This window comes from Rhinolophus hipposideros (assembly GCF_964194185.1).
Source record: "Rhinolophus hipposideros genome assembly, chromosome: X".
In the NCBI taxonomy this organism is placed as follows: Eukaryota; Metazoa; Chordata; class Mammalia; order Chiroptera; family Rhinolophidae; genus Rhinolophus; species Rhinolophus hipposideros.
The window spans coordinates 653,720-871,038 of record NC_138046.1 but is presented as its reverse complement, the minus strand read 5'-3'; the positions used below and the strand labels follow the sequence as shown (position 1 = coordinate 871,038).

Genomic DNA, 217,319 nt, shown 5'->3' with positions numbered 1-217,319 from the left:
CATGTGATTTCATTTATATGTGGAATCTGAAAAACAAAATGAACAAACACACAAAATAGAAACAAACTCATAGATACATAGAACAAACTGATGGTATCCAGATGGGCAGGGCGTTGTGGGGCAGGGTGAAAAAGGGGAAGTGCATAAGAAGTACAAATTGGTAGCTACAAAATAGTCACAGGATGTAAAGTACAGCATTGGGAATATAGTCAATAATATTGCAAAAACTATATATAGTGTCAGATGGGCACTAGATTTATTAAGGTAATCACTTCTTAAGTTATGTAAATGTCTAATCATCTGAAACTAATGTAATATTGCATGTTAACTGTGATTGAAAAATAAAAAAAAATATTTTTTAAGAAAGAAAAAATAAATCCAAGTTCCACAGATCATTTACTAGTGAGTGCCTTGAGTAAGTCCAAGCCCTACTCTCAGCCTCAGTTACCATGTCAGTAAGAGTGACTGAATCTGTATTCTTTATCTTCCTCCCAGTAATAGAGAGGGCCCAGTGATTGACAACTGAACCCAAGCTCCATAGTACACAGAGGCTCCTTCCCCTCTCCCTGTTCCCCTGCAGAGATAGAACCAGGCTGAAAGCTGGGCCAAGGAGGTGGGGGAGGATGGGGGTGATAGAGCATAGTCCTGGCCTATGCTGGCAGTTCTGAGAGGCCAGACCAGGCTTAGAAAACATTTACCAGGCAGTAAAAGCCTCCTAAGCAATAAGCCTGCCAGAAAACAACAACAACAACAACAACAACTCACCCAGATCCCCATAGTCCATCACAGGTGGACTGCACTGTTTACGTAGCGGTTTCACATTCATCATCTTCTGGAAGCCTTGCAATTAACCTATTCTGTGGGGATCAGCTCAGAACTGGATAATGGATGGGGAGTCTAACAGAGGCTCCATTTCAAGGATGCCTCTCTAAGTCTCAGAAAAACGAAAAGATCACTCACTAGTGGCACTAAATAATCCTTGAGTGGCCTGAACCTTGATCTTTAGCCTGTGGGGTTTGACTCCTGCTACTGGCCAGTCTGCTTCCTGCAGTGAAGACACCTTTCTGGTTAATTTCCAGGTGAAGAAAAAGAATCAAAATTTCCAGTCAAATAAACTAGACTGAACCTCTCTGCCTGTCCACCTAATCCACCTCATTTCACTCCTACCCCCGGAAATAAACAGAAACACAAAACCACAGTAATACTAAAGCCAAGTTCTGCCAAGCACTGGACAATGTTCTTACTGGCTTCTCTTCTAGATATCCCTAGAACTGGGTCAAAACATTGATTTCCAATGTACCGTTCCAAGGTCATTTATTGATTCAGCACACAAATATTTCCTGAAACCTCTACCATGTGCATAATGCTCCACACTGCTGCGCTCAAATACTCCTCCTCACACCCCTTCAAAGTGCTCAAATTCTGAAAGATTCAGATAAGACCCCAAATAACTCTAAGGTGGACAAGAATAATATTAATGGGTGAGGGGAGTTGATAATAGGATTCAGACAACAGAAAGAGCACTTTCTGAGAAGAGCATCATCACATATGGTTTATGGAGGAGGGGGCATTTGTGCTGAACCATGAAGAATAACAAAACTTTAAACAATGTTTATGGAGGAAGACTCTAGACCAGGGGTGTCCAAACTTTTTTCAATGTTTTATACCAAGAGCCATATGCAGTAAAATACACAAACAGCCAGGCCACTCACTCGAGGTGAAGTATGTATTGCCTCACCTGGTTTATTTAAGTAAACTAAATATATTTTTGGAATTTGCTGCGGGCCAATTAACAATGGATTGCATTGAGGGCCGCAGTTGGCCCCCCAGCCGCAGTTTGGATACCCCTGCTCTAGACAAAGGGGATTACCTAAACAAAGAAACATTTTTTAGTGGAAAGTGTTAATCTGGGAGTCAAGAAACCTGAGTTCTGTCCTTCACTTCCTTAAAGAATATCTTCCCTTCCCAGGCCCTCAATTTCTTCATAGGTTAAATGGTAATATTGGGTTAGCGAACTTTGTTTTTCTCAGTTGTAGTTGACATTTAATATTATCTTATGTTAGTTTCGGGGGAATAGCATATGGTTAGACATTTCTATATTTTTGAAGTGATCCCCTCAATTAGTCAAGTACCCACCTGACACTACACCTAGAGGGTATTACGCTAAATGAAATAAGTCAGACTGAGAAACACAAATAACATAAGATCTTACTTTTATGTGGAATCTAAAGAACAAAACAAACAAACAAAACAAAAACAGACTCATAGATACAGAGAACAAACTGATAGTTGCCAGAGGGGAGGGGGGTTCGGAGGCAGGGTGAAAAAGGTGAAGGGATTAAGAAATACAAATTTGTAGTTACAAAATAGTGACAGGGTGTAAAGTACAGCATAGGATTAGCTATCTTTTAAAGGTCCTCCATGTGCTTCCATCCTGATAGTTTTTCAATTGTTCAGTAGACCAGTTTGCCTCACGATAGAATAAGTGAAAGAGAATAATGCAAGCGTAATTGGGCCCATGTTATGAAGAACATTGAATGGCAGCCCTGGTAGCCTGAGCAGAGAAAGAAAATAGAAGTCAAGTGTCAGGCCTAAACCCTGAGGTTCTACATTTAGCCCAGTTCCAACTTAAGAACATGAACTTCGCAGTCAGGGTGGCCTAGGATGGGAAGTTAGCTTTAATCCATGCCATTAGTTCATTTAAACAGTCATGCCACCTCTCTGAGCTTTCGTTTCTTCATCTTAAAATGGGAATGAAAATAAATAATTAATGGGGCTGTTGTGAAGATTAAATGAGATCATGAGTAAAAAGTGCCTATACGTATGTTACTTTCCTGCTCCTTAGTGCCTTACCCCCCAGAGCCATGCTTGAATTGGTCTTTGCTGACCAACTCTGTTCCTTCTCCTCCTTCTCCTTCTCCAAAGCAGGCTTTAAAATATATCCAGAATCCAACCACTTGTCTCCTTCCCCAATGCCATTCACCTAGGTTACTTCAATAGTCTTTTTTAAATTAAATTTATGGAATTTAATTACCCTGGAAAGAGAACTGACTCTGGGTGGTGAGCACACAGTGTGATATGTAGATGATGCATTACAGAATTGTATACTTAAAACCTATGTAATTTTACTAACCATCGTCACTGCACAATAGTCTTAATTAATCAGCCTGATTGTCTTTTGCCCAGTTGCAGTCTATTCTTAATCCAACAGCCAGAGTGATCCTTTCAAAACTTAAATCAAATCATGTCACTCATCTGCTGAAAACGCTGTAGTAGTCTCCCTACCTCACTTAGACCAAAACTAGAATCTTTACAATGACTTCCTTTTAGCTTTTGGACCTCATCTGCTCTTTAGCCACACTCTCTTCATTACTGTTTCTCCAACAGAAAATAGACATCATTCTATTTTCACTTATTGTTCCCTCTGTCTGGATCCTCTCCTCATAGCTCACTCCATCACCTCTTCTATGTTTTACATAGATGTCATTTCTAAGTGAGGTCCTCTCAGGCCACCACATTTAAAATTGCAACACCCTCCAGTATTCTCTATCTTCCTTCCTGCTTTCTTTTTCTTCACAGCACTGATTATTAGTATGTGACATACCATAAAATTTAATTAGTTATTAGTGACTCTTCCCACTAGAATATAAGCTTAATAAGGTCAGGGACTTTGTCTATCTGCTATTGATGCCTCGATTCATAGAACAGCACCTAGTACTCAATAAATATTGGTTGAGTGAACTGGTGAATACAGTGGTCCCATATTGTGTACCAAGCATTAAGTTAAGCAGTTTGCATACATTATCTCAGTAAATCTTGCCTTGTAATGCAGACAGTGTTAGGAAGGAACACTGGGATACATACTGCTTTTGTGGTCAGCAGGTGATCTGGCTTCTTGGGGCAAAACCTTGAGTTCATTGGTATCAGCTGGTAAGCCCATGTCCTTTTCAACAATTGGAGCCTTACAAAGTGTGAAAGAAAGTTGGAAGATGCAGCTGCCCAGAATTTGAGACTGTAGGAATTTGGCCTTTTGGGGCAGTGGCTTTGAGGCACAAGCCACACGTGGCAGAAAGACACCTGGGACTAGTGAAGTGACGTGAAAATAAGAAAGCATGCTGCTCCCATTGTTCTTCTTCCTCTTTCCTTCCTTTTCCATCATCTACTCTCTTCTTCTTTCTTTAATTTGTGAGTATTTGTAAAACATTCAATTAATTCAACCGCCCATACTGTGGAATGTAACCTTAGGAAGGCAAAGCAGGAAAGTTTGTCTCTTGTTCACTGCTATATTCCCCATGCCTACAATATTGCCCGGCACACAGCAGGCTCACAATATATGATTGTGAAATAAATCTTTGTCCTTGGAAACAAAGCTCTGCTCTCGGGGGAGGGTGCAATGAGAAGAAGGGAAAGCCCTTTTCAGTGGTATGTCCAGTACCCTTGCCAGGGAACGTGGGCAGAGGGGATACCACGATGCATGCTGGGCGTGCCAAGATCTGTGGAAAGTGAGGAGGCTCCAGGGTAAGGTCTGAATCCCAAGTAGCAGGACTTGGTTCTGCCTCTGCACGTCTCCATTTCATTTTGGAGAGAGCTGGTCAGAATCCGCTGCGGGAGCTCCTGCCTCCAAAAGCGCCAGCGGTGCAATGGTGGCCAGATGGACACAGTGCGAGAAAGATAAGACAGAAAGGCTTGGGAGCTCTGAGAGAGGGAGCGTCGAGTGAACAAGTCCCCGCGAAAGTGAAATGGCCCTTCATTTGAATGCAAATGCTATGTAAAAGCCTGAAGTCCCTTGACGTCAGCCTAGCCATTGGTGGCCCATTAATACCGGGCTACCAGTCACCTGGAAACCGTCTGGGTGGGAACCGCGGGATGGAGTAGTCTGAAGGGTGCAGAGGGGCTCGCGGCGTAGCCACGGACTGAGCTATTGGTTCGCCGCTGTTTCTCAAAGTCAGCTTGGGGCCTTCTAGGGACTCAGTTCAACATGACTTAGGGAACTCCTTCCTCGTACCCAAGCCACGATGTACAGAAGCTGCCTTTTAGAAAAAGAAGCGGGCATGTACCCGGGCGCTCTCAGGAGTCCCGCGGGGGGCGGCACCGCCGGGACTGGCAGCAGCGGGGGCGGTGGGAGTGCGCTGCCAGCCTCCAATTTCACAGCTGCCCCGGCTTACACGCACTGCATGGGGTATCCCCATGTGCCCAGCCTAGATCTCCACCGGTCGTCCTTGGCGGCCTGGGGCTCACCCTATAGCCCCCCTCGGGAAGACTGGAGCGCATACCCCGGGCCGTCCAGTACTATGGGCACAATGCCCATGAACGACGTGACCTCGAGCCCCGCGGCTTTCGGCTCGCAGGAGTACAGCAACCTGGGCGCCGCGGGCGGTGGAAGCAGCGCTGGCACCCTGCCAGCTCCAGCTGGCGGGTCGCTGTTCCCCATCGAGGCCGGCCCCGCCGACGCCTGTTCTCCCAACAGCAGCCGCCACAGCCCCTATGCTTGGATGCGCAAGAGCGTGCAGGTGCCTGGTGAGTAATCGGTTCCTCTACTTCTCCTGGCCTGCCGGTCCCCCTACTGCCCAGGCCTCTGCAGGGACAGCTTAACTGAGGATAGCACTGTGTGGCTGACTGCCCAGGGTCCCCGCTCGTTAGTGACCTCCCTCAAGGCCCGCAGATTGTGGCACTTGGAACTAAGCCGACCCTGGTTGTGTTTTTCGCCATTTCCTGATCAGTCAAGGGAGCAAGCGGGTGGACAACGGGCATGGTCAAGGATCAGCATCCAACATTGTAGCCGCCCTGATGGGAAAACAGATGCTCGAGAAACACTGATGGGTGAATGAGGCGAGAGGATAGCCACGGTGTCCCACCCCCAAACTGGTGATGCTCAACTTAGGTTCGAGGTGCTTGCCTGGCAATGGACCTTTCACTTTAGCCACGAAGGCACCGCGCGTCCTCTCAAGGAAGCTCCAGCTTCCTGTATCCGAGTTGGCAGAGGCGAGCTGCACTGAAACCCATCGTCTTCTTCCCAAGACCTTTCCGCCAATGGAAGCACTGAAACAGGCGAGAAGGCTACAGCACGCCTCTGGGCCATAATATGCTACTCAACCCTAACATCCGCTGGGCGCGAGCGACGATCAGCCCTAACACTAGGCAGTGGTGAAAGCCCTCATAACTGTCCAAGCAGCTGTCCCACCTGTGGGGACTGGATGCTGGTCTGCGTCCGCGCGCAGGAAGGCCAGACACCCCAGCGTAACGCTGACCCGTGCTCCTGCCAGCAGCCCCTGAGCAGCGGCTGGAAGCTTGGGGCGGAGGACGTGGGCACTCTGCTTTAATCTTGGACGGGGGAGGCGGGGAAATGTTTGTTTTCAGCTGTTGTTGTTCTTTTATCACATTCTTATTATTCCAACCCATCGCTTCTTGTCATTAGAGAAAATGAGTAAAATTCAACTTTATCACTTTCATCTCTCTGGGGGAGAAAATGACATTTCAATAGTCCACAGTGATTATGCTCCTGTTCACAGCTCTGCACTTTTTCTCTCCTCCAAAAATCAACTTTTTCCATTAGGAGGACTCAACTGGGAGGAGGCAGGCAGTTTGGTTGATTAGGGCATTACCAGCGTAGAAATCCCAAATTAACAGTAGAGTTTAAATACTTGGCTTTAAAATGTTTGGAAGTAAATCTGCATATATATGTACATATATATGTGTATATGTATACACACACACACATATATATGTCGGCTGGCTAAGTAGAATACAAAATGAGGTTAGGGTGGGGCACTCCCGGAGCTGTTACTACATCTAATCTTAGGCTTGTAATGAACATCCATTCACTAAACTCTAACCATCAGCAAAAGACACAAAAGACACAAAAGTAGCTTCTCCCAGTCCAGCATTATGTTTTGAAACACTTTAGAAGAGGAAAGTCACAACTATGATGTTTGAAAGAGAGAACAATTGGGGAGGGGGGAACAAGATAAAAGAAATTATCTTGAGTCACGAATTTTCTGTTTATTAAAAGTCTTCTATTTGCTTTTATGAGGCAGATTCTTTCTCTTGGGAAATTCTGGTGTGAGAAGTTTAGATTCTGGTATCTTCGTCGTTAGCTAAGCCTTCAAACCTGGCTATACAATGGCATCTTCACAAGGTTTTCTCTCCCACTTCTGTGAGAAATTTAAAATTGAATGATTTTGGAATCCCTTTGACTCCTGGTAGTCTATCCTATAGATGAGGCTTTATTTATTTCATCTTTGTTTCATTTTAATGTCTTCTAAATTAAAATTACCTCTTTGTTATATTCTTAGAACCCAAGGTGCATATTTAACAACAATTTAAGAATATAATGAAAGTATGGACGCTCACCCCCCAAAAAATGCACAAAAGTTCCCCTGTGTGTTGTGCACACATGTAGTTTTTTGAATAATTTGGGGAGATTCATGGGCCCACTTAAGTCCTTCCATGGATTTCAGGTTATGAACCTCACAAAAATATTAAGCTGATCACCTCACTGGACCACTCAGAACTAAAATGCATCAGTTTTTATGCTTAGTCCATAATGAGTGTTAAACAAATATTTATTGAATGAAAGAGTCAGATCCTCCTACTTTTTTTACTTCACTCTGTATTATTGTGGGACAACACTTGGCTTATGACTGAGAAGAAAATAGGTGAGCAAAATGGAAATAATCCCTCCCTGATTAAGGGTAAACAAATGAAAGCTCTTTCCATTACTGAAGAATGCTTTAAATAGCCTTTAGTAAGAGAAAGAAAAGTACACACATTAGAGAACAATCAGAAAACATTTCATATGGATTAGTATCGCATTTGATTTTCTAATGAGAGAAAGGGGACTGACATACAGAGTAAATGGCTGTCCCCTAGGTGATTGTATTAAAGAGTGTGATATTTTTATTTCCACTTTGTTCCCAAGTGGTCTGTTCCAATACACATCTCATTTTAAAGATTATGTGAAAAGGAACCTCACAGAAAGGTTCTGTGAAAAGCTAAGCATTTTCATATTTTTAACATTGTCAGTGCATTACAAGTAGAAATTATTTTTCATCTTTTCTTTTACCCAGAGTTGTATCCCTGGGTGTGTATTGGCAAGGTGGAAATCTAAGCAGGGCTGGAGAGAAGCTTTCTTGTTAGGGGTGGGAAAGAAGGGGCGAGAAGAAAGTGACTAATTCTGATTAAGCCACTGGAGAAAATACTGAGGAAGTCATACTTAAAAGATTGTATTCAATCAGGACACTTGAGCAAATGAGTTGTTTAATAATTCCAGAAGTTTACCATTGTCTTCCTCGCTTTTGATCATTTTACTGGACAATTTTTTATAAATGAATTTGGATACAATTGTTAACTAAAGGCAGCAAAGGATTTCCATAAAATTTAAAGTCATCATCATGGGGTCGATGGCACTGTACTCCCTGTAGAAGGAAATTGGTTTGATCATCTTCACCCTTATTGTCATCATCATCATAACCCCTAGATTTGGAGAGTGCTTTTCTGACTGACACCACTTTCACAGCCAGTCTCTCAAATGAAGACATTCAGTATGATAAGTCATCATATAGGATGGATGCTTGCAAACCTTGTGGGGATACTGCATCCTGGGTAATGGGAAGGAACCCATCTATCCTGAACTCCAGAGGTTTGTTAAAGTCCTTGGGGGCTGGAGGAGGCAACAAAATCCCCCCTACAGAGAGATGGAAGCTTAAAGTAACTTTGTTACTTTCCCAAATTAACTCACAATAGCGCCAGAGAAGGATCCCTCATCCTCAGAAATGGTTAGCATCTGGGAGAAGAGAATAGCTTAAACAATAAAATCTAGTACTCTTAGTGCTTTGTTGGTGCTTTTGTGTGTGAATATGGACATTGTGCTCTACTAGAAAATGTCCACATCCCATTTAATTTGATTTCATCATTTAAGGAGCAGAGGCAATGAGAGGGAGGGAAGAAGAAACTTCAGAGGGAAGGACACAAGAGGAGCACCAGGAAATGGGAATTCATTTCTCTCTGTAAACTATGCAGTCAGTATTTTCTCGTGAGCTACGTCTTCTTGAGGTTTGAGGTCTTATCTGTCAGGTTGGGGCAGCAGACCCTTTTAACACTTCGCATGGCTTTGATATGCAGCCCGGCACTTCCTCAACCCTCCTTTCTTCAGGGGTTATATTGCCGGAAAGGGTGAGGATTTTCATGGCAAATAAAGAGGCCTGGTCTTGACTTTATTGTCCTCAGGAGAAACTGCAAGAGGGGAATTTATGACCAGTGGGGGTGGGGAAGGCCAGCAACCTTCCAGAGTTCTTGAAGTCTGGTTATGTTTACTGATTGTCAAAGAGCAGAAAACAGACACATGCAAGTTGAATTTTATCTTCTGCCTCAAGTTAGAATTTAAACATTCAGCCACTTTGGGATTAGCAAGGGTTTTAGGAAACATCTCTTCAAAGATGTGTTTCAATCCTATGATTTGAGGTTTTGGAAATAAATTAAACCTTAAAGTTTTCATTGTGACCTCAAATATACATTCTGCCTTTGTAACATACCAAATGCCGGACCTCTGGTTTCCTGGGTTTCTGTTTGAATTCAGAAAACCAGCTCAAAGTTTGAGTCTTTGAGGTAGGTTAATTGACTGGGGCTCATCGTTTTCCATTTTCAAGGGGGTACGTTTTGTTTATTTCATTACTCCATGAGTTATTCAGCCATTTAATTTAATCCTAAAACGTATCTCTCATCTAGAATTTGTTTCTACATTAATGTCCCTTTTTTTTTCTTTTCTGGAGATGAAAGGGTGTCTGACATTTGTTTAGGGCTTGTAAATTCCAAACCAATTGGCTGGTGTTCCTACATGTAAAAAGGGTTCAGGATGGGATCTGATACTATGTAGGTCCTTTGTTAGGCCTGTGCTGCATCTTAACACCTCAATGGAGTTAGGGAACCACTTTAAAGAAACCTTTGTCCTACAGATTGCTCCCCAAAACCTCAGATCAAAAACAACCAGAGAAGATCAGAAGGAGTTTGCCAAAAGCCATAGAGGAAAGGAGGAAAATCCTGGAGGGATCTTCCAGGATCTTGAAAAGAAAGCAAAGTCACTTTTGGAAAATTTGAAAGGAGGAATAAAATTCTATTTGAAGGAGGGCATGAGAAATTAGTTAAATGTTGTAACACAAAGCAAATGTATGTATGTCCTGCCAAAGAATATTCTGGTTGAGTCAATAACCCCTCTTTAACCCATTCATTATCTGCTTGGGAATAAAAATTGGTTTAAGACTCATACACACACCAAAAAAAAAAAATTAACTATTTCTTTCCTAATAGGTTATAGGGGCTATCCTAAAACAGAATCTAAGTGACAATAAATGATTTTTAATTGCTATTTAAAGAAAATTCTCTCTAGAATGTATATGTAACTACAATGTATATAACTAATGTCAGGGTCACGGAGTCATTTACCACATTTGGAACATTCTTGTGCTTTCCAAAATGTTTAAACTGGGAATAACATGTAGCACACTGAACTGTGAGTCAAAAATAAGTGTGTGGGTCCTCACTCCTCAGCTCGTTAGCACAAAGCCACTTACTTATCTACACTGAGCCTCAGGTTTCTTATCTGTAAAATGGGGATAAGACATGTTCTGCATAATTCGAAAGTAAAGGTGAGAGGTTCAATAGAAAACAGTATGATGAACTGCATAAAAAATAAGGGGAAGTACATGTGTAATCACAGCTTACATGTGTGCTTTAAAATGCTTTGGCATAACAGTAGGTCAGTGGTAGCATGATAGGTGTGTAAGATACACACACGTAATGGCCACAGATGACAAAATGTTTAATGGAGGAATGGACTTATGAGATATTTGGTTCAAAAAATGTACTTGGTTTATATTTGAAAAGAACAGATGAGGGTGGGAACAGTGGCTGTGATTCTTTCAACCAAAACAATCTCCAAAGAGGTAAAATATGATCAAATGCACTGCTTTCCCCCAAAACAGGGAAAACCAGGACAAAAGAGAAGTATCGCGTGGTTTACACAGATCATCAAAGGTTGGAGCTGGAAAAGGAATTCCACTGCAATAGATACATTACCATTCGGAGAAAATCAGAGCTGGCAGTCAACCTGGGCCTTTCTGAAAGACAGGTACAGGAGAAGTACATCCAACATGTCTCATGTAGTCATTTCAATAGGCTGAGAATTTAGGGAAGTCTGTAAGCAGGAGAACAGAAGACAGAGACATTCTCCAAGCTCTCTTAAAGCCCACATTAATCCTACCTGACCTCCTAGTTTAGTCTCATTGTCAGTGAGTTTATTAATAATTGAATGTGAGCACTAAGTAGGTGTGGAAGCAAGGAGTTGGGACAGGAGGTGGAGAAGGGTTAAAACTCCCATAGAATTGATCTGTGAAGTCAAAACCTTGATCTAATTCCCCAAGTAGTCACAACCAATGTCTGAAGTGGAGATTTGGCAATCATGGCAATTATCAGGATCATATCAGTCAAACTGCAACAGTAACTGAATACCAGTGCTGCTACCTGAACCAAGTTTTTCTATTATTCAGGGTAGGAAATTTAATTTTCTACAATCTACATAATCTTATGATGCCTGCCTCAAATTTGGCTTACTGAGGGTACTTAATGAAGATTAAATCATGCAAGGATCAATGGTTTCTGTTCACCCAGATTTGACATTACATAACTACCTGATGTTTTTTCACTTGTCTAGAAGTAATCCTGGAATTATAGAATTCTAGAATTGTAAAGTCCATTAATGTCTTGCCTTATCCCAAGCGGCTTGCATTTCAACCATATATGAAAGCACATTGGTATCATAGCGAGAGACATAGTATTTCATTACCCTGTTCACCCAGTTCTGTTTCATTAACCTTAATATTAGGAAATTTCTTTCATGACAGATCGAAATCACCTTCACTATTTAAACCCTCCCTTTTTATGACCACACTTCAGCATCTTCCATTCTATCATTTATTTCTACTTGTGCAACTAGAGGTGCTGAGTGAGGTCAGTAGCCCTAGACTTGATCTCATGCAAACAAGATACTTTCCCTTTCTGAGCTTGAACTTTTTTTAACCTGTTAAATGGGCATATTTTACAAGGTCATTGTGAGGCTAAAATGAGGTGATGCATGTAAAAGGGCTTTATCAATGCTAAAGTCCCTGTATAATGTCATCAATGACTATAAAAATTGCCTCATTAAATCCAAAGTATTTTGTATTTCAGGTGAAAATCTGGTTTCAGAATCGCAGAGCCAAAGAGAGAAAGATGATCAAAAAGAAAATCTCCCAGTTTGAGAACAGTGGAGGCTCGGTGCAAAGTGACTCTGGCTCCATCAGCCCTGGGGAACTACCTAACACTTTTTTCACCACCCCATCTGCTGTCCGTGGATTTCAGGCTAATGAGATACAGCAGGTCATAGTGTCTGAATGAATGAAAATCAAAGTGGAAAGTGCCCTCCCTTAGCGTTCACTTTTTGGTCTCTGAGATATCAGCAGGGGACCTGGGACAGGATGTAATTCCTTGTAAGGCAGTATGCAGAACAAGTGGATGAGGAATGGGTTGAAGATAATTCAGGGGTCACTTACTATTAGAAACCATCCCCAGAAAACTCCTGTTATGTGCTATGCTATGTGTCAGTTAGTCAGCAAGCTTGTTGGTAAGCTATATAATTAAAAGCTACAACCACAGGCCCTGGTAACTCTATTTACAATTTCAGAAACTTGCCAGTGAACGTACTGTAAAAATCAATTCTGCCAGGGGGCACATTTGTGTATGTGTACTTGTGCTTGCTATTTGATGCTGGGTGTGTTTTTTTATGCTATCTTTGGAGGGTGGGGAAAATGTAAGCAGAAATTTATCTATCTTTGGATACCTTTTCAAGTGTTTAATTCAAAAGCTAACAGCATTTTCATAAGACAAATGTTTAAAAAATCAGCAGAAGGTGATTCTGAATCCATTGTCACTGGTTAATAAAAATAAGAAATAAAAAAGATTTTTGTCCCTCAATCATACTTGTCGGGTATTGATGATCTTATCTCAGAACTTCCAAACTGCCGTGTCAATTTTAAATCTTGCCAAAACAATGAAATCAGACTAGAACAATACAGGCTGGCTTGATTGAGTCACTAGAAAGGCAGATCTCCAACACACAGAGTAAGTACTTCCCCCTTTCTGTCTTTGCACTCCACTTACCATTATAGTTCAGTGGCAGTCAGACCTAACAGGAACACAAGGACAGTGTACTGGTCTATAGCCTTCACCTTCAAGCTGTTCAATTTTACCTCCGTTGTGTCATGTCAATATAGTGGGGCCCAAGGAGGTGCACTTTACAGGCTACAAACACACAACTTGGGCTGTGGTGAGTAGAGTTGTCTGGAGTTTTTGGTGTTGGTCCAATATGCTGTTTGCATATAGAAGTGGCCAAAAGCTGGGCTCTGAACTATCTTGGGCTAGCCAATTCCCTTTTCTTAGTTTAGGTGTATATATTGGAGGATAGATCAATTTAAACTCTTTCTCTTCAAAAAGTTACTAAATTTTCTGTAAGTTAATGGAAAAATCTAGGACTAGATCTTACCATATGACCCAGAAATTCCACTCATAGTTAACTACCCTAAAGAAATTAAAACATATGTTCACACAACATGTACCTGATTTTTGATAGCACCATTTTCATAATATCCAAAAGGTGAAAGCAACCCAAATGTCAGCATTGGGGAATAAACAAAATGTGATATATCCTTACAATGGCATACTACTTATCCATTAAAAGGAATACAAGACACAACATGGACGAACCTCAGAAACATTATGTTAAGCGAAAGAAGCTAGACACAAAAGACCACATATCATATAATCCAATTTATTTGAAATGTCCAGAAAAAAAATCTACAGAGACAGGAAACAGATTAATTATTGCCTGGCCTACAGGTGAGAAAGGGGAATGACTGAAAATAGGACAGTTATTTCTTTTGGGTGTGACAAAAATGTTCTAAAGTTAGTTCGTGGTGATGGTTGCACAACTCTGTCAATTTACTAAAATCACTGAATCACATGCTTAAATAGATAGATGAAAGAAAGAGAAAGGAAGGAAGGAAGGAAGGAAGGAAGGAAGGAAGGAAGGAAGGAAGGAAGGAAGGAAGGAAGGAAGGAAGGAAGGAAAGAAAGAAGGGGGCTTTTAAAAGTTATACTTCTGTTCAGCTGTTTTAAGGTTGAAACACCCTCAGATGGTTACACCTGTGACCTCTTGCCTCAGGTCCCTAAGCATCAGGCAGGAGAATTACCCACCCCCATCCCCAGATTAGCACATCAGACAGAAAGTTGTACTCGTATGGTCTACTTTATTTTCCATCCACTCCTAGCTTTACTATTCTTGAAGGTTGCTAAAGTATCATTTAAAAATCATGTTGTTTCTTGTGTTTCCTGACAAAATGTGTTTTTCTCAGCTTGCTCAATTCCAAATTCTCCTCTAGTTCAGCAAAAGAAATTCCCTTTGGAATCATGTTTGCCTTTTCAGCACACTGTATATGCAGGAAAACAGGTGAGCAGATCTGACTACACTTGTGAGTTTCTCCAAGCATAGCATCACTACCCTGAACTGCTTTATCATTTTGACATTTGACTAGATGTCAAGGGCCTCTTTCATTTTTGACAGTGGATTTTCCCCCTTCCTCTCCTTCCCTTCCATCCTCCACAACCATGATTTTTTAGCTTTTACCATAGTTGCACTACGTCATTACAAAGTCCACCTCTTACACTCTTTTCCCTTTCTTTCCTTTAAACATCCTTTCTTAGCTTAATCCTGAATGGTGAAAAGAAGAAACGATCATTTACGTAGTAACCAGCAAAATACTTCACTGTAGACATTGACTTAGTGGACCTTTATGGATAATATAAGATGTCTGGAAATTTTTTTAGTATTACCTATGGCTTTTTTGCTTTTTGAAAGAAAAAAAAAACTGGTGCAGAACATTAATTTGATCTTAAGTCTAAGGTATGTCACTCACATAAATGATACATGATATTTGTTAATACCTAAGAAAGGGAGATATATTATGTATGTCTTGCCAGAGGCTATTATAAAATATTTTAAGGTTCCATCTCATAATAAAATTTCTGGCTAGTAGATAAAATCCTCTATACTATAAAAAACTAGATTTTGTTGCTTATTGATAGTGCAATTATTTTTAAAGTTCTTAATCAAGCTTTCGAGTAGAAGATATTCTTTTCATTTTAGTAACACAAACTCTTTGATAATGAATCTAGTTTGATTAAAGCTTCTTATAGAACTAATTTCTTCATTCCTCATACATCCTAAATGCTTTGTTTATAGTGCTCTACTTCTAACGTAAAGCTTATTCTAAATTAAAGTGTGGCTCTGTCTGTTTCCACAGTTAGACTGTGTAATTGGGATGTAGCTGTAGTGTAGCAGAAAGAACAATGAAGCTGATATTAGAATACCTGGATTATGGTATTTGTTTTATAACTTAGTAGACGTGTGGTGAGTTTAGTGTCTTCATGATTCCAGAGTTATGACATGGATTTTCGTGCTGCTGCCAAGTATGAAATAGTTTGATATGGATTGGAAACTGAAAATATGTGATCTGTACACCATTTTAGTGTGTGTGGAGAAGACACAATATTAGAAATGGAAATTTTTGGACAAAAGGTCACCATAGACCTTAATAAATTACTTAAACTTCCTGAGCCCCTGGCATCTCATGTATAAAATAGGTATGATGATGTTTATCTCAGAATTGTTTAAGGATTAAGTGAGATATTGTATGTGAAAGAGTCTATCTCACTGTCTGGAAAATGAATGATGTTAATTAATGTTTCCTTAGGTTGGGATTCTTCTCCCATCCCCCATTCCCGCTCCCTCCTTCCCCCCACCCCCGCACTCCCCACGAAAAGGAAACCCTCCAAAATTCAAACATCTTTTAAGAAACAGCCCAAAAGGCACCAGGCTACAAAGCGTATCCAAACAACTTCAGTCAGTATAGTCCTTTGGTTAACAGTACTGGGCTTTTGGAATCAGAAGAGACCCCAAAATTTAAAACTAGGACTGCCATGTAGTAACTCCAGGACCTTATTCTCTGTGTCTAGGAATTACATCTGTAAAATGAGATAATCGTGGTATGTGGGCTTGTGAAGTATTAAATGAGATATACACATAAAGTACTTAGCTTAGAAAGTTCTGTATAAGAATTACATAGTAGGAATAGAAGTGGTAATAGAAAGTCTCCTCTTCAGTAAAGTGTTAATAAAAATGCCTTGCAGGGTGTGGGAAAGATCTGCTGCTGAAGTGTTTTAAACGGTAATGCTGAAGAAACGTAAGGAATTGGTATATACCTTGAGGTATTTGGGACAAAGGTCTCACCTCACTTTTATAGAATATACTTGCCTACACTGGGGTTGGGTGGGTGTGGGTAATAACACCGAGTATTAATTAATTGGAAGTGAAACTAGAAGGCAAGTCCCCCGAATACAAGCAGCAGAGGGCAAAAAAGCAGTATTAAGATCAGCATCCGCAGACCGGACCTCGATAATTCCCTGGAGTTCACCTCTAACGCCCCTCTTCCCTTAGAGCCGCGCAAGCGTACACTGATTTGTTCGTCTCCCTGGTGCCCCCGCCTCCGAACCCCCGTCCCGTCTGCCACAACACGCAGGCGCACCCCTCAAATCCTGTCCCTACCACACTCCTCTTTCTCTTCATTTCGTTCCCCCTCCTCTTCCAGTACCTCAGCAGGTTCAAACTCTTCTAGTGACGGTGGCGGCCATCGAGGGGTCACGTGATGAGCATCCTGCTGCCCAACATGGCGGAGTTCGACACCATCTCGGAACTGGAGGAGGAGGAAGAAGCGGCAACGTCGTCGTCGTCGTCGTCGTCTTCGGTATCGGGGCCTGACGATGACGAAGAAGATGAAGAGGAGGAAGAAGAGGAGGAGGAGGAAGAAGAGGAGGAGGAGGAAGAGGAGACGCCGCCCCCGCCTCGGGTAGTGAGCGAGGAGCATCTGCGGAGATATGCCCCGGACCCTGTGTTGGTGCGCGGCGCGGGCCACATCACCGTGTAAGCGAGAGGGGACCATGGGGTTTTAAAAGGCTGTGATTTAACAACAGAGAAATGAGAAGGTGATCAAGGGGCCTGTGGAGTTAGGGAGGGCTGACTGAGGTATATACTTAGGAAAGGACACCTGGTCTAAATAGACAAATGAAGGGAGATAGCTGTTACGGGAGTGAGAATGTGATTGTGATGCACCTACGCCTGGTAAAGAGTGAGTGACTATAGGACAGGGAAATTGAGGGGTTTGGCAGTCAGGGACATTGGACTAGGGGCGAGTCTATGCTTCCCTGTGTATGTTGGCAAGGGAATAGTCTTTCAACTGCAGGACGTACCACAGCATTCTTTGCTGCTAAAATTGCTGTGTAGTGGAATACGGTGACGGCTGTGACATGTGACAAGACCTAGACTTGGATTCTTCAAAACAGAAACATGATGCATTTTCTGAATATTGTACAATATCCAGCCACCCACATATTCAGCCATCCATTCTTCCTGTCCAATCCTTATATGAATGAATACAATTAACCTTCCCGTGTCTTGATCACCCTCACTCTGACATTCCTTAAATGTCACACAATTAGAGGTTCAGGGTGAAAGGCAACTAGGAAAAGTACAAAGAAAGAGCAATGGATTTAAACTGAGGGCTCTTGTACGTTAGTCCCAGCTTTGCTTTTTACTGGCCCTGTGACCTTGGTCAGGTTACTGCCCATTTCTGGCCTTTGATTTCTCCATCTGGAAAATGACAGGTATGGGGTACATGGTTTCTAAAGCCTTTCAGCTCTGAGATCATTTAAGATAACCTCCAGGAGATTTTGTATGCCCAGACATTAACTATGCAAACATTAAATATATATATGTATGTATATATATATATATATATATATATATATATATATATATATATACATACATATATATGGAATTACTCCTCCAGAAGCTGAGGAATATTTCTTGAAAACTTATGCAGACTGACTTTTAAAAATTGAAATCTTGCATAATATTTCAAAAAATAAAACGGGGAGTGACCTCAGCATAGTAGTTACAAAGCAAAAGAAGAACATTTTAATGATTCTTTGGGCTTTGAAGGGTACTTTCTCATTTTTATGTGCTTGGGTTGTAAATATTTGGAAGTTTGAGTATTGTGTCATGTTCATTCTCTTAACTCTGCTATCTTTTACTGCATTTGCAAAATACAGCTACTTTTTCCTATCAAGTCATGCTGCCTCTAATTTTGATGATGGCTCTCCTAGCCCCTTTGACTTTCAATTTAGTTTGTATTACCTGAAATCATATAATATGCACCACTTTCCCCATCGTGTTAGCTTTTAATTTTAACATGTTGAATATTTTCATTTTATTATGCTTTTGTGATCTTTGCATGAAATGTATCAGGAAAGATTTTGAAATGGTGCAAGAGGTTGGGGAGATTTTTAGACCGCTTTTTCGTTAGGCAATTTTAACATAGTTTTTCTTGGTCCAAGAATTTTTTAGATAGCCTACAATGACCAGATGCCAGCTTTTTGCACTGTTCTCCTTGCATTCCTTTCATCACTAGGGAGACATTTTATTACTCAAACTAATTATGATTATGGCACAAACGGTTACTTTCATGCAGATTATTTCACATGACTGAACAGAAAAAAGGTTTTTATTCCAGTCCATAGTTTATATTCCAACACTCCTCCCCCTTATTATTTTCTAAAATTCAGAGAACAGAGAAGGGGCAAAGAAAAAGAATTTAAATTCCCTGAAACTTATTTATGGTTCCATTCTACTCTTCACACAACCATGGTGAAGTACTTACCAACCTGTTTTCAATTAAAAGCAAAACACTGACACTTGCCATGCACAGACCATTGTGGTAGGTATAGAGTCCCTCCCAGCTGAAAAATTTTGGAACTAGGAGTATGAAGTCGTGGTGCTATGTTGGTGTCAGTTGAAGCCTAAACCTAAAAAGCAGCACACCAATAATTGAATTGCTAACCAGTGTATATAGTTTGGAAAATTATTTATTTGTATTGTGCACATTCTCTCACCTACAAAGCACATTTTTAAAAGATTTTTCTTAAAATACAGCTAACATACAATATTATATTAGTTTTAGGAGTACACCATAGTTATTCAACATTTATAGACCTAAAGAGGTGATCACCGTAAGTCCAGCAACCATCTGACACCGTACCACGCTATCACAATATTATTGACTATACAGTAGTACCTCGGTTTTCGAATGTCTCCGTTGATGAACATTTTGGTTTATGAACGCTATAAACCTGGAAGTAAATGCTTTGGGTTTTTGAACATGACTCAGAAGTCGAACATATCACACGGCTTCTGCTGAGTGCAAATCCTGAGGCCTAGCTGTCGGCTGTTTTCAAACGTTTCAGAACTCGTGGATTACGTTCAAAAACTGAGGTACCACTGAATTCCCTATGCTGTGCATTACATCCCAATGACTTACTTGTTTTATACCTGGAAATTTGGATGTCTTATTCCCCGTCACCTTTCCTCCACTTTTTAAATGTTTCAATTACAGTTGACATTCGATATTATTTTATATTAATTTCAGGTGTACAGCATATGGTTAAACATTTATATAATTTAAGAAGTGATCCCCCCTAACTAGTCTAGTACCCACCTGACCCTAAAGCACATTTGATGTTAAATGTCTCAGGTTTGAAAAAAGATTAAATGTTTAGGAGAAACTTTTATGGGATCTGAGACTGTGGTCTTTCTATGGTTGTAAAACTTTTCTTATATCAGATAAAGTAAGATCCTCAGGAAATAGTTCATCTAATTCTGAGACATCTAAAGTATGAGCTTCTGTTTGATGTGTTTCTGGCATGGGGGTGTTAGAGTCGCCCTATCTGAATGAAATATTTCTTATTCTCTCTCACTTCTTATTTTTTTTTCATTCTCTGTGCAGTCATCTGTTCTATAGAGGACTTTGTTTCGTTTCAAAGTTTAAAATTTGAGAATCATCACCTCAAACTCAGTATATCTTAAACCTAGCAATTTTTTCTCCCCACATTGGCTGTGCATTCCAGTTGCCCCATTTCTGACCCTGATGCCACCATTCTAATCTTCTGGGGTATTATTTCAAATCCTTGAGTCATTTTAACTCTTCCTCCTCCTTGACTTGTCCTATGCCCGTCTGTCCCAGAATTGTATCATCATGCCTTTTGAAATGTCTATTAGATTTTTCATTTTCTCCATTTTTGCTGGCACCACTCTAGCTTGCATTGCCATGTCCTGCTTGAATTATGGCCACAGTCTGCCACTTCTCCTCACTCCAATCCATCCTGCATGTTTGTGCCAAACTAATTTTCTTAAAACACTGTTTAATCATGTCACTTGCCTGCTGAAAAACCTACATTGGATCTAAATTAGGTCTGAATTCCTATGCTCTCTTCCTCCAACTTCTGAGGTCAAGGAGTCTCTACACTTGTCCAAAGCTCATCCCTCCATTAGTGCCTGCCATACCCTTCTCTTGCAGCCTCCTCCCAGATCTTCCAACATCAGGCAGCCCGTCTCTCTAATATTACTCCTCTCTGCCTCTTTACTGGCTCAGCTTGTAAACATATTCAGAGCCTAGTTCTTTAAAAATGAAGTAAAACAAAAGCATTCCTAGACCTGCATGCCCCTTTTGCTACTGTCTGGTCTCTCTTCCTTCCTTCTGAAAATTTCTTAGGAGTAGCTACATTCACCATATCTATTTCCTCTTCACCCCTCTGAGAATTGACCTTGTTAGGATCACCATGACCCTCTTGTTGCCAAATTAGTGTTTATCTTTTATTCCCTATCTTTCTGGTCCTCATGGCTGCATATGACACTTAGAATAACTCCATTTCCTAGAAGCTTCTACTCCAGGGGTCACAAACACACAGGCCATCAGAGGAAAGACAGGTCACAGAAAATGATGCAGCATGAGTAATGATGGGAACTTAGTTGGACTAGAAAGTATGTGTTTTACTTAAAGGTATTTAAATTCTGGTTTTAAACAAACAAACAAACTTTTTTTCCAGCCAAACAAACCTAAGGATTCCTTGGCCACTTCACTCTCCTGGTTCTCCTTGTATTTTTCTGGTTATTCCTTAACTGTCTTATTCATGAGATTCTCTTCCTCTCTTGTCCCTTGAATACCACTGATCTCTAGGGTTTTGTTCTCAGATTGCTATTCTTCTCATTCCCTAGATGGTCTCATCTCGACTCTCATGGTTTTAATTATCGGATGTCTCCAAGATGTGTATCTCTGAACCCGACTCTGCTCAGACTCTTTCTTATCTGGTGTTCCTCACCTTATCTTAAATACAACATATCTAGAATTCATTCCTCTCCTACACACCCTTCATACTCCCATTCCAAACCCTCAAAAAATTGCTCCTATTTCTGTTTTTTCTATGTCAGTTAAATGTACCTTCACTGATCCCATTCTTCATCCTTGGATCCTCTTTCCCGCTCACACTTCTCACAGCTATGCAGTCAGCAAGTACTAGCACTATATGACCTAGACTTTTATTCTTTTCCTCCCTACCACCACTTCCCTGAATCAGACCCCTTTTACCACACTAATTAGTCGTCTTGCCTTCATCCTTTTCACCTTCACATTCATCCCCCAGCCTGCTGCTAGGTTGGAGATACTACTTTCTTGCTTAAGACTGTTCTGAGTTTTTCACATCACCTGCAGGATAGAATCTAAGTTCCATAACGTGGCATATAGAACTGGACCCTGTCGATCTATCAGCCTAATCTCCTGACATTTCCCCTTACTGCTTATATTTTCCTGTTCATAACATGCTGTTTCTTTTTTCTTTTTTTGGAACTAATTTATTTTTATTTATTGGGGTGACAATTGTTAGTAAAATTACATAGATTTCAGGTGTACAATTCTGTATTACATCATCTATAAGTCCCATTGTGTGTTCACCACCCAGAGTCAGTTCTCCTTCCATCACCATATATTTGATCCCCCTTACCCTCCTCATCTCCCACCCTTCACCTCCCTTACCCTCTGGTAACCACTAAACGATTGTCTGTGTCTATTAGTTTTTGTTTCTCATTTGTTTGTCTTGTTCTTTTGTTGTTTTTGGTTTATATACCACATAGCAGTGAAATCATACGGTTCTCTGCTTTTTCTGTCTGACTTATTTCGCTTAGAATTATTCTCTCAAGATCCATCCATGTTGTCACAGATGTTCCTACATCATCTTTTCTTACCGCCGAATAGTATTCCATTGTGTATATATACCACAACTTCTTTATCCATTCATCTGTCGAAGGACATTTTGGTTGTTTCCATGTCTTGGCCACCGTAAACAAAGCTGCCATGAACATTGGAGCACACGTGTCTTTATGGATAAATGTTTTCAAATTTTTTGGGTAGCTACCCAGGAGAGGGATTGCTGGGTCATATGGTAATTCTATTCATAATTTTTTGAGGAACCTCCACACTGCCTTCCATAGCAGCTACATGCTGTTTCTTATCTCTTTGCCTTTGCCTCACCCTAGTCCTCCATATGTCACCAACTCCTGCAAGTCTTCTCTGCCCCCACTACACCATAGGCTGCAATGATAGGAACAATTTCTGGTTCCCTCTGAATCTTCAGTGCCTGCCCTGAAGTAGGCACTCAATAAAAGTGAGTTGAATAAATATTGGTTCACTTTAGTAACACTCAATATGCCCACCATAGTGTATACTATATTATAGCCCCTCAACAAATACTAGTTACTAATCCCTTCACCTTTCTCACCCATTCCCAAACCCCGCTGTTTTGTTTGTTCATTTATTCTGTTCTTTAGATCCCTCATATAAGTGAGATCATACGGTATTTGTCCTTCTCTGTCTGACTTATTTCACTTAATATCCTCTAGGCCCATCCATGTTGTTGCAAGACATTAATCTTTTAATATGCAGTTAATTATAATTTCTTAAGTGGTAGAATGACCTAACCACACTAATTGTAATTCCAGTTCTGAGATGATAATCATACATGGATATTTGGGGATTTCTTTTCCAAATTAAAAAAAACAAACATGGCTAAATGAACTCCCACCAATTTGAGGTTCTAGAAACAGAAATAATGAAATGTCTTTTAGAAGTATTGTTTCAGAAATACTATACATCTGGCTGATATAAAAGTATCTATCACTTTTCTTCTTGATATTTTTAGGATAAATATTTAGATCCAATGTATTGAAATGCAAGGAAAATTGTATCTCATGAGATATTTTTCTTATTTGTAAGCATTACCACACTCTTCATATTACTTAAAATATATAGACATTTACCCTTGATATCGTGTTTCCCTGAAAATAAGACCTAGCCGGACAATCAGCTCTAATGCATCTTTTGGAGCAAAAATTCATATAAGACCCGGTCTTATATAATATAATAAGACCGGGTCTTATATAATATAATATAAGACCCAGTCTTTAATAACATAATATATGACTGGGTCTTACTTATATTAATGTTTGCTCCAAAAGATGCATTAGAGCTGATTGTCCGGCTAGGTCCTATTTTCGGGGAAACACAGTAGTACACCTGTACAGAAGTTAGTAGAGATGATAGGTTACTTAATTCTCAGGTATTTATAAAATTGTCTCATTAAAATTAAAAGAGCTTAAGTTATTACCTATAGAATTGAAAGAGATGGCCAAATTTGCCAAACAGTGCATTTCGGCAAAAACTTAGAGAGCACTACAAATATTAATACTTCTCAAATAAGTGAATGGAATGCCTTTTCTGTAAGTAGCTGTCTTTGAGGGATTACAGTGATGAGTTGTTAATTTGTGTTTATATAAGATAGATATTTTATAAGATTTTAAGCTCTGAGAATACTGAAGCTGTGGTAACACTTGCCATTTCATGGTGTGGCAAGACATGATTGTTTCCATATGAAAGATTAAAGAGATTTAGCAGTGTTTTTTAAAATCTCGTTGAATTACATGGCATAGATTTTCCTTTTCCTTAGTGTAGTAGATAAAGTTCAGTGCATATGCTTCAGAATCAGTATTACTATAAGTGCATAGTTTTCTGGTTAAATCATGTTTCTTGTTGGCAGAATTTTACTATGCTTTCATTTGTTTTATTAAATAACCTGAATATGTGGACTTCAATTTGTACAAGGTGTTCAAAGGGTGATGTATAGCTTTTTTCAAAAGGATTTTGAAAAGTGAGGGGTATAGGAAGGGAGAGAAGAGGGAAGAACAACTAAGAAGACTCATCCTTATTTGGCTTAATTTCCTTTACTCCAAAGAAGTCTCCAAGAAATTAAAATTTGGGGCATTGAAGATGCTTGACAAATAGAATACAATCATTAAGAACCACCAGCTGGGTCCACTTCAAACACATAGTATTTAATGAAACCAATAAAATGACAGCATGAGCAGCTCCCAAGTGCCTGTTTGTCTAATGTGGAAGAACCACACATCTTGGCTAAAGTCTGTCACTTATCAGTAATAGGTAGATGAGCTTGTCTAACCTCTGTGCACTCACAGTTCTTAACTGAATGGTTTATTTATGAAACAGAGCTGAGGTGTTTATTCAGCAGCAGCCATTTCGACATTTTTCTCCTAACAACTACTAAGTGAAATGTGCTTAAGGTTATTTGAGTTAAGTAGTCTTTTTAAGTGCTGAGTCTTTAGTAGAGAAAGTTAAGGAAGAAATCCCTGGTAGATAAAAACAGCATTGTTAACTGCCTTTTAGACAAGATTATGAAAGTATATTGGGCCTAGTTTGCCTATGTTTATACATTTTGAAGTAGATGTATATAGGCCATAAAGGAGTATTTTAAGAAGTAAAATGATACTTTCCTTACCATTTCTAATATACTTTTTATATTTTAGAAAAGACAATCACTTTTTATGTTGGAGTAGAAAATTAGTAATGTGAACTTCAGCACTGGAGTAAGCACTGTGAAGAATACAGAAAAACAAAGGACAGGCATTGCTTTACAAAGCTAATGGGGAAATTGGCTTTAAGATATTGATGTGGAACAGCAAAGAATAAAGAAATGTTTAGTAACTGTTGAATTGTATAGTACATATTAGATGTGTCTGTGAGTGTTCAGAAAAAGGGGGAATCCGTAAAGGCTTGAGCATTCAACGCATTACAGCAGGGGTTGGAACTTCACTTGGGCCATAGGTTTTAAACTAGGGAGAGGAACCACATGAGGAAAGACAAAAGCCACCATGGCAGTGGCACTGGAATGGAAGGAACTGTTATAAGAATGGTTTCAAAGGAACAAATAACAGGACTTGTGACCGCCCGAATGTCAGCAACATGCAAAAAAAATAGTAGAGGGAAGATGCAAAAATGATACCAAAGTCTATGTTAGGAGAGTCAACGTGCCATTGGTAGAGATGAGGAATTTGAAAGGGGCAGCCAGTTTCAATAAAAGATAACATTTAATTTTAGACATGTTTGACTTATGTTTTTATTATTTTGTAACAAGATGTCCAAATGGAAATTTTCAGTATGCAATTAGAGATGAGGGGCTAGCGCATGTTGAAACCTATAAAACCAGAGATATAGATTTGATGGTCATCAGCATAGAAGTAATTGTCAAAGCTAATAAATGTAGATGAACTGTTATAGCTTCCTTAGAAAGAGAAGCAGATGACAAAAGGCTAAATTTGGGGAAAAACACAAGAGTGTTAGGGGAAACTGAAAGAATGGAAGAGTGTTAGTAAGGGTGTGATCAAGTCTCACAAGCTGAAAACTCAAGGGGAAAAGTTCTGAGAAGAGGACATTGAATTTGTCAATAAATAAGACAAGATAAACTTGTTCTGAATAAATTTACTAAATAAGAGATTTATTTTCAGTAAAGTGACAGCATCAACTGTCAAATTTCAAAAGACTAAGGGAGGAATATTAAAGAAATGGAAACAGCAGAAAGGAAAGTACATTTGTATTGTGATAAATGCAAACAGAATAGCAAGGCAAAGAATTGAAACAATAGAAATATTCCATACATGTTGTGGAATATATCTGTTTATGTCCTCCACATATTTGATATCTAGTAAAAGAATGACAGCTTGGAAAAGTTTAAAATTTTTTTTTTAATTTTTAATTTTTCAATTACAGTTGACATGCAATATTATATTAGTTTCAGGTGTACAAGATAGAGATTAGACATTTATATAACTTACAAAGTCATCACCTGACAAATCTAGTACCCATCTGACACCATACATATAATAGTTATTACAACATTACTGATTATATTCCTCGTGCTATACTCTACATCCCCACAATTACTTTGTAACTGCCAATTTGTGCTGCTTAATACCTTCACCTTTTTCACTCAACTCCTTCCCCTCTGGCAACCATCAGTTTGTTCTCTGTATCTATGAGTCTGTTTCTGTTTTCTTTGATCATTTATTTTGTTCTTTAGATTCCACATATAAGTGAGATCATATGGTATTTTTCTTTCTGTATCTGACTTATTTCATTAGCATAATACCCTCCAAGTCCATCCATGTTGTCGCAAATGGTAACATTTCATTCTTTTGTATAGCCGAGTAATATTCTATTGTGTATATCGGGGGTGCCAAAAAATGTATACACAAGACTTTCATTCATCTTCTGTTATCAATATGTATTAGTATTACAATTTTAATACAGGTTTTTCCTTTCTTAAAATGTGTATACATTATTTTGGCACCCTCTATATGTACCACATGTTTATCCAATGGTCTATTGGTGGGCACTTGGGTTGCTTCCATGTCTTGGCTACTGTAAACAGAGCCACAGTGGACATAGGGATGCATATGTCTTGTAAAATTAGTTTTTTTAGTTTCTTTGGATAAATGTGAATATAATACCACGAGTGGATTACTCAGTCCTTCTTTGTCTCTTGATAATAACCTTTGTTTTAAAGTCCATTTTTTTCTGGTATAAGTATTGCTACCCGAGATTTTTTTCATTTCCATTTTCATGAAATATCTTTTTCCATCTCTTTACTTTCAATCTCTGTGTGTCTTTCAATCTGAAGTGAGTCTCTTGTAGGCAGCGTATGTGAGGGTCTTGTTTTCTTATCCAGTCATGTCTCTTGATTGGAGCATTAGTCCATTTACATTTAAAGTAATTTTGATAGATATGTAGTTATTGTCATTTTATTATTCATATTTTTTTATTTCATCTTAAAGAAGTCCCTGTAAAATTCCTAGTGATTCTGGTTGGGTGGTGAGGAACTCCTTTAGTTTTATCTTGTCTGGGAAGCTCTTTATCTATCCTTCAATTCTAAATGAGAGCTTTGCTGGGTGGAGTAATCTTTGTTGTAGGTCCCTGCTTTTCATCACTTGGAATATTCCCTGCCACTCCCTTCTGGCCTGCAAAGTTTCTGTTGAGAAATCAACTGACAGTCTTATGGGAGCTCCCTTGTAGGTTACTAACTGCCTGTTTCTTGCTGCTTTTAAGATTCTGTCTTTGTCTTTAACCTTTCGCATTTTAATTATAATGTGTCTTGTTGTGGGCCTCTGTGGGTTCCTCCTTTTTGTGACTCTCTGCACTTCCTGGACTTGTATGTCAATTTCCTTCACCAGGTTAGGGAAGTTCTTATCATTATTTCTGCAAACAGGTTTTCAATTCTTTTCTCTCTCTCCTCCTTCTGGTACCCCTATGATAGGAATGTTTTATGTGAGGGCCCTTAAACTGTCCTCATATTTTTGGGTTCTTGGGTTTTTTTGTTTTGTTTTTGCTTTTCTGATTGGGTGTTTTCTTCTACCTTATCTTCCAAATTGCTGATTCAATCCTTGGCTTCATCTAATCTACTGTTGATTTTCCCTGATGTAGTCTTTGTTTCAGTTATTGTACTCTTTATTTCTGACTGCTTTTTTATGTTTTCTGTCTCTCTTTTTATGTTTCCTAACTCTTTGTTGCAGTTCTCCCTGAGATTATTGAGCATCATTATGACTAATGTGATGCTCCTGCTTGGTCTGAAGCTGGCCACTAGGTGTGCTGGTTCTGGGGCCTTTTGGAAGAGGAAGAGCTCTGCTTTAAAATGTATCATGTCTACTTTCTAAATGAAACTTGTATGTGTTTCTTTGTTACACAATAAGAATTCACTAGTTGTGGAATAATGAATTAAATTCTATCTTTTTGACTAGGGAAAAAGTCACTATTTAGCTAAATATAATTTAAATGAAATATGTTTTTGCTCTATTAAATATTTGTTATTGGTTGCTGAGTTAGTATGTAATTGTAAATGTATATTTAATACTAAAATGTCAATTTCTCAAACAGAATATGAAAGTTGCCATAAAAATTTACGTACAGGGGTACGCTATCTTGTTTTTAAGTTTGGCTCTATGCCTGTGTCTATGTATGGATTTAAAGGCAATGTTATTATGAGAATGTTATTATGAGAATATTATGTTCTCATTACATATTGTACTGACACCTGAAGAATTAATTATTTTTTAAATGAAGTTATGTTCTTTTTATAATTACTAATTAATTTTCTCAACTATTTTAAAATACAGAATTTGTTGTTTTAAAATACATGTTAAACACACAGGTATAGTATGTTTATGCACAGATATGTGCTTTGCTACTAGCTGCTAAGTATAGAAAGTCTTTGTATTTAAGAATGACTTCTATTCTTAAAAAGAAGCTTTTAGCATAAATAATACAAGGAGAATATGGTATTCCCACATACAGTTTTAATAGGACATTGGATTTTAACATGACTTTTTTCTTAAAATTTTTATTAAAATATAGCTAACATGCAATATTATATTAGTTTCACGTGTACATTATAGTCATTCAACAGTACGCACCTGGCACTATACAGACTTATTACCACATTATTGATTATATGTATTCCCTATGCTAAAGAAGTGATCATCATGATAAGTCCAGCAACCATCTGACACTGTACCACGCTATCACAATATTATTGACTATGTTTCCTGTGCTGTATACTACATCCCCAAGACCTATTTGTTTTGTATCTGGAACTTTGAACCTCTTACTCTTCTTTACATTTTCCCTCCTTTTTGAATTTTTCAATTAGAGTTCGCATTCAGTGTTATTTTATATTAGCTTCAGGTGTGCAGCATAGTGGTTAAATATTTACATAATTTAGGAAGTGATCCCTTGACTAGTACCCACCTGGAACTATATATAGTTATTACCATATTATTGATTATATTTCCTATACTTTACATCCCCATGACTATTTTGTAACTACTAATTTGTATTTCTTAATCCCTTCATCTTTTGCACCCTGCCCCCAACCCCCTCCCATCTATTACCCCAATAGATCTAGTATCCATCTGACACCATACATAGTTATTACAATATTATTGACTATATTCCTTATGCTATACCCTACATCCCCATGACTGCTGTGTAACAATAAATTTGTACTTCTTAATCCCTTTCCCTTTTTACTTACCCCAACTCCCTCTCATCTAGCAACCATCAAAATGTTCACTGTATCTATGAATTTGTTTCTGTTTTGCTTGTTTATTTTGTTCTTTAGATTCTACTTATAAATGAAATCATATGACATTTGTCTTTCTCTGTCTGACTTACTCTATTCATCACAGTACCCTCTAGGCCCATTCATATTGTCACAGATAGCAAGATTTCATTCTTCTTTATGGCCGAGTAATATTCCATTACATATATGTACCACATCCTCTTTATCCATTCATCCATTCAGGAATACCCAGGTTGCCTTCATATTTTGGTTATTATAAATAATGCTGCAATGGACATCCCCTCAAAGTAGCATTTTGGATTTCTTTGGATAAATACCCAGAAGTGAGATTACTAATTGGGTCCTTCTTTGTCTCTTTTTATAGTGTTTGTTTTAAAGTATTTTGTTTGGTATAAGAATTACTACCCAAGCTTTTTTCTTTGTTTGTTTCCATTTTCATGAAATATCTTTTTCCATCCCTTTACTTTCAGTCTGTGTGTGCTTTCAATCTGAAGTGCATCTCTTGTAGGCAGCATATGTAAGGGTTTTGTTTTCTTATGCATTCAGGCCCCCATCTTTTGATTGGAGCATTTAATTCATTGTATTTAATGTAATTTTTGATAGCTATGTAGTTATTGCCATTCTATTATATATATATGTAAAAGAAGTCCCTCTAAAATTCATTGTAATACTGGTTTGATGGTGAGGAACTCCTTTAACCTTTTTGTTTGTTTGTTTGGGAAGCTCTTTATCTGTCCTTCAATTCTAAATGATAGCTTTGCTGTGTAGTCTTGGTTGTAGGTTTTAATCACTTTGAATATTTCCTGCCAGTCCCTTCTAGCCCACAAAGTTTCTGTTGAGAAATCAGCTAAGAGTCTTATGGGAGCTCCCTTATAGGAAACTAACTGCTTTTCTCTTGCTGCTTTTAAGATTCTCTCTTTATCGTTAACCTTTGGTATTTTAATTATTATGTGTCTTGGTGTGGGCCTCTTTGGGTTCATCTTGTTTGGGTCTCTCTGCACTTCCTGGGCTTGTATGTATTTTTCCTTTGCCAGGTTAAGGAAGTTTTCTGTCATTATTTCTTCAAATAGGTTTTCAATTCCTTGCTTTCTCTCTACTCCTTCTGGTACCCCTATAATGCGAATGTTGGTATGCTTGATGTTGTCCCAGAAGCCCCTTAAACTCTCTTCAATCTTTTGGACTTTTTCTTTTTGCTGTTCTGATGGAATGTTTTGTGCTAACTTATCTTCTAAATCGCTGATTTGATCCTCTGCTTCATCTAATCTACTATTGATTCTCTGTAATGTATTCTTCACTTCCATTATTGTATTCTTTATTTCGGACTGGTTCTTTTTTATATTTTCTATCTCCATTTTTATGTTTTCTAACTCTTTGTTGAAGTTCTCCCTGAGATCATTAAATATCCTTATAACCAGTGTTTTGAACTCTGCATCTGGTAGATTACTTGTCTCCATTTTGTTTAGTTCTTTTTCTGGAGCTTTGTTCTGTTCTTTGATTTAGGACGTGTTTCTTTGTCTCCCCATTTTGGCTGCCTCTCTGTGTTTGTTTCTATGTATTAGGCATGGCTGCTATGTCTCCTGGTCTTAGTAGAGTGGCCTTAGGTAGTAGGCATGCTGTGGGGCCCAGTGGCAAAGTCTTCCTGTTCCCCTGAGCCATGCACTCCAAGTGTGTCCCTTGAGTGGGTTGTATGTGCCCTTCCTCTTATAGTTGAGCCTTGGTTGTCATTTGCTCGTCTATGGGAGGGATTGACCCTCAGGCTCACTGGTTATGTGGACTCGCTGTGACTGCAGAGGAGGAGTTGATACAGGGGCTGACTCTACAGAGCAGGATCTGCCTCAGCAGTTCTCTGTTGCCTGCCCAATCCACCCCTTGGGTGTGTTGCCCTTGGAGGAAGCTGGGTGATGTTCCAGCTCGTTTCATACCCACTGCAGGTCAAATTCAGCCACAGTCTGTACCCCACTTGGGGTGACCCATCAGGACCCACAAAGAAACCCACAAATGGCTGCCACCTGTGCCATGTTTGGAAGTGCCTTGAGAGGCTAAGTGTGAACCAAGGCCACCTGCTGCAAGTGCCAGGCCAAGGGCTGCTCAACCAGAGGTACAGGACACACTCACGCCAGATGCTACTTGTCTGGGTTCCACGAACCTTTGAGAGATCCTAGGAAAGTCTGAAGCATGAGGCAAGGCAGGCAATTTGTACAAAAAAGCCACTGGAAGCAGCTTAGGTGTGCACAAAAGTTGGGTGGGGTGGGGTCTCGGATCACCAGGATGGGGCAAACGAATGGCATTAGCCAGATATGGCGGCCACCTGTGTCTGCATGCTCGGGAGTGGGAGGTCTCAACAAAGAAACAATGGCCTCTGTCAGCTCCTCCATCCAGGAGAAAGCTGACCCCCTGCAGCCCCCATCCCAAAGCCAGTTAGCTTAGTTCCCCACCAGATATCCCTGCCGCCTCTCCAGCTGCTACCCCAGTACTGGAGTTCAGCGCCAGTGATTTCGTCTGTGAGTAAGTCTGTGTGCGATCCCTTTAAGAGGAGCACGTGGGACTCCACCCACCGTCCATCACAATCTCCACTGCTTTTCACAACCAGAAATTATGGGGACTTCTCTCCCTGGCCCTGGAACCCTGAGTTGGGCAGGGGCTGGGACCTCTTGTTCCTCGAGGGGGATCTCCACAGCTGAGATAACCCTCCCGATTTTTAATGGTCACACCCCGGTGTGGGACCAGCCTGTTCCACATCTCTGCCCCTCCTACCAGTCTCGAGGTGGCTTCTTATGCATGTCCTTAATGGTAGGGCTTCGGTTCAGCAAGATTTCAGGTGATTTTCAGTGATGGTTATTTTGCAGTTTAGTTGTAATTTTGATGTGTTCGTGAGAGAAGGTAAGCACAGCTTTTACCTATTCCACCATCTTGACTGGAAATCTTAATATATCTTTCAAGTGACCCTAAGACCAAAGTGCCATAAATGAGTTAACTCAAACAGTACAATAGGTTATTATTTAACAAACTTTTATTAAATACCTACTATATTCCATTATGCTGCTAAGCATAATGGAAGATAGCAAAATAAATAAACAGTAGTTCAGTTCTCAAGGAGCTTAATATAGGACAGAAAGAATCTGAAGATCAGCATTTGAATTTTGGTTTCCCCCTTACTAGATATATAAATTGGGGTAAGTAATTTAATTTATTACTTTTGGAAAAAAAATTTCTGAATGTCAGCTTCCTTGTCTGTAAAATTGGGATGACAATACCTCTCTTACAGGGTTATAGTCTTGAAGTAATATATTTACCTAGCACAATATCTAGCCCATGGTAAGTTGATGGTTACTGATAACTGTTACTATTATTGCCTATCTCACAAGGCATTCTTAGTAAATGTTAGTGTCTTTTCTTTTTTGCTTACAACCTATTAATCACTAACAAAAAATTGTAGTCACTATGATATACGAGTATCATCTAACATGCAGGAAGTGACCTTTGTTATGCCTTCTGAAATCCACAAGTAGGTGAATAAAGGCTTGTAAAATTCATTTTGACTTCCTCATACAGATTTCAATCAGTGTACATGAAGAGAGTATCAGAGCTTTCAAGGCTGGGATCTGTTTTCTCAAAATTGATTGAATATAATATATATATATATATGTGTGTGTGTGTGCGCATACACACACACACACACACACATATGCCATTCATAGGGATCAATCTTTGAGTTTCTGAATAGTAACTGACAATAAGTTGTCAAAGTCTGTGGTTCCAAAGGTTTTGTTAGCTTTTATTAGGATATTTTTCATATATACACCAAAGTAGAAAGAATAGTATAATCTACTCTCACATAGTACCCATCAGCCAGTTCCAACAGTTATCAACTAAAATGGGTTTTAACAAACATTTCAGTCAAAAATTATATTTCCAGCTCTATATCAGTGTTTCTCTAATTTATTATTTTTAATCCCATATCATGGATCTAGTCAGAATCCTACTTTAACCTTTGCTCCTTAAGTTTCTTTTATTATTAATTTGGATTAACAGTCAAAGATTTATTTTCTATAAATATCATAAAATTAGTTTTAAGATACGTTTTAAAATCACAATATCAAAAGAAAAATGCATGGCTTTGTAACTTTTTTTAAAAAAAATGGGAGAGAGTTAAATATGCTGGGTAGAATATATTTTGTTGTGTCTTTGTTTTTAAGGTTTGGCTTGAGCAACAAGTTTGATACTGAATTTCCCTCAGTTCTAACAGGGAAGGTAAGTGAGAGTTTGCTTTGAACTTTTCAATTCTAAAAGCATTGTTTTATGGCTTATTCAGTATTATGACAAATGTTTGACTCACTGGTAATGAAGTCCGGTAACAAGAAGCCAGGGTACTTAGAGGCTGTGTTGTTAGTGACTGAAAGCTGTCTCCATGACTACTAGCCTATAACCAGTTATTTTGTTCGTTTTCCGTTAATGCCACCCATTATTTACTTATTTGTTCAGTTTTTACAGTTTTGCCTTTTTTCTCAGCCCTGGTAGGTATATATAGTTTTTCATTTAACTCAGTAATTTCCAATGTTTTTAGAGTAAACAAAGTTATCATGGTTTAACTTTGTATCACTCTTATAAAGTGTCCTGTGGTCTGATTTGTTATACATCAAAAGAATCAAATTTTTGGTTAGACATTTTTCTGCATTTTAGATAGTTTGGGTTTCTAAAATTGGACTCACTGCAATAAATTGTTCCCCAGTTCCTCTACATTCAGTGGTATCTTCTAGCATTGAGGTTCAAATAGTCAAAGACTTCCTAGGATTTGAAGTTGTGCTTGGGAACTCTTCTTACAACAGTAATGTTAACTTCTAGGCCCAAGGGAAAAGGCTCTGACTAAGGCAAAAGGTTGTTTACATATGTTTGTTACTTGAGAAAATGTAAACAAAGAAAGAGAAAAGCCATTATATTACAAAATATTCAATAATTTCCAAATAGTTAAGAGTTGAGTGCTTGGTAGCTAAAATGATGATTTGGGGTTAAAAGAAGTTAACTTTCATGTGTTGAAGTCTATAATTTAATATCACTCTGTTGAATTTTAGTACTAGAAAAATGCTATTTGTCAGTATAGATTTTGGTCATATTTTAAAATCATTTCGTTCACTAAAGGGCTTTTATATGCTATTTTAGTGTTATTTTTTCTCACACATTATTGAAAAAAGCAAGATGCAAATCAGTATGTAAAGTATGTGTAATAAAGGGGAGAAATAAGCACATTAATAATTCTATAAAGTAATTCTAGAAGGATACACATGACACTAATAAAAGTGATTACTTTCATTGAAGAAGGGGAAGGAGACAGGTGACAGCAGGAGTAAGGATGAGACTATTTTCTGATTATCTTTTAGTATTGTTTTGATTTTTGAACCATGTGACTATATTACCTATTCGAACCTTAATTTACTTTTTTTAAAAGAAAGATTGTCTTTTTTTTTAAAATATTTCACATCTGTCCTATTATTATTATTTAATTTTATTGGGAATATTGGGGAGCAGTGTGTTTCTCCAGGGCCCATCAGCTCCAAGTCGTTGTCCTTCAATCTAGTTGTAGAGGGCACAGCTCAGCTCCCAGTCCAGTCGCTGTTTTCAATCTATAGTTGCAGGGGCCACAGCCCACCATCCCATGCAGGAATTGAACTGGCAACCTTGTTGTTAAGAGCTCACGCTCCAACCAACTGAGCCATCCGGGAGCTCAGCGGCAGCTCAGCTCAAGGTGCCATGTTCAATCTTAGTTGCAGGGGGCGGAGCCCACCGTCCCTTGCAGGACTCCAGGCGTTGAACTGGCAACCTTGTGGTTGAGAGCCCACTAGCCCATGTGGGAATCGAACCGGCAGCCTTCGGAGTTAGGAGCACGGAGGTCCAAACACCTGAGCCACCAGGCTGGCCCTGTCCTCTTGTCTTTGGACCTTTTATATCTCTCCTGGGGTATGTCAAATCATTCCACATAATAATAAACAGGTGGAGATCGTCCCTGGCTAATTTTACATTATAAAACATGTGGCTATATAACTTTTTAGGACACAAAGAGCCCTTCGGTGTGAGATTTCGGCCTCACTCTCTAGTATGTTCTACCGTCCTATCCTGATCATTTAGAATAAATCAGTTTAAGTAGATTTCAGACGTAGATTTGTTTTATATGAATTAATCATAAATGTTTTCTCCAAATGAAAAAAAGAGCTCTATGAAAAAATCTCTTCACTGTGTGTTCACCACCCAGAACAGAATTATATACCTGAAATCTATGTAATTTTACTAACATTTGTCACCCCAATAAATTTTAAAAAAAGAAAAAAGAAAAAAATCTCTTGAACAATAATGTGTTTGTGGAAAGATGTCAAATTCAATATTAATAGTAAAGAGAATATGAATTGAAACATCTCCAATGGAAAACTTGTTCTTTATGTTCCCTTCATGCTGCTGCTATGTTGTCGGGGGCAGTTATATCCAGCTTTATTACTGGTTTAGTTTATTTAAAGTTTGAATTACAAGTTCAAGAAATTCTAGAAAATAAATAATCAAAAAAGTGTTAGAGAAGAGAGTTCCAAGGCAGAAGAATTATCCGTCTTTGAAATAGGTCAGTTGTATGTGCTTGAGGAATCTTCAAAATATTTCTTCACACTTCTTCATTTCTCTCCAAGCCTTCTAAAACGAAAAACTCCACCAGCCCCAAAGTACAGTTTTTTAAACTAGAGGATAAGAATTTTAAGCTGTTTTTGGTATCCCTAAATACAACTTAAGTAATCTGGACATGAGCTGTTCTTAATGACATCCATTCTTTTCAGGTGACCATTTTTGTAGCACATATCATAATGATTGGATATTTTATTCTAGTGTGCACTATTTAAAGTGCACAAAATTTCTCATATATTAGATAAGGCATAAATGATGCTGTGATATTTTTCTTAGTTTAGTGCTTGGTGATAAAAAAAAACAGCACTAAAAGGAATTCTAAAAATCTGATTTTTAAGTCACATGTTGTAGCATTACCTTTATTCATTTTCTCTTTAATCAGATGATTTTTCTCCAGTAGGCACTGTTTAATTTGTGTAGGTTATTTTGGATTATCAAAATGCTTTTTTGATAATTGAGGGGAAGAGCAAAAAGAATTTACATGAACCAGAAAAAAAAAGAAAAGAAAAAAGATCTGAATTCTAGACTTAGCAGTTTTTGTACAAAAATATTTAAAAATGAATATTTTCATTCATTTGCTAAATGCAACAGCTGAAAAAGAAAGAGAAATCTACCTATTCATAGTGAAAGAAATCAGTCTTTCACTATGAATGGGATTCTAAATAGCTTTTATGCCTGAACTAAGCAAAATTACAGAGTGCATTCTGAAAACCTAAAAGCCATTTTGACAAGCTCTGTGGCTCGGTATTAATTTTGTGCTTGTTATGTATTAATGCTTTAAATACAAATAAAAAATCTTTTATATTATGTGCAGAAAAGATAGTTTCCACCGTTTCGCTAAAGATAAGTCCTCCTGTCACAACAGGACATACCAAACAGGTGTATACATAAAGATTCTGGTGACCAGAAAATGAAAGGACCACAGAATTTTAGAAAAGAAATAAAAGCTTCTGACCCTCAGCTTGAAACAATTAAATGGTGTTATGAGGAGATTAGTGTGCAGTATTGGGAACCATAAGCCATAAAATCGACCTTTACTTTTATGAGCCGATATGACAAGTGATGGATAGGCTTGTGTTCCTGGTGATTAAAGGAGGCAAATCAGTCCTGCTGGGTTTTGCTTAGATTTTCTTCTGTTTACAGAGTCTCTTGTATCCTGTTATAAAATATTATGACCCTTTCCCCACCTTTATGATGTGCTTTTCTTTTTTCTTTCCAAGAAAGTCAAAGGGAATTAAATGTTTCTTTACATCCTGCTGTTTGGCTAGAAAGTAAAGGGCTTCCATCTAACCTTCATTACTGGAGATTATATGGAAGCAAATGAGTAAAATGTTATTAACTCTGATTCCACACAGTTAACTAAACATTCCTTGCACATTGTTTAAAATTAGTTAACCAGTTCTCATTTCCTATACTTTTATGTGTTTTTTGGTTTTTACTGTTATTCAAATAGATTTTTTGAAAGACAATCCTGGCCTTTTTTTTTTAAAGTGAAAATGCAAATTTTAGTTTATTGTTTCAAGTTCTAGTAAGTTTTCTTTTCAGAAGATTTATGTTATGACTTCAAAAATCTGCTGGTTGCCAGAGGGGAGGAGCATGGAGGGATGAGTGACAAAGGTGAAGGGAAATACAGTCAGTAATCAGGTAACTTTGCATGGTGTCATGTGGTTATTACACTCAGTGTGAGCACATAGTAAGGTACAGAAATGTCAAATCACTGTGTTGTACACCTGAAACTAATATAATGTTGAATGCCAACTGTACTTAAATTTTTAAAAATCTGAATTCTCATTTTTAATAACTTGAGTATTTAAGTTTTCAATTTGCCCACGATAAGAGTATACAAACTGAGACTATTGAGTGTTAAATGTGAATGTGGAAAGTATTAATTAGCAAGGAAGAAGGAAATTTGCCACATTTTAGGAATGTTTTTGTTAATTCATTTCCAGAAGCATGTAATGAAAAACCAAATTTATAACAAATGTTACATGCCTGGCATATAATTTATTTCACCCAGAAAGTTTTCAACAAAAAGCAAGTTTTACTTTATGGGCTGATAAATTTCTGGCTTTAACCTCACTTTTTGCTCTTACTTTTTAATCTGTGCTTATACACTTTTAAATAAAAATTTAAAATAAAAAATTTACTTTTTAAATAAAAATTTAAATTCTAATTACAAGCACTTAAATTTGTAAATGGACAGAGTTCATAATTTTATGATTTACATAAGTTTATATCAAAATTTTGCCATGTTTTAAAAATGTGTTAGTGTTTCTAGATCTACAATTTATTGAGAATTGATAGTCATATTGCAGATTAGAGATAAATACATAAATATATTTTCCCTATTTTAACTTCTATTTTGTTGCTCAGTGATTCACTAGGTAAAAATGAAGTTCAATATCACTGAGGTAAATCTGAAGAATTGAAGAACTGAAGAGCATTGAATTTACATTCAAAATGTAGGAGATTATCCTTTTGTTTATAATAAAACGTGTGGCAAAGCTTTGCTTTTCTTTCTCCAAATCTTGTCAGAGCTGTGATTCACTTCTTTTTCAAAGTCTTCCAGTCAGGAGATTCTTTCTAAGGTATAATTTCCATTACCTGTGAGGTATGTAAAACAAAGACTATTATTTTCATTTTAGAGATGGTGAACTAAAACTCAGAAAAATTAAATGAATTTGCCTAGGATTTTTCATAGCTAATATGTAGTTAGAATCCAGATCTTGATTTATTGTCTAATGTGCTTAGCCTGTGGGTGTTTACTATTTTCAGTTATGAGCCATGGCTCCCTGAATTTATTTTCATATTTACCTCAGAAACTTAGTCATTTAATTGAAATTCTTTTTACTCATGATTTTCTTTAGGTCATATTGCCAACAATCTAGATGGAGAATAAAATTTGTTTCCTTTCCCCTTTCCTTTCCCCCTAAATACAGTTTCCCCTTTCTTTTCCCCCTAAATACAGTTTTGAGCCTCACAATTTCACAGTTGATGTTAGTTAACATATTGGGAAGAAAATCAAATATGTGGGTTAAGCAGTTAACCTTATTGAGTAGAATGAATGATTCTAATAAAGCTAATATAATTCCTTAATGTTTTAATCATGATGGTGCTGAATTCTGTGGTCATGTAGTTTTCTAACATCTGCTAATAGTATATGTTTTGCAGTGTTGACTTTAAGACGTTTATTAAAAGACAAAAATGTAGTAAATTGATTCCTCTAGTATAAGTTTTACTTGGAAGAGTTGTAAAGCTCTATATTTTTTATAACAAGCGTACTAATCGGGTTTTTCTTTTACAGCAGCTTCTTTTTCCTAACAATTTCATGTTTTGCTTGCACAGCCAAATGTTGGATTTTTCCCCCATAGACTTTACAGTCTGACAGCTTTCTAAATCAAAGGGAGTCATTTTTGTGATTCAGAAATGTGATTTCACTGAAAGCAAGCTATCTTTAGTAAACCTTTGAATTGTATAATACAACTTTCAAGCAGAATTTTAGGTGGAACTCTAATTATGCCTGTCATGCTCTTGCCTTTGAACTGACTTTGTCATTGTTTACAGAGAAGCACAAGCAGCCACTCCAGCAATGAAAGTAGTAATTCAAAATATTAAATTTGTATAAGGACCTTTCAACTTTCAAAATTTATAAACCATGAGCATATTTTATGCTGAACATTAAGATTGGTTTTTGAATGTAATCACTCCTCACTGCCTTTTCTAAGTGTAGCTTTTCCTTACAAACAATGGGAACAATGGCAAGTGTTGAAATTGTTATGTTGCAAATTTGCCAGGGAGAAAAGATTTGAGAGTTGCCTTTTTAAAAGTAATCCAAGAATATTGCCAGCGTCTAATTTAAATTTCATATTGTTATGTTATTCTTCTAGTCTTACTCAACTTCTGGTCAGAATGACTGGAGACTATTAATACTGCCTTAATATTGAGAATATTTGGTAAGAAAACTGCTTGGTGGGTATCCTTTACCACAAATTTCATTGCCATCATTTTATTGTTGGCAATTGCAGAAGATGGTTTTCAAACATCAGACTAAGTTCTATAAACATAAAATTATGTTGTTTTGCTTTCTAATGTCATCCAGGAGCATGTAATACATATTTATAAGGGAAGAAATCTATTTAGACATGTGTTGTTCTTTAAAGTAATAAGACAAACATTTTCTTTAGGTTTAGAGATGAATAGTGGAAAGCTGCCCACAAACTGTTAAAGCTTATGCCCTTGTTGTAGGTGGCCCCAGAGGAATTCAAGACCAGCATTGGCCGTGTGAACGCGTGTTTGAAAAAAGCTCTCCCAGTCAATGGGAGATGGCTGCTGTGCGGTTGTCTCTGCTGCTGCTGCACCCTGGGTTGCAGCCTGTGGCCTGTTATTTGTCTCAACAAAAGAGTGAGTAACAATTTTATTGTATACTAATGATAAGAGCTAAGATTTATTAAACACTTGCTATGTGCCAAGTATATTTCTTGATTTAATTTATTTTCACAACAATGCTGTCCTCATTCTAGGGGCAAAGAGACTCAGGGACATAGAGAGTAAGTCATCTGTCCAACCTTTATCAACACTTTATCACAACATGGGTTCCCATCATTTTAAATAAGTGCAGTGTTAGTGGAGTACTTAAGTAAATATAAATGCAACTGGATTACTTATTCGTTTTACAAAACCTGAAGCTCTAATTTAAAGCATTTCCAACCTACAAGTATATGGAAAGACTTCTGATCTGGAGACATAAGTGGGAGTGACCTACAAAGTTGGTGCGGGAGGTCAGGAATCCTGCTTAGTTTTCAACATGTTGAAACAACATTCCAACATGACATTACTAGTTATGTCATGAATTTAAGACTATTATCTTTGGAGCAGCCTGATGGCCCAGTTGGTTAGAGTGTGAGCTCTGAACAACAAGGTTGCCTGTTCAGACGTGGAGCTGATGGACCCTGTTCCGCAATAAAAACAAAAAGACTATTATCTTAATCTCATTTTCTTTAAAATTTTATTTTAGTCTTTGAATGATCCCCCTTCCATGGGAAGATATCTTTAAATTTTTTTAATTAAAGTTTATTGGGGTGACAATTGTTAGTAAAGTTACATAGATTTCAGGTGTACAATTCTGTATTACATCATCTATAAATCCTATTGTGTGCTCACCATCCAGAGTCATTTCTCCTTCCATCACCATATATTTGATCCCCCTTACCCTCTGGTAGCCACTAAACGATTGTCTGTGTCTATGAGTTTTTGTTTCTCATTTGTTTGTCTTGTTCTTTTGTTGTTTTTGGTTTATATACCACATATCAGTGAAATCATATGGTTCTCTGCTTTTTCTGTCTGACTTATTTCGCTTAGCATTATAATCTCAAGATCCATCCATGTTGTCACAAATGTTTCTATATCATCTTTCCTTACCGCCGAATAGTATTCCATTGTGTGTATATACCACAACTTCTTTATCCATTCATCTATCGAAGGACATTTTGGTTGTTTCCATGTCTTGGCCACCATAAACAAAGCTGCAATGAACATTGGAGCACACGTGTCTTTATGGATAAATGTTTTCAGATTTTTGGGGTAGATACTTAGGAGTGGGATTGCTGGGTCATATGGTAATTCTATTCATAATTTTTTTGAGGAACCTCCACACTGCCTTCCATAGTGGCTGCACCAGTCTGCATTCCCACCAACAGTGTATGAGGGTTCCTTTTTCTCCACAGCCTCTCCAACACTTGTTACTATTTGTCTTGTTGATGATAGCCATTCTGCCTGGGGTGAGGTGATATCTCATTGTGGTTTTTATTTGCATTTTTCTGATGATTAGTGATGTTGAGCATTTTTTCATATGTCTATTTGCCATTTGTACGTCCTCTTTGGAGAAATGTCTCTTCAGGTCCTCTGCCCATTTTTCAATTGGGTTCTTTGTTTTTTTGTTATTGAGTTGCATGAGTTCCCTATGTATTTTGGATATTAGCCCCTTATCAGAGGCACTGTTTGCAAATATCTTCTCCCATTCAGTTGGTTGCCTCTTTATTTTGTCGATGGTTTCATTTGCTTGGTTTCATTCTGTTGCAAGAACAGAAGCTTTTAAGTTTGATATAGTCCCATTCATTTATTTTAGCTTTTACTTCCATTGCCTTTGGAGTCAAATTCATAAAACGCTCTTTGAACCCAAGGTCCATGAGTTTAGTACCTATGTTTTCTTCTATGCAGTTTATTGTTTTAGGTCTTATGTTTAAGTCTTTGATCCATTTTGAATTAATTTTGGTACATGGTGACAGATAGCAGTCCAGTTTCATTCTTTTGCACGTGGCTATCTAATTCTCCCAGCACCATTTTTTGAAGAGGCTATCTTTTCTACATTGTGTATTTTTTGCTTCTTTGTCAAAAATTATCTGTCCATATTTATGTGGGTTTATTTCTGGTTCTCGATTCTATTCCATTGGTCTGTGTGTCTGTTTTTCTGCCAATACCATGCTGTTTTGATTATTGTAGCCCTGTAGTACAAGCTAAAGTCAGAGAGGGTGATACCTCCAGCATTGTTCTTTTTTCTTAGGATTGCTTTGGCTATTCGGGGTCTTTTGTGGTTCTATACAGATCTGATGATTTTTTGTTCTATTTCTTTAAAAAATGCCATTGGGATTTTGATGGGGATTGCATTAAATCTGTATATTGCTTTGGGTAATATGGCCATTTTAACTATGTTGATTCTTCCAATCCATGAGCATGGAATGTCTTTCCATTTCTTTGTGTCTTCTTGAGTTTCTTTTAAAAATGTCTTATAGTTTTTAGTGTATAGGTCTTTTACAGCCTTGGTTAAGTTTATTCCTAGGTATGTTATTCTTTTTGTTGCAGTTGCAAAAGGAATTGTTCTTTTATTTCTTTTTCTGAAATTTCATTGTTAGTATATAGGAATGCAGTGGACTTTTATACATTGATTTTGTACCCGGCAACTTTAGTATATTCGTTTATTGTTTCTAATAGCGTTTTTGTGGCGTCTTTAGGGTTTTCTATATATAGCATCATGTCATCTGCAATACCAGTTTTTTAATTTATTTTAGCAATGTTTTTAGTTTTCAGTTTACAAATCCTTTACTTCTTTTCTTAAATTTATTCCTAAATATTTTTTTCTATTGTGAATGGAATTGGTCTTTTACTTTCACTTCAGATTGTTCTTTCCTAGTGTATAGAAATACAGTTGATCTTTATATGTTGATCCTTGTATTACTTTTCCATCTAATGTAACCAATTTCTACAAACTTAATGGCTTAAAACAACACCCTGTTATTATTTCACAGTCAGAAATCTGGGCACAGCATGGTTCAATTGGATTCTCCTACTAGGATCTAATAAGGCCAAAATCAAGGTGCTGGAAGGGCTGCATTCGTTTCTGGAGATTCTGGAAAAGAATTTGCTTCCAAGCTCATTCAGGTTTTGTCAGAAATCATTTCCTTCTTATACATTCTGTGTGAGCCTTATCACCTTAAAACCAGCAGTGGTGGTTCGTGTTCTTCTTGAGCTCCAAACCCCTCTGACTATCCTTCCACCAGCGAAATAAAGTTTTCTACTTTTAAATGCGCCTGTTACTTTGGGTCCACCAAAATAATCCAGGATAATCTCCCTATTTTAAAGCCAAACAATTAGTAATGTTAATTACATCTACAATATCCCTTTTGAAATGTAAAATTTCTTTTTTTTTTGTCTAATTGTCCTGGCTATCACTTCTATTACAATGTTGAATAAAAGTAATGGGAGGAGACATCCTTGTCTTGTTTTTAATCTTAGGAGGAAAATATTTAGTCTCCCTCCATTAAGAATGATGTTAGCTGTAGGTTCTTCATAGATGCCCTTTCTCGTATTGAGGAATTTTCCTTTTATTCTTATTTTTTAAAGGATTTTTATCATGAATGGGTATTGGATTTTTGTCCAGTGCTTTTTCTAAATCTTGATGATCTTTCTAAATCTTGAAGAAGATGATCATGTAGTTTCTGCCTTTTACTCTATTAATATAATGTACTACATCAATTTATTTTTGTGTTCCGGGGATAAATTCAACTTGGTGATGGAATATAATCTTTTTCATATGTTGATAGATTCAGCTTGCTAGCATTTTGTTGAGAGTTTTATATTTATGTTCTTGGTATTATTTCTTCTTTAACTGTTGGGTAGAATTCATCATTAACACCATATGGGTTTTTCTTTGTGAAAGGATTTATAATTACTAATTCAATCTCTTTATTTGTTAACTATCTGATTTTGTTTAGAAGAGATTCTATCCAGTTTAGTGACTCCACAATAAACTCTAGCTGGCGTTGTATATGAGCTGAATATAATTGCTGTTGGTTGTTAACTTACATAGTTGAACAGGTAGAATAGTTTCTCGTGTTGATGCTTTGGAAATCATCTCAGATATAGTCTGATTTGTAAATCATTTAATTTTAGGGAATAATTTTAAACATTAACAAGTCCTACTAACCTTTTATATCAGAAACCTCATAAAACTCTTTAAATAAGAATCAAAACTACCTGGTAATATTTTATTTTAATGTTTTCAAAGGTTTTGCAAACTTTTCTTACTCCTTACAAAATATATACACTCCAAATGGAGAAACGCGGCCTCTGTCCTACTACAGTGCTGCTTCTCTTTTTATTGTTTCCTCTAAATACAAGGTTTCTGACTAGCTGTTTTTTAACAGTGGAAATTTTGATATATGTTGGCTTGCTTTATTGAACCTGTAGACCTTGACTGACTACTACTTGCCAGGCATTGTGCTAGGAGCTCTGATAGGAAACTTTTCTGTGAAGAATCAGATTAGCTTGATATATTGCATATATATTGAAAAAGTAACCCTGTGAAAATGTAGATCAGGTCTATAAATGGACTATTAGCAGTATTAGTAATGTTTTCACAATAGTCCAGTGAATGGACTCACAAGACAGTACTTTGTACATATTTCATTTTGAAATGCATATATTAAAATCCTGAGTGTGTGTGTGTGTGTGTGTGTGTGTGTGTGTGAGAGAGAGAGAGAGAGAGAGAGAGAGAGAGAGAGAGAGAGAGAGAGAGAGAGAGACACGGGGCGGGGGGGGGAGGGAGATCTTATTATAATAGTATACTAATCACCCAAAATACCTTTCCTCTTTTGGCAGTTTCTGTCAGTTACATTGTTTTTCTCTGATTTTTAATAGAAAAACAAGAGGAGATAATAATAGGATCTTATATAGTTTACAAAGCTCATCAATTTCATTTTGTGACAAAGTCTTGATTCTTCCTCTTAGACCAGAAGATCAATTCAGAAGTTATTAGAATGGGAAAATAACAGATTATATCACAAGGTAAGAAAGTTTAAGCAAATAAGTGCCTCATTCATACATTGGTATTATTAAATTGAAAAAAAAAGAGAATTTTTCAGGTCCAAAAGAATGGATTAGAGAATTAATACTCAGTTTTTAATGTATAATCTTTACCAGGTACTTTTAAATGCTATGTTTTGGATCTTATACTTATTCCTGGATTGTTTTCAGTGATTTATTTAAATGTATAGGTAATAATTAGTATAAATTGATATCAAAATTCTTAACAAACTGTACTTTCTTAGCTTGCTTTGCACTGGAAGTTGACTAAAAGGAAATGTGAAACTAGCAATATGATGGAGTATGTAAGTATGCAGTTGTTTTTAATTAAAAATTTTTGGATTCCGTCCTAATTGTTACATTTCACTATGTTTATCATTTGTCAAATCGTCTGTCTACCTTTTTTCTCCTCCTCAGCCTGAACTTTTGTCATTTGGAACATAGAGGTTTCCTTCCATCTTCTTTAGATTTGTAGTCAACATAAAATATCTTGAAAGTTAGCAGTTATTTAGATTTTAGAAAAATCTCAGCTACCGTGTTTCCCTGAAAATAAGACCTAGCCAGACCATCAGCTCTAATGCGTCTTTTGGAGCAAAAATTAATACAAAACCCGGCCTTATTTTAATATAAGACCGAGTATAATATAATATAATATAATATAATATAATATAATATAATATAATATAATATATAATACCAGGTATAATATAGTATAATATATAATATAAGATATGATATGATATGACATATGATATGATATAATATAATACTAGGTCTTATATTACTTTTTGCTCCAAAAGACGCATTAGAGCTGATGGTCTGGCTAGGTCTTATTTTCGGGGAAACATGGTAGGATGCTCAGATGACAGAAAACATTGCACAACCTTAATCTGTTGCGTGTGTTGATGGGTACAGCTGCTGTTGAACAAGCTATTTCTGAATGTAATCTTGTCAAAAGTTGCATAACATAGGAATTGACTTCTGAATTATGGATTCACTTTCCTGGCTTCTTTTTTTTTCTTAGCTGACATTTAACTTTTAGTGAAGAAACTGTAGTTTCTATTTCTTTTTTTTACTGAAAGCTTTGCAGTCTTAATCATAAAACATTAATTTACATATAGCCAATGTGAGAAATTCAGCATCATTAACATTGAAAAGAATGAAATTTATCCAACTTTCAAGTTGCTGAAATATAGTATATATTTAGTAAACATTCCATTTCATTAATAAGAATTATTTTGGTATCTTTCTCCACTTTGAATAGTTTGGGGGGAAAATGTACAAATGACCACAAATTTAAAATCTACTATAGATAAAGCCCACATACACTATTATAAATTTATGTATTGAATTTATAATAGTTTATATATATCTTAGGTTTTTATTATTATATTTCTAAACCTTTTTTAATTAATTAAAATGTTTTAGTCAAACCATTTGGACACTTTATTATTTTTTACAAACAACTTGTAAGAGATTACTATACTCAACCAATATCAGCAGCTTTAGTTGAAAAATATATATAGATGTTATGTAGATAAATGAGGGTGGGGAAGGTGGGGAAGGACATAATAATGTAACTGGGTTTACTTTTCTGCACCTAAACAAATAGTTATTGTAAATCAGGTAATAAAAACTGTTAGCTACAGTAAGTAGTTATACTTGCCAGTTTCATTTAATTACCGATCTAATGAAAACATGTGGTATATTCTTTATGTAACTGTTTTATATATTTCGCTTACTTTGTAGTATAGGATCAAAATATAGTCCTGTGAGAAATGATTGTAGACTTTCTGGGTTATATATAAGTTACTCGTACAGCAAGTGAAATTTATTTTGTTATTATCTTCTTGTTTGTTTTTATTTTGCAGGTAATACTAATAGAATTCTTACCAAAATATCCCATATTCCGACCTGACTGAGGAATTTTGTTCAGTCACTTCTGTGTTACCTGTCATTTCCTACCCTTAGTGCCTTGTAGATGATTTTGGAATGAAGATGGTCTCCTTGCTGTGTTCAACTTATTCTTTACAATGGTAGAATATTCTCCTCACACTTTTATTTGTGTTGGTTTAAGAAGAAAATTTGCACATCATTTTTTCGTTGTTAAGTGAGGCTTGTGTTTTGCACTGTTAATTTTTAAATAAATATGTGTGTGTGTGTGTGTGTGCGTGCGTGTGTGTGTGTGTAGTTACCATTAAAGATAAAACATCAGTGCTGGTGTTTTAAAAAAAAAACAAAATCTTATTCTGAGCATGCTGCCTTATTATTTTCATACTCACTGTTTCTAAATATGCATCATTTTTCTAGGCTACTTTAATGCTCTGTAATCCCTTATTGGATATACATAAATAAGCTTTTGGTAGCTTTTAGAAATCGTTTTACTCTTACCTGCTTTTAAAGGACATGCAATTAATAGCACTGGTTTTGTCCTGCACTTTGCTAAATTATCACTTATGTTAGTGGATAAAATATTTAAACTCCTAAAGACTTGTAAATATTGTCTCTTTGCATAATGTAAAATGTGATATGCCATGGTTTACAGAATGTAATATTACTCTTGCTGTATTGCCAACAATTCTGCATAGATTTTAATATGAATGAAGTTTGCAAGCATCCTTTTGAATGTACAGACTGTTAACATGCTATTTTATGGCAACACCATAAAAGTATGTTAAAAATTTTAGGTGTAGGGCAGGGTTGCCCTTTTTAATGAGTTGACTGAAATTGAAATCATTGTCTGAGATATTCTGCATTGCACCTGAAGCCAGGAACCTTATTTTTTTCCATTTAATACAATAATTCCCATTTTATACCCCACTCCCACCCCTAAAGTAATTCATTTAACATCTGAAACATTTCACAGCCTCACTGTCCTCATTTATTTCCCTTCATGTTTCCATTCCCTTATTTGAAAATACACATAATTATGACGTGTAAGGAGTGTTTCAAGATTTCCAATCAAGATTTCAAGATTTCAAACTGTTAACCCCTTTCGAACCTCTACTTTGGGAAAGAGAGAAAGCTAATTGAGAAACTGAATCATAACCGATAAAATATTCTTGATCTTATTTTTGAAAATCTTTTTTAAACATTGATGTTTACTTACACAAAAGTATTTTAGTTTATACATTCACCACATAGGTAGCCTTTTCATCGATACATATTTTTCTATTTCTCTTCACAATTAAGATGAGTGAGAGTACCACACTCTAATTGTTCTAGAATTTGAATTTTTAACATAATAAAAGCTTTATATTGTGTTTATTCAACCGCAAGTATAAGCCTATATAGGCATTAGCTCCTAGTGCTAAAAATAAAAGTATCTGATACTGAATAATATTCTATCATCTTACTCTTATGGCTTTTAGTAACTTCTTTAGGCAAACATTCATCCCAGTGGAGGGAACAATCATTTCTTCATACAAGGTCAGGCCTTTTAAAGCCACTTTTGAAATTGATGCCTAATTTGAAATCCAAAATCCAGTAAAAGAAGACAGGGGAAAAGAGACACTGTTTGATATGTGGCTATAATTGTTTGCACAAACACTTTTCACCGCCCTCTGTTGAGCCCCATTGCCCCCACGATACCACCCAACCACCCAGAATCTCTAATTTTTAATATATTGTGTGTGCCTGCCTATGTCATTTGCCTATTTGCTGCACAATTGAAGCTATATTTTTATAGACAAGGTGGAAACCTTTGAAAATGCATACCAAATGTCTTGTTTTATAGCTGAGGTCAGGGAAAAATTGTATCTGTGGTTTATGTTCCAGCTAATAACAGGTTTTTGCTTCAAACTGTGACAGTTTAATACCAAAATTGATTTGCAGAATAATACAAAATTTCTAATTATAACTGATAGAATAATTACTTTTACGTTATCAACCCATAAAATGTCATTTTTTTCTATAAACTTAGAATTTAGCCATGCTATGGTCATAGTAACTTTTTCTACCATGTATAAGTCATACTTGGTTTTGCTCAAAGAAAAGCAGAAGGGGGTGAATTGATTCCATGATACAAATATTGAGACAGGAATAGAGTGCACCTGAAGGTGACAGAGTATAATTCAAGTCATAAAAACCATTTGCCAGCATGTGTAAACTTAATTTTAAAACCTAATCTAATCATTCTTAAATTTATTATTTTATTGATCATCACGCTGGTTCACTCATCTTATTTTCTTGAACTACTCAGAAAATACCCCGTTTTCTTTTTTTCTTATATGACTGCTTTTTCAAGCTATTTTGTTTTGGACAGGGCTGATTAGCATTTGGGTATTTTGGAGTGCTTTGGTAGGGAGGGGGTGTTTTCTTTTAATGAAATTGGCAACAGTGAATGCTGAAATGACAGAGCACACTGTGGTCATTAATTCCTCCCCCATCGACCTTTTTTTCTTTTATCCTCAGGATAAAACAGACTTGGATATTTTTCATGAAGTGAGTAAAATATTTTTGTGAAAGTTGTTTTTGGATTGAAGAGAGTAATTTTGAATTTCTTTGTTGCATAATATTCCTTTATGAAAGCTGCTGTGGTCCTTTCAGAGAAAATAACATGTATTTGCCAAAGTCTATAAATCTCACAGAGTTTTGAGTTTACAAGTTAAAACTGGTCTTTCTCTAATGTCCGCTTATGCATCTCCACCACCATTGCCTCTTTAAACACCTAAATTGTACATAAAATGAAATAAGCTCTAACTTTTTCCAGCTACTTTTTGTTCCCTTCTACCCCCTGTTAATTTAGGAAGGAGGCCATTGTAGTCAAATGTTATAGGTAGATGGAGAAGTGCCTTGTCTTTTTCGAACAAAGATAACATTTATGTTGAAGGAAACAATGGATGAATTGGTAGACATTATATTTAAAAACCTCTTTTTCAACTAAGTATAAGAATATTTCACTAACACGTTATATTTCTTCTATTTATTATTTAAAGTCTGTTTCCTTGTTTTCCCCCAATCATGTGATATATTAGTGACAAAATATTACAAAACAAGACTATCAGTCACTTAGAAACCTAGTATAATTCTAATGCTACTAAACATGTAATTTAACATGATTCTGGAACAACAATGGTCTTTGATTAAAACCCCACCCAAACCCACTTAAGTATTTAATGGACACACTATTCATATTATTATGACCTATAAGCACTAATGTCGTATCAGTTAATCATCTTATGTTAATATTTAGTACTCTGCCATTTTAAATGAAATTTATTCTTGTTTTCTTAATAATTGGAGTGACGTTCCATAACATTTGTAAGCCTTTGAATGAATAGAGTTTTTCCAAGTGTATGAGAGCTTTAAAAAATCATTAACATTTTAAGTTTGTTTAGAAATAAACCACCATTTACAAAAATCAAACTTCACTACTTGAACAGTATTTCATTAGAATTGACTTTGACCCAGGACGATATGGAAATTATATACACCCATTTAAATGGAGCAGTTTCACATAGTGGAGATACTTTTTGCTAATTTGTATGATAGTCAAATTCATTGAAATTATGTCCTCTTATGTCTATAAAATTCTGCTTTAAAATAATCAATTTTGCAACCATTGTCAAATTGTTTGGGTTCCTTTAAATGGTGAATTATAGGGAAATTTTCCACAGAAAAGGAATACGGTTTATTAATATTACCTGTTCATCTAATATGTGGACTAAAAATAAGAATAGAGGTAGATAGATAAATAGATAAATAGATAGACAGATATCCTTATCTTGCCCCAAATTTCTATTTCCTGATTCTGAGCCAGCCCTTTCATTTTAATGATGGCAACCTGAGAAAATTTTCCACTTTTTATGGACTTTGTCAGATTCATACTATATGAGGAAATGATCTAATTTTATGGCTCCAGGCGGGTCACTTAAATTACACGTCGTCTCTTTATCTGTAAAATCATGGAGTTGAACTTAGAGCTGGACAGAAAATTAGAGATCACCTAACATTCTGTGATTCTAGGAATTCTTAGGAAATTGTTACTCTATAGAATCTCAGAACGATTTTGCTCAGCTCTACTACCCTTGGTAGAAACTCTCACAGTGCCTTGCACACCGTAAACGATTGATTCACCAACTGGCTCCTAGCTGACGTGTGTTCATATCACACAGACTCAAAGAAACCGACGCCTACTAGACCTCGGCCCTATACAGTGAGAAGAATGAATGTAGTCTCCCTAGGAACTGAGGACTGAGGTCTGTGTGCTTTGCCTATGTGGAATCTGACTATGCAGTTGGTATCTGAACAAGAATAGAGCTGTGACAACAATGGAGATAGGGGAGGACCCACTTTGACACGAGGCGAAAAGAGTTTCATATTCTATCCAATATCTGTTTCAGTGACTTATTAAGTTCCATATCCTCAAAGAGACCTATGGAACAAATTGATAATATTAGATGGAAGGGAAAGTGCTATGGAATTCAAACCCGAGTCACTTCCCTTTGGTTCAATTCTAAGCTCTGCTGCTCAATTCCTCTGTACCTCATGTTCTCATTATGTAAGTGGGGACAATAATCTGGACCTACCTCACAGAGGAATTGAGAATTTTTTTTCATATATTAATGTGATTTTTGAAGCTGACTGAAAGATATACTGGATGTCATAATTTTGTAATTTCTAAATTACTTTAAATCTGTGTTGTTATGTTTTGTTTTCTCAATCAAACCCTACAGAATGAGTGTTGCAGTTAATCGATTTTTCAGTAGTAAATTCTGTTATCAATCCCCTATGTGTTAACATGGATAACTGTGTTATGTTAATACTTGATTTAGGGAAGAGAAGCAGGTGGATATAAAGCAGTGGTTCCCAACTTGGGGCAGATGGAGATAGCAGTGAGGGCATCCTTGAACCTTTTTCAATATTTCAAAAAGGTACTCGAAATCATACATTTACCTATAAGATTTCTGCAATGATGTTGAATTTCCATACATTTTGCTTAAATTTTTCTCAATTCTGTCTAACACTGCTTGTCACACACTGATCAGAAGCTGTGAATGGCAGTTACACTTTTAATTTTTTTAAAAAAATGAGAAAGCATATTATCACATGCAATTTAGTAAACAAAATACTTGAAAACACGAGGAAGGAATAATAAAGGGATCCTTATGGTGAAATGTTGGGAACCACTTTTATAAAGGAACTAAAATTATTTGACCCTCCCCACAGGTTGCTTACCTAGCCCCTAAATAACGAAATGCCAGATTATGTGTGTTTGTGTGCTTTCGCTAGATTGGGCTACATAACTTCAGGTTAGAATTTGCCTTCAGTTATGTGTTCTGGTTCTGGATTATATAACTGTGCTAATTTATTTGGGTGTGTATGTGAAAGCATACATTCACACACATAGGATTGCAAACATGGAAAGTATTATAATGTCATAAAATAGCATTGGGGTAAATATCAATTTCTGAGTCTCAAAGTAGTTCTGTGTATAAACTCAACGTGATGAGTCAAGGCAATAATTTCTCAAACGTTCCTTTTATTCCTGCTTATTTTGTTTGCATTTATCTTGGCTTAATTTTATCAATTTTCCATTTTTCTAGTAAGCAAATAGTATAGTATTAAACTGTTTTAATGCCTAGACATTGAAACAAGTTACAGATGTTTGAAATTGTATAATCTAAAAGCTCATTTGCTATCCTTGGACTAAACAAATATAAATATGAGTCTCTGCTGAAAAACAGGAAATCCAGGTAGCCAGGAAGCAGGCATTGATCAAAGCATCTGTATGAAAAACCTAGGATTTCTACTTTTTGGCAGAGGATTCCTGTTGGAACAGCTTTACCAGAAAAGAATAAAAGTGCATCTTGATTGTTACATAGCCTGTGGAATGGATTCATTTTTCTCCCTTGAGTTCTGGAGTGACCCCCTCCTGCCACCCCAGAAGAACTCAACCTACATACAGCTGTGCCAAAATGAAGACCTGCCTCTCTGAAACATTCACTGCTGCTTCTGTCTTTGTCGATTTGTCAGATGTAATTTTATTATCTCAGGATGCAAAATTACAATAAAGTGCAAATCTATGTCACTGAATGTAATTGTGTGTTCTTTGTTGCATCTTCCCTTCCTTGTTTGCATAATTATAAGGTAATTACTTAGGTCTTCTTTTTGAAAATTGTTGAGTCTTGTCAACAGATTGTACAAGAAATTCAAAGAGTTAACGTCTTCTGCTTGAGTTACTACTCAAGCTGATTAACATGTAATGAGAATCTTTAAAACTTATGACAGACTTTTGTAAATTTGACAAAACAGCAAAATGTAACATAGCAAGAAAAACGTCAATGTTTCCCAGTATCTTTGGTAATTGTATTGAATATTTCAAAAAGGCTTTAAATTTCAAAATGTTAGAACAGATGGCACACTTAAACCTATAGAGGAGTTTCATAATGTTTTGTTTTAAAATTATTTTGTGGAAACTTTATGGATAGTGCAAACATTTATACTTTTCATTGATAACTTCTTGGATGTGGAGTAGGATGTGCTGTGTAGAAAATACTTTTACATGACATTTTATATTATTGAGGGTAAAAGCCACATGCCTTTAAATCTGCCATTAAATAATATTTAACACTTCATGGGATACTTCACTTAACCTAAATATAGGAAATTCTCTGGGGGATATTAGAATTCACCCATTGTAATTATCATAAATCTGAGTTGTAATCCCTGTTCTGTCACACACTACTTAGAGATGCTAATTGCGGTGAGGTACTGGCAATAATTGGAAGGATCAAAGTGACAGCCACCAGCTCTCAAATTCTGTGATTTATTAAAAGACCACAGTGCGGGCTGAGGTGGCTGCTCACCACTGAAAGAACCTGTGGTGATGCTTGAATTGGGTGGGGCTTGGTCCCAGGGATTCATCGGGGCAAAGTGAGCAGAGCTCACCAGGCCAATCAGATTCAGATTTGACTAAGAGGGAGGGCTCAATACAGGGAAGATGGCGCCTGCCTGCTGGCTGCATAGGAGGAGAGCTCGGTACAGGGATGGTGGATTTTGTCCCTCCAAACCTTTCTCTGAGACCACACAACTCAGTCTCTCTGTTTGGCACCTTCCGAGCTGCTGTCTCTTCACCGGAACCCAGGGTGAGTTCCTGCGAACGAGCAAGTCTGTGTGTGGGCCCTTTAAGGGGATGTCTGAGTTTCCTGCAGTTATCCGTATCACCTGGATGGATGGAATCCCAGTTGGTTTTCACAGCCAGCTGTTGTGGGGGCTCCTCTTCGCAGCACTGGAACCCTGGGCTGGAGAGCCCAGTGAGGGGCTGGGACCTCTCAATCCTAAGGGGGGTCTTCCGTAGCCGAGATATCCCTCCTGATTTTTAATGGTCACACGCAGGTGTGTGACCAGCCCTGTCTGCGTCTCTGTCCCTCCTACCAGTCTCGCAGTGGCTTCTTCTGTATGTCGTTAGAGGTAAAACTTCTGTTCAGCTAGACTTCAGACAGTTCTCAATGATGGTTGTCCTGTGGTTTGGTTGTAATTTTGATGTGGTTGTGGGAGGAGGTGAGCACAGCATTTGCCTAATCCTCCGTCCCAGGTCCTCCCTTAATAGCTTTTTCAATTTGACTTTATGAAAGAGACCCTGCCTCACATATTATTTGGCAGTCTGTGTCCCTATAGGGTTGTTTCTTACTCCCCTAAGTTGGCTGCTTTTATCTGTTTTACCATTTCAGGGAAGACAGCCATGATTCAGGGGAAAAGGCACTGGGTTTATGTTGTTTTTATTGTAGACCTGGCTTTATGCTTCCTGCTTACCATTTCCCTCTAGTCAGTCTTGAGAAAGTAGTTTAACTCTTTTACCCTTGGTTTCCTTTGTAAAACAGGAATAATTACACCAACAGAATAGTTAGGATTAAGTAAGGTAATGTGAAAGGGCTGGGAAGAATACATCAAGTCACAATATTTTTGTTTCTAAATAAGCGTAATTTCACATTCTGTGCCTTCTGATACATAAATAAGTTAATCCAATTCTTTCATCAGGATTGTCTACTGCTGCTTATGTTAAACATGTTGACCATTCAAAACTCCACCAAACTAGAAGGAATGGGTCCCTTTTCAGTTCTTTTTACTTAGGGGCATTCCTCACATTCTTTTGGCATTCTTTGTACACCTGTCATGTGCATGCCTTCTGCCATGTCTACACAGCATGTGATGCCTACCTTCCGAGAACTGAATTCTAAGGTGGCAGAGTTTATTTATTTATACAGTGTGTTGTATTTATTATATATTTATTTATACAGTTTATTTATATTTATTCATTCATTTATTCATTCATTCATTTCTTCAATCAGTATTTAGTAAGCACTTAATATGTGCCAGGTACAGCAGTCAGCATTTTTCCTATACTGTTTTGCTTCTCTAAAGCCTATGTTCTTAACCACTATGCTGTTCTGACATCATATATTTCCTATGATCATACACATATACACATTTCTATATTTCACATATATGCACAATAACAGTGTATTAGAGTAATTAGCAAACATTATTTTCTGAGATCAGCTTTGCATTTTGATTTTAGCGTGTAATTTTTTTAAAATGTTTTAAGCAGTTTGGATTAGAAATAAATTATTTGGTAGGAGGTGGAAGGGAGGAATGAATCCAGTCAACAAACAGAACTCTGAATTAGCTGGGAATCCAGTTCTCATTTTTCTTGTTTGAGAAAGCATCTGGGAATAATTATACTTTGATGAGAGGTTTCACAGATGAAAGGTGAGTGGCAATACAGATGTTCAGAGTGGCATAGATGATGATCAGAATGGAAGGAAGAGGGAGATCAAAGAAAACCTCCAAATGCTTTCAATTTTTTTTTAATTAAAATTTTAAATTAAAATTTATTTGTCATTAGAAGTACACGATGTGTACTTCCAGACTTTTTCCAAGTCAAGTTGTTGTCCTTTCAGTCTTAATTGTGGAGGGCGCAGCTCAGCTCCAGGTCCCAGTGCTAGTTGCAGGGGGCACAGCCCACCATCCCTTGTGGGAGTCGAAGAATTGAACTGGCAACCGTGTGGTTGAGAGGACGCGCTCCAACCAACTCGGAGGCAGCTCAGCTCAAGGTGCAAAGTGTTCAATCTTAGTTGCAGGGGGCGGAGCCCACCATCCCTTGCAGGACTCGAGGCGTTGAACTGGCAGCCTTGTGGTTGACAGCCCACTGGCCCATGTGGGAATCAAACCAGCAGCTTTCAGAGTTAGGAGCACTGAGCTCCAACCGCCTGAGCCACCGGGCTGGCCCAAATTGTGGTTTTTATTTGCATTTCTCTGATGTTTAGTGATGTGCATTTTTTCATGTCTATTTGCCATCTGTACGTCCTCTTTGGAGAAATGTCTATTCTGGTCCTCTGCCCATTTTTTAATTGGGTTGTTTGTTTTTTTGTAGTTGAGTTGTATGAGTTCCTTGTGTATTTTGGATATTAGCCCGTTATTGGAGGCATTGTTTGCAAAAAATTTCTCCCATTCCGTTTTTTGTCTCTTTATTTTGTGGATGGTTTCTTTTGCTGTGCAGAAGCTTTTTAGTTTGATATAGTCCCATTCATTTATTTTAGCTTTTACTTCCCTTGCCTTTGGGGTCAAATTCATAAAATGTTCTTTGAACCCGAGGTCCATAAGTTTAGCACCTATGTTTTCTTCTATGCAGTTTATTGTTTCATGTCTTATGTTTAGGTCTTTGATTCATTTTGAGTTAATTTGGGTACATGGTGACAGATAGCAGTCTAGGTTCATTCTTTTGCACACAGCTTTCTAATTTCCTCAGCACCATTTATTGAAGAGGTTTTTTATTTCGCCTTTGTATGTTTTTGGCTTCTTTGTCGAAAATTATCTTTCCGTGTTTATGTGAGTTTATTTCTGGGTTTTCAATTCTATTCCATGTGTCTCTGTTTCTGCCAATACCATGCTGTTTTCAGTATCAGTGCTCTGTAGTACAAGCTGAAGTCAGGGAATGTGAAACCTAGAGCATTATTCTTTTCATTTTAAGATTTCTTTGGCTCTTCATGGTATCTTGTGGTTCCATATAAATCTGATTATTTTTTGTTCTATTTCTTTTAAAAAAAAAAGTGCCACTGGAATTTTGATGGGGATTGCATTAAATCTATGTAATGCTTTGGACAATATGGCCATTTTAACTATGTTGATTCTTCCAATCCATGAACATGAAATGACTTTCCATTTCTTTGTGTCTTCTTCAATTTCTTTTAAAAATGTCTTATAGGGCCGGCCCGGTGGCTCAGGCAGTTAGAGCTCCATGCTCCTAACTCCAAAGGCTGCCCATTCGATTCCCACATGGGCCAGTGGGCTAGCTCCCGGATGGCTCAGTTGGTTGGAATGCATCCTCTCAACCACAAGGTTGCCTGTTTGATTCCTGCAAGGGATGGTGGATTGTGCCCCCTGCAACTAGAAAACAGCAACTGGACCTGGAGCTGAGCTGCGCTCTCCACAACTAAGATTGAAAGGACAACAACTTGACTTGGAAAAAAGGCCTGGAAGTACACATTGTTCCCCAATAAAGTCCTGTTCCCCTTCCCCAATAAAATCTTTTAAAAAAATGCCTTATAGTTTTCAGTGTATAGGTCTTTCACATCCTTACTTAAGTTTATTCCTAGGTATTTTATTCTTTTTGTTGCATTTGCAAAAGGAATCATTTTTTTATAATTTCTTTTTCTGAGATTTCATTGTTATTAATTAGGAATGCCATGGATTTTTGAATGTTGATTTTGTAGCCAGCAACTTGATTATATTTATTGTTTTGAATAGCTTTTTGGTGGAGTCTTTAGGGTTTTCTATATATAGCATCATGTCATCTGCAAAAACTTCTTCATTCCCTATTTGGATGCCTTTTATTTATTTCTCTTGCCTGATTGCTCTAGCTAGGACTTCCAATACTATGTTGAATAACAGTGGTGATAGGGGACAGCCTTGTCATGTTCCTGACTATACAGCGAAGGGCTTCAGTTTTTCACCATTAATTATATTAGCAGAGTTTTTTTATGTATGGCCTTTATTATGTTAAGGTATTTTCCTTCTATACTCATTTTATTGTTTTAATCATAAATGGATGTTGTGTCTTGAAAATGCTTTTTCTGCATCTATTGATGTAATCATGATTTTTATCGTTTATTTTGTTTGTGATATATCACATTGATCAATTTGTGTATGTTGAACCATCCTTGCGCCCCTGGGATAAACCTCACGTGGTCGTGATGAATAATCTTTTTAATGCATTGTTGCATTCAATTTGCTAGAATTTTGTTTAGGATCTTTGCATCTGCCTTCATCAGAGATATTGGTCTGTAATTTTTTTTTTTCTGTTATCCTTATCAGGTTTTGGTATCAGGGTAATGTTGGCTTCATAAAATGAGTTAGGGATTACTGTCTCTTCTTCAATTTTTTGGAAGAGTTTGAGCAGGATTGGTATTAGATCCTCTTTGAAGGTTTGGTAGAATTCACTAGTGAAGCCATCTGGTCCTGGAATTTTGCTTTCGTGAAGATTTTGGATGATTGATTCAATTTCCTTACTGTTGATTGGTGTATTTAGATTTTCCAGTTCTTCATGGTTCAGACTAGGAAGGCTATATGTTTCTAAGACCTTGTCCATTTCTTCTAGGTTATTGAATTTGGTGGCATATAGTCCTTCATAGTATTCTTGCATGATCCTTTGTATTTCTGTGGTGTCCGTGATAACTTCCCCTTTCTCATTTCTGATTTTGTTTATTAGTGTCTTTTCTCTTTTTATCTTAGTGAGTCCAGCCAAGGGTTTGTCAGTTTTACTAATCTTTTCAAAGAAACAGCTGATTGTTGCAATAATTTGTTCTATTGTGTTTTTGTTCTCTGTTTCATTTAGTTCTGCTCTGATTTTTGTTATTTCCTTCCTTCTTCTGACTTTGGGTTTCATTTGTTCTTCTTTTTCTAGTTCTTTAAGGTGTAATGTGAGATTCTTTATCTGGGATTTTTCTTCTTTCTTGGGATAGGCCTGTAATGATATAATTTTCCCTCTTATTACTGCTTTTGCTGCATCCCAATAATTTTGATAGGATGTATATTCATTCTCATTTGTTTCTATATGTCTTTTGATCTCACCTCTTATTTCTTCTTTGATCCAGTTGTTTAAGAGAATGTTGTTTAATCTCCATGTATTTGTGTTTTTTCCTGATTTCTTTTTGCAGTTGATATCCAATTTCAAAGCGTTGTGATCAGAGAATATGCTTCGTATGATTTCAATCTTAAATTTGCTGAGGCTCCCAAAAAGAAGACAAACAAATGAGAAACAAATTTGCTGAGGCTGGTTTTATGTCCCAATATATGGTCTATCCTTGAGAACGTTCCATGTACACTGGAAAAGAATGTATAGTCTGATGTTTTAGGATGAAGTGCTCTATATATGTCAATTATGTTCATTTTGTCTAATGTGTCATTTAGGGCTGAATTTCCTTATTTATTTTCTGTTTGGATGATGTATCCATAGTTGTCAATGATGTGTTTAAGTCCCCTAGTATAATTGTGTTTTGGTAAATTTGTCCCTTTAGTTCTGTAAGTAGTTGCTTGGTATATTTTGGTGCTTTATGGTTGGGGGCATAAATATTGATGAGTGTTATGTCTTCTTGTTGTATAGACCCCTTTATCATTAAGAAATGTACATCTTTGTCTCTTGTTACCTTTTTTATCCTGAAGTCTGTTTCATATAAGTATGATAACACCTGCTTCTGTCTGAATACCATTTGCTTGGAGTATGAATTTCCACCCTTTGTCTTTTAGTTTATATTTGGCCTTGTAGCTGAGATGCATCTCTTGGAGGCAGAATATAGTTGGATTTAGTTTTTGGACACAATCCACTACTCTGGTTTTTTATTGGTAAGTTTAGTCCGTTTATATTTAGGGTGGTTATTGATATATGAGGATTTCCTATCATTTCATCTTTTGTTTTCTGGTGACTCAGTGTCTCAATTGTTTATTTGTCCTTTTTTGGTGTCTGTTATTTCAGTGTGGTGGTATTCTGTGATTATGCGGTCTGTTTCTTTTTATTTTTATGTTATATAGTTCAGTTCTATATTTTTTGTGAGTGGTTACCATTAGGGTTTTGTAAAAGGAAGTCTCATATTTACAGTAGTCATTTTTCTTCAGCATGCTTCTTATCTCAATTCCCCTTTGCCAATTCAGACCTTTACTCTTTCCCCTTTTACGTTTTTGTTGTCACAAATTATTGCTATTTATGCTGAGTTGATTTCTGTGTTGCAGTAGCAAGTTGTCTTTTTCCTCTTTTTTAAAATGTTTTTTTCTTCTTTACCCTGCATGTTATGTTTAAGTGTATAGTTTCCGAGGCTCGCGCCCAGAGGCTCGCGCACTCAGCAGGTTGGGCTGCGGCGGCGGCAGCTGTGGGAGCTGAGGCGCTGCGTGTCAGAGGTTCCAGACGTCTGCGGCTCCGGCCCCGCCACTCTCTGCGTCTCCGCTCACTCTCCGAGCCCGGTGCTGAGAACAGAACAGCACTAGCCTTGGGAACCCTGAGCACACCCCTGGCTGCTTCTGACACCGCTCTCCTTCCCTTCCCAGCCGCGGGCCTCGTTCGGTGCCAGGCGACTCCGCGGGGAGGCGGTGGTGACGGCTGCCTGTCTGTGGAGAGCAGTCCTGCCCCCTAGCCTTGCTCCGCCGTCGGCCCTACTGGGGCCGAGAGAGCTCGGCGCCCGCCCTTCCTTTCACCCTTTTCATCAACCGATTGGAGCAGCGTCGGTCCGGTAGGTCTCTGGGCTGAAGCGGCGGCCGCTCCTCCGGTTCCATCATGTCCGCGGGCGGAGACTTCGGGAATCCGCTGAGGAAATTCAAGCTGGTGTTCCTGGGGGAGCAGAGCGTTGGAAACACATCCTTGATCACCAGATTCATGTATGACAGTTTTGACAACACCTATCAGGCAACAATTGGTATCGACTTTTTATCAAAAACAATGTATCTGGAGGATGGAACAATAAGGCTGCAGCTGTGGGATACTTCGGGTCAGGAACGTTTCTGTAGCCTCATTCCCAGTTATATCCGTGATTCTGCTGCAGCTGTAGTAGTTTACGATATCACAAATGTTAACTCATTCCAGCAAACTACAAAATGGATTGATGATGTCAGAACAGAAACAGGAATTGATGTTATCATCATGCTGGTAGGAAATAAAACAGATCTTGCTGATAAGAGGCAAGTATCAATTGAGGACGGAGAGAGGAAAGCCAAAGAGCTGAACGTTATGTTTATTTAAACTAGTGCGAAAGCAGGATACAATGTAAAGCAGCTCTTCCGACGTGTGGCTGCACCTTTGCCTGGAATTGAAAGCACACAGGACAGAAGCAGAGAAGACATGATTGACATAAAACTGGAAAAGCCACAGGAGCAACCAGTCAATGAAGGAGGTCAATGAGGCTGTTCCTGCTAATCCCCCACCCCCATGGCATCTTCACTTCCCTCTAGACGCTCACTGCTTTGGCCCCCTTTACTCTTTCATTGACTGCAGTGTGAATATTGGCTTGAACCTTTTCCCTTCAGTAATAACGTATTGCAATTCATCATCGCTGCCTGTCTCCTGGAGATGGTCCATTTGCTTCACAAGCACAAAAAAGTCAGTGTCTTCATTATTTATATTTTACAAAAAGCCAAACAAGTCCAACATATTCCACTGATAACTTTAAAAATTACATACATTTTCTTAACTTTGTTTTCCTTTTTAATGTTCCGGTAATGCACTTCAAAATGATGTAAATCTCAATAGTATGTGGCTTGGTTAAGGAACAATTTGTTCACAGCAGCACTTGCCTACCTACTTAATCTCTCCGTGCTTTTTTCACCTCTCCCTTATTCCATTCCCTATTACTCTTCCTCCCTCAAAACGAACAAGAGGTGGCAAAGCAGCAGTCAAACCAAGCCCATTTGAATTATCCTTCAATTTTAGTTGTACCACTTGCTCTAGGCCTTGGGTCAAGATATCCGAAATTATTCATGAGCACTGATGTAAATTACTTGCACCTTCTTTGAGGTCAGAACTAGCTTTCATGGTAGTCAGTGCTTTGAATAACAAAAGTGTTCTGCTGCATCTTTAAAATGAGCCCTAATGAACATAGTACTTACAAGTAAACAAACACAAAATGTGTTTCTGACCAAAACAAACAACGCTTTCACACGTTAGACTCTGAAAGACAAAAGTAAAAGTTCTTCAGAACAGGTTTTTAATATTTAATCCTTCTAATGAACTATTTCTCCCAAGATTTTAAAATTGTCAAAATAGAGCTATTTTATTTGTTCAAAAGAAAAACTTTTTTCAGCAATAGATTTCTCTTAGGTTTTTTTCTTTTAAAAAAAAAAATGCAGGCAAGGCACTGTAGAAATCAAATTCCTTTAAGAATAACCAGTGGAAGAATTTAAATTTGGTACCTTGATCAAAACTGCTGTAACCAGTAGAAATAATGATATCTAAAGCTTACCAACAAAAGAATCCTCAAGAGAACAGCAAATACTTTGCTCAGGACATTTGAGGTCTAATTGAAAACGGCACCTTTTCTTATATGCCCCTAGAGGCAGATCTGAAAAAAAGCATACATAGAAAAGGGAAAGGAGAGAATGGAAATAAAACTCAATCTTATGCAGATTTATGCCTTATTTTTTAGCTTTTTTTTTAACGTTGTGTTTTTCAGGATGGTTTTGCTTTTTATTAGATCTGTATACTTGATTAATTAGTGATTTAGTTTTATATTTAAGCTACAAGTAATCTCTAGTGATATTTATTTCTTGCCTTTTTTTTAACCACTTTCAATTTTTAGATGTTTTGTTCGATCTATTTAGAGCTTCATCACCATGGCAATATGTATTTCCCTTAAAACACTGCAAACAAATATACTAAGAGTGCACCATTTTAATCTTTACTAGTTATTGTGAGATTGCTATGTAAGTTAATAAACATATTTGTAAATACATTGTTTGCAGGAAGAAAATTTCTGAGTTACAGCTCAGGAAAAGCCTGCTGAATTTATGTTGTAAGCATTACTTAACACAGTATAAAGATGAAAAAACAAAAATATCTTCATACTTCCTCATCCCCTCACTGCAACAAAACACTTAACTGGGAGAATCTTATTCTCTCTCTTTCCTCTTCCTCCTCCATGCCCCACTTATTGTCACCTTGTAATATTCAGAGAGCACTTGGATTGTGGGTCTGAATAGAGAAATGCTTTCAGATAATCATTAGTCCACATACTAGTAACTCAAAGATGAGATGGAGTTGTAAAGTGCTTTTATAATACAATATTATTGTTAAAGGCAAGGGTTGACTCTTTTGTTTTATGTTGACATGGCATGTCCTGAAATAAATATCAATTCAATATGGCAAAAAAAAAGTGTATAGTTTCCTATTTTGTGTAAGGGTTGCCATTTCCTGTTTCTGATCATACTACTACTCATGGTTTTGTATTGTTTTGATTTTTTGTTTCAGGTCAAAATAGTCTCCTTCAGTATTTCTTGTAATGCAGGTCATGTGTTAGAAGATTCCCTAAACTTCTGTATGTCTGGAAAAATCTTTATTCTTCCTTCACATCTAAAGCATATTGTTGCTGGATATATTATTCCTGGCTCATAATTTCTCTGTGTCAGTAGTTTGAATATTTGATTCTACTCCCTCCTGGCTTGTAGAGTTTCTGCTGAAAAATCTGATGATAATCTAATGGGCTTTCCTTTGTAGGTTACTGTTTTCTTTTCCCTGGCTGCCGTAGGATTCTTTCTGTGTCATTAATATTTGACAGCTTCAATACAATGTGCCTTGGAGAAGGCCTGTTGGGATTGAGGTAATTAGGTGTTCTATTTGCTTCTTGGATTCGAGGATCTAGTTCTTTCCACAAATTTGGGAAGTTCTTGTTGACTATTTGTTTGAATATATTCTCTGTTCCCTTCTCTCTTTCTTTTCCTTCTAGTATACCCATTGTTCTTATGTTACTCTTTCTGATGGAGTCACAAAGTTCTTGTAGAGTTCTTTCATTTCTTTTAACTCTCAAGTCTCTTTTTTCTTCCATCTGTGTCATTTCCAGATAACTATCTTCGATGTCACTGATTCTTTCATCCATCTGTTCAGCTCTGTTACCTAAGCTGGCTATTTCATTCTTCATTTCTTTTATTGAGTTCTCAATCTCCCGGAATTCTATTTGGTTCTTTTTTAAAATTTCAATATCTTTGGTAAAATGTTCGTTTTGTTCTTTGATTGTGTTTCTGAGTTGATTAAACTGCCTGTCTGTGTTTTCTTGCATCTCACTGAGTTTTTTTAAGAAGTGCAATCTTGAATTCTCTGTAATTTAAGTCACATATTTCCATGTCTTTAAGTTCATTTTATGAAAACTTTTCATTTTCTTTCTGAGCTGCCTTCTTACCTTGGTTATTCATGGCAATTAATGAATTATTATTTCTATTCCTAGACATCTACAGGAGTGGCTTCTGCAACAGTTGATAGGAAGAGGTCTTTCTTTTGCTTTCCAATAGGTGTTGGTAAAATGTTTTATTTTCTCTCCTGCTGCAGCTTTTTATTCTCTTTCATGCTGTATCGTTATATTTTCTCTTGCATTGTTCTGGCTTCTCACACAATTGGGGGGGAGTTCCCTGGAAGGTGGGCTTCTCCTCTGTGGGCAGGTCACCTGGGTCTCAGGGCACCACCTCTGTGTGAAAAGGGATAGTCTCTGAGCTTCTGAAATCCTAATGCTCCCCCTGCAGCCCAATGCAGAGCCTGTGTGTCTCAGTGCTCTGGTTGTCCTTGCAGGGATCCTCCCAAAAAAGTGGGGTTGGGGGTGAGTGGCTTGTGAGAGGTGACTCTGAGCAATGGTGACTACTAGCACACAGTTGTGTTGCCCCTACAGTTCCTTCCCTTTCACTAGAATTAGTTGAGCTGTGAGTCTGCAGCTGCAGGGCTGCAGTTCTGAGCCATAAATATTCTGTTTTTTAATCTGACACTGCTACCGTTTCTTCTGGAGTTTGCTTCTAGCACTGGGAAAGTGGGGGTGGGGTAAACTCTGGGAGGGTAGGGAGAGGTCGACCAGTCTCTGTGCCTATGTCTTCTGTCCTCTGCTTGGCAGTGAGGTCTTAAACCACCATTCTCACCCTTCTGCCCTTAGTCTTTTCTCCAAGTTCTCTGCCATGAAGTTAGGTTCAGCCATGTTATATGCTTATCCCTCAGGCAGGACTGTGGGCCGTAAGTGGGGGGCTAGCCATCCAAATTCTTCCCTCTCCTATGACTGTGGTAGCTCTGCAATGCAGGGAGATTCAAGCTCTGGTCTGTGTCCTGTGGCCCCACAGCCGTGTCTCTGCACTTCTCCTTTCCCTCCTGCCCACTCGCCCAATTTGCCCACCTTTAGATGATTTAATTTGTGGGTCTCTCAGGTGTACCTGTGTGCCTCACAGGGAGTCCTTTTGTTGAATTGTAACTGTTCAATTTGTTGTAAATTCCAGGGGAGATTTCAAGAAGCACTCCTCACACTGCCATTTCTGTGACATAATCTGATTAGTGAATTTTCAATGACCTAAGATAGGTTGTACAGGATAGGCCCGAACAGTAAGAGTGATGAATTACAAAAATGGGCTTGGTGCTTTTGGATTTGGAGAAATTTCCAGGGACCCTTTTTCCTCCAGCTGATTATTTAAGGTAACTAGAGAAAGGGAAAGTTCAAATAAATGAAACTTTCAACTGGATGCTATTAACATTCATAGTCGAAGGAAAACACACCTGCACTCTGAGACCCATTTTCCATGATATCTCTAATATCAGTCTGATACTCTATAAAAACTTAATGAATAATTATAACATTATGAAATCTTTAATTTTCTTTCTGTTTGGCTTTTATCTCTGTCTCAACGTTGGCTTTTATTCATCTCCATCTCAACCTTGTTTGCTCAAAGTGCTGAAAACAGTCAACAAATCTGTGCTGTCAAATGAAAATGGGAACTCTACTGGACACTCCACTGAGTTCATCTGTGTTCATGTTAGTGTTTGGCTTGGCTTCTAAGACTAATGAGCTTTGGTGTATTCCAGGCGCCAAATCAAAATTAAGTCTCAATCGGAGGAATGAGTATCTGGTTAACAGATAACAGAATGCCACACCGTATGATTAAAGGACAGTGTTTGATCATTCAGAGTAGGCCTATGCTGACTCTAGAAGTTGTAATGAAAAGAGAAATGGGGTCAAGACCTACCATGAAGAATAGAGTAATTGGAGGGATGTGTGCTGTTGGATCTGAATAAGTCAGAGTGTCACCCAAAGACTATCCTCTCTTTCCTTCTTAGATCAGTAGAGGTTGACAGAGACAATCTATATTCATATTGTCTAGTTGTTTAATAGAAAAGATTGGCAATAAATTTCATGACTTGGGAAGTGTTCTGTCTTGGAAAAATTATAATTTGTAAAAATGAATAGTTCCTCATTTTTGAAATGAGGAAATGCCGGTAACTAAGCCTACAACACATTCACATGTACTTTAAAATCTCTGACTTCTAGGTATGCAATGGGTCTTTTCAAATTTCTAGTTTGTTGAGCTACAACAGAATGGAAAGCAAAACTAATAATAAGGATTAAAGGAGATCATGGACCAGTGAGTAGAAAAAGAAAGAACAGGTAGCCCTTGGAGACCGATGTTAGAATTTGCACCAGAGATAAAGAAAAAATGGTTTTATGGAAAGAGCACTGAACTTGGGATCAGATTATATGGATTCAAATTCCAGCTCTATATTTACTAGCTTTACAGTCAAAGTCTTTGATATATTTATGAAAAGGGGATAATATAATAATCCTTGCTTCATAGGACTATTGTGAGAATCAAATGAGATCATGGATGTTGAAGAGCTTTCAAAACTGTAAGTAAATGATAGTATTGCTGTTGTCCAGGGCACAATTAGAAAAGATTCTCCTCCTTAGGGGAGCTATAGCCAGTGAATTCTTACAGCTACTTGCCTCTTATTTATACCCTTAGGATGTTCAAAGTTTGTGTGAAACCTTAGTAATGTATAGTACTAAAAATTAATTATCTTTTAATTTTTCCCTTTAAAAATAGGCTCTTACAAGGGCCTTGCTTCCTGTATTCCTTTGAATCTTTTCCACTGACTATCAACAAACTGCCATACTAGTTTTAAGTAGATCGTACATTGCTTTCCTCATATTCAGGTAGTATTACCTTGGTATTTTTTACACTAGTTTTGAGAATGTAGCCCCCAAATTCTTTTGTTCAGGCCTCCCCATGACCAGTAACACACATATGTCAAAGTGGTAACTAGGGATTAGGGGATAGTCTGTAATAATAGAACAAGGGAGCATATAGGATATAAACTTATTGCTTTGGCCTGATGTTCTAAACAACTCAGATTTGCATTTAAATTTTAAGCTTCCTGGAACAAAGTGTTAGATATGAAAAATGATCTTCAAGGGCATCTACTCCAATATAAATGAGAAAGCACAGTCCCAAAGTGGGGACAGAGACTAGCTTTTAATACCAGAGTTGGAACCGAAGCTAAGGTTACCTGACTCCCACTGCAGTATTACTTATTCTATTTTCTTTGGATTATCTTTGCATTGTTAAGAACAGGACCGCCTCCTTTCTCTCCCCCTATCTCTAGGTAAATGATCTCTGAATCAGGCAAATGCTCCAAACAGCATGGTGCATACCTCAGTAATTTAGAGATATGAAACAGCTGTCAAGGAGTGGGACTAAAAATTTAATTTTTTACTGTCTATCTTTTTTCTTACCCTTTTCATTACATTTTCATGGGCAGCTGTGGCTACAATATCTTATCCATAACTTTTCCTATATTTCATGGTCTTTACTATGTTTGATGGTCTTTACCATGTTTGATGGCAGAATAGTCACTCCAATTGGTATGAGACTTTACTTGAGTTCAGCTGCTTCATCTGAAAAATACGGTGGGGTGGCAGAGAAATAGTGTTTGGACAAAATGACCTCAGAGATTTTAGTTTCAGGATTCTATGATTGTAGGATTTAAATAGTTCCAATTGGGGGCTTTTGGTCAATTCCAAGTTTTCTACTACTAGGAATATCAATGGTGTTGTTCAAAAATACCTTTTAATGTATCATAATTATTTCCTTAGGATACATCCCAGAAATGAGATTGCTAGATTAAAGGCAGCCTGACTTTTTTATGATTCTTGATGTGTAATGCCAAATTGTGCCTTATAAAAATTTACACTGAATAATTATATCATTACCAGCAATGCATAAGAGTTCCTGATTCTTGGCAGCCTCTCCAGCATTGAGCTCCTTTATTATTATTATTAAAGGAAGTAAAGTGTATGTAATAACTTCATACTTACGCTATCCTGTCTAAAAATGGTAAACCATACTTGGAAGAATGCTCAGCCTCACTAGAAATAAATGCATTCTGAATGAATTATTACATACATTCTAAACATGAACACAGCTACTAAATGTGCCTTTCCCTTCCTTTCTACAAGCTTATACATCTTGTCTCTTCAGTGAAGACTTTCTGGCCACCCCATATCAAAGAAATCTTCCTTGTGAAACCAATAGCAAATCATTAACAGAATAGGTATACTAGAATTTAGCTTTCAGTTAAAATAATTACATAGCTCTTTTAACAGTCATAGTTGCACTGAAGTGTAGTCATGTCAAGGAGGCTGCAAGTTTCAAGAAAGATTATAAAAGTATACTTTGCTTAAGATAATAAGAGAATGTAGCCTATTAAGCACGGGATGTATAGCTCTGTATTTTTTCCTGTTCTTAAGACAGTATCACTGACTCAACCCCACAATATCTTGCAGAACAGTGAGCAGGAAAGACCACCTGGCTACGATCACAAAGACCCAGGACAGGATTCTGCCAAGAACTCAATAAATCAAATTAAGAAAATTACAGAAGCTTGCACAAGAATTGACCAATCAACACAGCCCACGACCCTAACCCCTTACTCATTACTCATGATTTTTTGCCTTTAAATCCCCTGATTATATAAAATGGAAAATAAAACCCCCGATTATAAGCCATCAGAGAGTTTGGGCTTTTAAGCGATAGCTTCCCATTCTCCTTGCATGGCGCCCTGCCATAAAAAGACTAATTTCTCCACTGCAACTTGCAATGTTCAGTGTTTGGTGCTGCTGTGTGCTGGGCAGAGGAACTCTACCCTTCTGGGTTCTTGGCTGAAACATCCCTGTAATAAAAGACAGATTAACAGGAGGAAAACAAAAAACAAAAGTTTAATAACTTGTATGTACCTCCTGTATATAGGGAGAGACTCAGGAAAAGTGGGTAACTCACCAGAATCGCTGAAGCCACCACCTTGAATACCATCCTCAGCTGAAGATGTTGAGAGTGGGGCAGTCAGTTATATAATATGTGACCATGAAAAACCCAGTAAACAAGGGTAAGGTTGTTATGCAGATTTAAGTCGATTGTCTTCTGCATTGATAAGAGTTTGTAGAGATTAACTCATCACCCCTCTTCCTGGTACAGTGAGGGAGACACCCTCACAAATGGAGATTTCCCTCAGAAATGTAAATGTTTCATATAAAGGGTAACTTCTACTTGGTTTTCAGAGCTTCTCCCAGGTCTACTGTTTCTTAAAATTAGCCAGCCTAAAATAATCCTTATGTCAATTAGACATATTTTGGTGCGACAAATTCTGTTTCCCTATAGCTCCTAGGCTACAAACCTGTACAGCATGTTACTGTACTCAATACTGTAGGTAGTTGTAATATAATAGTATTTGTGTACTGTGTTGTACTCTAATGTTACTATGTGATAGGAATTTTTCAGCTCCATGATAATCTTATAGGGCCACCGTGGTTTATGCAGTCCAGTGTTGACCAAAACATCTTTATACAGCACATGACTGTAGTACATGCTATATTTCTTATTATAATCAAATATCCTGATTTTTAAATCACAGTACAGATTTTAATGTTACTCAGATGTCTCCATAGGAAAATGTATACTTGTCAGACTATAAATCCCAATTCTTGGTACAGAAAATAGGAATACTGTAGTCTTACACTCACAGTTACAACGTGATGTCATGAAGGGGGAAAAACATGTTTTAGATTCCTCTATCTTCCTGAAGGGTTCCCTAGTATGGGACAGTAGGTATTAGTTACGTAAAGCAGGTTGATCAGCAGTTGGGTCTGCATGGGCCAGATTTCCTGGAAACGAGCAGAATTCCCAGATATTGGGAATGGTAAAGATCCCTAAGTCCACAAATGCAACTCTTCAAATGACTAGTATATCGCTTGTGAATAGTGTGTGTATAATGCATTGTGAAGATGCTTCGTAATCCCATTTGCTTTCACTCTTTTCCCTTTATTAAACTGGTCTGGCCTGGACTTTGCATACCTAACCACCACTTTATGTATCTAAAGGACTTTTAACACTTTCACAGCTTTTTCTCTTTGCTGATTAACTCTCTCACACACACACACAAAATCAGCTAGAAAGGTAAACGAGGCATTATTATCTCCACTTTAAAGGTAAGAAAATGAGCCCTGAAAGGAAAAGTTATTGGCCCCAGGTCACACACCAGAATCATGACCTTCCTACTAACGTTGGCCTCATCGTGGTGTACCTGTTCTGAATTGACCTCTCTTAGTCCTTGCCAACTTCCCTGTTCTGAACCTTTGGTTTTTACATGGTAGAAATCTTGGTTTATCTGTACAATGAGAATTAGGGTGCTTGAACAGGAGGGACCTTACAGGCCCTCTAGTTCCCCTCTCTCATTCTATAAGCAGAGAAACTTTATGTCTAGGATGCAGCTCATGGGAAGTGGTAAGAGAGTGGAGTGGCGATCATACCCAAAGTCTTAAGAGCCAGTGCCAGAAATAGAACCCATCACTTCTACTAATATTTCATTGGTTATAACAATAATCTGGCTATATAACTGCAAAGGAGGCAGGGAAACGTAGTCTAGCTGGGCAGCCACGTTTAGCAAGAAGGGGAGAATATATTTTGGTGGGCAACTAGCAGTCTCTAGGGACTAAATTTAGCAGGAATAGGTGCCAAGATTGTTTAATGCTATCTGCCATGGGTTGGGAGAAAGAAACTAGCCTTACATGTGGAATGAAAGTTATGTTTCGTCTTATAGAGGGTTCTGAAGTTTGCATCTAGTTGAACAGATATTTGTTGAGCATCTCCTATGGGCAAGGCACTGGTGTTAGATTCTGTGCAGGTACAAAAATAAAATAAACATAGTCCCTGCTTTATCATATATTGAAGAATCAAAGACTCTTATCTAGATAATGGAATTTCACACATCAGCTACTAAGACTAAATACAGGCTTGAGAATTAAGGTCTTCTTCTACCTTGGAAATCACACCACACAAGCACTCTACAGGCTATATACATATATACATATCATATATGTATATGTCTATATATTTAGCTCTATTAAGTGAGATTGTGGTGTTTGCAGCTTTTACCCTGCCAAGCACTGTTTCTATTTCCTAATATCTCTGAAACACCATGTTCTATGGACTTCAACTTATATACACAATTCGAACTGTGCTGAGAATTACATGGTTAGCACCTTTAAGCACCAAAAGAAAATACAATCCAATGGAATTAAGAGTAAAACCCCACACTATGCAGATGAGACTATTTGCATAGTAACAGAAGAGCTGTTTCTTAAACCTCTAGAAGTGGGGGGAGGGTACAAGAGCTCACTGCCACAGACCTGTGCACATCTCTCTTCCTCTATTCTCATTATAATGCAGTTGGCCTGAGGGATGTTTTCAGAATCACTGACTGTTAAAAAAAAAAAATTCTGAAAGGAAAAGGGGAAAGGATTTATTCTAGGCCTAGGGGATACAACTCATTAGTTCTTGTAGATTATAAAAGTGAGGACCTCACATCCCATCCTATCTTTAACACTTCTCTCCCATGGAATTTTCTTCCAGAGTTTTTTCATCCTACCCGCAAATTCTGCTTCCTCACCAGTTCCCCAAGTGACAGTAAGCTATCTGCAAGTATGCTCAAATCCAGCTTCTTTCCCACCTAACTACATTACCCTATTGCCATGATCTTTCCTTATGTGATGATTTTCACGCTAGTTCTGGCTTTGATCCAGAGTACACATGGAAAAGAAACCAGATCGGGTAAATGGAAGATCCTTAGGAATATCAGTAACTGGGAGAAAGGACTATGGAAAACCCAGGAACTTTTGAGGGGTTCTTACTCCCTTTACCAAGCTGAGGGAAGCAATATAGCTGAGGTTAAAGGTATGAAACTTATTCATATGGTGCTTCATTTGGTATAATTCCTAGGAACTGTCTCAAGGTTCTTCGATTAGTTTTGATCGCTTTTAGAAGTTGCACCTAAAACTACCTGTTTTGCTGCTCACTCATTCACAGCTAACAAAATGGCTGGCTCAATATTAGACCCAATTTAATTATACAACTTTCAAATTAAAAGGTATTGGTTTGCCTCAGTGTACTAGCCCCATTAACATTACCTTTCCCAAAGAAACACAGAGAAAAACTTCTGATAACCAAGGGTAGACTAATAACCTGACAGGAGGCACAAAATTAATCTGTGGGAGTGGCTTGGCATGGAACGAAACATAACTGGGAGCACACACTGATACCCCCATAAAGTATAAAAGCTGAAACATACTATCAAATGCTTTATTTTCTAAATATTCCACAGCAGCTTAAGGTTTTCTTCCAAACGCAATACTTGCCCTTTTCAAATTGCCATGTGTGACTTTTCTTCACTAAACAGAAAACACGGTGCTTTTCCTCTCCGTTACAGGATTACAACAGAATGAGAATGGTGAGGACCAAAGGTACCACAAAAGCTAAGAGTGAGTACAGCAAATACGACAAGACTGGTGAAGTCAGCCCCTCAGGGAATGGAAGCTGCCAAGAGTCAGAGGCTCATTTATAACAAGCTTTGACTGTATGTAATGTGTGAGGCCAGCTGTTCAGGCTTCAGTTTGAAAAGGATATGTCCTTGCCAGTTTAATCCAAATTCTAGGAACCCCAATGGTCCCTTCACCTGCTGAGGGATTGGGGCTGCTAACTTCTTTAATTAGTGATTTCCTTCCTGAGTACATCCTACTTCCCACATACTTACAAATAGTTTATTATTCCCTATTCATATCCTGCCCTTTCCTCAAAATTTTTGCTTCTCACATTTTATTGCATTTGTGCTTCTCAGTATTCCTGACCAAAGCAACTAAAGGTAAAAAGAAATGTGATCTCAAATCATTTACCCAAACTGGGTGATTAAGGTAGTAAAGGACAAAAAAAATGAAATGACGTGTGTGGTTGGGGACAGTGAGGTACAGTTTGTCACATCAAAACACAAAGTTTCCAAAACAGTACATTTTATTTGACATTAGACAACATACCCCCCAATTTTTCTCAGTTGTGACATGTAGGTAGATGGCTTTCAATTGCTTTTCAGGGTCACCCATGCTAGCAAGACTTTTCAATCTTCAAAACACGCAAGGCTCAGAGATTCTGCATCTCACATCAGTTCACAAGTCAAAGAGTGTCTTCTGTTTATCGGAGCATTTTGGCATGCATTCCCTTTGAGGCAGAAGGGTAAAGATAAAGCCATTTCCTAGGAAAACCAATTTGTTCACAACTTTCTTTATGCCACAAAAATCAGATGGTGGCAAGTTGTCTTGTTCTTGTTTTGTCAGCAGTGGGAGGGTGCCAGAAACTGTGAAAGGAAGACTTTCAGTTACTTTCTCCTTTCCACTTTCTACTAATGCACCCACCACCCTCAAATCTTCTTCAAATTGATTTAATTAATAAATCCCATAGTTATCTAATCCAAGGCTTAGCTGATAACCATTCAGCCAAAAATTGTTTCTCAAGAACTTAGAGAAATGAGTGGTGACAAAGAATTTTATCATCTCCACAATGACCAGTTATTGGAATTGCACTAAACTAAAAAAAGCAATCCAAGTTAGACCTGGACATAGTGATGGCCTCAAGACCAATCCAGTTAAAGGCAGGCTGCCCTCAGAAACAGGTTTGACCTTTTCTTTCACTCTTCCTCCTAGCCCACCCTCTGTGAGTGATTTCAAAATAGAAAAGGTCAAAGCCTGGAGGGCCTAGATTTAGATGTTTTGGGTTGTTTTCGATATTTTTCCAATTTTTGCCAATTACTTCCAATTTTTATGATTTTTATGATTCTTAAAATTTCAGCATGGTAAAAATTAAGCAACTTTCATTCACTGACATTATTCTACTATACCAAGTTCTTTCTTGAGCAGGTTTTGATGCTGAAGGAGATTTCTGAAGTGTAAGTTGAAAAGCTGTTACAAAAGAGAATCAGGTCTCCATCTCCAATCTTGCTATGTACTATCTGGGAATTGTTCTTCAGAGGTCTACTTAGGTAGTGGATATTTGAAAGAATGTAAAAGATAAAGAGTAGAAAATAGAAGTGGTAAATGCATTTCAAAAGCAAGTATGGCTCAAGTATGAGTGATTCCCCAAGGCTGGTGCCATTGAGACCAGGGTTTGGGAATTAGCCATTCATCATCCCTCCTACTGCCCAGCAGTGGTCACAGCTTTCTCTCATGAGGGATGGGATGGGAATAATAAAATGTCTATTATAAGGAGGGTTTCTACAACTTAAGGAGCAAGCTCAATGGAAACCCTGCTTATTGTAGTGGCCAGACTGGTAGAAGAAATATGGAGTGGGAATTAAATTGTACAGTGTTGTTCAGGGATAAAGCCCCTAATCAGAAAAACAACCCAAAAGGAAGTTTTAAAATTTCTTTAGGAAAGCATTCAGTTGTTCATGTCTTTGGTGCCAACAGAGAACCTAGCAAAGGACCTTATATACAATAGGCCTACTTGTAGAATGAATGAATAAATGAAAAGGTTTCATTCCATTTCTTGTTTTTCAATTGCATGTCCAAGACAAAGTGCCTTTTGTACCAGACCTATTTCATTTAGCATCACCTTCTCCAATGTTTGTATGAATGAATAAATAAAAGGCTCTCTTACTCCTACTCTGTGAAACATGCCAGAGAAGTTGATTTAATCATTACTTCTCAAAATATTAATATCACAGCTGCTCAATGAAGGCTCTTCAACAAATGAAAGAACTGCAGTCATAAACTTTGTTGTTTCTACCATAAGCCAGTAAGCTTTAAGTGAATCTTGGTCTAGGTCTTTTGAATCTGTTCACTCTCCTCAGACAGTATTTTATTCAGAGTGAATACATTTTTACAAAATATGGAAAACTTAGAATCTCTTATTGCTCAAGTGACTTCCCGACTTTAAGCCAGGCCAACGAGCAAATATTTTTAAAACCAGTTGTTTCACCTTCTCATCTTAAACCATTTAACTACAACAAAAGCAGAATCTTAAATTAATGAATTAAAGGAGAAATCCTGAGCCCTTCATCATTCTGGCTTCAATTTAGGTCAATGAGCAAGTGACTTTGGGACTATGTAGAAGTAGGGAAAAAATGTCATTTTATATTGAAAGAACCATGCCTTTCCCCCACCCTATTTTTAAAATCTCCAACGCAAGTCAATGGGTTTTCTGGACCAGAAAACAGGTACTCAAATATTTACTCAAAACTCAAAGTTGTTTTCAGATCTTCAGCTATGATCTGTCATCTAAAGCCCTTTAGAGTAGGCCTATTTCACTTTTGTAATGCTCAGGACCTAGAATGATCCATTTCACATAAAATATGCTGTTTATCAAATGAACTTTTTTTTTTTCAAATGAACTTAAAAGGAAACATGAGCCATTTATTTTTATGCCTTAAATATCTCTAAGCCAGGCCAAGGTAGATGTAATTCACCTCCATCTTCAGCATTCAGCATTCAAAACACTGAGGGAGAATCAGAACAGCTTGCTTTAAAAAAAAAAAAAAAAATCTCCCATCTCTTTAGTCAGGCCAGGGAGCAAGTAGCCTTCTGGTCTTGGTTGTATCTTTCCACCTAGCTCAGGATTTAGCATACTGCTTTGTACAATTCTATTCTCCCCATGTTTGTATCATTAAATAACCGTTTAGTCTGAATCTCACACCTACTACCTCATTTTCTTCAGTGAGCATCCTATAAGGATAAAATCATTTTTGTATCATAGGGAATATGCAGTTCTGAGCCTCAGAGAAAGTAATCAGTAATCATTCATTCAACCAGCAGTTAATTCCTTATCTGTATAGAACAGTAGGTTTCGTAAATGTACACCCAAGCCTGTGCTGCAGATTCAATAATAATAATGAAACCTTGCATCTCTGGGGATAAGAGAGAGCAAATCATTGATGTTCAATGAGCAGATATTGCTTATATATGTACAGCAGTTTAAGACTTATAAGTTGACTGTACAGATTATGTGCTACTACCCAGGACACAATAAAGATGGATTATCTTTACATCTTGATGCCTAGCGAAAAGACTGGTACATAATATACAATTATTATCCAGTCTCACATTCATCATACATTTAATCTTTTACAGATTATATTCAGAGTGTTCAATAGCAAATAATCCTTTCCCAAGTTTTTTCCACACTGGTTCATAGTCTGAGAACTGTGATACAATGGTATAAGCCTATAGTACTCGGCACCAAATGAGAAAATCAATAGTTCTAGATCTATGGTGCTTTACAGTTCATAAGGCTAGTATTCGTATTGCCTTCTCCTCAGTTGTAGACACAATGAAATGATAAGTGCATGGAGCTCCTTAGTGCCACAACCGTGAGTTCACATAGTAGGCAACTGATGTTCAGTCCTTTAACAAGTATTTAAATTCTCAATTTGCATAACCATGTACACTTCTTTCCTCATAACAATAGTTGGCACATAAAAGGCAATTAGTATTCATTCATTCATTAACATGTAGCCCATTGGCATTTATTTAGTGCTTTAGTTTACAAAAAAAGCACTTTAAAATGCACTTCCTAGCTGAAATGTTTAATTCTAAATTGAGAATACTTTCTATTTTCCTTGTCATCCGGAGTGCCTAGCATGTAATGTGCCAGCACATTATAAGTCATCACAATAACTTAGTCCCTTGTGTTTGCTGTATATTGTATAGTTTAAAAGCAGTTTCCATGTGTTTTTTTCTGCTACCTGGAATACTTTACTTTTACTCAGAATCACCATAGCAGCAGAAACACTATGGCTATAAATATATGAATTATTTATCAACCACTTAATTCCTAATATCTGCATAGTATTACATACCTTTGACAAAGCACTTTATTCATGCTTCTTTTAATCTTTATATCCAGTGCTTAGACAGTAGGATGTATATACTGTGTAATCAATATCCATTCATCAACTGAAACTTAGAAGTCTAAGCACTTTCATAGTTTACAAAGGGACAGGCACAGCACACAAGGAAACTAATATTTTCAGCACAGTCCCTAGCATCTGCATCAGGGGTATCTATGGCCCACAGACTAAAAATGAATCCACTTGGTTCACCAGGTAAGAATAGTTCTTCCTTTTTAAAGCATTGTTTTAAAAAATGCAACAGAGACCATATGGCTTGTAAACCCTAAGATAGTTACCATCTGACCCTTTAGAAGAAAAGGGTGTGATGACCCAATTTACATAATACTTCACAACTGACAGTGCACGTTCAAGTATTAGCTGTGCATGGCTGCCACAACACTATTCATGAGAACACCTTGCTTTCATATATATTGTCAACCATTTAAATTATCTTCCTTCATAATAAGAGGAAAGAAATCAAGGGAAGGATTCAACCTGCTAAGTATTCCCAAGTTCTCTAAGCTTTCAGCCTAGAGGTGGGCATTAAAGCCAAGGGCAGAGTTGGTGCCATCTACCAAATTCTGAGGCCACTACTATGAGCAGGGGGTTCAGGCTGCCTCCTTGGGTCTCAGTCATCCTTTTTGGGGACCATCACTAGGAATGCCAAACCCCAGGAATCCTGCTCACCAAAACTCAAAGAAGTAAACTGTGCAGGCTGGTGCTTCTCAGCAGCCTGGCACATCTGTGTATTTCTTGTCTCATTCTTCTCATTGGCCTGGATAGCCTGGTACTTATTTCCCCTTCTCATCAGCCTAGACTAGCTTCTGAGGAAAGGGGGGGACTGAAATACAATGTCACCTATATGTCTCTCTCAAATGGAGTGGAGGTGAAGAGAAATGGGATTGTTTTTTTTAAAAAAAAACAACACCAAAAATGTAATAAATGTCTCAAAAGTATGATAAAAACTGGCTCAGGCATACTATTGCTAATTTAAAGATGTCTCTTATATCAAAAAAGACATCTGAAAATAAGTGGGCTTAAGTGGAGATAGGAGAACTGGAAGGGGAGACGGGAAAATGTCCAAGAGAAGGGAGGACAGAAAACAGCTGAAGTTTAGGGTTCTCATCTTGATCTTGGAGCTTCTATCCTTCTGGATTCTGGGTCATAGAACTGCAGCTTCCCACACTATTTAGTCTTAAGATAGCCTTCAAGTCCATGCAGAGAGGCTTGACTCTTGGGTCTTTATGTGTGTCTGAGACCTCCCATCCTTGGGTCTTTTTATCTCAGGTCTTGGGCCTTGTGTCTCGGGCCTTTCCATGAGTCCCCACTCTTAGGCTTTCAGCCTCCCATCCTGGGTCTTCAGCCCTCTATCCAATTCAGTCAAGTCTTCTGTCCAACAAGGGCCACCTTCTGTACATCGTGGCACTTGGGGCTTCCAATGGTCTCAGGTGTGAGGTTTCTATCTATCTTGGGGCATGGGTTTTCTATTTTAGTCCTCAGGTTTCAAGTCTCAAACATCTGTCCTCCACTTGGGCCCTCCACCTTGTGTCCATGTTAGGTGTTGGCTTTTACTTCAGTCTGGACCCTTGGGCCTTCTTTAGTTTGGGATCATTGCACAGGACAGTCTGGCATAGGAACCGCTCTGCAGTGCTTATTTTGATAGCTGACACTCTGCACCTATTAGAAAGGGCTTAGAAGCCCCTTTGTCACAAACATGCACACATGAGCAAACACACACATGCACAAAAAATATGCAAGGAGAGAAGAGTACAGGACATCACGGAGGGGGAGACACAGACTCATGAAGAGGCTGGAAGACCCAAAAGTCAGTAGAAGGGGAAAAGCAGAGAAGAAACGAGAATAGAGAGGACTGGTGAAATGGAAAAATCACAAAGAACAAAGAGACACAGAAGCACACAGAGCATGAAAAAAGAGAGTAAATGGCCGAAGAGAGGCAGAAAGGACATGTGGAAAAGAGAAAGCCAAGATAGAGTAGAAACAGTAGAATCAGAAAAAGGTAAAATGTCAAATGAACAACGGGAGAGAGTGACAAACAATCAGTTCACAAAGAGAAAAAAAGAGAGGTAGGCAGGACAAGAAATGAGCACAAAGCACCCAGATGTGACACAGAGACACAAAGGGAAAGAAGAGCCAGGTCTGGGAGAGCAAAGACAAGGCACAGACCACTCTCATGAACAAAAAAGAAAATGAGACACAGAGAAGAAACTAACAAGAGAACCATACAAATGGGAAAGGCATACTTTAGAGAACAAAGACCAAAGACATTCAAGGAAGAAACAGACAAAGAAAGAAATACACACTTTTGAGATAAGAGATAAGCCAAGGCAGACATTCAGAGGAAGAGGGGCACAATAAACATCACAAGGAGAAGACAAAAGAAAACCAAAAAGGGCATTAGCATCTACAGTAAGATATTATCAGTACCAATACTAGGTATGTTACCACCAATAATAATTATAATAACAACCACAACCAACACAGATGCTCTTCTTACAGACTTTCACCTTCGGAATTTTACATAGAACCAAAACATGTCTGCCTGCCACTAGATGGTAGTGGTGGCCACTCATATTGTGTCAAATAAACTTCTTTCCCCACCACTTTAGTAAAGGGACTTGATCTTCACACCTGTCACAATTCTAATACTGGCTTTCCTTTAGCACTAAATCTTTACTGCAGACAGATTCTCTCACAAGAGGAGATAAGAAAGGGCCACTCTCCTTTCAAAAAACAAACTTTTTTGTTTTAGGTTTTTATATGTTTAGACTTTTATCCTGTTTCCCCGAAAATAAGACCTACCCCGAAAATATGCCCCAGTTAAGATTGTCATTAAGTACGTTATAACGATGTTCCAGAAGATGACATGACTGTATTTGAATAAATGAAGATTACTGTACATGAAAAAAATAAGACATCGCCTGAAAATATGCCCTAATGCATCTTTTGGAGCAAAAATTAATATAAGACCCGGTCTTATTTTCAGAGAAATACGGTATAAAACCTGGTCTTATTTTGGGGGAAACATGGTAAGAGTGGCAAAGAATTTATGTAGTGAAGATAAAGAACAGATGAGGTAGGACTAAATTCCCTGTGACACAACTGGAACACTGAATATTATCTTTGAGTTGCTTCAGTGAACCCAGTTGGTAATCCAGGCAGACCTTGTTTTATTGCACTTCATTTTATTGTGCTTCACAGATGCTGTGTTTTTTACAAATTGAAGGCAAGACCCTCCACCAGCAAAAAGATTACGACTTGCTTTATTGCTGTGGTCTGGAACCCAACCTGCAATATCTCTAAGGTGTGCCTGCACAGGTTACTGGTCATTCTCCCATATCACATTCAGGCCCCCTCTGCGTTAGACCACCATACCCCAACTCACAAAAACCTCCAACAAATGGCTCTGAGCTCTAAAGCGATCCACCAACAACTTACCTCATCTTGCTCTTCTAAAATGCCAGTGTCAGGCATATCAGTCTTCCTTTAGTACGTTCAGATTTCTTGCTCCTTGCACTACTTTTAGGAAAGATGATTATGGTAGGTATAAACGGAACAATCAGGAGCTACAAAAAAAAAAAAAAAAAAGAGGGAGGGAAACTATGTAAATGCCATAATGAAATATTAAGTGAGTACTGCGCTCAACTTATGGGAGATTCAAATTAGTGAGTTATAGAAAGTGTCTATAGAGCCTAGAAATGTATAAAGTTGAAGCGTCTAGATCCTTAGAGATAAAACTAATACAACTTCGGCATTCAACAGACCAGGAAGTTGTGGTATAAATAGGAAAATGTCTTGCCTAATGCTATTTGGTGAGCCACTGGAAACACCACCATTATCATAGCCTTATTTCTTTAGTTGAACTCTAATCTGTATAATAAGGACTTACTACACTGAATGGCTACCTTCATGTCCCAACCTGCAGCCCCTATTCTGCCTCTCTCATCACTGACCTAGAGGATGGAAATTAGAGACAGTTTCCTCATGACATGTTTAGGGACTGCTTACCCACCTCTGACGTTGTCTTGAGACTTGAGCTTCCTATCAGGGCCCAGGAAAGAATCTTGATTGAACCTCCTGGCCTAGGGTTGTTGCCCAGTGGTAGTGAGCCTTTCCCCTGGAGGATCCTTATGCCCCATCTCCACCTAGGGACCGTCAAGGGGAATGGGTCACTACGACTGTAAAGCAACAAGCCTATTCTTCTCAGGAAGATCTGGAGAAGAGAGAAAAGAAAAATAATGACTAAAATGTGGTACACAGCGAAAGACTCTTCCAATGAGCAACTAGTGGTTAAATTAAGCTATGCAGACTGAGCACTGTGGGGAGCTCCATATTCTATAAACAGGCAAACTCTTCTACTCATTCCAGTTCTGTTCCTTGAACTTCCCCTCATCTCCAAAAGCAATTTAGAGCTGAATAATTAGCAAAGTTCCCATACTGTGCTTTACTGTCCAGTCTCCACAGGCATGGATTATTAATATCCTTGTGTTCTCATCATAAAGTATAAGGGGGTCAAAAAATCAAGGCATTGAAAATAATAGAAGAAAAAAACCAAAGCTTTCTCAACCAAGACAGCTATGAAGCCACTTGGAAAAACCCCAATAATTTTTAATCTGTATGTTAAGTAGTGAGATGCTCGAGCAGTGCCAAGGTAAACACAATTGTTTTCCACTCAGCCCACACGGTACACTTCTTGAACAGCTTATGTAAATGAAACCCTTCCAAGTCCCAGGTTATTCAGAGAAATAAAAAATGGTTACAGCAATATAAAACCCGTTATTAAGACAACTAAACAAATCTATGCAAAAGGAAAAACAAGGTGCAGGGACCCAGTAAATAGCTTACAGACCCTTGGGTCTCTGTTATTCTACCTTTTAGCAATTTCATGGCTTTTCATATTAACAAACGCTCAACTTGTTAAAATGGAATGACAGTGACAATGGAATTAGGCCTGCCAAAACAGGGCTATGACACAGATCAAGTTGGTACTACTCACCAGCAAATCCTCAGCATTTGCTACCCGTCTGCTAAAGGCAAGTAGAAATACTTTTCAAGGCCTACTAATCAGAAGGCATAGGTTCGTTTTTCTCTCTTAAATAGCTATGAGATGTGGAAGGAACTAATTTTATTTTGCATGTCTCTTTCTTCATGTATGGAAAGGGAATCAAGTACACTTGCCCTCAGAGGCCCCACTGGAGCCTGGCTCTGAGAGATAAATGAAATAATAAGCCAAACTCACTCTGGAAAGCTAAAATGTGTGTATATGTAAAACCCCCCAAAAAACAGTAGGAACTGATGAAAACTGGCTGTCCTGTTTTAAAAAGGGGAGCTGTAGGAAGTTAAAGCCCTTACAGCCAAAGACAGACTTCCCCCACCAATGAGCTCCCCGAACTACCTTTTGGTCCAGGTGGCCTGCAAGAAAAGATCTGTTGAATGTGGAGCTTCTTAGAGCTGCTTGTAGTCCAGTCCTCAGGTGTCCCATGCTCAGAATGTCTTTCTGAAGAATAAAGACAGGGCTCAGTAGGACAGGACACCAAAATTGTTGAGAAAACCTCAGCAACAACAACACTAGGAAGCATCAACTGAATCATTAGATATATGTGTGTCCTCTCTAGCCCGTATGGTCTCCCTAAAGTCTTGTAATGAATGGCAAGCACAGGCAGTAGCACAGAAGGTTAGGCAGGTATAAAAAAGAACTAAATGAAAATATGGCTCAAGCCAACACTCACTTTAAGGGCTGACTAAATTTGTAGCCTAAAGGTCATGCTCTTGCGGGGAAAACACTTCAAGATGCAAGGTAGCAGGGCAATTACTACTGCTTAGAGACACAATGGCCTCGAGCATTTTGAATAATTGGTGAGTTGTCTTTACTATAGGATAGGAGCTTACTGAAATGAAGCAAGTCTAAGCCACGTTTGCAATGTCGAAAGCACTTTGCATGGTATGGCATAGTATGGAAAGAACCACATGTGGCTTCCTGATTCCTGATCAGGAGTTCCCTTTTTATTTATAAGACCTTTATGTCAATATCCAACAAATTCTAACAGTAGTATGTCAAAGATCACTTACTCAAGTCTATTCTCTACATAAAATGTTCAGTAAAGCAAAACTGATATTCTACGATGTTCTCATTATGAGCAGAATAGGCTTCAGAAATCTCTTGGCAATATCCTTCCCCATCCTTACTTAACCTAAGGTTAGATATTTCATCCCCAAATACAGGCTTCCAGTTAAACGTGACAGCCATACATATATACTCACTGTGCTCCCTCCTAAAGCCCCATTAATGATGTACAAGCAAATTTGCCCGAAGAATTTTTAAATAGATCCAAGCTCAAATTCATTTATATACTGCCTGGTTAGGGTACCCACAAGGAAACAACTATTCCAGTCTCCCCAGATCTTCTGAGCTACTCTGAACCGCATTTACTGAGTATGGCCACTTTAGCATCAAAGCCTGCTCGTTTCTTTTTGTTATCATAGTGATGACATAGAAAGAGCAGTCCCTTTCCCTTACAGGGAATCTAAGGCCAGAGAAAATGGTTACATTTTGGTACTGATACAGAACCACACATTTCATTGGGATTCAATATTCATTGGCAAGAGTTTTTAGACTCTTGATCTATCATCTCATAGCCCAACAAAATGTCAAGGTATTTTAGAGATAAAGACCAAGTGGCATAGCGATCCAGCTGGTTCAAATACTCCAACACTACACAAATCACAGAATCACCACAACTAGAAAGGATATTAATGATCATGTACTCCAACATTTTCATTCTCTAGATAAGGAAGCTGGGAGGCCAATAGATGAGACTCCCCACTGTTTTTTACAACTAGTCGGTGGCACAATGATACTTAAACCCAGGTCTTCTCTCAGTTCAAAGGTCTTTTAACCTTGAGGTCTGGGCAAGGATTCTCAGGGCTCTAGGAGTGTTCCACAAACTGTCTACCGTATTTCGCCATAAAGATAGTCTGGATCAGCTAGATGATTACCTCATAATGGAGGATTGCATTGCCAGATTGGTGGCAAATGGTACTAGTTTTGTTGCCTGTAGCTTAAAGAAAAGAACAGAAGAAAACAATATATAAAAGTGTCTTGTGCCAAATAAGACAAATAGCACTGCTATGTGCTATAATAACAAAATGTTGAAACACCTTGGGAAGGGCCATTTGGTTAAGTGCATTAACACAGCATGTGCCAGTAGACATGCCACACTGCACATACATTTTAACAGCCATTTATTCACTACTATCCTGCACACTTGCTGTGTTTTATAGATTTGTATTACAGATGTAATTGTATTACAGATCTAAGCAAAAAGATCTTATTCCTATTTTGTTCATTCCCTTTAGCATAAAAATGATTTCCCTGAACCTAAAGTGTGCATATGAATATTTTCTTTTTAGAAGTTTAATCAAATATAACAAAATATTAATTGTAGAATCTAAGTGATCAATCAATATCAACAGTGATATGTCGATAGTATGTACTCTTAAGAAGTAAGAGTGGCATGGCAGTTTACTCCTGTGGTCTTCCTCCCAAAAATTCATCTACCCAGTCTAGTCATGAGAAGAACATAGGACAAATCCCAATAGAGGAACATTCTGCAGAATACTTGCCCATTTAGTTCTCAAAACTGTCAAAGCCATCAAAAACAAGGAAAGCCTGAGAAACTGTCAAAACCAAGAGAAGCCTAAGGAGGACATAACTAACATGCAATGTGGTATCCTGATGGAATCCTGGGACATCAAAAAAGCATTAGGAGAAAGCCGAGGAAATGTGGGTAAAGTATGGACTATCTCTAATAACAATGTTTCAATATTGCTGTACTAATTATGACAAACGTATCATAGTACTGTAAGATGTTAATAATAGGGAAAACTGGGTGTGGGGTATAGGTACTATAGGTGCTACAGTAACTCTGTAGTACCTTTAGAATCATTCTGTAAATCTCTAAAACTGTTCTAAAATAAAAAGTTTTGGGTGTTTTTGTTGTGTTTTTCTTTTTTAAATCTCCCAACTAGATGCTGAAGGCTTATAAAATGCAGAGTTTTTAAAAAGCGAGCAAAATGGAACCTGAGAACTGGCAATTCTATGTTCCACATTTTACTATAGTAGGTACCATCATTGTTTGCAAATCTGGCCTAAAGACTTGCTTTCTTTCTTTTATTAATAGGGATTTACCTGTAGTCAGTTTTAAAATTGAAATACATAAGGCCCAAACATTCAAGTATCCATAATATCAAAAAGTTATTTTAAAAAACATTAGCAATTAAATTCGGTTGTTCATCTTGTTCATTAACAGATTTCCTCTTATGCTATGTTTGTTAGTACAGTCCCTGTGAGGTTCAACTTGTTAATTCAGCAAATCAGCTAAGTCTCAAACAAATATTTGAGATCCAACTTGAATTGAATTTTGAAAGACACCAGTGTTAAGTGCTACTGATTTATAGCCAGAAATATGGTAGTGGGGAAATCAAGTTTTCTTCCGATTCAGTCTGTAAGACTTGAGGCAAAGAAAGGCATTAGCTGTGTGTAACCACACACATCGGTACTCTTTGCCACCCAAGCCTCTAAGGTTTGGGGGAACAGTTACTGGCTCAGGTCAGATATCAGTTCCCTTCTCTTTAAGCAGGTAAAAATTTTCCTGGAACAGTTTCACAGATAACAATGTTTTAGCAGCCACCACAGATCAACTTTTAATTCTGTACTTCAAGTCACAAACTCCTATCCAGATGTACATTTGATAACCAGGGCCCAGATACCCTGAAAAGAAATTATGATGTTTAATCATGGCAACCCTGGGTCTTATGATCTTCTATAATTCAGGGAGGTGGTTATAGAAATGTGTAGGTAAATTACAGAAAGATAAATGGAAAAGGTAAAGGGGAATATGGGAAAAGAGGCACAAAACTAGGGTCAGGATACTTCCTCCAATCCTATATATATATATTAAGGTTCTAGAAGGAGGAAAGTCAGGAAAGAAATCACAATAATCATTTAGAAAAATGGCGAAAAAATTTTTAAGTGCTTTCTTTTTTGACCTTTGAAGATTTTCCAAATGACAAAAGGGGTTGAGGTATTCAAGTCACTGAAGTTGAGAGATGAGATTTGATCCAAGGTTAGAGCCAGGACCAAAAGCTAAGTGTTCTGATTCCCAGTTCTCAATTTTTTCATTCCTTTGTTGGCATCTCACTCCTTCTGCCCCCAAACCCATGAAAAAGAATAGTGATCCAGTCCATGTAAGAGAACATGTGCTTCATTAAAATGCACTTGCAAGAAGCAAGGAATACAGTAGTGCCGGTAAGCCACAAATTCCTTGACATGAATCATATCTTTTGTATTGCTATTTACTCCAGTACCTGGCCCAATAACTATTTGTTAACCTGCCAGAGATTTTATTTTGAGCAATGACTTGATTCACCTTTGGGTGCTGTCCAGTGCAGGCTTCCATCCACCTAATATTGTTCCATCCTTCCTGAGTAGCAGTACAGAACTGGCTCAGAATTCATCCCTTTAAAACAAATTCCAATAATTATAGTTGTATGTTAATATTCAATGATAGTTGGTTTAGTAATTCATAAGCACAGACCAGTGTTTCTCAAATTGGGGTGATAAGAACCCTGGAGGTTTGTGGATATGTTCTCATGAATCCTCAAGTCCTACATAAATTATATAAAACATTATATATCTTTGACAAAGACATGTTGAAATTGAGAAATGTGTTTACATTTTAAAAACTTAAAGTCAGTGTTCCTCAAAGCACACGTTCTTTAGGATCGCAAAGAATTTTGTTCCTGTAAAAGGTGTTTCATCCTGACAAGTTATTTTAGTTTGAAAAACAATGTCATACATAGACCACGTTTCCAAGAAGGCTCAGGACCATTTGTATATTACCCCGTCAGTCAGACAAACAATGTCTTCAGACATTGGTGAGGGGGGACAAGGAAATATGAACATAAATTAAAATGGGCAGTAAGAGAAGGCCAGCTCATTATTATGGTTCTTCTTGCTCCTGCTAGGATGAATGGATGTACGCAAAAAATGCTCAAATTTTATGTTGATATTTTTCTGCTGGACCTTTGTGTTTGTTTTACATCAGGGAGACTAGGCACGGTCATGATTTTTTCTTGTAAAACTTATACTTCTCCATTGCCCTCTTGCCAAACGTGTTCCACAAATATCTCATACTAAAAAGAAATCAATGCTACTCTCATCTGCTCTTGAGTGGAAATGGAATAAAAAGGTAAAAAGAGCCAACACATCAGATTTATATCCCCAACCCCTGAACCTTGAAAAACTCAAGCTTTTAATGAGATTTAACAATCAACAATTTGCCACAGAATACAGCCAAACACAATGGGTAGTCCTTATTTCTTTAACTGATTTCCATGCCTCCAAAAGAGGTAAAAACCAAATGACACTAAAAATAAACAAACTGGACTACCCAGATGGTTTCAATAGTCATCATATCAAGTACCAAAGAGAAAAAGTAAACCCACCTCTTTAAGTTACTGCTGTCAACTTCAAACTCTGGTTTCTCACTTTTAAAAAGTCTAACTTATAATTCATACAAGACAGTGCTTGACTATAATTTCCTAAAGTTATTTCAAGCGTGCTTATATTAGCTCACCAATACAACCATCTAGAGGATGAAATTATATATAGGACTCTATCATTTCTAGTGCTCACTTATGTGTAAACTAGCATAAAGCCAGGTACACAATATTAATTCTATAGTTCTGTTGGTTAACTCATATCGTTATCACATATATACATTGCAGATAAGGTGGGATCAGGCAAGGAGACTTTCAGAACCCTCTGACTTTTCTATGGGTAGCATCAAGAGAAAGAAAATTGAACAGAGGGAAGATGACTTAGTAACTACAAAGTAGTACTTACAGTAATCTAAAGAGCCAGAGACTCTTCTTACAGCTGTCCAAGGAGCTAGTATTGCAAACCGCACTCTGAGCTGGGCGGACCTTTTGGCATCCTTCTCACGGGAATAGTATCCTTCCTTTCTCAGTGATTACAAAGAACCGCTGTTGTAATGGCTAGTTATTTTCTCATGAAATACTTCTCTGCCACCAAACACCCTGCACAGTAGAGCCTCGGCTGGTATTCATTTTTACCAGGCAGCAGCTAGCTCACTGTTGCAATTTACATCCAGAAGAATTAGATCTTGGCTTGTTTTTTTGATAGAAAGCAGGGAAACATCATCTCTAAGTCCTTACTTCACTGTGGTGCTTGAGGCTACTTTAAATAAGCACAACTAAACAGGGTGTGTTTTATGTAAGAGAGTAATCAAACAAGGTGATCTATAGTATATGTTCTCTTATTCCATCTTTTTACAGCAATCTTGAAATAAGTAGGGGCTGGTTGGTGCTCCAGATCAAGAGTCACAGTGGTCTATCCACAGACCCATCACCCTTAGTAAAATGAGAGACACTGGTCATCGGGTACATGGTATAAATGGGTTTTTAAACTTCAAAAATTCAATGACCAGGTTATCAATTCCACCTTGCAATTCAGATGCCTTTCTTAAAAAATAGCTCCCTGGGCCTGACTTGCCTTGAGCTTTTCGCCCAGTAAAGCAGTAACAGAGGTGGCCAGGGATGGTTCTTGTCCCCACGATGGGACAATAATTGAAATTGGGATCCTTAAAAAATACAGGAAAAAGAGTGAAGGTCCATCCACCTAGTTCAGACCTGCTTTGGTAGTCAACACTGCACAATCACAACATCGAAGTGGTAGGGAGATCTTGGGCTGATGGGTTGAAACACAGGACAATCAGTACTGTGTTAATTAATAACACAGAAGGGTCTTTGGATAGTCAGCATTACTCAGAAGCAATGCAAATTAAGAAATGGAGGGGTTCATGTTGGATGGGTGGGACCAAGGAAAGTGCAACTGAGGCATTACAGCAATACAAATACATTGGGTAAACCAATGACATCTGGGCAGGGCTGGGAAGGAGGAGGAAGCACAATATTATCTAATGGTCAGATACATGGACACCTGAAATTGTGATTAGTAATAGTCCATCAGAAGGGTCCAAGGGCAGGCAAGGGCTGAGGAGAAGGAAGGTAAGGGTAAGACCATGACTACTTGGAATCTTATACCCTGGAGCGATGCAAAAGGAGTGGGAGTATAGGTTCCTGTTTGGGGCTACAGAAAACCCACTGTTAATTGCCATTGTGCCCATAAACATTGCCAGAAGAGGTTTTGTGTGCTCAGTTGCCCCTGTAGTAATGCAAAGTGGGTACAAGAGAATGGCATCCTACTCTAATAGAAGAGGGCATAGATAATTGCAAAGTCACATTAACAGTCCCAAAAAGGGCCTTAGTCAGTATCCCTGATGCATACAAAGAGGGTTCCGGTGTCCTACCTAATAATCAATACTTTGCATAATTGTTATTGGTGCATATAATTGTTCAAGAGCTGAGGTCAAGATGGTCAGCAGTAATTCAAAGGCAGTGGCAAGGGCATAAAGCATCCTTTCCTACTGCACAGGTCCACATACGGAAACAACTATGCACATTAATAACCTCAAGAGAAGAGCTCATTCATGGTTAACATGCCCCTAATGCAGAGGGGGCAGGAGGGATGCAATCCTCCTCCAACAGAAGAGATGGATAATTGCAATCATTCACATTAAAGTCTAAAAGAAAGGGCATTCGTTGAATAGCACCTCCTTGCTATAAAGCAAAGAGGGTACAGTGGTTCTGATACAGGACGTGCTTAGAAAATTGCATTTGTGCCCATGAACTTTCCAAGTGAAAGGGTCTTCATTACTGGGCACTGCCTGTTGAAAATGCTAAGGAAGTAGGTAGGGTATTTACCTAGCACATAGAACAGGGAAGTGTGCTTGTCTGGTGCACAAGAACACAGACAAATGCAATTATGCACATTAACAGGCCAAGGAGATTTAGGGGTTGGCAACCATGATATACTGCAAACTGAGGGAAACAGGGTAGGACAAACTAAGTTGAAATGACGAACATTAATATCCAAGGGACATTGTGCAGTAAATTAAAACCGTGTACCTTGTACAAATACAAGGTTCTTACAGTAGTGGGCACGCATTACTAAAAGGCTAAGGGATTGAGGACAGGTGTGTTTACCTAGTGTACAGCAACATGGACAAATGAATTTATGCACAGTAACAAGCCATGAAAAGAGGCCTTAGTGACTTAGGGGGTCTAACAGAGTAAGGATTGTATTCAAAACGAACGAACTATGTGCAGTTACGCACATTTGTGCCCCATGTGTATGGTTGTAGTCAGTTACAGCTGTGTACCTGGACTATCCTAGTGTAACGGTCTTGTGCAGGGGGCACTCCCTACTGGAACAGAAAGGTAGTAAGGACAGGTGTCCTGGGCTAGTGCATAGGAACCCACACAGATATAATCAAGCATATTAACAGGCCAAGAAATGGGACCTAATGGGTCACAATTCCTGTGGTGCCTGCAAAGGGGAACAATACTAATGTAATTATTATGCACACTAACACTTTGAGAAATGGGCCTTAAGTGGACAGTAAAGCAAAAAGGCTGTGAAGACTCAGGAACCCAAGTTCACTCACAAGACCATGGACAACTAACTAAATGTATCCACAGTCCCAAGAGAATGGCTTTAAGGTCATTAATCTCCGCTTCCATAAGCAAAGGAGTCCTGACCTGAAAGGCACACTTGTGGACCACAAACATTGGAATTTTGCACATAAAAAAAAATAACTGAGGTAATTAATACACTTTCTTGGCAGATGAAGAGACTACAGAGGCCTTAAATAAAGCATACAGTTGAGGTCAATGATCATCATTCACTTTAAGTATTTTAGTACAAAGGTCCTTAGGAAAGTGCATCCTCTATTGAATATAAGGAAAATGAGTGAGCTCCATATCGACTACACACAAGATGATAGGAATACCGCACATTAACAGTGCAAAACAAAACAAGGGGCCTCTGGTTCTCACGGACTTCTGTAATGCTAACAGGTAAGAGGATGGCTTCCACCTTCAAAGTCACCAGTACCCTCTCTTGTAATGCAAAGGTATCAGGAAAAGATGGAATGTTAGACTACCAGAAGGAATCACATGCACAATTAGAAGTTTAAAGTCTCACATGCCCTTCAGCTAAAGGAAAAGATGTAGGAGATAATGTTTCTAAACTAACAAAAGGGACCACCCTTGCATTTAAGCATACTCAGAGTACTGTGTCCACTCTACGATAATATAATGATGTTTCTTGTCATGTACGCCAGACTAATATGACGGACAACTGGTAAACTAATGCAATTATCACACTGATGTAACCCTTGGCATAATACAGACACTTAGAGCACAGGGTAAATTCAACTGCTGTATAAAGACTATGGTGGCATTTAGCACAATCAGTCCCAAGCACTCTCTGTAATGATGCAAAGCGAGAACCTCATGTGGTCCCAGTGTTAGGAAAAAACCAGTGGCATTTAATTCTATTCAGGCCGAAGTACTCACTGTGATAATGCAAAGTGTGTACAGATGGGGTCCCACTGTTACGTAAGGACCATATTGGCATTTAGCACATTCAGTCCCAAGTACTCACTGTGGTGATGCAAAGTGTGTAGGGATGGGGTTCCATTGTCATGTAACGACCATAGTGGCCTTTAAGCACATTCGGTCTCAAGTACCAACTGTGGTAATGCAAAGTGTATAGGGATGGGTCCCATTGTTGTGTAAGGACCATAGAGGCATTTAAGCACACTCAGTCCCAAGTACTCACTGGGGTGATGCAAACTGTATAGGGATGGGGTCTCATTGTTATGGAAGGACCACAGTGGCATTTAACCACCTTCAGTCCCAAGCACTCACTGTGATGATTCAAAGTGTGTAGAGATGGGTATCCCATTGTTACATGAGTACCATAGTGGCATTTAAGCAAATTTGGACCCAACTACTCACTGTGCTCTTGAAAGTGTGTAGGGATGAATTCCATTGTTACAGAAGGACCACAGTGGCATTTAAGCACATTTAGTCCCAAGTACTTACTGTGGTCATGCAAAGTGTGTAGGGATGGGGTCCAATTGTAACATAGGACCACAATGGCATTTAAACTTCAGTTCCACGTACTCACTGTGGTGATGGAAAAGTGTGAATTTGATGTGGTCCCATTGTTACCTAAGGACTACAGTGGCACATAAGCACATTAGGTCACAAAAACACACTGTGGTGATGCAAAATGATAGGGATGGTGGGTTCCCATTTTTACGTATGGACCACATTGGCATTTAAGCACATTCGGTCCCAAGCACTACCTGTTGTGATGCAAAGTGTGTAGGAATGGGTCCCATTGTTGTGGAAGGACCAAAGTGGCATTTAAGCACATTTGGTTCCAAGAACTCAATGTGGTGGTGCAAAGCATATATGGTTGGGGTCTCATTTTTCATGAGGACCATAGTGGCATTTAAGCATATTCAGTCCCAAGTACAAACTGTGGTGATGCAAAGTGTGTACAGATGGGGTCCCACTGTTATGTAAGGACCATATTGGCATTTAGCACATTCAGTCCCAAGCACTCACTGTGGTGATGCAAAGTGTATACGGTTGGGGTCTCATTTTTCATGAGGACCACAGTGGCATTTAAGCACATTCAGTCCCAAGAACTCCCTGTGGTCTTGAAAGTGTGTAGGCATGGGCGTCGCATTATTACATAAGGACCATAATGGCATTTAAGCACATTTGGTCTTTGGTCCCAACTACTCACTGAGGTCTTGAAAGTGTGTAGGGATGGGGTCCATTGTTTCATAGGGACCATAGAGGCATTTAATTACCTTCAGTCCAAAGCATTCACTGTAGTGATTCAAAGCTAGCACGGATGGGGGGTCCCATTGTTGCATAAGGACGGTATTGGCATTTAGCACATTTAGTCCCTAGCACTCACTGTGGTGATGCAAAGTGTGTAGGGATGGGGTTTCATTGTTATGTAAGGACCATAGTGGCATTTAAGCACATTTGGTCCCAAGGACTCAGTGTGGTGATGCAAAGTGTATACGGTTGGGGTCTCATTTTTCATGAGGACCATAGTGGCATTTAAGCACATTCAGTCCCAAGTACAAACTGTGGTGATGCAAAGTGTGTAGGGATGGGGTTACATTGTTATGCAAGGACCGTTGTGCCATTTAAACTCATTGGGTCCAAGGGGTCCTGCGGTGATGCAAAGTGAGAACCTTATGTGGTGTCCTTGTTACGTAAGGACCATAGTGGCATTGAAGCCCGTTCAGTCCCAAGCACTCACTGGGGTAATGCAAAGTGTGTAGAGATAGGGGTCCAGAGTTACATAGGGACCATAGTGACATTTAAGCACATTCAGTCCCTAGTACTAACTGTGAGGTTGTAAAGAGTGTACGGATATGGGTCCCATTGTTATGGAAGGACCATAGTGGCATTTAAGCACATTCAGTTCCAAGTACTCACTGTGGTGATACAAAGTGTTTAGGGATGGGTGCCATTGTTGTGTAAGGACCACAGTGGCATTTATGCCCATTCAGTCCCAACTACAAACTGCGGTGATGCAAAGTGTGTAGGGATGGGTCCCGTTGTTGTGGAAGGACCATAGTGACATTTAAGCACATTTGGTCCCAAGAACTCACTGTGGTGATGCAAAGTGTATACGGTTGGGGTCTCCTTTTTCATGAGGACCACAGGTACATTTAAGCACATTCAGTCCCAAGAACTCCCTGTGGTCTTGAAAGTGTGTGGGGATGGGCGTCGCATTATTACATAAGGACCATAATGGCATTTAAGCACATTTGGTCCCAACTGTTCACTGTGGTCTTGAAAGTGTGTAGGGGTGGGGTCCATTGTTTCATAGGGACCAGTGGCATTTAATTACATTCAGCCCAAGCATTCACTGTAGTGATTCAAAGCGTGCACGGGTGGGGGTCCCATTGTTGCATAAGGACCATATTGGCATTTAGCACATTCAGTCCCTAGCACTCACTGTGGTGATTCAAAGTGTGTAGAGATGAGGGTCCCATAGTTACATAAGGACCATTGTGACATTTAAGCACATTCAGTGCCTAGTACTAACTGTGATGATGTAAAGTGTGTACGGATGGGGGTCCCATTATATGAAAGGACCATAGTGACGTTTAAGCATATTCACTCCCAAGTTGTCAGTGTGGTGATACAAAGTGAGAACCTTATGCGGTGCTGTTGTTACGTAAGGACCATAGTGGCATTTAAGCCCATTTAAACCCAAGCACTCACTGAGGTGATGCAAAGTGTGTAGGGATGGCTCCCATTGTTGTGTAAGGACCACAGTGGCATTTAAGCACATTTGGTCCCAAGACTTCACTGTGGTGATGCAAAGTGCATATGATTGGGGTCTCATTTTTCATGAGGACCATAGCGGCATTTAACCACATTGAATCCAAAGTACAAACTGGTGATGCAAAGTGTGTACAGATGGGGTCCCATTGTTACATAAGGACCACATTGGCATTTAAGCACATTCAGTCCCAAGCATTCACTGTGGTGATGCAAAGTGTGTAGGGATAGTTCCCATTGTTGTGTAAGGACCACAGTGGCATTTAAGCACATTCAGTCCCAACTACAACCAGCGGTGATGCAAAGTGTGTAGGGATGGGGTTACATTGTTAGGTAAGGACATAGTGGCATTTAAACTCATTAGGTCCAAGTAGTAACTGTGGTGATGCAAAGTGTGTAGGGATGGGGTTTCATTGTTAGGTAAGGACCATAGTGGCATTTAAGCACATTTGGTCCCAAGGACTCACTGTGCTGATGCAAAGTGTATACGGTTGGGGTCTCATTTTTCATGAGGACCACAGGTACATTTAAGCACATTCAGTCCCATGAACTCCCCGTGGTCTTGAAAGTGGGTGGGGATGGGCGTCGCATTATTACCCAAGGACCATAGTGGCATTTAAGCACATTTGGTCCCAACTGTTCACTGTGGTCTTGAAAGTGTGTAGGGATAAGGTCCATTGTTTCATAGGGACCATAGTGGCATTTAATTACATTCAGCCCCAAGCATTCACTATAGTGATTCAAAGCGTGCACGGATGGGGGGGTCTATTGTTGCATAAGGACCATATTGGCATTTAGCACATTCAGTCCCTAGCACTCACTGTGGTGATGCAAAGTGTTTAGGGATGGGTCCCATTTTTACAAAAGGACCATACTGGCATTTATGCCCATTCAGTCCCAACTACAAACTGCGGTGAAGCAAAGTGTGTAGGGATGGGCCCCGTTGTTGTGGAAGGACCATAGTGACATTTAAGCACATTAGGTCTCAAGAACTCACTGTGGCGATGGTTTGGGGTCTCAGTTTTCATGAGGACCTTAGTGGCATTTAAGCACATTCAGTCCCAAGTACTCACTGTGATAATGCAAAGTGTGTACAGATGGGCTCCCATTGTTGCATAAGGACCATATAGGCATTTAGCACATTCAGTCCCTAGCACTCACTGTGCTGATGCAATGTGTATAAGTTTGGGGTCTCATTTTTCATGAGGACCACAGGTACATTTAAGCACATTCAGTCCCAAGAACTCCCTCTGGTCTTGAAAGTGTGTGGGGATGGGCGTCGCATTATTACATAAGGACCATAGTGGCATTTAAGCACATTTGGTCCCAACTGTTCACTGTGGTCTTGAAAGTGTGTAGGGATGGGGTCCATTGTTTCATAGGGACCAGTGGCATTTAATTACATTCAGCCCCAAGCATTCACTGTAGTGATTCAAAGCGTGCACGGATTGGGGGTCTATTGTTGCATAAGGACCATATTGGCATTTAGCACATTCAGTCCCTAGCACTCACTGTGGTGATGCAAAGTGTATAGGGATGGGGTTTCATTGTTATGTAAGGACCATAGTGGCATTTATGCACATTCAGTCCCGAGTACTCACTTGGTGATGCAAAGTGTTTAGGGAAGGGTCCCATTGTTGTGTAGGGACCATAGTGGCATTTAAGCACATTCGATCCCAAGCATTCACTGTGGTGATGCAAAGTGTATAGGGAGAGTTCCCATTGTTGTGTAAGGACCACAGTGGCATTTAAGCACATTCAGTCCCAACTACAACCTGCGGTGATGCAAAGTGTGTAAGGATGGGGTTTCATTGTTATGTAAGGACCATAGTGGCATTTAAGCACATTTGGTCCCAAGGACTCACTGTGCTGATGCAAAGTGTATACGGTTGGGGTCTCATTTTTCTTGAGGACCACAGGTACATTTAAGCACATTCAGTCCCAAGAACTCCCTGTGGTCTTGAAAGTGTGTAGGGATGAGCGTCACATTATTACATAAGGATCATAGTGGCATTTAAGCACATTTGGTCCCAACTGTTCACTGTGGTCTTGAAAGTGTGTAGAGAGGGGGTCCATTGTTTCATAGGGACCATAGTGGCATTTAATTACATTCAGCCCCAAGCATTCACTGTAGTGATTCAAAGCGTGCACGGATGTGGGGTCTATTGTTGCATAAGGACCATATTGGCATTTAGCACATTCAGTCCCTAGCACTCACTGTGGTGATGCAAAGTGTACAGGGATGGGGTTTCATTGTTATGTAAGGACCATAGTGCCATTTAAACTCATTAGGTCCAAGTAGTAACAGTGGTGATGCAAAGTGTGTAGGGATGGGGTTTCATTGTTAGGTAAGGACCATAGTGGCATTTAAGCACATTTCGTCCCAAGGACTCACTGTGGTGATACACAGTGTATACGGTTGGGGTCTCATTTTTCATGAGGACCATAGGTACATTTAAGCACATTCAGTCCCAAGAACTCCCTGTGGTCTTGAAAGTGTGTGGGGATGGGCGTCGCATTATTACATAAGGACCATAGTGGCATTTAAGCACATTTGGTCCCAACTGTTCACTGTGGTCTTGAAAGTGTGTAGGGATGGGGTCCATTGTTTCATAGGGACCAGTGGCATTTAATTACATTCAGCCCCAAGCATTCACTGTAGTGATTCAAAGCGTGCACGGATGGGGGGTCTATTGTTGCATAAGGACCATATTGGCATTTAGCACATTCAGTCCCTAGCACTCACTGTGGTGATACAAAGTGTATAGGGATGGGGTTTCATTGTTATGTAAGGACCATAGTGGCATTTATGCACATTCAGTCCCGAGTACTCACTTGGTGATGCAAAGTGTTTAGGGAAGGGTCCCATTGTTGTGTAGGGACCATAGTGGCATTTAAGCACATTCGGTCCCAAGCATTCACTGTGGTGATGCAAAGTGTATAGGGATAGTTCCCATTGTTGTGTAAGGACCACAGTGGCATTTAAGCACATTCAGTCCCAACTACAACCTGAGGTGATGCAACGTGTGTAGGGATGGGGTTTCATTGTTATGTAAGGACCATAGTGGCATTTAAGCACGTTTGGTCCCAAGGACTCAGTGTGGTGATACAAAGTGTATACGGTTGGGGTCTCATTTTTCATGAGGACCACAGGTACATTTAAGCACATTCAATCCCAAGAACTCCCTGTGGTCTTGAAAGTGTGTAGGGATGAGCGTCACATTATTACATAAGGACCATAGTGGCATTTAAGCACATTTGGACCCAACTACTCACTGTGGTCTTGAAAGTGTGTAGGGATGGGGTCCATTGTTTCATAGGGACCATTGTGGCATTTAATTACATTCAGCCCCAAACATTCACTGTAATGATTCAAAGCGTGCACGGATGGGGGTCCAATTGTTGCGTAAGAACCACAGTGACATTACAGCACATTTGGTCCCAAGTACTCCTTGTGGTGATGCAAAATGTGTAGGGATTGGGTCCCATTGTTGAATAAGGACCATAGTGGTTTTTAAGCACATTCACTCCCAGGCACTCACTGTGGTGATGCAGTGTGTTAAGGATGCGGTCCCATTGTTACGTAAGGACCATAGTGGCATATAAGTACATTCAGTCCCAAGCACTTACTGTGGTGATGCAAAGTGTATAGGGATTGGTCCCATTGTTATGTAAGGACCACAGTGGCATTTAAGCACATTAGGTCCCAGGAACTCAGTGTGGTAATGCAAAGTGAGAACTTGATATGGTCCCATTGTTATGTAAGAACTGTAGTGGCATTTAATCAACTTCAGTCCAAGTACTCACTGTGGTGATGGAAAGTGTGAATTTGATGTGGTCCTATTGTTACGTAAGGATCATAGTGCCATTTAAGCACATTCAGTCCTAAGTACTCACTGTGGCGATGCAAAGTGAGAACCTCAGAAGTCTCATTGTTAGGTAAGGACCATAGTGGAATTTAAGCACTTTCGGTTCCAAGTACTCACTGTGGTGATGCAAAGTGTAGGATGGGGTCCCATTGTGTCATAAGAACCACAGTGGCATTTAAACACATTCAGTCCCAAGTACTCACTGTGGTCATGCAAAGTGTGTGGGGATGGGTCCCATTGTTACGTAAGGACCATAGTGGCATTTAAGCACATTAACAGTACCAAGTAATCTTGTGGCAATCTTGTGGCAAAGGGAATTACGTGGGAATGGGATCCAGTTAACAGAGGAGACTTTGGGGACTGCTATTTTTACGTGATTAATTTCAGTAAGGGCATTAAGTAATTATTATCTTTCATATATAAAGTAAGGGTGTTTCAGTGTTCCTCAAAGAAAGTTCTGTTTTAGTCAATTAAAATTGTCCACATTATCTGTTGTAATGTAGAGTTTTTGAATGGTAATGTTCCTATAATAGAATACTAAGGGAGTGGGTGTTGATATTTCAGACACGGACTAATGCAAGTATGGGTATTATAAGTTGAAGAGAAGGGTCCTCGAGTAATGGGCTCACAGTATACCATACAAATTGGGTATTTTGGACCTTGAACTGGACAGTACTCTGTGAAAGTACAAGTGTGCATATTAATTGCCCATGAGCCAAGTTCTTGAATATTCTTTACTCCTTAGCAATATTGTAGAGGGTGGAATGGGGTGGGATTCCAGTTTTTATTGCACAGGACATTGGCTATATGTTATTATGCACGTCCATTGTTGGTCAATGAGGATTTTACATATTCCCACTGCATAAGAGCGATGAAAAGATCTTCTCTGGGTTTTATCTGTTAGGCAGTACCACGAATAGTAATGATTGTATCCATTAACATTCCAATGTAAAGGGTTTTCAGAGTGAGTTCCTCTGTTGTAGTCCAAAGTTGCAAAGAATTTGTGTAATGAACAGGGGTGTGGACCATTGTAATTCTACTAATTAGTTCTTCAAGGAACGTGGTCTCAGGTAGCCAACATTGCCTGGTAGCAATGCAAAGGATATGGAGGATCACTGATTGACGGTGAGACAATATACAATTAAATTTGGTACTTTAATTGTCTCAGAACAGTAGGACTCCAGAGAAGGAGGGCAAACGTCGTCTTTGACAAGGATATGGCAATTGGGACTGAGCACATTAACTGTTGATCAAATGACTTGGGTTTTCTGCGCCCACTGCTAGATGCAAAAGTGTCTGGGACTGGGAACTAATCTGATGAGTAGGATTCTGGACAATCGTCTGATATGAAGTTCTTGATTAGTTAACATTTCCAAAGCAAAGGGTGCATGGATTTTTTTGTTCTAACATAGGACAATGGACAAATGGGATTCTGTACAATAATTGACAGGGCATCCCAGTCTATTAAATGAGCAATGGACACCTTATTTTTAGTACTCAATGATAACTGGAGTGGCCGTAGGGAGAAGCAGGGCTGAAGGGGCTGGGGCTGGGGCTGGGGCTAGGGCTGGGGCTGGGGCTGGGGCTGGGGCTGGGGCTGGGGCTGGGGCTGGGGCTGGGGCTGGGGCTGGGGCAAGGACTGGGGGCTAAATAGGGGGGTTTCTGGGAGGGGGGCTGGGTAGGAGTTGGGGGCTGTGGAGGCAAAGCACCATAGAAAATTGAAAATTTGGGCATTTAATACTCAAGTATAATAAGTGTGAATAAAGGAAACAAGTTCACAGCAATTCAAGTTTCCCGCCTAAAAGGTGGGCAATTAGTCAATTGGTGCAGCATTAAGGATGGGAACAAAGTAAGGCCTGGAGTGGAATGGACCTTCAAATATTTATTTTTATATTTCATCATAAAGTTAAACTTTTAATTAACTATGTCCTATAAGACTTCCAAAACCCAAAGGGAAGTAGTTTCTTAAGTCAATTTAAAAGTAAAAAAATTAGTAAAAAAAATTTGCATGCCTAATTATTAACTTTGGATATTTTAAACCAAAAATGCTTAAGCAATTTATAAAAATGAAATTGAAAACTTCAAGGAATTTTAAGGAACCCAAAAGTGAAAACTCATTAAATGTATTTGAAATGGATTCTACAAATCAACAAAACCCCTAAATACATTTCCATAAGTCATTTAAGGCTCACGTCTAACAGTAGCAAACCGCATAACCAAACTATGACTGACATCCAAGAAATAAATAGAAATCAGTCAAACCCCAGCATTAGGTACGGGGTAGGTGTTCCTCTTGAGGAAGGCAGGGATTCCTCTTCTGCCCCCTGTTGGCCAACGATCATGTGGGATCCATTTTGGTCCTTGCCACGTCTCAGCGCCATTTTCACACCTGGCACGCATGGAGCACACCACTGGCCAATGTGGAAGAGCAGAGGCAAACTGGGAAATGACTGCCCTAGGCCAGGGCACCAATGCAGAGGAATGGTGTGAGGTTCAGCTCACACTACCGAATACCCAGAGGGAAGGGAGCAACTAAGAGGGGAGGGAGCTGGAAAGGGCAAATGACCTTGGAAAGACCCTTTGGTACCACCCACTGGGAGGAGACAAGAATGAGGTCCCTTCTGCTTCTTCCTTCTGATTGGTTGAATCAAAAACGGCAGCAGGAGCCATGCTAAATCGGTGCAATTCCACCCTCCACTAATTGGCTGTGGCCAATTCTACCACCCTCTCTGATTGGGTGGGCAATAGGGCAATCCAACACTGACCATCCCACTTTTTTTGGCAAACGCGGCAACGCCCGCCATCTTTAACAATGCACGAGCACCAGGAGCAAAGCCCGCCAAGAAAGTGCCCGGCAGAAAAAACCACTCGCCAAGATGTCCACCCGACAAACTGCCACATCCACCTGACGAAGTCTGCCATATTGTCCCTGCGGCAAAACCTGTCAGGAAATTCATGCCGCAAAAACGAAACCACGCCATATTTTACACTGCGGCAAGTGCTTGAGCCGCCATCTTATACCATGTACCAGAATATTTCCACCACCAAGCTGCGCACTAGAACAATAATACCAACATGCTGTGGCCTTCCCGCCACTTGAACACTGCGACAAAACTGGATCCGCCATATTGGACACTAACAAAGCACGCAGGGAGCCATGCTGCGCAATGCGGCAAAGTTAAAGTCGCCATTTTGAACCCTGCCCCTAAGTCGGTTCCCTGCCATTTTCAATTAGCCCCAGGAAATGTCAGAGAACAATTGCGATAATCTAACTTAGGATACCACAACTTATGCAAAGCTCCTAACCAGCCCCCAATTAGCTCATTCAAAATATTTACTCATACTATGCATACAACTGCCTCTGTATGCCCCTCTAGCCATACTGCTTCCCTATTTTATGCTAAACACGAGCAACCATGGGCAGAGGCGTGCGGCAAGCCTAAAGTGGACGCCATCTTTCTTCTGCCTGTCTAACCCGTTAGCCTAACTGCAAAATCATCTCCAAGCCAAAGCCGTAGGTCCACTCACACAACACCAAACGATTAGCAGCAAAAATTTGTAGACATTCCAGATAGTACAAGGAACCACTGAAATCAACCACTTTTCCATGTATTAAAAGTCCCGATGGGCGAATGAAAAAAGAAAATCTAAGCAGGTATCCGCGGCCCCGATGGGCAAGGAAAAAAAATTAAGGCAGGTATCCGCGGCCCCGATGGGCAAGTAAAAAAATAATAAAAGCAGGTATCCGAGGCCCCGATGGGCCAAAAATTATGAAAAAAAAAAAAAAAAAGACATCCATTGCCTCGATATGCCAGAGGTTTGGGGGATGGGAGGGGGGTACCCAGCAGGTATCCGAGGCCCCGATGGGCTTAAGGGGGAAAAAAAATTAAAAGCAGGTATCCGCAGCCCCGATGGGCAAATTAAAAACATAAATAAATAAAACCAGGTATCCGCAGCCCTGATGGGCAAAACATAAGAGTGAAGGGAAAAGAAACCTAAACCACAAAAAACCAGGCCTCAACCAAAACTTATTGCAAAAAACTTCCTTTAAAATGTAAAATAGCCTAAAAATATCCCAAATACCTGAAAAAATATGGTGGAGGTGTCAAGAAAATACTAGAAGAAAGTTCAGAATTTAAAAAATATTTTATAGAATTTTGGTAGATTTTTTGTTTCTTTTTAAGAAATGAGCCATAAAGTGTGGTTGGCAATTGGCAAGTGTTCCAGAATGGACCACAGGGGTGAAGATATCTTGCTATCCAGCCTCTATCTCAGGAAAAGAAGAAATATGGCGGCTGCAGCAAATTGCAGCACTTTAAGAAGTAACGGGGAGGGCCCTGGGGCAGAGGGAGTGGAAGAGGTGTGGCCTAGAAGATTGAAAGCCAGACATCTTTGTGGTTTGCAAAGCTCACATTTATTCGGAGAAAAGGAGAGATTTTAAGAACACAGAAACAAAAAAAGAACATTAGACTTGGAAGCAGGCTTCATTTCTAGTCGGGGAGCCATAACTTCATTGTAGTTTCAAAGGCTTATCGTCTATAAAATAGAGACGTTGAGTAAATCAAATTAGATTACTGATGCTTTCACCAGAAACAGCATAACAAAAGGGTTTAGTTTAGTTTGGCTTTGAAAAAGGACAAAGCCTAGATAGGGCTTTGATATGTTAAACTATTCAAATACCTCATTCAGCCAGAAGGCATAACACCCTACCAAACTTTTGAACAAAAGAAGTTAGGAAAGGGCAATTCGGTTAAATTTAGAACCTTCTTCAAGGGACTTTCCCTTCCATTATATAATGTGATAGTGAAGGTTTCTTCCTATATTTTACAGATTATGAAACAGACGCCCATAAGGGTTACACGATGTGCATGATTCTGAGTCAATATATTTTCTACTCCAGTACTCTGCCTTTGTATGGCCCCTGATCATAGGAGACTGGAAGAATTTCTAAGTCAGATGTTGAGCAAGAGAGAGGAGGGAAAGAAAGGCATTTCCCAGAATGCCGATTTGGCCCCTATATAATCAAGGAGTACTATTTGTGACCTATTTGTAATTTTTAAACTGCGAACCCTTAGTCTTTAGAATTTTCCTACTGCCTCCATGAATCTGATGACCCAAACATTGAACCAATAGTAATAGCATAGTAGTGAAGTTCACCCACTGGCAGTAACTGGTAGGAAAAAGCTCATATAAAAGCCACAGCTACCCCCCAAAAACCTGTCTATTACAGTGAGAATCTCTTATGATTGGTTCAATATTGAGGTCATCATAATCATTTATCAGAGAAACAATCGATAACCCAAGGGAGACCATGGAGAACCCAAGACAGACCATGGAGAACCCGAGGGAGACCATAGAAACTAAGTACCACACAACTAGAAAGTCAAAGGATACATTGGCCTCCCACTGACTGACCTGAAAAGTGATACTATCAAGTAAGCATGTCCTCCAGTCTCCAGATAAATAATAAAGTATGCAGAATTTTCTTCCTTAAAGAGTACACTCCATCTTCTAAGTGCTCGTGGTTCACACACAAAAAGTAATCTGACTTGTCATTCCAAATGAGGGATATTTTGTTATAAAAGTGGTAGCCTTGAGAAGAAAATGCTTAACACAAAGAGACTCTAATAACAGAATTTCAGTCTGGAAGATAATTTTCCACAGGAGCCTTCCTGAACACCCAAAAATTAAACTATGGAGCAAAAGTATACAAACAAGGCCTGTTATAAGATTTCACTCTAATTTAAGGTTTCATAAGTTCCTAGTGAAACAAATAGGGGGAAAAGATTCTTTTGTTGCATAGATTGGTAAATTGAGGTTGACAGATGTTGATTTCTTTGGTTTTGGTTGAAAAGCTAGTAGCAGCATTTGGATCCCAGAGTAGAGGTCCTTGGCCTCAGGTAACTTTGGTTGCACTGTAGTGATATAACTCTGGACAAGACTACCTTGTGTGCCAGATCTCTCTAGTGAGAATTGTGGAATTTGTATTGGGTTTAAAATCACTGTAACAATCATGGTATATTTGGGAACTAACAACTATAAAAATAACAACTGTAAAAAGCAGTCGCTACAATCATTTTGATATCACTCAACCTTCGGGAAAAAAGGTTAGCTATAAGTAGTATTCCCTAACACCTGAGATCTCAGCCCGAACTAACCAGCAGGACCTAAAAAGCAAATGAAGTACCACCATCAGCAATACTATCCGGCCACCTCACCAATGCATCAGCAATACTATCGTAGTATCAACAGGAATCTGACCGCACTATAGAATGTAACCTGTTTCAGCTTATTGTGTCCTTCGCACAGACTACCAATTGTTAGGTTAACTAGGCCCATCCAAAACAGCTCTGTCCAATAGAAATTTTTTCAGTTGCAGAAATGTTGTATACTTTTTAGACCTTGGGTTATGGAAATTTTTCCTAAATAAGACTCAAAGCGCATCAACTAGAAAAGATTGATAAATTTGACTTTATGAAATGAAAACTTCTTGTTTCACAAAAATACCTTAAAAGGTTAAAAGACAGGTTGTACAGTGGTTGTCCCAGGGTTCGGCAGTGAGGCCCTAGTTCCAGGAGGGTGGCCAGAGTAGCAGATCACTTCCACTGGTTGTCACAGTAATTTCATAGGATCGGTGAGATCAGGCCGCCGAATGGTGATAATGTGCTGATTTTGGGTGACTCTCACATCGGACACAGGACATTTTCAGGCTGTAAGGTTACCGAGGTATACTGCCGATACTTACGCTCCAAGAACTACAGAGACAAGAAATCTGTATTATTTCGATACACAGATGTTCCAAAGACCCATTGCATTAGCAATAGTAACAGTGTTGGTACCTTTTTGTCCTATTGGGAAATATGAAATTGGCACGTATGATGCATTCGACAATAAAAAAAAACATGAAGAAATGTTTTCTGAACCTGAAAAGGAAGAGATGGTACAAGGACATCGTGAGGAATTTTCACATGAACTGCTGAATAAAAAATAAAATAAAATGCAAATACATAAGTACCTCGTGTATGCCCATTATTCCACATTTTCATTACTAAGTGACTAACCTCACATGGGCCCATAAATCTTATAATATATTTTAATCGGATTACTTATCGGATTAAAAGGGACTCCCTCAAAATATTTATCTAGGGCCGTAATCATGCCCTGGAGTAGCCCTGCTTTCTGCTGCTATTTATCACCTTCAGGCTTTACTTATCCGAAATGCATGGCATACAACAGGAATTATATGGGAGGAGGGAAGCAAGTCCTCTTTTTAAAAGATTCCAATGATTTCACATGTAGGCTTGACACTTTGTTAACATACATTTCCTCTCCCCGGCTCGAGTTCAAAGAAAGGCGAGAATTGCCTGATTTGGCCACTAGATGGCAGCATGAAATTATCAAAGAAACTGAGCCAGCGTGTGGGAAAGGCCCAACTAAGGTCTGAGTTGAAGGGGAAAACGTCTTATTTATACAAGTTCAGTATCAGAAGAAAGAGAAAATGAAAAGTACTCAACTTCCTCTCATTTGAATAGCTCCCCTCAGGGGAAGTTTGTCCTTGGTTTTGATGGAGTCCCATTTAAAGGGGACTTAGTCAAAGCATTCAGAATCAAATTAGCAAGCTGCTGGGGGGGGGGCCTCCAAGTCATCATCAGTGAAAAGCAATGAAAAGAACAAGAATATATTATGGCAAAGAGAATACTTGGTGAGAGCTCTTTGTAGTCATAAGGACTGTCTGCAGTGGGAGAGATGATTAGCCTTGTGTGTTGCTCTAGATCAATGAAGATGTCTGCATACTCTCAGCTGTCCAAAGGTGGACCAGACTACCTTCAGAACTGGTCAGATGCCAGTCCCTGACAGGACGCAAGCCAGTGGTAAATTTTGTGGGGATGCTCTGGAGATAATCATCAGATAGTAAAGTTTGGCCACATGCCCTGTAAGGATCTTCTAACTAGCTCAAGATCTCATGAGCTTCATCAGAGTATTTCGGGCATTCCTCTAATCCTGCCCCCCCCACACACACACACACATCATTTATGGTGTCCTGCAAGGATATATTAAGCTGTTGGGAGAGGTTTTTGTGTTTATTTAAGAAAAAAACATGGAGTTACACATGTCAAAGTTCAGTGATGGTATACTTAATAATTGTGAATTTCACTGTGTATAATATACTTTACATCAGAGTTCAAAATAACATAAAAGAATATTGAATTCTGTTCATGATATACATAGGTAAGTGTCAGAGTGTATATGGAAGTCTGCAATTTACTTTCAAATGCATCAAAGCATAAGATGAATTAATAGATTGATAGGTAGATGGTTATATGATTAAACACAGGATTGAAAATTGTCATCACCAAAATGAAATGGTGAGGACAGGTGACATCTCTGAGAATGAAGGAGGAAGGAGCTCTAAGGATTCATCATCCACTGAAGCAACCACTAAGCTGGGGAAAACTGTCAGAATCAACTTTTTCAGAACTCTATAATATAATAATAATAATAATAAAATAAAAAAAGCAGGGCAAGCAGAGGATTGCTTAATGCAGAAACACTGCCAAAATACACTAAGAGAGCATTGTGGCATTTTTACTTAACCTACCACTCCCCATTTCCCAGTGCCGGAGGGTACAGTTATAGACCTTGTTGTACTACGTGATTATTATGATTATTATGATCAGTTGAATGCCAAAAAATTTAGGTGACCTAGACAAAATGGACAAATTCCAAGGAACTACAAAGAAGAAACAGAAAACCTGAACAAACCCATACCAAATAAGGAGATTAAATCAGTAGTGTAAAACTTCCCAACAGAGAAAAATCCAGGACCAGATGGCTTCACTCATGAAGTCTACCAGAAGTTTGAAAAAGAATTAACACCCATCATTCTCAAAGTCTTCCACGTCCTTGACACAGAAGGGCCTAGTTTTTTAAGAACGACAAAAGATAACTTAAGCTTACTAAAGAGGCCACAAAAGGCATTGGGGCAGCACATAGTCCTTTCTCAACATTTTTATGAGATAAATGCAAATCAATCAGAAACATGTTTTGGATTTCCCTGAAATTGCACAGAATATAATAGGCAGAGAGCTTAAGTTTACATTTGAATAGACTGAGCTTTTTTGTTTAGAGGTGATCAATACTGCTATAATTTATTCTACTCGGCTAAAAGTAAGAGGCTGGCGAAGAACTCCTACAGAACTCTAGTATATCTCACTACAATGTGCATATATCATTTGGCTAAAGACCTCTTCACTCCTGCTTCCCTCATCCTTTTCTAGTATTGGTTGCATTTTTAGAAATATCCAGGATAGCAGATTTTGAAGGGTGTGAGGGAGGATAGAAAATGAAACTTATTCAGTCACACCTCTTAAAGCTCCATCACTGTAAGCCAAGGAGAATAGACAGGCCCCTGGATGTGAGAAATTGCAGATAACAGTGAAAAGATGAAACCTGGATTTTAGTCCTGACTACCATTTAGCTTAACCTGAGTTTTCTCAGGTATAAAATGAGAATACCAATCTCTGCTCTGCAAAACTCAAAGGGTTGTTGTGAAGAGTCAAAGAGATCATGGGTGAGAAGGTGCTTCGTAAACTAAAGCACTGTGCAAACCCCAATACTTTCCCTCCTCTGTGCACTCTGTCATGCTTTCTATACAAAATGAGGTCTTTATTGTTCTATCTTACCTACCAAATTGTGAAGTCATTGAAGTCATGGAACATACCTGTCCTTTTCACTGCTCTAACCCTGCACCTAGCCCAGAGCCTGACACAGAGTAGGTATTCAATAAGTATTAGATAAATTGATCATAAGAAATTCATATTGGGGTGGCCAGATGGCTCAGTTGGTTAGAGTTCGAACTCTGAACAACAGGGTTGCTGGTTCAATTCCCACATGGGCCAGAGAGCTGTGCCCTCCACAACTAGACTGAAGGACAACAACTTGGAACTGATGGGCCCTAGAGAAACACACTGTTCCTCAATATTCCCCAATAAAACTTTAAAAAAAAAAAAAAGAAATTCATATTTAAAAGGCAGCATTTGCTTCTGTGGCCCTCAACCTTTTTATTTTTTTTTTTCGTGGATGTCTCTGATCCTTAGAGCCCTAATGTCTCATACTTTCACATTGAAAAATGCTCTAGGGGAAAAAAAACCAATAACTTCATCTACAAGATATCAATGATGAACAATACTTACTGTGATATTCTCCATGTCTCTTACTCTTGAGAAATTAACATTCCAATGGGAGTGAAAACTTTAGGCTGAAGGGACAATCTTTAAAGGTTGGAATTTCAGCATCACTAGCTTGTGGGCAATACATGATGTCATGCAAGAAGCCTTTTGGAGTCACTGATTCCCAGAGCCAGGATTAGGGTCAGGTACAGCACTTGTTTTGGATGCAGAATTTAAGAGCACATCAAAACTACAGCAATCAAGATGATCATACGAGGTCTGACAATTAAGTTCATGAACCTGTTGCAATGATATTGCTAACCTTTTTTGATACCAGAGGGATTATTCATTATGAATTTGTACCAACTGGACAAACAGTTAACCTTTTGGAAGTGCTAAATAGGCTGTGTGAAAGTTAGATGACATGAACTTTTCACCAACAATTCATGGCTCTTGCATCACGATAATGCACCAGCTCACACACAGCACTGTCTGTGAGGGAATTTTTAGCCAGTAAACAAATGTAACTATTGGAACACCCTCCCTACTTACCTGTTCTGGCCCCCAATGACTTCTTTGTTTGTCCAAAGATAAATGAAATATTGAAAGGAAGACATTTGGATGACATTCAGGACATCAAGGGTAATACGATGACAGCTCTGATGGCCATTCCAGAAAGAGTTCCAAAATTGCTGTGAAGGGTGGACTTGGCATTGGCGTCGATGCATAGCTTCCCAAGGGGAGTCCTTCGAAGGTGACCATAGTGATATTCAGCAATGAGGTATGTAGCACTTTTTCTAGGATGAGTTTGCGAACTTGTCAGATCTTCGTATTTTAATGTAATTACTTGTTTACTTTTTTACAGCTTGAGATATAATTTACACATCATAAAACTCCATCATTTAGAAATGCACAATACAATGGTTTTTAGCTATTTACAGAGTTGTGCAACCATCGCCATAATCTATTTTTAGAACATTTTCATCACTGCAAAAAGAAACCTGGTACCCATTAGGAGTCAGTCCCACTGCTGCCAGTCCTAGGCAACCACAAATCTATTTTCTTTTTCTGTAGATTTCTGTATTCTAGACATTTCATGTAAGTGAAATTACACAATATGTGGTCTTTTGTGATTGGCTTCTTTAATTTAGTATCCTGTTTCCAAGGTTCATTCATTGTATGGATATACTACATTTTGTTTATCCATTCATCAGTTGATTGAGTTGTTTCCACATTTTGACTATAATGAATAATGCTGCTATGAACAAGTTTTTGTGGTGACATATATTTTCAATTCTCTTGAGCATATACTTAGGAGTGGAACTGTTGGGTCATATGGTAACTCTAAGTTTAACTTTTTGAGGAATTGCCAAACTATCCCTCATTTTACATTCACACCAGCAATATATGAGGGTTCCAATTTCTCCACATTCTTGCCAATGCTTTCTTGTCATTTTGATTACAGCCATTCTAGTGGGTGTGAATTCGTAAATGCAATATTTTTAAAATTAAAATTAACACAAAAGTTCCATGATGAACAAAACTTAAATTTTAAATCAAATCAGAACCCGGCAGTGCTATGCTGAGCCATATTAAATCCTGAGGTGAAAGGAAATAAGTGTGTTCCCATATATATGGTTCTACATATTTTAAATAATAATGAAAGAAACAAATTTTGAAAGTATGCTTTATGAATGTAAAACTTTATCAAGAGAAACAAATATTCTCCCCGAATTTGAAAATGAAAAAAAAAGGTAAATAAATTGGAAATGTACAAATCATTAGATGAGAGCATCAATTATTATGGAGAACACACATATCAAATATAAATTAAGAAAATTATACATTTCACATTTGAAGTGGAGACATGAAAAGTTAAATGAAGTGCCCTCAGAATTTTCATTTTTAACCAGAGAAAAGCTATTTTCTATGAATACTTCTGATTTATGCAAAGCAGTCAATGACTTGGCTCATGAATATTCTGATGACGTATGTCCTGTAGAAATTTCATCCGAAATAGTTTTAAGTATCATGCAAAATTAGAACAATACAAACTATTAACAACTGACTCAAGAACAAATAGACCTCTAAAACTAAAGAGATAGTAATGAAAGAAAAGGCCATAAAGAGAAGCCCAGGTCCAGGTGGCTCCCCTGGTCAATTCTAAGAAATGTTTAAAGAAAAAAATAACAGTCCTTCACAAACCCTTCCAAAAACTAGAAGAGGAGGGAACAATTTCCAACTCATTCTCTGAGACCAGAATTACCTTGATACCAAAACCAGACAAAGACATCATGAGAAATGAAAATTACAGATCAGTTATCTCTTATGACCATAGACACAAAAATCTTCAACAAAATACTACCAAACTGAATCTGAAAACAAGTTAGAAAAGATTATATGTCATGACCTAGTGGGATTTATTGCGGGAATAGTAGGTTGGTTCAACATGTGAAATAAATAGAGGGGAATTTACTCACACTGGAAAAGGGCATCTTTGGTAGGCTGAATAATGGCCTTTGTCCTAACCCCCAGAACCTGTAAACATCTTACCTCACATGGTAATAGATTTCTCAGAGGTGATTAAGAAAGAAGTAAATCTACTTTCAAATGATGCAATCTCATATAGAAAAATCCTAAGGAATCCATAAAATACTACTAAAAGTAGAAGTAATAAACCATCTTAATCAGGTTGTATAATAGAAATCTAAATACAACAATCGTGTATTTTTATACACATGCAATGAACAATGTGAAAATGAAATTAAGAAAACAATTCCATTTAAAATAGCATGAAAAACACTCAGGAATAAATTTAACAGAAAAGTACAAAACGTCATTGAAAAAAATTTAAGACCTAAGTATAGAGGAAAACATCCATTCTGTGTTCATTGATTGGAAGACTTAATATTGTTAAGATATCAATACTCCCCACATTTTCTACACATTCAACACAACCCCTATCAAAATCCCAGCTCGATGATTTAAAAAATTGCCAAGCTGATCCTAAAATTCATATGGAACTATAAGGGACCGGAAGAGCTAAAACAATCTGGATAAAAGAAATAAAGTTGTAGCACTTACACTTCATGATTTGAAAACTTACTTAAAATCTACAGTAATCAAGACTGGTGGTACTGGCATAAGGTTAGACATATAAATTAATGGAATAGAACTGATATTTCAGAAATAAACCCTCACATTTATGATCAACTAATTTTCAACAAGATTAGTCTTTAAACATATGTATGGTGCTGGGATAACTGAATATTCACATGCAAAAGAAAGAAGCTGTATCGCTTCTTCCCATAACACGAGTATATCCTCCTTTGACACCAACCTCCATTTCTGGTGTTTTCTGGAGGCATTTTTCTTGGGTTGGAATCAAGGCAGATAGACTATGAGAAATTTGAGTGGGTGGAGGCAGGGGTATGTGGTTCCACCTTGACTGTGAATTAATAGAGCTTTTCCACTAGGTCTCTGGATCTAGCACCTTTCACTTTGAAACACCACTAAATAAAAACCAGTGCATCAGGTTTCCCCCCAAAAAGATTGACTAGCAGCTTCACAAGCCTATTGTTCTAATGCTTCTTGCTAATTATTTACTTATATGTATTTCTTTAAAATCCAAATAGTCATTTGTTCCAGAAAGAAAAATTCATCAGAAGCAAAACTGCAACAGGTTTCACTATTTTTATCCACATTTCTACTTACCATTAAATTAGTGTAGAGAGATGTTGTGTACCTAGCTCAAAATAAATACATTTTATAGTACAACAAGAGATATGATACTTGATGCAAAAAGACAATTAAAGTCACAGATCCCCTGCGATACGCAGAACTGATTTTCTACTTAACCTCGGTTGTTTGCTTGACTCCCTCCTCTGTTAGGATGAGTTCTTTCTCAGGAGCCAGCAGTTCCTTTTGCAATTGATTTCTGGCATCTGCCCTACCGATTTCCAGGATGTGCACAGATAAGTTCAAGCCGCCCGTAGGAAATGACACAGTTTAAACTTAAACTAAGACCTCTTCACCACCGCATTACTGAGGGAACACAGATGGGTACCATGCAGTGTTTTACACAAGAATGGCCATACATCAAGGCCCAGATGTTTACACAACACCCTACCATTACCTTCAATTTGAGAGTGACAATGGCAAAATACAGAAAGAAAAAGTAATTATGAAAATGAATAGAATAAGAGGTGTTTCATGCTGGGTTCTTGAAAGCTAGAGATAACATCACAATGTAGGGAGAAACTATACCTTTGGAAAGGGTTGGTACCTCTAAGTGGTGCTTTCCTTTCCTGTGCAGCATAAACCTCCCCCCACCAACCTTCCGAATGATTCACCCATAATACTTTACAACTTCTTACTTTTTTCAACTTCTTTCTTTTTATGGTTTGGGGGCTGGCATCCAGCTAGTGTATTTTCCCTCATGGAGAGGGACAAAAAAAGATAAACGTTTTGATAAATATAGAGGCTTCTTAGAGGAGTCAGGACTTAAGCTGAGTCTAAAAGAAGAGGAAGGACTTTCAGCATGGAGAATATCATCCCCAACTCCTTTATGAAGATGCTTTGTTACAGAATTAAACGAGGAAGCAGCTTGTTTTAAATCCATTTTTGTTATTGACTCATAGCATGAATTTAGGTCCAAACCTTTGCCATCTTTGTCTTCAGTTTTCCCATCTTTTCAATTAGTTCGTGGGGAGTGGACTGATCTACATGAGCAATGCGCTCACCGGAGTGGAAAAAATTAGGTTCTTGTCCACTCTAACACTAAGTAGCTGTTGCAGCTTTTGGGAAATTGATTCATCTCTCTGGGCCTTAGTTTCCTCGTCTATAAAATAGGGAAAAATCAGTCCTCAGCTTATCTTATAATGTTGCAATAATTTGGTGAAATAACAGAAAGGCAGGTTTGTTTTACCTCACACACTTGTGAGGTAAATGAAAACTGAGAACAAGAGATATCTAGAAATGTGGACGGAAGAAAGAGTTCAGAGCGAAGGTAAAAAAAAAATACTAGGTCTGGAAAAAGAAATGAAGGGAAAGAAAAGAAGGAAGAACGAGGGAATTTCAATGGAGACAGCAAAGGCTGTGAGAGGAAATGCAAGCAATCGGGAAAACTGAGGAAGGAGCCGCAGAGCTGCTGGCTCTCGTTGCCGGCGGAGCCATTTGGGTGGTGCACCGCGGTTGGGCGCGGGACCTATTTGGCTGTAACGCCTACCCACTGGCTTTTATCTACCTATCCCTACGGCTCCTGTGAGGCCTAAGATGGCGGCGTTTGAATGGCGCGCAACTAGTGCCGGCGTACCAGGTTTGGAAAGGCGGCCATAGACGAATCTACTAAGGAAAGTCCAGAAATTGGCCAGTTTCTGTAGTGTGGTGAGTGCCCAACCTCCCGCCGGTAACAAAAGTCGTCAGCAAGGCTCCACACTTCAGGATCGCGTGGCCTGCCTGGTGGGGGAGGGGGTGGGCCGGCTTGTGTTTCATTTTTCTCGCTCTTCTATCTTCAAAATATCGGAGAATAATTTCGCGTTAGTCATCTTACCAGCACTGATGAGGCTAGGCGGTTGCAGAAAGTAGCTCCAAGGCGGCATTTCGAGTTTTCTCGTTTTTTCTCGTTTAAATGCACCATTATTGGCAACGTGCCACCTCAAATGAAAGAGTCCGTCTGCCCAGAGCGCTTTCAGGAACAGCCTGACTCCTTTGGGCCTCTCCTAATTTATTTCCTTCGTGCTGCCTTTCGCATGCAAATGTCGTAGTTTTGATGGGCTAATTAGTTTGTAACATTCTTTGTGGGCTAGGTTAAAAAACCTTTTTTTACTATGCCCTAAACGAGGACTTTTGGCCATACAATATAATACTTAATATTTGTTCTGGAAGCATCTCAGAGGTAGGGTGTGTGTGTGTGTGTGTGTGTGTGTGTATGTACGGGTAATCTCAGGGAATTACTACATTATTTTGTGGATTGTTAGCTTGATTACTCACTGTAAGAAAAGAGCTAGGTTTCTTGTGTTCAGATCTCTTGGTGAAAGTAAATTTATTTATGTTAAGGATGATATGTTTACTATATGGAGAGGACAGTAAAAAATTACATCTAATCTGTTGTTAAATGTTTATGTGGTAAAAAAAATTTTAGTTAAGAAGTGTCTGTATCTCACTCATATATTGCTGGAGAGAGTATGACGGACTTGCTGCAACCTTTTGAAAAGGTAATCTGGCAATATTTGGGAAAATAAAAAAAAAACACAGGATCACTTGCCACATACTGGAACCAAATAGTTCGACTTTTATGAATCTATCCTACGGAGATAAAAGTACCAGTATATTAAGACGCCTGAACAGGATGCCTTTGCAGCTTTGTTTTTGTGACAAATAACAACCCGCGTATCTATCAATAGAATACTTGAATAAATTGTAGGATATTTGTATTATGACATATTTTGCAACTGTGGAAACTGATTTATCTCTTTACACTTTTTTGATCTAGAGAATGCTGAAATGGATTGTTATGTGAGAAAAGTAAGTTACAGAATACCCCATCTAATATGGTCCCATGTTTTTGGTGGTGGTGGGGGCGGTGGTCGTGATGAAAGAACGTAAGATTAACTTTCTTTTCTTCGTCTTGTTTTTTTGTGGGGCTTTCTGTATATCTTATGAAATATTTAAGACCTATATAGACATACAAAGAATAATATAGTGAACCTCTGTTTTCACCAACCAAACATAAAAAGAAAATATTACCGCTGTAGTTGAAGTTCTCTGTGTACCCATCCCTGATTGCATTTCTCTCTTCCCTCATCCCCAGAGGTAAACATTATTTTAAACAGTCATTATTTTTCCTATGCATTTCTTAAACTTTGGTGACATATGAACCTTTCCTAGCATGGGTTAGTTTTTAAAATAAATTTTAAGAGAACTTTAAAAAGGAAAAGTCAATTTAAAAAGATTAATCTTTGAGTGTCTGTTATCTGGATTACAGTAACAGGCCAATGAAGTTTCTTATAAACTGAGAATAGAATCTGGTTTTTAAAAAACCCATAACATGAAATAAGTCTTGGCAAGGAAGTAGAGAAATTGGAACCGTCGGACATTGCTGCTGGCATATAAAATGGTGCAGCCACTGTGGAAAACAGTTTGGTGATTTCTCTATAAGTTAAACTTAAAATCATCATACTTCCTTGCCAACATTTGTTATTTCCTGTTTTTGGTTTTTAAAGATATTACAACCATCCCTAGTATGTTTGAAGCAGTATATCGTTGTGGTTTACATTTGCATTTCCTTAATGACTAATGATTTGGGGATATTTTCATGTACTTTTTAGCCATTTGTATATTTTCTTTCCAGAAATGTCCATTCAAGTCCTTTGCCCATTTTTAAATTTGGGTGTTTGGTTTTTTTGTTGTTTTTGAGTTGTAAGAATTCTTTATGTATTCTGGATAGTAGACTATTATACATATGATTTGCAATTTTTCCCCCAATTCTGTTGGTGTTTTTTACATTTTTTGATACTGTCCTTTCGTGTACAGTTTTGTTTGTGTGTTTTTTAATTTGAAGTCTAATTCTTCTGTTTTTTTCTTTTGTTCCTGGTGCTTTTGGTGTCAAATCTAAGAATTCTTTGCCAAATACAGGGTCATGAAGACTTTCCCCTATGTGTTCCTCTTAAGTGTTCTAGGATCTTAGGTTTTGTATGTGATGTGAGGTCCAGCTTTATTTATTCTTTTACGTGTGCATAGCCAGTGGTCCCAGCACCATTTGTTGAAGAGACTTTATTTCCCATTGAATGGTCTTGGCACCCTTTCTGGAATCAATTGACCATAGATATATGGGTTTGTTGCTGGTCTTTCAAATTTATTTCATTTGTCTCTTTATCTGTCCTAATCCTAGTACCATACTGTTTTGATTACTGGATTGTATGTTATAAGTTTTAAAATTGGGAAATGTCAGTCCTCCATCTTTGTTCTTTTTCAAGATTGTTTTAGCTATTCAGGGCCTCTTGCAATTCAATATGAATTTTAGGATCAGCCTGTCCATTTTTCTTTAAGTCATATAGAAAAAAACAGGGGAGAAAATGGAGTTGTAAACCAAAAATACAATAATACTGGCTTTTATATTTACATATGTAGTTACCTTTACCCATGTTCTTTATTTCTTCATATGCTTTTGAGTTACTGTCTAATCCTTCCATTTTAGACCAAAGAACTCCCTCTGGCAATTCTTGTAGGTTAATGTTTTTGTTTTCTTTGGATAAATACCCAGAAGTGGAATTGCTGGATTGTGTAATAGTTCTATTTTTAATTTTTCAAGGAACCTTTATACTGTTTTCTACAGTGGCTACACCAATTAACATTCCCACCAATAATACACAAGGGTTCTCTTTTCTCCACATCTTCACCAACACTCGTTAGTTGTCTTCTTAAATTTTTTAAAAATTGAATTTATTGGGGTGACATTGATTAATAACATTATATGTATCTGGCTGTGAATTTGTGTATTTATCCTTTTTGAAATTATTTTTAGTTTCTTGAAACTGTATGTCTGTGTCTATTGCCAAACTTGGGAAGTTTTCAGGCATTCAGTTTTTCAAATTTTTCAATCCCAAACTCTTCTATCCTTCTGTTACTGTCTCATAGTTTCCTGAGTCTTTGTACATTTATATTGAATGTTTTTTTTTCTCTATTAGTATTGGATAGTTACTATTTATTTCTTTAAGTTCCTTTGCCATCTCCATTGTGCTTTTGTCTATTTTTTAATTTTAGTTATTGTATTTTTAACTTTAAAATTTCCATGTGTTCTTCTTTATATCATATATGTTGACAGGATTTTCTGTTTCAATATTTGTTGTAAGAATGTGATTGCTTGTCAGAGCATTTTTATAATAATTGTTTTAAAGTCTCTATCATATAATTTTAAGAACTGGTCATCTTGGCATTTTTCATGACTTAATTCATGTTATGCAATCTTGACTACCCGCCATGACCCGCTTTTAGCTGGGAATTTTTATGTTCAGACCATCCTATGTGGTTAATTTTGGTCTCTGAGTTTGTAGGGACTGCCATATACGCCTCCCCTGAGCTCATCAGGTTTAGTCTGCGGCCGCTTTTTCATCCACAGTCTATAGATTCAGTATCATTCCAATCAAAATCGCAGCATCCTCTTTTTGTGGACATTGCCAAGCTTATTCTAAAATTTATATAAAAATGCAAAGAAACTAGAATAACCAAAACAGTTCTAAAAAAAGGGAAACTAAAAAGTTTGAAAGCTCACACTGCCTAACTTCTACATTTACAATAAAGATGGAGTAATCAATACTTTGTGGTGTTAGTGAAAGAAATACAAAGACTAGTGGAGCAGTTGGAAGGGTCTAGGAGTAGTTCACACAAAGCTAGTGAATTATTCCCACACAGATGGAAAGACCATTCACCAAAAAAAGGATAATCTCTTTAACAAAAGGTGCTGAAACCTTTGGAGGACCACATATACAAACTGTGTGAACACATATCTTATTCATTATACAAATATTCATTAAAATGAGTCACAGAGAGCATAGATGACACCTAGAAGGAAACATGTATTTTTAGAAACAGCACTAATGGCACGGTGTTAATGCTAATCAAAAACTTTGTTTCTTAAAGGAGTGTGGCAGTTTTTTTAAAAACAGACTATCATTCAGTGTAGTTTTAGGTTCATAGCAAAATTGAGAGAACTTCCAATATACCTCTTACCCCCCCCCACACACACACACACATGGCCTCCCCCATTATCAACATTTCCCACCACAGTGGTACGTTGGTTCCTGATGGACCCTACATTGACACATCATCATCCAAAATCCCTAGTTTACACGAGGGGTCATGTCATGAGTGGGATGTAGCTATCAAAGGAGCAGTCTCACACGTGTGTGTCTTTCCACAATGCCAGCCTTCTTTAGAAAAAAGCCAGGGATCTAGTCCTACTGACTTGGTTTCTCACTGGCATTAACCAGGGCTCTGGCCAGAGGATAGCCTCCAGTAGTCCAGGTAGAGCGGATTCACACAAGAGGGTCACACAGGTTTGCAAGCAATAGGGTTAGGCCAGGCGAACAGGGTCTTAGGAAAGAAGGATGAAAGAGAGTCCGGTGTCCAGCAAGAGTCCCTATGTCGATGGGGTGTGGAGCGTCAGGCATCAGGCCAGGCTGGTGAGACAGTCAGGAGGTGAGGTTTCAAGGGCTCTGTCTAGGACGAGTGCAGGTGTGGCTGTCAGCTCATGGGCTGAGGCCTGAGCAAGGAGCCGTCAGTGTGATTGTATGCTGGAGACCGGGTGCGGTGCCCCCATCAGCAGTCTAATAAAGCATCCCAGTGGTCACACTCCACCCTGCATCTGGAGTTAACTGGTTAGGGCGTTCACTGAGCACACCTTTCACGGGATGCTGTGGCATGATTGTCACTTTGTGACTCACAGCTATCAGAGTCATAATGCTGTATACAGGTCACTTGGTGATGTGCCTTCTGTGGGTTGGGACAAATGTATAATGACGTGTCCACTATTAGAGTATCATACAGAGTATCTGCTCTAAAAGCCCTCTGTGTTCTGCCTATTTGTCCCCCCTCCCCCCAACTTCTGGCAACAACTGCTCTTTTTGCTGTCTCCATAGTTGTGTCTTGAATGATTTTTTTTAAAATCTTTTCTACTTTCTGTTTGCATCTTAGTTTGCGTTGTTTCGGTTGGCCTGTGTTCCAGTTCCCTGATTCTTCATTTGTGTTGAGTCTACTTATGAGCCCAATAAAGGCATTTCTGCCATTTTCATTTGATTGTAATTTCCATCTCTCTTCAAATATTACCTGTGTGACCTTACGTGTCGCCTATGATTTTAACATAGCCTAGTTATTTTAAATTATCTGTTCCCACATCTCCTATCTGAGTCTGGTTTTGAAGATTGCATGCTTTTCAGACTGTTTTTTGTCCCTTTGTTTTTGTATGGATTATAATTTTTGTTGCAAGTCAGACGTGCTGTATGTAAGATAGTAGATCCTGAAGTAAGAATTTTATATTCTTTCAGAAAAGCACCTTTCCTTTGTCTAGGTTATTTTGGAAGCTTGTTACTGTGCTTTCTACACCAGGGGCTTTGGACCATGTAATGACACTTTGTTTGTGTGGCCCTGCTTGGCTTTGCAGGTCCCCCACTTGGCACTGCTCCCCACAGAGGGTCTCTTCTCCTTCAGCTGTCCTGTGTGTGATTCTGACTTGACTTGATGCTTGTTAGCCTGTGGCTGGGGGAAGAACGAGGGATGGGGAGGGGGCATTCTCTGCTGTTCTGATGAAGACTGAATCTGCGACTTGCAGTGTGGCCTTCTCGTCCTACACCTTCAGATGTACTGCTGTTCCCAGCAGGTATTGCTTTTTATTGTTATTATTAAATTGATTGGGGTGACAATGGTTAGTAAAGTTACATAGGTTTCAAGTGTACATCTCTATAACCCTCATCTATATATCGCATTGTGTGCTCACCGCCCAGAGTCAGCCAGCAGCTTTTCTGTGCCTGCCGTAGGCTAAAGCTTTCTTTCTCCCCTTACCCACAGGTGGCTGCTTTCCACCAGTGTCCCCACACTGTGCACTGAGGCTTTTGTTTCTGACGGGAAGGAGGCCTGCTGGTAATTTTGCTCTGCCCTCTATTCTTCTCCCCAGTGCTTCAGGCTGCAGGTTTTCTCTAAGAACTTTTTTTAGGTCAGAGAAAAAGGAGTGATGTATCTGGGCAGAACTGCATTCTCAGTTGCTCCTCCCCTCCCCCCACATAGCCCCAGGGGAATTTTTTTCTGCTTTCTTTCCTGTAGTTACCTGTTGGTAAAGGCTGCAGGTGAATGATTGCAACCCAACCCCCTTTCTAAAACCCAGAGGGGCTTCTCATTCTCCTGGTAGCCCACCCACACTTGGTCTTTAGCAATTTATTATAAATTTTTAGTTAATCCTTCCTACCTGCTTTTATATGACTTTCTATGACATTTGGTCCAGTAATTAAATGCTCAGATTCCGTTTTTCTCTGCAGGCTGCTTCTTTTCTCTAAATTTCTATATAATTTTTTGACCTATGACTTCATTGCGAGGGTCAAGAAAATCATCAGTTTGCAGTTGTCAAGACCTTTTCTTCTCTTAAGGGATGTAGTGATGCTATTTCTCACTTTCTATGTGTCTGCTTTGCCGTCTGTTATTTTTGTTTCTGTTTCTCCTTTTTTCTTTTGCATTATTTGAACGTTTTTTATTCCATTTTAATGTTCTTTTAAATGTTATTTTGATTATATCTCAAATTTGTTTTGTTTTACTGTAGGGGTTACAATATTACATACCTTGCAGTCACTTAACAGTTTATATAGATTTCATGTCTTAGCATGTCAAGTAAAATGTAAGCCTTTCTGTTCATAGATCTGTTTATGCTTCCCCATTGATTTTGTAATAACTTGCCATGTGTTTCATATTTATATATTTTGAAAGCCCATCAGACTGTTAAGATTTCTCCTTTTGAGAGTCACTTAAAGAGGAGGAAAATTGTCCTTTATATTTATTCATGTACCGATTCTGTTGCTCTTCATTCCTAAGGAAACTAGCTTCCCCTGGATATCCTGTACCTTCAGAGTAAAGAAGGCTTTATCATTTCATCTCAACTGTACTTGAGATGAATCCTCTTTGTTTCTCTTCATCTCAGAGTATATTCACTTCACCTTCATTCCTGAAGGACATTTTTACTGGATTAAGAGCTGTTAGGTGATGGCTTTTCTTCTTTCATCACTTAAAAGATGTTTTTCTACCATCTTTGTCTCCATGGTTTCTGATGAGAAATGTGCAGTTGTTTGAATCCTTGTTTCCCTGTATAAAATGTTACTTTTTTTGTAGCTTTCAATTTTATTGATTTTTGTGTTTTTGGCTTTTAGCATTTGACTGATAGTTCTGGATGTGTATTTCTATCGGTTTATCTTGTTTGGGTTTGTTGAGGGGGGTGATATGTGATTTTATCTTTTATCAAATTTAGGAAGTTTTTGGTTGATATTCCTACAACCATTTTTTTCTGCACAATTTTTTCCTCATTCTGGCACTCAGATGACTTGTATGCTAGACATTTTGATGTTGTCCCGTAGTTCCAAAAGCTGTTTGTTTTCTTTCACTTTTTTTTTGTTGTTGTTCTGTTGCTCAGATTAGCTAACTTATAGTGATCTGTCTTCAAATTCAGTGGCTTTTTTTTCCTGCCTCCATTCTGTTACTGAGATCTCAAGTGAATTTTTTAATTGCGTATGTCATTTTTAGTTCAAATTTTTAATTTGTTTTTTTAAACGTTGTATTGAGGTACAATATATCATAGAAATTACCCATTGTACGTGCACAATTCATTTATTTTTAGTAAATTTGTATAGTGTGCAGCCATCACCACAATTTAGTTTTAGGACATTTCATTATTTCCACAAATTTCCTCAAGCCTGTTATACTCAGTCCTGTCCCATTCTCTGTACCAGGCTACCGCTGATCTCAATAAAAAATGAGTCTTTTCTGAATATTTCATATAAATGAAACGTGATATTTACTCTATTGAATTTCACCTCTTTCACTTATTAAAGTCTTTTTAAGGTTTATCCTTGTGGTGGCATATATCAGTATTTTATTCCCTTTTTAGAGGTGAATATTACTCAATTTTATAGATATACATCTATTTTCTGTCCTCATTCAGCACTCAACAGAAAGTTGAATTTCCCTTCTTTCCCTCTTTGCTATTATTAATAAATGCTGCCATGTCCTTTGACATTGATGTAAATATCCTTGTATGTCTTCATTTCTCTTGTATAGATTCTTTGGAGTTGAATAGCTGGGTTAGAGGGTATGTGTTTATTTAGCTTTTAAAGAAACTGCTGAACTGTTTTCCAAAGTGGCTGTACTAGTTCACATTCCCACCTGCAGTGTTTGAGAGTTCACGTTTCTCTACCTCCTCAGCATCACTCCTTACTGCCTGTCTTTTTTTATTATAACTACTTAGTTTGCATGAAGTCGTATTTCATTGTGACTTTATTTTGCATTTCCTTAAACTCTAACGAGGTTGAGCATCTTTTCATTTGCTTGTTCATTTATGTGTATTTGGGATAGCATTTGAGTCTTTTCTCCATTTCAGATTTTTTTCTTACTATAAGAGTTCTTTATATACAGAGGGTGCCAAAAAAATGTATACACATTTTAAGAAAGGAAAAAACTGTATTAAAATTGTAATACTCAATGTATACCTATAACCAAAGATAAATACAAGTCACGTTTGACTTCTGGAATGACAAGAGGTGCTCAAAGTGGTTACTATCAGCGTAATTTGTTAAGTGTTTTCCTTAAGCAGTAGTTCACCATAATCAGAAAGTTCACCATAATCAGAAATGTCTGGACGCTGACTTGTATTCATCTGCTTTTTTTATCGGTATATATTATTACAATTTTAATACATTCTTCCTTTCTTAAATTGTGTATACATTTTTGTGGCACCCTCTGTATATATATGACACAAGTCCTGTATCAGAAGCATTATCTACAAGTATTTTTTCCCCACTGCATGGCTTTTCATTTACTATAATGTCCACGTAGCGTTAACATTTTTAATTTTGGTCAAAGTCCAGTATATCAGTTATTTCTGTATCTAATCTTTCATCAGTGCTATACTGTCTTGATTGTTGTAGCTTTTATGCAAGTTTTAAAATATGGTAATGAAAGATCTACTTTGTTGTTTTTTAGAATTGTTTTGGGTATTCTGCATCCCTTGGATTTAGGCTCTGCTTGCCATTTTTTACCAAAAAAAAAAAAAAACGCCTGCAGGGATTTGGTATGGATTGCATTGACTTTATAGATCAGATTGGTGAGAGTTGTCTTCATAATAATATCGCATCTTCCAATCCATGAACATATATTGCCATATATTTCTTTCCATTTATACATGTCCTTCAATTTCTCCAAGCAATATTTTGTAGTTTTTAATAAATATTTTGTTAAATTTATTCTTAAATGTTTTATTCCTTTGATGCTATTCAAAATAGTGTTCTCTTAATTTCATTTTTAGAAAATGTATTGCTATTTATAGAAATACAATTGATTTGGGGGCTTTAATTTTTGTGTCCTATTACTCCCTAAACTTCTTTGTTAGTTGTAGTTTTGTTATGGATTCCTTAGGATTTTCTAAATATAGGATCATATCACCTGCAAATAAGGACAATTTTACTTCCTCTTTTTCTATCCTATTTTCTTTATATTTCCCCCGTATTTACTGCCTAGGGACCCCTGTAATATTACGTAGAAGTGGAAATCGGCATCCTTATCTTCATTCCTTCAAGTGAAAGCATTCAGTCTTTTACCATTAAGCATAATACTGTGTTTCCCCAAAAATGGGTCTTATAAATTTTTGCTCCAAAAGATGCATTGGGGCTTATGTTCAGGGAATGTCATCCTGAAAAATCATGCTAGGGCTTATTTTCCGGTTAGGTCTTATTTTCGGGGAAACACGGTAGTAGCTGTAGGGTTTTGTTTTGTAGATATCCTTTGTTAGGTTAAATTACTCTTTTTCATTCTGTTTTTTTGAAAGTTTCATTCTTGAAGAATGGGCTTTGAATTTAGTGAAGTGCCATTATTGTGTTCATTGAAGGGATTATATGGTTTTTCTTTTTGAATTCGATATATGAACTACATTGATTGGTTTTTGAATTATGAAATAGGCCTGCATTTCTGGGATAAATCCTATTTTTGTCAAGATACGTTATCCTATTTATATATTGCTGGATTAGATTTGCTACAATTTTGTTAAGAATTGTTACTTTTACTTTCATGAGGGAGATTAGTTTGTAGTTTTCTTACAATATTTTTGTCAGGTTTTAGTATTGATGTAGGATGTTTTCTTTGTGCCGGGATCGTGTCCAATGAAACCGAAGAATGGAAGCACAGACCAAGGAGAGGCGAGGAGTTTTTTTAAAAAGAGAATAGTTTATTGAAAGCAAAGGGTCAGAGCTCCCGAGCGGGAGGAGGTCCCGAATGGGGGTGCTCAGTGACTGAGGCAAAAGTTTTTACTTTTGTACCTTCCCTTGCCTGCTTGGGGAAGGGGACTGGCACCTTCTAATGGAATTTGTCCATCAGGTTTGTCCTGTTTGCCCACCTTAAAGGAATTAACTAACCCATTCCTATCTATCAGATCTGCTCCTTTGTCTGGCCAAAAGGGATTTATGGGATAATTTATTAACCTCAGGGCACATTCTCATATCTTTTCCTGAAGTGAAGGAGATATTCCAGAACTCTGGAGTTTCAGGATATGGCTGCCTTTTGCTAATTTCACCAGGGATCTTTCCTGTCTGCCTAACAACATGCTAACTAACGTGTCTCAGTATCAGTGATTCATTAAAATAAGTTGGAAAGTAATAACTCTTAAGTTTTCTGAAGTAATGTTTGTAGAATCTGTATTATTTCATCCTTATATGTTTGGTAGAATTCACCAGTAAATCTGTCTTGGCCTAATGTTTCCTTTTTTGGAAGAATTTAAACCTTAAATTCAATGTTTTAACTTATATAAGAGTATTCAAGTTTTTTACATATATATATTTTGTTGAGTTAGCTTTGATAGTTTCCATCTTTTAAGGAATTTTCCCATTTAATTTCAGTCGTTGAGTTTATTGGCATAAGTTATTCATAAAACTACTTATCATTTGTTTTGTATCTTTATACTCTCTGGTGGTGTCACCTTTCTCATTTGTGGTAATATCTTGCTTTCTCTCTGTTTCCTGATCATCCTGGCTAGAAGTTTATCAATTTTATTAATCTTAAAGATCCACATTTTGGTTTCATTGGTTTTCTTTATTAGTTTATATTTATTTCATTGATTTGGGATCTGGTTTCTTTTTTCTGCTTGCTTTTAGTTTAATGTGCTCTTTTTCTAGTCAATAGCTTTTTATATAGGCTCTTAGAAAGCTAGGAATAGAGGAAAAATTCCTCAAAACATGATAAAAGGCATTTATGAAAAACACACAGTTAACATCATATTCAATGATGAAAGACTGAAAATTTTACCCCTAATTTCACTAATAAGTAAAGATTGCCCATTTTCACCAATTTCTGTTTAATGTTTTACTGGAAGTAAAAGCTAAAGCTATTTAGACAAGGGAAAAAGAAAGCATCAGCATTGGAAATGAAGAGGTAAAGCTATATCTGTTCACAGATTATATGATCTGCTTTTTAGAAAATCCAAAGAATAAGAGAGCTACTAGAACTGAAAAAAAAAATTCTTCAAATTTGCAGGCTACAGATCAACTGATAAAAATCAGTTGTACTTCTGTACACCAGCAACAAACGATCCAAAAATGAAATTAAGAATGTAATTTCTTTTCTAATGATACCTATAAAGTTAAATCTGAGGAGAGAAAGAAAAGCACGAGGAGCCATTTCCTCTACTGCTCTTGCTAGCATAGCCATTCCAGAGCCAAGGGGAGACCCAGCCTGCTACCGTGCTACTCTGCCTTCATGTCGCCTACTCCTTCATCCTCGGACTTGTTCCTACAGCCTCTTAAAACATGATGGAGTACTATGAAGTTCTAGGCATGTAGAGACATGACTCAGCAGAGGATATAAAAAAGGCATATTGGAAACTGGCACTGAAGTGGCATCCCGATAAAACAGAATAAAAAAGAAGCAGAGAGAAAATTCAAACAAGTAGCTGAGGTGTATGAGGTGTTAACAGAAAATAGGACATCTATGACAGATAGGCAAAGAAGGGTTCAGTGGTGGAGGTGGAGATCATTTTGTCCATCCATTTGTTTGGCTTCACATTCCATAACCCAGATATCGTCTTCAGGGAATTCTTTTGGTATTAGAGAATTTTTGGGGGAATCAAAAGGGTCCCCATGGAAGCAGGAGCCAGGGCAGAGGGTCATTTTCCTCTGCTTTCAGTGAATTTCCATCTTCTGGAGGCAGGTTTTCTTTTGATACAGGATTGACTGCCTTCAATTCACAAGGATGTGAAAGCCTCATTTTGTTCTCTTCTACATCATTTAGTAGAAGTGGGGTGGGCAACTTCAAATCTATACCAATCTCTACTAAAATAGTTAATGGCAGAAAAATCTCTACAAAGAGATTGTCAAGATGGTCAAGAAAGTGTAGAAGTTGAAGATGTCCAAAGTCCGTAATGATAAATGGCAAGGAGCAGCTGCTGCACTTGCATAACAAGTAATTCAATGCACAGGTTAAATAGAAGTGTTAAACTATAAGAAGCACCATTTGAGGATTAATAGGAATATTTTTTGAGGATTTTGAAGAACTCAACTTTCAGTATAACTATACCTAAATTATTCATAAACAGCTCATTGGAGCCCCTAGTTCTCATTGACTTGAGTTTATTGTTGGAACCACATAACAGTACCTTTTTTTTTTGTATTTAAAATTGTTGTAAATTTCTCTGTGCACATTGCTTTTTTATTAAATGTTTTCCAAGATGGCCATGACTCTTGTACACCAGCACAGACGTGCTTGTCTGTTGTGTTTGAAATGTGAGCCAAGTAGTGTCAGCCTGCTGTGAAGTTAGCATTGCCAGGATGAATCTTCCATGAAAATAATTTCAGTTTTTGTTTGTTATTGTTATTTTAGTATTTAGTAGTCTAAGTAAGATATTAAGCATCAATGGTAATATGTTTCTAATTTAATATAAATTCAGGATGTGCGTGAATGCTGTCAACATAGTAAGTTTTGACAGTTGTTTAAATATGTAATGTTAAGCTTAGTTTTAAAAATGTAAAGCTGGTAAACTGGGTCTTTGTTGTTTGCTTAAAAAGAATAAAAGAAATGTGAATCTGGTGTATTGCTGAAAGAAGTTAAAGCACACCTAAATAAATGCAAAGATTAAAAAAAAATTATGTTCATGGATTGGGAGATTTAATATTGTTGAGATGAATACTACCCAAAACAAAATGATTTACAGATTTAATGCAATCCTTATAGAATTCCAATGACTTTTTTTTGTAAAAGTAGACAAACCCATCCTCAAATTCATATGAAATGTCAAGAGACATATATTAGCAAAAACAGTCTTAAAAGATATTAATAAATTTGGAGGACTTGCAATTCCAAACTTCAAAATTTACTGCAAAGCTACAGTAAGCAAAACACTGTGGTACTGGTACTTCAGATATATAGACCAATGGCATAGGATATAAAGCTCAGAAATAAACCATCATATATATGATTGATTGATTTTTGACAAAGGTGCCAAGACCATTTAATGGGGAAAGGACCGTGTTTTCACAAATAATGCCTGGAGAACTGGATATTCACATGCAAAAGAATAAATCATACCTGTAACTTGCACCATGTGCAAAAATTAACTCGAAGTGGATCAACAACCTGAAATTATAAGATGAAATTATAAAATCTCTTAGAAAAAAAGCACTGCACAAAATCCTAATGAAATTGGATTTGGTGATGATTTCATGAATGACACCAAACGCACAAGAAACAAATGAAAAACTAAATTGGGCTTCATGAAAATTAAGAAATTTTGTGCATCAAAGGAAACTATGAATAAAGCAGAAAGACAACCTAAAAAAATGAGCTAGAATATTTTCAAACTAGGTATCTGATAAGAGATTAATATTTAGAATTTATAAAGAATACCTAAAGCTCAACAACAAAAAGAAAAATAAAACAATTCAAAATTAGGCAAAGGACTTAAGTATACATTTCTCCAAAGAAGACATACAAGTTGCCAGTAAGCTCATGGAAAGATGCTCAACATATTAGTCATTAGGGAAATAAAAACCACAATGACATACCATTTCACAAATACAAAGGTATCTATAATTAAAAAAATAAGCGTTGGCAAAGGTATGGAGAATTTGGAAGCCTTGTGAATTGATGGTGGGAATTTAAAAGGGTGCAGTTGCTGTGTAAAACAGTTTGACAATTTCTCAAAAGCTTCAACATAAAACTACCGTAAGACACAACAATTCCACTCCTAGGTATAAATCCAAAAAGGTTGAAAAAAGGGATTCAATCATTAATTTGTACAGTGTTCATAGCAGCATTATTCACAATATCCAAATGTTGGGAACAACCCGAGTGTCAATCAACATGAATGGATAAACAATATCTGGTATATTTGTACAATGGAACATCATTAAGTTTTGATATGTGATATAACATGGATGAACCTTGAAGACATTGTACTTAGTGAAATAAACCAGATGCAGATGATAAATGTGGTATCCTTTCACTTTTCTGACATAGCTCAAATAGGCAAATTCATAGAGACAGAAAGTAGACTAGAGTTTACCAGAAACTGAGGGCTGTGGAAGGAGAGCAAGTTTTTGTTTAATGAGTACAGAGTTCTTGTTGGGATTATGAAAACATTTTGGATATTGATTTTGTGTTGATATTTATAGAACATTGTGAATGTGTTTGATGCCACTGAATTGTACACTTACAAATTGTTAAAATAACAAAAATATGCATATTTTACCACAATAACAAAATGGAGGAGAAATTAAGGAATTTCAGAAACTCAGAATTTGTCACTAGTAGACATGCCCTTCAGGAAATGCTACACTGGAAGGATACTAGACAGTAATCCAACTCCATATGAAGACATGACAGCAGGAAAGGTAGCTAAATATTTAAATTTAAAAGCTAGTATTTTATTTTTGGCTTTTAACCCTTTTTTCCCTGTATGAACTAAAAAGCAGTTGGAAAAAAGGAATATTGAGAAATCTTTGTTAATGGGGATACCACATAAAGATGGATTCTGTGGCAATGATAGCATACAGCTGGGAGAGTAATGGAGGTGTATGTGTGTGCTCCATTTGTTCAACACACAGGGTCGAGACTGATAAAGAAAACCCCCGTAGACATTCCCATTCAAAACGGGGAGAAAATGAGAGGCCAAAGGAATAGGTAGGAATTCTGAAATCCAGACAGGAAAATTGGGGGAGTTCCTTGATTAGGACTCAGCTCCATTTCTGCCAAGGAATAATTCTGCAGGGCTCTTGGTCCCACCCCGTCTGAATCGCCCTTCCTTTTATACGGTAACTAGCCTGTGTTTTCAACTGTGTCGTTTTTGTAGCCTGCTCTCAGCTCATAGGTTTTGGCAGCTCAAAGTCTTTTTTTTCTTGTGTTTCTGTCTCTGTCAGTGAAAGTTGGTGGTGTGATTGGAATTATAATTCTTTTAAAATCGTTTTTGGTCTCCTACGAATAAACACTACTCCCTGAAATCTCTTCCAATTAAGCTTTTCTTTAGCCTGGTCTTCTGTTGGGAGGGTTGTAAATAAAGTTTTTGTGTTTCTTATTAGCCCTATTGTTTGAAGCTCAAGCACACACTTAAATTCTTTAAAGTGTCTTTTGTCTGACTTAACATTCTGAGGCACAACATTTTCTCTTTCTGATGCCTTAACGAAGGATTTTTAGAGCCATACCCTCAGCTTCACCTAGAGACCCTATTTTCTTGGCAGGACTCTGGACTTGATCCTTACTAGGAAAGCATTGCTTAACTTTAACATAGTTTGCCTTCAGGAGAGAAATAGAAATTTTCAAACCATTAGGTCTAAATTCCTTCATGATTAGTACTCTTTTCTTCAGTTTCTCTCTCTCCTCTCACATTTCACTATAAGCATCAAGAAACCAGGTAGCAACTTAAACACTTTGCACATTTTCTTCTTTCCTTGTTATTTTAGGCAGCAATGTTGATGAACTTATTTTAATCTGTATATAAGTTCTTTTATCAGATACATGATTTGCAATTTTCTCTGAATCTGTAGCTTGACATTACCTTTCGTAGCCTTTTTTTAAAAGTCGTATTTAGGTATAATTGACATAGAATAAAGTGCCTTTTTAAATATACATTATTGTCCTAAAAGTTCTCATCTTATTTCTATTTTTAATAAAATATTTCAAGCATGTAGGAAAGTCTACAGATAACATCAAAATTTTCATGAACCCAGAACCAAGCTTTGCTTGCTCTTTCTATTTACTAGTAAGGCTGCAGTGAACAGGAGTGCACATATGTTTTTGAATTAGTGTTTTTCTTTTCTTAGGATAAATACCCAGAGGTGGAAGTGCTGGATTGTAGGGCACCTCTATTTTTTTTTGTAAGTAATTTTTCTTTTTTTTAGTTGGGGAATATTGAGGAACAGTGTGTTTTTCCAGGGCTCATCAGCTCCAAGTCGTCCCTCAATCTAGTTGTGGAGGGTGCAGCTCAGCTCCAAGTCCAGTCGCCGTTTTCAGTCTTTAGTTGCAGGGGGCTCAGCCCACCATCCCATGCGGGAATTGAACCGGCAACCTTGTTGTTATGAGCTCACGCTCTAACCAACTGAGCCATCCAGCCACCCCTCCGGAAGCTCAGCGGGAGCTTGTTGTCTTCAGTCTAGCTTACTGGCCCATGTGGGAATCAAACCGGCAACCCTGCTGTCCAGAGCTCACTCTCTAACCAACTAAGCCATCCAGCCACCCCCAGGGCAGCTCTATTTTTAATTTTTTGAGGAACCTTCATATTGTTTTCCATAGTGGCTGTACCAGTTTGCATTCTCACCAACAATGCACGAGGGTTCCCTTTTCTCCACATCCTCACTAACACTTGTTTGTTGATTTATCGATGATGGCCATTCTAGCAGGTGTGAGGTGATGACATCGCACCGTGGTTTTGATTTGCATTTCCCTGATCATTAATGATGTTGAGCAGCTCTTCGTTTGTCTATTGCCCACCTGTATTTACTTGGAGAAATGTCTATTTAGTTCCTCTGCCCATATTTTAATTGGAATTTTTTTTTCTGGTGTTAAGTTGTATGAGTTCTTATATGTATATATTGGATAGTAACCCTTTATCGAACGTATCATTTGCAAATATCTTCTCCTACTCAGTAGGTTATCTTTTCATTTTGCTCATGGTTTCCTTTGCTGTGCAAAACGTTTTCAGTTTGATGTATTCCCCTTCATTTATTTTATATTTTCTTTCCCTTGCTCCAGGAGATATATAGAGGGTGCCCCAAAAATGTATACACACTGTAAGAAAGGAAAAAACTGTATTAAAGTTACACTGGTGGTAACCACTTTGAGCACCTCTTATAATTGCAGAAGTCAAATGTGACTTTTATTCATCTTTAGTTATTGGTAGGTATTGAGTATTACAATTTTATTATAGTTTTTTCCTTTCTTAAAATGTGCATACATTTTTTTGGCACCCTCTGCATTTAATAAGAGATTGCTAAGAACGATATTAACAACTTTACTGCCTATGTTTTCTTATAGTTTTATGGTTCTAGGTCTAACATTTAAGTGTTTAATCCATTTTGAGGTTATTTTTTGTATAAGAAAGTTGTCTAGTTTCTTTCTTTTTTTTTTTTTTTTGCATGTATCTGTCCAGTTTTGCCAACACTACTAATTGAAGAGACCGTCTTTACACCATTCTATATCCTTGCCTCTTTTGTGGTAGATTAATTGACCCTAAAAGTGAAGATTTATTTCTGCGCTCTCTATTCCATTGATCTCTGTTTTTTTATGTGAGTACCATACTGTTTTGTAGCTATTTATAGCTATACTACTATTGTAGCTTTGTAGTATACTCTGATATCACAGAATGATTCCTCCCACTTTGTTCTTTCTCAAGATTTCTTTACTTTTTGGGGTCTTTTGTGGTTTCACATAAATTTTAGGATTAGTTCTAATTCTGAGAAGAATGCCATTGGTATCCATTTATTTTAAATTTATTTTGGTGACACTGGTTAGTAAAATTATATAGGTGACATTGATATTTTAAAAGGGATTGCTTGAATGTGTATGTTAGTTTAGGTAGTAAGGACATTTTAACAATACTAATCCTTCCAGTCCATGAACAAGTTATATACTTATAGATATTTTTTCTTTTCTTTTTTTTTTTTATTAAATTTATTGGGGTGACAATTGTTAGTAAATTTACATAGATTTCAGGTGTACAATTCTGTATTACATCGTCTATAAATCCCATTGTGTGTTCACCACCCAGAGTCAGTTCTCCTTCCATCACCATATATTTGATATATACTTATATTTGTTTGTTATTGTGTTCAATTTCTTTCTTCAGTATCTTATAGTTTTCAGAGTACAGATCTTTCACATCTGTAGTTAAATTTATCCCTAGGTATTTCATACTTTTTGATGCAATTATATAAGTGGGATTGTTTTCTTAATTGCTTCTGATCGTTTGTTATTGGTTTACAGAAATGCAGATTTCTGTATATTGATCCTGTATCCTGCAACTTTACTGAAATCATTTATTGTAATAGTTTTTTGTTGGAGTCTTTAAGGTTTTCTATATTTAGTATCATGTCATCTGCAAATAATAAGAGTTTACTTCTTCCTTTACAATTTGGATGCCTTTTATATCTTTGTCTTGTCTGAGCCATCTTTCAAACTTAGAATACTCTGTTGACTAGAAGTGGTGATAGTGGACGTCCTTGTCTTGTTCCTGATGTTAAAGGAAAGGCCTTTTAGGTTTTCCCCATTGAGTATGATATTAGCTGTGGGTTTGTTATACATGGCCTTTATTATGTTGCATATGTTCCTCCTATACCAATTTTATTAGGAGTTTTTATCTTCAAAGGATGTTGAACTTTGTCTAATTTTTTTCTGCATCTATTGAGATGATCATATGGGTTTTACTTTTTATTTTGCTAATGTGATGTATCATATTAATTGATTTATGGATGTTGAACTATAATTGACAAAAAATGAAGTGACTGTTTAAAATGTACAATTTGCTTTGTTTTTACTTATGTGAAACTGTCATATTTACAATAATGAGCTTAATTATCATCAGGAAAAGTTTCCCTTGTCCATTTGTACTGCATTTCTTCCACCCCTCAACAAACACCTCCCTGTATCCAGTGGTGATCACTAACCTGTTTTTGGTCAGTGTACAGTAGTTTGCATTTTTAAAATTATACACAGAGGCTGCCAAAAAAATTGTATACACATTTTAAGAAAGGAAAACTGTATTAAAATTGTAATACTCAATATATGCCGATCACAAAAGATGAATAAAGTCATGTTTGACTTCTGCAATGACAAGAGGTGCTCAAAGTGGTTACCATCGGCGTCCAGATACTTCTGATTATGGTGAACTACTGCTTGAGCAACAATGACCAAAGTGTTCACTTGTATACGTTGTTTTGGCACCCCGGGTATATGGAGTAGTACAAAATATATTCATTTTTCTTTTGGCTTTAGTTATTCACATTTTTTTGAGATTCATACATGTTGCATGTATCAATATGGGTATAACTGTTGGGTTTGTTGAAATAAAAAACAAAGGCCAGCCTTGAAAATTCCCAGGGCAGATAGAACCAGTTTAGTCTTATAAACAAAGCTTAATTTAGATTATTTTGCAAGATTAACTTGACCTGGGTCTTTTCTTGCTTATGTCTTTGGAAATAAGCAAAATTTAAACTTTACCAAGGTCAATATAAGGTAACCACTGAAAATTTTGATATTATCACCAATCACTGAAAAATAAACAGTCACTGCTTTCTCAGTATAAGCTGTTTTGTTACAATATGCACCTGAGGCTAATTCCATGTTTTGGTTTTAGTGCTCCCAATTTGGAAACTGTCTTTTTGATGTTTGCACAATAAAATTTTACTAATTACTACTTCAGTGACTTACTGGTTTTACTTGTTATTTCTGAACATTTGACAGTTGATGGTGTCATAAATGGGATCCAAAGAAGACGCATCCAATGACTGAGACCAGTGAGCAACAAGGTACTGATACCCATAGAGCCCACTGGGCATGATGCCTCCTTGCTGACCTTGGAGTTTTACGGTAAGTCTGTCTTGGATCTGAGCTCTGCTCTCTCTGCGTTCTGAGCTCTCCAACTTTATTGTGCACACTTGATTTCATTTTCTCTTTTTGTTTATTAGAGCTTCTGGGTAAGTCTCCTTATTCTGTCCAAAAGGAACGAATATGAGATTCCCTGTGTTTTATAACAGCTGTTGGAAAATGCCCATCTTAGTTAAGATGTCTTAGGAAATCTAAAGGCAAATGTGGGTTCCGCCTGGTTTTTGAACAAGAGATTGTGCCTTCCTGGTAAAATGGATGAATTTTTGGAATTCCAGTGGCCATTTTGGAGACCTTTATCTTATCTAAGTTCACTTAAAGGGGTACCCTTAAAAGAGAGGATTTAAAATTGCCCAGAGGCAATGGAATGTATTCTTTGATTGGTATGTAGAAGCTTCTAAATGACAAAGTGCCTTAAGAAACAGCTCTAAAAAGATCCTTACAGCATGCAAATAAAAAATCTTTAGTAAAAATCTTTGATCATTTGAACAGTTCATTTGACCTAATCCGTCTGCCAAAAACACAGTTTGGATCTAACTGTTCTTTTGAGTTTTGTGCCTGAGACATGGCTAAAAGTTTTAAAACAAAAGCTATAAAATCTCTGTTCGTCCATATGTTTATGTTTACATATCTATGTGTGTTACAGATATGTGATAATTTTTCTACCTCCAGATTGTATTGCCAAAATTAAATCGTAAAGACCTCTATTTAATTGATTTAAGAAAATCAAGCATACTCTCAATAACATAAAAACTAACCCAAATATATTTTAAGTTCACGTGATCTTTAATAAATAAAAGCTAGTTTAAGTTTGTTGGTTTAATAAAAGCAGGCATATCTTCAAAATTTGTCAACAAGAAAAATAAAGATAATGGTTAACTGTTTAATATCTAATCCAAGCATAATTCTTAAAAATAAGCAATTTAAGTAAATGTAAATGAGATCAAAGTTTATACTAAATTAAACTAAACAGTAAATATTCGTTGACTATCTAGATGATTTCCAAATAAGATAAGCAGTAAATGCTACACATAAGTTTATCTTCTGGCTTTTTAATTTTTTACAGAGAGAAGATCTTTGGATCTATTAATAAACATGTTTTCTGCCACATTCAAGAATTATTGAAGAATATACTTCTAAAAATTTTGGACTGTATTTATCAGTTTGCTAATCTACTGAATAATGCTAGTACATGATCACAATTGCCTGCTTCCTAGTTTTCACTGGATAGCAAAAATTACAAAAGCTCAATATATAAAAATTAGTAGAAATAATAAGAGTGAAAGAAAATGACAATACATGAAAAGTAGGTAAGGAAACTAGAATGTGTTTACAGAAAAACGATATACACAGGACATTTTTTTGTCATTTGTTAAAGAAAAAAGTAATTTTTTCTCTAGAGTAAAATCATTAAGAATAAGAAAAGAGAATAAAATACCTAGGAATAAACTTAACCAAGGATGTGAAAGACATATACCAAAAACCATAAGACATTTTTAAAAGAAATTGAAGAAGACAAAAAGAAATGGAAAGACATTTCGTGTTATGGATTGGAAGAATCAACATAGTTAAAATGGCCACGTTACCCAAAGCAATATACAGATTTAATGCAATCCCCATCAAAATCCCAGTGGCTTTTTTTAAATAAATAGAACAAAAATCATCAGATTTGTATGGAACCACAAAAGACCCTAAATAGCCAAAGCAATCCTAAGAAAAAAGAACAATGCTGGAGGTATCACACCCCCTGACTTCAGCTTGTACTACAGGGCAACAATAATCAAAACAGCATGGTATTGGCAGAAAAACAGACACAGAGACCAATGGAATAGAATAGGGAACCCAGAAATAAAGGCACATAAATATTAACAGATGATTTTTGACAAGGAAACCAAAAACATACAATGGAGAAAAGACAACCTCTTCAGTAAATGGTGCTGGGATAATTGGAAAGCCACATGCAAAAGAATGAAACTAGACTGCTGTCACTGCATACCAAAATTAATTCAAAATGGAGCAAAGACTTAAGCATAAGACCTGACACAATAAACTGCATAGAAGAAAACGTAGGTACTAAATTTAGGGACCTTGGGTTCAAAGAGCATTTTATGAATTTGACTCCAAAGGCAAGGGAAGTAAAAGCTGAAATAAATGAATGGGACTGTATCAAACTAAAAAGCTTCTGCACAGCAAAAGAAACCATCCACAAAATAAAGAGGCAGCCAACTGAATGGGAGAAGATTTTTGCAAACAACGCCTGTGATAAGGGGCTAATATCCAAAATATATAAGGAACTCCTACAACTCAACAACAACAAAAAAATCCAGTTAAAAAATTGGCAGAGGACCTGAAGAGACATTTCTCCAAAGAGGACATACACATGGCCAATAGACATGAAAAAATGCTCAACATCACTAATCATCAGAGAAATGCAAATCAAAACCACAATGAGATATCACCTTACACCAGTTAGAATGGCTATCATCAACAAGACAAATAGTAAGTGTTGGAGAGGCTGTGGAGAAAAAGGAACCCTCATACACTGTTGGTAGGAATGCAGACTGGTGCAGCCACTGTGGAAGGCAGTGTGGAGGTTCCTCCAAAAATTACAAATAGAATTCCCATATGACCCAACAATCCCTCTACTGGGTATCTACCCCCAAAATCTGAAAACATGTATGTATAAAGACATGTGATCTGATGTTCATTGCAGCTTTATTTATGGTGGCCAAGACATGGAAACCACCAAAGTGTCCTTCAGTAGATGAGTGGCTAAAGAAGTTGTGGTATATATACACAATGGAGTACTATTCTGACTTAAGAAAAGATGAAATAGTGTCATTTGCAACAACATGGATGGATCTTGAGATTATAATGCTAAGCGAAATAAATAGAGAACCATATGATTTCACTGATACTTGGCATATAAAACTGAAAACAGCAAAAGAACAGGACAAACAAATGAAGAAATAAAAACTCATAGATGCAGACAATAGTTTAGTGGTTACCAGAGCGTAAGGGGGTAGAGGGACTGTAGATGAGGGAAAAGGAGATCAAATATATTGTGATGGAAAGAGAGCTGACTCGGTGGTAAACACAATGTGATATATAGATGATGTGCTACATAATTGTACATCTGAAATCTACCTTTAACAATCACCACCCAAATAAACTTTTGTAATAAAAAAATTTAAAAAAGACGAATAAGAAAAAAAGATAGGATGAAACGTAAATGGATATAGTAAGTTGTAGAACGTTCGTGGAAAATCAATCTTGAGAATAAAATTTTATGTGTAATCAAGCCAAGATTGGAACGGATTTAAGTTAAAAAGAAAAAAGGGAGTGATATCGCCATTGTGGCAGTATAAGCCATTCCCTTTGTCTCTCCCCTTCAAGTTATAACCAGAAGGATGTCCATTTCCCAACAAAAGTTCCTCTACACATGCACACCAGGAAGTCTGAGAGGTCCATACATCTGTACATCTCAAAGTGGGTAGATTGGATCTAGTGGAGGTAGGTGGTTTAACTAGAGGAGCAATGGCAGCAAAGCCTGTGACCAGAGGATCCAGGAACCCTGGAGGCACATGAAACCAGAGGATTTAGTCACCGCAGCATACCTGTGACCCAGGTGCTCCCCCTCCCCCACAGTGGCAGCAGCACATGTGTACTGAGACTCCAGGAACCAGAGGCCTCAAATGCTGTCTCTCACATATAAGGTAGGAGAAACCAAAAACTTACGTTATAGTGCTAATTACTGGAAAACAGAAGAAAGGCCTCTAATTACGAACCTGTTGAAATATTAGAATCAAGATGAACAAAGCCCCCCCCAAAAAAAAAATTTAGGTAAATAAAACCCTTCCTAAATAAGAAAAGTGTTCGTTACTTCAAATGCTCCGGCAGAACAACTCTAAAAGCTCCATTAAAAATCACGGTAACATAATTCATAATTTCATGAAAATGATAGTTCTCAAAGAACCAAACTGAAAGGCTGGAAGATTGTGATCTAACTGATAGAAAATTCAAAATAGCTGTCATGAAGGAACTCAGTGAGCTACACAAAAACTTTGAAAGACAGTTCAGTGAGCTCATGGGTAAAATTAATTAACAGGAGTACTTTACCAAAGAGATTGAAACTAATAAGAACCAAACAAGAATTGGAGCTGGAGCTGAAGAATTTAGTGGATGAGATGAAGGATGAAATCTTGTCTTTTGTGACAACATGGATGGACCTAAAGAGTATTACGCTAAGTCAGAGAAAGATAAAGTAATGTATGATTTCACATATATGTGCAATATAAACAAAACAAACGAAATAGATTCATAGATACAGAGAATCAACTGATGGTTTCCAGGGGTGAGGGGATGAAAGTGTGGGGGAATAAGAGATATAAACTTCCAGTTATACAATAAATAAACCACAGGGATGTAGTGTACAACACAGGGAACATTGTCAATAATACTGTAATAACTTTGCACAGGGATAGGTGGTTATTAGTCTTATTGGTGTGATCACATTGTAAAGTATATAAATGTGTAATCTAAGTTGTACACGTGAAACTAATATTACATGCCAAGTATACTTTAATAAAAGTTTTTTAAAACGTTGGCTAACATTTGTTAGATTTATTTAAAGTATCTTCAAAAAGTTTTAGTGTTCAATATACTGATGAAAATGTAGAATTTTGTTTTATTTGTGCTAAAATGACAATTTTGTTGAAGTATTGCCTACTCTTAATGTATAATTTATAAATTATGATATTCACATAACAGAATTAACTAAAGTGAAAATTTTAGTGAAATTTAATTCATTTATAATGTGCAGCCATTACCACTGTGTTCCAGAACATATTTCATTCCTTTATAATGAATGAATATTACATTGTATGGATTTAGCACATACATTTGTACCATTCATCTGTGGATGGATGACAGTTGTGATGTTTTCTACCTTTAGGCTATTTTAAATAGTGCTAGAATATACGTTAGTGTGTTATAGAAGTTTTTCTTTAAATGCTTTTTAAATTCTTTGGGCTGTGTATCTGTCAGTGGAATTGCTGGGTCATGTGATAATTCTATGTTTTATGAGGAACACAAACATTCAGAATAGAATGAAGAGTGTTGAAAATTGTAATTATCTGACTAAATGGAAAGGACAGTTATTTTCTCCTTGTTACGTTTAATTTTTTTACGAGACAACTAATTACAGCAAAAGTTATAATGTTCACTTGTATTTATCTGTTTATAAGTAACAAATATAGCAGTTGTAACATCACTGAGGGGAGATGTCAAGCATATAAACCTATACAGTCACAAGTTTTCCATTTTTAACATTAAGTGATATAATGTTAAGTATAAATGGGTTGTCAAATGTTTAGAATATATAGAGAATGCCAAAAAGTATACACATTTTAAAAAACAAAAATTATTAAAATTGTAATATTCAATATATACCAATAACAAAAGATGAATTCAAGTCACTTGTGACTTCTGCAATTACAGGAGGTGCTCAAAGTGGTTACCATCAGCATCCAGACACTACTGATGATGGTGAACTACTGCTTGAGCAACAGTAACCAAAGTGTCCACTTGTATACATTGTTTGGACACCCCCTGTATATTGTAATCCACAGGGGAACATTAAGATATTTAAAATAAAACTCCCAAAGGTAAATTAAGTAATGCTAGAACATATTCAAATAATCTAAATAAAGGAAGAGGAGGAGAAACGGAAAAAGCAGAGGAGGCATGTAGAAAAGAAATAAGATTGTAAAAAGATATCCAATCATATAAATAACAGCATTAAACATTAATGGATAATAAATTTGTGTCCTTTAAGCCACTAATTTTGTGGTAATTCCTTAGAGTAGCAATAGGAAATTAATACAACTCATGTCAATGAACAAATTTAAATCAGTAATAAAATTCTTCCTACAAAGGAAAGTCCAGGTCCAGGTGACTTCACTGGTGAATTTTATAAAAGGTTTAAATAAAAAAAAATTAACAATCCTACACAAAGTATTAGAAAATAGTGGAGTTGGGAATACTTAGCAACCCTTTTCATGAGGTGTGTATTACTCTGATACCAAAATCAAGCAAACACATCACACAAGATTATAGAACTACCAGACCAATATCTTTGATCAACAGTGATACAAAATTCCTTAACAAAAATTTAGTAAATTGTATGCAATAGCATATACAAAGCATAATTCATTGTGGCCAGCTGGAATTTATGGCAATAATTAAAGTTTAGTTTAACATTTGATAATTGATGTAATTCACTGTATTGAAAAAAGATCGTGGAAGAGAATACAAACTCCACTCTCACAGAATGCAAGTTGAAACCCTGTAGATAATGCATGAAGCAGTTAACTAAAGAGAGGCTCAGAAATTTTGTAATAGTGGGCAAATACGGGAAGGAGGCAGAAATCAAAGTACAACTGATTTATCATCAAGATTCCTGGTTTTATTTTCTACCATAACTCAGTCTGGGCAGAAATGCAGTATAAATATCTGAAATACACACTGAGTAGGTAGAAAGGGCTCTAAGAGGTGAGTTCTCTTTCTGGTCTGAGTGGTTGGAAGGGGAGTCCTTACAGGACAGAGTAAGGAAAATCCCTTATTTTTTGTGTTATTCTCCCCTACCTCAGCCAACAGACAAGCCTCAATTCAGAAGCTAAAATCATGTGGTGTTTTGGTGTTGATATAATTGGCTGCCAGTAAGCTCCTAAAATGGAGGAAGTTGAATCCTTCTCTATGACTAGAGGAGTTGTCCAAACAGCATTGGGAGAATACTTGTTACTGTGTTTTACAACCTATCATTTGGTTGTTGGGCTCCAGAGGCATCCACAGGAGTCTGTGAAATGGCAGGGTGATCAAGCCTGGGATCTGTAGCTAGAGGAACAAGAAAGGGGGGCCCTCCAATCCATGGAGTGTTAGGGAGATCGAGGAAAGCAGGCAGCTTGAGAAGGAAATTGCATACAATTATATATGAACTTCTGGGCTTACCCTGAGTGTGACTGACCCTAAAACAGCACACAAAACTTTCAAAACTGAAAGTAGAGTGCACCTGTGCCTAGGTCTCTGATTGGTCCCCGATGACACCCACTTGTTATAGATCAATAGTACTGCAATGACTTTGTAAAGCAAGCTGATAATTGGAAGCATGGACACAATAGATGGTTTGGAACTTGTGTCTTGAACGTAAATGGATCATTTTTGGGGTTAAAAAAAACAACCAACATTCTACGTATGATTTTAATGATGCTAAGTGTCTCATAACAAAACATTTCAAATACCCAGAATACATTCCATAATTACTCAGCATACAAACCAGGAACATCACCACAACGCTTAAGACACTCAACAGATAGCAAAAGTGAGATGACTCTGATACTGAAATTATCACACAATAGCAAAATTTAAATGAGAGTAGAAAAATCAGTGAAGTTGAAGAAAGACCAATAGCAATTATCCAGACTGAAGAACAGAGAAGAAATGTTGAAAAAACATTGAAGAGAGATTCAGGAACCTGTGGAACAATGCTAAAAGTTCTACAATTTGGGATATTGACGTCCATCCAGAAGAAGAGGAGAGACAGGGTGGGGCACAAAAAATACTAAAACAAAAAGAGTTTAACAAATTTGTTGAAAGATCAGAATACAGATTCAAGAAGCACGGGATACTCCAAACTGAGTAAGCTTTAAAAAAAAAAAAAACTACACACAGCCATATCATAAACTGCTGAAAAGGAAAGACAAAATCTTGAAATAAGATAAAGAAAAATGATACATATAGCAAAACAATTCAGTAACTGGATTCGTTATCAGAGACCATGGAAACCAAAAGACAGTAGAAGAACATTTTTACGATGCTTAAAGAAATGTTACAAGAATTTTATATGCAGCAAAAATATCCTTCAGGATGGAAAGCTAAATAAAGATGTTTCGAGATAAAGGGAAACGAAGAGAATTTGTGGTCAGCAAACCTCTGGGGGAAAAAATTAAAGTTATGACAGAAGAGAAATGATCCCAAAGGGAAACTTGGAATATCAGTAATAAAAGAAATTTCAAAATGTCAAACACAGGTGTAAACATAATAACATGTTTTGTGCTTTTATTATGATTCAAGTTGCAAAAACAAAATGGAGTTTTCTTTGTATAGGGATGTAATGCATATGACTCTAATAAAGGAGAAGGGTCTCTCACCACTTTTATTCAACATAGTACTGGAAGTCCTAGCCCTCACCACTTTTATTCAACATAGTACTGGAAGTCCTAGCCACAGCATTTAGACAAAAAATAGAAATAAAAGGCATCCAAACTGGAAAGGAAAAGGGAAAACTCACTATTCACACATGACATGATATAAAACCCTTAAGACTTCTAAAAGAAATTTGAAATAATGAATTCAGTAAAGTTGCAGGATAGAAAATTAATGTACAGAAATCAGTGGTACTTCTACACAATAATAATGAATTATCAGAAAGAAATTCAGGGGGGAAATGTCATTTGCAATTGCATCATAAAAAAAGTAAAATACCTAGAAATAAATTTAACCAAGGTGGCAAAAGACCTGTACTTCAAAAACTATAAGACACTGAAAGAAATTGAAGATGACACATAAATGTCCTCATGGATTCGAAGAATTAATATTAAAATGTCCGTACTACCCAAAGCAATCTACAGATTCAATGCATTCCCTATTCAAAACAACAATGGCATTTTTCACAGAAATAGAACAAATAATCCTAAAATGTATATGGAACCACAAAAGACCCCAAATAGCCAGTCTTGAGAAAGAAGAAGGAAGTATGCTCTATGATTTCAAACTATACTACAAGGCTATAGTAATCCAAACAGCATCGTACTAGCAGAAAAAGACACAGAACAGAGGAACAGACTGAAAAGCCCAGAAATTAACCCACACTTATCTGGTTAATCTGTGACAAAGGAGGCATGAATATACCATGGGGAAAAGGCAGTCTCATTTATTATATGGTGTTCGGGAAATTGGACAGATGCATGCAAAAAAATTAAGCTGGACTGCTCTCTTATATATACTATATACAAAATAAACTCAAAATGGATGAAAGACTTAAGTGTAAAGCCCTAAGCCATAAAACTGCTAGAAGAAAACAGGCAGTAAACTCTGACATTGCTTTTAGTAATATTTTTCTGGATATGTGTCCTAAGACAAGGGCAACAGGAGCAAAGATAAATGGGATTCACATCAAACTAAAAAGCTTCTTAACAGTGAAGGAAATCAACAAAATGAAAAGACAACCTACTGAATAGAAGATATTTGCAAATGATCTGTCTAATAAAGGGTTAATATCCGAAACAAAGAATTCGTACAATTCAACATCAAAAATAAATAATCCAGTTAAAAAATGGACACAGGATTTGAACACACATTTCTCCAGCAAGACATACAGATGACCAATAGACATATCAAAAGATGCTCACCATCACTCACTAATCATCACGGAAATGCAAATCAAAATCACAGTGAGATGCCACCTCACAGCTGTCAGAATGATTATTATCAAGAAGTCAACAGATGAGCCGGCCCAGTGGCTCAGGCTATTGGAGCACCCTGCTCCTAACACTGAAGGCTGCCAGTTCGCTTCCCACGTGGGCCAGTGGACTCTCAACCACAAGGTGGCCAGTTCAACTCCCGCAAGGGATGGTGTGCTGTGCCCCCTGCAACTAAGATTGAACACGGCACCTTGAGCTGAGCTGCCGCTGAGCTCCCAGATGGCTCAGTTGGTTGGAGCGTGTCCTCTCAACCACAAGGTTGCCAGTTTGACTTCTGCAAAGGATGGTGGGCTGTGCTCCCTACAACTAACAACAGCAACTGGACCTGGAGCTGAGCTGCGCCCTCCACAACTAAGACTGAAAGGACAACAGCTTGATTTGAAAAAGACCTGGAAGTACACACTGTTCCCCAATAAAGTCCTGTTCCCCTTCCCCAATCAAAAAAAAAAGGTAATAGATAAGATGTGTTGGTGAGGATGTGGAGAAAAGGGAACCCTTGTGCAGTGTTAGTGGGATTGCAAATTGGTGCAGCCGTTATGAAAAACAGTGTGCAGGTTCTTCAGAATATAAGAATAGGGGGCGGCAGGTTGGCTCAGTTAGTTAGAGTGCAGTGCTCATAACAGCCAGGTCGCCAGTTTGATCCCCACATGGGACAGTGAGCTGCACCCTCCACAACTAGATTCAAAATGACTTGTCTTGGAGCTGAGCTGCGCCCTCTACAACTAGATTGGGAAAAAAAAAAGACTAAGAGCTGACGGGTACGGGAAAAACATTTCAATATTGAAAAGACGTGCACCCCTATGTTCGTTGCAGCATTATTTACATAGGCCAAGATATGGGAGCAATCTAGGTGTTCTTTGAATGGATAAGGAAGAGGTGGTACACATACACAATGGAGTATTACTCTTCCATAAAAAATAATAAAATCTTATTTGCAACAACATGGATGGACCTCAGCTAATCTCATAATTGATGGTGAAAAACTGAAGCCCTTTGCTCTACGTTCAGGAACACAACAGGGCTGTCCCCTGTCACGTCTGCTTTTCAACATAGTGCTGCAAGTCCTTGCCAGAGCAATCAGGCAAGAGAAAGAAATAAAAGGCATCCAAATTGGGAATGAAGAAGTTAAAATATCACTCTTTGAAGATGACATGATGCTATATATAGAAAACCCTAAAGACTCCACCAAAAAGCTGTTAGAAACAATCAACGAATACAGTAAAGTTGCAGGCTACAAAATCAACGTACAAAAGTCCATTGCATTCCTATACACTAACAATGAAATCTCAGAAAAAGAAATACAAAAAACAATTCCTTTTGCAATTGCAGCAAAAAGAATAAAATACCTAGGAATAAACTTAATCAAGGATGTGAAAGACCTACATGCTGAAAACTAAGACATTTTTGAAAGAAATTGAAGAAGACACAAAGAAATGGAAAGACATTCCGTGCTCATGGATTGGAAGAATCAACATAGTTAAAATGGCCATATTACCCAAAGCAATATACAGATTTAATGCAATCCCCATCAAAATCTCAATGGCATTTTTTAAAGAACTAGAACAAAAAATCATCAGATTTGTTTGGAACCACAAAAGACCCCGAATAGCCAAAGCAATCTTAAGAAAAAAGAACAATGCTGGAGGTATCACACTGCCTGACTTTAGCTTGTACTACAGGGCTACAATAATCAAAACAGCATGGTATTGGCAGAAAAACAGACACACAGACCATTGGAATAGAATTGAGAACCCAGAAATACAACCACATAAATATGGACAGATAATGTTTGACAAAGAAGCTAAAAACATACAATGGAGGAAAGACACCCTCTTCAATAAATGGTGCTGGGAGAATTGGATAGCCACGTGCAAAAGAAAAACTGAACTGCTATCTGTCACCATGTACCAAAATTAACTCAAAATGGATCAAAGACTTAAATATAATACCTGACACAATAAACTGCATAGAAGAAAACATAGGTACTAAACTTATGGACCTTGCGTTCAAAGAGCATTTTATGAATTTGACTCCAAAGGCAATGGAAGTAAAAGCTAAAATAAACGAATGGGACTGTATGAAACTTAAAAGCTTCTGCACAGCAAAAGAAACCATCGACAAAATAAAGAGGCAACCAACGAATGGGAGAAGATTTTTGCAAACAGTGCCTCCGATAAGGGGCTAATATCCAAAATATACAAGGAACTCGTGAAACTCAACAACAAAAAAACAAACAACCCAATTGAAAAATGGGCAGACGACCTGAAGAGACATTTCTCCAAAGAGAACATACAAATGGCAAATAGACATAGGAAAAAATGCTCCACATCATTAATCATCAGAGAAATGCAAATAAAAGCTACAATGAGATATCACCTCACCCCAGTCAGAATGGCAATCATCAACAAGACAAATAGTAACAAATGTTGGAGAGGCTGTGGAGAAAAAGGAACCCTCATACACTGTTGGTGGGAATGCAGAGTGGTGCAGCCCCTATGGAAGGCAGTGTGGAGGTTCCTCAAAAAAATTACAAATAGAATTACCATATGACCCAGCAATCCCTCTCCTGGGTATCTACCTAAAAAATCTGAAAACATTTATCCATAAAGACTCGTGTGCTCCAATGTTCATTGCAGCTTTGTTTATGGTGGCCAAGACATGGAACCAACCAAAATGTCCTTTGATAGATGAATGGATAAAGAAGTTGTGGTATATATACACAATGGAATACTATTCGGCGGTAAGAAAAGATGATATAGGAACATTTGTGACAACATGGATGGATCTTGAGAGTATAATGCTAAGCGAAATATGTCAGACAGAAAAAGCAGAGAACCATATGATTTCACTGATATGTGGTATATAAACCAAAAACAACAAAAGGACAAGACAAACAAATGAGAAACAAAAACTCATAGACACAGACAATAGTTGCGGTTACCAAAGGGTAAGGGTGGTGGGGGTGGGAGATGAGGTTAAGGGGGATCAAATATATGGTGATGGAAGGAGAACTGACTCTGGGTGGTGAAAACACAATGGGTTTTATAGATGATGTAATACAGAATTGTACACCTGAAATCTATGTAATTTTACTAACAATTGTCACCTCAATAAATTTTAAAAAATGAGATAAGTTTGGGGATGTAAAGCATAGGGAAAATAGTCAATATTATTGTAACAACTTTGTATGGTGGCAGATGGTTACTAGACTTATCACAGGGATCAGTCACATTGTAAGAATAGAAATGTATCACTATGTTTTACACCTGAAACTAATATTGTATGTCAGTTATAATTTTAAAAAATCGATGAACTATAAGAATAATTATACACGTAGAGGAAATTAGAGCCTTAAATAAAAATACTGAATCAGAAAAATAAATAAAAGGGAAGGGTAAAGGAAGCAACCCATATGTTCATTGACAGATAATGGATAGAGAAAGTGTGGCATATGCATACAGTGGAATATTATGCTGCCATAAAAAGGGCATCTTGTCATGTGTATGAACCTTGAGGACATTATGCTAAGTGAAGCAATTTACTCACAAATGACACTATGATTCCATTCATATGCAGTACCTAAGGTAGTGAAAATCATGGAAACTAAAAGTTGATTTCCAAGGGGAAGGATGTGGCTGGAACTTAGTGTTTAGTGAGTGTGAAGTTTCACTTTTGCAAGCTAAGAAAATTCTAGAGATGTGTTGCACAACATTGTGAGTATACTTAGCACTACTGGACCACTTAAAGGTGGTTAAGGTGATGAATTTTGTGTGTGTTTTTTTTAAAGTACAATAAAAACAGTTAAAAATAAAAATATGTTCATTTAGTTGAACAAAAAAGAGGGAAATTTAAAGAACTTATATGTGGAAAGATTTTTACATTCTCCCTGAAGTTGTAAAATATTTATGCTAAGAAGACTGAGAAACTGTACATTTTAATCTGAAGAGTAGCAACTATAAAAGCTCTACAAAGAAATGGCCAGAAATCTAAGGATAAATTAAAATGGAATACTGAAATGTATTTCAATAGAAAAAGAATAGAAGAGAAAACAATGTATACAAATAATAGAATACAGGTCTATGCAGCAACTTTTCAATGCGTACATTAAATGATATTAAATGAATTAAAAGAGATTTTTCAAATGGATGAATAAAAAAGAAGAAACCCAGGATCCAACTGAATGCTGTCCACAAGAACTCCCTTTTAAATACAGGAACTTGAAAAGCAATGTGTTCCATTTCCTGGTAAGATGAAGCAAGTAAATAAACTCCACCTTTCTTCTCCCGTTAAATGTAGCTACAAAACTACAGAATGCACAAAGCAGCTATTTGAAGATTGTGAAAGGTAAACCATACCACGTGGAATGGGAAAGAATGTGCCATTGTATGTTGTGAGTATATTACCTTTTTTCTGAGGTATCTCCCAGGAACGTGGAAGTAAGCATTGCTGTGAGAAACCATCTAGTTCCAATTTGAACAGTGGGAAAGAACTCTTCATGTTCGATTACTGGGGTAATCTGATTTTTTTTCTCTATTTCAGTTTCTTGTACCATATCCCTCAAAGCAGTCCCAAACTGTCAGTGAGGTAACTAGGACAGGAAGAACAATGGTGTCCAGAGGACCCTAAAACTTTGAGATAGAGGAAATTGCCACTCTCATCAGAGGAACTGTGGTCTCAAGATTGTGATGCCAACCCTCTTTATTTTTTCACTCTCATCTGCTGCTTGGCTCCAGGTGTCAGCTTAATCACAGAAGAATGCAGCACACATAACTTAAAGTACCAGTTTTCTGGCCAAAGGACCAAAAATGGGAGTGCCATGTAACCAGAAAGTTCTGGGGAGATCATGGGGACAAGGAAACTAGGTAAGCGACACTGTAGTGCTGTTTACAAACCCCTGGGCTCACTTCAAGTCTGTGTGAATATGTGCATCTGCCCCTAGCATGCATGCTGTTATTACATGCACAGCCATGACAAAGCCCCGAGACTGAAAATCCATAAGAAGAGGGCATGGAAGATCCGCGAAAGAAGCAGGCCACTCCTCTCTGGCAATTAACAGTTTAGTACAGATGAAGTGTCTTGGGCAGCTGCAAGACAAAATGGATGTCCTCCACGCTACTTGACAGGCCCCAACGATTGATACAGGATAATAGGTGGGGATATTCACAGGTACTAGTATGTGAATGCCACCAGGTACAGAAAATGCCATATTTGACCAGGCCAGGACAATGACCTGCTCCAGGAAGCAGTGTGTAGCAGGAGGCATGGGGGCTGCTGCTTCATGTCAGAATGGACATCTGTTATCAGACAGTTTCAAAGGGGACTGTAATCTCTATTCTGGCCCGGATCCAACAGCAGTCTCATGGAACAGTCTCCTCCACACTCCAGCCCTTGTGACTGGCTGTTAGAGTCTCTTGCTTCCCCCTATTCTGCGAGGTACTGAGTGGTCAATGAGGGGCTTCAATAGCCTGCAGGTAGCTCGCTTAGTCACCAGTTGCCCATATTCAAGAGATAGTCCACAGCCACGATACAGACACATGCAAGAAAAAAGGCAAATTAAGAGAAATAGTCCAAGTATTAGTAACAATTTGTTCCCATCATGCTCCCCAGGACCTGAGCCATGTTTTAACAGGTCACCTAGGCTTGGAGTCAGGTCACTCTGGGAGTTTACTTGAGTTTTCATAGTGCTAAAAAGAAAGACCACTAGCAGACTCATTGGTTTGGATGGTGGCACAGGTGCCCTCTGTAACTGGATGCCACAGGGACAGCAGAAGTCTAAGGTCGGGGACACAAATATTTAGTAGGGATTCAAATAGAGAGCTCTGCTTCTATGAGAAATCCACCTGTAGCCTGATCTTTAGCTGTTAAGGTGGCTGCAGCCTGGGGGAGCTGGCCAGGCTGTGTAATCTGTATGTGTTGGCCGGGGGAGTTGCTGCTCTCTGCAGTAAGGATGTAGGTTCAGTCTCAGGGATTCACAAAATGAGAAGATATTGCACACATCATAAACCAAACAAGGTGCCTACGAGCAGACTACATATAAAGAACTCTCACATACCAACAGTAAGAAAACAAGCAACCTCCAACAATTGGCAAAATATTTGGAAAGACACTTCACCAAAGAACATGCACAGATACCAAATAAGCTTATAAATAGATGCTCAGCACCATTAGCCTTTAGGAACATGAATTAAAGTCCCAGTGAGGTAACTACACACCTGTTTGAATGGCAAAACAACAACAATATAAAACAAATCAACAGTCAAGTTCTGGGGAGGAGTAAATAGTGTGAAGGGGAAATGATACGGCCATTCTGAAACCTGTTTGGCGTTCTGTTATAAAGTTAGATATACTCTTACTATATGATCCATTAATCCTATCCCTAAGTATTCGTCGTAGACAAGGCTCCAGAAATCTGTAAAGGACCAAATAGTATTTTAGTCTTTGTGGGCCATGTGGTCTCTGTCACAACTACTTAACTCTGCTGTTGTAACACAAAAGACGTCATAGGAAATGTGAGTGGATGAGCATGGGTGCGTTCCAACAAAACTTTTTTACAGAGAGTAAGATTTGGATCAGACCACTTTCATGTGTCATGAAATATTCTTCAGTTTTTTCCAGCCATTTGAAATGTAAAAACCATTGCTAGCTCTTTGGCTACACAAAACGTGATGGGCCAGATTGGGCCATAGTTGGCTGACTCCTCCCAGAGTAAAACCTTTAACTTTTAGAACAGCTTTATATGATCATTTTGTAAATTATATAAATGTCTGACCACTGTACTGTACACCTGAAGCTAGTATAAAGTAATATTGACTGTAATTGAAAAAATAAATAAAATTTTTAAAATTAAAAAACCACACCCAATGCCCAGCTTTATTTATTGTTGCCAAACCTGGAAACAATCTAAGTGTCCTTTCACAGGTTAATTGACTTTTAAAAGGTGGTAAATATATGCAATAGATTACAGCTTACCTTTCTCTCAGCAATTTATAGAATAAAAAGGTCCCAAAAAAGTCAGTAAATATAGAAAATCTAAACACTATCAGTCACCCTGGTTTAATTGATGTTTATAGTACACTACACCCAACAACTGTAGAATGCAGATTGTATTCAGATGTACGTGGAATGCTCACCAAGACAGACCATTTTTTGGGCCACAAAATGTTTTAATACCCTTAAAGTAATAAACTCATACAGAGTATGCTCTCTGTACAGAAAAGCACTAAATAGAAATCAACAATAACATAATGAGATACCAAAGTATCTTGGAAAATGACCAACAGTCTTCTAAATAATCCATGGATCAAGGAATAAATCACAAGAGAAATTCTAAAATACTTGAACTGAACGACAGTTCAGAAATTATTGAGAATACCCAAGAGAAAGTAATTTTTTTTCATCTTATATTTGATATTAGAAGGAAACATTGAAGGTGTATGTAGACTAGTAGATCACTGAATATGTTTATTTATGGTCTCGTAGTCTCTGGTCTCATATCAGTGATCTACCAGTTCAACAGCGACTGTTTCTACTTTCTTGCTTTAAAGATAAATATATTCCTTCAAAAACCACTACTGGAGTGTCATGTTGCATTTCTGTGCTATTTCTGCTAATAACATTCTGGCATATTAAGGCAAGAGGTACATTTTATAAAACTACACAATGAAACTCACAATTGACCATTGACTAGTAGGTATTTTAAGTCTTTTGTTAAAAATTTGTAATGGACAGTTAAGAAGATTAACAGAAAGTTAGAGAAACTGTGAGATCACCCAGCAAGGATTTCACTGTAGATTCTGTCTCTATCAAACAAATGGAAAAGAACAAGTTACAGTTAAATTTGAATGAAACTGCCTGCCATTGTTTCACTTCCTGTTGTCGATATTTACATTCCTTTATTGAGCCTACCTATATCTTAGGCTCAGTAAAGGTCTAAGATACTGACAATGAATTCAAATTCGTATGTTTTCTTCTGGCTTCTTCAATGACTGTGTCTTCTGCCTAATCTAGATTTACAAGCAAAATCTAGAAAGCTTGCAAAAAAATGTTTTGTGGTTTTTATAGAAACAGTAGAGAAAATACTACTGTTGATTTTAATGAGGAAAATTAATTTATTTCAGTCTAAAGTGGGAAAAATTTTAAAGACTCACAATACCAATACTTGGTAAAAATAGGGACTGACTGGAACTCCTCCACTGCTGTTGAGAATGCAAAATGCGACAGCTTCACTGGAAAATGTTTGGTAGTTTTAAATATAAAGTTAAAATACACCTTTCATAAAACCTGTAATTCCACTGTTTAATATTTACCTAAGAGAAATGGAAATTTATGTCCACAAAAAGACTTATGTGCGACATAGATTTATTCACTATAGTAGAAAATTGCAATCAACTTAAGTAGCTATAAACATACCATGTTTCCCCAAAAATAAGACTTAGCCCGACCATCAGCTCTAATGTGTCTTTTGGAGCAAAAATTAATATAAGACTGGGGGTCGGCCCAGTATCTCAGGTAAGATTGGAGCGCCCTGCTCCTAATGAGGTCGCCTGTTCGATTCCCACATGGGCCAGTGAGCTGCGCCCTCTACAGCTGAGATTTTGAACAACAGCTGTCCCTGGAGCTGGGCTGCAGTGAGCGGCCGTGTGCTGCCATGAGCGGCCGGTGGCTAGTGTGAGCGGACGGCAGCCGGCGAGAGCTGCCATGAGCTGCTGTGAGTTGCCAACTGATGACTGGTGACCGACTGCTTCCGTTGGGGGGGGGGGGCAGCTCAAGGCTCAGAATACCAGCATGGGCCAGGGAGGAGCTGTGTCCTATACAACTAGACTGAGAAACAACGGCTTGAAGCAGAGTGGGGGGGGGGGTAGGCGGAAGAAGGGGGAAAAATATTTATATATAAACCCTTATTTTACTATAAGACTGGGTATTTAATATAATATAACATAACACCGGGTCTTATATTAATTTTTGCTGCAAAAGATGCATTAGAGCTGATGGTCTGGCTAGGTCTTATTTCTGGGGAAACGGTATAAATATATGAATAACATGTATTACATACATACAGTGGACTATTACCAATGTAAAGAAAGGAACTACTGATTGTATAACAATATGGATATAGGGGACATTCTGTGTAATTCTACTCATAAAACTGTGGAAAATGCAAACATCTCTAGTGATTTAAAAGTACATCAACCATTACCTGAGGATGGGAATAGAATGTAAAGGGGCATAAGAAACTTGGGGAGATAATGGAAGTGTTACATACCTTGATTGGGGTTGTATTTTCACAGGTATATACATATGTTAAAAGCCATCAAATTGCACTCTTCAAATTACATACTTTATTGTACCCAAATTATACCTTAATAAATATAGTGAAGAAAGAAATCAAAAGTATTCAAAATGGGGGCTGGCCCGGTGGCTCAGGCAGTTAGAGCTCCATGCTCCTAACTCCGAAGGCTGCCGATTCGATTCCCACATAGGCCAGTGGGCTCTCAACCACAAGGTTGCCTGTTCAACTCCTCGAATCCCGCAAGGGATGGTGGGCAGCGCCCCCTGCAACTAAGATTGAACACGGCACCTTGAGCTGAGCTGCCGCTGAGCTCCCAGATGGCTCGGTTGGAGCGCATCCTCTCAACCACAAGGTTGCCAGTTCAACTCCTGCAAGGGATGGTGGGCTGTGCCCCCTGCAACTAGAAACGGCAACTGGACCTGGAGCTGAGCTGCACCCTCCACAACTAAGACTGAAAGGACGACAACTTGACTTGGAAAAAAGGCCTGCAAGTACACACTGTTCCCTAATAAAGTCCTGTTCCCCTTTCCCAATAAAATATTAAAAAAAAAAAATATTCAAAAGAAAGTGGGGAGTATTGGTAATAGGCAAAGATGACCCAACACAAAGAATCCAAGTCCCTAAAAAACAAACCAAAGCAACAGAAAAGAGAATATGCTGAAACTGTAGTTCAAAATAATTCCATAATATGAAGAAAATTTGAAATCAAATATTGCAAGATGTTGGGGAGGTCATCGAGAAGACATGATCACCAGTTGGTGAGCTGGACCCAGGCAGATGGAGGCTCCCACTCCCTCCACTCCCCTTCCTTCCCTGTGTCCAAAGCTGCCCCAAGGATGCAGCCTTGCGACCGTCTAGACGGTGTACTTGACTGGACCCAGTGAGGACCTATATAGATACTTTCAAGGTTTGGCCAGGTGGAAACAGGAAACTTATTTGGCAGTACCCAAGACAAGCGTCCTAAGTAAGTTCCCATGCTCATTAGAACTGTTATCTACTCATCTGCAGTGATCCACCTCTGTTCAGCCTCTCCGTGCCCTCCTCTGGGGGCCAGTTTACGAACCAACAAGTTGTGAGCCAGCCTGGAGACCAAAGATGAGCTTTGGGAAAGAGGCATCTGAGGGGGACATCTTGTGTTGGCTGTGGATCTCTGTGTGGGGAGGGGTGGCCCATGTGTTAGATGCTTGTGGGCCACTGTGTGAGTATGAAGACGCCCTAAAAACACTAGCTGCTTTAATGGGCTCCTTTGAGGAACTATGCAGAGTACATTGGGCAGTTCAAGTGGGTAGCGATGCCTAACTAGAGGCGGGAACCCAGGTTAGAAAGTTGGAAGAAGAGCTGACATTAGAGAAGCACGTGTGCTTGTCCACTGCTCTGCCAGACAAGAAGTGGGAGCAGGATAAGAAGTTGGAGACTTTAGCGTGCTGTTTTGCAAAGCTAGGAGGGCACAGAATGCCAGCGATTAAGATGGTTAAGATCTGCGTGCTTGTGACAAAGCCTGATTAAAATGCTAAAAGCTGGTATCTAGGAAAGTGATGAGAACGAAGAGGAGGAAGTTGTGATTGATTGATAAGGAACTGGGGACTTAACAAGCCCTGCAGCCCTTAATGCCAAGGAAAATTTAAATACCAATTACCCCAAACCGCCTAGGGGAACACATATCTTTCTTTGTCCTAGAAGTTGTTAAACTTGTCATGGCTTTCAAATGTAAAACATCCCAGGAGACAACCAAAACATTGCCCAGAGACACTAAATAAGGGGGGGAGGGGCTTTAAAAATACAGACTGCTGTAGAGGTTTTTTGCCCCGTAATCTATCGCTAATGTAGGTAAAAAGTTTGACCTATGTGAGTGGGTTCCTGATTCATGGCTAACGTTTTGGAATGAAAGCTACTGGCTTTCTGTTTGTGTCTATGTTTACATGTGTCTCTGGAAGTATGTTGCATATATGTGATGTTTCTCTACCTCTGGAGGGTATTTCCAAAATTAATTTTTAAAAGAGGTATGGGTTTTTATAAAACTACTAGAAATAATAAGAGTGAGAGAAAATGACTCTGTGAAAAGTAGGTGAGGAAAATAGAATGTTTTTTTGGATAAGGAAAGGCATGAAGAACATGTTTTATTTGTTTCTATAAAGGAAATAAAAAGTCATTTTGTCCTAAAGTAAATGGTTGTCCCAGGATAAAAAAGAAGAGGATAAGACAAACGGTGAATGAATGTTGAAAGTTACAGAAGGTTTGTGGAAAAGAAATATTGAGAAAAGAATTTTATATATAGTCAAGATATTATTGGGACGGATTTACTTAAGTTAAAAAGAAAAAAAATAGGACAGTTAATTTTTGTGAAAAGTCTGAGGTTTGTGTCTATTTTAATTTTATTGCATGTAGATACCCAATTGTCCAACACCATTATTGAAAAGACTGGTTTTTCTCTGTTATATTGCCTTTGCTCCTTTATCAAAGATGAGTTGATTGTGTTTGTGAGGGTCTGTTTTTGGGCTCTCTGTTCTGTTTTATTATCTATTTGTTTATTCTTTTGCCAATGTGTTTTCTTTATTGTAATTTTGTAAGTTAAAGCTGGGTCAAGTTCTGCATCTATTGATATGACCATATGGTTTTTCTTCTGTAGCCTGTTGATATGATGGAATAAATGAATTGGTTTTTGAATGTTGAACCAGCCTCGCATACTTGGAATGAATTTTGCTTGCTTGTGTATAATTTTATTATATGTTGTTGGGTTCAATTTACTAATATTTTGTTGAGGGTTTTTACATGAATGTCCATGAGTGATATTTTCTGTTGTTTTCCTCTCTTGTAATGTCTTTGTCTGGTTTTAGTATTAGAGAAATGCTAGCCTCATAAAATGAGTTAGGATGTATTATTTCTGCTTCTTTGTTTTGGAAAGGATGGTAAAGAATTGGTATCATTCCTTCCTTAAATGTTTGGTAGAATTGACTGTTGAATGCCTCTGGGCCTGGTGCTTTCTGTTTTGGAAAGTTTTTAAATTATGCATTCAATTTATTTAATAGATATATACACATTCAGATTGTTTCTCATTGTGTGAGTTTTGGTAGATTGTGTTCCTCAAGGAATTGGTCTGTTTCATCTAGATCAGGGGTGTCCAAACTTTTTTCAACGTTTTTCACCAAGGGCCACATGTGATAAAATACACAAACAGCCAGGCCACTCACTCGAGGTGAAGTACGTATTGCCTCACCTGGTTTAAGTAAACTAAATATATTTTTGGAATTTGCTGTGTGCCGATAAAAAATGGATCGCGGGCCGCAGTTGGCCCGTGGCCCACAGTTTGGACACCCCTGATCTAGGTCATCAAATTTGTGGGCATCAGGTTGTTCATAATACTCTAATTATTTTTTTAATGTAGATGGAATTGGTAGTGATGGCCCATCTTTCCTTTCTGATCCTAGTAATTTGTGTCTTTTCTCTTTTTTCTTAATTAACCTTAATAAAAATTTGTCAATTTCATTGATATTTTCAAGGAAATTGTTTCTTGTTTCATTGATTTTCTCTATTGATTTTCTGTGTTCAATTTCATTGATTTATGCTCTTAATTTTTATTATTTTCTTTTACTTAATTTGGGTTTAATTTGTTTTTCTAGTTTCCAAGGTGGAAGCTTAGATTATTGATTATAGATCTTCTTTTCTAATATATACATTTGATGCTATAAATTTCCTTCTAAGAACTGCTCTTGCTATCTCTCACACATTTTTATATTTTCATTTTCATTAAGTTTGAAATATGTTTAAAAAATTTTTTTTTTTAATTTTATTGGGTAACAGTTTGTTTTTGCCAGGATTCATCAGCTCCAAGTCAAGTTGTTGTCCTTTCAATCTTAGTTGTGGAGGGCACAGCACAGCTCAAAATGCAGTTGCCATTTTCAATCTTATTTGTAGGAGTCACAGCCCACCATCCCATGCGGGAATTGAACCGGCAAGCTTGTTGCGAGCTCACGCTCTAACCAACTGAGCCATCTGGCGGCCCCTCCGGGAGCTCAACTGCAGCTTGTTGTCTTCAATCTAGTTGTGGAGGGCGCAGCTCACTGGCCCATGTGGGAATCGCACCAGCAACCTTGTTAAGAGCACACGCTCCAACCAACTGAGCTAAACGGCCCGCCCCTAAAATTTTTCTTGAGACTTCTTTTTTTTTTTTTTCAGAGTCTATAACGAAATTTATTTGTTTATGGAACCATGATTTGAAACAGTAAAAAGTTCTTTTGGGAATATGATTTGGGACAAATGTGGTGAGAGGGCGACATGCAACAACCCATGGGCATGTTAAAAGATGTGCACAAACTCTTAGGTGAACTCCGCTCTGACTTCAGGCCAAAAGTGTCTGTTTACCTGGCAGTGCCCTGACATCTGAGTGGTTGGAAGGCCCTGGCTCGAGAGAATTTTATTTGGAACTTTTCTTCTTTTTCTTCTTCCTTTTTACTGGTGTTTCATCTAGTGTAGCATCCACTGCTGCCTCAACTTGCTTCTGCAGCTTTTTCTTTTCTCTCCTTTTTTTTGACTTTGGTGGTATGTCCGGGTCACCACGTGGCCACACACCATCCACGCCAACCTCAGCAGAAGCATTAGAATTCTCATCTCCGTGAGGGTCTCCGAGCTGCTGCTCAACTTGGTCTCTCTTCTCCTTAGTCTTTGGTTGGATATAACTCTCCACATTTTTATCTTTTGCCCCTTTCTTCTTTCTCCCCCCCCCCTTTTCTTTTCCATTTCGGTCTCTGGCCCTGCAGCTGTGACCTGTGGCTTGTTCTTTAGCTCTGCCATCCGCTTGGCGAAGTACTCCTGGATGGTGAAGGTACTGGTTGTCGTGGAGGTTTCGTTCCCATCTGGAGTGGCGGGCCTGGAGTCATCCTTGGTAGTCTTCTTACTCTGTCTTTTCCCAAAAATGCAGTCAAGATCTGTTTTGCTCCGAGATGACAGATCCTTCCCTTTTGTGAATTTCATATAATGAACACGGTTTTTGGAGATGTTGGACTTTTCTTCAAGGCTGAAAGATTTCTTTTCCTTGTTGTCTGAGGAGTCCGTTGTTTCCTGCCCATGGCAAGTGTTCAGTTCAGCCAGAAGCTGGTTAAAATCATCCTGATGAGCAATCCAGTTGTCGTCATTATTGATCATAGCTCCAAGTCCCAGGTGGTTATTTTAACTTGAACTTTTATATGATCTGTGGCTCCTTGCTCTTGAGCCCCTAAACCCTTTCCTTTAGACCACCCCATCTTCTCCAGCATCCTCTGGCCAAACTTGGAATCATCATTATTCCACGCGGTGTTTTTTGGATCCACAGCCCACTTCTGCTTCCGCCGACGCTCAGCCAGCATCGACATGTCCCAGAGCTTGAGATGCCGTGGACCGCCGAGTATGAGCCACTGAGGCTACCCCGATGCCCGCTCATGCTTCAGTGGGAACCACCAGACTCTCACGCCAGGTGGGTTGCAGCTGCGAGGGCGCGCGCTGCTTCTTGAGACTTCTTTTTTGACCAAGATGTTATTTAGAACTGTTTTGTTTAATCTCCAAGTATTTAAGGGGTTTCCAGCTATCTTTGTGTTACTGATTTCTGGTTTAATTTCATTATGGTCTGAAGGCATGCTTTGTATGATTTCTGTTCTTTTAAATTTGTTTGGTGGCTTCTGTGGACCAGAAAGTGCTCTATTTTGGTGAATGTTCCTTGTGCCTTTCAGAGGAATGTGTATTCTGCTGTTGGTGGATGAAGTAGTGTACAGATGTCAATTAGATCCAGCTGAGAAATGGTGCTCTTCAGTTCAACTGTGTCCTTACTGATTTTCTGCCTGAAGGATATGCCCATTGTTGACAGAAGGGTTTTAAAATATCAAACTATAGTAGTGGATTCATCTTTTTGTCAATGCAGTTCCATCAGCTTTTTACCTCATGTGTTTTGGTACTCAGTTGTTAGACACATACACCTTAAGGATTGTTATGTCTTCCTGGAGAACAGATCCCTTTATCTTTATGTAGGCTCCTCTTTATCCTTGATCATTTTCCTTGCTCTGAAATCTGCTTTGTCTGAAATTATAGCTGCCCCAAATTTATTTAATTAGTGTTAGCATGGTATGTCTTTCTCCATTCCTTTGCTTTTAATCTATTTGTGTCTTTATGTTTACATTGGGTTTCTTGTAAACAATATATGAGTAGTGTTGGGTCTTGTTTCTTATTTATTCTGACAGTCTCCATATTTTAACTTTTGTATTTAGACAATTGAAATTTAAGATGGTTATTGATATAATTTGATTAATCCTACCATATTTGTTACTATTTTCTATTTCTGCCCTTGTTCTTTATTATTTTTTTTTCTACTCTTTCTGCCTTCTCTGGTTTTAATTGAATATTTTATATGATTAGATTTTTTCTTCTTTTTTTTTTTAACATATCCTAGTTCTTTTTTACTTTTTAGTGATTGCCTTTGGGTTTGCCATATACATTTACAACTAATGAAAAGTTCTCCTTTAAATAACACTATCCTCCTCCTTGGGTAGTACATGAATCTTATAAAAAGAGTATTTCCAGTTCTCCCTCCTGTCTCTTATATTTCTCTCATTCATTCCACTCACTCATAAGCAATCACCACCAAATACTTTGTTCCTATTCTTATTTTGAACAGTTATCTGTTAGATTGATTAAGAATAAGAAAACATTTTAATTTATGTGGTTTCTTTTGTTCCTTTTCTAAAGCTCTTCATGAAGATCTGAGTTTCTGACCTATATAACTTCTTTTAACATTTCTTGCAACGCTGGTCTACTGGTGACAGATTCTCTCAGTTTTCGCTTGTCTGTGAAATTCTTTATTTCTCCCGCACTTTCGGAGCATAATTTCACTGGATCCAGAATTCTAAATTGGTGGGATTTTTTTTTTCTTTTAACATTGTAAATATTTGCTTGACTCTCTTCTTGATTTCATGGTTTCTGAAGGGAAGTCCCAAATAGGTTTTTATTCTTGCTCTTCTATAGGTAAAGTGTTTCTCTCTCTCTGGCTTCTTTAAGATTTTCTGTTTGTCTGATTTTCTGCGGTTTGAATATGATATGTTTAAGTATAGTTCGTAGCTGTTATTTTGTGTAGGGTTTTTCTTTTTGGTGGGGAAGGGTTGTCCTGTTCTCTGAACTTCCTGAATCTGTGGTTTGTATCTGTCATTAATTTTGAGACATTCTCAGTCATTTTTGTTTCAAATATTTATTCTGGTCTTTTTCTTCTTCTGATATTCCCATTATGTGTATGTTACAACTTTTGTAATGATCCTATAGTTCCTGTATATTGTTTGTATTTTCCATTTTTTTTGTTTGCTTTTCAGTTTTAGAAGTTTCTATTGAAATTTCTTCAAGCTCACTAATTCTTTGGCTATATCCACTGAATTGGTGAACCCATTGAAGGCATTCTTTATTTCTGTTACAGTATTTTTGATTAGCATTTCTTTTTTATTCTGTTTTATGGTTTTCATTTCTTTGCTGACATTATACATCATTCTTGCATGTTGTCCACTTTTTCCATTAGAGCCCCTACTTAGCATGTTAATCCTAGTTGTTTTAAATTCCCTGTCTGACAATTCCAACATTTCTGCCATATCTGTGTCTGATGCTTCCTCTGTATCTTCATATTGTTTATCTTTTATTATACCATGTAATTTTGGGTTGAAAGCCAGAAATGATGTAGTCAGTTAAAGTAACTGAGATAAATGAGCCTTTAGTGTGAGGTCTTATGTTTATCTAGCTAGGAGTTAGGCTGTTTACTGTTTGCTATAAATGTAGCTGTCAGAGGCTTAAAATTTCTGTGGTTTATTTGATTTTGCTCCCCTTGTTGTACACGGGCCTTTTAGAGTTGGTGGTAAGGTATGTGTTGTGGGGAGTAGGCAAATGTTCTAAAGTCCTGTGATAAATTCTCAGGATTTTAGTGGACCTCTGCCCCGACCTATGACTTTCACAAGTGCTTGTCAGGTTTTTCTCCCTTTGGTGGGACGAGAGTTCATTTCCTTTCCAACACATAGAAGTCTACAGCAGGCTGGAGTTGGGTGTTTCCCTTCGCTTTAACGGACTAAAACTCCAGTCAGTTATGCTCTGGTAAAATAGTTTCTCTTAGGATAGGCCTTTTCATGAACAGAATGTTTTGCGATTATTTCAAAATACCGTGTTTCCCCAAAAATAAGACCTATTCGGACTATCAGCGCTAATACGTCTTTGGGAGCAAAAATTAATATAAGACCTGGTATTATATTTATTATGTTATTATATAAGACCCGGTCTTATAGTAAAATAAGACTAAAATTAAGATGTTGACTGGACCAGGCTCTTATTTGGAATAATCTTCTTCCAGGGTCATTTGGGTTGTTGGCAGAATTCACTTCTTACAGGGCAGGACTGAGGTCTCTGTTCCCCTGCTAGCTCTTAGCTGGGTCTCAGCTCCTTAAGGCCATTGGCACTCCTTTTCATGCAGCCTTCTGAATCTTCAAAGCCAGCATCGTCTGCATCAAAGTCTGCATCAAATCTCTACCTTCCCACTCTGCTGCATTTCTCTGACTTCCTTTTTTGCCATCAGTTGGAGAACACTGCATTTAAAGGCTCATATAATTACAATGTGCCCACCTGGGTAATCCATTATAATCTTACTGTCTTAAGGTCAACTGCACCATGTAGCAGCGTAACCAGTAGAGTGATATCATAGTTACAGATAATGAGAATCAGAGTGAGACATCTTTGCGAGAACATTTTACAAATTTTGCTTATCACAGGAGGGTAAACGCCCATTGTTTTTTTCTGTCAACCTGTTGCTTGGTTCCAGCCATGGGTACAGTAAAAAAAAAAAGTGTGGGGCATTGTGGGGTAAATAAGGCCCCATTTTCCAACCATAGGACTGGAAAACAGAGAGGAAGAGAGAAAAGGAGGGGCGGGGGAAGAGACAGACAGACAGACAGACAAAAAGACATCTGCAGCTTGTTGCCAGCTTTGCTTGGTGGTTCCCTCACACGCAGTACTAGGCAACACACATGGTGACCTTGGAGAGGAATAATGTTTTTCATCAAATTAAAAAAAATTTTTATTGGGGAATGTTGGGGAACAGTGTGTTTTTCCAGGGCCCATAAGCTCCAAGTCAAGTCGTTTTCCCCCAGTCTAGCTATGGAGGGTGCAGCTCAGCTCCAAGTCCAGTTGCCGCCCTCAATCTTTAGTTACATACATAGGGCACAACTCACAGTGGCCCATGTGGGAACTGAACCGGCAACCTAGTTGTTAAGAGCTTACGCTCTAACCAACTGAGCCATCTGGCCGCCCCATATTTTTCATCAAATTTGACATTCCATCCATGTCTTCACGTTTTTTCTGCTTCCTGATATTTCTGTTAACACATGTTGGTATGCTAAAAGTTTTCCCACATTTCCCTAAGGCTCTCTTCATTTTCCTTTATTCTGTTTTCTCGTTGTTCTTTGATTATATAAGCACTATTGACCTATCTTTGAGTTCATGGATTCTTTCTTCTGCCACTTGAAATCTGTTGAGCCCTGCTAATGAACTTTTTATCTCAGTTATTTACTTTTAAAGTACTAATCTTCCATTTGGTTATTTTTAAATAACTTCTGTATCTTTACTGATATTCTCTATTTGATGAGACATTGTCTTTATATCTTTTATAGATTTTATGTAATATGTTAAACCCTGGATTGTAATCTATCCCTCTACAAGACTTGTTTTTATTGTTGTTCTCTTGGTTTTCGTTATTTGTTTCATGGCTAGGATGTTCTAGTGAAGACTCTTACCTTGCACTGTGAAGCCTTGAGCATGTGCATAGTCACCTTGGGATCTGAGATTTTAGCAGTATTCTCTTTCACTGTCTGAACTCTTGTAAGCTGTCTGCTTCATATATTATTATATTCCACCTATTAGGCTCTACTAATTACCAGCTGACTACTCTAACGTTTTGAACAATGCTGTGAGGCATAAATTGCTAAGCAGTCCTGATCCAATGAAATTCATGATAGTTTTTGAAGCCAGTCGTTGTGGTTGGTTCTACTCCCAGGAGGGCTTTTCTTAGCTATATCTTTCCCTGGTTCTCTCTGGTAAACTAGCTGGTCTCTCGCTGTTAATTGAGAGGAACTAATGATTTTAAGAATGCCCTTAGACTTGAACTTTCCACATTCTGTTTCAAATAGTCATTTTCTTTTTCGGTTGAGCTTTGGAGCTCAACTTTTCTTGTGGACTGCATGGACCCCTGGGAAAACTCTGAAAAACTACTATGGATACTGGCTGGAGTGGTAGTCTCTTGAATTCTATGCTCTTTCTCTCCCAGTGTGGAACCTCTGCCCCACGAGAAAGCTGGGGCAAGGGGGAGAAGTCAGGGTTCCAGTATTCTAGGCCCTCCACACCTGAAGTGGAATCTCCATCTTATTAGTAGGGACTGGGTAAAGAAAAGGAGTCCTTATACTCTTGGCTATACTCACCAGCTTTGATTGGGAGATGTACACAGACCTTACATGCTTCAAAAAAATGTACTTAAAATGGATCATAGACCTACATGTAAAATGCAAAACTGTAAAACTTCTAGAATATAACATTGAAAACCTAGATGACCTTGGGTTTGACAATGGCTTTTTAGATGCAACACCAAAAGCATGACCCATGAGAGAAAGAAGTGATAAATTGGACTTCATTAAAATAAAAAGTTCTGCTCTGCAAAAGACACTATCAAGACAATGAGAAAATAAGCCACAGACTGGGAGACAATATTTCCAAAAGATATACCCAATAAATGATTGTTATCCAGAATACACAAAGAACTCTTAAAACTCAATAATAAGAAAATCAATAACCTGATTTTTTTAAATGGGCAAAAATTCGAACAGACATCTCACCAAAGAAGATATACATATGGGAAATAAGTATATGAAAAGATACTCAACCTCATATATCATTAAGAAATTGCAGATTAAAACAAGATACCACTACGCAACTGTTAGAATGGCTAAAATCCTAAATATTAATAATACAGATGCTGACAAGAATGTGGAGCTCACTCACTGCTGGTGGGAATGCAAAATGGTACTCGTTTCTGGAAGACAGTTTGGCAATTTCTTACAAAACTAAACAAATTTACCATACCATCCAGCAATCACACTTCTAGGTATTTATCCAAATGAGTGAAAACTTAAGATTACACAAAAACCTTCACATGAATGTTTATAGTAGTTTTATTTATATAATTGCCCCATATTTGAAGCAACCAAGATGTCCTTTAATAGTTGAATGGATAAATTGGGTTCATCCATAAAATGAAACATTATTGGGGGATAAAAAGAAATGAGGGGGAGGCCAGATTGCTCAGTTGGTTAGAGCGCGATCTCTCAACAACAAGGTTGTTGGTTCAATTCCCGTATGGGATGGTGGGCTGTGCCCCCAGCAACTAAGATTGAAAATGGCAACTGGAGTTGGAGCTGAGCTGCGCCCTCCACAACAAGATTAAAGGACAACGACTTGGAGCTGATGGGCCCTGGGAAAAACACACTGTTCCCCAATATTCCCCAATAAAAAAAATTAAAAAAAAAGAGAAATGAGCTATCAAGCCATGAAGAGACATGGAGAAAATTTAAATTTATATTGCTAAGTGAAGAAGCCAACCTGTTAGTTTAGTTCATGAATTAGAATATAGTTTTACCTTGGTGAACATTCCATGTGCAATTGCAAGGAATATAAATTCTGCTGCTGTTGGATACAGTGTTGTACAAATGTCAGTTATGACAAGTTGATTCTAGTGTTGTTTAGATCAATTATTAATTTTCTAATTGTTCAGTGAGTCTATGCAGGCCCTTTAAGAGGACGCCTGGATTTCCAGCAGCCCTCTGTCTCACCCAGGTGGACTAATCCCCCCACTGGTTTTCACAGCCAGATGTTCTAGGGATTCTTCTTCAACCACTGATGCCCTGGGCTGGGGAGCCTTGTGTGGGGCTGGACCCCTCACTCCTCAGGTACGACCTCCACAGCTGGATATCCCTCCTGATTCTCAACCACCACATGCAGGTGTGGAACAGGCCTGTTTCACGTCCAGCCCTTCTATCAGTCTTGATGTGGCTTCTTTATATCCTTAGTTACTGGAGTTCTGTTCAACCAGACTTCAGATGGATCTCCTGGTTGATTGTTCTATAATTTAGTTGTAATTTTATTTATTTATTTTTTAAAGATTTTATTGGGGAAAGGGAACAGGACTTTATTGGGGAACAGTGTGTACTCCCAGGACTTTATTGGGGAACAGTGTGTTTTTTCCCAGGACCCATCAGCTCTAAGTCAAGTTGTTGTCCTTTAGTCAAGTCATTTTCCTTCAGTCTAGTGGAGGGCACATCGCAGTTCCAAGTCCAGTTGCCGTTATCAATCTAGTTGCTGGGGGCGCAGCCCACCATCCTTTGTGGGAGTCAAACCAGCAACCTTGTTGAGAGCTTGTGCTCTAACCAACTGAGCCATCCGGCTGCCCCTCGGCATGTCAGCGGCAGCTCATTGGCAGCTCGTTGTCTTCACTCTAGTCCATTGCATTATCTTTTCAGTTGCTGTCTTCACTCAGAAGGCCACAGTGTTGTCCCTGGCTGCTTGTCCTCTTGCTCCTTCAGGACTCACTGCAGATGAACACCTGCCAAAGGGAGACAGAGTGGCAGCAATCTCTCCAAGAGCATGAAACCAAGTTAAACTGGCCTAGTCAGCCCCAGGCTGACACTGGGGTCCATCTCCATGACCCATGTAGGAAACAGATGTCTTTAAAAGCCCATCTTACATAGCTGGAAATTTCACCTCGTCTAAATCTCTTCTGTGAAAGGATCTTTTCCAACCCTTCTGCAAAGCAGCTCTTTATTCCATCATGCTCTGGAGAATGACAGTAGGTCCAAGGATTGACCTTTCATTATATGGTTTCCTTATGCTGTATCTGATGACTGGGGTTGCCTGGAGCCATTCTACCCACTGCCTCTGGCTCATCTATTCTGTTTAAAAAAACAAACGAACAAACAAACAAAAAAAAACTCCTTTAATACTCTGTGACTGAACCAGAGGTCTAAATTGCAAACCTTGTTCTGGGTCGATTCTCCATAAGGGTCAACAGAGACCCCCACAAAAGCAGCCCTACCTGAGAAGAGTGTTGACAATGATTCTACAAGTAGTGACACAAGTGCAACAATTTACCTTCAATCCACCTTCAAAAACCACAGGTTTGTGGAGTGAGTCTCAGTGCTCCTGCACTGAAGTAAAGAATTCTGTGACACCCCCCCACACACACTTTTCTTCCCTGCTTCCTGCCATCCTAGGGGCAGTAAGGACTTCACTCACAAACATCAGATCTCAGGTCTGCTTCCTCATGAAGGCTTCTAGGTCCAATACCCAGTAAACAGTCAAAACACTTGTTGCTCCATTATGGGATTTCATAGCCTCCCTCTCCTTCTCTGCCCTCCATTCCTCTCTCCAGAGAGAAGCATGGGTTTCACTCCCAACACTCACTGAGGCGTCATACACTCATTCACAATAAGGCTGTTCCCAAGTAGGGGCTATTACAGATACCCTGGGGAAGGAAAAGGGAAAATAACACCTGGAGAAAGCCATCAGAGTGGGGCAGAGAATGAGAAGTGGTTAGTAAGAGCAAGGCAAGGCGTGTATTAGAAGGGATCTGAAGAAATGAGGTGTAACTGAGGGTCAGCTAAGTAATCACTGGGAACATCTGAGAGGCACAAGGCTTTCCACTCACTTCCCCCATGCCCTATCCTGCCCATCCCCCAAAGAGACAAAATGTAACCAGGACTCCTAATACTGCTTACTAATAACCCATAAGATTTCTGTAATTACATATCATATGTCTAACACAGGTCTTAACCTCTGATGACCAAGTCAGAAGGGGTCCATGAGTAGAGGCAAGCCCTCCTGGTATTTCATAATTAGTTGACAGAGTTGCTGGCCTTGACTACAGCCTCTCCAGGAGTGGCTGCCATGACATCAGGTGGTAGTGGGTAACAGGCTGATTAACATGAATGTTCCCCCAACTGCAGATAACTGACAAATTACTTTCAAGTCAATTGACTGCCTTCCTTCCATGAAGCTGGGGTGTTTTGTTGCTGAAATCTAAACTCCTCTGGTAGCCTATATACCAGCACTGGGGACCCAGCAATTTTTAACTACTGGAGGCCTAACAGGACAAGTATTATGCCAGAATTTAGGGGTTTTGTTTTTGGTTTTGTTTGCTGTAAACATAGGTTGCTCATTATGAGAAGTAACAGTTCATGGACACATACAGTACAACTTCTGAAAAGAAAAGGATTCAAGAGGGCTAAGCATGCAGTTGAAAAGAGCAACCTGTGGTCTGGAGAGTGATCCCTCTGTTGAATCATGCTTTGTGAAGCTCAGATGAAAAGAGACTGTAATTATCCTCTGCTTCTTTCCTTTTCTTCTCTCACATGAAGTCTTCCAGCAGCTCCTCCTAAGGAATAAATATAAAGCAGCCCCCACAGGAGGGGGTAGGCTGTCTGAAGTCCTGGCCACTCAAACACAGTGCCTCCAAACCTTTCCTGGAATATTGGTTCATTTGAAGATCATAACAACAAAATTGACTGTATGCAGTGTCAGAGGGTTCACAGACACTCTTCTAATCTTTACCTTCCAAGTCCTAAGGGTCATCCCTCTGCATCAATTTCTAGGCCTCCTTCCCAACAGTGCAGGAACAGCTACAGTAGGGGTTAAACTGGATGGATCCCTTCATCTTTAAAGCTCAATTAGATAATAGGACTCTGTGTCTTGTTGTAGTTACTCAATATGTGTTTTTAAAGTTCCATGCCTGGATTTTTTGAAAGACAGTATTAGCTCATACCTCAATTTAGAGACTCAGAGGCTAAAGTACATTATGGAGCGCAGCCAACAAAAGCTTGTACCATTCAATGAATTTAGGTCAAGGAAAAAATTTAATCCTAAATCTTTATGCCACTTCAAGCTGACCAGTCTGCTGCTCTTTCAAAGAGTTAGGAGATATCCACAGGACTCCATCAGTGCTACGGCCAGTGGCTCCCCTAGCTGTCCTCCCCTGGGATTGCTGCTCACCGTCACATCTAAAAGGTGACAGACCCAAAATGGGTAAATGGATAGCATATAGCAAGATGCCGGCATAAGGCACTCATTATGGATCATTTTCTCTGGCATTCATTCTGCTGGCCAAAACCTCAGTGCAATGTGCAAACTGGTCTGTATCTTCTAGTAATCCCTGCCACTCTTCCAAGGCTCATACTCCTACCCCAATGCCAACCTCCACATCATTTCTCACTCACTGAAGCCTCTTGTATCGGGCCCACAGTGTTCACCCCAGCCGAGCTTTTACTGTAACCCTGGGTCACTTAAATATCCATATAAGTGACCATTTGATGTCCTAGCTGCTTCACAGGTATCATGACTACTCCAGTTGTGAAATCTTAACATTACAAAATCTACTGTGTGATTCCAGGTCCTATCATTCCAGTTTTCCAACTAGTCAACAACTATCTTGATCACACTAGGCCCCTCTTTGTTCACAGACTCTGAGCTCACTTCTGATCTAATGTCCTTCCATGTAGTCTGGATTCTCAAATCCATTTCTGTGTTAAATCCTCTTGCTAACTGTGTACTCTTCAATCAGTCAAGGTCAGTCCTAGGCAACCAAATGTTGCCTGTGACCATGGCCCAAGAACACTTTATATGTTCCTGAGTTTCTATGCAAGTTTGAAACTAGTTCCTCACTTTGATATAATAGAAGCTCTCCTGTTAATGGCCTCACTCAGCCTTTAGGCCAGACATTTTTGATCTTCCTTAGAAACTCTAGTTTGCCTCCACAGTCCTGTCACTGCTCATCTTGCTCTCCATCATTTACCTCTACAATTAGAAATCTTCAACACCCTTGTTAGGTGTCCTTCCTATCCCTGTCTCTATGCTCCAGTGAACAGGTAGTTCCTTTCACCTAAGGCTAATCCTCCAGCCACATTCTAGAGCCATAGGTCTTTCACCCTCCCACCTCCCTGCATCATCTTTCAGGATCTTATTCCATCTGTTACCACCTCTCTGTCTCACATGTACAATGGCTACCTTCTCGGTTCTTCCTGCCCCTGCCTGCAACCACATTCAATTTTCTCCCTTATTAACACAGGTTAGATGACTCACTGTAGGGCCCTGGCAGAATGGTTTAACTTGTATTCTAGTTGTCCTATCTTCTAACAGAAAGCAGGCTTCTCATGGAGCAATAATGACTTAATCACACGAAGGAAGAAAACAGCGGAAATATAAACCTGTTGAGTGCTGAACAGAAAGTGGAGGCATACCTGTCAGTGTAGGTAAGGGGATGGCTGAGGTAAAGCTGCAAGGGGGAAATTGTGAATACCAGCCACAGGAGCAAATTCCAGACTGAGGATGAAGTTGCTGATCAGCGATCACTCTGGTCCTACACAAGGAACACCTTGCAAATAGCCATGACGAAAACGCAGGCATAGAAACAAGAGTATTTTACGGAAAACACAATATTAAATGACATGTATGTGGCACTTGTATTACTGCTCCCTCTTCCCCCACCCTCAGCAAACATCACTAATTAGTTATAACCCCTGTTCACACTGAGCTGAGACCTGGCTTCAGAACCTTTTTAGAAAACACTATCAATCAATTAGAGATGGTCCTTGAGATGAAATATATTTGCTATCTTTGCACTACACAGAAAAATCCTCCAAAAAGAATTAGAAGACAGAAGTAAGCTTCAGGAGAAAGCACATTGAAGACAGCTTGGACGTTGTAGGCAACTGGCAGGGAGAAGTTCAGCCCATGGAGATCACAGAGCAGGCGCCCAATTAATGTCTGTTGATGATTCATTTTTTCATTCAACAAACATTTAATGAGACCTACAATGTGCACTGGATTAGGCACTGCGAATACAAAGATGAATAAGGCATTGTCCTTGCACGTAAGGAATTTGGAGTCTGGTAGACGAGAGCCATAGACACGGACAATGATAATACAACCTGCTAAGTGCTACGACACTTAGCAGGTTGTATTATATCCATCCGAGTAGGATTTCTTCAGAAGAGCACAACTCCAGGCTGCTGTTGGATCCATGAAGTCCTCCCAGCCACCAGGGCCTGCTGTTGTTTCTGTCACGCGGTGAGTGTCCAAGAACTAACAATAATAGCTATAATGTATAGAGTGCTTATGGCATACACTTTACAAATATACTCATGGAAACCCTGCAGATTAGTTATTGTATTAAATGTAGAAACTGAAGTTCAATGAGGTTAAGTAACACCTTAGATCACATGGCTAGTAAGCAGTTGAGTCACGTTTCAAATCCAGTTTCGACCATTTCCAAAACATTTGTCTATGTTTTTAAGAGAACCCCTATTCAGATGTTACACAACTTTTCAACAGCTTTCTACTTGGAAATAAGAACAAAGGCAATACATTAGCGATCAGGGCATGGACAAAATTCATCTGGTTTCCCAACCTATTTGACAATGTCAAGTACAAGCACCCTCTAGTTAACTGTCTGCTTTGATCCTTGTCATAGTCAACATCATTATCAGCAGCATATTCCAGACCTGTTCTAAGCAATTTACATAAATAGTCTCATTATATCTTTACCATCCCCCCCTTCACTGAAATCACTGCAAAAAGGTATTATTATCCCTATTTTGCATTCGAGGTGAAAACATGTCAGAGCAGATTGGAGCCCAGGCTATCTAGTCCCAAGGCCCAAATTCTCACTGTGCTGCTTTGCCTTCCTGCTCAAGACTTTGTCTCCCAGCCCTTCTTCTTACTATTCCCCTTCAGGATGGCTAGTTACATAAGGTCCACTGAAAATGCATAATGCCTACTTAAATATAATCTACCATTAATCATTCTAGTCACAGAAAGCCATTCTCTGAATCCCCAGGGTCACTGCTCTGAGCCTTAAGTGCAGACTTTCCCAAAGAACACTGTGTTTATATGGCTTTGAGAAAAGAGAAAAACACTGGACATATTTAGGTTTTCAATTATTGAACGTATTTTTTACTTGGAGTTGTAGCCATGAACATTTTTAAATCCCCAAGCAAAATAAAGCTATCGACACAATAATAAGTAAGGCCATTTCTTCCCTGAGTGGATTTCAGATAGAACTTAGTAATACTATAAGAGCCCTGCAGCTGTTCAGATGTTTTCCTGAGAATGAAACTTACAAAATCTGTACAGCCAAGCCCTGGTCACAGCAACACTCATCTAAAAAACATCAGAGGATCTTCCATCAAGACCAGGGCTGACAGTAGGAGGGTGCACATTTGCCAAAGTCTGAAAGCCTTGATTTTTCCCCCACTCTTCACCACCTTAATTTTCCCATGTTCTATTATGTCTATGTTTTTATAATCTTATTTAAGAAGTTATCCCTTCTCCACTCCCATTTCTTGTGGACTTAGATCATTTATCACCTAACTATAGTTTCCTCCTAACTGATCTCCCTGTCCAGATTTGAAAATCTTCCAGAACATACTCCATACTACTGCCAGAGTGACTATCGAAAGCTTCCCCTTCTTAAAACACTCAAAATGAAATCTAAATTTCATGGCATACTATCTAAGAATCTATTCTCAGCCTACATTTCCAACCTAATTTCATGAACCACTTGTAGTTCAACCAATTCATTATTCTATTTCCAGTGTCCATGCCTTTGGTTAGAATGTCCTTCCATCTGTTTTCTGCCCAGTCAACCTTTACTTCTTTTAAGAATGAACTTAAGCACTAATTCCTCCAATCTCTAGCATCTCCAGACTCAGTCAAATGATTTCTCTTCTGAACCCCATTAGTACCTTATACATACCTCCATTGTAGAGCATACCATACTGTTGTACATATCGAACTCTCTCATTAAACTGAGAAGTCCTTGAGGGCAGGGACTGTATCTAGTTCGTCTCTGTATCCCCATCACCCAGCACAGTGCCTGGCAGCTCAAAAGGCAGCAGAGAGAAGAAGCTGAAGATGCAGGAGAGAGAACAATAAAGCAATATTCTTGAGTTGGGGCACAATACAAATAATGCTGAATGACCTGAAGCTGAAGAAAAACATACTTCAGCTCAATACTATAAAGAGGTCTTGAAAGAAGAGACAAGTTGACTCATAAAAGAGTTCCCCCATCACTAAGTGCAGTTATTTAGAGGCTAAAAGACCATCTGTTGGGTATGTTATAAAAGGAATTAGGATCAAATTAAAATAAGCTGTTTTGAATATAAGACTTTTTAAGATCCTTCTATCCTTGAGATTCTACATCTACAACCATAACCAAGAGAGCCATCACTCTGAGCCTATGTCACAGAACCATGAGTGAATAGTGGCTCCCAGAGTTGTGGGCAAGGATGGAGACCTCATTCCCATCCACACTAAACTGATTGCAAGCTTACAATATAATTCATGTTCTGGTGGCCTGCTTCCCCGATAACCCTTGAACCTCGAGCAGAAAATAAATGCTTTCAAGGCAACCCAGAAGGACCTCATGACTCAAAATATCTTCTACAACCTGCTACGAAAGCTTTAAATTTCCTCCTTAAACCTTTAGTGTTTTTGATCAATGTTTGTTAAAATGCCACTTAATCTAATGTGATGAGCTGGCAACCAAGAGTATACTAAAGGATGGATAAAAGCAACACAACCCTTCTGTACCCCATGAAATCATCCAGTCTGGTCTTCACCTCCTCCCAATACAAATCTAAGAATGCCTACAAAATATTCTGAGTTTTAATTCTGGTACTCAGTTTCCTCATCAGTAAAACATGGAGGGTGTATTGAATCATTTTCCCTGACTCAGACAGTCAAAATCTCAAGAATAAATGTGACTTTAAGTGCCTGTAATCCAACCTCTCACTCTATGCAGGGAGATTCTCAAATTCCATCCCAAGTGGTCACACATGCCGCTAGGTATCACTTCCAAGAGTATTTTCATCTTTGGGCAGTTCTTAAATTTGTTTCTCCATTAACTACAACTGCTTTCAAAAGCAAAAACCAACCATTCCTGACTTCATAATCAATCTGAAAAGACCATCAAACCCTCTATTTTTGAGGAGTTGTCTCCCACAATCTAAACAGCTCCTATGATGCTTTGCATAGACTTTTTTTTTTTTTTTAAGATTTTATTGGGGAAGGGGCACAGGACTTTATTGGGGAACTGTGTGTACTTTCAGGACTTTTTTTCCAAGTCAAGTTGTTGTCCTTTCAATCTTAGTTGTGGAGGGTGCCGTTCAGCTTCAAGTTGTTGTCATTTCAGTCTTAGTTGTGGAGGATGCAGCTCAGCTCCAGGTCCAGTTGCCGTTGCTAGTTGCAGGGGATGCTGCCCACCATCCCTTGCAGGAGTCGAACCGGCAACCTTGTGGTTGAGAGGACACGCTCCAACCAACTGAGCCATTGGGGAGCTCAGTGGCAGCTCAGCTCAAGGTGCCGTGTTCAATCTTAGTTGCAGGGGGCGCTGCCTACCATCCCTTGCGGGATTCGAGGAACTGAATTGGCAACCTTGTGGTTGAGAGCCCACTGGCCCATGTGGGAATCAAACTGGCAGCCTTCGGAGTTAGGAACATGGAGCTCTAACGGCCTGTGCCACTGGGCTAGCCCTTCTCATGGACTCTTAAGTCCAAATCACTCTCTGTATCCTGGATGTTCTCCTCTAGCCCCCTTTTAGTGAGCTGATCTTAAAATTGAAACAAAACCAACAGGTGGAACAGCATTCTTACCTCTCTGATTCTAAACATTTGTAGTGAGAATACAACCAGTTAGCTCTATATTAGATGGTTTGAAGGTCTTCAATGGATACATATCTTGTAAAAAGTCAGCACTGAGTCCCTAGAAGCTTGCAAGATGGAGGAAACACTTCTAAATGGGAAAGGGAAGGGTCAAAGGGATGCTGACAGCAGTAAAAACAAATGGCTTACTACATAAATTCCCTATTTGCTATCACCTCTGTAGTTACAAAAAATAGGGATCTAGAACATTCTAAATAGTGCAGGCTCCTAGGGTCATGTGGGAGAAATGGTAACATCATATGAAGAGTCTAGTCTATGTAGATAACATCTGTACTTTTCCCACCAGAATCTCAGTTCCTAAGAGATTTGCCTGATTCTTTCAGAAAAGAGGAAATAAATATTAAAGATAATCAGTGGAATAGATACACACAAACAATACTGAAATCCTGAATAAAAGGAGAAACATACCATGTATGAGAAGAGTACAAAGACGATAGCTCTCCAAAAGTTAACCTATACATTCAATGCCATTCCAATTGCAATTCCAGTGGTATTTGTACTGAAAACTTCACAAGTTTCTAAAGGTCTCCTGGAAGAATAAGTACATGAAAATAGAGATATTAAAAAAAAAAATAAGAATGAGGGATTTCCCTTACTAGATAAAGTTGTTACTAAAAACTAGGCATGTGGGAAATGACAGCAGCCACATTGTCTAATCATAATATAGTAAAACCATTTTTTTAAAAAGAAAAAGTAGTTCAAACCAGAGGTCCTCACAGTAAATAACTATTGGGTCAATAAAATAACATAAATTATAATAAAATGTAACATATACTAATTTATATAATAAAATGTAAATTACATAGTAAACATTTTTAGTGCACAACAAAACAAGAACACTACTTATGAGATTCAGCCAATACTATATATAGCCTTAAGTTCTCTTATTATAAGATAATGAAAAAGACTTACTCTTAGTAAAGGTAACAAAGGAGAGGAGAAGGGGATAGCAAAAATACGTGAATAATGGCCAAAAACTTGCCAAATTTGATGAAAAAATATTAAATCTATACATGCAAGAAGATCAATATATGCCAAAAAGGATAAACTCAAAGAAATTCAAATCTAGACTCATGATAGTCTAATTGTTCAGTTGACATCAGAATCTTGAATGCAGCAAGAGAAAAACAACTTACCATGTTCAATGGATCCTCAATAAGTTAAAACTGACTTCTCGTCATAAACCATAGAGACCAAAAAATAGTGATATAACATACTCAAACTACTGAAGAAAAAAAACGTTAACTGAGAATTCTGTGTCCAGCAAAAATATCCTTGATAAATGAAGGACAAATTATGACATTCCAGATAAACAAAAAAATCAAAAGAATTCAGTACTAGTAGACATGTCCTATAAGAGATAAAAAACGGAGTTCTTTAGGCAGAAATGAAAGGACGCCAAACAGAAACTCATATGTACATGAAACTAAAAGTAACTGCATAAATAAATATAAAAGACAAAAATTCTACTTTTATTCGTATCACTTTCTTCTTATTTCTGACTTAAATACAAGAGCATAAAGGAATAACTAGAAAACTGTGTTGATATGTTTATATTGTATACAGATGTAATTTGCATAATAATAGCCCAAAAGGGGAACAATGATATAATGAAGCAAATTTTGAACACAACTGAAATTAAGTTGGCATTAATTTGAAGTCAATTATTTTAAGGTAAGATGTTATTGAAATAGAAGCAAGCATGAAAAAAATAGCTCAAAAAATATAATAAAAAAAAATGGAATTAAAATGGAACAAAAATATTTACCACAAAGGAAGGCAGTAATAGAGGAACAGAGAAACAAAAAGATGTAAGACACATGGAAAACAAATAGGAAAACAGACACCAGTCCTACCTTACCAGTAATTACATTAAACAAAACAATTTTTAAATCCAATCAAAAGGAAGAGTTTGACAAAACATTTTAAAAAAACAATCCATCTATAGGCTATCTATAAGATAAGACACACATTTTAGATTCAAAGGCACAAACAGGTTGCAAGTAAAAGTTTAGAAAAAGATATACCAGTCAAAACAGTAATCAAAAGACAGCTATAGTAGCTATACCAATAAAAAGTAGAATTAAGAAAAGATTGTTACTAGAGACAAAAAAAAAAAAGATATTTTAATCAGAGGATCCATCAGGAAAATACAAGAATTGTAAACATTCATCTAACAATAAAGCACCAGATTCTTAAATAACCAATGGGTCAAGGAAGAAATCAAAGAGAATTAGAAAATACTTTGAAAGAAAATGTAAACAGAACATAGAAAATTTAGGAGATACAACAAAAACAGACCCTAGAGGGAAAATTGTAGCTATAATTACCTACATTAAAAATTAAGATCTCAAATGAGCAAACTACCTTAAGAAATTAGAAAAAGGTTCAAACTAAACCCAAATAAATCAGGAAGAAGGAAATAATACAAGTTGGAATGAAAATAATGAAAGAAATAGAGATAATCAAGGAAAATAAATTTGGTTCTTTGAAACAATGAAAAAAAAGATAAATCTGTAGCTAGACTGACCATTAAAGAGAAAACTCAAAATATGATCAGGAATAAGATGGGACATTATTATCTTACAGGAACAAAAAGAATCACAAGGGAATATTATCAAAGAGTGTATGCCAATTAGATATCTTAGATGAAATAGACACATTCTTAGAAAGACAACCAATCAAACATGACTCAAGAAGAAAAATCTGAGCTTTTGGCAGTGAGCAGCCTGTGTTGGCCCATGTTGCGGTCTTTCTTGGACAACTCTCGGGGGTCCATGGGCCCCAGGCAGGTGGCAGCTGGCCTCAGCATGCTCTGTGCCTTTTACTGAGTAGCCCCAGGCTCACCAGCACCAAATCTAAGTCTGCATTAATCTGGTGACCACCACTGACATGCCAATAGCAATTAAGGGTCAACAACAAGAAGGCACACACAACAAACACACCTGGAGCACCTAGCTCAGGTGACCAGGGAGACTGCATCACTGGGCGCCATAGGGCACCTACTACGTAAGACCAAACTGCCAAGACTGGGAGACACAGCAGATCTACCTAATACATAGAAATAAACACAGGTAGGCAGGCAAAATGGGAAGACAAAGAAACGTGTCCCAAATAAAATAAAAAAGAACAGGACAGAACTCCAGGAAAAGAACTAAATGAAACAGAGAAGAGCAATCTACCAGATAGAGTTCAAAACACTGGTTATAAAGATGCTCAGTGATCTCAGGGAGAACTTCAACAAAGAGATAGTAAGAATAAAAAGACGTACAAACCATAAAAAAGAACCAGTCAGATATGAAGGATACACTAAAAGGAATCAACAGCAGATTAGATGAAGCAGGGGATCAAATCAGCAATTTGGAAGATAAGATAGCCATTGGAACAGTAAAAAGAAAAAGAATTTTAAAAAATGAGGAGAGTTGAAGGGGCCTCTGGGACAACATCAAGCATAACAATATTCACATCACAGGGGTACCAGAAGAGAGAGTGAGGGATTAAAAACCTATTTGAGGAAATAATGACAGCAAACTTCCCTAACCTGGTGAAGAAAATGGATATTCAAGCCCAGATAGCGTAGAGTCCCAAACAAGATGAACCCACAGAAGCTCACACCAAGACACATAATTAAAATGGCAAAGGTTAAAGACAAAGAGAGAATCTTAAAAGCAAGAAGAAAAAAGCAGTTAGTTACCTACAAGGGAGCTCCCATAATACTATCAGCTATTTTTTCAACAGAAACTTTCCAGGCCAAGAGTGACACGAAATAACTCAAAGTGATGAAAAGCAAGGACCTACAACCAAAACTACTCTACCCAGAAAGGCTAACATTTAGAATCAAAGGACAGACAAGAAAAAGCTAAAGGAGTTCCTCACCACCAAACCAGTAGAAGAAATGTTAAAGAGACTTCTTTAAAAAGAAAAGATCAAAAATATAAATAAAATGGCAATAACTACGTATCTATCAACAATTACTTTCAATGTAAATGGATTAAATGCTCCAATCAAAAGACATAGGGTGGCTGAATGAGTAAGAAAACAAGACCCTTATATATGCTGCCTACAAGAGATACACTTCAGATCAAAATACACACACTAAAGGATAGAAGAAGACATTTCATGAAAATGGAAACTTAAAAAAATATATGGGTTAGCAATACTTATCGCAGACAAAATAGACTTTAAAACAAAGGCTATAACAGGAGACAAAGAAGGACATTCCATAATGATAAAGGGATCAAGCCAAGTGGATATAACTAAAAACCATGTCATATCAGCTTATAGGGCACGTGCTTATATTTAACCAAAGTCAGCTAATGTTACTGCAACAAAAGTACGATAAAATATATGAAATAACAATATTGGAAATTTTGGAATAGTACATTAAGCCTTTAACAATTTACTCCCTCAGACATTTTTCATATATGGAGTAATGTTTTCCTGTGAGATTGACTGGTTTGAGGAGAAAAACATGATCTTTGGTATGTGATGTAAAGAAATCATCCATATATTTTTTAGTTTGCTAGTGAAATTTAAAAATTGGTAGTGATAAATCAGAATGATTAAGCTAAGAAGTAGGGATACTGAATTAAACAAATTGTATACAAACTATACTGCACACAAACACCAATGACAAACTTTGAGCTAGAACCTGTCATTGCACAAAATCCAGAAATGAAACAAGTGCCCTTGTAATTCCTCAAATGTATTTTTGGCTCATTAGCAGAGTCTTCAGGTTACTATTTTAATATTCTGTCAGAACCAAATTTGTGATGCAGGCTATGCCACGTCGTTTGAGAAGGGCAACCGTGTTGTGGACTAATATAGTACTACAGGATATAGAAAGAAAACTATTGTGTCCACAAGATGGCGAACCTTGAAATACTTTTTGACAATGAAGGTCACAAATGCTGCAGAAATTTGGTGACAGACGCCTAAACTTATAGGAAAATAGCCAGTGTAACATACATAATGCAACTTAACCTCAGTGAATTGGAGATAAAATTAACAATGTTAGAATCGAATAAACAGCTTTTATGAAGACTGAAATATTTTTGGCTCTTTAGTACTATCAGATTGTAATATTATGACCCTGTTTCTGATGGGAGTGGTAAACTTAACATATTCAAAAGGCATTGTGTTTTGGGGTAAATTGAGTAACGCTGGGTTTCCATTGTTTCCTTTTTGTCCACTAAACTGCAAAAACTGAATGAAGTTTTCTGCAGTTTTTTTTTTTGTTTTTTTTTTTTTTTTAGTTTTCTGCAGTTTTACAAGTGAAAACCCCACTCTTATCATGTGTTGGAACTAAGTAATTGGCAAGACTACATATCACACAACCAAAGTGAGCTATAAACAAGAAAATCACACTACCAATATATACCTAAACCTACGAGTATTCATTAAAATTTGAATGCCTAATAATAAAAGAAGCTCAACAATCTTACAATATATTAGTGAGTCAACATAGAGGAATCAGATGGTAATACTACTGGAAAACAGGGGAGTAAGTTGTGGTATCTCATTATTTGGCAAAGGTCGCCATCGTGTGGATAAATTGGGTACTGCATAATGGTTACCTTGTGTCCACAAGATGGCGCCAGATTCCTACCAATCTCAATATTTCTGATAATGTAGCACAGCTGGTGGCACCAGTTTCAGACATTCACATGAACTTCAAAGCACCTGAATTCCCAAAGGGCAACGGTGAATATGCCAAATGGCTAGCATACCATTGTGGATTAGCTCCAATTTGTCCGCAGTTCAGAGACAAGTCTGGAAAGGCCTGATACATTACAACCTATGAAAAGTCCACGCAATTACCATAGATTTAATAAGCAGTGGAACTAATAATAAAATAATGGCCATAAGACAGTATTGAGGCTAACAGAATCCGGCATATACTTATGACTAAATTTACCCATACATACTTTTGCCTCTCAAAGGTCGTTCAGAACAAAAATTCGAGTGGAAACTTGGCACCTGCTAAAAAGTGAGGCCGTGTGGACAAATTTAGCAGAAAAATAACAAATAATTGCCTAACTCTGAAACAGTGTCGATCTGAAAGTTATAAATATGCCAGGATAAATACTCGCTATTAATATGGGGGATAGAGAAGTGTTGTAAAATTACTTGCAAATGACAATGGGAATAAATCCAATGCATGCACGGCACATTCAGCATGAAGAGATAACGGTCAATGGCATATAGATCCCCAAACTTAGTGTTAAAATGTTACTCCACCAAATGCCTTCATTACTGAATTGCTGGTTCCCAAAGCTGCAAGTTGTGAGGAATTTTCTTCAAATCAAGCTAATAATTTTAAAGGATGACACTGTGAAGACAGACAAATGAAGTATTACAGAAGACCTATGGTAATGGGTCTTTTTGTCCAAAACAAGCACCAAATTTGTAAGTCTTGTGAAAGATATGATGGGCAATGGGATAAGTTGAGATGAAAACCACTCCCCCAAAAAGCACATAGGTTCCTGAAGATATGGAAATCAGTTGTGGCAAATTTTCTTTCAAAAGCCTATTGTGCTGGCAGAGAATTGAGGGATGCTAATGAAATGCAACTGGAAAACAGCCTGAGACATTGGCAGGTAACGACACCCTTGAAGGGACAACAAAGTAGACAGGGAACTCCATAAATTTGTACTCTTATTTGCAAGCTGGTAGGCAGTGCCAACAAATATATGACAGATGGCTGTTAAATAACATTAGCAACACGACTTAACACAAATATGATGAAGTATTAGCTACCCAGGCTTGCAGTACCATCTGTGTCCATTTACAAGGTCAAATTTCCCACAGAAAACTGACATCCAATAGCATTATTTCACTACAAATTGCAATTAATGGGTATTTAAAGTGGGTGCCAATTGGGCAACTTGATTGCATTACCTATTTGCACTGGATGGAAATAAACAACCCAACTACCGTGTTTTCCTGAAAATAAGACCTAGCCGGACCATCAGCTCTAAAGCGTCTTTTGGAGCAAAAATTAATATAAGACCCAGTATTATATTTATATTATATTATATATTATATTATATTAACTACATTACATTAAGACCCAATCTTACAGTAAAATAAGACCAGCTCTTAAGAGCTCATGTCTGGCTAGGTCTTCTTTTCGGGGAAACAACGGTAGCTAATGGATTTCTATGTAAAATTAAACACTGCACCTAAAAAGAATGACTGGTATATCACTGTGTAAGTATATGTTAGTATGAATATTTAGTTCCTAGAATCAAAGGCCCTTAAGATGCAATGTGTTTGTTAGTGAATGGCAAAATTCTAAAATTTTACTAGGTCTAAACTTTGTAAAAGAAGACTGCACCAGATTACCAAGGGACAGGGTTATGCAGTTACATATGAAAGATGTCCTTACTTCTCATGTGTCCATAGAGAAACTGAAATTGATATTCATAACTGAATGCACGGCAGAGAATCTATTTGCTGAATTTAGCTGCCAATTAACTGGGTGTTAAATCCTGTCTGAAAACACATTTAAGCTAGAAAAATAACGGATCACCATGTGTAAGATGTACTTTAGGACAGCAGTTCTCCAGCACTGACTGTCGCTAATACAACAATAAGGCAGTGTCAACAGGAGCTTACTTAGGAGCAGCAAATGGACAATGAAAAAAGGTGTATAATAAAAAAAGTTTAAAAAAAGGGGGTATGGCATCAACACGCTTTCAAGAAAGCAACATTCCCAAGACATTTATCAAAAACTGCTAAGAAAGCTTAGCCACACTATTAATGTAGGGAATTGTCAGCATAACCTTGACTTTATGAAAATGTAAGTAATATAGCCTAGGCAGAATGCTTGAAAGGAATAGTAACGGCTAATGATAGTATTAATAGAAATTCACTCTGAAAATTCAACCAAGCCCACCTGGGGAGAGTTGAGAAGTGCAGCATTCAGAGGCGCCCCATTTGACTAAGACAGAAAGTGCTAGTGGGACTAGACCTTCCTGTCCACTAGCAGGAAAAATGTCCTTAAAGCCAGTGCCTGGAGATTGTATTGCCAACATATGGTTCCCAAAGGGCACTGCAGGTGATAAAATTGTCTCAGAGCCTTTTCAGATTGTAAAGACATGGAAGATAGGCACTGATACTAAGTAGGCATCAAGGAATTTCACTGCCTACAACATTACAACATTGTTGCCATTCTAATTTCTTCTTTGTACTGGGGTGTGTGATGGGGGCACTGCACAATATGCCGAGGCCCTAGGAAGGGCCTTTGTGTGGATGGCATGTAGGATGGACTCTGGGGAGATCTGTTTGTAGTTGACATGCAAGGTAGGGAGGAAGCAATGGTGAACCGACCTTACCTTCCAATGATGACAAATCTTCTGTGCTCCTTCCAATTATTGAAACAGCCCAGCAGGGAAGTGTATTCATGAATCCCACCCACACTCCAAGGTCACCGTGAAAAGAATTTATTTCCACACAATTTTGTGGTGAGCTGCCCATACATAACAGCAATGCTTTTCACTTTAAAATGCCACTTGGTTTTCTTTTTGGTGGCATTAGTCTAAAACGGATGATTCAGAAGCCAGTTTTATTCCCACCTCTTCCAGTATGTCATTTTTAAAGCTTGCAAACCTCTCCTTTGTTGAGTGATTTTAATATGTGGTTGATGGTGAGATGTGAATCAAAGTGCAAAGGAAGCTTTAAGGCCCCTTTGAAAACTAAGTACAGTAAGCACACCTCATGCTAAGGACAAATAAGACAAGGGGCACTGGCCACCGTGGCAGGCATGAACCAAGGTTACCTTCATCAATTTCTGAGGGCACTACCAAGCACCACAGACAAACTGCATCAGGCTCAGTCCTCCTCCCAATGAAAGCAGTCTTTCTTTTCATCACAAACTTGTTCCAAGTTATTCTGCAGGTCAGTGTCTGCAACCATCCCACTGACTGAAAATCCTGTCAGTACATTATTTACCACGCGCTGTGGCCCTAACACAACTATGGTATTCCTTAAGACCACCCAACTCGAGCATGCACACAGCACTACTGCGTTCACTTAACCTCTCTTAAGTTCAAGTGGAAAGCATGGGAACTACGTGTTTCGAGTGAAGTTAGTATGTCTCTAGTTATGTGTATTTGTTGCTTCAATGTCCTGCATGTACCAGACAGTAAGATTCTTTGAGGCATGTGAAATACACAAAGTCTTTTAAGATCTTAATACTGCTGATTCCCCACCCTTCTCCCAAATTGAGCACAGTCGTAGATACTCAGGACACACTGGCAGGGCACAGGCTGGCCCATGAGTCCCCTAGGGCATGAAAAGCCAGGGGAGGGGAGAAGAGGGCACTTGGATATCACAATGGAGGCATCTCAAGTTGGAACTTGTATATGAAGATGATGGTCCCAAAACTATTTGCAACATACTGAGCATTGATTGGTGACAAAAACCTGTGTTCAGATTCCTACAGGGTATATACCTCCCCTCCATGCTGCTCCCTATCAGCCTGACATTACAGAAAACCACTCCTTTTCTACTTCTCTAAATGACAGCCAGAAGTAGTCCCTCTCCCAGTGCTTGAATTCACCCAGAGCACACGCCATCACTGACCCCATAATACACACAAGCAGGACCAGCATTAAGAGGGCAGAGGTATGGTTGGGCCTTTCCAGGGAGACGTGCTGATGTGAAGACAGCTGCTGTGATCAATTTCTTCTTGGACTGATGCTTGATTTCTTCAAAGCACTATGCCAAAGCAGCAACAGGTTGGTGACCATGGGAAAGTGTAATAATGCCAAATGAGGCCTCGTCCTATCACCGTGCTCCTTGGATCTGAAGGCACCTCCAGATTCTGATGAAGGCTACCTTAGGGTGTACTGTAAGGGGACACATGTAAGTGATTATAGTTTGTGATATTTGACATCCTTCAGGGGCCAGGGTGAAAACAAAGCGACTTCCCGGACAGACTAACCTAAGTCACAGGCTGAAGATAATGGGGGAACCTACAAATGGCTCTGGCTCACCCTGCTCACCCTCTGCTGAATCACCTGAGCTTACAGACACAGGCAGGGAGGCAAGGCACGGAGCAGAAGCCAGAGCCCAATACAAGAAGCCTTCGACAGTCAGCCCAGCACACACAACCACCTTTGAAGAGGTAAAATGAGACGCCAAGGGCCACATGATTCATTCTTAAGACCATGTTGCAGGAACCATGTTGCCAGGTAACAAACTGGGACCATGTTGCCAGGTAATAAATTGGCCCCAGCACCATGCTTGGGGTAAGTACTTGTGCACACTACAACTAAAATGGTTCATGTGTACGTGAATTTAAGTGCATTTAACTTAAACCTGAAGAAACTTAAGAGCTAGAAATTTCAAAACTTCAAGACCACATCAAGGCTGAGAGCCAATAAACAGAAAAGATTCTCAATCCCAAAGGGATTTCTTTTTTTTTTTTTTTTTACTGAAAAAGGAGTAAAGCCTGACTTTCCAAAAGGCCACGGTGAACACTGGAGTCGCAGGTCTGACACCCAAAGCCCACCCTCCTCCTACCCTGCCACAGGGGTGTCTCTGAAGGATAGACAGTGCTCGGCTCTCCCTCTGTGCATAGCTGTTTTCTTTCCTATTAAACAAACAAACAAACATGTTTAGGAAAGCACTGCCCTGATGTGGGAGGCTAGCTGCAGTTCAGTGGAATCTAATACTTAACTTCCTTTGATATATGTGGGTTATCTGAATCCCAAACAATTTCAAAGCTTTCTTGGAATGTAAAAGACCATGAACTGAGCCTTTAAATTTAAACCAACTTAAAATCATTCTGATCTTGTTAAACTTTTCTCTCCAATTCACACTTGATCTGTACCATGTACATGATGTTTACATTATAATGAACTCAATAGGCACACGGACATAAGATGTTCAGTTTGGGCACAGTAAACCTATGTTATTAATGGCTTTTCTCTAAAATTCAACCCATTGAACAAAACATTCTGGTTTATAACTTATTCTCCCTCTTGTGGAAAGACGGCCCTATTCCCAGCAACATTGCAGACCATGGGACATGACGACGCCTCACCTGACTTAACTCTGCAGTGCACGAAATGCGAAGTCAAATGGAGGCTGAAGAGCTGAACGCAGAGGGGCCTGGATGTCCAAAGCTGAACCTGGAAAGAAACGTCTAGGACAAAACAGGTGACTTGATGGCAGGTTGACTCCCAGTAATCTCTTTGTCTAAAAGGCAGTTATCTAGTTGGGAAGCCAATGGAGCACTTTGGAACAATTCTCATTCCAAAGGCTTCTTCCATGAAGTCAGGCTAATTTGCATAAATATGTACATATAAGGTTATCAGGATGGAGCCATCACAAGAGAAAATACCCTCGGCTGGAGGTGACGGTTCAGAAGCACTCAAGTTTTAAATACCAAGTAAGAACTAGAACAAAAACCTTAGAAAGCCATAGGCAAATATAAAAATGTATAATAAATCTGGTCTTTGTCCCTTTGGTAGCACAGATCTCCTAAAAGCCTGAAATGGGAGTGTTCTTCTGTAATTCATAGGAAGCCCCTTCTGACCACACCGGACTTTATGCTAACTAGATGATTCAAGGTAGGTTCTTAGAGAGTTTCCAAAGAAGGGATGAAAATCCAAGAATATGATTAGAAGGTTCAGACTTTCAGCCCCACTCAAAGACCTCCAGGGAGAGAAGGGTTGGAGACTGAACTTAATTGAGTGGCCAATGACAAAAGACGCCAATAAAATCAAGCTCTGGACACCCAGAGCTCAAGGAGCTTCTTGGTGGATGAACACTTTGGTGTGCCAGGAAGGTGTCATGTCCTAAGACCAATGGGTCAGCATGGTCCTTATCCAGAACACTCCCAGAACTTATCCTATATGTATCTCTTTCATTTATGCTCCTCAGCTGCTCCTGAGTTGTGTCCTTTGTAATAAAACTATAATTCTAAATATAGCCCTTTCAGAAAGTTCTGGAAATTGTTCTAGCAAATTAACCTGAGACAGTAAATGGGAATTACCCCTGAATTTACCAGGCAGCCTTAAGAGTAGCTGAAGGGGGGGCAGTCTTCAGAAGACTTTGCCCTTAACTTGTGGGAACAGGATTGAATTAAACTGCAGGAGTGCCAGGTGCTGTCAGAGAACTGGTGTCAGAACACTATTAATCTTTCATTAATCCACCAACTAAATTATTAACTTTTTTCCGATATATTTTCATTAAAAAAAACAAACACAGAGAAACCAAAACACACAAAACACATAAATCTGTCTCAGAAGATAACCAGTGTGAGCATTTTGGTGTATAGACTTCCACATTTTTAACTTTCCCAGGAAAATGCATGAAAGAGGTTACAGCAATTCCTCCAATTTCTGACAAAAGGGGAAAATAGTATTACCAGAATCGAATTATGTCCAGATAGGAAAATCTGCTTTTAAATCTTGTCAAATGGAGAGGCCTGTTATTTTAAATTAACTTTCAGTTTTCTAATTAAATTTATGTGAAACTGTAGAACAAAAATTTAATATACCTTTTGACTGTTTTTTGAAAGAATGGTTCCTTGAGTGTCAATTTCCAAATTAATATGTGGGGAAGGAATGACACCCAACATTTAAAATTAACACACTTCTCTTAGTTAACTATTTGCAACACTATGAAGAGAAAAAAAATGAAGCAAAAAAAGACAGCCACGTGTCAAAAGATTTTGTTAAAAATACTTCACAAAAAAACTTAGGTCACACTTTGACATAAACTAAAAGGCTCCCAAAATGTTTTACATGCCCCAAACATAACAAGTCACATATTTAAAATCACTCTTTTATCAAAGTGGCCTGCCTCTTTCCTTAAAACCAGGGTCTGAATGTGATCAATTATAGAATGCTCTAATTTTTATCTATTATTATACATGCAACCAATGTACACAGGAAAGAATTAACATAGCAGGCCTGAGCCGATTTCCTTCTGGAAGTCTGCAATTTGCTATGCGCCTATGTGAGCAGCCCAACACACCATCTGTTTTTTTTTATATTGAGCTGACAAATTATATAGGCAACCTTTATCCCCCCCCAAGTTTCAAATTGCATTTTAACAACCGCAATTAAACATAACACATATTTACATTATAACTATTAGATGTTTTGGGTTATAATTCTCCTTACTGTCACATTTTAAATCACTGAATTGGAACTGTCAATAAATGAGGTTACATCTATAGAACATAAACTCACAGCTTAGTAATTACTTCTGACTCAGAACCAAATGGCAAGCTGATTTTTAGGCAAAACACTGCATTTTCCTCACCAGGCAAGTCTTTGGGAGGGGGATAGGGCATGCTTCTCGAAAAAAAGAAAAATTACCTTTATTTCCTAAACTTGTTCCCAGTGATACAAAACCTATTTTTAGATATTAAGCTGTTATTCTAAGTTCAAATATCTGACATCTTACTTTCAGTTAATGGCGTTACTATCAAGTTCCAGTAAGCACTCATATTTTTCAGTTATAAATACTTCATGCAATTCTCTTTACTTGAATGCCCCAGGACCAGGACAAAGCATACCCATGCTGCTATCTCTAAATTGAATAAAGTAATTCTGTACGTACAATTGGAAAACGGGGGATTTTCTACTAACTATAACCACTGATTTTTACTATCACATTCTCTTCTCTAGTACTTCCAAATGCATACTTCCGCTCATGCCTGTTGCCAAGAACATGTCCACACTATTAATCTTTTGTTAGGCTCTTTTTCATGGGAACAAACCATGCTCAGGGCCCTGAGAGAATTCACTGCAGCTTCTGTGACTAAAAATTATGGTTGGTAAGGAAATGATGAGTTGACTGTACAAAGATAAATTACATGGGCATTCATCATAGCTGACATATAATGAGAGGTAAATAATCTTTAACACGCCAATTTCTTAATTTACTACAAAAAATGTACCATCAATGTAACCAGAACACTTGTTCCTACATGCAGACCATATTCGTTTTCTGAAGCAAATTATAATCAATCATAAAATTGCTTAATTGGCACAGATTCTGAACAGGTGGTACAAGCAGATAAAATAATGCTCAGTAACATCAAAGAGACTAAGACACTGAAGAAGTCTATACACAAAAAGTTTAACAGTGGTTTTAGCTGAATGATGAGATTATAGTTTATCTTAACTGTATTCTTTATATCCTTGTGTTACCTCAATTGGTTATAAAAAGTACTTCTTAAAACCAGGAAAAATAGCACTTCCATTTTGAAATAAAGTAAGAAAAATAACCAGTCGTTAAAATAGAAAAAATATATATAATTAACTGTGGCTACATATGGCATAAAATACCATAAGAAATACTGGGATCCACATAATGAAAATTATGATTATCAGGATATAAAAAGACAAATAAATGCCTCTACGAGGGGAGAAATGTTTTAAACATCTTAATTCTGAGCAAATGAATTTACAAATCAAATGCTATTATAATATCCCCAAGTGAATTTTTTTGACAAAGCAGAATTTTACAAATTAATTCTTAAATTCAAGTTAATGATGAATTGGAGAACAGTAGCTAAGTAAATATTGAGAAAGAATAAACAAGAAACTTTACTATAAACAAGTAGGGAACAGACAAGGGGTCAGCAACTACAGCCGATGGGGTAAATCTGGCTGTGGACAGATTTTGCTTTCATTAGCTATGGCTGATTCTCGGAGTGAATAGTTCCAACAGCGATTGTGTGGCCAACAAGGCGAAAGGATTTACTCTCTGGACTTTTAGAGAAAATGTTTGCCAAGCCTTGCAACAGACACTTTAAGTCTCTTCTCTAAAGGAGTTCATGAAGGCAAATTTATAAGGAACTCCAATCTATGAGGACAAGTGAGCAGAACCTAGAAGGTAGAGAGAGAAATCAAAGTTGGGGAAGCCACAGTTAATAGCAAAAGAAGCATGAACAGTGGTTAAGGATGCCCAGGAACAATAAACCCCTATCTTCCACATTGTTCTGTATGTTTACATATGACAAATCCTATCAATAAGGAAGGATGAGTGATTCATTTCTTGAGATCAAAGAGCCAAATTAGTACAGAACTTTGTAACAGGTATATAGTTGCAGGAAACAGACCCTCAGCAGAAATATGAAACATCTGGAATTGTTAGGGGGTGACTGGAGTGAAAATCACACACAATCCCCTCCACATAACAGGATGAAAAGTGTTTTTTTTGGAAGTGCAGCTTATGCTGTGGCAAAGCCACTAATTATACAATTGCCTTTGTGACTCATACATGCATCCATTTAGGTTGAAACTCTGAGGCAACTGTGGCTATATTACAGCAACTTCAAAGAAATGAGGAAAGCAGGATTTGACAGTTGTTTCTCTTCTCACAATGAGCTGCTGACCCTGGAGAGTTCAACTACTATTTCAACAGTCATGGAATAACATGGATTAGACCACATTTTGCGAACCATTGGACGAAAGCTATCAGGTCAGGTTCCTACCAAAAGTACACCCACCGCTTTCTAAAGACCAGCGCCCTTTTCCACTATCCCAGCAATAGAGCAGCTCTTGGTGACCAGGTTTTGTTTCACATCTTCTCCACTGAGCAGTTGCTGGGATCAATGCATATATTGCCAGCAGTCTATGACAAGTCTAAAAAGCACTGCACAAAAAAAGATGAACTAAGCTAATTAGATTCTCACTCGTTGGAATTTGAATAGAAACAATGAGAACTTCGTAATTAGCAGCAAAAGCTGAAGCTAAAAGCCTCACAGGGTAATGGTAAAGCCAGTCATGAGGAAGCAAATACTATGAGGAAGATGAGTGAGGAAGGCATGTGTACAGTTAATACTGGATTGACTACTGAAATTTTGCTGACAGTACATTTCAGGTGCTCTCATCAAAAAAAAAAAAAAAACAGTAGGAGAGAAGATAACTGACTTATCAGTGGTATGCACATTACTTTGAACTAAAGGCAATTTTACCTTCAGGCTCCAGAGTCCCTTTAACTACCTAGAAGAATTTCAATTAGGGGCCTGAGCCATAATAAGCCATCAGCCACCATCTGTGTTTGACCCACCTATAGGGCAGGGCAACCTGGTAGTCACTAACCATCTGCTCTGCTCTCATCATCCTGCAGTGACCCTTTGAAGCCCCCAGGGCATCTTACCTCAACCCTAGCTCAGGATGTCTTCTCTACCCAGGTTCCCCTTTCTATCTCCCTACCTCTCCTGCATGTGGGGTCTCTGACTCTCTCCAGTGTGCAGGGTTCCCATGTGTATGTATTAAATCTGCTTCTTTTCTCGTGTTAATCTGTCTCACATCTATTTGATTATTAGAGCAGCCAGAAGAACCTGGAGGGTAGAGGAAAGTTTCTTCCTCCCCCCATTAGTAATCATTTCACTATGTATATCAAATCATCATATTGTATACCTTATATACAAATTTTTCTAATGAAGTTAAAGTTAACGGATGACACAAACCCATTGCCAATATTCCCAGATGTCTTAGAACCATTTCCAATCCTCAAACCATTTTCCTCAGAGAGGAAACAGAACTTTATTTTGTTTATTTTTAAATTTTCTTTATTCAAATATAGAATTTTCTTTATTTGGACTCTTAGGACATCCTAGTAAGAAATACAATTACATTGGACCAAAGATACGCATATACACAATCAGAGCTGAAACAAAAACCTCACAAAGCTGGATGGAGACTAGTATGTTATTATTTACATTCTATCTTAATTTATTTGTTCCTAATGTAGTCTATTCTAATCTACACAACTCCATTCAAAACTATGACCTAGTTTTGGGTGGAGATGAGGGAGAAGGACAAGGGATTACACAGCATAAAGTGGTAACTACAATATTGCCACAGGGAAATGAAAGACAGTTTGGGGAATATAATCAATAATGTAAAGATTTTGTAGGGTGTCAGATGGGCACGTGTCTTATTAGGGACATCACTTCATGGATGGTGTAGATGCTTGACCACTGCACTGTACACCTAAAGCCGAATAATATTATATGTCAATTATAACTATATATATATACATATACGTGTGTGTATATATATATGTATATATACACACACAGTCACGGGATGTGGAGTACAGTATAGGAAATAGAGACAATGGAATTGTAATAGATTTATATGATGTCAGAGGGGTAGTAGATTGGGGGAGAGGGGTTATCACTTTGTGAGGGGTGTAAATGTCTAACTATTATATTGTTTTGTACACCTGAAATTAATTAAAAAAAAATTGTGACCTAGTTTTAAATACTGTCCAGGGGAAACTGCCAACTCCCATACCACATGGAAAAAACTTAACACTACAAATACGCCAAAATCATGAAGTAGAAACTATGAGATTGTAAAAGCATTTATAAACACACTGTGTGGGCCTGTAGCATTAAAAGAATAAAAAATCTGGTTCCTATACAATGTGATATACAGATGAAGTATTACAGAATTGAACACCTGAAATCTATGCAAATTTACTAAAAATTGTCACCCCAATAAACTTTTTTTTTTAATCAGGTGCCTTGTAGAGAGATGGAAATCCTGTCAATATTTCAGCCTTTGGTGCACATTCCAGGTGACTGCAATTCCAAACACTCTTGTTTTTATTTGAAGAGCAGAGAAATCTCTTTTCCAATGTCTCTATCAGAAGTAGATAAACGAAAGAAAAGCCAAAATCAAAATAAAAAAAGAGAAAACCCAAAGCAGCATTTCAAGAGAAAGAAAGAAAATATCAGCATCTTACACATTTACCTGATTGGGACTCTGCAGGCATTTACAATTGCAACCCCTCACATAAAGTATGGAGAAGCCTGTTGTTAATGGATGCATTAGAAGCTAGAAGAAACCAACCCAAGGGCATAATGCTCAAGTTATGAATAAGAAAAAAAACAAGTATTCAGTCGCTAGGAGGTAGAGGAAGGCAGGAAGACAGAGTATGGGGAAGGCAGTTCGTAGTAGAAGCAAGATATATCAGGCAGAAAATCTGAGACCATCCCATCTGGCTATTGTCACCAGTGCTCTCAGAATCTTATTCTTGTAGGTAGGGACAGCTCTACGTCCCCGACCAGCTCTGAAGCAGTTACAGAAGACGGACCCTCGTCCCAATTTCCAAAGATTTTTTTATTGCAGATCAGAGATGGGGGAATGTTAAGACAGGGGATTGTAATGGTGGCCCTATATATCTTCTATTTTGAGATTTGGATCTCTGGTGTAATTTGATTTAACAAGTGCAATTTAGCTTGGGACTTTTTAAAGTTTTTTTTTCTTTTCATTGTCTCCTTTCCGCCAGGACTTAAGGGTTCTGCTTCCTATACATTTACTATGCAGACTAGTTTCATTGTTTCTATTGACTTCCGCCCAGCGCTGGCCCTGTGACTTGGGAGACGTTTTGCATCTGTGTGGGATCCACTCCTGGCTCCAACTTAAATCTACATAACATATGCAAAGGTTGTGAAAACCGGCTTAACTGCTCCTTCTCCCCACCCCAACGGACAAAGCTAAACTCAACAGAAAATTCCACTACAGGCCGAAGCAATTTACATCCTGGTTAGAAAATATAAAACTGGAGACCAAACAAAGACTCGACGCAGTAGTTTGCAGTAGTTTCCAGCAGACTCTGCCCAGCTGACCCTTCTCTTACTTTAATAAATCTTTCTTCTATATTTCTACCTGACTTATGAATTCCTTCACGGCCCGCGAGCTAGTAGACACAACACTTGATAACTGTGAAATATGGACAAAAACAAGTCATCAGTAGCAGAGACTGGAGATGAAAAAGTGCTCTAAGACATTAGGAGGGGAGGGAAGAAAAGCCATTGTGACAAAGTAGTGACTAAGCAGAAGTTGTAAGAGTAAAATGTCACAACTCCAGCCCACAGGCCCATTCCAGCCACCATGCTTTGTTTGTTTGCTTATGTTTAGCAGTTTATTATAAAAGATATAATAAAGGATACCGATGAACAGCCAAGTGGAGAGATACAGAAAGTGAGGTATGAGGCAGAGTGCATGAAACTTGCATGTACTCTGGGTGCAGCACCTCTGTTTTCAGCAACCCAGAAGCTCTCTGAACCCCATCCTCTTGGGATGTTTATGGAGTCTTCAACGTGTAGGTAGGATTGATCATTAACTCAGTCTCAAGTCCCTCTTCCTTTCCGGAAGGATGGGGGATCAGGCTGAAAGTTCGTAGTTCTACTCATGGCTTGCTCTCTCTGGTGATCAGCCCCCATCAAGAAGCAATCCAGGAGCCCACTAAGAGTTGCCTCATTAGAACAAAAGATGCTCCCATCACCTAGGAAATTCCAAAGGATTTAGGAGTCCTGTGTCAGCAACCAGGGGTCAAAGACTAAATAATAGAACAAAAGAGGCGCCTAGCACTCTTATCACTTAGGAAATTACAAGGGGTTTAGGAGAGCTTTGACAGGAACTGGAGGCAGATTTGTATATGTATTTCTATTGTTTCACAGGCTGACATAACAAATGTTCGCAAACTAGATAGCTTAAAACTACCATCTCTGCCTCCATCTTCACATGGTCTTCTTCCTATATTTCTGTGTCCAAATTTCCCTCTCATATAAGGACACAAGTCATGTTGGATTAGGACCCACCCTAATCAAGTATGACCTCATCTTGATTACATCTGCAAAGACCTTATTTCCAAATATATTCACAAATACTGGGGATTAGAACCTCAACATATCTTTTAGGGGACACAATTCAACCTATTAACAATGAACAAAGTCCCAACTATCCACCTGGATTCCTGTGTCCCTAGAACCTGCCAAAGCTATCAATGTCAGCTACATACTTCATAACAAGCCCTCCATACACCTCTGGGCTCTTGACCTTTCCACCATCTATCATATCCCCTTACCCATTCTCCAGGGCTATAAAATCCAGCTGTTCCTTGTCCCCAAATCCTCTCTGACTACTGTATCATTCTATCAGCCCATATTGAATCCTTTCTCTGAATTCTTTCAACCATTGCTCACACATAGCTTCATCTGTGTACCACATTTAAAAAAAAAAATCAAAGCCTCCTTTGAAGGTTGTAGTCTAGTATGATTAAGAGGTAATGTGAATGGACCTTGGCATGACACAACAAGAATTCAGATTTACCTCTGCCACTTCCTAACTTTGTGACCTTGAATAAATTAGGTTGTCATGGGAATTAAATGAGATGATTCCTGTGGAGTGCTGAATGTGGGTCCTACACAGCAGCTATTTTTATTGTGACTATCAAGGTACCTTGCCTTTTATTTTTGTTTATTTTTCAGATTCCACACATAAGTGAGATTATATGGTATTTGTCTTTCTCTGTCTGACTTATTTCACTTAGCATAATACCCTCTAGGTCCATGCTGGTGCTCACAGATGGTAAGATTCTACTCTTTTTACGGCCGAGTAATAATATTCCATTGTACATATGTACCACCTCTTCTTTACCCAGTCATCTATTGATGGGCATTTTGGTTGTTTCCATATCTTGACTATTGTAAATAGTGCTGCAGTAAACCCAGGAGTGCACATATTTTTTTCAAATTAGTGTTTGGATTTATGTTTGGCTCAATACCCAGAAGTGGAATTGCTGGGTCATAAAGTAGTTCTATTTTTAATTTTTTGAGGAACCTCCATGCTGTTTTCCATAGTGGCTACTCCAATTTGCAATCCCACCAACAGTGCACAAGGGTTCCCTTTTCGCCACATCCTCGCCAGCACTTGTTGTTTGTTGATTTTTTGATGTTAGCCATTCTGACAGGAGTGAGCTGATATCTCATTGTGGTTTTTATTTGCATTTCCATGATGATTAGTGATATTGAGCATCTTTTCATAAGTCTATTGGCCATCTGTGTGTCCTATTTGGAAAAATATCTATTTGGGTCCTCTACCCATTTTATAATTGGATTGTTTACTTTTTGGTGTTAAGTTATATAATTTCCTTTATACATTTTGGATATTAACCACTTACTGGATGTATCATTGGCAAATATCTTCTCCCATTCAATAGGTTGCCTTTTCGTTTTGTTGATGGTTTACTTTGGTGTGCAAAAACTTTTTAGTTTGCGGTAGTCCCATTTGTTTACTTTTCTTTTGTTTCCCTTGCCAAGGAAACACATCAGATAAAGTATTACTATGAGCAATGTTTCTGTTTGGTGTAGAAGAAAGCATAACCTATAGAAATTGTGCAACATAAACATCATGCAGGAGAATGATGGTAATAATAAAAGGTGAGAAGACAAAGATAAACAAATGGGAGAGAAATTGTAGTTCATCCAAAGTGGTCATGTCTATAAGTTAGAGGGACCTACACATCGCTCTTGCCACCTGTGTCCCTTTGACAATGAACTCTTCACATGTGACCCTATGTTGTAGAAGACAGTGACAACAACCCCACGAGGAGGCAGGAAGTCCCAATGACTAAGACTTTTCATATAAAGAGGTAGTTAAGATCTCTGCAATGCTGTGTTGCGTTGGTGATATCACCTGTCTGATCTTCACTTTTATTACCAGTAAAGTAGGAACAAATCCTACTTCCCAGAGTTACTGTTAAGATGAGGTAACAAATTTGTACAAAGCACTTGTCTGGAACAGAAAAGGTACTTACAAGTGATAAGCACTACTATTAACATAATATGACCTTATAAAGGCAATTTTCAAAAGCTGTGTGTGGGTGCTAGATGAGTAGCCTAAAGAAAAAGAAAAAACAACAGGTCTGCTGTCCCAAAAGGAAAGGAGGATGGAAGAGAACTGGGGTTCAGTGAGCAAAAGCCACTGAGCACTTACCAAGAGTTCACAATGGTTTCACAACCATGTGCAAGATGCTGATTTTAGCCTCTCCTAATTGTCTAGTAACCTCACTGGGGCAGCCCTCTTCAGCAGTGGCATGGCTTCGAATCGCAATTTTTTTATCACCTGTTGGATTGGGAGGAAGGAGAAACAATGTGAGACAGAACAGTCAAGGTTTGACTTTTACCTCATTACCACATTACTCAAGTCACATTTCACTCTTGCTAAGCATTATTATTACTGTCACAATCATGTTCTTTATCTGGCAAAAGCTGTTGTACCGCCTGCAATTACTATTTAATATGGATTCTTGCCTCCATTTTAAATGAGATAAGTTGTGTAGATAGTCACTGAGTAACTCTACCAAAGCGTTAGAACTCAGATGTAAAGTTCTATGCTGGCCTGCCTATAAGTCCTTCCCCTCCTTCAGATGTAAAGTTCTATGCTGGCCTGCCTATAAGTCCTTCCCCTCCTTCAACCTCAGCATCCTTATCTTTGAATGGTGGTAAACTTGATCTGTTAGGGGACCTTCTATGTCTGGCAGTTATGACCCTCCATTCCATACTCCTGACTAAAATAGTCCTGTAAAATGGAATCAAACCTCCATGTAGTCATCACATCGCATTTGATTCACACTGAAGAGGTAGGTAACAAAACTCTGGTCTCTGGACCAAGACTTGTGATTTATTTTCATTTATAATCTCAACTGCCACCAGGACTCACCTTACCCATGTATAAAAAGGAACTGAACATATCTACAAGGAGCTAAGTAGGCCTATGGCTAGTCCCCTACCTCCAAGACTCAACCGCTAGGAAGAATGGCACTCAGAGCTGAGACACAAAGGACAAGCCAAAGATCCCCAAGGGTCCTTTCTTTCTAAGAAAGCAGTCTACTACCTCCAAGTTTCTCAGGTCCTAGCTGCTTAGCAGGAAAAGCAACCCAGAACTCTGGCAATTCAGCGATGGCCCAAAGCCCAGGCAATAAATTACTATCATCCAATGCTGGCAGCACCAGCTACTGCAACTAGGTTTCCTGTTACTCAGTGAGATACAAGCAACCCTCAAACCCCAGGCAGACCCAAAAAGCAGTTTCTCAGGGCTCATTCTAAACTATTCCACCACCAGCAGCAGAAAGTTATGTCTTATAACCTACTAGTGATCAGGAGGTCTAAGCAGAAAGCTCTCCCACTGTACATGGGGGGTGAAGGGAGGGAGGGGCAGGGTCAGGAGCCCTGATGAGTTTGAGCCATCTCTTTATTGGATAAAGTAAAGCAGCCATTACCAGCGCAAGAATACCCACAAGCAGCTGTTGCCACTAGTAATCATTTAGCTTATTGAAGCCCAGAGAGACAGGGGTGGGGAAGGAATGTGTACAGGGATGTGGGCAATAAATGGTAAGTGTAAACTGTGATGTGTGAAATGCCTCTGCTAAGGAACCAAGAACAGAGTAGTTGGTACTTACTGCCTTCCTCTGGAGACAGCAATCTTATTTCCACCACTGCCTTCTCCCACCCCACCCAGCTCTTTTCCAAACTAAACTGCTCCAGTTTCCTGCTGCCTCGCCACCCCATTTATTCCACTTCTGTTCAGGTCAACACGTTTCAAAATGGAAATAGTTTCAATGTTTGTCTAACTTTGAAAGTCATAAAGGCACTTTTTTTTTTTTAATTCCAGAAATACGTTAAGGATAGAAACTAAAATTCACAGAATCCCAAAAAGTTTAACACTTTTGGGGGATCTTCTTCCAACTACTTTTATGTGCACGTACAAACATGAATTTTTATTTCACAAAAATGAGATGAAATCATAGAACTGTTCTGTTACCTTTTCTTTCAATTAATATACTGGGTAGATTTTTCAAAGTCAAATACCAGACTATTTGTCAAATACCAAACTATTAGACTATTTTTATGTTTAATGCCTTTGTTGTATTATTACACAAATGCACTAAAATTTATTTATCCAAATTCCTACTTGTGAAAAGGTTAAGATTTTCCATTTTTTACTGCTACCAACATTGTGAACATTCCCATACTTAAGTCTTTTACAATACCTTAGAATATTTCTCTAGATTTTCTTTAGAATATTTAAATTCATTTAGAATATTTGGGGGTATATTCCTAGAAATGAAATTGCTAGGGCAAAAGATATGCAGTATTTATTCTGCCCACTAACATATACTGCCAAACTGCCCCTAACAAACGGTTACACTAAAATTGGACATACCCCACCAACACGAGCATAGCATTTTTAAATCTTTGCCTATGTGATAGGTGTTACATGCAATAATGCATTTTTTATTAATGTAAACATTTATTACTAAAAGACTTACAAAGATGAATAAGATACGGCCTCTGCCCTTGAGTTTAAATGAGGGAGACATACACAAACAGGTAACATTTACCATTATTGTGTTCATGATAATGATAAGATTTGAGTTTGTAGTGGTTCCTCCTTAACTCTATGGCTATTGTTAACAGAAAAGTTCGAAAAGAATATTAGACAGTAGTCCGAATTAAAAATCCACTTGCAAAAATTCCAAGGAATTGTGTTAATGCCAAGTATCATCTCAGTGGCATTTTGATGTGACTTTGTTGTAAAGAACCAAGGGGAAGCCTCTCAGAAAACCATCTGCCCCCCAAGCCAGTGAAGTGAATGAAGGGCAGGCCAGTCTATTATTGGAAAGAGTCGTTAACACTGGACCTGGACTTCCATCTTTCCTTCTCCTACTATTTCTAGTAAACAATAGTGAGCTGCAGCCATTTTCTTTTGGAAACAAAATGGCTTCTCCACTGGGACTCTCATTTCCAAGCAGATCTACTTTTACATAGTTATGCTGCAATAGTACCCATGCCAACTTGGAAAATGCGTACAGATAAGAATCAAAAGAAACTATTTTTCAGCACTATGATGGGTCAGATACAAATGAGATCAAAATGGATGACAACACAAGTATTTTATTAGATAAATATGCAATAAAGCAAATACAGCAACATAGATGTGATGGGTACGTGGGTTTTAACTGTACAATCCTTTTAAATCTTCTGTATGCGTGTTTGAAATTTTGCATAATAGAATGCTGGGGAAAATCTAGTAAGAGCTTCAAAAATAATGCTGCAAGACCTTTCCCTCCCTCTATTTTACCCCAAGAATGACACTATCTGATAGTCTCTCCATATTGGTTTTTTAGATCTAGCTTTCTTGCATTGGACTTGGAACTCTCTTTTTAATGAAATGAAATGAATCACAATATACTCACAGGCAGGTTACCAAGACAATGTGTGGTAGGTTAGGAAAGGTAGAGGGGAGGGCCTTCAGCTCTTGATAGTCCAAGCTCACGGCTGTATAAGTCTGAACAAGAGACTATTTCAGAAACTCCATTTCTTTGTTTAAAAATTAGCATTCAGACTGTCTAAACATTTGCTTCAGCCTACCTTTCTGCCTCATCTCACATTAGTTCCTTATTTTCCATATTGTCATTTCAAAGAGCTGTGTGGAAAGGAGGGTGGCAAGGAATAAGGCACCAAGGCAATGAAATGTCCACATGTTTGAAGTTAGGATATAACAAAAGGAATTTCTCGAGTCGAAGCTCAGAACTTGAAGTTGAAAGACACAGTATAACTGGCTGATTGTAGACCCTAGGGGAGGGCTTATACTCTCCTAGTTTGAAGTGTATCCTAGCTAACCCCTCTGTAGAATAGGAAAAAAGACGTATCATAAGTAATAATGAATGAGGTAAATAAATGAGTTTCTGAGATGCTAAAAGTATCTGTGGTGAATGGAGAGGGAAATGGAACCATTACTATTGAATGATGATCCAAAACAGGGTAGGCAATCCTTTTCTGGAAAGAGCCAGGCTTTGTGGGCCAACATGTCTGATGCAGCTACTCAACTCTGCTGGTGCAGGCCAAAGAGGCCACACAAAACAACAAATGAGCACAGTTGTGTTCCTATTGAACTTTATTTGCAAAACTAGGCAGCCCACGGGTTGTAGTCGCCCACCCCTGATTTAGAATGCACAGCCCTACCTAGGAATACCATTCAGAGGATGACCTGAAGAAGAGTGAAAAGGGGATGAATCTACAAATTGGAACCGTTTAGCAACCACTGGGTAGTGAGGATGAGGCGCCCAATCTGGCAGCTATCACACAAGTCCCACCAAGAAGAGACTGGCAACAGTAAGAACAGTAGCAACATCTGTAAATACCAAGGACCAAACTCCAAACACAAAAAGAGCCTTATCTCAGGAGAAACTCTTGAGAATATATATACATAATTGGAAAGAAACAGCTAGTCTCTGACCACACACATTTTGAAGAAGCTGACAGTCCAGAGCCTGTGAAGATCACGTTAGCAGGCACACAATAAAGGTTTGTTGATGAGTCATTCATTTATTCATCCAATAAACATTTACTGAGGCCTACTAATGTGCCAGGCTGGGCTCTGGAGATGAAGACACTGTCCCTGCCCTCAAGGAGCTCACAGTATAACCGATAACATAGGAGGGGAGAGAGGCAAATACACAGACAATTACAATACAACCTGATAAGTGCTGTGACACTTATCAGGTTATATTATAATGGCCGATGTAAAATTTCTTTCCAGGGGGCGCTGCTCCAGGCTGCTGTAACATCAAGAGAGGGGAGTAATAAATTGTAGAAATGAGAGGTTATATACTTTTAGGCTATTTCAAAAACCCAAGCTCTCCCCAACTCCTGATCATAGATGAATTTGGAAACTAGACAATGGCATGGTGTAAAATGGGACTCCCATGCACAAGACAGGAATAGACCTTCAGTAAAAGACCTTGTTAACCACCTTCTTTATGACACAAGCTTCCTTGTTGTTGTTGCATTTTGTTTTGCTTATAATGTATCTGTCAACCTCCCCACCACACACATAAACCTGATTTAACATCTGTAATTGTAATTAGCAAAATCCTGAAAACAACAGGAGCTTACAACTAACTGGATTAACCCAGTGTAACTGGATAGCAAAAAGCAGTTACAGCTCTGCTTGGCACCTCTAAATCCAATAATCTCTTCATTGAAAACATAAAAGAATTACAATGTTATTAAGTATAAAAGAGAGAGTATACAGCTCATGGAGTGGGAATCATTTATAAAGGTTTACTTAATAAATTAATTAAACTGATTCTCTGAACCACAAATAACAGACCCAGTTTCAGGAAACCAGAATAAGACACCCATCCTACCCTACACCCTCCCCAAAGAGCTTTCAGAATATTTAATCTAAATCACCTACACATTATAAATAAGAAAAAGGAAACAGAAAGGTAACACACTCTTCCCGTACCCTTTTCAAAATTCAGTGAGTGATAGATAGTAAGAGACTCCTTGAAGAGACATCCACTGTTAACTAGTCAATTGGTTCAAATGGTTTTATACCAGGACAGGATGGAATTTTTCTGTGTCCCATACTGTTCTTAATAAGGCCTCGGTTTTTAATGGCTTTTGTCTGTGCACCAGTAAACTGAGCTGATGACATCAATCAATCGTTGCCATTTACAGCCAGATCCCTGTCTTGGGACCCAATGTCTCTGAGGCTACTATTTTATATGCTTAACATACTACTTTCCCTTAAAGTCAGTACACTGCTCTTGCCTATACTGTTCATTCTGCCAACTGTCAGCCTTCTCAGGTGTTGCAGTTTGTTCCTGTTAGGGTTTTATATCCCCAAAGATCTTAGTGTTATCTACAACTATGGACATTACACTACATTCATATCCTCCCAGATCACTCATAAATATTCAAAATAAGATCCGTCCCTGAATGAGCAGGGGGAGAGCAGACTACAGTTTTGTGTCTTGTCTAAGTTGGTTTCTTATTAGGGACAAAATGTTGCCATGTCTTCTCCTCACACCCACAGCCAGGGAAACCACTGCTGTGCAGAACTCAAGAATGCTTTCCTTTTAGATAAAAAGAAATGGCTATCTATTTAGAGGACAGACAAATGTTATCTCAAATTGGCTACCAAGAATCTGACATGTACCCAACTCAGCAGCTGACTTTGGCATCACAAAAATATCTTCAGACTCAATGGCAACAAACATAAACCAGGAGTACGATGTACAACAAATGACATTTGTCATTTGCAACAAATGACGGGTGATAATAGATCCTTATACAGAGCACATAATACAGAGCTCTTACAAAGAGATAACATTCAGACTCAAATTGCATAGTCCACAAAAGGAAATGAGCTAATAATTACCATGTGAGAGTCCAGCCTCGCCAATAATAAGAGAAACGTACTGTAAAACAAAGATGCCGTCCTCTTACATACAAAGTTAGCAAAAAAACAAAAAAAATTAAGTACCTTAATGACTGGGTACCAAAACTGACATAAAATTTTGGAACACTATTATGGCAAGTCCTTATAATGTTCAAACTTTTTGATGAATAATTCTAATTCTGCAACTCTATTTTATAAAATAACTCAAAACAGATAAACAAAACCTAAATGACAAGACATTCATTCCATAATTTTAAATACTGAAAATCTTAAAATACCTCCATACAACAAAATATTATGAAACCATTAAATGACAATTACAAAGAAAATTTAACATGGAGAAATTCACGTTATAATGTTAAACACAAAACACTATATAAATAGTACAAATATATGAGCAACTGTAGAAAATGAAGAAATAATGAAAAGAAGTTAACACATTTATTATCTCTGGGTGGTGAAATTGTGGATTTTTCCCCATACTTAATGGTTACTCTCAGACAAAGATGCAATGAATATTTACCAAATTTCTAGATTGAGGGAACTATGGAAGAAAAGTCACAAAAGATTTGCCCACAAGATTTCACGTCTCCGCTAACCAAAAATTTAAAAACAAAAATTAAAAGGCAAACAATAACCTGTAGTATATATTTAAAACTTTACAGAAATCTGAGTAATAGCCTTTATTTACAGAACACATTAAAATAGATAACAATAAGAAATGCTAAACCGAAACTCAAACAGATAAATCAATCTAACACATGAGCTATCATCACATGAAGGAAAATAAAACTGTTAAGAAATATACGGAGGAAAAAGGAATTCAAACTCACTAATAACCAAAGAAATGCAAAATTAAAATAATACTGGTTTTTATCCATAAAATAATTTTTTAAAACAAATACTACTCAATGCTTCAGTGAGTAAAAATTGGTACAGCCTTTTGTGGAAGAAATGTAGCAACACATGCTGAGTCTTTAAAATGTTCATACCGTTTGATGTAGTAATTCTACTCCAATATCTATCCTAACCAAATAATAAAAGAAATACAGGTATTTCAGTCTTGTAGTATAAGGGGAAAAAAGCAATAAGCTTTCCTTTAGTATTAGAGATTTGTATTAACACACCAAAATATAACTAATGGGTAAGAAAAAAATCTCTACTGCAGCAAATGACTGGTTGTCTCAAAGCAATAGACTAGATCTCAAATCTGGCAAAACAAGAAGGGTGTGTCCAGCCTGCCACCGTCGGCCATCTTAAACCCTCTGCAGAACAAAAAGCACAGAAGACAAGGGTAGTTAAGGATGGCCACCCCACTAGGCTCCAAATCAACAATTCTTTCCTTTTTGTCTTCTATGTGTATAGAAGGCAAATGCACTGAGTAAAAAGCACCAAACAGGTGTCCTTTCTTAAAAAGCACAGGCAAGTTACAAACAAAATTTGAAGTAATAAAGGAAGGGTCCTTTAAATTTGCACCTTCGTTTTAGGGGAGTAAAGCATGATATTTAAGAGTACAGAATTCTGGAGCCATAGTACCTGGATAAAAATGCATTGTCAGCCATTCAACTAGATGTAAAGCTTTGGACAAATTGCTCAATCTGTGTTCCTCAAAAGGTGAACAATGGTGTTGTTACTTCCTAAGATTGCCAGAGTACTAAATGAGTGAAGATATGTGTAAAAATACATAGTTTAGGTGCTGTAGACGTTTGTGCATAATTATTATTAGATAGGGAAATAGGCCCAGAGAAGGCAAAGGACCAGCATGAGATTACATACAGCAAGGATTACTGGAAAAGAGCTGTCTTAACTTTGAATCTGGTGTCCTTTCTATTACACATCTAAGTGGTAATAATTAGTTTTCGCGATTAACAATTGATCCTCACTGACAGCCCTCTGAGAGACGTGACAGTAAGGCTGCCTAAAAAGAAAAGTCATCTCCCTAGACGAAACCGTGCTCAAAGTTTTACAGAAAAAAATAATTTTAGAGGAAAGGGTGTGAGCCCAGGTCACCTTCATACCACCAATTACCATTTGCCCAAATTCTAGGTTTGAAGCAAAGAGTAACAAAGGATTTGGAAGCAAAGCCGAATCTTCACCCCAATATTTTCAAGGGGAGAAAATCAAGAGCTTCTGACAAACATATCAGTAGATTCTCACAATAATGGGACTAGACTGTGTTCTGGTATTCTGATGGAATAAGAGAATGTGTCCAGAGCCAAGTTCAGCGAAGCAAGATCTGCAAGTCCGACAGAGAGACCTCCAAATGTGGCCGGTCTCCAAGTGCTCCGATTTTCCGCATTTCCTATCCAGTCAGCTGCCGAAACCTATAGAGCCACCATCGCCTCCGCATTTTTAAACCCACAGTATCCAAAGTCCAGCGAGAGGCTAAGAGTCTGGGTTAATTTCCGGTGGATTTGGCCACAGCCAAGGGCAACTCCAACTCAGGCTGATCCCTTCACTGAACTAGAACGGTAGATCTGCTTCGCTGCAGGTCCTCCTAGCCCAAGATGGCCAAGCAAGGACAACTTACCTCCCCCCCTCGCCATTTTGCAATCTGAATTACGCGTACGCGGCTCGCCTCCCCTCCCCGTCATTCCGGCTAACATACACATGCGCGCCTCTTCCCTACCGTTAAAGCCGGCAACGCCGTCTCAAATACGCATGCGCACCTTCACTCTCCCTCCCAACTGCGGGTACCGACTACCACCAATTTTCCTTTCTTAAATACACTTTAGACCCTCGCCCGCGCCCTAAGGCTTGCGCATGCGTACCTCCCGCTGTCCCCCACAAGCGCCCCCTCTCACCGCTGGCCTTCTGAAACATACCTGCGCGCTGCTGCACCTCCCCAGCCTACCAAATATACCCCGGCACCGCGCAGGTCCTCCCCTGTTCTCTGCCCTCCCACATCCATTTTTTATATATTCGCGCCTGATGGCTATCTGGACGTGTTTCTTGCTACAGCTGTGTCCCAGTGCTCAAGGAGAGCCACGACCAGCGTTCCCTAACGGTGGTAACTGTGATAAACTAGGGAAGTGGAGTACGGAAAAGGCTGCGTTGCAGGTGATCCGAGCAGATGCCAAATTGCGATGGAATTCTCCTCGACCCTCAGGGAGGGGCTAGAATACCCTCGGACTCCATACTAAGACCCAGCACCCTGAACAAAGGCAGAGAAAGCTCTCATGATCAGATGAGCCTAGCCCCAGGGCCCCGCCCTTCAAATACACCTGCTACACATGAGGCACTCCAAAATTGTTTAACAGTGGACATTAGGGAAACTACCGACGCCCAGGGACCTCAGCCTTGGTTAGAGGAAAGGAGTATTCCTTTCACAGTGGGAAGTACGCGCTCAACGCCCTGTTGTAGATCTGTGGCCGCACAGCCCCCCATTTCTTCCCGCTCATGAACAGCGAGAACACACAAATTAAGGATCTCCCTGGCCCGAGTTCTCTCCGCCGCCCTCCACATTCTTCCCTTATGTCGTTCCTTTTTTACCTCCTGGCTGAATCGAGTGTCGCAGCATGAACTTTTAGTGCCGGCCGTCCCAAGACAGGGTGGAGGGAGCATCGGCACAGAGTTCGCGGCGCCAGAGTGGCAGCAGCAGGACAAGGTGGCACTAGACACCAGGCACACCAACCGTGCCTCCAGCCGCAAGTCTGACGCCAGCTAAGGACTGCCTCTGCAGGCTCACCGCAATGCTTCCAGCGCATGCGCTGAGCACTCCCTCTCCTCCCCACCCCCACCTCCAACTACTTCTGGGAGGTTAACCTCAGGCGGTCTTCGCGCGGATCCCTAGCTTCTTTCACCTGGTCTTCCCTTGGTCAAAGCGACTTCCACCACCATCCCTTCCTCAGCCCATCCTTCCTTCGTCAATCCCTTTCCCGTTCTTCTCAGCCTACTACTTCGTTGCTAAGTCTCCCTGTTGCCTGCCTATTGGTTCTGCTATCCTTAGTGGCCTTCCCTGCCCGCCAGCAGCTCTACTCGGCGTCTTACTCTTCTCCCTGAGTGCCTGATGTTGCAAACAGTATTAAAAAAAAATTGCAAAAAGTGTTGTTAAAAAGGTATTATATCCACACAATTTTCTCCAAAGCAGCTCTCAAGCTAGGCGCAACCAGCTAGTGTCAAGCAAACAGGACATGTGATGATGGATGATAAACCCACGGAGAAGACCCAGAGACAGGGAACCAAAAGAAGAAGTCTAAAGGGCAAAGGTGTTCATTCAGTTTAAGGGCAGGTAGCAATATACAATGCCTTTTTCTTTGTCTTCACAACCCTGGTATTGTCTGGACATTAAAGCTACTCTTCAGTGCCCTTCACTGCTAAATAGCAGGCTTGTTTCTGTCTTCTGTGAGAAATTCACATATTCGTTTTAAGAGGTTGTGAAAATGGATTCCTCTTTGGATGTGAGCAGAAGAGAATACAAAATAATATTTGGTTCTTTTGACGATGTTTTACTTTAGTATCTGGTTCTTCTTGCTTTCTAAGAAAGCCACTTTGGAAATGTCAAAAACTGAGACCCACAAATCCATAAATCCTGAGACCCATAAAATGTGTACATTATCATCTCTAATTAATTAAGAATGTTATATTAACATTATTCAGAGACATAATGGAAGTTTGTTTTTTACATAACATGCACAAAAGTTATACAACAATGTACAATATTCAGAAAGAAAAAAGAGATCCCCTGAAGTCATAGTGGTACAAAGAACCTCTCTCCTAAATTAAAAGAATCATTTATTATTTCTTAAGAGTTAAAATAAAAGGAAATTTTGCCCAGAGTTCTACAACACTATTATAACAATTGCTTTTATTTCTTCGTGTTCCCTTTTTTCTTATAAAGGTTTTATTGAGATATAATTCACATGTCATACAATTCACCAACTTAAAGTGTACAATGCAATGGATTTTAGTATATTCACAGAGTTGTACCGCCATCACCACAATTTTAGAATTTTTTATCACCGGAAAAAAAAAAAATCTTCCAGCCCATTAGCTTATCTTTGTTTTTTCAATTTGTGTTTAAATATGTAATGGTTTAACATCAACGTTTCTATAGATGCAATAATGTGTTGTTTCAACTTTTTCCATGTTCCCAATTATCATCTTTATCATTTTTAATAAATGGACAGCATTCTATTTTTTAAATATTATAAAATTGAGGTTAGCATATAATAATTCTTGCAGATAGAGTTACTTGCTTTTTCCACTTCTCTTCCTTTTGACAAAACTTCCCTGATCTACTATGGTCCCATCTAAAGAGAAGTTGAAGAGGCACGCACAGCTTGTAAATCTTGAACTCTATAAAATACTTATGGTCTTGAGCCTACCTATTTGTCTGAACTTCCCAGTTCATAAGCAGTTCCTCAGGAGTGGTAAAGGAGAAATTTGGAGGCCCCTATTGTATCCATCCACCTTCGGCTAACATTCCGTGGTTCTATTTCCCTGTTTTCCCCCACCCTATACATTTCTTAGGAAAATGACCATCTTTTAGAGGTTATGATGGTTAATTTTATGTGCCATGTTGGCTGGGTCATGGTACCCACATGTATGGTCAACTATTATTCTGGATATTTCTGTAGGGTGTTTTTTTGGATAAGATTAACACTTAGATTGGTGGACTTTGAGTAAAGCAAATTGGAATGGAAAGAAAGAATTCAATACTATCCCTATTTGCAGTTGATATAATCTTGTCTATAGAAAATCCTAATCCTAAATTATCCACTATAAAACTGTTGGAACTATTAAATCAGTTCAGTTTAGCAAGGTTGCAGGATAGATGATCAATATACAAAAATAATTATGTTTTTATATACTAACAACGAACAATCCAAAAGAATGCAATATTTAGGGAAAAATTTAGCAAAAGACTGTGAGACTTATACACTGAACATTACAAAACATTTAAATGAAAATGAAAACCTAAAATATGAGACACCATCCTGTGCTAGTGTGTTGGATGACTTAAAATTGTTAAGGTAAAACTCCCTATATTGATCTACGGATTCCACACTATACAAGGTCAGACAATTAAGTTCGCGAACTTGTTGCAAAGATGTTGCTAACTTTTTTTTATATCAGAGGGATTATTCATTATGAATTTGTATCAACTGGACAAACAGTTAATCAAGTTTACTATTTGGAAGTGCTAAAAAGACTGCGTGAAAAAGTTAGACGACCTGAACTTTTCGCCAACAATTCATGCTGCTTGCATCACGACAATGCACCAGCTCACACAGCACTGTCTGTAAGGGAGTTTTTAGCCAGTAAACAAATAACTATATTGGAACACCCTCTCTACTCACCTGATCTGGCCCCCAATGACTTCTTTCTTTACCCAAAGATAAAGAAAATATTGAAAGGAAGACATTTTGATGACATTCAGGACATCAAGGGTAATACGATGACAGCTCTGATGGCCATTCCAGAAAAAGAGTTCCAAAATTGCTTTAAAAGGTGGACTAGGCACTGGTGTCGGTGCATAGCTTCCCAAGGGGAGTACTTCGAAGGTGACCATAGTGATATTCAACAATGAGGCATGAAGCACTTTTTCTAGGGTGAGTTCGCGAACTTAATCGACAGACCTCGTATATCAAATCTTAGTTGCCTTTTTTGCAGAAAGTGACAAATTGCCATTAAAATTCATGTGGAAATGCAAGGGACTCAGAATAGTTACAACAATCTTGGAAAAGAAGAACAGAGTTGGAGTCCTCACTCTTCCTAATTTCAAAACAAAATATAAAGCCACAGTAGTGAAGACTGTATGGTACTCATAACGATAGCCATATAGATCTGTGAAATAGAATGGAGAAAAGTATATGAGAAATTAATACATGAAGAATGACAGTAACTCCAGGAGACAAAATGCTGTGTAGGTAATGAAAAGTGATGAGAGTATTCATGGCTCAGCCATGAGTATCATTTACAGTTATAGTTATGTAAATGTTGGATATTGATCCATTGAAAAATCAATGCTTTAAACTATGGGCATACATTATTTTAATAAAAATATAAACCTAAAGGAAGATTTAAATATGATAATTGATAAGGTTAATTTAATAAGCATATATCAAGTTTTGAACCACAGAGAGAATTTTTGCTTTTGAAACCATTTATACAGCACCATTTAATTGATTAGGAAGAAAATTTATTTCATCACTCTGTATGTAGCAATTACTCATGCTCTTTGGCTCTAAACTTTTATTCATTTTTGAAAACATTTTTCTTTGTCATTACATTTATGGAACCAGTTGCACATGCCTATTAAGTCAAATTCAAAATAAAGAGCAACAGCTACATTCAGTATTCTTTTTTTAAATTTATTTATTTATTTATTTTTCGATTACAGTTGACATTCAATATATTAGTTACAGGTGTACAGCATAGTGGTTAGACATTTATATAATTTATGAAGTGATCCCCCAATCAGTCTAGTACCTACCTGGCACCATACATAGTTATTACAATATTATCAACTATATTCCCTATGCTCTAATTTACATCCCTGGAACTAGTTTGTAACTACCAGTTTGTGCCTCTTAATCCCTTCACCTTTTTCACCCAGCTTCCAAAACCCCCTCCCATCGGGCAACCATGAGTTTGTTTTCTGTATCTATGAGTCTATTTGTGTGTGTGTTTGTATGTGTGTGTGTGTGTGTGTGTGCGTGTGTGTATGCTTTAGTCCACATATAAGTGAAATCGTGGTATTTGTCTTTGTTTGTCTGACGTTTCACTTAGCATAATACCCTACATTCACTATTCTTATATCCGTGTTTTACCAAATACATTTGTATTGGCTGCCTGAAAAAAATCATAAGCAAATCATATAGCTGACTTGTAACTTAAAGGAAAATGTTCATTGTGAATTTTTAAAATTAAACAACCCAAAATACTTTCAAAAATTGTAAATTACAGAGAAGGAAAATAAGGAGAAAAAGGTCATATTCAATCATAACCCAAAATAGCTTCTGTCGATATTTCAGTATGTAGTTTTCCATACTTATTTCTGTATCTATATAAATGAACAACATGTGCATAAATCTTTATGAGGTTTATATAAGATGGTGGTGATTATGTTGAAAACTAAGATTAGTACAATAAAATAGGCTAAACTGTGAGTAAATCTCTCTGGCATTTTAGAGATTTTTTTCTATCTTATGTATGTCATATCTTTATGGACATTTGTATTTTATTTTTTAAAACAAAAAAATAGGTTAGTCTAATATGTTATCATTTGTGTCTTTCATTTACTGGATTAGACACATCTCACATGTATTTTTTCTATGTCCATAGTACATATGTAAAAATTGGTCATCTACTAGACCACAAAGAACGTGTAGGTCTTAATTGTAAGAAATCCCACAGGGCACATTTTCTGAAAAGGGAGGGATTCAAACTCAAACTCAGCGACCCAAGCTTTTATTTTTAAAAAAAGGAAAACATCACTGAGACGCGCTTTTGGCTTCAAGGATAGGAGGGAATGGCTGCTGGAACGCCTATGACATATGAATGGGGCCGTGTACAAACTTTGTGTGACGTCGTGGAGGCCCCTAGAGAAAAACAGCCACTGATTTCTAAGCCGCCCTAAGGGGAGTCGCGTCAAGGCCTCTGGGGCGTTGGTGGCCTCCCTCACTGCAAGATCTCACATGCCACTGCAGCCATGAGCAGTAAGGAGTGCTTCCGGTGTGGACGCTTAGGCCACTGGGCCCGGGAATGCCCTAGAGGAGGAGGGGCTCGAGGCCGCGGGGCCAGAAACCATGGCAGAGGTTCTGAGTGCAGTTCCACCACTCTACCTGACACCTGTTACCGCTGTGGTGAGTCAGGGCATCACGCTAGGAGCTGTGACCTCGAGGAAATCTGCTACAACTGTGGAAGAAGTGGCCACATCGCCAAAGACTGTGTCGAGCCTAAGCAAGAGAAAGAGCTGTGCTGTTACACGTGTGGCAGACCAGGCCATCTGGCTCGTGATTGCGACCATCAGGAAAAGCAGAAGTGCTACTGTTGTGGCAAATACGGCCACATTCAGAAAGAGTGCAACCAAATCAAGTGCTACCGGTGTGGTGAGATGGGCCATATGGCCATCAACTGCAGCAGGACCACCGAGATCAACTGTTACCGCTGTGGCAAGGCCGGGCATTTAGCCCGGGAATGCCCCGTTGAAGCTACTGCTTAAGTTTTTTCCTTTCCGCCCCAGCCCCTTTTACTGATTGATAATTGTATTATTTTCTCTGAAACCTCTTCAATAACCGAAGATTGATAGATGGAGGCCAGGCCAGTTAGCTTTAATTACCATGTTAAAGGAGGAAAGAGCTGGGGGGAAAATATCTCAAAAAAAGTAATTCATTTTTAGATGTCTTATAATTAATGTGTTTCTGCATCACAGGTGAATCCACTTATCGGTCATTCTGAACCTTAGGTAATTTCTAGATTCTTTGGATGTACTTTCATTGAACCTTTAATTAAGACCTACTATGTGCCAGCTACTATTGGAGAACTTGGGGATATATCAGTAAACAAATCAAACCAAGTTTGTGAACACAGGCCTGGAATCTGTTAACAAGTAAAATATATAGTGTGTCAAATGAAGATAAATAGATATAGAAAAAAAAGAACACCAGACAAAACGATAGAGACTGGGGTGGGAAGCCACAGATGCTTCTGTCTTACATACACAACACACACTTAAGTAGTGACATGTCCTCAGAGATACATTGCACAAATAAAGCTGATTCTAGAAATGACTATGACCTTGCCAAAGTAACTTTAACTTTATTATGCATTGATTGCTTTGAATTTTGTGACTTCATTAGCTTTTAAATAACATTGAAAGACCTCTCTCTCTGGCCCTACATGGAGTGTATAGTTTAATGAAAATAAACCAGAAAAATATGTATAATGTGTTTAAATAGCTTGCAGAGAGATCAATGAGAAAAAAAAAAAGACCAAACAAAAAACTTTAGCAGCAAATTGTGGACATAAAGATATTGATGGCAAAGCTTGGACTTACATACTTTTAAAAATCTAAGAGAACAAGTCTAAACATTAAGATTAACATAGATTGGGTCTTCAGTAATTTCAAAAATACACATTTTCACAGATACAAAAATTATATTTAGGAGTTTCTGAAACATGTTTTCACAGATCTGAAAAAGTTTAGTTTCATATGCTGGAATCATTTTTTTTTTAATTTATCATTGTAGCCATTAAAAAAAAATTATTGGGGAATATTGTGTTTCTTCAGGACCCATCAGCTCCAAGTCGTTGTCCTTCAATCTAGTTGTGGAGGGCGCAGCTCATCTCCAAGTCCAGTTGCTGTTTTCAATGTAGTTGTGGGGGTCACAGCCCACCATCCCATGGAGGGGATTGAACCAGCAACCTTGTTGTTGAGAGTTCACGCTCTAACCAACTAGGCCATCCAGCCACCCCTCTGGCAGCTCAAAAGCAGCTCGTTGTTTTCAGTCTAGTTATGGAAGGCGCAGCTCACTGTCCCATGTGGGAATTGAACCGGCAACCCTATTGTTCACAGCTTATGCACTAACCAGCTGAGCCATCCGGTCTCCCTGCTGGGATGTATTTTTAAAAATCAGATCAGAGAAACAACTGAAGTTCTAAAAAATAGATAAGGCACTTTTAAACTGTAAATAAAACCTGGGATGGGGGAGACGTCAAGCGAGAATTGCAGTGGTTATAAAAAATGATTTAAAAAATAACAATGATGACAATACTACAGGTCAAACCTAGGATTGGGCAGAATTTATAGCAGGAAGAATAGTGTAGAGAGTACAACTTTTAGTCCATAAACTGAAATGGTCCAAGGAATGTAACTGAAGTTGCATTCTTTTATGAAGTTTTATGACAGTTGATGTGTAACCCTTCGTTTCCATCTGGGAGACCCCTTCAATTCAGCTGAGTTTCAACTTCTATGACCCTCTTATGTTTCTAGAAATTGATTCTGTCACTCTCTGTGCTGTCTCAACAAAATTAACTCAGGTACACTCACAGCCCCTAAATGGGGCAATCTCGGGCCATCCAGATGGCTCAGTTGGTTAGAACATGAGCTCTTAACAACAAGGTTGCTGGTTCAATTCCCACATGGGATGGTGGGCTGTGCCCCCTGCAACTAAGATTGAAAACAGCAACTGGATTTGGAGCTGAGCTGCGCCCTCCACAACTAGATTGAAGGACAACGACTTGGAGCTGATGGGTCCAGGAGAAACGCACTGTTCCTCAATATTCCCCAATTAAAAAAAATTGTCTCTAAAGGAAAAAAAGGGGGGAATCTCACTCCAATCTGCCAAGACACAACATGAAACTCCTACATCACACTCAGACAAACACATTCTCGAGTCTCATCTCAGTGCTGAACTCTGTTTAGGAAAGGAGGAACACAGGACTCTGCTTTTGAATCCCCCCAAACCATCTGGAGTTTCATTTCCCATGTCCTCAGGAGTTTGGCCCAGAGTTGGAGGGGTAAAAGAGGCTATGTCCCTTTATTAAGGACGCACTCAGCATTTAAGTCCTCTTTACATTCTCTCTAGGCAATCTTTTCTAGTCTCAGAGCAAAGGAAGCTTTATTTTGACCTAACAGTATCCCTGCACCAGAAATTACATAATGGTAGTCCTCTTACTGAATCAGGTCCACAATACGTTTAATTTAACCTACACATTGCTTAACAATATTCAAGAATTAGAGGCCAACATTTAAAAATTGAAACATTTCTCATAGAAAATCTTATTTTTTGGTTTCTGTGGAACAAAAACAACGATCAGGAAGAAATAGTCACCCATTTCTATGTGGAAACTTTCAGTTGGAGGTGAGTAGCACTTTCTCCCTACAGACAAGTCACAAGTTGCCCCTATTTATAGTAGTTCCAGCACCTACTATATTCCCCATAGTAGGTCTCTCCTGTGTAAGGAAATTAAATTAGTGAGTCCCAGCCTGCATTCCTTCTTCATTTCTTTTACCTGCAAGACCCCTCTAGCCACTTGAGTCTATAACAAATCTCTGCTATATGTGTGAGGACCCGGTAGACAACTATATAAATTTAGTTAAAACTGTGAAATCCTCATAGTAATAGATACAAACAAGAAAGCACATTATATCAATAGAGGCTAAAAGGCATTTTATAAAATTCAAGACTTCTTTCTGATTTAAAAAAAATAACAAAAGATATCTTAGAAAATAAAATAAGGCTAATAGGGCTTCTGCTTTCAAGAAGGTATAAGATGTACTTTTGCCTATTCTTCCTATTGAGTGCAACTAAAAATCTTGCACATTATATATAAGGCAAACATAAAAAGACTCTGAGAGGTAGAGAGAAAAAGACAGGCAAGTGGTCTCTGGATCAAAGGAACTACATGGTAGTGAGTTCCCTGGGTTTTCTCTTTGCTTCATGTATCCCTGACTTGAAACTGAAGAAGCCAGCAACCCAGAAATTTCAACAAGCACATACATAGAAAGCCCCAACAAAAGTCTGCTCTCACAAGGCAGAAGAGACGCAGTCTAAAAAGACATAAAAAACTTGGGGCGGCCCGGTGGCTCAGGCGGTTAGAGCTCCATGCTCCTAACTGCGAAGGCGGCACCTTGAAGTGAGCTGCTGCTGAGCTCCCGGATGGCTCAGTTAGTTGGAGTGCGTCCTCTCAACCACAAGGTTGCCAGTTCAACTCCCGCAAAGGATGGTGGGCTGCGCCCCCTGCAACTAGCAACGATAACTGGACCTGGAGCTGAGCTGTGCCCTTCCACAACTAAGACTGAAAGGACAACAACTTGACTTGGAAAAAAGTCCTGGAAGTACTCACTGTACCCCAATAAAGTCCTGTTCCCCTTCCCCAATAAAAAAAATCTTAAAAAAAATAAATAAAAATAAAAAGACATAAAAACTTTTAGATAATAACTGGTCTACTTCAGCCAAACGTCACATGTAAAACTATGTATGGCCCCACCCCCACCAGCAAAGGCCTAGTCGGGAGCTTAGACTTAGGCCATCACAAAGCCACAATGAGATGCCCCAGCACCCCACTCAGGGTACTTTCCAGAGAAGGCCCAGCAGTGACAAAGTGGCTCTTTAAAAAGATTTTAAAAATTGACAAACCTCCAGCAGGACTAACAAAGGAAAAAAAAAAAAAGAGGACAGATAAATTACTAGTACTAGGAATGAAATAGGGATCCTGAAGATGTAAAAGGAATAATAATAAAGGTTATGATGAACAACTCTACACACATAAACTGGACAACTTAGATGAAATGAACCAATTTTTTAAATGTAAACTACCAATATTCACCCAATATAAAGTGGATAATGTGAATAGCCTTATAACTATCAAAGAAATTAAATTAGTGATTAAATATTCCCTCTCAAAAAAATCTCCAGGCCCATATGGTTTCACTGGAAAATTCTACCAAACTTTTAAGAATTCACACCACTTTTACAGAATCTCTTCCCAAAAATGTAAGAGGAAGGAACATTTTTCAGTACATTTTATGAAACTAGAATTATCTTGGTAGTGACATTAGACAATGACAGTACAAAAAAGAAAACTACGTGCCAATATCTCTTATGAATATAGATGGAAAAATCCTTAACAAAATATTAGCAAATAAAATTCTGCAATATATTAAAATAATTATACATCATAACCAAGTGAGGTTTTTTTCCAAGGATGTAAAGCTGGTTCAGTACTCAAAAATCAATACATGTAAGCTAACATATTAATATGCTAAAGAAGAAAAACCATATGGTCATATAAATTGATGCAGGAAAAAGCATTTGACAAAAACCAACACCCATGCATGATAAAAACTAGGAGTAGAGAGGAACTTCCCGAACATGATTTAAAAAATCTACAAAAAACCTACAGTTAACATTATATTTAATAGTGAAAGAATGCTTTTCTCTGGGGATCAGGAAAAAGGAAAAGATGGCAGCTCTTACCACTCTTATTCAACATAGTGAGGGAAATTCAAGGTGTTGCAATAAGGTAATAATGGGAAATGAAAGGCATACGGATTGGAGAGGAAGAACTAAAGCTGTTTCTATTTGCAGGTGACATGATTATACACATAGGAAACCCCAAGTTGTCACCAAAAAAGAACTTCCTAGAACTAATAAATGATTTTAACAAGATTGTAGGATACAAGAAAAACATGCAGGGCCGGCCCGGTGGCTCAGGTGGTTGGAGCTCCGAGCTTCTAACCCCGAAGGCTGCCGGTTTGATACCCACATGGGCCAGTGGACTCTCAACCATAAGGTTGCCGGTTCGACGCCCGAGAGGGGTGGTGGGCTACACCCCCTGCAACTAACAACAGCAACTGGACCTGGAGCTGAGCTACGCCCTCCACAGCTAGGATTGAAAGGACAACAACTGGCCTTGGAAAAAAGGCCTGGAAGTACACTGTTCCCCAAAGGAGTCCTGTTCCCCTTCCCCAATAAAACCTTTAAAAAAAGAAAAAGAAAAAGAAAAACATGCAAAAATCTATTGTATTCCCATATACTAGCAATGAGTACATGAACACTGAAATTAAAAATGCTGTACCAGTTATAATCACTCATAAAAAGAAATACCTAGGTGTAAATTTAGTGAAACATATACAGTAATTGTATGCTGAAAGGTACAAAATGTTGAGGAAAGAAATCAAAGATCCAAAAAAACGAGAGCCATACCATATATGTAGATTAGAATACTGAACATAGAAGTGATGTCAATTGTCCCCAAATTGATATACAGGTTTAAGGCAATTCCTATCAAAATCTCAGCAAGATTTTTTT

The 217,319-nt window shown here is 38.3% G+C and overlaps 3 protein-coding genes, 3 long non-coding RNA genes and 2 pseudogenes across 13 annotated transcripts; 5 read left to right on the top strand and 3 right to left on the bottom strand.

Annotated features, from left to right (window-relative positions):
- Nucleotides 1–5,015: 5,015 nt before the first annotated feature.
- CDX4 (caudal type homeobox 4) lies at nucleotides 5,016–12,426 on the top strand (the record flags this gene model as incomplete). Its single annotated transcript, XM_081041692.1, has 3 exons — nucleotides 5,016–5,517; nucleotides 10,977–11,122; nucleotides 12,220–12,426. The coding sequence occupies 3 exons, from the start codon at nucleotides 5,016–5,018 to the stop codon at nucleotides 12,424–12,426; spliced, it is 855 nt and encodes a 284-aa protein (XP_080897818.1).
- A 4,361-nt stretch (nucleotides 12,427–16,787) lies between these two features.
- On the top strand, nucleotides 16,788–48,856 carry CHIC1 (cysteine rich hydrophobic domain 1; the record flags this gene model as incomplete). The annotated part of the gene is made up of 6 exons (XM_081041691.1): nucleotides 16,788–17,062; nucleotides 33,705–33,759; nucleotides 40,411–40,566; nucleotides 45,448–45,504; nucleotides 45,768–45,827; nucleotides 47,394–48,856. The coding sequence occupies 6 exons, from the start codon at nucleotides 16,788–16,790 to the stop codon at nucleotides 47,442–47,444; spliced, it is 654 nt and encodes a 217-aa protein (XP_080897817.1). The 3' UTR covers nucleotides 47,445–48,856.
- Nucleotides 48,857–61,151: 12,295 nt separating this feature from the next.
- On the top strand, nucleotides 61,152–62,033 carry LOC308494208 (ras-related protein Rab-6A-like; annotated as a pseudogene). Its single transcript has one exon. The product of its transcript is annotated as a ras-related protein Rab-6A-like (transcript).
- A 12,481-nt stretch (nucleotides 62,034–74,514) lies between these two features.
- On the bottom strand, nucleotides 74,515–105,842 carry LOC308494203. 3 transcript variants are annotated; one of them, XR_013992890.1, is made up of 7 exons: nucleotides 105,759–105,842; nucleotides 105,427–105,674; nucleotides 87,166–87,255; nucleotides 83,133–83,234; nucleotides 81,750–81,950; nucleotides 81,176–81,303; nucleotides 74,515–80,039 (listed from the first exon to the last, which is right to left on the bottom strand). It is a non-coding gene; the product is annotated as an uncharacterized lncRNA (long non-coding RNA). The 3 variants fall into 3 exon arrangements; XR_013992891.1 differs by lacking the exons at nucleotides 105,427–105,674; nucleotides 105,759–105,842 and adding an exon at nucleotides 101,182–101,306; XR_013992892.1 differs by lacking the exons at nucleotides 105,427–105,674; nucleotides 105,759–105,842 and adding an exon at nucleotides 88,644–94,178.
- Nucleotides 105,843–114,289: 8,447 nt separating this feature from the next.
- On the top strand, nucleotides 114,290–140,128 carry LOC308494205. Of its 4 annotated transcripts, XR_013992897.1 has the most exons (7): nucleotides 114,333–114,473; nucleotides 115,582–115,613; nucleotides 120,247–120,462; nucleotides 120,651–120,722; nucleotides 132,457–132,592; nucleotides 134,766–134,891; nucleotides 135,973–139,515. It is a non-coding gene; the product is annotated as an uncharacterized lncRNA (long non-coding RNA). The 4 variants fall into 4 exon arrangements; XR_013992896.1 differs by lacking the exon at nucleotides 132,457–132,592; XR_013992895.1 differs by lacking the exons at nucleotides 120,247–120,462; nucleotides 120,651–120,722 and having other exon boundaries at nucleotides 114,290–114,473.
- A 17,897-nt stretch (nucleotides 140,129–158,025) lies between these two features.
- On the bottom strand, nucleotides 158,026–159,171 carry LOC308494202 (PIN2/TERF1-interacting telomerase inhibitor 1-like; annotated as a pseudogene). The gene has a single exon. The product of its transcript is annotated as a PIN2/TERF1-interacting telomerase inhibitor 1-like (transcript).
- A 7,051-nt stretch (nucleotides 159,172–166,222) lies between these two features.
- Nucleotides 166,223–206,251, bottom strand: LOC308494204. Its single transcript, XR_013992893.1, has 8 exons — nucleotides 206,050–206,251; nucleotides 196,300–196,428; nucleotides 174,938–175,058; nucleotides 172,564–172,715; nucleotides 170,048–170,166; nucleotides 168,066–168,189; nucleotides 166,521–166,708; nucleotides 166,223–166,362 (listed from the first exon to the last, which is right to left on the bottom strand). It is a non-coding gene; the product is annotated as an uncharacterized lncRNA (long non-coding RNA).
- Nucleotides 206,252–211,213: 4,962 nt separating this feature from the next.
- On the top strand, nucleotides 211,214–211,726 carry ZCCHC13 (zinc finger CCHC-type containing 13; the record flags this gene model as incomplete). The annotated part of the gene is made up of 1 exon (XM_081042222.1): nucleotides 211,214–211,726. The coding sequence occupies one exon, from the start codon at nucleotides 211,214–211,216 to the stop codon at nucleotides 211,724–211,726; it is 513 nt and encodes a 170-aa protein (XP_080898348.1).
- Nucleotides 211,727–217,319: the final 5,593 nt, after the last annotated feature.